Genomic DNA, 275,094 nt, shown 5'->3' with positions numbered 1-275,094 from the left:
TGTCGGTCAGGATAGGCTAGTAATGCTACGGTAACAAACATCCCCCCAACAGCGCAGTGACTTACGGCAATGAAGGTTTACTTCTGGTTCATGCAACATGCCTATCACAGGGCAGCTGAGGCTCTGGTCCATGCCACCTTGACTCCAGTGCCCCAGCTGACAGAGTAGCTTCTGTTTGGGGCGTCCTCAGTCATCATGACACAAGGAAAAGAGACAGGGTGAACTTAGAAGCAGTAACACGTAGTGGTTGCACATGTGGGCTGGACCTGGATTCAAACTCTGCCTCTGTCCTTGATTAGCTCTGGACCTTGGCTGGGTTGCATAAATCCTCCGTCTCAGTGTCCTTGTCTAAAATGGGGGAGCAATGCCTTCTTCACAGGGTGGTCATGCAAGCTAAATGAGCTCCATGACGCAGGTCACCTCCATCTGCAGTTCATTGGCTGAAGCAAGTAGCGTGGTTGCAGCTGAGTGCATACAGCAATCCAGGGAAAGTCCTGATTGGTCCTGCTTGGGTCTTGGGCCCACCCATTGGACCAATCACTATTGCTAAGATTAGGGTACATGATAAAGACATGGTTACAGGCAGTTAGGACCCAGTGTGATGTATGTGATTGGTAGGGATAGCCCAGGGCACTGTATGAGCTCAGAGGAGGGCCTCCAACCCAGCCTGGGCAATCGAGGAGGGCTTTCGGAGGAAGTGCCACCTTGGCTGTAACTTGGAAGATAAGAATCAATGGAGTAAGAGATATAAATGTAGCTGAAGAAGGCAGAGAGTGAGATAGGCTGTTCCAAGCAGAGGAAATAGAGCATACAGAAGCCTAGAGGGGAGAAGGAGATATAAGTAGTTCGTGGCTGGCTTGCAGTGTGGGATGTGGGAGTATGCTATGGACTGGATGTTTGTATCCTCCTAAAATTCATATGTTGAAGCCCTAACCCCTAATGTGACTTATTTGGAGAGAGGGCCTTTACAGAAGAACTTAAGGTCAAATGAGGTCATAAGGGTAGGGCCCTGATCCGATAGGATTGGTGTCCTTATAAGAAGAGGAAGAGACACCAGAGCTCTCTCTCCACGTGCTCGTGCACTGAGGAAAAACCATGTGCAGACATGACGAGAAAGTGGCCATCTACAAGCAAGGGAGAGAGCTCGCAGCAGAAACCAGCCACACTGGCTCCGTGATCTAGGACTTCCAGGCTCCAGAACTGTGAGAACTAAGTTTCTGCTGTTTAAGCCATTCAGTCGATGGTATTTTGTGATGGCACCCGAGCTGACTAAGACAGAGTGGCATGAAGTCAAGCAAGGCGGGCCCAGGGCTCACAGGGCTTTGAGTGCCAGGCTAGGGCCCGGACATTTTCCTGAGGATACTGAGCCAGGGGAAGGGCTTTCTGCTCTGGGGTGTAGAAAGACTTTTCTGGGGTTGTGTGGGGGACAGACTGGAGGGGAGACACTGGATGCCAGGAGGTTTGGGATGAGACTGGAGTGAGGTTCCAGGGTCAGAGGACAAGGCCTGAGCCAGGGCCTAGGTCATGGGTGTGGAGATGGCAGCAGAGCTGGGGAGCCTGGCAGCAAGAAGAGGGGTTCCCCTGGACCTGCCAGTGCCGGCCTCGTCTTTGAGCCACGAGGCTGCAAAAGCCTCCCCGGGGCTGCCTGACACACCTTCCTGGGGGTTTGTGTGAGTTAAATAAAGCTAACAATGCCCACTGCATGTTGTCAATAAGCGACAGCTGTTGTTATTTCATCTTGGCGATGATCCCTCTAGCTTTTACTCACGTGCACACATATATTTTATATCACTATAAACATGAAAGATGTTTAACTTTGCTACTTTTGTTCTTTTAATGTTCGTTTGCAAGCATTTCCCCATGTTATCGTGTGGTCGTCATAATTATTTGAGGGCTCGATAACGTTTCATGGGAGGGACGTACCACCATTTATTTAACTGATCCCCTGAGTCCGTATAATTGAAAATAACTTTTTGTTCTCCTGTTTCTGATTGGAGATGGCCCTCCTCCAATGGACATTCAGGGACCTAGGCTCCTTCCATCTTCAACATGTGACCTCCAGGGGCACAGTCTTCATCAGCATTAGCAGAAGGGAAAAGACTGTGGAACTTGACAAGTGGGAAGGTTTAATGGGCCAGGTCTGGGCATGGCATGCGGGTCATGTCTCACATTTTATTGGCCAGAACTTAGTCACATGACCACTCCAAATTGCAAGGGAATGTGGGAAATGTAGTCCAGCTATGTGCACAGGAAGTAGGAGAAAGGATTTGGAGAAAAACTATCCAATCTCTGCCACACATTATTCCAATGAGGGATTACAGGCATACCTCTGAGATATTGTGGGTTCAGTTCCAGACCACTGCATAAACTAAATATTGCAAAAAAGTGAGTCACATCAATTTTTGGGTTTCCTAGTGCACATGGGAGCTATATATACACTATACTGGCGTACTCTTAAGTGTGCAATAGCATTGTGTTTTAAAAAACAATATACATACCTTTTTTTTTTTTAAGATTTTATTTCTTTATTTATTTTCCCCCAAAGCCCCAGTAGATAGTTGTATGTCATAGCTGCACATCCTTCCACTTGCAGTATGTGGGACACGGCCTCAGCACGGCCGGAGAAGCGGTGCGTCGGTGTGTGCCCGGGATCCGAAGCCAGGCCGCCAGCAGCGGAGTGCGCGCACTTAACCCCTAAGCCATGGGGCCGGCCCTACATACCTTAATTTAAAAATACTTTACTGCTAAAAAAAAATGCTAACCATCATCTGAGCCTTCAGCGAGTCATAGTCTTTTTGCTGGTGGAGCATCTTGTAAAAAATGCAATATCTGCAAAGCACAATAAAGCAAAGCTTTACCTTTGTAATAAAGGTATTTGTAAATACCTAATTAAACGAGGTATGCCTGTACAGAGAAGAAAATCTAGGTGCAGAGAGTGGAAGAGAACTGTCCAAGATCACAGAGAGATAAAATCTACCAAGCAAATACGCACTAAAATTCAAATAACCTCTTTTTCATTAGATTCCTCATAATTCTTGTTTGAAAAGAGAAAACCTATTGGTTTTTATTGATTAACTTTGTACCCAGTAATTTTACAGAATTATCTTATTGTTTATCTTAGTGTTTCAGTTGATTCTCTGATTCCAAGATATCAATCATATCATATTCAAAGAAGGATGAAAACTCAGACTTCTCTGTTCCAATGATGTATTTTCTTTCTCTTGTCTGATTACATTGCTAGTTCTTCCAAAAGTGGTAATGGTGGACATTTGTTTCTGACTTTAATGGGGAATCTTTTGGAGTTTTACCATTAAGCCTGATTTGGAGCTTTGATTATATGTATATAATTAAAAACAAGGAGAAGCCAGTAACTCCTTAAGATTGTTGTCATTACTGTTCAATATGGGCTTGTTCTGAATTTATTAAGTTTATATAGAAATGGCTGATTACTGAATGTTCTCAAAACCCTTTTCATATCTATGGATATGATTGCATTATTTTGATACATCAATAGGCAAATTATATAATAGCCTAATACTGAACCATCCTTGCATTCCTGGACACACATCTCCCAGCTTCCACTAGGGGTCTATTTCCTCTACCACACTACCCTTTAAGAGGTGATAGGTGAAACTGAGGCAAACAGGAAGGCAGATGCCCCGGAAATTGAGTGATTAAGTGACTCAATTCATTCATCAGTTTAGATGGGGCAAACTTGTATGCGTCTTGAAGACTTGAGCTATGGTAGGAGAAATTTGCGTTAGATAGGTTAAACAGACTATGACGTCGCCTCCTATGGAAAGCAGTGAAAAGACTGGCTAAAATGGGAATATTCGCGGTGCCCGTAAAGCCAGACATTTCCCAAACACCATGTTTCCTCCAGCTGCAAAGCCGCTGTGTATTTAGAGCATTCTTTCTGCCGCCCCACAGCCTACTCCCAGACTCCATTTCCCAGCATTCCCCCGCCCAGAGGGTTCCGCCGAGAGGAGCGTGAGCCGCAATGGTTTCTGGGAAATGTAGTCCAGCTGCCAAGCCGAGTTTGAAGTACGTACCAGGACTTACAGCGCCGACACAGCTAACGCGCAGGCGCATTCCGCGGCCCGCCGGAGGGAGGGAAGGCCTGGCCGCCCTGCGCCACCCGTGGGGGCGCACAGGTGAGTCCCGACCTGGCGGACCCGGGCGGAAGCGGGTGGGTGAGCACTGGGCCAGACAGGCAGGCGGGCGCTCAGGGGGCGGGCCCAGTCCTGCCTGGGTGGGAGGGGGAAGGGCGCAGTGGGCGGTGCCTCGCCCCCGCCTGTCATTCGCGAGTCGGCCCCAGAGCCCCCCTGCCATCCTCGCGAGTCGGACGGTCTCAGCGCGCAGGAATTGGGCGCCTGCTGTTTGCCAGGAGTCCGGCCGAGCGCAGGACTGCTGCGATCTCCTAGGAGGGAAAAGAATGTACCTTTCCTCACTTCGCAGGTGAAGAAACAGACTCTCCCAGGTCACAATGCTAATAAGTGGTCGCCTGGGATCACATCCAGGGATGCCCGACCGGAAAGCCCCGATGTACTCTGCACAGTCGCGCCCTCGGTCTCTGTCCTCCGTATCCTGAGCGTCCGCTCTCCTCTCTCTGGGTCTCTCATCTCCTCTCTCTGATCTGCCTCCACCACCCCAGCCCCCGTTCTGTCTCCCTCTCTCTCTCTGGGTCTCTGCTCCCCTATCTCTGTATGTCTCTGTCCACCTCCCCGAGTCTCTGTCCCCCTTGCTGTGGGTCTCTGCGCCCCACCCCCCCGAGTCTCTGTTTTTTCTAAAAACAAGGTCATTTTCTTCCAAAACCATGGCACCATGATCACATCAGGAAATTAACATCGATACAATACTATGAGCGAATCTACAGACCTTCTTCAGATTTTGCTGATTGTCCCAATAATGTCCTTAATGGCAAAAGAAAATCCCATATCACACACTGCATTCATTGTCAGGCTCTTTAGTCTCTGTTAGCCTGGAAGAGTTCTTCAATCTTGACCTTCATGATCTTGGTGATTCTGAAGCATACAGACCGCGTACTTCTGGAATGTTCCACGGTTTGGGTTTGCTCGATGTTTCCTCATGATTAGATTCAGGTTTTTTGGCAGAAATACTTTAGGAGCAATGCTGTGCCCTTCTCAGATCAGGAGCCCATGATGTCGGTTTGGCCATCACTGGTCACGCCAACCTTGATCACTTGGCTTAAAGTGGTGTCTGCCAGGTTTCTCCCTCTTCTTTTTGGAACTAGTAAGTGACTTGTGGGGAGCTAGTTAAGACTCTGTTAGACTCTGTTCCTCATTTCCTCATCAAAATGTCACCTGCTGGCTTCAGCCTTCAGGTGCCTGTGTTCCTGTGTACCTGGGTGTAGGTGTGGCTCTTTGCCTAGAAACACATGCGGCTCTGAATCTTTTTATTTCTGGACTGTATTAGTTTCCCTTTGCTGCTGTAACAAATGACCACAAACTTGGTGGCTTCAAACAACACGGGTGTGTTCTCTTACAGTTCTGGACGTCAGGAGTCTGGAACTGGTTTCACTCGGCTGAAATCAAGGTGTCGGCAGAGCCAGGCTCGCTCCGAAGGCTTTAGGGGAGAATCTGTTTCCTTGCCTTTTCCGGCTTCTAGAGCAGCCTGCGTTCCTTAGCTGTGGCCCCTTCCTCCAGCTTCAAAGCCAGAGGCAGTGTCTTCTCTCTCTGACTCTGCTCCTCTTTTTCTGTCACACGGCCTTCCCTTCCATATCAAATATCCCTCTGCCTCCCCCTTATAAGGACGCTTATGATTGCATTTAGGGCCCACCCGGATAATCCAGGATAATCTTCCCATCTAAAGATGCTTAACTTAATCACATCACAGGGTCATCCCAGGGATATCTTTTGGGGCCATTATTCAGCCCACCGCCTGGTCTGTGTCCAGGCCTGTCCCCCCACCAGGCAGGAAGCCCCTTGAGGGTGGAGCCACATCTACTCATCTTTCTGTCCTCAGAACCCCGAATGGAGCCTGTCACTCCATGGGGCTCAGAGGTGTTTGATGAATGAATGGGGGGGACCACAGTCTGAAGACCGACTTCTCTTTGGCAGGGACTCTTAAACTTTATTTCAGCAGATGGAACCTTTCTTCAAACAACATCTTAAGCAAAAGTCCAGGATCCTTAAATAGGATTTGTAAGACAGATGGAAGGAACTCTGCTAAATGTGATCCATCTATACAATGGAATATTATTCAGCCACAAAAAGGAATGAAGCACTGATATGTGCTATAACAGGGATGAACTTTGAACATGTTACGTGAAGTGAAAGACGCCAGACACAAAAGGCCACATATTGTATAATTTATATGAATTTCATTTCTATGAAATGTCCAGAATAGGCAATCCGTTGAAACAGAAAGATTAGTGATTATCAGGGGCTGGCGTGGGGGGAGGAGGGAACAGGGAGATTTGGGGGTGACTGATTAATGGTACAGGGTTTCCTTTTAGGGTGCTGATGAAAATGTTCTGGAACTAGATAGTAGTGATGGTTGCACAATATTGTGAATGTACTAAATGCACTGAATTGTACACTTCAAAATGGCTAAAATGGTATATTTTACATTATGTGTATTTTATCACAATAAAAAAGATTATAATAAAAAATGGAGGGGTTGGCTCTGTGGCCAGACTTCTGGGTTCAAATTCCACTCTGACACTTGATATCTCTATGATCTTGAGCAAGGGCTCTGACCTCTTGTGCCTCAGTTTCCCCATCTGGGGCTGACTGTAGTTCCTTCTTGGAGGGCTGTTGTGGCAGTGCAGCGAGCTGAACCTCTTGACTGCTAGTGGTGGTTGTTACAGGATGGCGGCCTCGGGGAGCCTGCCCTGAGCCTTTGCTCCGGCTCTTAGGAGACCAGGGCCCCCGCTGTCATGAGGCGTCTTTGGGAAAGTGTCTGTCTGTCTGGGCCAGAACTGACCTCTCTCTGCTCTGGTCTCCTCCTCAGCTCTGCGGACTCAGGCCTGGTCCTTTCTCCTGGAGGTGTGTGCCAGGACCCAGCAATGGCCACCAGGACCCTGACGGCCAAGGACCAGGTGAGTCTGGGCTCCCTCCTCCCCAAGATGACTTTGTGGACCCTCCCATAGGGCCATCCCCATATCTGCCTGTGGCCTGAAGATCTTCTGCCCCTCCCGGTACTGGGAGAGAGACTGTGGTGGGAGGAGCTCTGGGGCTGGGAGGGGAGGGGAGACAAGGGGACAGGCAGGGGTGGCAGGACGCTCTGAGCTGGGACGTTATGACACAGTCTAAAAGTCAATCATCTAATGCTCAGCAGCCTTTCGGTTACGGGGTGAAGTGGGAAGTAGATGGCTTTTCTTCGCCCCTGAACCTTATCTTTGGGGTCAGGAATGGGAGTTGGGATCAGAGTTGGGGCCTGGGATAGAGTGCCACTTAGGTATAGCTCTTGCACGCAATGGCTTGATAGTTTTTAAAGAAGTGTTTCTTAGGGCTGTCCTGTACAGGTGAGTAGGTTGTGCACTGCACAAGGTTGTCTCATCTCAGTGGCATGCTTTGCACCTTATACCTCATACATTGATATATTTATTATGGCAATTTTCATACAGATGGCAGCAAACTGTCATATACTAAAATAATTGATGTATCATAACAGTTTTCCAACAGATGGCAGTAAAGAGTTGTGTGAAAGAGGGGCCTTGTTCTACTTTCTACCAAGGTGCCTGTGGGCTAGTGACTGCCCTAGACTTTTTACATTCCCGTGGGCTGGTTTGATTCAGTCTTTCCAAATCTGCCAAGTCAGAATGTTCTAGCTCATGTGGTAGGCTCTTGACCTGTGACCTCTGCCGCCCCAGAGTTCTGGAAGGACGTGCCCCTCCACTGTGTAATATTGGCGCTTGCAGGAATCAGTGACCTTCAAGGACGTGGCTGTGGACTTCACCCTGGAGGAGTGGGGCTGGCTGGGGCCTGGCCAGAGGGAGCTGTATCGGGACGTGATGCTGGAAAACTACCAGAACCTTCTCTGGCTGGGTGAGGCCCCGCCCCTGCCTTCCCAGGAGGAGGCATGATGCCCCTTCTGCCCTCATCTCCTTTGTGCCCACCCTCTGCTTGACTGTGGGCGGTCACTGGGGTCACATGGTGCCCTCTCTGCTCCTGTCACCAGTCCCTCCCGGCTAGTCTCTGTTTGTCTCTGTCTCTCCGAGGCTTCTCCTATAGTCCCAGTGTCCCCAGGCCCCGAGCCCTCTGGCTGTCCACAAAATCTTCCACCTGTGCCCCCGCCCTCTTCTCATGCTGCCTTTTCCACGTGGGGTGACCGTTCCGGAGTCCCAGGCTCCAAGTGCTCCCTGAATGTCCTCCGATCAACAGGCTCCATCTTGGAATCTTCTCCCCAAAGCGCATAAATGCTGTTCCCCAAATATGTCTCCCGAGTCCTACACTTGTCCACGCACCCGCCTCCTGCCCCCCCGGCAAGGCCCCTCACATCCGCTGCACTCACCCTGAGCTCAGCGTCTCCACACTGACTGCTCCTCCTCCTCCAACCCCCACAGTCCCCAGACCATCCTCACCCTCTCTTCCCCTCACCGACAGCCCATCAGGCCCAGCTCCGTCCTGGACTCTCTCTGCCCGTCCCCTCCTCTCCGTCCCGCAGCCCTGCCCTGCTCAGGCCTCGTCCTCTCCCCGGACCCCTCCCCAGCCTCGTCTCTGGCTGTCTGTCCTGCTCCCTCCACCTCTCCCTTCTCAATTTCTTTTCTGGCTCCCCTGTCTCTCCTTCTCCCCGTGAGCTATGGTGGGGTGAAGGCTCTATCCTCAGCCCTCCTCACGCACGCACTTTCACTGGACAAACTCATCGAAAACTCAGCTTAAACTTCTGTCAGGGTCCCCACAACTGCTCCCGGGCTCAGTGATCCGCTAGGAGGACCACAGGCCTCAGCACATCATCATGCTCACGCCCTGACTCGTCACAGCGAAAGGACGCAGAGCAGTCAGCGAAGGGATGAGGTGCATGGGGCGACGTCAGGGGGAGGCCAGCGCGTGCTTCCAGAATCCTCTCCCCTTGAAGGAGCAGCCCAGCCTAACTCCCCCCACATGGAGGTGTGACAACACGTGTGAAGTGTTGTCTACCAGGAAGCTCATGAGAGACTGAGCGCCCAGGGTTTTATTAAGGGCCGGTCACGCCAGCATCCTCTGCCTGGCACGTACCAAAATTCCAGACTCCCCGAAGGAAAGCAAGTGTTCAGCGTAAACAGTTTGGGCACGGGGAGCCCCTCTTACCGGTCATAGAATGCTGGAACCCTCCAGAAATCTGGGTCCCCAGATCTCAGCAAGGGCCGCCTTGCAAACAGGCCTTTCCAGGGAGACCACCAGCCTGCCGTGTTAACGTTTTTCTGCACAACTTGCAGGTACAGAGTGAGGTCCCCCCAGTCTGGCCCTTGAGCTCCAACTTTCTGCAGCTGGTGGCCTTCAGAACACCTCCCTGGGGAGGTCCTGGCCCCTGTACTCCCTGTCCCCACTGGGCTCACCATGTCCCCCCAGACCCACTCCTCCTCCGGGTCCCCCATCTCAGGACAGTCTCCCGCCCACCCAGGCACCAGGCCAGTCCTGGGCACTGCCTGTCCCAGCTCCTTCTTACCCTTGGTGTCCTCCTCTTTTTCCTGCCTCCCCCCGAGTCTTTGCCTGCATCTTCACGTGGCCTGTTTCCCTCCATGTGTGTCTGTGTCTCTCCTCTTCTTCTTCTTCTTTTTTTTTTTTTTTTTTGGTAAGGAAGATTGGCCCTGAGCTAACATCTGTGCCCATCTTCCTCTATTTTGTGTGTGGGACGCCACCACAGCGTGGCTTGATGAGCGGTGCATAGGTCCGTGCCTGGGGTCTGAACCCGTGAACCCCAGGCTGCCAAAGCAAAGCACGTGAACTTAAACACTACGCCACCATGTCGGCTCATTTCTCCTCTTTTTATGAGGACACCAGCCGCTGGATTTAGGTCTCTCCCTCATCCCGTGGGACCTCATCTTAACTAATTATATCTGCAAAGACCCTATTTCCAAATAAGGTCACATTCTGAGGCTCTTGTGGATGTAATTTTGGGGGAACACTGTTCAACCTACTATAGGAAGAGAGAAATTAGTCATCTCAAAGACAGCAGGCATAAAAAGTAAAAAGAAACAGATGAAATTAATTTTACTAGCATATTTTGTTTCACCCAGTCTATCTGAAATATGATGATTTGGCACATGTGGAAATCATAATCAATATACAAATTACTACAGTTAAGGAGATATTTTACATTTCTCTCCATATTATGTCTTCGAAATGTGGTGTGTATTTCACACTCAACTTGAACAGCCCAGGGGCTGGCCCCGTGGCTTAGCGGTTAAGGGCGCGCGCTCTGCTGCTGGCGGCCCGGGTTCGGATCCCGGGCGCGCACCAACACACCGCTTCTCCAGCCATGCTGAGGCCGCGTCCCACATACAGCAACTAGAAGGATGTGCAGCTATGACATACAACTATCTACTGGGGCTTTGGGGGGGGAAAAATGGGGAGGATTGGCAATAGATGTTAGCTCAGAGCCCGTCTTCCTCAGCAAAAAAGAGGCTCAGGGCTGATCTTCCTCACACACACACAAAAAAAATACTTGAACAGCCCAGAGCCGGAGCCGTAGACGGTGATGTCAGGCCTCAGGCTATCTCTGGAATGTAGTATGCACTCAATAAACAGGCCTGGCATTAACCATTAGAGCTTCCAATCATTAGGCGCCCAATGTATGCATCTCCCCTGCAGACCCGGGGCCCGGGTCCCAGCCCTGAGACCTCCCTGTGGCCATGGCACCCACAGCCCAGTCTCATGTCTTTCCCAGGGGCAGGGCTTCCTGGGTCCAAACCCGATGTGATCTCCCGTCTGGAGCGAGGGGAAGAGCCCAGGATGGAGGAGAGAGAAGCCTGGCGAGCTACCTGTCCAGGTGGGTGAGGCTGTCCAGCGGGTGCAAGCCGTCTTCCTACCTCGTCTGTCGTGATCCATGATGCTCATTCAAGAATGAGGCAGCGTCGTAAGACATGGGCCATAATCGTGAGGTTCAAATCCCAGCTGCACCACTTCCTGGCTCTGTGACCTTCGGGCAAGTCATTTAGCCCCTCTGTGCCTCAAGTTCCTCATCTGAAAAATGGTGATAATAACAGTACACTATTCCTTGGGAGGAATATATGAGTTAACACACACACAGTGTGGCACACAGTGACAGAATAGGTCAGAATAGGCTACGATGGTTATTGTTATGATTATTTATTGGGAATCACCTGTGTAAAGACCCAGAAGTGGGGCCTGGCCTGACATGTTGGGGGACAGGAAGAAGCCAGATTTTTGTCCCCACTGGCCCACGAGCTCCATCAGAGGGGGGTATGGAAGCATCTTTGTTTCCATCACTGTCTACCCTGCTGTGGGGCCAGGACTGGTCCCCTCCTTCCCCTTCACCCACCTTGGCTCATCGGTCCCCAGTCCTGCCCCTCCTGCCAAGTCCCCTCCTCTGTCCCCCACGGCGCTGGCTCAGGCCTTAGCTTCCCTCACCCCAGCCTCCTCCCTGGCCTCCCAGCCTCCGCCTTACACCCTCCGGTTCATCTCACACACAGCCCCAGAGGGGTCTTCCTACACTGAGAGCTAATCTCGTCCCTCTCCTGCTCACAGCCCTCCCATGGCTCCCCAGTGCCCCTGAGTCAAAGACCTTGTCCCTAAGCCTGGCACTCGATGCCCTGTGTGGTCCAGCCTGTGCTGTCTCTGGCCTCATCTCTCATCACCATCCACTTGTGGTTGCACCCCACGCCCTGACCTCCATGAAGCACCTGTCCCTACCTGAACTTGCATGTGTGTTCCCACCTTTGGGCCTTCACACATGCTGTTCCCTCTGCCTGGAACACCCTTCCACGCTTTGTCTGCCTGGCAAACACCTTCATGTTCCTCAAGATGAAAGTTATAGCTCACCTCCTCCAGGAGGCCCTCCCTGACTTCCAGGCTGAGTGAACTTCCCCTTCTCAGTGTTGTCACAGCTCCTTGCTTGAGCTGCCATTACTGCACTTGTTCACGTTGTGGTTAAGAGTATGGGCTCTGGAGCCAGGCTCTCTGAGTTCAAATCCCGGCTCTGCCACTGACAGGCTGTGTGACTGTAGGTAAGTGATTTAACCTCTGGGTTCCTCCGTTTCCTTATCTGCAAAGTGGGCACACTAATAGTACCCACCTCACTGAATTTTTTTGAGGACTAAATTAGTTGATAGAACAAGCTTAGAACAGTGCCTGGCACATAGTAAGCATTTAATAAATATTATGTATTGCAACAATAATAATTATTATTCTATTACTATTATTGAATTACCTGATGTATTAATAAGAACTCTTTTGTGTGTAAAAAATCAAAATAGCTTAAGCAAAGTTAGATTTTTTTTGACCCGTATAAGTGGGAAGAGTTGCGGTGCAAGACTTTAGTCATCGATGGATCTCCGGCCATAAATGGTGTTGTCGCTGGTTCTCTCTCTTCTTCCCTCCCTTCCCCGTATGTTGATTCTGTCTGTTTCTGGCTTGATTCTGTCTTCAGCCCTTTCCAAGTGGCAGTCAATATGGCTGCCCAAAGTCTCAAACTTATATTCTGCCTAGCAACACCATATGTCAGTCTCAGGGAAGACCCTGATTGGCTGTGTTGGATCTTGAACCAATTATTATGGCCTGGGGGATGGGGTTTTCTGATTGGCCAGCCTGGGTGTCGTGCCCACTCCTGGGGTGGGGGGTCGGGGAGACTATGATTAACAGCCCCACCAAGACTACACGGAAAGGGGAGAGGTGGTTCTTCAAAGGCAGCGATGCTGAGGAGATGAGGAGGATATGTCCAAAATGTCTGAGGATAAGCCTGCCCCCCCCCCACCTCTTGGAGGGCAAGGGTCAGATGTCTTGGTTGGCACATAATTATGCAATTAATGAGTGTCCCATGAACAAATCTACCAGCATCAGAAAATCAACCCCCTTCAACAAATTCCAGATGGTTTTGCTTCCAACTCCTCATCTCCTCTCTACACCCCCCTTTCTCCAAATTGCAAGATTGTGATGTTAAAGCCTCATATACATTTAATATTCATGGATATCTTTGATCAAATAAAAGTTATATGTGTTCATCATAAAAACTTTGGAAATCTAAATAAGAATAAAGCAGGAAATGAAAATCTCCCCATAATCCTGCTTATCGCTAAAAAAAAATTCACTTTTAACATTTTAATGTAGTTCCTTCAAGTATTTTCACTCCAATATCTTTACTGTATTTTTTAATTACAAAAATAAATAATAACAACATGGATGAATCTTGAAGACATTATGCTAAGTGAAATAAGCCAGACCCAAAAGGACAAATATACTATTCCACTTACATGAGGTACCCAGAGTAGGCAAATTCATTAAGACAAGTAGAATGGTGGTTGCCAGGGGCTGGGGGGAGGGGGAACGGGGACTTAATTGTTTAAAGGGGACAGGGTTTCGGTTTGGGAAGATGAAAAAGTTCTAGAGGTAGATAGTGGTAATGGTTGCACAACAATGTAATATACTTTTTGCAACTGAACAGTACACTTAAAAATGGTTTAAGTGGGGGCCAGCCCCAGTGGCCTAGAGGTTAAGTTCGGCACGTTCTGCTTCGGCAGCTCGGGGTTAGGTTCCTGGGTGGGGACCTACACCACTCGTCAGTGGCCATGCTGTGGCGGCTGCCCACATACAAAATTGAGGAAGATTGGCAACAGATGTTAGCTCAGGGTGAATCTTCCTCAGCCAAAAAAAAAAAAAAAGGTTTAGAGGGTTTTTTTATGTGTATTTTACTAAAATAAAAAAGTGAATAATAAATTTAAAACCCTCCATCCCACCACGCATACACACATGCACGTTCACACATACTTCAGTATGTAGGAAATCTCTAGAAGGATTCACAATTCGAAACAGTGTAGGAACAAGGGAAGGAGGAATATTTACTTTTCTAGTAAAAAATTACTTTTTAACATTTAAAATAAATAAAACATTTCAAATATGTAATGTAGAAAGTGAAATTCCTGTATAATCTTTTTTTTCGTTTTTGTGAGGAAGACTAGCCCTGAGCTAACATCCATTACCAATCCTCCTCTTTTTGCTGAGGAAGATTGGCCCTGGGCTAACATTCCTGCCCATCTTCCTCTACTTTATATGGGACACCGCCACAGCATGGCCTGACAAGCACTGTGTAGGTCCACACCTGGGATCCGAACCTGTGAACCCCGGGCCACTGCAGAGGAGCGCGTGAACTTAATTGCTATGCCACCAGGCCGGCCCCCTATAATCTCATTTAGTTAATGGTATTATTGAGATGTAATTCACTTACCGTACAGTTCACCATTTAAAGGGTACAATTCAGTTTTTTTTTAGTCTATTCACTGAATTGTGCTTCCATTACCACAGTCAATTTGAAAACATTCTCATTACTCCCAAAAGAAACCCTGTACCCCTTAGCCATCACTCCCTATCTTCCCATCTTCCCAACCTCAGGCAACCATAAATCTACCTTCTAGATTTGACTATGCTGGACATTTCATATAAATGGAATCATATGATATATTGTCCTTTTGTGTCTAGCTTCTTTCACTGAGCATAATGTTTTCAAGGTTCATCTATGTTGTAGCATGGATCAGTGCTTCATTCCTTTTCATGGCTGAATAATATTCCACTGTATGGATATACCACATTTTATTTATTCATTAGTTGGTGGACATTTGAGTTGCTTCCTCTTTTTGGCTATTATGAATAATACTTCTATGAACATTCAAGTCCAAGTTTTTTTTTTTTTAATTTAAAAGGAGCGTTAGTTTTTGGGTTTTTTTTTTTTTTTTTGGTGAGGAAGATCAGCCCTGTGCTAACATCTGCCAATCCTCCTCTGTTTTTTTTGCTGAGGAAGACTGGCCCTGGGCTAACATCCATGCCCGTCTTCCTCCACTTTATATGGGATGCCACCACGGCGTGGCTTGCCAAGCGGTGCGTCGGTGAGCGCTTGGGATCCGAACTGGCGAACCCCGGGCTGCCGCAGCAGAGGGCGCACACTTAACTGCTTGTGCCACCGGGCCGGACCCCCTTTGCCCATTTTTATTTGGGTTATTTGTCTTCTTATTATTGAATTGTAAGAGTTCTTTATGTATTATAGATACAAGTCCTTCGTCAGATATATAATTTATGAAAATTTTCTTGCATTCTTTTTTTGTGTGTGAGGAAGACTGGCCCTGGGCTGACATCCTTGCCCATCTTCCTCCACTTTATATGGGATGCTGCCACAGCATGGCCTGACAAGTCAAGTTTCGCTGCACACCTGGGATCTGAACCCGGGCCACCAGCAGCGGAGTGCATTCACTTAACCGCTATGCCACAGGGCCGGCCCTTTCTTGCATTCTGTGGGCTGTCTTTTCACTTTCTTGGTAGTGTCTTTGAAGCACAAAAGGTTTTAATTTTGACGATGTCCGATTTATCTATTTTTTCTTTTGTTGTTTGTGCCTCTGATGTCATATCTGAGAAAGCATTGCCTAATCCAATGGCACCAGGGTTATTTCCAGAATCCCATATAGCATTTACTTGTCATGTCTCTGGGGAGTCCTACGATCCTCCACTAGTTTGGTGATTTTTCTGGAAGGATTTACATGATTCAACAACAAGGTGTACTCAACAGCTAAGATTTGTTACAGCAAAGTATATAATACAGGAACAGCCAGAACAAATGTATACTTTGGCAAAGACTACAGAGGTCATGTGCAGGCTTCCAAGTCATCCTCTCTCTCTGGGGTCATGTGGATGTGAACTGCAGAGACACATGTGAGATGTCTTCACCCAGGGAAGCCCACTTGAGTCTTAGGGTCCAGAGTGCTTGAAAGAGGCTGGTCATGTATGCACACACCTGTTACGTGACCAGCCATGGTGAGGACTCCAAACCAGGCACCAGGTGCACGTCATGAATATTCCTATTCACAGTAACAATGCTGACAGCCTACCACATTGACCCATGTACTGATACTTGACCTGTGGTCTCGAGCATACAGAAAAACATCACTAACCAGTAACTGTGTAAACATCCCAGGAGTTTAGCGCTGAGAGCTTGGCTAAGAGTCATTGCCATAGTTACAGAGATAAACAAAAACTGAGTAAAATAGACCTTCTGTGTTAACTCTGTCCTGGCACATTCCCACCAACATCATGTGAGAATGCCTCTACCATGCTCGCTTGCCAACATTGGATATTTTTCATATTTTCCTATCTAAAAAGTGTCCAATAGGGACCATCCCCGTGGCCTAGTGGTTGAGTTCATACACTCCACTTTGGTGGCTCAGGGTTCACAGGTTTGAATCCTGGGCGCAGACCTGCGTACTTATCAAGCCATGCTGTGGCAGCATCCCACACACAAAATAGAGGAAGATGGGCACAGATGTTAGCCCAGGGCCAATCTTCCTCAGCAAAAAGAGGAGGATTGGCAACAGATGTTATCTCAGGGCCAATCTTCCTCACCAAAAAAAAAAAGTCAAATAGCATCTGAGTAATTTGATTTTTTAGACTATTATGATGTGGAGCATCTTATCACATAGTTATCAGCCACTTGCTTTTCTTCTGCAAAATGTCTACTCCTATTCTAGTTTCACTATTTTATTAGATTGTTTCTTTTTTTCTTATTAACTTGTTTTTTATTTATTTTTTTTCCCCCAAAGCCCCAGTAGATTGTTGTATGTCATAGCTGCACATCCTTCTAGTTGCTGTATATGGGATGTGGCCTCAGCATGGCCGGAGAAGCGGCGCATCGGTGCGCACCTGGGATCCGAACCCGGGCCACCAGCAGCGGAGCGCGTGCACTTAACCACTAAGCCACGGGGCCGGCCCTCTTATTGACTTGTAAAAATAGATTATATATTATGGCTAATAAACCGCTGTGCACATGAATGGTTTTGCAACTCGGTTCTCTTCATTTTTAGAGTATACGGAGGCCATCCTTTCATGTCACAACGTGAATCTATCTACCTCATGCAACATAAACTTTGAAATGTTTCTTTTTGAGTTTACAGTACCAGTTCTAAAGAATCAGCTTCCTTTGTCCTGGAACAGACGGTACTCATATTCTCCATTTCTTTCAGATTTGGAGACAAGCTCTGCAGCTACCCAGGAGACAATTCCAAAAAAGGGTATTTCTGAAGGGGCAGCTTCCCCCGTGGGAAAGATGGAGGGAATTTTAAGGGCCGTGCTTGGAGGTGCCAAATTGGGGGAATCCTGGATGTGTGGCCATCAACTGGAGGACCAGGGAAAGCAGGAGAGACATTTGAGGTGTTCGTTTGCTACTCCTAAGCGAAACACCTGTGGGGAGAGAAGACTTGGCTGTAACGAGCTTGAGAGAAGTTTCAGGCGGACCTCCACCTTCATAAGGAGGCAGAGAGTGCCCAGGGGAGAGAGGCCTCAGAAGTGGAATGGGCCACGAAAGAGCTTGAAACGCCAAAGGACCTTTGTAGAAAAGAAGCCGTTTAACTGCACAGAATGTGGGAAAGCCTTCATTTACCATTCGGACTATCTTCTCCACCAGAGAATTCACACCGGAGAGAAACCCTACAAGTGTAACGATTGCGGGAAGGCGTTCAGCAACAGCTCGTATTTCATCCAGCACCACATCATCCACACGGGAGAGAAGCCCTATGCCTGCAAGGAGTGCGGCAAGGCCTTCACTCAGAGCTCGTCGCTCACCGAGCATCAGAGGATCCACACTGGAGAGAAGCCATACAAATGCAGGGAATGTGGGAAGGCCTTCACTCAGAGCTCCTCCCTCATTAAACACCAGCGATGCCACACCGGGGAGAAACCCTATAAATGCAACCAGTGTGGGAAGTTCTACTCACAGGTGTCCCACCTCACCCGCCACCAGAAAGTCCACACGGGCGAGAAGCCCTACAGATGTGGCGAGTGTGGCAAGGCTTTCTGTCACACTTCCTCGCTGACTCAGCACCAGACAATCCACACGGGAGAGAAACCCTACAAATGTAACGAGTGTGGGAAGACCTTCAGCCACAGCTCATCCCTCACGCAGCATCAGCGAGTTCACACTGGCGAAAAACCCTACGAGTGCTCCGAGTGTGGGAAAGCCTTCAGCCACAGCTCATCCCTGACTCAGCATCAGAGAATTCATACCGGTGAGAAGCCCTATGAGTGTAATGAGTGTGGGAAGGCTTATACGCAGATTTCCCACCTCATGAGGCACCAGAGCATTCACATGGGGGAAAAGCCCTATATATGTAATGAGTGTGGAAAGGCTTTCAGTCATACATCATCATTTACTCAACACCAGACTATTCACACTGGTGAGAAGCCCTACAAATGTAACGAATGTGGGAAAACCTTCAGCCAGAACTCTTCACTTACACGCCACCAGAGGATTCACACTGGGGAGAAGCCCTATGAGTGTAAGGTTTGTGGGAAGGCCTACACCCAGATTTCCCACCTCATCCAACACCAGAGGATTCACACTGGAGAGAAACCTTACGAATGCAGTGAGTGTGGGAAAGCCTTCAGCCGGAGCACCCACCTTATCGAGCATCAGAAAATCCACACGGGTGAGAAACCTTACAAGTGTAAAGAGTGTGGGAAAACGTTCAGTCACAACTCATCCCTCACTCAACATCAGAGAATTCACACTGGCGAGAAACCCTACGCCTGTAAGGAATGCGGGAAAGCCTTCAACCAGAGCATCCACCTCATACAGCATCAGAGAATTCACACCGGAGAGAAGCCGTACAAATGTAACAACTGTGGGAAAACCTATACCCAGATTTCACACCTTATTCAACACCAGAAGGTTCACACGGGTGGCAAACGCTTTGTGTGTAAGGAGCGTGAAGAGGATTTCAACTGGAGTTCACACCTGACTGAACATGAGAGACTTCACACTGCACACAGTGCCTATGTCTGCGATGGTTTTGAGAAAGCCTTTTCTTGGAGCACACAAGCCTGAGAATGTAATAAATTGGCGGTTCTGCTGTTGGGTTCAGTTCAGCTTTCATCAGCACTAGTAAGTTCCTCCCAGAGAGGAACCCTAACCCCACATATTGAGAGAGTTGGTTTCTTTATTTCCTAGAAGAAGGATGGCACAGTTTTCCCCCAGCTGGGACAGCTTCTGATCATTTTAGGAGCTTCCCCCTAAGATCCTAACCCCTATTTCTCAACCCTACAATGTCCCCAGATAATGGTAGTTAGGGGTGGTCTAAATGAGATGCAACTTCACCTGATATCTTTAATAAGGTCTCTCTGAGCTTTTTAAATTTATTGGTCATTTGTTAAACTGGAGCCTGAAAATTCAAGAAAAGAAAAACACAGCTGGAAAGATTAACCCTTTAGAGCAAAAGTCTCGCATATATGTAGCTGAACGTAACTGCTAGATGATTTTAGTTTCCTTTAAAACTTGAAGCTACAAATTTCACTGCAAAATCTGCAGTTGGCTTAGACACTGAATATGTTTCCCATATTGACAGCAGTTTTTATGTCCTGTTGTTTCTGTCTTTTCCATTTCCAGGATTTATGCTTTACAAAGTAATTGCCCTATTAAGCATCATTTTCTGATTTTATTCATGCCCAAAGGGATGTTTTTCTTTCCTCATATTTTTTAACATAGCATTTATATTTTATTATAAAAATAATATGCATTTGTTTGTAACGGGAAAAATTTTTAAGTAAAGTAACATGTGCTTGTTGCAAAGGATAATTTGGAAAGTGTAGAGAAGTCTGAACTAAAGTACCAATTCTCTATAATCCCACAGCCCAGAGAGACCCACCAGTCAGTTTGGGGTGTATTTCTTTCTGGTTTTATTTTACTCTGTATTCCATGTCCACATTTTTAAATGTTGAAAAATTTGGATCAAAAAACAAAAGCCATATACTCATCTACAGCTTGGCCACCCTCAGAAGTCATATTGTTCCGAGTTTTTCCTATTTCCTTCCAAATATCTTTTTAAATAAACGTTATTTTTAAAATTGTAATCAGAGTGTAGAAACAACTTTGGCTGCTCTGTTTTGCCCTCATTGTACCATGAGCATTATCCTTTGTCACCCCATACACTTCATACTCATCATGATTGGGGCTATTGATCTTTCATTGCTGGGTGTAGAATAATTTACAAATCCATTCCCCCATTTAGGCTTCTACTAAGCTCCTGGTTGACACAGGTTGTTCACCACTTTTCCCAATTATGAATAATGTTATAATAAGCATTTCTATGCTTACTGTCTCTCTTCATTTGTGGGGGTTATTTCTCTAATTCTAATTCCCAGAATGGGAATAACAGAATCAAGACTCTAACCATTTCCCCGATTCCTGAAACATGTTCTCAGATTGCTTTCCAGAGGGGCTGAACCTAAGCTACCTGGTACAAGCTGGGCGTGAGGACCATCATTCCACTACATTTTTACCAGCACAGAATATCAATCGTGTAATTTTTTCCCATGTCGAACATACAGAATGGATAGTGCTTTCAGCAACTGACTGTGCCAATTTCTGTTCTAAACCCTTGGTGTGTGTGAACTCCTTATATTCTTCCAACCATCCCATGTGTTCAAGCCTGTGTTGTCCCATTTCACAGGTGAGGACACTGAGGCACGGAGAGTTGAAAGGGCCAAAGTCACAGCTATGAGGTCGTGGAGTCTGGATTCCAGCCCAAGTAGTCAGACTCAGAAGCTACACTCCAAACTTCTATGGGGATTGAACAGGTTCCACTTATAACATTTCCTTGTTAAAATAACATTTATTATCTTATTATAAAAACCAATAGGGCCGACCCAGTGGCTTAGCGGTTAAGTGCGTGCGTTCTGCTACTGGCGGCCCGGGTTTGGATCCTGGGCACGCACCGATGCACCACTTCTCTGGCCATGCTGAGGCCGCGTCCCACATACAGCAACTAGAAGGATGTGCAACTATGACATACAACTATCTACTGGGGCTTTGAGGGAAAAAAAAAAGGAGGAGGATTGGCAATAGATGTTAGCTCAGAGCCAGTCTTCCTCAGCAAAAAGAGGAGGATTAGCACGGATGTTAGCTCAGGGCTGATCTTCCTCACACACACACACACAAAAACAATACATGCTTCTTATAGAAAATTTAGACGATCCAAGAAATCCAGAAGATTTCATCCAAAGTCCAGTGCTACCCAGAGATAACTGTTAACATTTTGCTACGCTTCTGCTATTTTTAAAACTTAATATATAATATTATATATGCTTTAATAAATCTGGGGATACTGAATATACAGTTTAGCATACTTCTATGTTTGCTTAACTTTGTATCACGGGCCCCTATCATTAAATATCATGATTCACTCATATCATTATACCCATATTATTAAATACTCATGTCATTAAATAATCTTTAACAATCAGGTGTTTTGGGGCTTTGCAGAGTTTGTGTTTATTCAATTGATGTATTAGGCAGTCCCCTGTTGGACATTTTGGTTATTTCTAGTTTTTGACTTTTATAAATATCCCTTCTACTAAAGTCTTAGGCTGAGCACCTGATCCCATGTGAAATCCTGGCAGAGGTCATGGGGTCAAAGGGAGAATTTTTCAGTGATCCTATTATGCACATGGCCAGTGGCTTCCCAGAAGTTCTGTATCAGTTGGAAATCTGACTGGCAGTAGATGGGACTGCAGCTCACCAACATCATCCATGACAATTGTTACCATGTTTAACAGTCTTTGCCCAGGTATTTCTTCTAATCTTCTGCGTCTTCTTTCATGGTTGAAAACTATTTATTGATGGTGAATAATTCAGACAATATAAAAATGAAGAAAGCTATGGCTCTCTATAATCTTCTTTCCAAAGATTCTAGACTTTTTTCTGTCAATATGAACCTCCCTTTTTGTTTTTATGAATGAAACTGGTTATATAAATATAACCATAAATATATATACATAAATATATAAATATAGTATAAATATAAATATAGTATATGTAAATATAGTATACAATTTGTATGGTATAACCACACAGACACAATTTTAGAAATGACTTTTTTCACTTGGTATAACCTGGATATTTTCCCATGGCAATGCAAAATATATATGTGTCCTCATTTTTAACAGCTGCATAATAATTCAGGTAGGGTTTCTTGAATTTATTTAACTGATCTCTATGAATGGACCTGTAGGTTGTTTTCATTTTCTTTTCCATCGTTGGACATCTATTATTTGACACTTGTGCCAAATATCTCCATAAGATGAATTCCTAGAAGTAAACTCGTGGGATCATAGAATGTCCATGTTTAAAATTTTGGTAGTTATTGCTAAATAATCCTCCAGAAAAGGATGACCCAATTTACACGACTCCTGGAAGTGTATGAGTGCCTATTTCTCTGTTCCTCCACTTTCTTCACAAATATTCAGTATCAGTCTTTTTTTTAACATTTCTAATCTAATAAGTAAAAATGTCCTATTGATAGTGACATTAATGATCTTCTGTATTTGTTGATGTTCTTTGAATTGCTTATTTGTGTATTTTGCCCATTTTTCATTGGGCTGCCTCTTTGTGTTGATATATAGGAGCAAGTCTTTATATATTACCCATATTAACCCTTTGGTATAAATGTTACTAATATTTTCTCCCAGTTTGTTATTTCTCTTTCAGTTTTGTTTATGGTGTATTTTGCTATACAGAATTTTTAAATTTTTAGGTATTCAAATATGTTTGTATTTTCTTTTATAGTTCTTGGACCTACTATCATGCAAAGAAAGGGCTTCCTCACCCCCGAGATTATGAAAAAAAGTTGTCCTATATTTTATTCTAGTATTTTTGTGATTTTTTTAACAATTAAATTTTTATTCCACCTGCTTTTTTTATGGTTTATGGTATGAATTTTCAGTTTCTAGAGCCGCCTGCATTCCTTGGCTTGTGGCCCCTTCCTGCATTTTCAAAGCCAGCAGTGTAGCATCTTTCAATCCCTCATCCTAATATATTCCACCATGTATGTGCCTTTCGCAGCACATTTGGTCCACTCCCTTCTCAAAGACTCACCCACCCTTTACTAACATACTAATGTAGAATAATAAGATTTTTAGTCCAAAAGAACCCAGTTTCAAATCTTGCCTTTGCCATTATCTTGCTATCTGCTGTCCCATTTCCTTATCCTTTAAATGAGAATAAGAAGACTATATTACAAAGGATGTTTTAGGTTTCAAGTAGGACAAAACAACTCAAAATAGCTCAAACAAGAAATTTACCAGCCCCAGTAACTAAAAGTACCAAAAGCAAGGCAGTAATCCTGTTTGTCCTAGGACTTCAGGATGCCTTCAGCAACAAGTAAAAGAAAACTCCAGCTCAGATTGTCACAAACACTAGGAAGAAGAAATCTACGGGAAGGGCAAGGTCCAGCCACTATATATTAATATTTCTCTACAATTCGCTTGATATTTTTACGGTTTTTATTCCACACTTATGTTCTTAAATAAGTATATTTCCTGATCACACAGCCACCCTTCCATTCCTCTCTCAGCCCCTTGCCTGTTTACTTCATAGCACTTATCATAATTTCCTATTATATGTCTCCTATTTACTGCCTGCCCTCTGACTCCCTAAAAAGGTGCCTGTATGTCTTTCACCACTATGTCCCTGGTGTCTGGTGCACTGCCTGGAACATAGCAGGTTCTCAGAAAATAGTCACCGATTGACTGCTTTACATCAAGGCGGAAACCATTAACACCTCCTCCTGCATAGCAGGAGAATAGTGGTTTCCCCACATCCTGGTTAAGACTCTGTGTCATACAGCTTTAAATTTTGTCCAGCTAGATAAGTGAAGATGTTTTTTCCCCTCTTTTCTTCTCATCCTTGTGACCTCCTACTCATCCCTCAAAGCCTTCTTCAAACACCCCCCTCCTCTGGGAAACCTTCCTCACATCAACTCTTTCAGTCCGATCCTACCCAGTTTTCCTCCCTGCCTCCGTGCTCTAACATACGTTTTCCATTCAGTTTTATGAGCAGAGCATGCTGTTTTGTTGAGCATTCAGCGCCTCTAATGAGGGGCCCTCTCCTGGCGCCAGTGCTTAGGCAGTTGCCATGGAGACGGACTCATTGTTTCCAGAGTTGACGGTTGCCCTGGAGACGGACACTGGCGGTGGTTAGCTTTCAGAACACAGCCTGTGACTGGTCGAGAGAAAACGAACTGTGGAGCCGCTCTCTCCTTCTCCACTCCGCCCACGGAAGCCAGAAGAAGCCTCTGACATCCTGTACCCCAGGTGAAGGCCGCCCTGGACTCCAGGGTTCCTTCCGCCTTTGCCATCAGAGGACAGTCGCCCTGAGAAGCCCAAATCCTGCAGGGATCTGAGCAGTGTATTCATCAGAGAGTCTGCACAGGCACAGAGGCATGCATGGCACAGGGGCTGCGCAGGCTGAGACCCTGCCAACGTGAGGATTCCTCATGGGGAGCGAACTCCCGGTGGGAGGCCGACATGAGGTCCAAGACCCAATTGCCAGGTACTCGAGGATGTCTTAAAAAGCAAATTTGCTTGTTATTTTATTTCAAAATGAATTTATTTGGGACTAGCCAAAAGAATTGCAATTCCGGATGTGCATGCTCTGCAAACCATAGGCAAATCCAGCAAGCAAGAAGAGCTGCCTTTATAGAGAAAAAAGAGGAGTAGGGAGGGGCTGCTCTAAAGGAAAGTCCACTGGGGGAAGCAGTTCAGGGCGGCAAGGCTTCTCATTGGCTGAGCTGCTGTGTTCTTCATTGACTGAGCTGTTGCCCAGTGGGGAGAGAAATCTTCCTTCGGTGCTAAAGTAATTTTACTTTCTGTGGAAGATGCAGTCATCTCTCGCTTCCTGGTTGGTGTAATTGACAACGTGTGATAGGGCCTGAGAGCTCCCCTATAGGCCTTCCTGACTCCAGTTTAGGTAAGGTTTCTTTTATTAGTTTCTACAAGGATCTGAGTGTTAATGACACTCATCCTACCCTCCTGTCTTTGGCCAGAAGAGCGGCTTGGCTTGGGGACTTAGCCTACCTAGGGGGATAGAGAGAGCGAGAAGCTGGCCCCGGCCAATGGGGCAACAGGGGCGTGGCTGGCACGTGGCCTGAGGCCGGGCGGGGGTTGGGATTAGAGGTGGGAAGGGACAGGGGCGGGGTGAGGGGCATGGTTATGAGCAGGACTAGCCCGGGGATTGGTTGGAGTAGGTGTGGAAGGAAATATGGTTGTGCCCAGGAAAAGAGGCGGGACCTCGAGTGACATTGAGCCAATGAAGCTGGACTGGGCAGATCGCCCGGACATTTGATCTGAGAATCCTCGTACCCAGTATCCTTCTTGAGTCCAGTGGGGAAACTGAGGCTCAGAGAGGAGTAGGGATCCATCCGTCCAGGGTTGTTCACTGATCTCTTGCTTTTGGTTTAGGGACTCATTGGCTGAATTGAATGGTGTGAAAGCGGCTTGGTTTCTCAGTTTCAGTTTCTAACCTCACTTTCTAAGGCAGGTGATTGGTAAATGTTTAGTAGTAAGAAATCCATTATTATTGTTGATTTTATGAGTAACACACTTTTCAATCACCTATTAGTTGCCAGGTGCTATGTTCAGGTCGAGGTTAAGAGCTAGTGTTGCGAGTTTTATAAGTGCTAATCTTACAAAATAAATCTTTAAAATCTGTAATAATAAAATGTGTCGAGTGCTTATTATGAGCCAAGGGTAGTGCTGTAAAACAGGGGCTTACTTTTAATGCTAATAATTGCTAAAAAATTATGAATTATACTGAAACAGCCAATACTTATGCATCCTGAGTGCCAGGCACAGCTCTAAACATTTCCCATGTATTTAATCCTCACAACCTCCTAGTGGAGTCCCTACTATTGTTATCACTGTGTTGTATATGTGGAAACTGAGGGTCATAGGGGTGATGGCGCCTGCCCTGGGTCACCAGCTGGTTTGTAAAGGACAGAACAGAGTCTTCCCCTTTAGCATAGGGGTTAGGGGTCCAGGTCTGGAGACTGACTGCTCAGGTTCAAATCCTGCTTTATCACTTTCACATCAAACAACAGGGGCAAGTTTCCTGAACCTCAGTGTCCTAGGTTTCCTGATCTATAAGATGGGAATGGCACCAGTACTTGTCTCATAGTGTGGCTCTGAGGACTAATTTTATGTATGGAAAGCCTCTGGCACATAGTAAGTCCTCAATAAATGCTAGATATCATTATCGTATTATTTTTACTATTTGAATATTTTGCAGCAAGCAAATTTGATGATTAAAAGAATGGTTTTGTCTCATCTGGTATTTCTATTTCTGGGAAGTCTTCATAAATACAGAAAAATTTTATTCTAGTTTTGTTTATAAGAGAAAACTCGGGGATTATCTAATACCCTGTTAGAGGGGGATTGTTAATAAATGGTGGTACATTCCCTAGAAGAATGCTGGGCTCCCTCAAAAACTGATGACTGTTTTCGGGGCACTTGGTGGCCTAACAGCAGGGGTGGCCCTTCTTGCTGGGCCCTTATTTATCTTCTTTTTGTAATGTAGCAATCAAAAAATCAGTCTTCAGGGCCGGCCCGGTGGCACAGCAGTTAAGTGCGTGAGCTCTGCTACGGCGGCCCGGGGTTCTCAGGTTCGGATCCCAGGCGCACACCGACGCACCGCTTGTCAAGCCATGCTGTGGCAGCGTCCCGTATAAAGTGGAGGAAGATGGGCATGGATGTTAGCCCAGGGCCAGTCTTCCTCACACATAAACAAAAAAAATCAGTCTTTTAAAAGATAAACATCAATCTCAAAGTCGCTGGGGCTTTTGTTTTTTTCAATTTACAAAGCTGCTAGTAGTAGGATTCAAAGTCAGCTGCCCTAACAGAGACCTAATAGAAAAGAGAGAACTTTATTCCCCTCTCCTCTGACCTAGACATTTGTCAGAGGCCCAAGCTCTTTCTGACTTGCTGCAAAATTACAGTGTTGCCCTCCTCCACCTGGTCCTTGTCTTTATTTGGAGGACCCAGCCCACTGGCCAGAACTTAGTCACATGCCATACCCAGCTGCAAGGGAGTCTGGGAAATGTAGTCTTTCTCCTGGGTGGCCATATGCCCAGCTAAACTTGGGTTCTAACGCTATGAGAGAGAGGGATAATGGAGGTCGTGGAGCATAACCAGCTGTTTCTGCTGCAAGACCTTTGTGTTCTATGGATGAGAACATTCATAATCTGCTATGACCCCTACTTGGGTTTTCCAGTTCTCTTTGCTTGAATGTTTCATGTGTTGGTGGTGATGTAACTTCTCCCATGCTTCAGATGGGCAGGACAGAAATTCTGTCATGGTCCAGCTCTGCAGATACCTCCAGTCGCTGCTTCTTACCTTCGAGTGATGTCTCGCCTCTCTCTCTCTCATTTCTAGTTGATTGACAAAGATAACATCCACTGTGACTCTTCCTTTCTCATTGGGGCACTGCAAGTTTGGGGATCCCCAAGACCACCCCCAGATTCAGTAATTCCCTAGAAAGACTTCCAGAACTTAGCAAAGCTGTTGTACTCATAGTTACATTTATTACAGTGAAAGGATAGAGATTAAAATCAGCAATGGGAAAAGGGGCATGGGGCAGAATCCAGGGGAGACCAGGTGCGAGCTCCCAGTTGTACTCTCCCAGTGGAGTTGTGCAGACAGCGCTTCATCCTCCCAGCAATGATGTGTGACAGTAGACACAGAGTATTGCCAATCAAGGAAGCTCACCTGAGCCTCGGTATCCAGGGTTTTTAATAAAAGTTGATCATGTAGGCACAGCTAAGTGCCGCTGTGGCTGACCTTAGTCTCCAGCCCCTCCAGAGGTTGAGCAGACATCTCACGGCCCAAGCCACCAGCATAAATCACATTATTAGTGTAACTATATGGTGTGGCCCAAGGCCCTCAGATAAACAAAGACACTTGTCAGGCAGGATGTTCCAGGGGCTTCTTAGAGATCACCCCCCAGGTGCTGGGGCAAAGGGTCAAACCTTTCTTTGGGCGAGGTTAATTCTTTACTCCACTGATGCTTGAGTTCGGTCCCCTCTGTTCTTTAAAGGAGACATCAGAAAGTGAAAGAGCAAGATGTCCAAACTGAAGCACATGTCACCTCTTGGCTCTCACGCCTTATCATAACTGGTGTAGATGATCTCTCGGGCATGGACTAGCCCAAGCCTTGCAACACTGTTTTCCTGGTGAGCTCATCAGGTCTTTCTGTCCCTCGGTAACAGTTAACATTTACCAAGCAAGGAATCTTTCTGACTCAGTGTGGCATCCTTTTTCAATGGCATGATTCTCTCGGCCTTGGCACTCATTCACCTCCATAATTAAAATCCCACAGGTACAAATGAGACACCTCCCCTAGGGCGTTTGGAGGGAGCAGGGCCTTGCCAACACCTGGATTCTGGATTTCCCAGCTCCAGAACTGTGAGACGATAAATTTCTGTTGCTTGAAGCCCCCTGGTTTGTGGCGCTTTGTTATGGCAGCCCTGGGAACTTAATACCAGGCAAACCACGTTACCTCTCCCGGCACAGATGGTTCCGTCACTTGATGGAGTTGGAGTTGATGATGCAGTGGGTCTCAACAGTATCTGAAAGTTCATGATGTGTGAGGATGTCTCTAAGCTTGGTTGAAAACATGCAGGATCCTGATTGAAAAATCCAGAGCTCATTTGGACACGAATCTGAAAACTGTAACGGCTGGCCAAGCTCTGAGCAGCAAGTCCCCTAGGGGCACCTGGGGGGGGCAGTGGGGTGGCTGAATGCCAGAGCAGGTCCTCTGAGGGTTGGTGGCTGGGCTGGGGAAGGTGGAGCTTGGCGGGACCCACCAAGGCCTGACTTTGCACCCCGGTGAGAGCTCTGAGTTCCAGCCTTTTGTAAGGGGCTTTTAGCTGGGGTATCGCTTCTGACAAGTGGTCCTCACCTCTGAGCTACTGGGGAGAACTTGGCGCTGGACAGAGTTGCTGCTGCCTGGACTTTTTCCTCGTGTGAGCCTGTCCTTAGCCAGCCTCGTAGGTTTCATTTTGCCATCTTATCCTTCTTTGGTTTAGGCTTCTGTAGCTGATTACTTTCTTATATTACATTTATTCTTTTTTTTTAAACAGCTTTATTGTATATAATTCATGTACCATACAATTTACCCATTTAAAGCACACAATTCAATGTTTTTTTAGTATATTCACAAATATGTGCAACCATCACCACAGCCGATTTTAAAACATTTTTATCGCCTCCAAAGAATCCTGTATCCTTTAGCTGTCAACCCCAACCATCCACCCTGCCTTAAGCAACCGCCATTCTTCTTTTTGTCTCTATAAATTGGACTACTCTAGGTACCTCATATAAATGGAATCATACAATATTTGTCCTTTTGTGACTGATTTATTTCACCTAGTGTAATATCTTTATTGCATCCGTGTAGCAAGTGTCAGAATTTCCTTCCTTTTTAAGGCTGAATAATATTCCATTGTATGGATATACCACATTTTGTTTACATTGATGGGTATTTGGGTCATTTCCACTTTGTGGTTATTACGAATAATGCTGCTATGAACATTTGTGTACAAGTGTTTGTGTGGACACATTTTCATTTCTCGTGGGTAGACACCTAGGAGTGGAATTGCTGGGTCCTATGGTAATTCTGTGTTTAACCTGCTCAGGAATTGCCAGATTGTTTCAGTACCTCATTTCCTTTTGCATTTATTCTACTTTTAGATGAAAGTGGCAAAATGGAGGGGTGGATGGAGGGATGACTCTGAGCATGGCTGTGCTCGGAGGCTGAAATTTAGGTTCCCAACCCTTGACCCCAGGAGGAAAGGCTGATAATATTGCTGCATTGAACCACTAAGGTGAAAAATTCAGAAAACCAACACGTCAGTACAAATTTCTCCCCATCCTCCTGGCCCCAGTGACATCAGAGGTGACGCCTCTTCATGGTTTATCTGCCTGCGGTGAAAAGCATGAACTGAAATCCGTGGCTTCTGATCTCCACAGAGGTTCAGCATCACCTTGCTCACTGAGCCACCCGTGGTGGGGCTGGAAATGGCGGCACAGTGGGAAAAGTGGGATTGGGGCCTTGATCAGGGTTTGGTGTTTGTAGGTAAGTCCCTTGGCCTCTCTGAGCCTTAGATGGCTCAGCCGTCAATTTGGGCTCACAATATCTCCTTCAGATGTGAGCACAAGAAAGAAAGTGTGTGATCACTTCCTTGTGCTTTCAGAGAATGACCGTCACAACCCTCAGATGATTTTCATGTAGGCGGCTCCACCCAGCGGGGTGACTCGGGTAACCCCTCGGGTGTAGAGTGAGACCACCGATAACCATGATGCCTTCCAGCCATTGGGGTGTTCTGCTCAGTTACGAGGTCTCCTCTGTGTAGTTCTGATAATGGCACCAAAGCTTGCAAGGAATTGGTTTGAATACCTCAATGAGAATGGATTCACTAATGTTTCCCTCACTTGATTTGTTACATGCTTTTCTGACTGAGGAATGAAGTGGTGAATTAAACCAGTGTATCAGCCAGGAATACTTTGGCTGTGATGAATGGAAAAGATGCCTCCATGTGGCTTAAACAACACAGGGGAGTTATTGGCTCGGGTAACTGCAAAGTCCAGAGTTACATGTGCTCAGGTAAGGTTTGATCCAGGAGCTTAACAATGTCACCAAGGACCTAGTTTTATCCTATCTGCTCACTTCACCTCCTGAAGTGTTGATTCATCTAAAGCTGAGTCCCTGTATTAGATGCTTAGGAATGCTGTAACAAACTATCACAAACTTGGTGGCTTAAAACAACAGAAGTTTATTCTCTCACAGTTCTGGAAGCCAGAAGTCTGAAATCAAGGTGTCAGCAGGGCCGTGCTACCTCTGAAGGCTTTAGGGGGAATCCTTCCTCGCCTCTTTCAGCTTCTCGTAGCTCTTGGTGTTCTTTGACTTGTGGCTACATCACTCCGGTCTCTGCCTCCAACTTCACGTGGTCTTCTCTGTGTCTCCGTGTCTTTCTGTGTCCTCTCCTCTTCTTATAAGGACACCAGTCATTGGATTTAGGGCCCACTCTACTCCCAGCATGACCTCATCTCAATCTTTTAATTATTTCAAAATAAGGTCACATTCTGAAGTTCTGGACGGGCATGAATTTTAGGCACTGTTCAACCCACTACAATTCCTAGCATCTCTAGGAGGGCTGCCCCAGGTGTTTTTTGACCATGGCCAGCAGGGAAGAGAGAGCATCTTTGACCCAGCATCCTTAGCAGAGATCCTGAGATTCACTCTGATTGGCCCAGCTTAGGTCACATGCCCATTTCTGAACCAATCACATTGGCCAGGGAAGGGAATGCCAAGGGGCCAAACTAGGTCATATATTCTTTGCCTAGATCTGGGGTTGGAATGAAGGGGGATGCAGAACTACGTGTATCCCCAAGAGAAGTCAGGGCTGCTGGGGAGATGAAGGGTGGATCTGAGAGAGGTGAGGCCTTCACTGTAACCAGCAGTGCCAATAGCTTTTAGCTTGAACCCCAATGCACAAGATGGGATATTGATAGTATGCACAATGGGACATTGGTCATTTGGGTCATGATGGCACAATGTGGGGAACCACTTCCTTTGGGAATACTATACTTCCCAACCTCCCAGTGGGTCCTGTTGGCAGAGACCACAAGATCTCTGCCCCAGTTGCTCAAATCCCCTTCTCAGCAGATCTACCCAGCTTGGGATATTGTCAAAGGGATTCATCAAGACAGCTTCAGAAAACTCCTCCAGAAGAGGTTTACAAGCTGCTCTGTAGAGCCCCGGGGTTGGGGCAGTGGGGTGGAGGTCCCTCATCCCCCTTTGACCAGAGTGCGTCTGCTTTCATTGTTTTATACGGTGGGTTCCTAGGTACAATTTTCTTAGAACAGTATCTCTCAACATTAGGCATCCACATGCCACTTCCTTGGTTTTTGCAGAGCAGCCACCCTCTATCCTCCTAAGACGCCAACTGCCTGCACCAAGATTCTCCTATTTATTTCAATCAATGCCCTTTAAAACTTTCAGCCATGATTGTGAATGGACGACCAGTATCACTTGCCATGAATGGAAGTTTGCTGTAAGAGTAAGTGCAATGAAAACTAGAGTTTGCACACTTTCGATGGCCAGCATTGTCCACCCAAAGTGCAGGGCTCGAGTCCTGCTCTGCATGAAAGAGGAAACGGGGAGATGTAAGGTGTTAAAGCCAGTTTTTTGTTGCGGTGACCCGAAGGATCAACAAACTCAAAAAGGGAAGACTGATCTCTCGAGTGGGTAGAGCAGCCCCAGCCCCGCCCCATCGCCACTCCCTGCCAACCAGAAGTGGACACGCAGCACGAGGAAACAAAATAGAGCTTTGTTCAGCCACTGAGATTTGACGCTTAACTGTGTTGCCATGGCATCATCTACTTCACCCTGATAAAATTAATAGTCCATTGGCAGGATGCCAGGCCTTGGCTAACTCTGTTCCCCGAGACCTCATTCAATTATATAACACCGTCAATTTCTTGCTAGAATGTGCCATGCATTTTCCTTTAAATCAGCTCACTTTTTACTTAAATCAATTTACTTTTAAACAGGACTTGCTAACACTACCATGAGTGGGAAACTAGTATCTCATCAGTAAAGGAAAAAAGGAGAGAGGAAAATTAAATATCAAGAGAGCAAAATAATATTAAATAGTAGCTACAATTATTGCTTGAGCCTGAGGCTTGCTGTGTCTTTGTAATTAGAGGGGGATAAACAATATGCTTTCTCCTTGATGAATTAGGAGAGCAGTAGAATGGAAAAGTGTTGTTTGATGATGTATCTGAGGTTCCCCGGCGGCCCATGCCCCACCCAGACTTTAGGAAAACAGACTTAACTGCCCTCTTTTCTGGGACGGTTTTCACCATTACCAGCCCTCCCCCCCAGAACGTGAGCACTCGGCAGGCAAGGACTCTGCGTGCCCAACATCTGGCCAGGTGTGGGGCACCAGGCGGAGAGATGGAACCAATGCTTTTAGACTCGAAACTTTAATCAGAGAACCAGTAAGCACACACAAAGGGCGTTTCTACACTGGCCCACAGCAACACTGGTGATTAGTTACAAACATAAACTGCTCCCCCCCCGCCCCCCGATGGCTGCCAACTTTCCACAGGGCCTCTGACCTCTATTTTTTGGTGTCAAAACTCTTAACTGAACACTTGCAAGTTCCTGTTGCTACTTCACCCATGACACTCTGTACGCCCCTTTGGTATAAAACAGGCCCGTCACCCAGACATGACAGAGTTCCCAAGGCAGAGACCACGTATGTGCAGGGAGTTGAATGTTTTGGCCATCTGAAAACCAGTATGCTCTTCATTGTGGTGTGGGCCCAGGGGTCAGCCAGTTTAAGTTCCCAGTTTCAACAAAACCAACCAACAGAACTCAAGGTGCAAGGATTTATAAAGCCCAAGAGCACAGAGCACATAACTTTTTTAGCACCAAAAATATGAAAGATATTAAAAGTGAGTGTCCAGTGTCTTCAAGAGATTCTGTTTGTGCTTCAGCAAATGTATGACTGGGTCACTCAGGGGGTGGGACACAAAAGCCCAGAGCTGAGGAGGTGCCACCAAGAGGGAGCTGGTCTTGCAGTTTCATGAGGTCTCAGCTGTGGACAGACCTGGCCAAGGTGAGCGGTTGACTCGAGGGCTCCAACAGGAAGGATCGTGTCCTCACTGGGCTCTCCAACAATCCTCAGTGGCCCGATAACTTGCTGTGACGTGAGGGAATGTGGCATTTTAAGATGTCACTTGTCAGCGAACAGTGCTGCTCTGTGAAAATGGGGCCATCCATTTCCCTGATTCCAGAAGCTTCAAGGCAAGGGCAGGGCTTACCATATTGGTACTCCCTGCCCCAGAGCCTAGCAAAGTGCCTGGTGAGTGGCCAGCTTGGACAAATGGTGAATGAGCTACATTCCAGCAGTCATTTCCGTAGATCACAATTTTCACCACCAAGCACATCTTCTGTACAGACTGTGTTAACTGTATGGCAATATCCAGTGCAGCTTTCCTAACTGAATCTGTTTCCAGTATCGTGAACTCCCATGACAAATTGGGTCTCATATTGTATAACCAACAACTTTAAATGGGAGATTATGGGAAGAGGTGGCCTGTGTATGTGGGAGGGGGTTCTTCTGAAAGGTTTGGGAGATTAGAAGTGGAAAGTTCTAGCCACTTGACGTCAGTTTACATGCTCTTCTTGGCCTCTGTGGGTTAGTTAAGAAAATACTATAACAGAGCAGAGAGATGGCGAGAAGAAAAGGGCTAGACATTTTGTGTGTGTGTGTGTGTGTGTGTGTGTGTGTGTGTGTGTGTGTGTGTGAGGAAGACTGGCCTTGAGCTAACATCTGCACCCATCTTCCTCTATTTTGTATGTGGGCCACTGCCACAGCATGACTTGATGAGTGGTGTAGGTGCACACCCAGGATCTGAACCCGCGAACCCCAGGCTGCCAAAGCAGAGTGTGCAAACTTAACCACTATGCCACTGGGCCGACCCCTAGACATTTTTTTTTTTTTTAAAGCAGCAAGGTGCTGGATTTTTGGAACCAAATTAAGCCAAGGACATTTTAACTTGAAAGTTAAAGCCATGCTTAATATTAGTAAGAATATTAACTGCAGTAAATAGAGGTAGAGGGTTGCTAATTCTTCTCTTCCTTTTAATGTATTTATATCTGATGCATATTTGTAGCTCACACTTAATGAGTGCTTACTATGTGCTGGGCACTCAGTTCCAAGTGCTTTCATCTATTTATTTATCCTCACAACAGCCCTCTGAGGTAGATAACTAAGATGGTGCCCACTCTACAGATGAGGACATGGAAGCCCCAGAGGGGACCTCCCTGGGTCACTCAGGGAGCAGATGGCAGAGCTGGGATGTACCTCAGCAGACTGGCTCTAGAATCTACCCCTGAATTCCATGCTACCCAGCTTCTCAACTTTTGTGTTTTCATTGTTTTAATGAAATGCGTGTGCAAATTTCTTAATCAATCTTTATTAATAAAGACATTTATTTATTTGTGGGGAGGGAGCTTACAATGGGATGGTTTCCACTTCAGGCCGCGGATGAACACGTTCTCAGACGTCTGGGACCCTGCTGCCACCTGGCAGTATTGCTACTTGTTACTTCTGAGCGTGAACTCGCTGATGTTGGCTGAGCCCTGAGCAGCAGCGAAAGGCTTTCTGACAATGTCGACACTGATACGGTTTCTCCTGGGTGTGAATCCTCCGGTGCTGGCTGAGATGGGCGCTGAGGCCGAAGGCTTTCCCACACACATCACAGACATAAGGCTTCTCCCCGGTGTGAATCCTCTCATGCTGCATCAGATTTCCTTTCTGGGAAAAGGCTTTCCCGCATTCCGCACACACGTAGGGCTTCTCCCCAGTGTGAACTCTCTGGTGAATAGAAAGGCAGGAGCTCTGGCGGAACGTTTTTCCGCATTCCTTACACTCAAAGGATTTCTTTCTGGCGTGAGTTTTCTGATGCTGAATGAGGCAGTTACCCTGGGCAAAGACTTTGTCACACTCCTCACATTTAAAGGGTTTCTCTGCAGTGTGAATTAACTGATGTTCTGAGAGACACACACTTTGGCTGAAGATCTTTCCACATTTGTTATATCTGAAGGGGGGTTCGCCCTTGTGGGTGGACTGATGTTTGGTGAATGAGGCACCACGGATGAAGGCCTTCCCGCATTCCCTGCATTCATATGGCCTCACCCCAGAGTGGATCCTCTGGTGGCAAATGAGCTGTGTGCTTTGGCCAAAGGCTTTCCCACACTGGTTACACTCAAAGGGCTTTACCCTGCTGTGAATCCTCTCATGCTGAGTCAGGTATTTGCTGCAGCTGAAGGTTTTCTCACATTTGTCACACTTAAAGCGCTTCTTGCTGATCCCTGGGTGCTCTCTCTGTTCCGGGTTATGATTCAAGATCTTCCCGCTCTCTTCAAGTCCTTTTTCTCTGGTGTGAACGCTCTGGTGGCAAGTTAGGGTTGAGCTGCAAATGAAGCGCTCGCCACACTCCTGACACTCATAGGGGGCTTCCACAGTATGGCTTTTCTGGTGTTGAACGAGGTGTTCCTTATGGCTGAAGGTCTCCCTGCATTCGGCACAGCTGTAGGGCTTTTCTGTGGCGTGAGTGGACTGGTGTCGGAGCAAGTGGGAGGGCCGGCTGAAACTCTTGATGCATTTGTGACATTTGTGGGGCCTGTAGCCCATGTGAGTCCTCTGATGTTCACTGAGGTGAGTGCTCCGGTAGAAAGCCTTCCCACATTCACTGCATTTGTAAGGCTTCTCTCCACTGTGAACCCTCTGGTGGATCTTAAGGGTCAAGATATGGCTGAAGGGTTTCCCACACTCGTTGCACTTATAAGGCTTTTCCCCAGTGTGAACAGACCGGTGTTTGACGAGGGCCGAGCTCTGCCTGAAGGCCTTCCCGCATTCCTGACACTGAGAGGTAGTTTTTGCAGTATGAATTTTCTGATGCTGGAGGAGGTATTTGCTAAAGGTGAAGGCCGCCTTGCATTTGGCACATTCGTAGCGTTTCCGAGTGTGGGTCTTCTGATGCCGAGTAAGATGAAAGGTTTGTCTGAAACTCTTGCCACACTCGTTGCATTTGTAGGATTTACCACCTGTGTGGGTTTTCTGATGCTCAACAGGCTGTGTGCCGTGACCGGATGGACAGATGCTGTCTTGATGCTTACGTGGTTTTTCTCCAGTGTGAACTTTCTGATGCCACAGAAGGTGTGTATTCTGACTAAAAGTTTTCCCACACTTATTACACCCATAGGATTTGTAGCCTGCGTGAGTCGTCGGACGCACAGAGAGGCAAGACCTCTGGCTTAAACCTTTCTCATATCCCTGATTCACAGTAGGTTTCTCCCTGACATGAGTAATCCAGTGCTGAATTAGATCGTAACTCCAGCTGAAGCTCTTCTCACATTCACTACATTTATTTGGCTTCTCCCCTCCCTGGACAGTAGTATCCTGCTGGCTCTGGTCTGAGTAGCAGCCAAAGTCATTCCTACATTCCTGAGACTTAGCTGCTGTCACGCTCTTTTCAGGAAGATCAGGCATCATGGAATCCTTTCCTGGGAAGAGGCAGGACTCGGGACTGGGGCCTCTCCTGAGTTCGTGACTCTTGCATTCTGTGGGACTTTCCTTGTTGGTGACCATGTCAGACCTCAGAAGACTCTCTGGATCTCCTAGCAAACTGTCTAACCAGCTCTCACCTATGCAAGCTTCTCCCAAATTGGAGTTCCAGAGGCTGTCCTTGGAGAACGTCTCCATCATCTCCTGGGAGAGCCCTTCTTCCAAGAAGTCCTGATGCCGAGGAGAGTTCTTGGTCTCAGCCTTGTCTGAAAGAGAGGGACAGAGCAAATGTCTCCTGTTCCCCAGGGTGAAAGACAGGAGCTGCAGGGTGAGGACACAGACAAAAGGAAGAACAGGTGACGGGTCCTGAGCCAAGCCTGTCCATCAGGGGGACGAAGGAGAAGGGGCCAGAGTGGTGATCCAGCTGGCACCAGCATCACAGGAAGCAAAGAGCTCATTTCCAGGAGCGTTAAGAGGGGAGCTGGGCAACCGCAGTGGCTCCACAGGGAAGGGGAGCCCCTCCACGGATACGCTCCCCCCTCACCCTCATCCGCTAAGGCCTACTTCCTGGAGAAGTGCACTGTGCAAGGGGGAAAGAGATATAAATGATAACAATGCAATACAGTTGCAACCACTGGGGGATGTATTTGGTTGGTAGTAAAGGCATGGCTACACATGCTCAGAAACAGCCTACATGTCGAGGTGGCAGAAACAGAAATCTGGGGTTGCGGGAGTCTGTGCCTGGGTTAGTCACCCATGTGAAAACACTGGTGGCTGCAGAGGGCTCCTGCTTACCAGCTCACGAGAGGGGAGCCAAGGACAGAGCTGCATGCTGAGCGGGTAGGGTGGAGGCCGACTGAGCCGTGCAGCCAGCACCCCGTGTTCTCTAGTTCGCCCTTCTCCTCGTGATAATGATCGAACAATGAGAAAAGCCTCCTGTGCCCAGGGCAAGGCCCGTGCCTCTGCTTTCTCCCACTGGAGATGTCTCAACCAACTCAACCTGATCCCCCTGGAGGAACCGTGGCCTGGGAGAGGGCAGAGTGCATGCCCTGGGCAGTGATTAGGCCCAGGCTTGAGTTACTACCAGATGTGGTCACCAGCTGTGCTCCATGGACCAGGAAGGAGGGATGGGCCTGTATAAAGGGGGGTGAAACAGGTAGACCAGGGTGTCCACAGTGCTCGGGGGGCACAAGGCGGGAAGATAGAGAGACCAACATGGGGAACAGAAGGCCGCCCTTGCTGAGTCTGCAAGGACCAAGGAGAGGACAGAGGAAGGGCACCAGGATGGCCATGTGCCGAGTGCAGAGGTAACGGAAACAAGGCGGGCATGCAGAGTGAGGGGGCCGATCCCTGTCGGGATGAGGGGACAGAAGGCAGCACGCGGAAGAGTGAGGCCCAGAAGCCGGGGGTCACGATGGGTGGGCAGACACGCAGGGTCTGGGTGGAGGTTCTGAAGACGGAGGACACACAAAGAGCCACGCCCAGGACCCCACCGCCCTCCGCCAGGCACCGGTGGCCCCTCCCCGCCCACTCACCAGGGCCAGTCACTTCCAGACACCTGCTCACCGGGGCCTCCAGCTCTTCCCCACCATCCGGATGGGAGGTCGGTTTGGGTCTAGGGGGGTCTGCAGGGAGAGAGCGGCATTGTCATCAACCAGGATGCGGAGGGCCATGCAGCTGCTGAGCGGGAACCTTCCGGCTCTCCCAACTATTTGATGCTTTACCCAGCACACACTCCTGGGGGCCAGAGGCCTGCCCTGCAGGGGTCCCACTGGAAGGAAGGGGTCTTCCTTCCAGTGAAGGACAGGGACTCAGACAGTCATACGTAATCCAGGGTGATGCGAGCCGTGACAGCTGGGGCTGGGGACATAAAGAACTTGCAACAGCTCAAGGGACGAGCAGAGTTCTCCAGGTGGAGACGGATGTACTTAGCCATTCACGCTTCACTCATTCACCCGTGGACCACACATTGCCTGAGGCCCCCGCAGGCCAGGCCCTGTGATGAAGATGTTCGGGTCCCAGAGCCCAATGGGCCCTGCGCCCTGCCCTCTGCAAACTCCCCGAGGAAGAGAGCACAGAGGCCCAATCCCAGGGATATGTGCTACAGTGGAGGAAAACCCACTGCTGGCTTTGAAGATGAAGTAAGGGGCCGTGAGCCATGCCATGCAGGCGGTTCTAGAAGCCGAAGAAAGGCAAGGAAACAGATTCTCCCCTGTAGCTTCCAGAAGGAACCAACTCTGCCGACACCTGGATTTTAGCCCGGTGAGACCCATTTCAAACTTCTGACCTCCAGAAGTGTAAGAGAAGAAATGTGTGTTGTTTTAAGCCACTACATTAGTGGCATTTGTAAGATCACCCACGGGAAACTAATACACTATTCAGGTAAACACACAAACGTGTGCAGAGGAGTCAAGGAAACATATTTCCACTGTGGACTGAAGTTTAAAAATTGAAAAGACAATGAGATCAGAACTTCCCTACACCACTTCTGTAGCACACACTGAGTACAGTTTGGAGAAAATCTGTCCCACTATGGTAAAATTACATCAAATGAGAGTTTTTAGTGTGTAATCTTAGTTTTTTCATCTTTTGGAGTAAATTCTTCTTCTGTTTTTGGAAAAGAAAGAACTGAGGAACTAGAGAGGGAAATGAGTCAGTCAGGATGAGGTGACACTGGTGCAGAGCCGGGGTGACATGGCCCTGGAGCTGCACAGGACCACACTGGAGCGTCGGCCCCGACTTGCGCTTCCTGTGCAACGCCGGCGCCCACAGCTGTGAGGAGGGTTAACCCAGCAGGCCCCAGGCTGCTCTCCTTGGAAAGGCCTGCTCGAGGCTGGCCCTTGGCTGGCGTCTGTGAACCTGGATTTCGGGAGGGTTCCAGCATTCCCTAACCAATAAGAGGGCCTCCCTGTGCCCAAACTACTACGCTGAACATCTGCTTTCCTTCTGGGGAGCCTAGAATTTTGGTATGTTCCAGGCAGAGGGTGCCTATGTGACCAGTCCCCAGTAAAAATGCTGGGTGCGGAGGCTCTGATGAGCGTCCCTGGTAGACATTTCACACGAGTTGTCACACCTTGTTGCACATCCTGTGTGACTCCACGGGGAAAGGACTCCAGAGCCGGCGCTGGTCTCCCCTGGACTCACCCCACGCGCCTATCCCTTTGCTGACTGCTCTCTGTCCTTTCGCTGTGACGAATCATGGCCATGAGTATGACAATATGCTAAGTCCTGCGAGTCCTCCAGTAAATCACCGAATCTGGGGGTGGTCCCAGGGACCCCAACACGGCTGGGAAGGTGACTTCCCCCCTTTGAGCAAAACTTCCTCTTGGGGTGAGGATTGAAGGAGAGAGTTCTAAGAGCTCCCCCAGCACAGGACCTGGCTTCTGACACAGCATCTCCTGCCACACGCTCATTTATTAATGTAGGAACCGTTGATTGAGTCCCCATAGCAGCAAACACTGGGGGCACACCAGCAAACAGCACAGGCGAAGAGTCCCTGCCCTCGGAAGCTTCCATCTAGCAGAGGAAGACAGATCATGAAGTGAGCAGGTAGAAAGGGAAGGAGCGGTGGACCAGTCGAGCAGGAGAGAGGAAGAGTGCTAATGGGGTCACAGTTGAGGTCTTAAAAAGGGAAGCCCCAAGGCAAGGAAGGGACGAGAGTCTTCTAGGCAGAGGGGAGAGCAAATGTGAAGACCCCAAGTGTCAGCTCGAGGAGTCACTTTAAAATGACAAAGAGGAAAGTGCGGCTGAGGCTAGAGCGGCAGGAGGGGCCGGATCAGGGTTTCTCAAGCACGGCACTAGTGACATTTGGGGTCAGATGATCCTTGGTGGGGCGGAGGCTGCCCTTGCATTGTAGGATGTGTGCCAGCATCCCTGGGCTTACCCACTAGATGCAAGGAGCACACCCCCTGAAGTGGTGACAATCAAAAAGGTTACCAGGCATTGCCAATGTCTCCTGGGGGCAGAATGGGCCAGCTGAGCACCGCTGGGCTAGATCTTGCTGGTTCTGAGTGCTCAGGAGCTGGGAGTTCGTCCTGTGGGTGACGAGGGACCACAGGGATCACCGAGCAGGCTGGCGTGGGTACTCACTCAGCAAGAAGAGGCTCTGATAGTTGTCCAGAGCCGTGTCCCAGAACAGGTCCCCCTGGTCCAGGTCCAGCTGCTCCCAGTCCTCCAAGGTGAAGTCCATGGCCACGTCCTTGAGGGTCACAAATTCCTACAACACAACTCTACGCTCAGTGACTCTGGGGCTGGGGTCAGGGAGGGGCCCAACGGCTCACTCACCCTCCACCCTCAACGTGCCAGGCCTTCGACAAAAATCGTCTCGTGAGGGGCCAGCCTGGTGGTGTAGTGGTTAAGTTTGGTGTACTCTGCTTTGGCCACCTGGGTTCATGGGTTCGGATCCCAGGCGTGGACCTAGACCACTCATTGGCCATGCTGTGGTAGCGACCCACATACAAAACAGAGGAAGATAGGCACAGGTGTTAGCACAGGGCCACTCTTCATCAAGCAAAAAAAAAAAAAAAAAATGATTGCGTGAGAACCTTGAGACATAAGAGTGGGCATCCCTGTATTTTGTAGACAAAGACACGGAATCTTGGAGAGAGGACATGATGTCCCCTCAAGGTCACACAGGCAGGACTTAAACCCAGGTCTGCCTGATCCTAAAATCCATTTATTTTTGGCTTTTGCTTTTTTTTAGGGTTTGTTCAAGATTTTAAGTTTTTATCATGGACATTTTCAAACATACACACAAGTAGAGATGCGTGTAACAGACCACCATGTATCCATCACCCAACTTCAACCCCATTGACATTTCTCTATTTTGTTCATTACGCCTCTTTCCCCATTTTTTTTTTTTTGGCTAAAATATTTCAAAGTTAATCCCAGGCAGCATCCAATTTCCCCTGTATTCCGTATTAACAGTAATTCCTAAATATCACTTAATACCCAGACCATATTCAAAGTCTGTATTCAGATTTGACTGACATCTCAATGCTGGTTTTTTCCAATTTTTTTTATTGTGATAAAATACACACAAAATCTACCACCTTAACCATGTTCTCGTGTACAGTTCAGTGGCATTAAGTACATTCACACTGCTGTGTAATCCTCACCACCATCCATCTCCAGAATTCTCTTCATCTTCCAGACTGAAATTCTGTCCCCATTAAACACTAACGCCCCATTCCCCGTGGCCCCGGCCCCTGGCAGCCACCATTCTGCATTCTGCCTCTATGACTCTGATGACTCTAGGTTCACTGGTGTTTTTATAGTTGGCTTGTCTGAATCAGAATCCAGGGAGGCCCACACCCTGCATGGGGCTGATATGGCTCTGAAGATTTTCAATTTGATTAAAAGACAGATGTCCACACAAGGGTCTACAAGGCTCTAATGATCTGGGGCCCAGCTGCCCCTCAGAGCTCATCTCCTCCCACACTCCTGCACGTCCACTCTGCTCCAGCCACACCAGTTTCCTTGCTGGTCCCTAAGCAAGCCCACCCTGCTCCCCGCTCAGAACCCAAGATCAGCTCCCTCAGTCTTCAAGCGCCTCTTCTCCATGAGGCCTTCTCCAAGCCCTCTGTATAAAACAGCAAACCCACCCTGGCCCTCATCCCTTCCCTACTTTATTTTCTCCACAGCTCTTAATACCACCTGTGTTCTGTGGTTTACTTACGTATTTCCCTGGGGTTGAATTGTGACTCTCCAAAGAGATATGTTGAAGTCCCAACCCCAAGACCTCAGAATGTGACCTTATTTGGAAATAAGGTCTTTACAAAGGTGATCAAGTTAAAATGAGGTCATTAGAGTCACCCTAATCCAATGACTGGTGTCCTTAGAAAAAGGGGAAATTTGGACACAAAGATGAAAAAGCACGGAGGGAAGACAGCATGAAGACACAGGGTGAACGCCATGTAAAAGGAAAGGCAGAGACTGGGGTGACGCTTCTACACAACAAGGGACACCAAAGATTGCCAGCACCAACAAAAGCTGGGGGAGGGGCCTGGAATAGATTCTCCCCAACAGCCTCAGAAGGAACTGACCCTGCTGACATCTTGATTTCAGATGTCTAGGCTCCAGAATGGCAAGACAATAAACTTCTGTCATTCGAGCCCCCCCAGTTTATAGTACTTTGTTACAGCAGCTCTAATGAATAAATACACTGTCACCTCCCAATAACAAGAGAGCTTCATGAGGCCGGGACCACAGCAGTTGTTCCCTAGCGTGTAGATCCAGCACCTAGAACAAAGCCTGCACATAGTAGGAACGCACAGGTACACAGTCCTGGCAGCTGTTTTGGGCCCATGAGGAAGGAGCTCACCAAGGATAGAGCCAATATTAAGTGGGGCTGAGAGCCGGGGACAATAATCTAGGTCCTGATCACACTGGGGGACCTAGCAGATCAAGCCAGGCCTACCTCTTGCCTTTTTGGTTATGTGATCTATATAGTCTACTGACTGCTTAAACCGGTTGGAATCAAGTTGTCTGTTATTGGTAGTTGAAACTGTTGCTGTCTACACCCTGGCAAGAAGGATGAGCCAAAGAGGTTTTTTCGGCAGGAGCCAGATCAGAGGACCCCCAGGGGTTTCCTTTCCTCGACTCCTCGACTGTGCTGGGCAGGGCCCCTGGTAACAGTGGTGGAGGGGATGGGAGGACAGAAGCAGAGACTTGATCTGTGGGGCACTAGGGAGCCACAGAGAGTTTTATACAGGAGAGTGACAAGGTCAGAGCATTCATTCGTTCATTCATTCATTCAACAATCATTTCTCCTGTGTGTCAGACCCCACTGAGGATGCTGGGGGCACAGAGGTGTGTCAGACCTATCCCTGGCCTGGAGGAGCTCACGGTCTGATGGAGAGACGTCAGGGACGCTGAGAGTGAGCATGAAGAGATAGGGTTGTGAGAGAGGGGGGTATCCAGTGCTGTGTGGGCCAGGGTGGGGAGTGGGGACATGGCCTTGGGGTCAGGGAAAGCTTCCTGGAGGGGAGGACATTCAAGTTGGGTCATTAAGGATGAGCAGATATTTATTTACCAGGCAGAGGAAGGTTTCCATTCATTCATTCAACAAAGACCTGAACGCTTCCTGTGTGCCAGGTCTGTGCTGGGCCCTGGGGACTTAGAGATGAGTCCAGATCAGCTCCTGTCCCCCAGGAGCGCCTAGTCTGGTGGGGTGACTGATATGAGCAGGGACAGCCACAGCCAGGTGGATCTGTGCTACAGTGGAGGCAGGAGGGAGCACTACGGGAGACCAGAGCGGGGAAGAGCTGACTCCGCCCAGGGAGGGTGGGAGACTGAGCTGGGTCTTGAAGGCTGGGTAGGACATGACCAGCCAGAGAAGGCGGGGAGGGTATTCTGGCAGAGGGAGGAGCCTCAGCAAAGGCTGGGAGGCTGGAAAGCAAAGTGTAACATTTTACCACCAGGCCAGGAAGAAAGTACTGGTTTTGTGGGGAGACAGAGGAGAAGACGGCATGGAGAGGGGCAGGGCCCAGATCATGCAGGAATGGGCTGAGAAACCTGGATTTTATCCTGTGAGCAATAATTGTTCCTGGAAGGGCACTGAGCGGAGAGCCACAGCCTGAGAGCTTTACTTTAAGATCATTTGGGGGCCACCAGAGGACAGTGAGGCCAGAACGAAGGCCAGCTGTCCAGCCTTTGGGGATGATTGGTTAGGACGGAGGGACCCTCGACTCACCTTGGTCATAGCCAACTGGGGCCAGAGTCCTCGTTTAAGCTCCCCCTCCTTCCCCTCCACGAGGCCGGCTGGCAGGGCTGCGGGAAGGACAAAGGAGCCGGGAGAAAGTCTCCTGTCCTCCTAGGCCTGACTCCCTGGCCATCCTGGAGGAGCCCCAAGGTGTCCAGAAGTAGGAAGATGAGTCAGAACTTGCGTCTCCCTGCAGGAATCAGAATGACAACTGTATTTATCAAAACGACCCCAGCCCCACGCTTCCACCGTGCGTCAGAACCTAGAAAGCAACTTCACAACCATCCTTATCACAATCAGTATACACGTCTGGAACCTCAGTGGGACCTTCTGTCTTGCTCACCGCTGTGTCTGAGCATAGCACGGTGCCTGGTGTACAGTAGGTGCTTTTGAAATATTTGTTGACACCACACATGTGTCTCTAACTGTACCCTGGGGGGCAATACTGCTGGGATTTCTGATTGTCACCTCTAGAATCTGAGTCTGGGTGCAAAATTGTTGCTATTTCTACAACAGCAAGATTTCTCCAACTTTTCTTTTTTAACCATGACCCACAGGAACGAAGACAATATATATCACGAGTACTCATTCACATACATAACTAAACGAAAGCTTCATGAAGCAATACTGAATCTTACAAAGTAGGACGTACTGAGATGTTTTCTAGTCTAGTCTCTTTTATTTTACTTCATTAAAAAAAATTATACGAGCCAGCCTGGTGGCGTAATGGTTAAGTTCGCACGCTCTGCTTCGGCAGCCCAGGGTTTGCAGGTTCAGATGCCAGGGGTGGACCTACACACCGCTTATCAAGCCATGCTGTGGCAGCGTTCCACATAAAATAGAGGAAGATGGGCACAGATGTTAGTTCAGGGCCAATCTTCCTTAGCAAAAAGAGGAGGACTGGCAACAGATGTTAGCTCAGGGCTAATCTTCCTCACCAAAAAAAAAAAAAAAAACAAACTATAGTCACTGCCCACAGTTATTTGTAGCCACTGTGTATTTCCTAAGTAGCATGTATTTACGGAGTGCTGAAGGCACTCCACATCACAAAGCAACAATGACACAGGTCCACAATTCTTAAGCCTCTGGGGCCAGATGTGCTTTGAAATTCAGGTTTTAAAGAGGTGATCCACCATATATACAGTATATTTCATTAAAATCCCAGTGCAGTGTGAGCAGTAAGCAGATTTCATAACTGAACACTTCAATTTTTTAGAGTGAAGGGTATAAATATTCACTCTAGATAGGATAATTAAAGGTTATAAATCACAGCAGTTCTGGTCTGGTTTGGGCTTCAAATTTATGGGAAAAAAAATGTTTGGTTTTCAGAGCTTTCTAAATTTCGCAATTGCAAATAAGGGAATGTGGTGGACCTATAATAAGCACTAACATTTACTCACCTATGATTTTCCTCATCACTGAGGTTAAGCCTCGACTTGTGAGTATAATTCAGTCCACAGATGCTTTATTTGGCCCACACAGTGATGGCAGATAGAATGTTTTTTTTAAGGAAAGATTTGCCCTAACGTCTGTTGCCAATCTTCCTCTTTTTTTTTTTTCCCTCCCCAAAGCCCCAGTACTTAGTTGTATATCCTAGTTGTAAGTCCTTCTAGTTCTTCTATGTGAGCCACCACCACAGCATGGCAACTGACAGACAAGTGGTGTGGTCCCATAACCAGGAAACAAACCCAGGCTGCCGAAGGGGTGAGAGCGCCGAACTTAAAACCACTAGACCCTCAGGGCTGACTCCAGATAGAATGTTTTGAAAGGAAATTCTTTTAAGTAGTCCCAAACTTGAAAACCGGGAAATTTCACCTAAAAATTTGATTTCCAGCTTCTGAAAAATCCTAGGATTTGGCCATGCTGGCTTTATGCGTTCCTAGGAAGTAGGTTAGTTGGGGACCATTTAAAGCTAGCTACCCCCTTAGAAGGGGCACACGGTCCCTGGTGCCCCACAGCCCTCACCTGGAAGGGTTCTCCCCTTTACCCTTTCTACCTGGCCCTCACAGACATCTGAGTTTGAGACCCCTGCCTACAATTTCCAAATCACATTCTGTCCACATCAAATACACTCTCAACCCTGGGAGGGAAGAAACCAGACCCCTGATGTGAAGCTAAAGGTCACGCAGCCTTTCAAAGTGACTCGAGCCAAAAAATCACGGGGCTGAAAAACCTTGAGCCCTGGAGTCCAGGAGTCTTGCCAATCAGTGTGGGATCATGGCCAGATCATTCACCCTCTCTGCTCCTCAGTTTCCACATGTACAAAATGAGGCAAACACAAAGGATCCACACCCCCTTATCTGCAATTCTAAAAAACAGAAAGCTCTAAAAACCAGAACTTTATAAATTAGCAGCAAAACGTAACCTGAATTGCCACAGGCTACGGATAGCCTTTATTCCCTTCAGTGTAAATATTTACGCCTTTCCCAGCAGCAATATTCCATTTCGAAGAACTGCCCCAGATCCCGCTGGGGGTGTTGCCTAATTACGAAGTAGGCACCCTATTAACTTTCTCAAGTCTAAAAAACTCGGCTCTCTGAGATGATCCTGGTGCCCAGGGTACCCCGAAGACCAAGGAGCCGCGCTCATCTCTCTGCGCCACTGCGGAGGTTACGGGAGAAAAGGCGAGCACAGCCCGGCGCCTGCACAGAAAGCGCTCAAGAAACGTTACTTGGACCTCCTGAGGAACTCCCATCCATTCATCCCTCAAGATCGCGCCCGGCTCTGGCGGCGGCGACTTCGGGCAACTCACCCCCTCCTTTAGCCTCAGCTTCCTCACCCCCCCAAAATAAATTAGAATCGCTCCTCTCCGGGCTGCTGGTGACGCTGGAGACCCCTTTAGTAAGAGCCTGGCCCGTAACAGGCTCTGCACAAGGGTTCAAGACTCCGCGCAGACCCATCACCCAGGCCGACGCGCCCTTCGCCGGAGTCGCCCCATGAGGATTCCGACACCCATCAGAAGCACGGAGCCCCCAAGCCTCCAGACTCCGCGGCGACCCCAGCCCCGGCGCCTCCTCACCTCGAGACTGCCGTCCGCCAACCTAACGGACCCGATCCCCACAGGAGCCGGAGATCCAACTCCTCCCACGCGAGCGTCTTCGCAACCACTTGCGGTGACGTACGAATCTCCTCACGGCTACTCCACCCAGGATCCTCCGCGCCAGCGCCAAGACTCCGTTTCCCAGAGGGCTGTGCGGACGCCTTCGCTTATCTTCCTATCTCCACCCGCTTCTTCGTCCTTAGAGGTCCCGCTGAGCACTCTGGGAAATAGAGTAGAAGCAGAATCGAGACCAGGTGGCGTCTGGGTATTGTAATCCAGCTTTTATTCCCGTTAAAGGACAACCTAATCAGCTTTCTGCTGCCTTTTCTAGAAGACGTGGAGGCTCTTCATTTCTGAAGGAGGCAACCAGAAGGTTGCCATGGAAACACGTTGAGGAGGAAATTGGATTCCTGAGAAGACAAGTGGACGTAAGGGGCGTAGTTCAGACGGGAGAAGTGGTAAATTGAACTGACTGATTGGCGGAGAGATGCACCGTGGTTCATCCGTCCTTACGATTGGCTCCACCTTGGCACATGCGCAGTAGGACCAGGAAGCGTTCCAAAGAGATTGGGCGATGAGGAAATAATCCCTCCCTCCGGCCTCGAGTCAGAGGGCTGGCCTGCCGCGAAGGCGTCTGGGAAATGGAGTTCCCAGCTAGGCACAGCGAGGGGCCAGTGGGAAAGTTAGCAGCGCCTGCGCCGGCGCAGTCCTGCCTCAGGGCAGAGGATGCGCGCGCAGCGCCTTCCCTCCAGCGGAAGTTTCCGCGGGGCAACTGAGAAGGTGAGTGCCAGTCCCCGCGGAGGATCCCAGGGGGTGGCAGCGGAAACCTGTGTTTCCACCCCACTCACCAAGTTCAGAGGTGAGGGGAGAGCGAGATGGAGCAGGGGGAGGTCTCCTGATTCCCTACCCCCGGTTCGGCCGTGGTGCCTGTGACGTCAGCACGACCCTTTGTGGGAGGCGGAGTCCCCGGGAGCAGAGGGTGGGATGGGAGAAGCCTCTGGTCCCCAGGATAACCCGCCGGCCCTTGCGGTCCCAAGCCCCTTAGGTTTGGTGGTGGTGGTGGGCGTGGCTACGACCGAGAAGGCGGAGCCAATGGGGCGTTTGACAGACGCCCCGCCTTGGCTACGTCATCCGTGGTTCTGCGGAGGGCGGGGCCGCGGCGGGTCACGGTCACCTAGACAACTGTCCCTCCTGCGCCAAGGTGGAGTCCAGCCTTTGGCTCTTTTGCTGTGTTGTGTCTCAGGACCTTCCGGGAGGGACACGATACTTAGCACATAGCAGCTGTTCAGCAGATTTTTGTTGAATAAACAAAATAAATGGATGAATGAATGAGAAAGCCTGGCCTGAGTGTTGGAGCCTTGGGTTTAAGTCCTGGACTAGCTGTGTGACCTTGGACAGATGGCTTCAGCGCCCGAGACTCCCTTCTTCCATCCATATTTATTGAGGTTTACTATAGCACTATCTCCATCTGACCTATTACACAGTTATTTGCTCATTTGCTTACTATCTTGTCTTCCCGGGTTAGAATGGGAGCAGCCTCAGGTCAAGAGCGGTGTTGTTTCCTTTGCTGCTGGATCCCCAGTGGTTGGCACATATTAGGAGTTCAGTGAGGGCCGGCCCCGTGGCTTAGTGGTTACGTGCGAGTGCTCTGCTGCTGGCTGCCCGGGTTCGGATCCCGGTCGCGCACTGACGCACGGCTTCTCCGGCCATGCTGAGGCCACGTCCCACATACAGCAGCTAGAAGGATGTGCAACTATGACATACGACTATCTACTGGGGCTTTGGAGAAATAAATAAAATTTAAAAAAAAAAAAGTTCAGTGAATAGTTATTGAATGAATGAATGAGCTTAGCACATGCTGGCTCCGTAGCCATGCTCAATAAACATTAACCATTATCTTTCACTTGGGCACCTAAAGTGAATCTGAGTCAGCCTCTCCAACTTTTATTCACTTACAGCACACTGTTAAGATGGAGTTTGCAGCCCAGTGAATCTGAGGGCCAGCACATGACCCCATAAAGGTACCATCCCCTCGGCCACATGCCCATTAAGTCCTACTCCCCACCAGCAGCCTGCTCCCGCTCCATTCCCTCTGTGTTGCTGCTCTCAGACTTCCCTCCCAGGAGGAACATTATGGTGGGCATGGCAGGGTCACTGGGTTAGGCGCTTGCCCCATCCTGGAGGCCGTCTTTATGTAAGGGCACTTGGCACCTGGGAAATTCCACTTAAAGCAAAGCCATTTAAAACCGCCATGGCTTTTCAAACTTGTCATTTACATAAGTAACCTAGCAAAGTCTTAGTGTGTTCGTCAGACTAGGCTAGACTATTCCAGTAAAAACAACAAGCCCCGGATCTCAGTTGGTTAACATGGGCACAAGTTTCTCGCTGATGCAGAGTGTGGAACAACTCTCCAAGGCAGCCATCCTCTAGGCAATTTTGATCGTGTGGCTTCAACGTCGATACAAGGGCTTCACGTTTGTCCCGGCCTGAAGAGGGACTTGGAAGTGACTCCTCTAGCTTAACAAACATGCTCACCAGCATTTATACCTTTGAGAAGATAGAGATGGCGGTTGAAATGTGATTGCCAGGACAACAAATTGCTAAGTGATATGACCAATCAAATTACAGACTTCTTGGCACCAGTCTTTGCAGTTAGCTGTGGTACACAGCTCCTTTGTGTGACGTATGAGAAGGGCGGTTGTGTGGCACAGTGTGGTTTCTGCTCTTGCGCAGGGAAAGAGGAGCCCTTTTCTCCTCTGGCTGAAATTGCTTTCGCTAGCTGTTTAGACAGCTAGTGTTTTTCAAGGACAAGCCCTAGAATTCCCTAAGGCAGCACCAAGAGGAAACGGAAAGGCCTGAGAGGCTCAGAACTTACGATATGGGGCCGGCCCGGTGGCTTGGTGGTTAAGTGCGCGCGCTCCGCTACTGGCGGCTTGGGGTTCGGATCCCGGGCGCGCACCGATGCACCGCGTCTCCGGCCATGTTGAGGCCGCGTCCCACGTGCAGCAACTAGAGGGATGTGCATCTGTGACCTACAGCTATCTGCTGGGGCTTTGGGGAAAAAAAAAAAAAGGAGGAGGATTGGCAATAGATATTAGCTCAGAGCCAGTCTTCCTCAGCAAAAAGAGGAGGATTAGGACGGATGTTAGCTCAGGGCTGACCTCCCTCACAAAAAAAAAAAAAAAGAACTTACAATATGGAAAGAGGAAAGGGAAGAATAGAAATATGAACAAATGGAATATAGTAAGTGGGATACAGGGTGTGATATGGTAATAACAACCACTAATATAAGGGGCTTTCCGTGGGCCGGCCCTGTTCTCAGCACTTGACATAAATGTATTCATTTAGGCCTCAGCAACTGCTGTGTCAGATAGGTGCTATTGGAAGCCCTAGTTTCCTGCTGGGCAAACTGAGGCACAGCGAAGTCAAGGAACATGCCCAGCACGTAGCAGATCTGGAATTCAAATCCAGGCAGCCTGGGACCACAGCCTGTGATTTTTAAGGACTCTACTGTTTTGTAATTGCAACAGAGACCAACCTTCACAGTCAATAAAGGAAAAGAGTTGATTAGACTTAGCCAGGCACAAAAAGGCAGATGTCGCATGATCTCACTTATATGTGGAATGGAAAAAAGAAAATCAAATTCATAATAACAGAGAGTAGAAAAGTGGTTACCAGAGGTTGTGGGGGGAAGGAGGAGATATTGATCAAAGGGTGCAAACTTTCAGTTATAGGATGAATAAGTTCTGGAGACCTAATCTATAGCATGGCGACTATAGTAAATAATAATGTATCGTATACTTGAAATTTGCTAAGAGAGTAGATCTCAAGTGTTCTCATCAGAGAAATAAAAAGTAACTATGGGAGGTGATGGATATGTTAATTAGTTTGATTGTGGTAATCATTTCACAAAATATCATTTTGATGTATATATATCAAAATGTCACGTGTACACGTTAAATATATACAGTTTTTATTTGTCAAAAGTAAATAAAAGTAAAAAGGAAAGAACTTTCTCTTGCAAGGTGAACTGAAGTCATGAGCACAGGTTTATTTTGACTTCTATTTTAATATTCCAGCTTATAATTGGTACTGTACACTAAGTCTTAGAATAAGGACAAATAAAATAAGTCTGTTTTTTTTCTTTTGCTATTTAAAATATAATTGTTGGAAGTGCCTGTCGCGCTGTCATCCTTGTTGATTTTCTCTTCTTCACTTATTAACTAGTTTAATCCTGCTCTTATGGGCTGAATTGTGTTCCACAAAAATTCATATGCGGAAACCCTAACCCCGGGTACCTAAGAATGTGACTTTATTTGGAGATAGGGCCTTTAAAGAGGTAATTGAGTTAAAATGGGGTCGTTAGGGTGGACCTGCTATGGTCTCAATGTTTGTGTCCCCCCAAAATTCATATGTTGGAATGCTAATGCCCAGTGTGATGGTGTTAGGAGGTGGGACCTGTGGGAGGTGGTTAGGTCATGAATGGGGTAGAGCCCTCATGAATGGGATTAGTATTCTTATAAAAGAGACCCCAGAGAGCTCTGTAGCCCCTTCCACCACGTGAGGATACAGTGAGAAGTTGTCAGTCGGCACCCAGGAAGAGGGCCTTCAAACTCAACCATGCTGGCACCTTGATCATGGTCTTCTCAGGCTCCAGAACTGAAAGAAATAAGTTTCTGTTGTTTGTGAGCCACCCAGTCTGTGATATTTTATTATAGCAGCCGAAACAGACTAAGACAGGCCCTAATCCAATATGACTGGTGTCCTGTAAGAAGAGGTTAGAACACAGAGGGATGACCTTGTGAGGACACAGTGAGAAGGCGGCCATCTGCAAACCAAGGAGAGAGGCCTCAGAAGAGACCACACTTGCTCATCTTGGACTTCTAACCTCCAAAATTGTGAGAAAATAAATTCCTGTTGTTTAAGCCCCCAAGTCTGTCGTATTTAGTTATGGCAGCCCGAGTGAATGGATACATTTGTCGTAGGCTCTATGTGTGATTTTGGTTTTGACTTTTTAAAGTACAGTCATGTGCCACGTAACAACGTTTCGGTCAATAGCAGACTGCATATGCAACTGTGGTCTCATAAGATTAGTACCATATAGCCTAGGTGTGTAGTAGTCTATACCGTGTAGGTTTGTGTAACTGCACTCTATGGTGTTCACACGATGACGAAATCGCGTAATGACGGTTTTCTCCGAATGTATCCCCAATGGTAAGTGACACATGACTGTATTAGGAGTTATTTCAGAGATACACAAGGCTTAGAGGATAATGTAGGGAATACCCATTTTCTCACTAAATTAGGATAGAATTGGCTGTGCTGTAGTAACAAATAAACCTGGAAATCTTGCTGGCTTAATACAACATAAGTTTATTTGCCGATCATGAGATTACGATGTGGACCAGGCAGCCCTCCTTCATCCTGTAGCTCTGCCATCTGGCATATGTGGCATCCAGGGCCGTCTCTGCAAAGGAGGGTTAGACAGAGGAGGTACTCTGGCTCTTAACGGCCTCAGCCAGGAAGTGACTTCCACTCACACCCCATTGGCCAGAAATAGTCACATGACCCCAATCTAACTGCAAAGGACCCTGGGAAGTGTAGGGGAGCATGTGGATATTTGGCGAGCATTAACTGTCTCTCCCATCCCCGTCATGTGGTTCAAGAAATGAACGTCGCAAGCACAGTTGAAGACCCTCAGTGCTTCTGTAAGTGGAGCAGTTCTCCTGCGTAACTTTCCTTGACCTCAGGGAATTCTTGTATCTTTCATGAGGTCTCCAGTTTTACTGCATTTGTACCTGCCCTGGGCCATTAGGGAGAAACAGGTGGCTACAGGCTGGCCACAGTGGGTGGAACTCAATTTAGAAGTATCCACTTCCAAAGAGAGTGTGTTCCGGGTGTGATAACTTTTCTCCCTTTTGGAATCTTGTCGCCATGGGGAACTCGGATGACTACTCATCGGCAGTGAATTAAGTTTTTCTTTCAGCTTACTATTTCCTTCCCCCCACTTATGTTTTCTAGCATGATAACCTTCTGTCCAGACTGTGGTAAACGTATTGAAACAACATTCAAATTCTGCCCCTACTGTGGAAAACCTTTGTCTGCAGAGGAGCATGAAGGGTCCCAGATCTTTGTTAGACCTCTTGCATCATCCCTCCGAGGTAAGAACCAGGGCTCTGAACTTGCCCCTGGAGGAGGGGTGAGGTGCGTGCATGCGTTTCATAGTATCTGCACAGCACACTTCATATGTTTAAAGAAATAAAAGAAGAAATTGAAAAAATAATGAAGGAACAAAAGTTAGTTAGAATTCATCAGGCAGATTTGAAAAGGAACCAAGTAAAACCTCTAATGATAAAACATAGGGGCTGGTCTAGTGGCGTAGTGGTTGAGTTCATGCACTCCACTTCGGCGGCCTGGAGTTCACAGGTTTGGATCCCGGGTGTGGACCTACACACCACTTATCAAGCCATACTGTGGCAGGCATCACACATATAAAGTAGAGGAAGATGGGCACAGATGTTAGCCCAGGGCCAATCTTCCTCAGCAAAAAGAGGAGGATTGGCAACAGATTTTAGTGCAGGGTTAATTTTCCTCACCAAAAAAAAAAAAAAATAGATATATATATCATCATGGCAATCAGAAGCTCACTGGATGGTCTAAGCTGCAGGCTAGACACAGCTGAAGAGAGAATAGGGAACTGGGAGATAGATCTGAAGAAATTACCTAGAAGAGAGCACAGAGTGATAAGGTGATAGAAGATGTAAAAGAGAGGCCCAAGGAGGAAAGAATAACTAAAACGAAGGAATAGTTTGCTTAGATATTTTGGGTGATAGAAGAAGCAAGACTTGGCTGTGAGGGTCAAAGGGAAGAGAGTGGTTGAATATGACCTCAGGGTTTCTGGTTTAATGGTTCCTAGAAATGGCCTTTGTAACTCTAGTCTACATTCGGTCTTCCTTTCTCTAGGCTCAAAGAGAGAGAGGGACGCCAGTTCTGAAATCTCTCCCAAGAAAGTGAAATGGTCCAGCTCTGTCACCTCTCCACCATCATCCATCTTCTCAGATGGTGACAGTTCTGGGTCTGAAGATACCTTGAGTCCCTGCAAGAGACCCAAAGGTGAGAGTTGGGATCACTGTGGACTGACTCTAGATAAGGAAAAGGCGGGCCATCTGACCATGTTTCAGGCATCATTCCCCTGCTCAAGCATCACCTACCCCTGCCTAGACCCTCATCCCAGCATCCTCCCCACCTCCAGGCTCCCCTTCCCGTCCATCTCTACACAACCAGAGCTGATCCCACCCCTCTCTACTCCCAGCCCCTTACTGTTCCCATCACCCCACAGTCGGAGTTCTTCAGCCTGGCGTCTGAGGCTCTGTATGGTCTGGTTCCTGTTTTAGCTCCCACCACAACCTTGTGCACAGAAAACTCACTTTTTGGCAATACTTTTTAGGGTTTTCAGCTTCCGGTCTTTGCTAAGTCTGTTCCCTCTGCCCAGGACACTCTCACCTCCCTGCTTTGCCTGGCACGCTGTCAGTTTTCCAACAATCAGAGGGTCAGGTCTCTGGGAAGCCTTTCCTGGGTGCCATTGGCTACAGCAAGGCCACCTCATCTCCCTCCAGAGCCTCTCTTCGTCCTCTTTGTCTGGGTGCCCACAGTGCCAATGCTGCCATCATTTGAGCACGTGTGTCTTCCAGGTCCCGTGTCCCTTTCTGCCTCACTTGCTGGACTGAGAGTCCTTCAGGGACCAGGTAGAGTCATCTGTGTGTGCCCCGGGCCAGCCAGTGAGCATGGGAGACTTGAGGATAGTGTGCCCGTCTCCATCCCACCTGGCCCTCGGATCTGAAGTCACAGCCCTTGGTGTCTCCTCTGTCCCTTGTTATCCTCCAGGCCCCACTGCCTCTTGCCATTCTGTGCCTTAGGTGGATGGTGGGTGGGAGGAATAGAGTAGGTAATATCTTTTCCTATGTCAACCTCTCACCATGCTGCCCCATTGTCTTGCCAGTCTGGGAGACCCTCGAGGGCAGGGCTACAGTCTAACAAATTTCTAGGCCCTCTTCACTCAGCACAAGGTCAGGTCCTGTTTCAGGATGCTTTTGGTTGAATGTCTGGAATGTCTTCCCACCCCCCCGGCAAACTCCTACTCATCCAACAAGACCCAACTTAAATGTCCCCTCCTCCACGAAGCCTCCTCTGACTTCTCCAGGCACAGTCAGTCTCCTCATATCCCTCTGTACTGCCCTGTCTCAGACTCATTTCTGACTCGCTGTGTCCAGGTCAGACTCCCCACCAAATTAGGGGCTCCCGAGAGAAGAGCCCAAGTCTGACTTATGTCTGGGTCCCCAGCTTTGTCACACAAGGACCTGACCCGTGAAAGGTCCCAGGAAGCGTTTATTGAATGAACTACTGAATAAATGACCAGTATTCTGAGTGTTTTCTCAGTACCCATCCAACTTTCTCTCCCGGATGCCACTTTGTCTTTATTCTGACCATCCTCCTGCAGGGTCCTGGAGCAAACCCCCAACCCCCAAAAGCAGCCCGCAGACGGCCAGGCGAAGCCCTCAGACGCTGAAGCGGAGCCGGGTGACCATCTCGCTTGAGGCCCTGCCCACGGGGACGGTGCTGATGGACAAGAGTGGGCGGCACTGGAAGCTGAGGTCCCTCCAGACCAGGAACGACCAGGGCATTCTCTATGAAGGTACGCTCTGGCCAAGGTGGGCAGGTGCTGGGCTGGGCTGGGCCGTCTTGGAGCCAGGGCAAGGGGAGGGGAACCCCTTTCTGAGAGGGGAAATGGAAGTCATATCCCAACTGCAGACCTGCCTCTAGGCAGCTTTATTCTTAGACTAGGGACTGCAAACCTGCTCACCTACAGGGGCCGGGCAGGTAGAGTAAATGAGTGCAGGAGGCTGGGAGTGAGGCAGTTGGGAGTGGTGGGGACTGCGGCGAGTTGGAGAGCACGTGCCCTCTGTAAAGAGAGCACTCTTCTTCAGCTCCCCCTACTGTTATCATGTGGGAGTGCAGGCCCAGTGTGGCCAAATAAGGACAATGATGATTGTTCTGTGTACCCTGCAGAGACAGGATGGACACCCCCCCAAAAAAATTTGGTTTGACCTTTGAGACTGATGATGTCACACACACCAAACGATATGAAGGGTTTATGGCTTGCATAATTGAGGTCTGTGAGGAGAGCAGGTCTGAAATGCCCTGAGGGAGCAAGGAAAGGCCCCTGGCCTAGGTTTTTCTTGTGGTTAAGGGATGGGGCCGGGGTAAGGGTTCCCACACATGGGCCAGGGCTTCATGTGGTTTGAGTCTCTCACCAGCACCAAAGGAGGGAGTCCCCGGGCTTTCTTATCAGCTTGCCAGATGTGGGGCGGGATAGGGAAGAGGCAGGGCCGGGCTTACAAGCTGTCAGTAGTCAAAACATCAGAAAATGGAGTCCGACACCTTGTTACAATGAAGAAAATAATAACCGAAATGGACGTATTAGGATTAATCAACCTAACATTTATTGAGTGCTTACTCAAGGCCAGGCCCTGTTCTAAGCGCTCTATGTGATTTTGGGGGGATTTTTGCAATTTTTTAATTGCAAGTTGAGATAATTGAGATAAAATTCATATAACATCAAATTCACCATTTTAAAGTCTACAATTCAGTGGATTTTAGCATATTCACTATGATGTTATGCAACCATCACCCCTAATTCCAGAACATTTCCATCACCCCAAAAGGAAACCCTGTACCCATTAGCAGTCACTGGTGTTCCCCCTCTCCCCAGCCCCAGGCAACCGCTAATCTACTTTCTGTCTCTGTGGATTTGCCTGTTCTGGACATTTCAGGTAAATGGAGTGACACGGTATGTGGCCTCTTGTGTTTGGGCTCTTTCCCTTGGCGTGGTGTTTTCAAGGTCCATCCATGCTGTGCATGTGTCAGTATTTCATTCTGTTTCATGGCTGAATAATATTCCAGAGAGTGTATGGGTCACATTTGGTTTGTCCATTTATGAGTCGGCAGACATTGGATTGTTTCCACTTCTGGCTGTGATGCATAAGCTACTGTGAACATTTGTACAAGTTTCTACGTGACATGTTTGCTTTACACTTAATTCAGATCATTCTCACAACAGCCCTGTGACATCGGCGCTGTCATTATCCCCATTTTGTAGATGAGGAAAATGAGTCCCAGAGATGTTCACAATGCCACAGATCTGGCTCCAGAGATCTTCCAGGTTTTCAGGAAAAGCCGGAAATCTGGATTCTGATAGGAAATCTTTGATTTGGAAGTGCTGGCCGGCCAGATAGACGTGCAGGCAGTTTGGGCCTCAGGCCTCCGGTTGGCCATCTCTGCCATAGAGCCTGAGCAGCAGGGCAGGGCAGCCCGCGTTGGAGACAGACTCCACCCTGCGTCTGTCGTGGCTTGGCTGCACACACTGAGTGAGCCTCTGCCTCGATGGCCCCACTGGAAAAGTGAGAGATGGTGCCCCGCCCCGCCTGCCTTCTGGGGCTGTTGGTCCTGAATCCTGAGGGGCTGGAGGCAAAGAGCTTGGAAAACTGTAAATGGATCCTCTGAGGCAGAGGTAGGTAGTGTTAATAATGGCAGGACAGAAGGACAGGGAGGAGGAGAGGTGGAGGAGGGAGGAGAGCAGGAAGGAACACTGGGGAGCACCCACTCTGTGCCCGGCCCTCTTCCAGGCTCTCTGTGTATTAACCCACTTACTGCCCCCAGCCACGTTATGAGGGAGAACTGGGGCACAGAGAGGGCAAGCCAGTGGCCCAGTGTCACACAGCCTGGAAGTGGCAGAGCTGGGGTTTGAACCCGGCTGGTCTGGCTTCTCAACCATTACACCACAAGAGAGGGAGAGAGAATGAAAGAGAGAGGGAGGGGGAGAGGGAAGGAAGGAATCAGGATGAGAAGGAACGAGAGGAAGGGAAGGACAGAGGGAGGAGAAAGGGAGAGGCAAAAACCAACAGCAGGGAAGAGGTTGGGGAGAGAGAAGGGTGGGGAGAGACCGAGAAGGCAGGGAAGCAAGACAGACAGGGCGGGAAGCATCTGAAAGGAAGAAACCACACGGGTCCTCACACTGGGAACCCACAATGAAAGTGCAGGAAGGACATACTCTGGGCACTGTGTCTTCACCCTTTGTGTCTCGGGGGAAATAACAAACTCCTCCCAGCCCCAGCCTTCCAGAGTCATTCATTCCTCAGCAGACACCTGCCAGCTGCCGGGCCCAGGGGCTGGGTGTGGGACACAGTGGGGGAGGGGAGCTGCATCTGGATGTCCCTCAGGGCGGCGTCACCCAGGGCAAGTGGCCCTCGCCTTCTGCCAGTTTGCACAGTCATGGTGTGGTAGAATTTGTCTTGTGTTTAAAACAGTAAGAGTGAAACAGCAGCAACCAGAATTGTGACTTTTGTGACAGCGGCTGGTGCTTTAGCCCACTCTGTGCCTACCTCAAGTTCTTTCCATCTATAACTCATCTTATTCCCATAACAACCCTCCGAGTCGGCACTCTCTTTTCCTTTGGCAAATACTGAATTACAATGTCATCCTTCCTGGTCTCCCTGGAACAATCTGGGAGAAGCACACAGATCCCTGCAGCTGCTCGCTGCGGTGTGCTCGGAGAGTTGCTTGCGAGAAGCAGCTCGGGTTCAAGTCCAGGCCTGCCCTCTACATCGATGCCCTTGTGGTCTGAGGTTTGGGGCTTGTGTCCATTTCCTGTGGCCGCTGTAACAAGTTACCACAGATTTAGTGGCTTAAGACAGCACACATTTATTCTCTCACAGTTGTGAAGGCCAGAAATCCGAAATCAGTTTCACGGGGCTAGGGTGTCGGCAGGGCTGGTTCCTTCTGGAGGCTCCAGGGGAGAATCGGTTTCCCGCCTTCTCCAGCTCCTAGAGCCGCCTGCATCCCTTGGCTGGTGGCCCCTTCCTCCAGCTTCAGAGCACATCACCTCAGTCTCCGCTTCCATCGTCACATCGCCTTCTCTCCTGTAGTCAAATCGCCCTCTGCCTCTCTCTTTATGAGGACCCTTGTGATTATGCTAGGGCCCCCTGGATTATCTAGAACAATCCCCGCATCTCAGGATCCTTAATTTAATCACATCTGCAAAGCCCCCGTTGGTTCTCTCTGCCTGCAGCCCCTTAACGCGCCTGGCGTGTCTCTCCCGACGGCAGCCCTGAGCCTGTCTCTGTTCCTCGGTGTCAGCTGCTCTGGGAAAATGGCCGCCTCCCTTTTTGAGGGGCCTCCCAGGGATCCCCTAGAGCTTGTTTTATGTAGAGTAGCCCCCCCTTATCCATGGGGGATACGTTCCAAGACTCCCAGTGGGTGCCTGAAACCGCGGATAGTACCAAACCCTATATATCCTATGTTTTATTCTATACATATATACCTGTGATAAAGTTTAATTTATAAATTAGGCACAGTAAGAGATTCACAACAACTAATAATAAAATAGAACAATTATAACAATATGTTGTAACAAAAGTCACCATAGATCTTAGCAACTTCAGCATGTAATTTTTTTCTTTCCTTATTAAGTCGAGAACTTTCACCTTTTCATTTAAAGGAAGCACTTTATGGCTTCTCTTTGGCATATCTGAATTGCCAGCATCTTACACTTTGGGGCCATCAGTAAGTAAAATAAGAGCGCTTTGAACACAAGCACTGCAATACCGGACAGTCGATCTGATAACCCAGACGGCTGCTAAGTGACTAATGGGCAGGTAACGTGTACAATGTGGATCCACTAGACAAAGAGATGATTCACATCCCAGGCAGGACGGAGCGGGGCAGCGTGAGATTTCATTGTGCCACTCAGGACAGCACACAATTGAAAACTTAGGAATTGTTTGTTTCTGGAATTTTCCATTTAATATTTTCAGACTGCGGTTGGCTGCAGGTAACTGAAACCGTGGAAGGCAAAACCACAGATAAGGAGGGACCCTCTTATAAATTAGGCAGGGGTTTCTTGGCCTCACACCCTTGGCATTTGAGTGGACGATTCTTCGTTGCGGGGCCGTCCCGTGCACTGTATGGTGTTTAGCAGCATGCCTGGCTCTGCCCACTGGATGCCAGTCCCACTCCTGCCCTCCCCCATTCGTGGCAGCCAAAACCGTCTCCAGACATTGCTAGGTGCCCGCTGGGGGCAGAACCGCCCACGGTTGAGAACTGCTGAGCTGGGCCGTCCCAGACATGCCCTCTAATTGTGGGGAGACTGACAGCTGGTACCTGTCGGGGGGAATCGCTATCATTTTATAAAGTGCCTTTCAAACTGTGCCCACGACAAAAAGGTTGGGGCAGAGACAGGCATGCCACACGAAGGCATGGCAGAGGCAAAGACTCAGAGGCCAGAAATCTGAAAACCTGAGCAGGAAGCGCCAGGCTCCTGGGATTCCTGGCAGTGAGAGGGGGCATGGGGTGCCCAGGGTTCCCGGCAAGGCTTAGGGAGGTGGCAAAGCGCAGCCAGACCATGTGGGCTGGTCTCCTGCCTCTGCCGGCAGCTAGTTGTCTGACCTTGTTCGCGTGACATCATGACCTCCTGCCTCAGTTTCCCCACCTGCAAAGTGGAGATCGTAATAATACCGACCTCACAGGGCGTGGTTGGGAGAGTTAAATGAGTAGAACGATGCTCAGGAAAATAGCCAGCACTGTATATGTGTTATTCTGGTTATGATGAATCCCAGAGAGCATTCTTGTTCCGAGCTCAATGTCACCTGTCTTTTGGCACCCAGAGGCTCCCACCTGCCTGTCAGCCTCAACTTTGCATCTGGCGCATGTAGGGACTTCCATATATTGGGTTTGCATCAAGCAGGGGTCTCGCTAGGTCACAGACTCTGGAGCCCCGGGTTTACAGCCAGGCTCTGTGGGGGCCCTTGGCCAAGCCCACTGCCCTTTCTGGGCCTCTTTTGGCTCCCCTCTATAGTGGGAATTGCCCAGCTGACTCCCCGCACTATAGGCAGGAGGGCCAGCTAGAAGAGTGGAAGAGAAAAGCCCTTCACAGTCTGTGGAGCAGTGCAGCCAATCGTATTGAAATTGCCAGCTGTCCCTGCGTCTGAGTGCCAGGCACGTACGTGTCATCGTCCAGCCACGGGGGTACCTCTGTGAGACACATACTGTTGTGCCTGAGGGGTGCCACAGCTCCGGGATGCCCCTCGACGATGCCCCCAAACCCCCTCCCCATAGCTGGAAAGGACCCCCTTTCCCCTGAGATCTCTGCCGTCCCGCATTTCCCTCTCTTAGGCTGGGCCCAGGTCACCCTTGGCCTTGAGTCTGTAAGCCCTGGTTCCGGCCCCACTCCAGCTGAAGCTTCTTGAGGGCAAGGATGGCTTCTAGGGAACTTCGTCACCTCCTTGTCCCTTAGCCCAGCCTCTTAGACAGCACCAGCCTGATGATTAAGGAAGAGTGGGAAAGGAGAGACAGAAGGAGGGAGGACGCAGTGAGCCAACTGGGGTAGACAGCGATGGTGCGGTTCATGGGCTCTGGCGTGAGCTAGACCTGGGCCGAGGCGGCTCTGCGCCTTATGGGCTGTGGGCCCTCGTGCTAGTTATGGTGTTTGAAAAGCTCCGCACACTGAGGGCTCCCGGTATGCCTGGCGGGGTGCTGGGCTCTGGGACTGTGAGTGGGTTCACTGATCTGCTATGATCCCCCCTCAGCTGGCACTCTTATTATCCCTCCTAGCCCGTCTGAATCCTTGCATCCACTCTTGGGGTGGGCTTCATTACTCCTCTTTTACAGACGTGGCGATGGAGGCCCAGAGAGCTTTAGCACCTTGCACAAAGTCACACAGAAATTTGATGGAGGGGCTGGGCTTGAACCCAGGTTGGCCTGGCACGAAGCCTCCCCTGTCACTTGGCCTCCCTAAGCTTCAGATCTCTCATCTCCTTTGTCAAATGGAGCTAACACAACAACCATGGCAACAGCAGTAATAATAACATAAGGGTAGATCTGCTTCCTAGGGCCGTGGCGAGCGTTAAAGGAAACCGTGTGTGTAAAGCGCACGTTTAGCAGAGGGCCGGAATGTTGCAGGGTTTGTAATTAAGTAGCATGGGACATGCGTGCAGCGTGTTTATGAGGAAGAGCCCCAGCTGTCAGTACCCGTGGAGGAAGAGGAAGGAAGCGGTGGGGGGGGGGGCAGAGGGAGAAATAGAGCCTCGCTGCAGCCCCGTGGTAACCTCAGCTGGCCCCGTGGGGGCTCTGGAGCAGAAGTGGTCCTTCAGCATGGTTCCATGTTGGGCCATCACAGCCAGCCTTTATTTCCCTCTCCATCGGCCATTGGCTATGGGTGGTCCCTGGATGTGCAGCTGAGGGGATCCCTGAGGGGCTGAAGGCTGCCTGTGACGGCACCCCCGGGCGGGGCAGGGCGGGGCTGGGGCACCTAGTCCCTCCTCGAAGGGGATCTGCATCCACCACATGGTACTTACCCATGTTTGTAGATAAATGCATGCAGCTGGTGCCTCAGGGGTCCCCAGGACCGCCCCGAGGCTCAGTGATGGGCTAGGAGGACCCACGGGCCTCGGCATGGAGTCGTTCTCACGCCAAGATTCATCACAGTGAAAGGACACAGAGCAGTCAGCAGAGGGATAAGGTGCATAGGGTGAGTCCAGGGAGACCAGCGCACGCTTCCAGAATCCTCTCCCCGTGGAGTCACCCAGGATGCACAGCGAGGTGTGACGACACGTGTGAAATGTTGTCTACCAGGGACGCTTGTTAGAGCCTCAGGACCCAGGGTTTTATATTGGGGGCTGATCACGTGAGCATGCTCTGCTTGGCATGTACCAACGTTCTAGACTCCCCGAAGGAAAGCAGGTATTCAGCATAACAGTTTGGGCACAGGGAGCCCCTCTTATTGGTTAGAGAGTGCTGCACCCTCCCAAAATGCGGGTTCACAGATGCTAGCCAAGGGCCAGCCCTGCGAGCAGACCTTTCCAAGAAGAGCAGCCTCGGGCCTGCTGGGTTAAGAACCCTTTTTGCAGAGCTGGACGTTAACAGAGGGAGAAAGAGAAAGAGAAGAAAGAACCAGTTGGAAAATGGGAAGGAGCGGGTCTTGAAAGCCAAGAGTGCGCTGACCCCGTGGGAGCCAGGGAAGCAGAACTGCTGCTCGTTACCGGGGAGTCTGAGGACGATGACTCTCCTTCCCCGCGATGATGACCTCGCTCGTTTGTCCCTTCACAGCCGAGCCCGCCTCCACCTTCGCCTGCGAGTCCAGTCCCCAGAAACAAAGATTCTCGCTGAAACTAGTGAGTGGCCCCGGGGGACAGCGCTGAGGGGGGGGCCTGGGGCTTTGGCAGATGCTCCCTGGACCTCCAAGCCCCTCTGTGGGCGGGGGTAGGCAGGAGAGCATGGCCTTGGCCTGCAAGGAGCGGTGGGACCTGGGGTGGGGCACGTCTTCCTCTGGGCCTCAGGTTCTTTGTCATGTGGGGCCCCTCAGAAGCTGCAGGCAGGTCCACCCCGGGGCCCCGCCTCTGATCTTTTTTGTGTGTGTGTGAGGAAGATCAGCCCTGAGCTAACATCCATGCCAATCCTCCTCTTTTTGCTGAGGAAGACTGGCCCTAAGCTAGCATCCGTGCCCATCTTCCTCCACTTTATGTGGGACGCCACCACAGCATGGCCAGACAAGAGGTGCGTCAGTGCGCGCCCAGGATCTGAACCCGGGCCGCCAGCAGCGGAGCACGCACACTTAACCGCTATGCCACGGGGCCAGCCCCTCTGGTGCTTTCTAGCTATGCGATCTGGGCAAGCGCCTCTCCTCTGAGAGCTGTTTCCTCATCTGTGAGATGGAGCCAATAGTACCCACATCACGTGGCCCACTTACCCACTACCTCCAGCCTCATAGCTGGTGTTTATTAAGGGCCTACTGTATACGACTGTGCTGGCTGTTGGGGTCCAGCAGAGAACCAGTCAGATGGGAGGAGTCAGTGAAATCACACATGACCTTAGCATACAGGAAACATGTGCTCAAGGGGGCCGAAAGGAAAAAATAAACCGTGAAAGCGAGAGCAACCAGGCGGCAAGTCGCATCCTTCACAGAGGAAGTGCCTCATAACAGGGCATCGTCCTGGTCGGTAGCTTCCTCATCATCCCTGAGTGCTGGAATTACAGGTGACTTTTATGTCTTTCCTTTCATTTAGTCAGATTTTCTCAGCCCCCAGAAAAGCGGGACAGCCCGGCTGGTGCCCTCCCTCGGCCTGAGATGGAGCCAGCTTTGTGAGTCGTTCCAAGCCAGGGTTCCGGAGCCAGGCTCACCGATGAGTGACAGCGCCAGCTTGTTGAGAGCCTGGTCTATGCCCGCCCCTGGGCTAAGAGTTTCACGGGCAAGCCTGTGGGCTGGTTACTGTGTCCCCTGTTTAACAGATGAGGAAATGGGGACTCGGTCACTTGCCCAGGGGCACCCCACATGCAAGTTCCTTCGTAGAAAGAGTGACTGAATGGCACAGCTGGGATTCGAACCTAGCTCTTTTTGACCCTGTGCTCTTAAGAACCCAGCTGTGGGGGCCGGCCCAGTGGCATAGTGGTTAAGTTCACGTGCTCCACTTTGGCGGCCTGGGGTTTGCAGGTTCGGATCTCAGGCGTGCACCTACGCACCGCTCACCAAGCCATGCCATGGCAGGCGTCCCACATATAAAATAGAGGAAGATGGGCACACGTTAGCCCAGAGCCAACCTTCCTCACCAAAAAAAAAAAAAAAAAAAAAGAACCCAGCTGTACTGGATTGTGTTGTGTTTAATTAAAATATTTGGTTTGACTGCTAGAAAAAAAATGACCCGTTATTAATAATGGCTTAAGCAAAAGTACTGTTTTATTGCTCTTTCTCTTAAAAGTCTGGGGTGGTGGTCCAGGGCTGATATGATGGTTCTATAAACAAGGCGCCCACTTTCCTTCTCCCTTGTTGCTCCAACATCCTCAACCCAACTTCATATCGTGAGCTGAGATAGCTGCTCCAGCTCCTCCTGTCTCATCTACATTCCAGCCAGCTAGAACAGAAGAAGAGGAAGGGGAGAGGCTGCCCCAGCCCTTTAAGGGTATAACTTGGAAGTTGCCCATATCTCTTCTGCTTGCATCCTCATTGGCCAGAAGTTGGTCATGTGGTCATTCCTCACTGCAAGGGAGGCTGGGAAATGTAGTTTTTAGCTGAAGGGCACATGTCTAGGGAAAACTTGTGGATCCTATCATAAAAGAAAGAAAAGGAATCTGGGCAGTGGGAGATAACTTGAAGTCTCTGATATGTGTTTGCATGCAGCACCCTAGGGAATTTGGTTCTGATGTGCGGGACTTGATGGGGAACCTGGGTTGTTGCTGGCATCACTCTGGGGTAATACATGGCCAGTGATGACATGGGAACCCTTGTCTACGAGATTCCAGTGTGACAGCCTTCTCCCCTTCTTGTCCCCTACTAGGATGCCAAGGATGGGCGCTTGTTCAATGAGCAGAACTTCTTCCAGCGGGCCGCCAAGTCTTTGCAAGGTATTCCACCGGGATGTGGGTAAGGGGTACCAGCTTAGTCAAAACAACTAACTTCTCCGTGAAGGAGAGGGAAGGGTAGGGATTAAAATAAAGGCCCAGATTTGCTCCTGTCACCCCTTGGGCCTCAAGCCTCAGAGGGCAGGCCACATGGGCTGAGACCAGCTCGTACCTGCTCTTCAGAGCCGAGCATTAAATATTCAGAAATACTGTAAGCCTGTTGTCAAACATAGCCATTATAAAACATTAATTACATCAACTTACAATCAAATTAAGAACAAGGGTAATAAATACTCAAAATTCATCACTTCCAATTATTTGTCTATATTTTCTATTGTCTATACTCTTTTTTTTTTTTTTGTGAGGAAGATCAGCCCTGAGCTAACATCCATGCCAATCCTCCTCGTTTTGCTGAGGAAGACTGGCCCTGAGCTAACATCCATGCCAATCGATCTTCCTCCACTTTATATGGGACGCCGCCACAGCATGGCCTGACAAGCGGTGCGTTGGTGCGCGCCAGGGATTCGAACCCAAGCCACCAGCAGCAGAGCACAGGCACTTAACTGCTATGCCACAGGGCCGGCCCCCTATTCTCTATACTCTTGAGGTTGTTTGCATTCATTGTGTTTGTTTGGTGAAAATAACTATATACTGGCATGCTGCCGCATCTCTTCCCAACTCCACATTCCATGATCTCATATCTGTAGCTTGAAATTGGCCATGATGGGAAGTATTTACACCATGGAAATTGGCAAACACTACAAATCAGGGCTATTTTTCCCTGGACAGCCAGTTGTTAAACTTTTATCAGCACACCGCCGGATCTGTGCCACCCAGCTGAGGTTCTGGAAGATGGACAGGCATCTAGTGACACTGTGGCTGGTGTAGACATTTCCTTATCTTATTAGCTCTACATGTGAATTCAGAAGTTATTCTGCCATTCTTATCCCTTCCACTCACTGCAGATTTGTCTGTGCTTTCGCCCATGTTCACACTCCGTCACCTGCAGTCATAGATTACAGACATTCAGGGGTCGACCATGCCCACGCTGTCACCACCCACCTCACTGTCACCCACCCATGGAGATGGCCTGGGCTTGGGTGCACTCTGCTTCTGGTCTGAGAATGGGCTGTTGTCCATTGTGGGCTGGTGTTACCGCACAAAGGGTGTGATTTGCTCGCCGCGAGACAAAAGCCAATCGTCAAGAGGCAAGATGGTGGAAAAGAAAGGGCAATTTATTACAGCTTGCTAGCAAGGGGGAAGATGGCTGACTGATGTCTCAGAGAACCATCTTAAGGGGGCACAAAATCTTACAGCAGTTATATATGCCGATGGGTTATAGGGGAGGGGGTGAGGAATGTTGACCCTCGGGTGTTACAGACTGGGAGCGCCACACCAGATCTTTCAGTTTTCGCTGATGATGGCTGTCAGCATAGACTCTCTGTTCAGGGGTCATCACATTCCTAAGAAACTCAAAAGAACAAAGTCATCTTCTTATCACAGCTGAGAGGTACATGCACAAGCAGGGGTTGGAAAGTCCACAGAGCAGTTAGATCTCCTGGAGGGTGCATAGCCAGCTGGGTTAGTTAGTCAGAGGTCGTTCCAAGTTACAATGGGGTTTCTTTTCTACAATATGGCTTCCCTCACGTCAACCGTGTCTTGAGCTGGTATCACCGGAACCAGGTGGGCTCTGACCTCTCAGGCCCCTGCCTCCCACAGTGAACAAGTGGAAGAGCCTGCACTCCATCCCCCAGCTGGCCGTCCCCACCTGTGTCGGTTTTGGGGTTCACCAGGACAGGTACAGGTGAGTCACCTCACTTGCCACACACCTCGCTGGCCCTTTTCTTTCTCTCCCTGTCATGTGCCCAGGCATGGTTGGGACCCTGGAGCCACTGACCACTTAGTTGCTTCCTTCCTTTCCCCAACTTTGAGCCAGGCTGATCCCCCACCGGTCAGAACCCTTAATCTCACCTGAGACCGGGACCTCGTAGGCACCCAGCCACAGTCCATCCTTGGTGGCCTGTGTTCCGCCCCCTCCCCTGGTCATCTCTCCCACCTCCTGGGATACTCATGTCTTGCAGGTTCTTGGTGTTCCCCATCCTGGGGAGGAGCCTCCAGTCGGCCCTGGATGACAACCCCAAGCACGTGATGTCAGTGAGGTCTGTGTTCCAGATGGCCTGCCGGCTGGTATGTTCCTGGGAGTTGCTGGCTCCCGTCCAGAGGGTGGCACACTGGGTCCTAGCTTATGAGTCTGTTGTTCATTGATACATTCTGCCTGGGCCTCCCTTTGCTGGGCACTGGGGGCTACCACACGACTGACATAGAGGAACACTAGCCATTAGAACCAGAGTGACAAGCATTACCATGAGGGCTGTTCAGGAGGCCATGGGAGTTGGGGCTCCAGCCTCAGACTGAGGGGTTCACTTGGGCTTACTGGTGGAGGTTGTTTCTAAGCCAAGAGTCAGAAATAGCAAGGTGCTGGGTGGAGTGGGAGTGGGGAGAATATTCCAGGCCAAGGATACAGCTTGGGCAAAGGCTTGTATGGGAGAGAGACCATAAGGCATTTGTTCAGTCATCCACTCCTTCATCCATCGTTTCATTAAATATTTATCAGGTCCCTTCTGAGTGTCAGACACTGTCCCAGGGGCTGGGACTAGAGTGGGGAGCAGCCCAGACTTGGTTTTTATGTCAGGTGAGAGAGGGTAATGTTAAATTAAACAATTGCACAGATTTGAAAAGTGCGCTGAGTAGAAATGTCCCCCGGCTGTGATGGAGAATAAGAGGACCCAATTTAAATTGCTAGAGGGGGCTGGCCCCGTGGCTTAGTGGTTGAATGCGCACACTCCACTGCTGGCGGCCCGGGTTCGAATCCCGGGCGCTCACCGACGCACCGCTTCTCCGGCCATGCTGGGGCCGTGTCCCACATACAGCAACTGGAGGGCTGTGCAGCTATGACGTGCAGCTATCTGCTGGGGCTTTGGGGGAAAAAATAAATAAATAAAAATTATAAATTGCTAGAGGGATGAAAGTGGCAAAGGGTGACATATTAGGTGAGTGCCAAAGGTCTTTATGCTTAGGGTGTCTAAGCATAAAGCATATGTGGAGGGGAAGGGGAAGGAGATAAGGTTGGTGTGGAGAGGTGAGCGGTGACCAGATCATGCAGGGCCTTGAACACCAAGCTGAGGAGCTGGGACTCTGCCCTGAGGGCACTGGGGAGCCATGGGAGGATTGGGAGCAGGGGAGGGGCAGGGTCAGCTCTGGGTGCAGAAAGACGCTATGGACCGTATGGGGACAGACTCGGGGGTGGTGAGAGGGAGGCCAGGTGAGGTCGACGTGAGAGGGGATGAAGCAGATGAAGTCAGAGTAGGGGGTGGACTGTGGGGATGGAGAGTTTGTAGAACAAGCAGAACTTGGTGGACAGTTAAGCCTTGGGGTCACGGAGGGCTTGGGGATGTAATCAGGATGTAACTGACACCTAGGCAGTTCAGTATATGAGTCTGGAGCTCAGTGGAAAAGTAAGAGCTAGAGATAAAAATATAAATTGGTTAACTAAATTTAATTCTGCTCTCTAGGAGAAATGAGAAGAATTCTTGGATGTGCGTGGGTGTTGGGTTTCTTTTTTCTTGCAGCGGGGACAATCAGTAGCCAGCTTCTTCCCCCCGCCGAGTTTGGAATCAGCTAAGAAATAGATACAAGAGATAGTTGGAAACCAAATATTAGCTTTAATGCTGAATTTTTTAAAAGCCTAATTAGAAGACAAGCTTAGTGTGCTGTCAGGTGGGACTTCCTAATGCTTGGCTCAGAATTAGTAAGGCTTAACCCAACCCCTAGTCACAAGCAACACACTCAGCCCTAACAATGGGGGTCCCTTCACCGGGCTTTGCATCAGAGCCTCTTTGTCTTAGTCATTCTACTCATTGCGATGCTTTCTTTCTTCCCCCAGCTGGATGCCCTGGAGTTCCTCCATGAGAATGAGTACGTTCATGGAAATGTGACAGCTGAGAATATCTTCATAAATCCAGAGGACCTGAGCCAGGTAATGACCAGGTCCTCCCTACCCTGGGGGCTCTCTGAACTGAGGATCTCAACTGTGACAAAACCTCCGTTTATTTCACAATGCTTATTGCAGACAAAGAATTGCTATCCTTCATATATAAAGAGCTCCTTTGAATAAATAAGAAGAGATAAGCAACTTAGTAGCAAAATGGACAAAGGATAGGAAAAGCAGTTCATAGAAAAAGAAATCCACAGATTAGTTAAATATATGAAAAGATGCTCAACCTCCCTAATAATAATAGAAATGAAAATTAAAACATACTATTTTTCAACCTTTAGGTGGACAAAATTAAAAAGAATGATAATATCTATTGCTGATAAGGATGTAAGGAAAAGAGGAATTCTTTATATACTGTTGGAAGTGTGAATTGGGCAACCTTTTTGGAAAGTAGCTTGGATATGGCAGTCAAAATTTTAAATGCATATGTTTTTTGATCCACCAGTCCCTCTTTTAGGAATATATCCTATCCATATATTCATAGGCCTATTCAAAGATATGTACAAAATGTTCCTGACAACACTGATTGTAATAATAAAATGGGAAAACCTTAAATATATACTCCCAGTAGGGTACTAATTAAATAGGATCATAAGGTAAATTCTAATTACTGTTTCAGTTGCAAATGACAGAAACCTAATTTAACATGGCTTAAGCAAAAAACAAAAAAGTTAAGAAAGGGAGGGTGCAATTTATTGGTCCATGGAATGGAAAAATCCAGGACTTGACTGGCTTCAGGCCTGGCTGAATCTAGGAACTCAAGACCTGTCATTGGGAAGCTGGCTCTTCCAGCCCTGAGCTCTTCTTGTTTTTTTTGTTTTTTTTTTGTGAGGAAGATCAGCCCTGAGCTAACATCCGTGCTAATCCTCCTCTTTTTGCTGAGGAAGACGGGCTCTGAGCTAACATCTATTGCCAATCCTCCTCCTTTTTTCCCCCCAAAGCCCCAGTAGATAGTTGTATGTCATAGCTGCACATCCTTCTAGTTGCTGTATGTGGGACGCGGCCTCAGCATGGCCAGAGAAGCAGTGCGTCGGTGCGCACCTGGGATCCGAACCTGGGCCGTCAGTAGCAGAGCGCACACACTTAACCGCTAAGCCACGGGGCCGGCCCTCTTCTTGTTTTTACCCATTATCAGGCAGACTCTCTTCCCTCATGGTGACAAAATCACCACCAACAAATCAGGCTTAAATCCCCTCAGCTTAGCAACGCCAGTGGAAATAGATCAGGTGAGCCCCACCTCAGTCACATGAACTGAGAGCTGGAGAGGGGTGATCCCAGAGAAAAATCCTGGAACTGTATTAGTCAGAGCTCTCCAGAGAAACAGAATCAATAGAATGTGTGTGTGTGCACACACATGTGCGTGTGCCTGTGTGTGTGTGTGCGTGTGTGTGTGTGTGTGTGTGTATAAAGAGATTTATTATAAGGAATTGGTTCACACGTCATGGAGGCTGAGAGTCCCAAGATCTGCAATGACAAGCTGGAGATCCAGGAGAGCTGATAGTCTAGTTCTAGTCAGAGTCCAAAGGCCTGAAAACCAGGAGAGTCAACTGTGTAAGTTCCAGTATGAAAGCTGGCAGGCTTGAGACCCAAGAAGAGCCAGTGTTTCAGTTCAAGTCCAAAGGCAGGAAAAGACCAATGTTCTAGCTCAAGCAGTCAGGCAGGAGGCATTCCTCTCACTCAGCCTTTTTGTTCTATTCAGGTCTTCAACTGATTGGGTGAGGCCCACCCACACTAGGGAGGGCAATCTGCTTTACTTAGTCTACCAATTTAAATGTTAACTTCATCCAGAAACACCCTCACAGACACACCCAGAATAATGTTTAGCCAAATGTCTGAGCACCCTGTGGCCCACTCAGGTTGACGCATAAAATTAATCATCACACACTGACGAGAAGAAGAGGATGTAGGTCTCGCATGGACAAAACCAGCAGTTGTCCGCTAGATGCAGCCATTAAAACGCAGATGTGGCTAACTTTATGTGTCTGGCAGACACACACTTTACTTTTTGCTTTAAACTCAGTTTAGCCTCTTAGCAACCCTGCAAGGTGGGGACTGTTATTGTCTTCATTTTCAAATGGAGACATCAAAGCGTGGAGAAGTTTCATAACTTGCCCAAGGTTGTACAGTCACTATAGAGCCAAGCTGGCATCTGAACCTGGTCTGTCTGTCTCCAGAGTGAATGTCCTGAACCACTATTAAAGTGCAAAAAAGCTGGGTGAGGAGGTATAGTGTGATCCCTCTGGAAAACTAGAGCCACCTCCCCGTCCACATGTGTTTAGTGGTTATTTAAAGAAAACTAGTTGAAACAACACATAAGAAACTGTTATTATTGGTTACTTCTGGCCAGTGGGTTTAGAGGGCTGGAGAGTGATAGGGATGGTCGGTTTGGGTTCTTTGCACTTCACGCCCTTCTGTACTGTTTGGCATTTCATTGTTTCAAATTGCACCCACGATTGAAATCTCTGACCCCAGAGTCCGAGCCCCTAACCTCCAAACTGTACGGCTTCTCCCCATGTCCACACAGGTGACCCTGGCAGGCTACGGCTTCACCTTCCGCTATTCCCCAGGCGGCAAACACGTGGCCTATGTCGAAGACAGCAGGAGCCCACATGAGGGGGACCTCGAGTTCATTAGCATGGACCTGCACAAGGGATGTGGTAAGAGGCCAGAGAAGGGGTTCAGGACCATGGCGATGTGCTGTCTCCTACAAGGGCACAGACAGGAGGTGGCCAGACACAGGAGTCGTGCTAAGGGAGCCATAATGGGGATTCAGAACCATGGATAGCGTCCCAATGCCTTAGGGAGGTGGGGCAGTGGTTCAGCACCAAGGACAGGTCCAGAGGTTCAGGCTCAGGGTCTGGTGTAGACTTGGAACATGAGAGTTGTCCAGGAGTCACCCAGGAGAGGCTGTTGAGGAGGCAATTGGCTATACATGTCTGGAGCACAGAAATGAAGTCTGGACAGAGACTCAGATGTTAGCACTAGCTCAGAAGTTGTCAGCTGAAGCCCTGGGAGAGGAATGAGCTTTTCCAAGGAAAATGTGCAGAGTGAGAAGAGAGCACTTGGAGGAGAAGATTCCTTGAGGAAGTCTCAGCCCCTCTTTCCCAAATCCCTTGATTTCATGGCCATCCATGTGCCTGCTCACATCCTCCCACCAGCCTGAGCTCCCCAGGGAAGGGATGGAGCCTGTGCCTCCAGCATCAGGTGGCAGAAGATCTGGTACAGTCAACTTTCAGTGTTTGATAAATGCTTACATGAATTGTTGTCTAAATCTTGTTATTTAGGAACTGTAAGAAAAATAAAACCCCATGATCTCCTTTGCCTTCCCCTACTGAGGCTGGGTTCAATGCCCCTCCTTCTGGGCTTCGCCATGCCCTGTTGTATCTCCTCCGTAGCTCAGGTAATCCCACACGATAACCATCTCCCCACTAGACTGTCAAGGGCTGGGACCCAACCAAACTCGTCTGGGATTTAAGAATATGGGATGGGGGGCCAACCTGCTGGTGCAAGTGGTTAAGTGCGAGCGCTCCGCTGCAGCGGCCTGAGGTTCGCTGGTTCAGATCCCGGGCACGCACCAACACACTGCTTGGCAAGCCATGCTGTAGCAGCGTCCCATATAAAGTGGAGAAAGATGGGTACGGATGTTAGCCCAGGGCCAGTCTTCCTCAGCAAAAAAAGAGGAGGATTGGCAGATGTTAGCACAGGGCTGATCTCCTCCCCAAAAAAAAAAAAAGAATATGGGATGGGGCTTGGTGTACAGGGCTCTGAGGATTCATTGGATGAATTGAGTGCATGAAAGAAAGACAAGTAGATGATGGAGTGAGCTAGTGAAAGCAAGGATGAAGGAATGGCTAAGAAAGTGAGAGTAACTGAGAAACTCATGAGAGTGAGAATAGGTGAATGGAAAGTGAATGAACAAATGAGAGCCCATATGTTTGGATGGTTGAGTGTGTGAGTGCGTGGTTGAGTCAGCGAGAGAGAAAGGAAGGGAGTAGACCCATCAGTGAATGGAGAATCCAGACTGAGCCACCGCCTCTTCCCCTCCTTCCCCAGGGCCCTCCCGCCGCAGCGACCTCCAGACCCTGGGCTACTGTTTGCTGAAGTGGCTCTATGGGATCCTGCCATGGACAAACTGCCTTCCCAACACCGAGGAGATCATGAAGCTGAAACAGAAGTGAGTCTGGGGTCAGCGGAGGCCAGCACTGGCCCAGCACCCCTGCAGGCAGGGCAGAAGCTCAGAACCCAACCGGGAACGGTTCTTGGGTGTGTGCTCTACTGTCCATTCTAACAGACAAGAGCATGGGCTCTGGAGCTGTCCTGCCTGGGGTCAAACTCCAACCCCACCACTGCAGGGTATCGGGTGAGCAGCTTAACCTCTGCAAGCCTCAGTGTCCTCCATGAGATGGGGTCCTGGTAGTACCCACCTCAGGGGGCTGTGGGAGGATTCAGGGGAGTCAGGTATACAGCACTCAGCACAGAGCCTGGCCTGTAGAAAATGCTCACCATGTGCAGAACACCATGACTCATTCATTCCTTCATGGACATGCAGGCAATCTGAGCAGTCAGGCCTGGGGCCTGCCTCAGCATCTGGCAACACCGGTCACTGTTGTCCACATTTCCCCTGCCTCACCTCTGCGTGTAACACCACCAGATCCTGGTAGTTCTGGTTTAGACATTCAGCACCAAGGACAGCGGGACGGACACGGGATCTCACACACACACACACACACACACACACACACACACACACACACACACACACACACACGGCTGGAGCAAGGGGGAGTGCTGTGCACAGGGTTCAGCACCAAGGAGAGCGGAGGGCCGCCAGAGCAAAGGGAAGTACCGTGTGTGTGGTTCAGCACCAAGGACAGCAGGTGCAACCAGAGGGAAGGGAGTTGCTGGGTGTGAGGTTCAGCACCAAAGACAGAGGACAAGCTGGGTGCAGAGCGGGTTTGGTCTTCAGCACCAAGGACAGTAGACAGCTGGACACAGGGGAGCCCTGCAGGTCCAGAGGTTGGGATTCAAGATCTGGTATAGACTTGAGGGATGAGAGTTGCCCAGGAGTCATCAGGAGGGGCTGTCCAGGAGATGGTTGGCCATCCATGTCTGAAGTACAGGAATGAAGTCTAAACGGAGAAGAAGATCTCAGCGGTATCTCAGGAGTTGTCTACGGAAGCCCTGGGAGAGGATGAGATTATCCAGGGAAAGTGTGCAGAGTGGGAAGAGGGAAAACTCCAGTGAACAGCATGGAGTCCAGCGTACTTCTCAGTTCTCAGTGTGCTGTGTCACTGGTTCACGTTGAGCCTGTCTCTCATTTTATTTATTTATTTATCCCATATCTTCCTTCCCTCAACTGTGGACACCCACTCAAACATACTTAATATACGTTCTACTGATATATTTGCCTAAACGTATTTGTATCCTTAAACTCGCATGATGATGGTGGTACTGTGTGTTTGACTTGCATAAATGGTATTCTGCTCTAAATCTCATTTGTTCCAACTTTTTACACTTACCACAATGTCTTCAACTTTAACTGTATCATTACCTGTGCATCCAGTGTCCTGCTTCTGACTACTGTTTTTAGACAAGTTTGTGTATATATGTCTGTGTCGTCGAACAATATAGCATGGGTGTATTTAATTTGCATAAATGGTACTTACTCTAAATTTATTTCTGTTTCCTGCTTTCTCTCACTCAGTGCTGTATTTCTGAACTTTAGTTACATTGCTAGTTCACTACCTCTGAACGTTTCTCCTAAATTTGTTTGTTTAGATGTATCTGTGTCGTGCTGTTGTCAGTTGTGTGTTTGATGGGCATAAATGGTGCCGTGCCCCAAATCTCATCCCCCTTCAGGTTTCAGCTTAATCGTCACTCCCCAGGGAGCCCGTCCTTCACCCCCACTGCATCAGGTGTCCCACTGTACACACTCAAAGGAAGGGATTTGCCCTGTCACGCTGGCCTGCTCAGAATGACCTGATCAAGGCTAGTGTTTATCATACGCTTGTCGGCACTGGGCACTGCGCCCAGTGCTTCCCTGTGGCATCCTCAGAACAGCTCTGAGATAAGTGCTCTTATGATCTGAGGCACAGAGAGCTCAAGTAATCAGCCCAGGTCACACAGCTACTAAGTAGAGGCACTTGGACTCACACCCAGTCCATTCGACTCCAGAGAAGGCCCTTTCACCTCAAAGCTGGTGTCTCCCAAGTGTGGGAGGCTTGTTGGGTGGAGTGGTGGCGCTTGGATGCAGCCTTCCTCCACTCAACAAATACCTGTTGAGCACTGGGCTCTGTTCTAGGCCCTGGGGCTTCAGGAATAACTAAAACAAGCATCCCTGCCCTCAGGGAACTTACATCCTAATGGAGGAGACAGACAGTAAAGAAATAAAGAATGAAACACACAGCATGTCAGAGGCAGACTGGTGGGGGCGTCGGGTCAGAGCCGTGTGCATCCAACAGGGGACTGTCAGGGCATGGGTATGTGCTGCTCTTAGGTTTAATGTCGAGGGCAGGTCTCATGGCAAAGGTGACAGGTGAATCGCCTCCAGAAGGGCGGTGAGGCAAGGAGGATGTCTCATTTTGCCACTGATATGCCCCTAACGTCTTTGCAGAAGGAGGGAGAGACAGAGAGAGAGGCCCTCAACTCCCAGGCTTCTGCAGGCAACCTCTGCACTGGAAGCCAATCTCAGAACCCACCAGAACATGAGCCCATTGCCCTGTTTTCTGGGAATTTATTTTTGCACTTATTTTCTCGTTTTCCAGTAGTTTTCCATTTTGGAAATGAAGCCAGGTGGAAACAAGTCACAGAATTAGTAACAGGTAGTAGGAGCATACAGCCCAGTTGCTAAAGCGTTAAGTGTGGCTGAGGGTCTGTGAGCTGCTCCTGTACACGCTTCTGTTGTGTTAGTTAGGGGCAAGGCTGCGCTGCGCTTACAAGGAGACCCCAGACACTGGGGCTCAAATGAGGCAGATGTTTACTTCCCTCTCACTAACAGTCCCAAGGTAGGAGACCAGGGTGGTGAGCCACCTCGGCCCCCTTCAGCATGCATACGTCCTTCTGTGGGTGCAAGCTCTTTGCCACCATCTCCCATTGCTTTTGAAGGGCAGAACTAGAAATGACATGCGTCTCTTGGTCATGTGGCCACGCAAGCTTCTGTAGGGGCTAGGAAATATCTCCAGCCTTTGGCCGCTCACCCTTGGGATTCGGCCATTAAAGGGCAGAAGAGACACTGGGTGGCAGGTAGCAGACTCCTCCACGGTGCCACCTTTAGTCACATTTCTTTGAGGGCAGGGACCACATCAGCTCTCTGTCACCGCGATGTTCTCAACACAGTGCTTGGCACTTTGTGGATGCTCATGAAATAGTTGTGGAATGAATGAATGACTAAGGAACGAGTGCACAAGCCTTCATTCAGAGGCCCGGGCTTCTGTGTGGACACACAGGTCAGGCAGATGCGGCCCCAGCCTTGGGGTGTTCCCAGGCTGGGAGGAGACATGGGCAGGACGCAGGCGCTGCGTTTGAGGGTGGAGGCAGCCCCCACAGCATTGTGGGAGCAGAGAGGAGGCACATGACATGGCCTCAGGCCGATGGGAGCCTTCACCCGAAGGATGCCTGACTCGTTCTGTAGAGAGCAGAGGAGTTTCCCAGGCAGGCAAGGGTGAGGCAAGATTTCTAGGCAGACAGGATAGAACATACGTGAACTCTCCTTTCATTCATTCATTCATTCAGAACCTGTTTCCTGAGGGCATCTCTGTACCAGTCCCTGCTCTGGGACATGCTGGAGACCCAGATGTAAATCAGGGTCACCTCTTGTCATCAGTGAAACTGCCTGCTGAGCCTCCCCTGTGTTGAATCCTCTGCCTCCTACTTCCTCTAACTTCTAAGACCAGTCATATCTCCCCTTTCACATCTCTCCCACCTTCCCCTTCACGAGAAATAATTGATGAGTGTAACATGCTTTACTAAGAGGCTCTGCACTCGCCAAGCTGGTGCAGAGTAAATAAGATAGGTCCTCGTAATCATTTTAATATTGATGATCTCAGATTGAGTAACAGTTCATTCCAGAGCCCCGGATCCCAACCACGACCAGAGAAGGAAGGCCGGGAACATGACGATGCTCCCCAGGGAGATGGTGGCAGTGATGGTCCCCTCATTCTAGACCCCCCCAGCCCAGCCTCCGTCAGGTGACTTGAGGCAGTACCCAAAAGGCCCTTGAGGGGGCGGTTTTCACATGCACGTTTTCTGGAACCCTAACATCTCTAGGATATCTTACTAATGTGCATGGCCTTTCTCCATTCGTTCAGCAAATATTTATTCATTTTTTTGTACATTCTAGCTCATGACAGAATGAATGAATAAAAGAAAGAGGGGAAATAGTTCGATTCCCAAGCCTCTCTGGTGTGTAAGGCCCCCTGCTCGGCAAGCCCAGACACGAGTCGGATTTGGTCTCTGCTCTTAAGGCTGCCGGCTGGACAGGGAGGTCCCGCTAGCACCGACGGCGACAGCCTGTGGTGGCAGAATCGCTCACGCAATTTACAACGTCCTGGTGGCACAGCCCTTCGTGCTGTCCCTCACTCACTCAGTCATTCACCACATGCCTCCTGAGGCTGCTAGGGAGAGGGTCAGACCCACCCTTGCTGTCCACGTGTCTTGACAGTTGCCGTAGGGCATCCACGGACCTGTGCACAGGGTTCGCGGGCACTCAGGAGGGATCAATTTCCTCTGCCTGGAGGGGTCGGGGGAAGCTTCCAGGAGACCCTTGAGCCGTGTCCAGAAAGGGAGAGGGCGTCAAGGTGGGGAAAGGCCGTCCAGGGCAGAGGGAGCAGTACGTGCAGAGGCTGGGAGATGTGGGTGGATGCTTGACGTGGTTGGGGGACTAGAAGGAGTTTGGTGTGGCTGGAGCATGAGATGGGAGGGAGGAAGTCAGGGAGAGCAGGCCAGAGGGGCTGGGGAGACCCTGGAGGGCTGTGAGTAAGGAGGGGCAGGGGCAGGGGCAGCTCTGGGCGTAGAAAGACTCCCTGGGCCGTGTGGGGGATGCATGGGAAGCTGGGGAGGAGGCTGGGCGCCAGGGGGAGAGGATGAGGCCTGAGCTGGGCGCAGAGCCGTGGACAGAGCAGGGGTGGGGCAGCGAGAGTCGAGGAGCAGGAGAGTGGGGCTTGGGGACTTCTGGGCTGTGGAGGGGGGACAGCACCCGGTGACTGGGTAGACGGTGGGGAGCCAGCCGGTGATCCAGGCCAGAGAAGATACAGTGGGCTGGGACTCTGAGGATGGAGCAAAGGAAATGGACGAATTTCCATTTTTCCTGAGTGATCCAAGAGGGGGTGTGTGTGTGTGTGTGTGTGTAGACATGTATATATATATATACAAATATACGTTTGTGTATAGATAGGTAGATAGTCGATCCTCATCATTCACAGATTCTGTATTTGTGAATTTGCCCATTCAATAAAATGTATTTGTAATCCCAAAATCAATACACGCAGTGCTTTCAAGGTCATTCTCAGACACTCGCGGAGTGGAGAAATGATCCCAGCTGAGATCGAACAAGGCGATGCTCTGCCTTACCATTTCAGCCCTCAGGCTGTAAACCCGTGTCCTCTATGCAGCCTATGTAATGCCTTGTTTTCCACATTTTTGTGCTTTTTGTTGGTGATTTCGCTATTTAAAATGGCCCCAAGCATAGTGCTGAAGTGCTGGCTAACGTTCCTAAGTGCTGGAAGGCTGGGATGTGCCTTACAGAGAAAATAAGTGGGTTAGATGACTAACTTCGTTCAGGCACGAGTTATAGTGCTGTTGGCCGTGAGTTCGATGTGCATAAATCAACATGATAGTAAATAGGATGTCTTTAAACAAAACACACATAAAACAAGGTGATGTACTGATCAGTTGATGACAGTGTTGTGACTGGAGGCTCACAGGAACCTAAATTCTGTGTTTCCCCTAAAAGCGCGGTCCAGAACTCACTAATTCAGCATTCGAGGCGACTCTGTAGAACATAAGCACCGCGAATAACGAGAATCTCCTGTATGTCAAAAAGACATTCTGTGTTAAAAGGTTGCTCTCCCTTCTCTCAAAGACCTTTTGCATGTGTCTCTGCCCCGTCAGGTTCCTTGACCACCCGGAGGGCCTCGTGGGAGAACGCAGTCACTGGATCTGTCCCTCGGGTATGTCCTGAACGGGGGGGGGTGACAGGCAGGGGCCGGGGCGGGACCAGGTGGCTGGGTCCATCCTTCACACACCTCTCTTTACACCCCTTTGTTTTCTTTCTTGGAGTTTTCCAAATTGCATGTGGATCTGTGCCCACTGTAGGAAAACAAAAAGTCTTCCCCCAAAATTCAGAAGTGTCTCTGAATAATAACAACACACACACACATTCACCTAATGGCTTTTTTTTTCCAGCAGATCATACTATGTATATTGGTCTCCAATTTGCTTTTATTTTCGTTTAAGGAGAGTCTATCTTCGAGACTTTCTGGGATGGTACTTGTAGAACTTTGTCGGTATTTTTTTATAATTGTGGTAAAATACACATAACATCAGTATTTTAAAACTGCAGTTGTGATTCATTAGTCAGGCATGAAATCAATTTAATGGATCAAGAACAGGATTTTTAAAAATTTAAAAGAACAGACAGGGGCTGCCCCGGTGGTGCAAGCGGTTAAGTGCACGCGCTCCGCTTTGTGGCCCAGGGTTCGCCGGTTCGGATCCCGGGTGCGCACCAACGCGCCGCTTGTGAGGCCATGCTGTGGCGGAGTCCCATATCAAGTGGAGGAAGATGGGCACAGATGTTAGCCTAGGGCCAGTGTTCCTCAGCAAAAAAGAGGAGGTTTGGCAGATGTTAGCTCAGGGCTGATCTTCCTCACAAAAAAAAGATACAAATGTCATGAAAATTCTTTGGGCTGGACCGGTGGCGCAAGTGGTTAAGTGCATGCACTCCGCCGCTGAGGCGGCCCGGGGTTCGCCGGTTCGGATCCTGGGCGCGCACCGATGCACCAGTTGTCAAGCCATGCTGTGGCAGCGTCCCATATAAAGTGGAGGAAGAATGGGCACAGATGTTAGCCCAGGGCCGGTCTTCCTCAGCAAAAAGAGGAGGATTGGCAGATGTTAGCACAGGGCTGATCTTCTCGCAAATAAATAAATAAATAAATAAACAAATAAATAAATAAAATTAAAAAAAAGAACAGACAAAAAACATGAGTACCTTGCAGGAGGTAAGAAAATGCTTTATGAGACATTAGTTTTAGTGGTACATATTTATATATGTATGTGGGTAACAGGCTATAATATAAAATGTATTTCTAATTATGTCTCAGTTTTCAAATATTTGAAAAACAGTGGTCTAACTATGGGTACAACAATCCATCATATGATACATGATATAATCCATCCTATGAATATACCATAATTTATTTCACCAATTCTTCATTGATAAACATTTAGATTGTTTCCAATTTTCTGATAATATAAAACACTTTAGTCCTCCTTTTTCCTTTGAGGAAGATTGGCCCTGAGCTAATATCTGTTGCTAATCGTCCTCCTTTTTTCCTGTTTTCTCCCCAAAGCCCCAGTAGATAGTTGTATGTCATAGCTGTATATCCTTCTAGTTGCTGTATGTGGGATGCCACCTCAGCATGGCTTGATGAGCGGTGAGTAGGTCCGCGCCCAGGATCTGAACTGGCGAACCCCAGGCCGCTGAAGCAGAGCATGTCAACTTAACCGCTATGCCGCTGGGCTGGCCCCTCTGTTTTGTCTTTATTGGATTTTGGTTTAAATCCCAACATAATGTTTGCTTATAAAATAATTTAAACCAAACTGAAATGTGTGACATAAAAGTGAAATTTCCTGTTCCCTCCCTGTCCCTCCCCAATCATACTTTCAAAGTAATCTCTGTTAATATTAACAGTATGGTGAGTGTATGTACCAATTATATCTATTGCTTCATAACAAGCCACTTCAAAACTTAGTGACCTAAAACAACAGCCTTTTTATTTCCTACGATTCTTTGGAAGAGCAATACAGGCTGGTTCAGCCGGGCAGTTCTTCTGGTCTTACTGGGGGACATTCATGCTGATGCTGCCATCTGGTGGCTCAACTGGGGCGGGATAGTTGAAGTGGCTCCTGTCCTCTCCCATCTGGCAACTGGCACTGGCTTGTCACTGGAAAGTCCAGGAGGCCTCAGCTGGGATGGCTTGTCTCTGCTTGTCCGGGCTTCTCCATGTGGCACTCTTAGGACGGCTTTCCAAGGGCAAGCTGCAGAGTGTGGGCGTCCCAGAACATCACTTCTGCCACATCCAACAGGTCACAAGGCCAGCCCGCTCTCAGGTGGGGGAGTCGGCTCCAGCGCACAGTGGGAGAAGCAACAAAGTCCGTGCACACAGGGACGGGAGCAGCTGTAGTCTCTGCAACCTGCTGTCAGCGCTTCCTCTCCATACACGGCCCACACAGATAAAGAAATATATGCACACGGGGTTTTGTTTTATAAAAGCACTGTGTTTTACAAAACTATTCTTGTTTTTGTGAAAACAACAAAAATAGTCTCACCCTACATAACGTTTTGGTCAACATCTTGCTTTTTTCACTAAGTAAGGTTGGGGCTGTTCCGTGTTGTTACTCATCGATCCACCACAGCTTTTTTTAACAGCTGCACAACCTTCATGGTTTGGCTAAATCATCATTTTTAAAGCTGATCCCTATTATTGGAGATTTAGGCTGTGTTTTTTTTGGTTTGGAGTTTTTTGTTTGTTTCTGTTATCCCTTCTGTAGAACTTCTATATCGCTCTCTATGCGGGAGGCCGAAAGAGACAGAAACACAGTTTGTCTGTTCCCTCCGGCTCTGTCAGGGCTCATTTTTGAATTACCTAAAATCCGTGGGTTCAAATCACGGCTCTGCTGCTCAAGTCACTCTCCCCTCCAGCCTCGAGTTCTCGCTCTGTGATGAATGAGGTTTTCCATTAGTTTATTGCAGCTCTGTGATCGTGGAGCTGGGTGGGGGCGGGGCTGGGGCTGGTGGAGGCGGGGCTTTGGGGGATGGGGCGGGACGGCGGGGGCGGACTGGGGCGGGGGCGGGGCCGATGGGGGCGGGGCGTGGGGGCGGACTGGGGCGGGGGGCGGGGCTGGGGCCGATGGAGGCGGGGCTTTGGGGGATGGGGTGGGGTGGTAGGGGCACGGACTGGGGCGGGGGCGGGGCGGTGGGGGCGGACTGGGGCGAGGGGGGCCGGTGGGGGCGGGGCTTTGGGGGATGGGGCGGTGGGGGCACGGACTGGGGCGAGGGCGGGGCCGGTGGGGCGGGGCTTTTGGGGGATGGGGCGGGGCGGTGGGGGGCGGACTGGGGCGGGGGCGGGGCTTTGGGGGTGGGGCGGGGCGAGGGGGGCGGACTGGGGCGGGGGAGAGGCAGCTCTCCTCTGAGAGGAAGTCGCAGCCTCGGGTTCTGCCGTCAGACAGACCTGCGTGTACCAACCAGGGGACCCTCAGGGGGCAAATGTGCCTCTCTGAGCCTCAGCTTCCCCACGTGTAAAATGGGGCCGATAATAGCCCCCACCCAACGAGTCGCCCCGAGAATTCAATGCAGAACCGTTTGCACAGAGCTGGCCCAGGAGTGCTGCCTCAGTTTCCACCGCAGCCCTAATTAATCGTGGTCTTGAGCTCAGAGCCCGGCCTGTGGATAGACATTCCCCAAGGGGGGCTGTTATGACTGTTGTTATTGGTATTATAATTGGCACTTGTTAAAAGTGTGATAATGGTATTGTGCTTATTTAGGGGGGAAAAAACAAGAACAAAAAGAGCCTTTGTCTTTTAAACTACCTACGTTCCTGGGGCAGCCGCCTGTTTTTGTAAACCAGTGTTGTTTTACATTTTGAAATGGGTGGAGGAAAAAAATCGAAAGAACATGTGGGGACACAGGATACTTATCTGAAATTCAAGCTGCAGCATCCATAAATAAAGTCATCTTGGCACACAGCCATGACCACTCTCACTGTCGTCTGCGGCTGCTTTTGTGCAAGAACAGCTGGCACAGACCGCCCAGCGCGCAAAGTCAGAAATGTGTACTCTCAGGGCCAGCCCAGTGGCATAGTGGTTAAGTTCACACGCTCTGCTTCACTGGCCCAGAGTTGTCGGGTTCGGATCCTGGGCGTGGACCTACACACGGCTCATCAAGCCATGCTGTGGCGGCATCCCACATACAAAATAGAGGAAGATTGGCACAGATGTTAGCTCAGGGGCAATCTGCCTCAGCAAAAAACAAAACAGATCATTGAAACTGGGTGATGGTATGCTGGTGTTCATGATACTAGTCCACTGTTGCATATGCCTGATGTTTTCCAAAAAATGTTTCAAAAAAATCTAAGTGCCTAAGGCAGTGCCAGGCACAGAGGAAGCACTGAGGAAATAGGCGCCGTGGTTGTCCTCGGGGCACGGCCCCAGGCTCTGGGCTGGGGCCCCTCTCAGGCCTCTCCCATGTGGGGGTGTCTTGACCACAGAGACGCTGCAGGAGTACCTGAAGGTGGTGATGGCCCTCAAGTACGACGAGAAGCCGCCCTACGCCCTGCTGAGGAACAATCTCAAAGCCCTGCTGCGGGATCTGCGGGCGTCGGCCTACGACCCCCTGGACCTCCAGATGGTGCTGTAGGTGGGTTCCCGTGGGAAGAGCCCGTGAGTCTTAAACCCTCTCCCTCCCTGCCCCCAGCTGCCATTTGATGTTTACTCCAGGGGCCAACTGCCCAGTTAGACGCTGGATTTTTCCAGAAGGTTCTTGAACCTTCCAGCCCCCAGGAATCACAAGTAGCAGGAACTCAAATTGGCTTTAAGGAAAAGAAGGGTTGATTGTCTTTGTAACTAGAAAATTCCGAAGGGGAAGCTTTAGGATGACTGGATTCAGGGCCTGGAAAGCAGCGTCGAGATGTTATCTGTCTCTTTCTGTCTTTGTCCCTTTCTTCATCCCTCCATCCCTCTCTCCCTCCACCTGGAGTCTCTGCCTTCCTTTGGGTGGCTCGCCCGTCCCCCCCACAAACTCGCAGGTTCTGTGCCCTGTGCTGGACGCACCTGGCTCTGCCACTTCACAGTTTGTCTCGCGTCTCCTCCCTGTGAGCTCAGAACATCCACTGTCTTGTGGCTGCAGCGCCATATTCCGCAGTGGGGAGGAAGGATGCTCTTTGTAACCAGCGCCTGGGCATTTGGTTGATTTCCCAGGTTTTCATTTTACAAACAACATGGCCTTGAACACCTGTGTGCACGGGCTCACTCAGGTGTCTGTGGATGGAGCTCTTATTTTGAAAGAGGTCACTAGCTGCTCTCCGTGCTGTACACGTTTACACTCTCATCAGCACCGTGTGAGACTACAGGAATTTTTGGAAGGTCCAAACTAAACTAAATTCGCTTTACAGTTAATTCTGGTGAGGCCGCGTGGGTGTGCTCTGAGAAGCTTCCCCAAGGCCCCCTCTGTCCGTGGTGCTGTCATTTGTCTCGTCGTGGGGCTGGCTGGAATCGAAGCTCGGTGTTCGCTAACTCGGGTCCTCAGATAGAGGCAGTATTGCCCCCAGGAGGCATTCGTCACCATCTGCAGACATTCTTGGTTGTCACAACGGGAGAGGGTGCCACTGGCATCTAGTGGGTATAGTGGAAATTTGAAAACTGGAAACCTTGCTGTCCCTTTCAGATGATTCTAGTTTCAGCTGTGCTTCCTCTCTGGGGACCACTACTCACTGGCAGTTTTGTCCCGTGGTTGGGAACTTAATGAGGAGATGCTGCTAAGGATCCCGATGACCTTGGAGTAGCTTGAAGATCATCTCCCCTCTGCTTCTTGCCTTGGCCAGCATGGATAACCTCCCTCAGATTCTAGACCGAGCCAACCTCCATCCCACCTCAGGCCCTTTGCACTTGCCATTCTCATAGTCTGGAATGCTTTTCCTCCTCATTTTTGTGCAGCTGGCTCCTTCTCATTACTGGCTCTCAGATCCTGGGGCCTTCCCTGATCGCCTTACCTGTTTTGTGCCCAGCCCTCGTCCCCGTCTGGAGGGAAGTGGGTGTTTAATTTGTAATGTCTCCACTCCCTCTGCTCCAACTTGTAGGGCCAGCAAAGGTTTCCTGTTCCTCTTGCTCATGGTGGTATCCCCAGTCCCTAGAAAGTGCCTCTCACAGTAGGGGCTTAATACTTGCTGCTCCTTGAGTGAATAAAACACTAACAACCATTTTTATTGTCTTGTAGAACTTTCAACTCACAGTTTGAAATAGAAAAAAAAGAAGAAGAAAAAATGTGACTCAGGTCCTGCTGAAGAATCTCAGATAACCTTCTGGAAAGATCCCTTGAATGTGCACTCCTGCCTCTTCTTAAGGCGATACTACTCATTGGTCTCGATTAGCATCAGGGAACCCGGCAGTCAGGCCGCGGATAATGGGAACTTCCTCCTTTCGCCTGTCCCCTCCTTTCAGTCGTTGTCTCCTGCCAGCAGCTGGGGTTGTGGATGAAGACCCCCCCAGCTCACAGTCCCCTCAGTGGGCACCTTTCCTACCATTGGCACCACTATGCTTTGGTAATAAATTGTTTCATTGGAGCTTGGGAGTGGAGTGTCTGCAAAAGAAGTTCCTTTTGGAAAAGTGACCTCCAGTTTTCCCCCATCCATCCATCCCTTCAACCTTTCATCCAACCACCCACTCTTTCCTTCGTCTATCCAAACTTTCATGGAGATGCCCATTCATCCATTGTTCCGCTTATCCATCCATCCTTCATCCTTCCATGTACCTGTCCATCCATCCATCCACCTCCCACCCACTCTTTCATCCATTCAACCCTCCCTCCATTCACTCATCCCTCCCTCCATCCACTCATCCCTCCCTCCATTCATCCATTCAACCCTCCCTCCATTCACTCATCCTTCCCTCCATCCACTCATCCCTCCCTCCATCCACTCATCCCTCCCTCCATTCACTCATCCCTCCCTCCATTCATTCATCTTTCATCCATACGTTCGCTTACCACTCATTCTCCCATCCACTTCCCTTCTTCTCTTCCACATGTTCATCCTTCCTTTTATTCAACAAATGTCCAGCAGGCACTTCTTGAGTACATGCCACGTAACAGGCGTTGTGCTGCAGAGAGGATCCCAATGAACGAGACGCACCAAGTCCTTGAGCTCTGGAGCCTGCAGTCAAGTGGGAGGAGATGGTATTAAATGAGACTGCAGGCTGTGCTCAGCACTCTGAGGAAAAAGCGTGGCGCTCTGATGGAGAGTGAGGAACCTAGGGACAGGAAGGCACCTGTGGGGAGAGCCTGGACGCAGAAAGACCAGTGGAAGGGCTGGTGCAATGCCCCCTGCCTGGGAGCATGAGGCCTGGGCCACAGCAGTAGGACAGTGGTTGGAGGAAGGAAGGGCCTGGGGCGAGATTTCAAAGGCAGAGTGGCCAGCAGCATGTGGCGAATGATTAGCCTGGGAAGGATTAAGAGGAAGGAGGAGAGAAACACACCTCCCCGGATTGGAGCCTGAATATGTTGAATCATCCACCATACTTTGGGATGGGGAGAACCAGAGGCCGGGTGGGGGCAGAAACTGCTCTGAGATGCCCTGATTCTCAGCTGCCCAGGAGAGGCATCATTTCCTGGTTGAAAGCAGGCATGCCTAACCCTTTCCAGAAGGGGCTATGCCTTAACCAGAGAGAAAACCCATAAAGCCCTCTTTGTTCACGAGTCCGTGAAAGAATAAGGACGTCATTGGCCCTCTGGGCTCCAAATCAGGTAAGAGGACGGTCAATGTCTGCCTCTCCCGTCCTCTTGCCCCTTGGGCCCAGTCAAGCGCCCTGAAGTGCCAGCAGCTCCTCATCTCGGAGCAAGCAAAGCCAGCCGGGGCCCAGCGCTGCTCAGACCGCGGGAGAATCCCACCTCCAAGGAGAGTGAGGACAATTTCCTCCCGTGTCTCCAAACCCGCTTTGGTCTGTCTGCCTCCTGAGCCAGGTTCTTAACCGCGTGTGTTTCCGCAGCTCGTCCCCCTACCCCTGAAAGAGGAGGGTGTTGTCGTCGGCATTAGAGAGAATCACAGGGCCCAGGGGGTGGGAATGACCCGCACGCCACCACGTGGCTGACGGTGGCTGGAGCCCCCTCTGTCCCCTGCACCCGCCTCTGCCCCCAAATGAAACCCTGGCTCCAGCTTCACCAGACGTCCTTGCTGCTGGTGCTGGGTTTTTTTAAATAATTTGTACTGCGGGACAGCTCAGAGCCTTCAGTAAATGCAGGTGTGCGGTGTCTCCAAGAGGGGCCCCGGCAGGCAGCTGGGAAGGACAAATCATGTCCTTTTGCCTGTGAAATATTTTTCTTGTGGAAAAGGCTTGCATCTAAAGCTATGACAAGTAAAATCCCTTCCAGACGAGACCCCAGAAACAATAGCAAATGTTTGAGAGACTCTCTTACTGAAACAAAATTTACTGAGTACATTTTAAAGGTCGTCTTGGCTTTATTCCATGATTAATGAATCAGGCAGCATCCAATCCAATAGATAGAAAGGCGCTCCGAGGAGCTGTACATAATGCGAGACTTTTGTAGGCAGAAGGGAGCAGGAACAAGGAAGCTCTACTAGGCAAAAATCAGGTTGGTTCTTGCAAGGTCCCCTTCCTTTAGGGGTCGGCAGGGGTCTGTCAGGCAGATGACCTCACTAGTGCCGGTCAGGCGAGTCCAGGGAGAACTGAAACTGTCATTAAGTCTTGGTTTGGTGACGTGGGGCTTAGCATAAGTGACTCCATTTTTGGCCTGTTGTCTTATTTTTTGCACTGAGTTGGGAGTTAATGGGAAATATTTTGCTGCTTTTGGTGGAGATACAACAATACAAATTTTGATGGGTGTTGGTAAAAGGTGTAGACAATGTTTGTTCCAAGTCAAAGCACAGCGTGAATGTTCTATGGAAGGTGTTGGCCCCGCCCCTTGTCTACATAATGCTGCTCAACACCTTCTGATGTCTTTTCTGTTGACGTTGAAGTCATTGTCAGGAAATTGTTTTCTTAGCCTTTATACTGTTTGAATGTAGAAAATAAAGAATTTTTATGATTTACTGCTGTTCAGTATTCTTCAGTCCTCTCATTCGAAACCCCAATGGCTCTCTAACAAATGAAGTCAAGAGAACCCTCGGTTTATTTATTGGAAGCACTGAAATCATACTTCTGTGTGTGTGTGTGAGGAAGATCAGCCTTGTGCTAACATCTGCCAATCCTCCTCTTTTTTTGCTGAGGAAGACTGGCCCTGGGCTAACATCCGTGCCCATCTTCCTCCACTTTATATGGAACGCCACCACAGCACGGCTTCCCAAGCAGTGCATTGGTGCGCGCCCGGGATCCAAACTGGCGAACCCCAGGCCGCCACAGCGGAACGCGCACACTTAACTGCTTGCGCCACTGGGCCGGCCCCCTGAAATCATACTTTAATTCTGAAGAAAAGGCCCCCCAAATTAAGATAATCCATGAAGTGAAGCCTATTTTATTTCTTACTTATAATTTCCAGTATCTGTTTAGCAATAGGATTGTACAAATTGAAAGACTAGAAAAGTGTTAGGTGCTCTGTTGCTCACAAGAACTTGTTGAATGTGTTAAAGAATTGATGAAAAATTTCTCTCTTAAATATCAAGGCAATTCTTAGAAGAGATATCACTTAGGACAGGAAAAGAAATTCCAACTTGAAGTGGATAATTACTGCAGCATTTCCATGACTGTCTTCAAAAAGATTTTCTCCCTTGAAGAATTCTATTCTTTTACATCGATGTCACTAAATACTCTGCCAGCACGGAGCAAATGGAGCCATCTTGTGTAGTGTTGATGAAGGGAATAAAAAATGGCAATGCTCTTATTTTGTCGGTGCATACCATTTTGTGTGTGTGTGTGAGGAAGATCAGCCCTGAGCTAACATCCGTGCTAATCCTCCTCTTTTTGCTGAGGAAGACCGGCTCTGAGCTAACATCTATTGCCAATCCTCCTCCTTTTTTTTCCCCCAAAGCCCCAGTAGATAGTTGTATGTCATAGCTGCACATCCTTCTAGTTGCTGTATGTGGGACGCGGCCTCAGCATGGCCGGAGAAGCAGTGCATTGGTGCGCGCCCGGGATCCGAACCTGGGCTGCCAGTAGCGGAGCGTGCACTCTTAACTGCCAAGCCATGGGGCCAGCCCCTGGATACCATTTTTAAAAGTCATTGATCAAGAGATGCAACATAATCCTGAAGAATGGCAAAGCCAGTTGTGCCATGAAAGATGGAATTACTGGGTAAAGGGCCGGCTGCCCAACACACATGAAAACCTAATATTATAGCACCAGATTTTCAGAAAAGAAAAGGCTTTATTGCGAGGTCGACCAGCAAGGAGACAGGAGGCAAGACTTTCAAATCTGTCTCCCCAGTCCAAGGTGTGAGGTAAAATTTAAGGGGTTAGGAAGGGCAAGCTGGTATTTGGAAGTGCTGGCAGGGTGAATTTTGATTGGCAGGACTCCAAACGACCACTGGTAAGGTGTGGAAAGGGGCTTTAATACAGATCTTCCTGGACAACAGACCCCTCACTTCTGGAAAGAGTCCGTCTTTCAAGTTCTGGTCATGTCCCAGTCCTTTTGGTTCTGTGGGGGGAATCTGGTTCTGAGTGTTACTTCAGGTCCAAATTTTCTCTTCTGTGTGTGCTCTGGCTACAGGACCTGCAGTTTTGGCTCACTGCTCCTGAAAAACAATTTTAACATTCTGTTGTTGCTAAGATGGGGTCAGTTTAAACTGGTCCTGTGGTTACATTATGTGCTTCGTCACATCAAGTCTGAAGAACGGTCACCAGCATTGTTAACTTTATGCCAATACTTTTTCAATATATTGGCTCGTCATGCCAATGTTCAGCGTGTTTCCTCATTAATGGAAAAAATCCAATGGTCGTTCAATGAAAAAAAGAACAAAATAAGTTGCATGTTACCACTGTGAAAACTATACAACAATATAAACAGAACGCAGACTGTGACTGCATGGAATTTTATAAGCAAAATCTGCAAAAAGAAGAAACTGTCAAGGAGAACCAAAACATCAGGGACATACAATTGAAGAAAGAGGTATGTAACGTGGACAACCCATCATTTATTTCAGATAATCGGTGAGTGATTTTGTGTATGGTAAAATACACAAGTTGGGTTTCCAGGGAGCAGGCTCCGAGCGAGCCCAGCAGGCAGAGTCTCCTCGTCCCTTGGAGAGGAGGGGAAGGAGGCAGGTTGAGCAGAGGGAGAACTGAGCTGCAGTGCAGCCCGGCGACAGCCGAAGCCCAGCCTGTGGGGAGCTCTGAGCTAGAACAGCCCTGCAGAGTCGTCCCCATATGGGCCGGGATGACTGCACCCTATACCAGCCAGGCTGCCCCAGGAAGAGGCAAGGCCTCGGGCACGGTGCTCTCTGCCCACGCACCCTGTTGGAGGCTTTCTGTTGATCACTGCCTTGACGCCCCACAACCACCCTGTGAATTAGGTTCATTGTGTCCATTTTACAGAGGGGGAGACTGAGAAGCCAAGTGACTTGCTCAAACTCACGCTTGTAGTTGGTGACAGGGCGAAATCTGAGCCCAGTTCTGCCCACCAGTCACCACAGCAGTAGGACTCCCATATACTAGTTGGCAGCCCATTTGCATGGAAAACTGTACCCTCAGGAATTTCCCCTGATGTCTCCCTTCCTGGAGAGGCCCTGGATCCTCCAGCCTGAGGTCGCCAGAGCTGGGCCGTCATCTGCGGATCTTGATCTCTGAGTACTCGGTGGTGCTGGTGGCCTCCTGGTCCCGAGGCTCCCGGGGCCTCAGCTCGTGGAAACTGAGGGAGGCGTAATGGAGCTCCTGCTCCTCTCCCAAGGCGGGGGCGGCCACAGCTGGGGGCAGGTGGTCTAGGGGGCTGTCTGGCGGACATTCACGTTGGTAACCCTGAGTGGAGGGGAAAGAAGGGGCTCATATTAGGATAATGGGCACAGGAAGAGAGCAAGGAAGGTCCACAAGCAAACCTTTCGTCTGTTCATTCCACAAACATTGGCTGAGTCCCCATTCACTCATTCATTCATTCAACAAATATTTGAGAGTAATAATGCCTGGCCCTTGGTAAGCAATTGCCAGCCTCCCAGCTTCCTCACAACAATCCACTGGGGAGACACTGTTATCCCCATTTATCAGGTAGAGAAACTGAGGCTAATACAAATCACACATTTAATTGTTGGTCGGGCCAAGATTCATGCCCAAGTCTCTCTGACTCCAATGCCCCTTGCCTTATGGAACAGCTCCCCTGTGCCAGGCCCCGGATATTCAGTAGGGAACAAAGCAGACACCATCCCTGAAGTCCCGCAGCTTGCAGTGGGGGCAGCACATTAAAGCAGTAGTCAATTATATTAATATCTAATGGCAAATTGTAAGAGGATGCACAGGGATGGGGTGGGTGGTGTGAGAAGGACAGGGATTTGCTCAGATCTGAACTGCCTTCAGGGACCACTCAGCATTTCAGTTCAGACAAACACAATCACAAAATTGTGTTATGAACCCCCAAATCAAAGGGTATTGTGCAGTAAAGGGTTAACCTTGCCCAAAGAAAGCTTTGACCCTTTGCCCAAGCACGTGGGAGGGAATCTCTAACCCTTGGCATGTCCTGCCTGATAGGAGTGTCTGGGTTTACCTGGGGCCTTAGGCCACTCCAGATAGTCTGTGCTAACATTGTGATTGATGGTGGGGCCTCGAGCCACGTTGTATCAGCTTGACCCCTAGAGGGGCTGGAGACTGAGGTCAGCCACATGGGCAGTCAGCTGTGTCTACAGGACCAACTTCCAATAAAAACCCTGGACACCAAGGCTCAGGTGGGCTTCCCTGGGGGGCAATACTCTGTGTGTGTGGTCACACGTTGTTGCCGGGAGAAGTAAGCACTGTCTGCACGTCTCCACTGGGAGAGACACTGGAAGCTCGTGCCTGGTCTCTCGGGGACCCTGGCTCGTGTGCCAAGCGTAAAGGCACATCCGTTTCTGTAATAAACTGTAACTGTGAGCATAACAGTGTTTGGTGTGTTCTTTGAGTGACTTATTGAAACTGAGCGTGTCTTGGGGACCCCTGAACTGTGTAGTAGACAGTCATTATTTTGGGGAGACCTCTCTGGCATCCTGTGTTGGGGAGGAGAGATAGGAAGGAGGGGAAAAGTGGGTCGGGGGTCCAGAGAGAAATGAGGAGGTGGGAGTGTGGAGGGTCCAGTTGGAGCTGAACACAGACAGTGAGATGGACAGGCGTGGTGATCCTTGGCTCTGTGAGAGGAGATGGAGAGCAGAGGGGAGGGTGACTCCTGGGTCGCTGGACCTGGTGACTGAGTTGATGGGGACCCAAGTGCAAAAGCCTATTTATGGCATGATGATCATTTAAGTCATCAAGAGAAATGTGGCTGTGGGGAGGTGGCCAGATGGGATCCCGACGGACAGAGAGCTCATCACTCACCGAGGAGAGAGGACCCAGCATGGAGGGCTTATCCTCACCAGCTGCCACCTCAGGTGCCACCTTCCTGCAGATCTTCACTCTGGGGGGGCGGGGGAGGCCAGGACCGTTCACCAGCCGGCTGGCTCAGAGCTTGGAGTGTGACTCCTGTCCCCCTGCTTAAGAGGCTAGAAGAGCTGACCAAGGCAGGGAGCTGGGGGACATACCAAGCCTGATGACTTTGATAAAGAGAACGGGGGCCCTTCAGGGACGACTGGGATCCAGAGGTGGGAACAGACTCTGCTCTGAGTCTCTGGGCCAAGGCCCAATTCTCACAACCTCTGCACCACCCAGAATCCTCCAGCTGGGACTGTCTGGGATTCCAGGACCCCTTCCCACCCCCTGCACTCACCTTTCCTCCTGGGGCAACACTCACATGAGGAAGAGGAGACAGGTGCAGAGACTGAGCAGGCCAGCAACACCAGCTCCTGCGACAGCCCCTGTAACGAATCCTTCCCCAAGCTCAGGCTTCCCTGCAGATGAGTGGGGTTCAGGGTGACTCCGAGCCCCAGGCCCCTCCTCCCACAGAACTTGAGCTGTCACGTTCTTCAGCGCCCAACCAGCCAAAGAGCAGGACTCAGCCCCCCACCCTTTCCTCTGACACCTTCCCAACCAGTTTCGAACCCCGTTCCCTCCACGCTTCATCTTCTCTAGGATCGAGACTCCTTTCTCTGCAAGTCTCACCCCTCAGCAGACCCCTGACCTGGCAGCAGCAGGACAGTGGCGCTCTGGGCCCCGTGGACATTCGTGGCCTCGCAGCTGAGTCTGAGGCCAGAGCTGAGTCCCCCTCTGAGGCTCAGGGAGCTGTTGGCCCGGGGCCCAGTGGAGCTGGAGGTGACCGTGAAGGAGGCGTTGCTGCTGTTCCCCTCCAGCAGACCCTCCCCCAGCCACCAGCGCAGGGAGAGGGCCGGCTGGGCTCGGGATGAGCAGACACAGTGCAGACCCTCATCCTCCCAGGAGCAGGAGGGTCCCAGCAGCTGGGGGGGGGGGTCTGTGGGGAGGGAGGAGAAGGTCAGCAGTGCCTCTGCCCTCCCCAGGACCCAGGTGTCCCCTCCCTGGGTGCTTTCCCTCCTCCCACACTCACTCTGCACAGAGACATGCAGGGAGAGGCGCAGGGAGCCCCGAGGGTGCTGAGCTCGGCAGATGAATTCGCCTTCATGCCCCGACTCTACCCGGGGCAGCTCCAGGACCCCAGGCTTTGAGCCCTGGAGGGGCTCAGGGTCCGGCTCCCCTTGGCCCAGCTCAGTGTGGCCGGAGGGTTGCTGTCAGCGACACAGACCAGGCGCAGAGACTCTCCTTCCAGGACTGAAAGAAGTGAGCCATTCCCTGGGTATTTCAGTTCTGAAGACAGAGACAGAGACACAGACAGAGACAGAGACAGAGACAGAGACAGAGAGAGAGAGAGCGTGCGCTGAGCTCCGGCCTGAGGCTCTGAAGCCCTGCTCCTATTTGTCTCTCCTCTCCTTTGCTTTTAAGTTGGGAAGGGATCTCCACAAGTAGTTTTTTAAGCAGCTTTATGGAGGTATAATTCACATACCATACAACTCCATTTACATGCCATTTAAAGAGTCAGGCAACCATTGCTACGACCAATTTTAGAACATTTTCATCACGCCAAAAAGAAAAAAGATAAGCACAGTGGAAAGTGTGCTTGGAGAAATCAAAGCTTAAAGAAAGCACCCCTGCACCCCTCAGCCATCGCCCCCGGTCCTTCCATCACCCCAGCCCTGGGCAACCACTAACCTACTTTCCATCTCTACGGACTTGTCTAGTCTGGACATTGCGTATAAATAGAATCATATACGATGGGGGCTTTTGTGTCTGGCTTCTCTCACTCAGCACCGTGGTTTCCAGCTTCATCCACGTTGTAGCATCTATCAGAACTTCCTTCCTTTTCGTGGCTGAATCACATCCATTGTCTGGATGGACTGCTTTTGGTTTATCCATCCATTCGTTGACGGACGACGGATTGCCCCTTGACCTCTTTGAGGCGGTTCATCCATGTTGACATATCTCCCTCTCCTTCCTGAACTGTTCAGCATCCTTCATTCAAGAATCCCAAATTCAAGTAGCGAATCCTTCAAGGCTTTTCAGGATCTGGTCTCTACCTCGTCATCCCCTTCCGCCCAGGTGACCTAGGATAAGTAGGGAGCTCACATTTTGCATCCTAAAATTCACAAAGGAGAAAGGGTGTTCAGAACGAAGTCTCCCTCCCACGCTGACTCCCCAGGCAACAAATTCCTCTTGTCAGAGGCTACCTATATTGCCAGTTTCTTGTGTGGCCTTCCAGAGCATTCTATAATAACACTATCTAGTAGCATTGAAAATGTACAACCCTGCGACCCCACAATTTTGCTCCTGGGCATAACACTTATAGTCTCGTTGCTCAGAATGCGGACGGTGGCCCCGTAGCAGCAGCATCCTCTAGGAGCGGGTTAGAAAAGCAGAATCGCAGGCCCTCCCAGGCCTCCTGAGTCAGAATCTGTATCGTCACAAGATCCTTAAGAAATTTCTGTGCTCGATAAGGCTTAAGAAGTATTGTCCTAGAGAAATGATGTTCTGTTTGCCCCGGGAATGTTCACAGCAGCATGATCATGAAAACTAAAATCTGTCAACGACACAAGTGCTCATCCAAAGTGGATGGAAAATGAAAGTGTGGTGCCTGCACACAGTGCGGCGATCAACAGACGAGGAGACGCAGTAGTTACAGCTACGAGCAACACAGGGGAAGGTCAAGAACGCGAGATGGTACCATGTGAAATTCAAGGCAGCTGTGACCTGGGAACTCCACTCCTGGTGTACGCCCAAAAGAACTGCCTGCAGGGACTCAAACAGCACTATTCACATTAGCCACAAGGTGGAAACAGCCCAAATGTCCATCGACGGATGGAAGGAGAAACAAACGGTGGTCCATCCAGACAATGGAATATTATTCAGCCATAAAAAGGAAGGAGGTTCTGATAGATGCTACAACGTGGATAAATCTTGAAAACATGATGCTAAGTGAAAGAAGCCAGACACAAAAGACCTCATCCTTTATGATTCCATTTATATGAAATATCCAGAATAGGCAGATTCATGGAGACAGAAAGGAGATTAGTAGTTGCCTGGGGCTGGAGAGAGGGAGGAATAGGGAGTGACGGCTTAATAGGTACAGGGCTTTCTTTGGGGTGATGAAGATGTTCTGGAATTAGATAGAGGCAATGGTTGCACAACATTGTGCATGTCCCAAATGCCACTGAATTGTTCACTTTCAAATGGCTAATTTTAGGGCCGGCCCCATGACTTAGCGGTTAAGTGTGCGCAATCCACTACTGGCAGCCTGGGTTCAGATCCCGGGTGCACACCAACGCACTGCTTCTCCGGCCATGCTGAGGCCGCGTCCCACATGCAGCAACTAGAAGGATGTGCAACTATGACATACAACTGTCTACTGGGGCTTTGGGGGAAAGAAAAGAAGGAGGATTGGCAATAGATGTTAGCTCAGAGCCGGTCTTCCTCAGCAAAAAGAGGAGGATTAGCATGGATGTTAGCTCAGGGCTGATCTTCCTCACACAAAAAAATTAATTAATTAATTAATTAAATTAAAATAAATAAAATGGCTAATTTTATGAGAATTTAATTTCAACTAAAAAAAATAAATAGCCAAGAACCCATATGTTTCAGTCCTATTCACATAAAGCTTCCAAAAGCATGGTAAATTAAACATCGTGTAGAGATTCAAACATATTCAGTAAACTTAAAAAGGAGAAGGAGGGCCGGCCTGGTGGCGCAAGCGGTTAAGTGAGCACTCTCTGCTGCGGTGGCCTGGGGTTCGCAGGTTCGGATCCCAGGCGTGCCCCAACGCACTGCTTGGCAAGCCATGCTGTGGCGGCGTCCCATATAAAGTGGAGGAAGATGGGCATAGATGTTAGCCCAGGGCCAGTCTTCCTCAGTAAAAAAAGAGGAGGATTGGCAGATGTAAGCTCAGGGCTGATCTCCTCACAAAAAAAAAAAAAAAAAAAGAGAAGGAATGTGGATGTGTTAATTAACTTGACTGTGGAAATCATTTCACAGTGTATACATATGTCAAATCAAGTCATACATTTTAAATGTACACCATTTATTCGTCAATTATACCTCAATCAAAATAAAGTTAAATAAATAAAAGAAATGAGAAGATAAGATTCAGTGTAGTGGCTTTCTCCGAGGCCAGATGGAAGGGGCCAAAATTGGGACGGGGCATTTAGGGTGCTCCAAAGATGGGGTTCCTGTTCTTTTTCCTGAGCTCAGTGGTGAGTACCAAGGCGTTCATTTTATAGTGATTCCCCATAACTTGCATGTATTTGACAGGCAGTCTTTGCGTGTAATGAATAGTAGGTAAAATCCATCTGTCAGAGAGTGGGGGGCCTCCCGTCTCTGCTCTCCCTGCGTCTCACTGTGGCTCACCTGCTCCCATCCCAGCCTGGGGGAGGGGACGCCCCTCCTACTTGTGCAATTTCCTCGGAAGATGCTGATGGTCAGGTTCTGTGGAGCATCTAGGACAGAGATGTGGTGAGGGCTGGAGTCAGAACTGGCCCTTCCCCCCCACCACCTACCCACCCCCAGGAGACACAGAAATGGAAATCGAAACAGAACAAAGCCACGTCCTTCCTGCAGCCCTCCCGGACCCTGGCCTCGGGGACACCAGCGCTCGTTCCCCTCCCGGCCCTGCCCCTCGCCCCAGGGAGGCACTCACAGGAGACACTGAGTCTGAGTGTCCTCTCGGTGCTGACGCCAGCCCTGGGGAAGGTGACCTGACAGGTGAGGTTGGTGCCGTGGTCCTGCGGGCGGGGGCTGAGCGAGATCTCCGAGGAGTGACAGGCCCTCAAGTCCAGGCCCGGGGCTCCCAGGGCAGCCCCCATCCAGGAGATGATGGGGGGCATCAACTCGAAACAGGCGCCCTGCACAGAGCACGTCAGGTGGCCAGGCCAGCCGGACTCCAGGGGCTCGTTCAGTTGGATGTCGGGGGTCTGTGTCAGCGCTAGGGAGGAGAGAGGGCGAGTCTGGACCCAGATGAGACCCTGAACTAACCACACTCTACTGTCCTCCTTAAAGATGGGGGATGGAGGTCCATCCTTGCCCCGGAAGACATGCTCCACCCACCCCTGTGGTCTGTTCCTGGGGCTCATTCCATACCTCTCACGTTCACGGTGCGCAGGGCACTTTTGTAAGTGTTTCTCACATCCCCTCCTCTCTCCAGTTGAAAATAATAGTATCCACTCTCCCTGCCTTCTTGGCGTCCGCGATGCTCAGGGAGCAGTTGTTGGTCCAGGGGTCCCCGGAGAGGCGGAATGGAAATCTGGTCTTCGATTTTCCTTTCCTAGCTGGGTTGTTCGTGACCATGAGAACATCCTTCGAGGAATAACCGCTTTTCTGGAACCAGGAGCCGTAAGCAGGTGTGGGGTCATTCCAGCCGGCCCCGACACAGGAGATGGTACAGGGCACGAGGACACACAGGCTCTCCTGCACCATCACTGATTCCTGCACTTGCACCTTGTACCTGGGAGCGTCCTGCAGGGACCCTGGGGGGACACAGAGGCTCAGCTGCAGCCCCAGCCCCTGCCCAGGACCCCGGCCCTCCGCCCACTCACCTGCCCACAGCAGGGGCAGCAGCAGCGGCATCTCCAGGTCTGAGGGGCTGGGCCTGTCCTGGGACCATCTGGCTTCAGGAGCTGCCTCTCTGGCTGAAGAAAGCTCCAAGATGAAGCTCCTGAGAGGGCAGGGGGCGGTGACCGTCCACAGAAGAGGAACCTGGGGAACCACAAATGTCCCAGAAGATCCCCTCTTCCAACTTCTTCACAGATGGAAGTCACAGGGAAGAGGGAGGATGTGGGAGGCTTGCCCCAAATCAGGAAGGAGCCGCTCAGGGTCGGCCTCAAGGGAGGGGCTCTCAGGGGAAATGGGTGAGTAATGGCTTCAGGTGAGGTCATTCACTCACTCATTCATTCATTCATTCATTCGCCAGGCAAATATCTACTCCATGAGGGGGCTGGGGACAAAGAGGAGAATATGACCACCAGACTCCTGCCCTCAGGGGCCTCACCCTTGTGTGACCCCAAACCCAGCACGCCCCCAGGCTCCCTGCCTGTCTTGGGGCCGTGTCTGGAGTCCACACAGGCTCCCAGCTCCACAGGGAGAAGTGGGGCGTTTGCACAGGGCTCCCAGCTCAAAAGGGCTTCACACTTGGGGTTTGATGCTTTGAAGTTGCCATCTTGAAATCCTTAATAATTTATCCTTGAATTTGCGTTTTGTGAGTGAACTCTGTGGGATAACGGAGCACGCACTAGGGGGCTTGGGACCTTGGACCACACGCGGTCATGCCTCTGCCATCTCCCCACCTCCTCGATCTCCAGGACAGGTTCTCGGCCCCACTCCCACCCCTAAGTCCCCACCTGGGCACAGAGAGGGTCTGGGTCATGCTGAGTTGAGAGGCAGGAGCCCCGGGCACCTGTGAGGGTCTGCACTGCCGACCCTCGAGTCAAGCCTGAGGGACTGGACATTACTAGCAAATAAAAAATGCTATGAACAAAATGTGGTCCATCCATACAATGGAACATTATTCAGCCATAAAAAGGAATGAAGCACTGATAGATGCTACAATGTGGATGAGCCTCAATATCATTATGCTGTGTGAAAGGAGCCAGACACAAAAGGCCACATATGGTATGATTCCCTTTCAATGAAACATCCAGAATAGGCAAATCTATAGAGACGGAAAGTCAATTAGTGGTTGTCAGAGGCTGCAGGGAGGGGAAAATGGCGAGTGACTGCTAATAGGTATGGGGTCTCCTTTTAGGCCCACGGAAAAGTTCTAGAACTGGGTGCTGGTGATGGTCGCACAACATTGTGAATGTACTTAATGCCATTGAATTGTACGCTTCGAAATGGTTAAAATGGTGAATTTTATGTTGTGTGTATTTGCTGCAATTTTTTTAATGTTAAAAATAAAACCTTACAACAGGTCGAGAAAGAGAGTCCGTGGAAGAAAGGCAAAAGCTTTTTCCTGCTTTTTGTCAAAGAGGCCCCCATCTTCACCTTGCTCAGGGGCCTGCAAATTATTTAGCCGGCTCTGGTGAGAAGCTTCCCGTCTCAGACCCACAGGGACAGGAGGACGTGGTCAGCTCTTCCCAGGTGACATCTTTTTTAAGTAAATGGTCCCAGGTTGTCCCACGAGGACACCACACAGCATCAGCAGAGCATGTCCCCAACCCGTGGCATGTCGACCCCAGGTCATTGCATCCCCTGCCCGTCCCTCTTGCTGCCATTGCTACTATGTCATCCTCAGCCCGGCCTGGACCCCACGAACAGCAGTCTGGGAAGGGCCTCGGGGGCAGGCCCCGTGGAGGGAGGACACGGGACCTCTGTCTCTGACTCAGTCACTCTGCTTCGTCTTGGTTTGAGTCACTTTTTCAATTTCTGCAGAATTGCGAAACGGGCCCCTAAAACTTCCCTTCTTTCAAATCAAGTAGGCAATTCATTGCTTTTCCAATAGATGTCCAGAAAGAGTGGGGGGTGGGGGGTCTGCCACTGGCAGGATTCCAGAGACCCAGGACCACACGGCACTGACACACCGTGGGTGCTGAGGACCAAGGAGTCACCCAAAGTCAGGCAGTGTCCCGCAGAAGGGAGAAACCCTCTTCTTTCTCTTCTGAGGGGGACATCACTGCCCTGGGGCTCCGTGGCCTGAAAACCAGGTCCAGCTGCCTGGCTGCAGGGGGCCAGCCTTCCCCGGAGAAATAGCAGGGTGGAGAGTCTATCCCAGGCCTCACAATGAATAACACTCACATGTGTGTGTGTGAGCTTGTGTGTGCGTGTGTGTGTATGTATGTGTCAATCTGTGTGTGTGAATGTCTGTCCACTTTGTATGCATGTGTGTGCATCTTTCTGTGTATCTGCCTGTGGGTGTGCATGTTTGTGTCTCTGAGTGTGTGTTTTGTACCTGTATGTCCATAGGGGGTGAGGACACCCGTTGGTGTGTGTGTGCGCACATGTGCTAGGCATTTGAAACCAGCCTCATAGGCTAATATTAAGAGGGATCACACATATCTTGGGTACCACCTTGGGGGTTTGGGTCATTATTTCCAGAGCAACAGGAGCCATTAAAGTGCTTACAAGCAGAATTGTGCTTATAACTATGAAAATATTAAGTGGTTCCTCAGAGCCTGTCCACCTAGGAGTGGCCGCCCCCAGCCTCTGACTCGTTCTGCACAGCCTCGGAAGGGGTATCTTTGCATCTGGTCTGGGTCGCTGACAGCAACCTGCCCATCAGCCTGAGCTGGGCCTGGGAGGGCTGAATCCTGAGCCACTCACAGCTCTCGAACCCTGGCATCCTGGAGCTGCCCCAGGTGGAGTCGGGGCATGAAGGTGAACTCAGGTACGTGAGCCCGGGGCCCACAGGTGCTGAGTCAGCAGGTGACTCCGCCAGACTCCTCCCAGGGTCTTGGCCTTGCTCCCAAGAGCTGAGGACTGGGAGGGGCTCAGACCAGGTGCAGGGACAGAGCCTCTGGGCTTGCAGTGACCTTCCATTGCCCAGGGAGACAGTGAGGGTGGTGAGGGGTGGGGCTGAGAGAGCCTGTTTCCTTCTCTCTCCTCCCACAGGCAGAAGCAGAGAAAATGCCATATTCTAGGTGGAGGACGCAAGAAGACATTGTAGGTGACAGACTGACTAATGGCCCCCAAAGATGTCCACATCCTGATCCCCAGAACCTGTGAGTATGTTCCTTTGCATGGCAGAAGGGACATTGCATGTGTGACTACGTTGAGAATCTTGGGATGAAGGGATTATCTGCAGGGACCCTAAACGTAATCACAAGTTTATGAGAGAAGCAGAGGGAGATCTGACTGCAGAAGGGAAAGAAGGGTGTGTGGCAATAGAAGAGATTGTACCGATGCTGCCACGGGTCAAGGAATGCTGGCAGCCACCAGAAACTGCCAGAAGCAAAGAACAGATTCTCCCCTAGAACCTCCAGGAGGAACCAAGCCTGCCAAGACCCTGATTTTATCCCAGGAGACTCCAGAACTGTCAGAGAATAAATCTCTGTTGTTTTAAGCCACTAAGTTTAAATTTAAGGCCCGCTTCCTTGAGAGGCTCTAGTGGAGGATCCGTCTCCTTGCCTTTTCCAGCTTGTAGGCCTGCATTCCTTGCTCCATGGCCCCTTCCTCCAGCCTCACACCTGTGGTGCAGCATCTTCTCTCTCGGGCTCTGCTTTCATCTGCTTTGCCATCACATGGCCTTCTTCTCTTCTGTGTTCAAACCCCCCCTCCTTCCCTCTTATAAGAATGCTTGTGGTGGGCCGGCCCCGTGGCTCAGCGGTTAAGTGCGCGCGCTCCACTGCTGGCAGCCCGGGTTCGGATCCCAGGTGCGCACCGACGCACCGCTTCTCCGGCCATGCTGAGGCCGCATCCCACATACAGCAACTAGAAGGATGTGCAGCTATGACATACAACCATCTACTGGGGCTTTGGGGAAAAATAAATAAACAAATAAATAAAATTAAAAAAAAAAAAAGAATGCTTGTGGTTACATTTAGGGCCCACCCAGATAATCCAGGATCATCTCCCCATCTCAAGATGCTTATCTTACTCACACCTGCAAAGTCCCTTCTGACATATAAATTAACATTCACAGGTTCCAGGATTAGGACCTGGATATCCTTGGGGGCTGTTAATCAGCCTACCACAGATGGCGACACCCGTGGTGAGGGGTGGGCAGGGGTTGCCTCTTTCTGTCCACGACCCTTGAAGAGAGGGAAGGAGGTGGGGTGAGTTATCTCTTCTTCAACCATACTGCTTGGCTTCCAGGGGGCTATGAAGGAAATAGACAGGACTTCTTCCTCCAGGAGAGTAAACCTTGACAGCCGAAGAGAATGAGAAGTGATTCCACTACTGCCAATGGCCAAGCAGCTCCTTTCAGACCAACCCTTCCACAGATAACAACTAACTTTTATTAACAGCAACAATTATTTATCTCTGGACAAACTCTAAAATCGGTTACCTGCAACAGTGAGGAGCAACAAAAGGCAGGTTGCTTCTGAAGGAAATTCAACACTCGGATGAAGGGGATGAAGTTCCCCTTAGTTCCTCTTTGGTAAGGCTTTTTGTCTGATGGCAGACCTTAATTGGTACCACCAGGGGTGAATAAATCTTTGATAAAAACCTGCCAGAGGACAGAGTTTGGGGCAACCACAGTAGCTGGAAAGGGAGAGAGAAATCCTGGAAAAGGGGAAAGTCGCAGAGAGGAGTCCCAAATATTGTGTGTAAACTCTGCCCAAATCTCTGGTGACCCTTGAGCAATGCACACACGTGTCAGACCCCCAAGCATCCCAACCAAGGCTAAAGGAACTGAACAGAGATTTTGGCTGCTGCCCACCTCAGAGGAGACAGAATTTAGTGTATGAGTCCAGCCAAAGAAACTGTGCACCAAAACAAAACACCAAGACATCTCAGAGGGATAAAAAATAATCCAGAGACTCTGCAACATATAGTTCACAATATCCAGGGTACAATCCAAAACTACTATAAAGGTGAAGAAACATACTCAATATAAAAGACAATCATAGGCCAGCCCCGTGGCTTAGCGGTTAAGTGCACGCACTCCGTTGCTGGCGGCCCGGGTTCGGATCCCGGGCACGCACCAATGCACCGCTTCTCCGGCCATGCTGAGGCCGCGTCCCACATACAGCAACTAGAAGGATGTGCAACTATGACATACAACTGTCTACTGGGGCTTTGGGGGGGGAAATAAATAAAGTTAAAAAAAAATAATTATGTTAAATAAATAAATAAATAAATAAAAGACAATCATGAAGACCAACACACAAAGATAAACTAGATGTTGGACTTCGCAGATAAGTACTTTAAAGCAACCATTATAATCACGCTAGACGATATAAAGAAAAATATGCTCATAATGAATGAACAAATATGAGCTCTTAGCAGAGAAAGAGAAATTACTTTTAAAAATTAAATGGAAATTCTAAAACTAAAAAAGACCAGATAAGAAGAGGGACAATAGAGAAGAGAAGATACTTGATTGGTAAGGGAGGGAGAGCTGACGAAAGATAAAGCCGTAATTGGTAAAGAAGCAGCAGTCACTCATATTAGTCAGGAGAGAGGTATATCTGCTACCTTCTTGGTTTGCACTGTGACCTTGTTTTTTGTCTGTGCTTAGACAAATTATGATGTGGTTTTTTTGGTCTTATTTATTAAGGTCAAAGAGTGACCTTGCCTGATGTTTGTGTTCTGTGAGATTATGTCCAACAGGAGAACACCACAGCCTGGCTCTAACTGTCAGGCCATTTGTGGGATATCAAGAGGTCACTTTCTCTTTCTCAGCACATATACGTCCTTAAAAATTCTTGCAAGGTTGCTTTTTATCTGTTTAATATATGCAGAGCTGAATCTCAGAGAGGCCATGTGCCTTATTTTCATTCATTCATTCACTCAATTCAAAGATCTTTATGGTGCACCTGTTCGTTACAAGGTCCTGGCTGGATTCAGTGAGTGTAGGAATGAACAAAGAAAGATCCTGGCTTCATTAAGCTCTTATGCCACTGCCAAGAGATCATCACAGCTATTTCCTATCTTGGCATATTTCCTTTCCACCTTGGGTATGTGCATTTTCTCCTCAGTTTTGACCATGCTGGAGGTGATCGTGCTGGAGATGAGCATGCTGGAGGTGATCACGCTGGAGGCAATCATGCTGGAGGCGATCATGCTGGAGGCGATCACGCTGGAGGCAATCATGCTGGAGGTGATCACGCTGGAGGTGATCACGCTCGAGGTACTTTTAGTGCTGCCTCCACTCATATCCCTTCATTCAACTACCACTGACTGAGTGTTTACTCTGTGCCAGAGCATTCTAATCGCTAAAGATGCAGCATTGAACAAAAGACACGAAAACTCTGCTCCATGGAACTTACATTTGAGTCAGGACACAAACAACACACAAATATATGTCAGATGGTGGTAAGAGCTATTGAGGGAAATGAAAGGCACTGTGTGTGGGACTACGGAGGTGAGAGGATGGTGTGGTGGACAAACTCTAAGACGGCTCCCAGTGATCATTGCCTCCTGGTGTCCACGCCCTTGTGTAATTCCTTCCCCTTGAGTGTGGGTGGAATGAAGAAGGGATGAATGGATATCCTGGGATGGCCACATCCCTTCTTGACCACCCAAGCCCTCCTGCGGTGCTGTGCGCAGGGATCTATGTTCATGGCCAAGGCTTTTAGTCCCAGTAAACGGGATCCTCTGGTTGAGGCGGGACAAGAAATAAATGACTGGCTCAGATGGTCTGCGTCGAACAAAATCCACTCCCGGCGGGGCACGTGCGCCCCCTGGCGGTGGAGTCTTGCGAAGACAGCGCCGCCGGTGAACAGAAACGTTTGCTTTGGGCGAGGTGGGATCCACGTCTGACAGACAGTTGCTATCGGATGTGTTAATGGGCAGCTGTCTGGAAATCAGTGTATGAAGCTGGGGGCCATCCACCAGTGGCTTCCAAACTTTTCTGACTGTCATCCCCAGTAAAAAATCATTTCACATCAACATAGTTTCGTGTGGGCCAGCCCGGTGGCGCAAGCGGTTAACTGTGCACGCTCTGCTGCAGGGGCCCAGAGTTCACAGGCTCGGATCCCAGGTGCGCACCGATGCACTGCTTGTCAAGACAGACTGTGGCGGCGTCCCATATAAAGTGGAGGAAGATGGGCACCGATGTTAGCTCAGGGCCAATCTTCCTCAGCACAAAGAGGAGGATTGGTAGATGTTAGCACAGGGCTGATCTTCCTCACACACACAAAAAAAAAAAGTTTCGTGAAACACCACCCTGCACAGCATGATGTTTTTATTCTATTCTATTCCTATCTTTAAACGCTGGTCAGAATCCTTTAAATTGATTCCCTGACTCTATAACAGGTTCCCAGCTGCACCATTTTTTCCAGCTCACAGAGAGATTATGATGGAGAAAAGGTTAGTGCCCAGGCTGGACTCCCTCCAAACCCCTGATGATTTCTCTCCACGTTGTGCTGTCTCTGGAGTCCTGCGTTGCCATCTCCGACTTCCAGATAAGAAACCTGGGCTCAGAGAGGCAGAGACACGTATTCAACGTCACACAGCTCGAATGTGCAGCGCCAGCTTCTGCCTCACTTCTGGAGGAGAAAAATCACTAAATGCTCCTAATTTCACTGTGATTGACTAAAGCTTAATTTAGTCCTTTCTCTCCATTTTTGCCAATAAAATTGAGCTATACTAGTCTGCTGTTTTCTTATGCTCTATAATGTAAATTAACGACATTCCAGAGCTCAGGCTTAAATGTGCAAGTCTTCATGTGTAACAAGATGAATCTGAGATGGAGAAAAAGAGTCTGTGTCTATTCTAGATTGTTCAAATAAGCCACCCCACCTAAATCTATGGAAAGGTGACAAGTAAAACAGGAAAGTCATTTCCGAACAGCAATCGGCAAGGACTGTTCAGGCCCAAGTCCATGGGAATCCAGAACCTGCAGGGGAGTTAGCACTGAAGATGCTTCGCCCTGAGGGCCTTGGCTGCTCCAGGCAAAATTGAACTTGGACTTGGGCCTCGACACTTGTGTTTGTTCCTGCCAGGTAGCAACACCAGTCAGGGATTCTTCAAACTAATTTCAAGCTCTGAGAGTCCCTGTCCTCCCAGCTGTAAGTACCCAGGTGAACATCCACAGGAAGACTGGCTGTGGCCGTGGCTTCTCAGAGATGTATTTTTTTCCTATTCTCTTTTTAAATCTTGCTCTGCTCAGCACCAAGAGATGAAGGATAATGAAAAGACTGGGGTCACCCAAGTGGGGCATGTAAAAGACGACCCTCACCACAATAAACTGGGACCCTGTATTAGTTTCCTGTGGCTGCTGTAACAAATTACCACAAACTCAGTTGCTTAAAACAACAGGAAGTTATTCTCTCACAGTTCTAGAGGCCAGAAGTGTGAAATCAAGCTGTAGGCAGGACCTCTTTCTCCGAAGGCTCTAGAGGAGAATCCTTCCTGCCTCTTCCAGCTTCCGGAGGCTCCAGGCGCTCCTGGGCTGGCGGTTGCATCTCTCCAAGCTCTGCCTCCATCTTCACACAGCCTTCTCCTCCTTCTCGATTTGTCTCTCCTCTATCCATTATAAGGACCCTCGTCACTGGATTTAGAGTCCATATCAGCGTTTTTCCCCAAATAAAGTCACGTTCATAGGTTCCGGCATTAGGACGTGGACATATCTTTTGGTGGGCCACCTTTCAAACCGCTACACACCCCAAAGGCTAAATCATCAAGGGTGAACAAGAATTAAACCCTCTCCCCCAGTTCCTGGAACTGCAAGCGTCAAATAAAAACAAATGGGGGCGGGGGGAGTAACTAGTCAATGGGCACAGGGTTTTATTCTGGAGTCATGGAAATGTTTTGGAACTAGATAGAGGCGGTGGTTGTACAACATTGCGGATGTACTAAATGCCACTGGACTGTTCACTTTAAAATGATTAATTTTATATTATGTGAATTTCATCTCAACGGAAAAAACTTCAGATTTGGTAAGGAGAGACTTTATTCCAAAGGATCATTGCAAGGAAGAACTATTGCAGCGGGGGGAACACTATTGCAGTGGGGAGAACCATAAGATTTGCAAGCTACACAAGGGTTAGGCAAAAGTCTTTCTTTTATGAGGAGGAGCAAACAAGGCTAGAAAGAATGAGATGTGGGGACGCGGGATGAAAAGGTAGCTTGACAGGACAGCAGACGGGAGAAAGGTTTACCCTGAGGCCAGCCCGTTCAGGGGTTGTATCCAGGCTCAGGCTGAGGACGGACCAGAGTTCCCGAGTGTGGGGTGAAGAGGGAAACTTAACCTAGGTTTGGTTAAGAAGCATATTGTTAACAACGAACAGTTCAGCTAATCACTTATGCATCCCCAAACCGGGAATTTGGAGGGTTGCGCGGTCTTGTCTCAGGTAAACAAGGGGTTCATCCGTGGGTCTTATCTAAGCTCCACGGGACACAGCGCCTCTTTGCAGGAAGCCATTTCCGGAATGCAAACGTAGGCGGGATTTCATCGCTGTTGTCCAGACGCACACGACTCGGGTGAATTTCAGCATTGTCGTAAGTACAGATGCTTTACGGCTGAGTGGACAAGAAAAATCTGCTCCTGGGAAGCTGTAAGGACTGGTCAGGGTTCAGGTGGAATTTCAGCCCCAATTCACAGCACTTGGATGGCCCAAAGTCTCAGGACTTGAATTTACGTGGAGATAAATACTAACACAGCAGTGCTTGTGCTTTATTTTTTTTTGTCTCAGGACCCCTTTACACTCTTAAATATCAGAGACCCCAAAGAACTTTTGTTTGCATGGGTTATATCTATCAATATTCAGTTTTAGCAATTAAAATTGCAACACTTTTAAGTCACAAGAATACACAAACACGTATTCTGTTAGCTGTCAGAGTGATGATGTCATCACACATCACATAACCTCTGGAAAACTCCAGAGAGAGAGGGAGGGGGAGAGAGAGGGGCAAATAATATCTTAGTATTATTATGAAAATAGTTTTAACCTTGCAAATCACCTGAAAGGGTCTTGGGTTCCCTGAGGCCCACAGGCAACACTGAGAACTGCTGGTCTAGAAGCCCCTGCATTGCTGACCATTGCTGACCCTTCCAGTTTTATCTTAATGACCATACTCCCTAAAGTCCATTTTCCCCTTCTTCCTTTTCATAATAGAACCACCTAAGTTCTGGCTGAGAAAATGGCCGCCCATGTAGAGACTGCATTTTCCAGGCTCCCTTGCAGCTAGGTGTGACCATGAGCCTAAGGACTACATTTCCCAGGCTCCCTTGCAGCTAGGCGTGGCCATGTGACTAAATTCTAGCCAAAGGAAAGGCCAGAAAAGATGTCAAAAACTCCCAACTTATGTCTTTAAAAGGAGGCTGCCTGCTCTCCAGTATCTCTTTCCCCTTTGCTGCTTGCTGTAACAAAGTCATAGCGATTGTGAGTCGGCTTCAACCATCCAGAGGGTGACACCTTAGGAGAATGGTTCCCAAAGTGTGGTCCCCAGACCAGCGGCAGCAGCATCACCTGGAAATTTGTGAGAAATGCATAGTTCTCAGGCCCTATCCAAGTCCTGCTGAATCAGGAAATCTGCGGCATGGGGCCCAGCAATCTGAGTCTCAAAAAACCCTCCAGTGGATTGACACATGCTCAAGTTTGAGGACCACTGAGCCAGGAGATGCAGAGCAACAAGATAGAAGGAACCTGGGGCCTATGAATGAACTCAGGAGGCAGGGCCATGCTACTCCCTGCTCCACCTACCAGCTTGGATATTTACATGAGAAAATCAATCTTCTATCTTATTTAAGCCACCGTTATTTGGTCTTTGGCAAATGAAATCATTATCTTAATCAACAATATCTTTAGATACATCCCTTCTTTTTTGAATTAAAGATTTTAGGCATACACCTCACACCCATCAGGACAGCTTCTACAAACAAACAAAAACAATAAATAATAAGTGTTGGCAAGGATGTGGAGAAATTGGAACGCTTGTGCACTGTTGGTGGAAATGTAAAATGGTGCAGCACTGTGCAAGTTTGGCGTTTCCTCAAAAGATTGAAAAGAGAATTATCAGGGCCGGCCCCATGGCTTAGCGGTTAGGTGCGTGCGCTCCGCTGCTGGCGGCCTGGGTTCGGATCCCGGGCGCGCACCAATGCACCTCTTCTCTGGCCATGCTGAGGCCGCGTCCCACATACAGCGGCTGGAAGGATGTGCAGCTGTGACATGCAACTATCTACTGGGGCTTTGGGGGAAAGACAAATAAAATAAAATTATTTAAAAAAAAGAGAATTATCATATGATCCAGCAATTCCACTACCGGGTGAACCTTGAGGACCTAGAATAGTAACCTCATGTAAGTGGAGTTATACACTAATGTCTTCTTGTGACTGGCTTCTTTCACTTAGCATAATGTCCTCAAGGTTCACCCATGTTGTGGCATGTGTCAGAATTTCCTTCCTTTTTAAGGCTGAATCATATTCCATTGTATGTCTATACCCAGACTCCCTTGCAACTAGAATACCCATGTGACATAGCTCTAGACAACAAGATCTAAGCAGAAATCTACCCAAGTCTGCCAGGAAAATTCTGACCTCCTATTTTGAACTCAGATACAATGCCTGGAGCTATGGCCTCCATCTTGTGGCCATGAGGGAAAGGCCAAGAGAATCAGAGAGACCTTGGCAACAACAGCCCTGAGCCTCTGAACAATGCCTACAGCTCCCTCCCTCTAGATTTATGTGAAAAAAATTAACCTCTTATGCGTACACCACTGATGGTCATCTGTTGTTACCTGCAGCCAGAGGCATTTATAACTGACACACTTGGTCAAGTTACATCATCTCTGTCTCCCCAGACAGAACGTAGGTTCCACAGTGCCAGAAAACATGACTTTGTTCACCACTGTGCGCAGCCCTTCCCCTGCCAGCCAGTGCCCTGCAGAGACCACACACATGGAATGCGTGGTTGAGGTTCTTCATTCAAAATCTAAGAACAATACCTTCCTCTTGCATTAACTTAGATAATGCATGTGAAGTGCTTAAAATAGTGCTTGGCACATAGTAAGCCCTTGTGGGGGGTCAGGATTGGCCACCCCAAAGTGTGTCTCTTTGGCTTGATTATTTTCAAGAACAAAAGACTGACAGAAACTTTGACCTTCCCCCTAACTGCCTAAAAGAATTTAAGATAGAAGGCCTGTTCCAAGACAGAGCTAACATCATAAGATAACTATAGCATAATATAAACTAGGTGTGGTAGACAAGGAGGAACCTAGCAAGGGCCTTTTAATCAAAATCTTCTCCACCTCTCATTATCTCTACAAGGCATGGTCAAGATTCGTTTACCAAACATTTGCTTTTCCATCTCCACGTGAATTGCCTGCCTCCCCTTTGAAGTCCCAAAACACCACCCCCAACATCCTCCTTTGTCTTTAGCTGAAGATGGTATTTAAGGTGGTGGCTTCCACCATTTTGGCGAGTCACTCAGTCTTCCTGGGTTTCAACCATGTATACATGTTACTAAACTTTGATTTTACCCTGTTATTCTGTCTCATGTCAACTGAATTCTCAGACCAGCCAGGACCTAGAGGGCAAAAGAACAGTTCTTCCTCCCCTACACCCTCAACAAGCAGATGTAGTGAACGTCTCCACCATGGCTACCAGGCCATCTCCCCTCACTTCCTGACTTCCCCTGGGAGGCCCTCATCAGACAGCTGGCTCCTCCCACATCTCTTGTGGTAGCCCAGCCCCTTCTGTTTCGGTGTCATCCTTTTTTGGTGTGTGTGACAAGGGAGCTGGCACCTCTGCCTATCTTTTATCTCGCTGTCTATGTAAGTAATTAACCGTCTGAATCTAAAAGTGGCTACGCCACGGGGCCGGCCCCCTTAACTAGAAGTATTTTTGTTTTTTAAGATTTTATTTATTTTCCCCCCAAAGCCCCAGTAGATAGTTGTATATCATAGCTGCACATCCTTCTAGTTGCTGTATGTGGGACGCGGCCTCAGCATGGCCGGAGAAGCGGTGCGTCGGTGCGCGCCCGGGATCCAAACCCGGGCCGCCAGCAGCGGAGCACGCGCACTTAACCGCTAAGCCACGGGGCGGCCCTAGAAGTATTATCTGTTGTGTCTCCTATCATCATTATTGTCTTTGGCCTAAGATTGCCCTCTCCCCAACTTCTCCCCTCACAGACAAGACTCACAGGCCAGAGAAAATTCTTCATTTTATTTCCGCTCACAACCCCCCAAAGGATCAGTCCCCGCCCTCGCTCACCTAGAGGCAGCCCCTCTCCCAACACCTGCACAAAACACTGATTTCCTCCCAGAGCTAAAATGAACACCCGGTGCCCACTATGGCCATCCCCCGCCCTGCCCGCCTCCCCATCTGCCTGCACATCCACCTGCTCTGTGAACTTGGCTACCTTTTGGCTCCCTGCCCCAATGGAGCTCCCGAAGGTCACCTGGCTTGGCATTTTGATTACATGGGTGCCATTCTTCAAACCCTCCCTGACTTGCGTCCCCAGATGGCTCTCCTGGCCTCATTCTGCATAGCTTCCTGGCCACACGTCCCTGTTTGAGAGACCAGGTTCCCAAGCTCTGCCCTGCTCCCCGAATTCCCTGTGGGCCTCAGCCCCTCGGCTGTTACTTGAGGAGTACAGATGTTGACTAATGCCAAACATCCATGATTCTGGGGAGGGAGGAGGGGAGCAAACTCAGAAATGGATGAGCAGAGAGGAGAATAAAAGCAGAGAGAGAGGGAGAGAGAGAGAGATCTGGAATGAAGGTGGAGGCAGGGGGATGCCGAGGGACTCTCCCACCTCAGCTCCAGAAACAGAAGTGACCCAAGCTAAAGACCAGCGCCCCCTACTGCCCAAAGCCCCTGCCCGGCTAGCTGCTGCGGGTCCTCTGGCTTCGAGCCTTGTACACTTCGATGAGCAGATCCTTGACGTACTGGATCTCCCGCTCCACTGACTCCGCCCTCTCCCTCAGCTCCCGGTTCCGAGCCTCCAGCCCCTGGCACTCGCCCTCCAGGGCCTCGCCCTCTGCCCGCTTCCTCTGGCGGTACCTCAGAGCTGCCGACTTGTTCTGGTCTCTCTTCTTTTGCTTGCGGTCCCCTCGGGTGGTGGCAGGATTGGGGTAGGGGGCCGGGCGAGAGGGCTGAGGTGGAGGAGGAGGGGGCTGCTGTGGGGGAGGCAAGTGGGCCAAACCCGAGTCCCCATGCCCGGCCTCACTGCGGCAGCAGATGGCCAGCAAGTCAAGCGTATCCAGGGCAGGGGGCTGGGGGAAGTCAAAGGTGGGGAGGGGGAGGGGGAGGGAGGGCGCTGGTGCTGGTGGTGGTGGTGGGGAGGATGGCGGGAGGAGTGGGGCATCAAGGAAGAAGTCTTCCATCTGCTCCAGCTCCTTCTTGAGGAGGGAGGCCATGGCTTCCAGGTCAGGTGGGGGTGGGGAAGGTGGGGGGAGGGCACCTGGGGGCAAGGGGGGCTCCAGAGGGAGAAGGGCTGTAAAGTCAACCCGCTCAGTCATCCAGTCAGAGAAGCCGTCACCTGGAGGAGTGCAGGGGGACATAAAGGTCCTTGAGTTCCTGGTCCTCCACCCAACCGGGTGCTCACTCATGTCAGCCTCATTCATTCCATTCACTGAGTAAACCCACCAACTAGCCAATCAGTCAACCAACCAATCAATGAATCATCAAACCAGCCAACCAACCAACCAATAAACCAGTCAAACATCTAACTAACCAATTAACCGAGTCAACCAATCAACCAACCAACCAACCAACTAAATGAATCAGTCAACCAACCAATCAACCTTTTAACCAATCAATCAGTGAACCAGTCAACCACCCAATGACCCAAACAACAAAACAATTAGCCATTACTTCAACCATTCCAACATCCTCTTTACTGATTACTCTACACCTGTGGTTTGTCTGATTTACTCTCTAGTTTATTCTTAAAAGGCAAACTAGATTGCACATACACAACACACCCCGTTTCCTCTTTAACTCATTAAGTATTGAAAACCCACTATGTACCAAGCATGTCGGACACATTAATGAATAAAATAATTCCTTCCTCAGGGCCTCTGCATATGCTGTTCCCTCCTCCTGAAAAGCTATTCCCTTGGATCTTTTCATGGCTCATTCCCTCCCATGCTTTAGGCCTCAGCCAAAACGCTACCTACTTGGAGAGGGTTTCCTGGCTACACACTATAAACTAGGTCCCCGTTGTCATTTTTCAGCTAAATGACTGTTTCCCACTTATGCCACATTATCATTGAATATGTCTCGTCTGTCTCCTCACTAGAGTGTGAACTCCAGGAGGACAGTGATCGTGTCAGTCTTGTTCCCATCTGTATCCCCAGCACCTGACATGTTATAGGTGCTCAATAAATATTGATGGATTGAATGAATAAATGAATGAAGGAATTCTTCCTCCTTCCCCCTGCCCCCCATACCCCAATTCACCCCACCTCCATTCTTTGCCTGCCCTTACCTGCCAGGGGCTCTCCCCCCCCTGGAAGCCCGCCCTCCAGGGCTCCCCCAAGGACCTCATAGGGGCCCAGGGGGGCAGGGGCCAGGGGGAGTTTCCCATAGTCTACGAGCCAGCCCAGCCCGCTAGCTGGGAGCAGGGCCCTGTCCAGCTCCAGCCCCAGGGTCGCCAGGAGTGACATGGCTGCAGCACAGGCGCTGGGCGCGGATGGCAACGAAGGAGGCTGCACCGGCAGCTGACAGGGGGCTCTGGAGGTTGCTCAGCTGGGCGAAGACAGGCACCAAGGCGGAAGTGGAGGACCTACATGTGGGAGGCAAAAGCGACTGGGGTCAGAAGCCAGCCTCACCCACTACGGAAGTCACAGGGAAACCAAGCCACACCCCCACCTCCCTGGGGTCCTCCCCCCTCCCCCACTCCTGCTTCCAACTGGGCTTGGGACGAGCCTAGCTCTCAGAATTCTAAATCTGCTCTTTCTTTCCCCAAATCTCTGAGGCCCACCCACTCCCAAGGGAATTCGCTTTAGGATCGACTTACTTTTCTTTAGAATCCCCAAGCCCGGATCCTTCCAATACAGAAACCTACAGGTCTCCCCGGGGAATTTCCTTAACTCCTCCCACCCACCTCATAATATTCCCCTTCGTAAAAAAACTCAATCCCAGGGGAATTTTCTTCCAGCCGCACCACCCCCTCTAAAATATTTCCTTTAGGCCCCATCGCCTCCCTCGAGTCCATCTCAAATCAGCTCCCAGGGGAATTTCCCCCTGCCCCGCCCCTTCATCCATGTGATCCACTCAAATCCCACTCTGCCCTTTTAACTTTGCGGTGACCTCCCCCGACCCTCTAAGTCCCGCCCCTCACTGTTTATCTTAGCCCCACCCCTCCCCGATGATTCCCCCGAGGCCCCACCTCTTTCTCGGATCGAAACCCCGCCCCTCAGCAAACGGTTCGCTGAGCCCCGCCCCTCTCACAATGGGTTCCCTCAAGCCCCACTCCTCCCGATGGCTGTGATCCTAGCTCCACCCCCTTTTTAACAGGTTGCCTCTAAGTCCCGCCTTCTACCCTGTCAATCTACACCAGCCCTCGCCCCAACAGGTGCCCGATGAAAGAGAAGCTATGCAGTGCGCCTGAGCAATGTGAAGCCGGGACGCAGGTCGTGGGAGCCGGGAGGCCGGGGAGGAACAGCTCTCCTCGCCACCACCCTTCCACTCCCGGCTCTCTAACCCAGGGCCAAAGCACATGCTTCGTCCTCCTGGGGGTCACTGCGCATGTGCGGCTGCTTACTGCCCGCCCTTCGGACGCAAATACGGACTCTGGTGGGCTGCTGCGCATGAGCAACCGCGAGAGGGCGGAATCGTCCTGGGGGGTAGTGCGCAGGCGCAACCTCACGCGGGCCGTCTTTAAACTCCAACACTCGCTGGAAGAACGCACCCTCCCCCCCTCGAGCCGAGTGCGCATGCTCCGCCTCGCGTCGACGGCCCGTTTTCCCTCTTCTGCGCCTGCGCGACCGTGATTCCTCGCTCTCGTCTCGCCATCCCCCAGGTCGCGTTGTGAGGGCCGCGAGCTTCCAAAGGGCGGGAAAGGCGGTTGGAGAGGGAGGGGCGAGCGTTACTCACTCCATGGCTGCAGAAAGGAGAGGCGACGGCGGCCTCGGCTGAAGAAAGAAGGCGGGAGCGGAGAGCGCAAGCGCGGTGAGCGCGGAGATGGGCCGTGAGGCACGGAGGGGTGGCGGCTACAGAGCCATGGCCGGGGCTACGCGGGCGGAGGCGGCGTCGGGGTAGCGTGAGGAGAGATCGTGATCTGAGGACGGGGACTGAGGCGGCGCCGGGGACTGGGAACAGATATACCGGGGGCGGCGCAGCACGGCCCGCTCGGATCCCTCCGCGCCCCGCCCCCGCGCGGCCCCAACCGGGGGGCGGGCCTGGCCTCCCCTCGGGATCCCGGGATCCGGCCCTCTCTTCCTTCCGACCCCGGGATCCGGCCCTTCTGCTTCCTCTGATCCGGGGATCCAGCCCCCTCTTCCTCCCGACCCCGGGAGTTCCGGCCTTCCCTTCCCCCCGACGTGGGGGTCCAGCCCCCTCCTCCCTGCGATTCCGGGAATTCGGCCCCTCCTCTTCCCCGAGACCCGCGTCGGTTCATTTCTTGTTTCCCTGCCCCGGTTCACGAATTTCCGGCCAGCCGCATGCTCGTCTCCTTATCCCCCAACTGCCGTCCCCCAACCCTTTTTGTGGTTCGAGGCTGGCGTGAGTCATAGACCGGCCAGGGTGGCCTTGGGCATATAACTTAAGTTCTCTGGCCTCATAGATGGGGAACCGTTCGCAAAATGAGGTGGGGTTGTTTGTGCGAATGAAATAAGCGGAGAGCCGTGGGACCCAGGGCCCGGCTCCCTGCAGGCCTGTTCGGTGTGTTTTATTATTAATACGAATTCTGGGGCTCGGTCTGACGCCTTGCTCTCCTCCTGCCAAGAGCCCCAGACTCCTGACCATCCGACACCTGCTAATAGGTCATTCTTTAGCAGTGTCGCCTTTACTCCTCAGTGTCCAGCCGTCCCCACCCTCCTCCACGCCAGATGATGGGCGGTCAGCCCCCTCTCGGTGCAGGGAATTCAGGCATCGTCGCCCTCGCTGTTTTCTCCATCCCGTGCCCACCTCCCCTCAGCGCTTATCCTCAGCACTTCTTTCGAGACACTTGGTTCATTCTTCTGCCCCTGCCCCTCACCCTGACTTCCTTTCAAAGAGTCCCCCGCCTCTGCTGCGCCCCACTGGATCCGTGTTCCAGCCCTGCCAAAAATGGGGAGACCTACACTTGCATTTGCTAAAAGAGGAGAGCTTCCTCGCCATCCCCTCCCTGTGGCTGGGCCCTCCACCAGCCCAAGTGGATGCGGGTCTTTCCTCTGCTGCAGAAACCCCTCCCTTTCCCACCCTGCCTCTGTCCACATCAGGATGTGACACCTGGAGTTCAGCCTTCATCACTTTTGTGTTGGTTATGAAACTGAATCAAGATCCAGAGAAGGTGGGGGAACCCCGATCTTGAGAGTTATCTGGGAATGAACATACGCAGGCTTTTGTTGCATGCAGCAAGTCCTTCTTGGGATCTGACCACTTTCCCTTAGACACTTATTGTCCACTCTGCTGGTATTTGAGCACTGGCGCTATAGGGGCTGCGTTATACCTAGTCGGTATAGAGGAGCAGTTAAGAGCACACTCTGGAACCAGGTTATTGCGTTCCATCCCTGACTGCACCGCACTTAGTAGCTCACTGGCAATGTCCTTTATTTCCCTGTGCCTCAGTTTCCATTAATAATACCAGAATGGAGTGTGGAGTTTGGTTAATAGAAACGTACCAATGTACGTGGCCATTATTATATTGTACCTATTTCTTAGTACTGTTAACGAGGATTAAATAAGTTAACCGAGGTCAAGCGTTTAGACTAGTGCCTGGCACACAGTAGGTGCTACCTAAGGGGGTATTATTATTATTATTATTAGTGAGGTGTGTGTTTTATCTCCTTTGCTAAGCAGTAAGTTCTTTAAAAAGTCTTCCACCTTTTAAGTGAGACTTAGGGGCCGACTTTCTGCTTCTCAGTATAGATGTTGAGTAACAGCAGGTGAGAGTAGGGTAGGCTCTTGGACAGACTGCTGGCAGTGAGGAGGCCCAGTCATCACCCAGAGTCTTCTCCTTCTGGAAAGACCTAGGTTATACACGTGGACTAGGTAAAGTATTTTTCTTTAAATCAACTTTTTATTTTGGAGTAATTTTAGATTTACAGAAAAGTTGCAAAGATAGTGGAGTTGCCATATACCCCTCACGCAGTTCCCCCGTTGTTGACACCTTAGATTACTTGGTTCATTTGTCACAACTAAGGAACAAACATCATACATTTCTATTAACTAAACTCCACACTCTGTTCTGGTTTCACTAGTTGCGCCCTAATGCCCTCTTTTTATTCCGGCGTCTGTCCACGATGCCATATTACATTTAGTCATCTGTCTTCTTAGCGTTCTCTGGGCTGCGGCAGGTTCTCAGATTTCCCTTGTCTTTCATGACCTTGACGGCTTTGAAGAGTGGTGGTTGGGTATTCTGTGGAATGTCCCCCAATTTGGTTTTGTCTCATAGACTGGGGTTATGGGTTTTTGAGAGGATGGCTAGGTAGGATATTTTTTAATAACTGGAAATGAGTGTTCGGTGTATGCTGACTGAGAAGACACTAGGGCAGGGACCCTGGTCCCCTGTCCCAGTCCCTTGTGCCTTTTTCTCTCTATAGGTGTTGGATCCCACCTAGTTCAGCCCTGGTGCCAACTGCCCCACTCAAGCACTTGACTCAGTCCTGCTGAGAGGGTGCCAGTTCGCACACTTAGCTCCCTAGCTCTTCCCAGCATGTTCTAATTTATGGGCGGTAGGTCATCAGTGGCTGTCTGTGAGACCAGGTCTCAGCACCCTGAGCCCTGTCCTGTGCCCACCCCTGACCCAGACCCGCAGTCCCTCTGGGACTCGGGTGCCTCGGCCTCCTGCTTCACAAAGTCTTCCAGGGTCCAGGGGCCCCAGCCCCTTCAGCTCCTGAGCTGGAGCTAGGAGCGTGGGTGGGGCTGCTGGGGACTCTTTTTCAGTGCGTAGGAGCCCGGCTCCGGGAGTGAGGTGGCCCTTGCAGGCAGGTTGCATCACCCTGGCTCCTTACTGGGGAGGGGGAGTGGGGGGATTCTCTGGGGGGCCCCAGCACACCTGGCAATGGTTCCTGGTTAGCAGAGCACTAGAGCCCTGGATCTGGGAGAGGTCCCAGCACAGCAAGGGAGGGGCAGAGGAGGGGGAGGGAGAGCAGCCACCTGTGCAGGACCCTGGGAATCTGAGACACATGCCCAGGAGAGGCCTGAGATTATAGGCGCCAACCCACTTGTCTTGCAGGGGGCAAGACAGAGGCCTCAAGAGGTGGAAGGCATTGAGCACAATCACACTGCTAGTGAGAGCCCAGGCCTCGACTATAGAGCACAGCTTCCAAGGCCCTACAAGCCCCAGGGAGAGCCTGTCTCCTCTCAGATCGACGGGGTCCCTGACCCCTGGCCCAGGGCATAGCCTGCTGGGAGGCCACCCAGCCTAGACCTTCACCTCGGGTCTGCTGCTCACAATTGCCAAATTCTATTGATTGTGACCTCCGCTGCCCTAGAGCAGGCCCTCCTCACCTGTACTATTGCAGCAACCCCTCACTGGTTTCCCAATCAAGGTGACAGCCTGGCATGATGGAAGAGGCACCGAGTTTGCATCAGATGGACCCAGGTTCTCATCCTGAGCCCGCATCACTCAGCCCTGGCCGGGGATGCAGACAAGGTCCTTCCTGTGCCTAAGCCTCGGCTGCTTTCTGCAAAGTGGGTCAGTGCGTGGACTCTGGAGCCAGCCTGCTGAGTTCACATCCCAACTCCACCACTTCGGTGACCCCTCGGCAAGTGGCATCTTCTCTCTCAGACTCGATTTCCGCATCCATGAAATGGGGTTAAGAGGACCCACCTCAGAGGGTTGTGGTGAGGATTAAATAGGTAAATGCATGTAAACTTCCTAGAACGGGGCCTGCCCAGTTGTGAACATTAGTTCTCTCTAAGGGTTGGGTGCCGGGAGAGTCTATGAAATGATGGAGGTCAGGCCCAACGTGTACCAGGAGCTCAGGGTCTATGTGTGTTTGTTTCTCTTCCTGTTCCCATTACACTTCGTTCTGCTTTCAGACAGATGTTTGTGTAAGTGACTGTTTCCGCGAGCACTTAGACGGCAAGGTCGGGACCCTCCTCGTTCCCAGAATCATTGCCCACAGCCCCCAGTCTTTTGCTGCTGTCTCAGTAGACATCACTTCATTTGTAAGTGAGTTGCTCATGCACAGAGGCTGGGGTTCAATACTGTGGTCTCTAAAGAGGCACAGGGGCAGGTATCTGGGTCATGCAGGCCAGGGGGACAGGTTGGAGGTACACGTCCTGGCAAACAAGGGCAGGAAGGCTAAGGCCAGCTCAGCTGGGGAAAGGGCAGTGCGGGGGCTGGACATGCAGAGCACAGGTCTGCCACGTGGCCCGGTGGCTCAGAGTCCTCCAGAGGCCCCCGCCCCTCCCCTTGCTCCTGCTCTTCTCCCTTGGCAGAAGCAGCTGCAGCTCTTAGAACCTAGTCAGGCCCTACCCTGCCGCACCAGCTCGGGCATCCTCGATGCTCATCTTCTGTATTAGCTGTTGTAACAAATTGCCGCAAACTGAGTGGCTTAAAGCAACACACATTTATTCCCTTTCGTTTCTGGAGACCGGAAAGTCTAAAATGGGTCTGCAGGGCTGGTTCCTTCTGGAGGCTCTAGGGGAGAATCTATTTCCTTGCTTTTTCTGGCTTCTAGAGGCTGCCTGCATTCCTTAGCTTGTGGCCCCGTCCTCACATCACTCCAGCATCTGCTTCCATCATCACATCTCCTATTTCCTCCTTTGATCTTCTTGCCCTCTCTCTTATAAAGGCCCTTGTGATGACATTAGGGCCTTCCCAGATAATCCAGGATAATGCCTCCATCGCAAGATCCTTAATGTAATCACATCTGCAAAGTCCCTTTTGCCACGTGAGGTTGCATATTCACAGGTTCTGGGGACTGGGACATGGACATCTTTGGGGGGGCCATTATCCAGCCTACCACACCTCCCCTCTCAGAGCCTCAGTTTCCTCATCTGGGAGATAAAGACTGGGGCTAGCCCTGGGGTGCCCCCTCCCTCACGGGCCCACAGGGACTGGCTATAGGAAAAGGACAGGGCAAACTGAAGGTAATTGACAACATAATGTCCTGGATCTTGGGATGCCATCACTTCCTGCTCTGTGGCCTCATCACTAAAGTGGGGACAGTAGCAGAACCCTCCTGAGAGGGCAGTGGTGAGAACCACAGAGATATATGTGAAAAGGCCTAGAGCAGTGCCTGGCTCAGCAAGTGAGCCATCCCCGCAGGCCCTGTCTCAGAGGTGGCTCTGCAAAGCCCCCGGACCACCGGAAAGACACAAGTGCAGCTCAGGGACGGCCCATCTGCCTGGCAGCAGTGCAGCCTGGTGATGCGGAGCTTCTGATTTTACAGGAGAAGTTGGAAATCTAGATTTTTCTGCAAGATTCAGGTTTTAAAAGGTTAGCGAATAATTCAGAGAAACCCCAACAAATCACGAATGTGGATAGGCTTAGGTCAGGGCCCTCCCTGACCTTCGTGTTCAGTGATTCCACTGCAGCCCCAAATCTGTAGCCCTCTGCCCGGAGCAGAGAACAAAAGGAACCCAGTGCTCCTCATCCTAGAGTCACTGGGAATTCGGGCCACACCCCTCCCTGCTGTACTGACCAAGACTGAAGAGGAGCAGGGTCTCGCTCAGACTTAGCCTCATGCCATGTGCAGTCTGGAGGGCAGTGTTTGTGGGGAGCAGGGAAGGAAGTCTCTAGAGAATCGTCAGTGAGGGTTGGGTGCCTGCTGGAGGGGTGCTGGCGTCTTATTACCCTGTCTGTTCCTTGTCAGCTGTCCGTGCCCCCAGCCAGAGGCCACCAGCTGGGGAGGTCGCCCGCCATGGGGGCCCAAGGGGCCTCTCAGTAAGGGGGGTGGTAGCGAGGACTTGTTATAGGAGCTGGGCAGGGTCCGGTGACTTTGGGGAAGGGTCAGGGAAGCGGGGCTTTGCTCTGGGTCGGATGCTGGCAGGAAGCAGGGGCAAGTCTGTGACTGGGTGTCTTTATCTTATCCAGAGGCGGGAGGAATGAATGGAGTTGATGCGCTGGTTAAGAAGCAGCCAGCAGCTCTGAGCCGGGAGGAGGATGTTTGGTCATTTTTGTGCTTTGGACAATGTTCGTGTTTTTGTCTGTGTTGAGATGCGACTCCGGAGTGGTCTTATTTTTGTCTCAGTCCATCACGGTCCGAGTGGCCTTGCCTGATATGGGTGTCCAGTGACACTGGTATGTCTAACAGGAGAGCCCCAGGGTCTGGCTGTCAGGGCTGCTTTCCTTTCTCACAGCTCATCGTACCAAGATGAGGGAAGACAGGTGGAGAGCAATGGCAGGGCTCTGGGGCGGGGCGGGGCAGCCTCAGCGTAGCCTGTGCCCCACCATGAGGTGGGCCACGGATGCCCAGTTCCCACAGGGTCGCTTGAGCACCGAGGAAACTAGCAGCTCGGAACCCAGCGGGCAGCCAGTCGTAGTGGAAGGTGAGGGGGCAAGAGAGAAGGATTGAAGCAGAGACAGGGAGCCACAGCAGGAAAGCCTCCCAGGTCCCCCAGGTGCCCCTCCAGAGACATGTTGGGACCGCCTTACGGAGAGCATCGAGGGTCACCAGAGCCCAGTTGGTTCAAGAGCCCCTTGCCCTCTCCTCCTGCCCCTCCTGCCCGCCCCCACCCAGAGCAGGAACAGATTCCTGAAGAGAGACAGGAAAGAGCAGCTGACACCCACTCTTCACTCCAGGCCGCCAGGAGGCCAGCCTGCAGCTGAGGGGAGGCGGACAGCACCGAATTAGATTCAAGAATAAAATCTAAACTAGTCTGGAAGGTGATGGAGTTGGCCCGGGATGTCATTAGAGAATGGGAAGAGGGTAGGGGACACAGTACATGTTGGCAGGGCTGAAAAAATGTCACGTTGGAGAGGCTCATGAGGCCCCAGCTCAGCTCTGGGGCCGGACAGCCTGGGTCAGTCTTAACTACCTGTGTGACTTTGGGCAAGTTACTTGATTTTTCTCAACTTCAGTTTGCTCATCTGTGAAATGGGAACGCTGATAGTGCCCACCTCATAGGGTTGTGAGTCCGTGCAGGTAAGGACTGGGAACAGGGCATGGCACATAATAAGTGCTAGAAACGTTAGTGTAGTGACTGGTATCCAGGGACAGGTAGGGGCTCTGGTTAGTTCTGATTCTCAGAATCAAAGCCACCCTGCCCCCACCTCTGGCAGCTTTCACCTGGTCCCCAGAGAAGCCATCTCCATGGCAACCGTCTCTGCAACAACCTGGCCTGGACCCTTCCCTCCTTCCCCCACTGACATCACTGCCTCTCCCCTGGGACGCTGGTGTTGATTAGCTGGTGTTGATTACGGGAGAGAGGCTGGGGAGGGAGCTCAGGTGTGTGCGGCTCTGACACACACACACCTGCTTTGCTCTTAGAGCTTCTTGGCCGTGGTGCTTCAGCCCCTCTCCAGGCGCACACACACACACACGCATGCACACACACACGCACACACCTGCTTTGCTCTTAGAGCTTCTTGGCCGTGGTGCTTCAGCCCCTCTCCAGGCGCACACACACACACACGCATGCACACACACACGCACACACCTGCTTTGCTCTTAGAGCTTCTTGGCCGTGGTGCTTCAGCCCCTCTCCACGCGCACACACACACACATGCATGCACACACACACGCACAGCCCTACCTGCTTTGCTCTTAGAGCCCCTTGGCCGTGATACTTCATCCCCTCTCCAGGTCTTGATATCTCAGTGTTGTATCCATGCCTAGCTGCATTTCCCATGAAGCCCCCTGATGGCCTCACAGCTGACTGAGCATTTTAACTCCAGTCTCGTCCCTAGCCCATTCTCAACCAGTTTTCCTTGTCCTCAGAGGAAAGCTTGGTCCTGTCTTTAGAAACCACTCTGCCCAGGGCCGGCCCGGTGGCTTAGCGGTTAAGTGCGCGCGCTCCAATACTGGCGGCCCGGGTTCGGATCCCAGGTGCGCACCAACGCACCGCGTCTCCGGCCATGCTGAGGCCGCGTCCCACATACAGCAACTAGAAGGATGTGCAACCAAGACATACAACTATCTACTGGGGCTTCGGGGAAGGAAAAATAAAGGAGGAGGATTGGCAATAGATGTTAGCTCAGAGCCGGTCTTCCTCAGCAAAAAAAAAGAGGAGGATTAGCATGGATGTTAGCTCAGGGCTGATCTCCCTCACAAAAAAAAAAAAGAAAGAAAAAGAAACCACTCTGCCCAGCCCCTGCCCACCCTCTCAACCTTTTCTCAGTATCCCGTGCTTGGTTGGTTTGTTGAATGGCTTTATTGAGATGCTGTAATTCACACCCATTTATTAAAGTGTACAATTCTGTGGTTTTTATTAGATTCACAGAGTTGTACACTCATCACCACAATCTAATTTTAGAACATTTTCGTCACTCCAAAAAGAAGTCCCATACCCATTAGCAGTCACTCTCCATTCCCCCATCCCCCAGCCCTAGGCAACCACTAATCTGTTTTCTGTCTCTCTAGATTTGCCTGTTCCGGACATTTTGTATGAATGGAATCATGCGTTAGGTGGTCCTTTGTGTCTGGTTTTAAGGGTTTGTCCATTTTGTGGCATATGTCGACACTTCATTCCTTAGGGCTGAATACTGTTCCATTGTATGCATGTACTACATTTTATCCATTCATCAGTTGATGGACTTTTGAGTTGCTTCTACTTTTTGGCAAATATGCATGTACAACTTTTGTGTTTTTTGTTTCTTTTTTTATTTTTTTGTGAGGAAGATCAGCCCTGAGCTAACATCTATTGCCAATCCTCCTCCTTTTTTTCTCTTTTTCTCCCCAAAGCCCCAGTAGATAGTTGTATGTCGTAGTTGCACATCCTGCTAGTTGCTGTATGTGGGACGCGGCCTCAGCATAGCCGGAGAGGCAGTGCGTCGGTGTGCGCCTGGATCCGAACCCGGGCCGCCAGCAGCGGAGCACATGCTCTTAACTGCTAAGCCACAGGGCCAGCCCCCTGGATGTACAAGTTTTGTGAGGACATTTGTTTTCATTTCTTCTGAGAGATACCTAGGAGTGGAATTGCTGGATTCTAGGGTAACTCTATGTTTTAACCTTTTGAGGAACTGCCAGACTGTTTCCAAAGTGGCTGCACCATTTTACATTCCCACTAGCCATGAACGAGCGGTCCAGTTTCTCCACATCCTTGCCAACACTTGATATTGCCCATCTTTTTTATTATTGCCATCCTAGGGGGTGTGCACTGGTATCTCGTGGTTTTGATTTGCATTTCCCGGTGGCTGATGATGCTGAGCATCTTTTCATGTGATTGTCCGCCATTTGTGTATCTTCTTTGGCGTCTTGTGTTTTTTGTGCGTGTGAGGAAGATCAGCCCTGAGCTAACATCTGCCCAGTCTCCTCTTTTTCCTGAGGAAGACTGGCCCTGGGCTAACATCCGTGCCTATCTTCCTCCACTTTGTATGAGACACCGCCACAGCGTGACTCACCAAGCAGTGCATCAGTGCGCGCCCGGGATCCGAACCCACGAACCCTGGGCTGCTGCAGTGGAGCGCGCGCACTTAACTGCTGCGCCTCCGGGCCGGCCCTGGCATCTTGTGTTTTAATACAGGTTTAACATTGTTCCCCAAAGCAGCAGGCCCTTGCCTGTCAGAGCTTTTGCCTGGGATGAGGTGTTAATCTACTCTCTTCCTACGCTGAGTAACTCCTCCACATCCCTCGAAACAAGCTTCAACATCCCCTCCTCTTTTAGAAAGGTTTCCAAGACCCTCCTCTCCCACATCTCCCAGGCAGAGTTAATCACCACTTCCCCTGGGCTTCCAGTAGGTTCTAACCAAAGCTCTTTCCCAGCATCCACCTTGTCGTCCTATAATTTCTCTCTTTGTCTGTTACCCTCAGTAAACTCTGAATTATTTCAGAGCAGGACCTTGTCTTATTCTTCCTGACTTTGACGTTGATGTTGACATTAGACAAGTTACTTAACTCGAAAAGGGAGATACTAGTGGTACCCTCATGGTGGGAGGGGTGAGAACTAAACAGGTTAGTACATGAAACAGTTGTACAGCTCAGGGAGCTGACATTCGAATGGGGAGACAGATAATAAACGAGATCCATCAGTTCAATATATTATATTTCAGATGGTGCTAAGTCCTAAGGATAGCCAGGGAAGACCTCATGAGCAGGTGACATTTTAACACAGACCTGCAGGAGGTAAGGGAGTGAGCCATAGGGACATCTCAGGGGAGAGCCTTGCAGGGACAGGGAACAGCAAGTGCAAAGGCCCTGAGGCAGGAGCGCTTTAGGCACTTCTGAAGAACAAGAGGAGGCTGGTGGCACTGGAGTGGGATGATGGAGGCAAAGAGTGGTGGGACATGAGGGCGCCTTTCGGCCATTGGGAATAATGCTGCTGTCAACATTTGTGTACAAGTTTTTGTTTGAGTACCTGTTTTCAATTCTGGTGGCTTTTCCTTCATCACATTTCAACAACACTCCGGGTTTTTGAGGTTGGTGGCCGTGCCAGATTGTTTTTGTTTGCCCAGCACAAGGCCTGTACTGTCTGAAGTCTCAGTGGATGTTTGTTGACTGAATGAATGAGGTATATTTGTGAGTTACCCAACACATGGTGGCAGAGTGAGTGCTGAGTGGTTAGGTCTTTTATCATTATTCTTTAATAAATGCAGTTGGTACATCAGATTGGCAGGACTTTCCTCCTCTTAGGTGCTGCCAGGCTGCAGGGCAGTGGTCGTCTCAGGCACTGCCACTTAGAGTAAAAACAGGTGTGGCAGGTTGCAGGGCGTTTGGTAGCCCCTAGTAAAACAGAAATGCAGGAGTCCACGGCCTGCAGTTCTACTTCTAGGGATCTGCCCTGGAAAAATGTCTGCGCCTGTGCCAAGAAAGCAGGACGGAGCATGCTTGTGGCAGTATTGTTTATGGTGAGGAAAAATTGGAAGCATCCTAAATGTCCACCAGTGGAGGCATGGATCAATAAAATGTGGTGTCGTCATACCATGCACTGATTGGCAGCGGCTAGAAGGAGTGAAAAGCACGTTGGGAAAAGGACAAGTTGTAGAGTGACACATAACAGTGTGATACCCTGTGTAGCAGGGAAAACACAGGAATAATAAACACATTTCCTCTGGCTATGAGCACACACGCAAATACATAGATAAAAGATACACTTCAGCTCCTTGTTTTGTTTTGTTTGGTGAGGAAGAGTGGCCCTGAGCTGACATCTCTTGCCAGTCTCCCTCTATTTTTGTATGTGGGACGCTGCCGCAGCATGGCTCGATGAGCAGTGCAGTAGGTCCGAACCTGCAAACCCCAGGCTGCCGAAGCAGAGCACGCGAACTTAACCACTACGCCAGCGGGCCGGCCCAACACTGCAGCTCTTAACTGGGGTGCCCTCACCGGGGTGGGGACCAGGATGGAGGACAGTGATCAAGGGAATCTTAGCTTTGTGTTCAAAACTATTTTAAAGAAAGGACTGATGGATGCATTGTGGAGTTAAAATTCAAATGTTAAAAATGCAGTTAGGTAGAGAAAAAAATCAATACAAGAGAAAGAAACAAAACATTCTTGGCAAAAAGAAGGGACCAGCACCAGAGTATTCCTCAGATCTCGTCCAGTCGCATTATTTTATATTTAGAGTGGTTGTTCTAGAATCTTCCTTAATATCTCCTCTTCAGGACCTCTGCCCCTTTCTGGCTGTGTGTATCAGGTTGTTTCCTGACTTCTTTCCATGAACGTCTTCCCTGATTCGTTTTCCCCATGGGGAGAATTGCTGTTTGTCCCATCACCTGAGCTCCCTCAGCGACAGTTCGGGCCTCGGGAGCGGGAAGGAGAGTGTAATTGCCAATTAGTCGTGAAGTGACTTTTTGGGGCAGAGTGTTTCAAGAGAAGAAAGGAAGGAGAGAGATGGCTGAGAAGCTGTGAATCCAAGAAGCATTTAGGTAGCAGCTCAAGGCAACTGTGAGGAGCCAGCATGTTGGTGCCTCTGCCACGTGGCTCCCCTCTGACGGCCTCCTTCCTCTGTCCAACGAGGGCAGTGAGCCTGCTGAAAATGACTCTGAGATCCAGTGAGAAGACACAGTGCAGAACAGCGTGTCTGGCATGACCGCGTGTGCACAAAGGGCGAGAGGGCAAACTGTGCATTTGCTTAAATGCACCACAAATCTCTGGAAAGAGGCACACGAAACCTAACAGCTTGTTTCCAGGGAAGAGAGCTGCTGGCTGGGGGACGGGGGAGGATGGAGACCATGGTGTTCCCTTTTGTACCTTTTGAACATAGAGGCACGTGAACAGCTACCTATTCACAAAAATAATTTTCATTTTCATTTTTAAAAAAATACCCACTAAGGGGCTGGCCCGGTGGCATAGTGGTTAAGTTTGCATGCTCTGCTTCAGCGGCCCGGGGTTCACGGGTTCAGATCTCAGGTGTGGACCTACACCACTCATCAAGCCATGCTGTGGCAGCTTCCCACATACAAAATGGAGGAGCTAACAGATGTTAGCTCAGGGCCAATCTTCCTTACCAAAAAAAAAAACCACCAATATGTCATTGGATAGGTTGAGAAATGGAACACGTGTGACAATGCCTTCTTGGCGGTTAGTATGCAGTGACATTTAGGGATCCCTTCACATGACTCAGCCTGGAAGCATGACAGGCAGTGGAGGCTTTCCATAGCCCTTCCCCGTGGTGAGCAGGCAGACAGACATGCCCTCTATTCGTCTGTCTCTTCAGGTTGGTTACACCTGGGAGGGTGAATGGCCTCGAGTGTGCCTGTCCTCCGGGAGAAGGAGCAGGACGGAGGAAATTAGGACCAGAATCCCAGGTGGCCTAAGGAGGTGAGAGAGGGCAGTTGAAACCAGGAGGGGTCTCTATCCCACCACCCTGTTGGGGACACCTGTACTGTGGAGGAGAGATGGCCTTGACGTGGAGGTGAGCACTGAGGGTTCCATGCTGCGGATTGGCTTAGAAAGGCAGCGCCGCCCGTCTGGGGCTGTGTGGGAGGCTGCCTCTCTCTGAGGCTCAGTTTCCTGCAACTGGGGTTGGCTGTCCCCACCAGGTGGGGTGGTTGTGTAAGTGCCAGACAGGGTAGCCCAGGCCACCACCAGCTCCCACCAGGGGGCTGCAAGAGTGGTGCCCCACCCCACCCCCGGCAACCTGGGTGAGTCTTTCAAAATGTAAGTCAGATCCTGACACCTGGAACCCTCCCGTGGCTTCATACAGCCCTCTGGTCAAGCCACATTGACTGCTGCCTGCCCGGGAGCCCGCGGAGCGCGCTCCTGCCTCGGCCTTTGCACCGCTGTCCGTTCAGCCTGGAACGGTGGAGACTGCCTAGGCTAAGGTCTGGTTAGCAAGCCGCTCGTTGCTTGTCAGTTTATTCCATTCTTTTTGTGTGTGTGTGTGTGAGGAAGATTGGCCCTGAGCTAACATCTGCCAATCCTCCTATTTTTGCTGAGGAAGACTGGCTCTGGGCTAACATCCGTGCCCATCTTCCTCCACTTTATATGGGACGCTGCCACAGCATGGCCTGAACAAGCGGTGTATCGGTTCGTGCCAGGATCCGAACCGGCAAAGCCCGGGCCGCTGCATCGGAGCACGCGCACTTAACCGCTTGCGCCACCCGGCCGGTCCCCGATTCCATTCTTGAAAGGCCAACTCGGGGAGCTCATCTGTTCCCTGAGGGTGAGAGGGTTTCTCTTTGACTCAAGGAGAGAGGGAAACCAGTTCAATATTTAAGAAGCAGAGTTGGTGGCCTTGGGGTGAGCAGGCGATGACTTGTTGGTGAGACAGCCCCGGAAGGGATGGTGGGGAGCAGGGGACAGGAGAGCGGATGGGGAGTCCCTGCGCTAACGCACAGGGCAAAGGTACCAGCCTGGCGTTTGAGCCTCTACAGGCATCGGATTCCCCGGGCTGGGCTGGGCTGATGCTGGCCAATGGCAAAGGTCCCCTCGGTTTCTAATTTTCACCTTTTCCTCTCTTCCTCCCATCTCTGACCCGCTTCTCTGGTCTCTGATCCCCATGGTCGCACTTCCTCCAAGTCTTAAATAGCTAATTCTGTAGGGAACAAGGGTAGTTCCTGCAGAGACGGCTCCTGTCCTTCCTGGGCTCTGTCTGGGCTCAGCACTGTCGGCAGCGCCACCATGTGGCTGTGCGCGGAATGCCAGGAGCGTTTGCTCCAGTCCCTCGCCAGAACTTGTACTAATTAATGAGAGGTTAACGTTTCCTGGGCCCCGAGGATACACCAGGCACCGTGTGAAGCACCTGACACAGATCAGACTGTTTCGTCTTCACAGAGATCATATGATTCTTGAGCCGTCATCCCCTTTTTTCAGATCAGGAAACTGAGGCATGGGGGATGAACTTAGAATCTAAGATCTCAGGGCTAGGGGTGGAGGAGCGGTGACACAGGCCTGCTCCTCATCACTGGGCTGTGTCTTCCAGGCAACTGACTGAAAAGGACAGGCAAAGGCCCCTGTCCTCAGAGCACACACTTCCCCCCCCTTTTTTTTTTGTTTTTTTGGTGAGGAAGATCAGCCCTGAGCTAGCATCTGCCAATCCTCCTCTTTTTGCTGAGGAAGACTGGCCCTGAGCTAACATCCATGCCCATCTTCCTCCACTTTATATGGGATGCCACCACAGCATGGCTTGACAAGCAGTGCGTCGGTGTGCCCCCGAGATCTGAACCCCGGGCCACCGCAGCGGAGCACGCACACTTAACCGCTACTCCATGGGGCCGGACCCTGAGCACACACTTCTAATGACAGCTGTCGGCCTGCTGCCGGCAGCCCCCGTCCCAGCCCATCAGTGGACTAGACAGACCTGGATTCATGTGCCTGAGGCCCATCTACGAACCCTGGGAGACAGAGTCCTTCAGCTGCGCTCATTGCTGCCCCTAATGAGCAGAGTTTCTGTTATAAAGGAAGGGGGTGGGTGTAGGGGGCGGCAGCTATCTCGGCCCCAGCGGATGAGCACGTTGTGGAAGGGTCACTCAGGCTTCTGAGGGGAGAAGGTGAAGGGCAGCGGTGGGAAGGGAAGCGGCGTCCTGACTTTGTCACCAGTGGATGGACTAGCCTGGCAGTGCGCCTCTGTGACCCGGCCCCCAGCCCCACCTCCCCACAGCCTGCTGCTCCAGCCGCGACTACAGAAGCTGGCCTGTATGTATGTCACTCCCTTGGCGGCGTGTCTGCCCAGACAACCCCACTCATCCTTTAAGACTTCATTCTGACATCTCCTCCCCTGCCCCAGGTAGTAGAACTTCAGGACTTGGCTCCAGAAAGATCTGGATTCCCATCCTGGGACTAGTGTTTGCTGCTGTGTGACCTTGGAGAAGTCACGTCACCTCTCTGAGCCTGTTTGCCATCCAGAAAGGGTTCAGTGTGTTGCTCCCTAGTGGTCCTGGCCCAGTGCTGGTTACATAGGCGGTGCTCAGTGAATGGTACTTATTCTTAGTTGTTAGTCGGTCAGCCACAATTATTTACTGAGTGCCAGGCACTGCTCTCAGTGCTGGGGACACAGTGCACACAACAGAAATGCTGCCCCTGGGCCGACACCTTCAGTAGCCCTCCGTGGTGCTCCATCATAGGTGGCCTGTCATTGCTAGGTGTCACATACACCTGCGCCCCGACGAGGTCGTCCAGCAGCGACCTCTCACCTCTCACCTCTCACCATCACAGCTCACGGTTCTCCCCCACCAGCTCCCCAGTGACAGCAGCACCCCTCCCCCTGAGGCCCTGATGCACAGTGCAGACCTGCCCTGGTCCCATCGCCTCCCACTCCAGCCACTTTCCTGCTCCCAGCTCAGGGTGTGTGTCCCATCCATTCATCTAGATTTAGTTCCGTCTTGTTCTTTCTTTCTCCCCCACCCCTGTATTCGTGTCCTATTGCTGTTATAACAAGTTATCACCAACTTAGTGGCTTAAAACTACACAAATTCATCCTTTTACAGTTCTGGAGATCAAAAGTCCGGAATGGGTCCACTGGGCTGTATTCCTTCTGGAGACTCGGGAGGGGAATCCATTTTTTGCTTTTTCCAGCTTCTAGAGGCCACCTGCATTCCTTGGCTAGTGGCCCCTTCTTCTGTCTTCAAAACCAGTGGCGAAGCATCTCTCAGAAGATGGTCACGTCTCCATCTGACTCTCCTCTTCTGCCTCCCTATTCCACTTAAGGACCCTCGTGATGACATTTAGAGCCCACACAGATAATCCAGGATACTCTTCCTATCTCAAAATCCTTAATTTAATCACATCTGTAAAGTCCCTTTTGCCGTGTGAGGTCGCATATTTGCAGATTCCAGGATTAGGGCGTAGTGTGGAGGCCATTCTTCTGTCTGCCACACACAAACCCCCCATATCCTTCTTAGTCCTTCCTTGCCTGTTGATGCAAGGCTGAGGTCCCCCCATATTCATTCCCAAACACCCCTCTTCCAGATATCTAAGGAGAGGGGCTGGGATAGGGAGGGAGAGTCCCAGGGCCGGTAACAGTGACCCCTGCCCCTCACCCACACTGGCACCTGCTGTTTTCGTCCCACCTCAGGACTTGGTTCTGGCTCCTCCCTTGATCTCAAATGCTCTCCCCTCTGATAGGCCTCGGTTAATCCCTTCACCACTGCACCGGGGCCCCCAGGCCCCCTTTCCCTGCCCCACTCTTTCTCTCTTCCAGAACACTTAGCCTCTTCCAACACGCTGTAGAATTTCTTGGTGATGTTTGTTGTTTTTCTGTCTGTCTCCCTGCTGGAATGTAAGCTCCATGAGAGCAGGGCCTCCCTCTGCCTCGTTCACAGCTGCATTTCCAGGGCCCTGAACGGTGGGGCCTGTACACAGCAGGTGCCCAGAAACATTTGCTGTATGAATGAACGTTGTACTGCAAAGAATTTGTCTACTCTCTGTGACTGCCCCCAATCGGGACGGGCCTTGTTTCCTCTCTGTGCGGTCATCACTGCACACAGAGGAGGCTGAGTAAATATTAGAGTAGATACATTAGATGAAGTCAGGATTTGAAGTGGCAGAAGAGCTAAAGATAGAGAGGTAAGGTTAATGCCCCCGAGTGAGGCTGGAGGTGACAGCAGAGAGCCATGCTCCTCAAAGCCGGGCTGGGATGTGTCTGTAGGCTGGAGTCCCAGGTGGGTCTCTGTGCCACTCCCCTGCGCTGTGAAGGCAGGCGGATGTGGTTTGAAAAACAAGGGCAAGTGCAGAGCAGGCGGGGACGGGGCGGGAGGGTGGGCGGTCTGCCAGGAACTCCCTCGGGACTTCTCCTCGGATTCCGCATGGGCGAGCTGCAGATGGCGGGGCTGTGGCCGTCCAGCCCTGAGCCCCTGGCCCGAGCACACCCTTCACTTCTTCCAGGAAAGGCACCACTTCTGCCGCTTCTGTTCCACCCTGCCTCCTCTAGGTGCCGTCAGCGTCTTTTAGGAAAGCTCGACCGTTTGGTAAAAGTGGAAAGCCCTGTGTGAGAGCTCATAATAGTGCGGACGTGTTCCGCCACGTGTGTGAGCAGCTCCCAGTCCTGCTTGTCAGTGGCTTTGAACCCGGACAGACCCTGCAGAACCACCACTTCATTTCATTTTGGTACAAGCTTATATGTTTCCCAAATTGGGGTTCTCTCTTCTCTGTCCTCAGAGTGCTGGCTCAGGCCTCGGGGATCTTAGCCTGGACCGTCCTGCCGACCTTCTCCCAGCCGCCCGACCTCCAGCTTCTAGCCCTCCAGTCCATCCCCCACGCATATATCTGGCCATGTTAGTCCCCACCACCTCTTCAAGTCTCTCCGTGGCTCCCTGAAAATAAAGTCTGAGCCGTTAGCGTGTCATTTCTCTACCACCTTCTCCTGTCGCATCACATGGCACTCCACACACATTGTGGTCAGGGCTCCAAGACCACCCTGAGGTTCAGCGATTCGCTAGCAGGACTCACAGAACTCAGCAAAGCTCTTAGAGTCACGGTCACAGTGAGAGGATAGAGATTAAAATCCACAAAGGGAAAACCTGCACAGGGCAGAGTCCAGAGAGACCAGGCGAGAGCCTCAGTGTCTCTCCCAGCAGTGCTGTGTGACAGCACACGTGGAGGACTGTCCCCCAGGGAGGCTCGCCTGAGCCGTGGCATCCGGGTTTCTGTTGGGGGTGGTCATGTACCGTGGAGCGCCTGTGGGACTGCCCTCTGTACTCAGGCTTCAGCCCCTCCAGCCGTCAAGCTGATACCGCATAGCCCAAGGCCTGCCTGACATGCCTGATCAGGCAGGATCCTCCAACGGCTTGGAGGGTGTCTCGCAGGAGCCAGGCAAGGGCCAGGCCTTTCTTTGGAATGTGCATGGTTTGGACAACTCAGGCCCTTGCACGCACACACACACACTCTCCCTCCCTCCCTCCAGCCTAATGACTTAGGACCTCGGACACACCTGCTGTTGCAGCCCTCTCTGCCTTCACCCACAACCTTCCTCCCGCCCAGACGGCCCCTCCTCCCTGTCTCCTGGCTGACCCTGGCTGACTCCGCATCCTGTGGCTCAGGCATCTGCTCCCGTGACATGTGACCCAGCCCTGTCCCTGCCTAGAGCCCTGGTACTAAAGCTGACATTTGCCATGTCTCTGGCTGCCTCAAGGACGGGGGCTGTGGCTTAGGGAACCTCTCTGGGCCTCACCCTCCTCGTTTGTCTAATGGACCTGCTTTCAGGAGTAAATGAGCAATAATACATGTAAAGGGCACAGCCCAGGGCTGGACCAATATGTGTTCACCACTATTAGATCCCTGGCACCTGTGGAACTGGAAACAGATGAAGCATTTTGTGACCCATGAACCGTTAAACCAGACAAGCCCCCACAGAAGATTCTTTTTCTTTTGTTTTTTAATAGTTACAAAGAGTTTTTTATAAATATTCTCCTGGAAATATTTAACTGCAGCTTATTAATAACAAAAGCTCTCTTTTGAGAGAGAGAGCCCTCTCTTTGGGGCTGAGGTCTTGAGAACCGAGTAGGTGTAGCCGTTGGGATGCTTTTAGCCGCTGGTAACAGCAAACCCGGCCCGAGGCGGCTCCGCAGTGAGGGGTGTTCTGTCACACAGGAAGGGGTCTGGCGGATCATCTGCATGACACCGTGTGGCTGTGTGGAGGAGGAGGCCGAACAAAAAGAGGGGTCTGCCAGGAAGGCCCAGGGTGCAGTAGGGGTTGGGAAGGGGCAGCTACAGTAGGTTCCCTCTGACTCACGCTAGGAGAGGATTCCCTGAGGACACTTCGAGAAATAAAACTAGGCCTGAAGAGGGATAGGGAAGAGGAAACAGGACTCGTGGGTGCCTTCTCTGGGCCAGGCACTTGGCTGCTCAGTCATGACCTTGTTTATCCTTTACAGTGGAAGGGGATTGTCCTCCTTGTTACAGATGAGGAAACTGAGGCATGGAGAGGCTCAGGAGTAACTTGCCCAGGGACCCACAGCTAGGAAGTGGCAGAAGCAGAATTCAAACTCAGATTGTTTCCTTGTGCCTGGAGACCAAGCTCGTGCCTGAAAACAGGGAGCTGGCTTGCAGCTGAACTTGTAGAAGGGAAGAGAAGACCCTGAGGGGGTTGGATGGAAGCTGGGGTCCAGAATAGTGGCCATGCCCTAAAGCAGGGCTGCTGCCCTGTGACCAGATGGACCCATTGGGTGAAGTAGAAATAAAGGGAGTTTGCAGTCTGGAAACTGGAGTCCAGGGCCTGCCGTGGGATGAGAACTGACAGGTTGCTGCCATCTGAGCCTCTTCTGCCTTCTGGGCGCCAGGGCCGTCATCCTGACCTCCCCAGGAGGGCGGCTGTGACGTGAGCCGAGGCTCTGGCTGAGGAGAGTGTGTGGCACCGTGCTGGGCACACAGGGCCGTCAGGGCTGGGCGAGCTGCCGGGACATCACCCTGGCCTCTTCGGTGGCATCGGCCCTTCTCGTCATGCGGCCTGAGGACCCGCTGAGCAGTGGCAGCCAACCGTGAATTCATAGTAAACTTGAGTCAGCCACAACCCCGGCCCTTTTTCATGAGAACTTCACAGCTAGGTGTTCACAGCCCCGCCCGGGCTCCTGTCTCTTTTTTCCTCACCGGCTTCCAGAGGCTGTCCCCAAAGTGAAGATGTAAACAGGCCCGCGCTGGCAGCGGTGATGGTGAGCACCCTGGCCAGTGCCCTCGCTGCGTCACCTGTGCTTCAGCGCTGTCCTGACGAGGGAACCGAGCCTCAGATGGGTTTGCTGGCCCTTGTTTGATACTAGAGCGCTAGGGAGACACGGGTCACGCCTCACCTCTGTCACTTTCTCTTTCCCAACTGCATTCGCTTCCCATGGCTCCTCTCACAAATTATCATAAACTTAGTGGCTGCAAACAATGAAAATTGATTCTTACAGTTTAGGAGATCAGAAGTCCGAAATCAGTCCCACTGAGCTGAAATCAATAAAATCAAGATGTCAGCGGGGCTGGTTCCTTGTGGACTCTCCAGGGCACAACCTGTTTCCTTGCCTTTTCCAGTTTCTGGAGGCTACCAGCATTCCTTGGCTCATGGCTGCATCCTCTAGCTGCTGGTTCAGAGTGCATCCCTCCAATCTCTGCTTCCGTCGTCACGTGGTCTCCTCTCTAGTCAAATCTCCTTCTGCCTCCATTTTATAAGGACACTCCTGGTGACATTTAGGGCCCACCATTTAACCCAGGATAATCTCCCCATCTCAAAATCCTTAATTTAATCACATCTGAAAATTCTTTTGCCATATATGGTGACATACTCCCAGGTTCCAGGCATTAAGATGTGGGCATCTTTGGGGGGGCCACGTCTTTGGTGTGGCCTCCCGCACCAGCTCCACTGGAAATCATTTAGGGCTCCCACCACCAGCAAGAAAAGACTGCGCTCTTCAGACACCACTCCAGGCCCAGCACGACGGCATTTCCACATGCTGCTCTCCCACTGCCTTCAGCTCAGCCTGGGGTCCCCACCCCCCAAATCACCCTTAAGGCAAAACAAGGTCTGATTGAGAGCCCTCCCAGGGGTGGCTTGTTTAACTCAATAACTCCGTCTGTCCCACTCACGTTGTGGTTTTAAAACCTGGCTGTGTTAAGTTCACTGGTTCTCAGATTGAATTCACACCTCACAATTTGGGTCTCTTTCAAAAAACCAAGCTTATCGTTAAACGTTTCTCTGCTACACAAACAGAACAAACGTTTGGAAACTACTGCAGATTAAAAAGGAGACAGTCCCCTTGTAGTCCCACCTCCCACAGACAGCCCCTGTCCACATACTGGTGTGTTTCCCTCCAGGCCTCCTTCTTCAGAGTTCTGTTTTTCCACAGTGAGATCACACTGCTCTAGTCAATTTGCATTTTGCTTTGGTCCCTTTCTTGTCATTTCCTGCATTTCTTGTGTATTGTTAGAGGCCATATCAGTGGGCATAAGGCCTATCTTTCCTTACATCTGATACCTAATTGACCCCCTAATTGGGTGCAGGGAAGTGCCCTGTCATCCGGTGCCCATGCTGGGCAAGGGTGTTCGTGGATCGGGCCAGTGGCCTGGGGGCAGCTTCTGGCTCCACACCGTGCTAGCTGGGAGGCCCTGGGTAAATGACCAAAGCCCTCTGAGCCCCAGTTTCCTCATCTCAGACACAGGGACAGAATTCCTGCCTCGGTCAGTATTGCGAGTTAGTGTCCGTGGGCAGACTGCGTTTCTCCCACAGTCAATGCTCAGTGTATGACCGTTTACCTAAAAACGTCTCTGTCCAGCGTACCGCTGACCCTTTCCTCACCAAGGAACCTCTGACTCTCCAGCTAACAGATGGCTGTGCTCGGAGCTTTTTCAGTTAGAAATTACAGAAATCCAGTCAGCTCAAACTGAGCAGGGACATGCTGGCTCATGGAGCTTCTGAAGAAGATGGGGTTGGGGCCGTGAGCATGACTGAGTCCTTCTGGGTGTTCTCTCCCTCTCTCCGGCCGCGGCTCACTGTCTCCCGCTACAGGTGGCTGAGGAGATGGGAGGGGCTGCCCCAGGTGCACATTCTCCGTGCCCTGCACCTGCAGGTGAAGGGGGCCGCCGCCTCTCGAGTGCCTGGAGAGAAATCCCGGGGGCAGTCTCTGGTTGGCCACCTCAGGTCTCAGGGTCTCCTAGAACCAGTCACTGAGGCCAGGGCGCAGGGCGCTCTGATTGAGCACTTAGGTCTCGTGCCCACGCCTGAGTTAGAAGAAGGGGAGGGGCTGGGACGACGGGACGCTGCAAAATGCCCTCCGTCCTTCTAAGTGGGTGGGTGTGCACGGATGGGGCCTTTGGTACCCAAGGCCCTGCCGTACTGCTCAGCTTTCTGGGGCCCATCTCTGTGAGGTCCAGAAGGGCGCTCAGGGCGGCACTCGGCCGATCAGTCCACCCCCAGCCCCCCACTTACAGTCAGCAGGGAGACCTGGGCAGCAGGTACTGACAGTGTTATTCTGTGTCCTCGTCTCGCTCACCGGAAGTGCCTCAGATCTGACCTCGGGCTGAGGTCGGTGCAGGTGCCTGCTCTTCGGCCTTCTCCTGCATGGCCCTGGGGGCTCCCACTTGTGCTGTACGTCACCATGCACGTCCTAGGCACATCTAGCTCCTAGTGCCTGAATCCCCCGGGCATGGGCTTTTGCTTCCAGATCCTTCTGTCCTAGTTTAGCAGGGCCTGGTTAGGTTACACAGCAGGAAGAGGAAGGGTGGCCGCATATTACAGTTACCCAGGCCTGCCACCCTCCAAACCGTGCTCCATCATGCTACTGAGGTTGCCTTGCCAAAACTGCCATCTGATCATGTCGCTTCCTCTGCTTTACAAATCTTTCCAAGGTTGCAGACGTCAACGGATTTGCTTTGGAAGCCGGAGTAGCTGCTGCCGCCAGAGTCTGGAGCCATGAGTGGGTTTAATTTTGGAGGCACTGGGGCCTCTACAGGCGGGTTCACATTTGGCGCTGCAAAGACAGCAACAACCACACCTGCCACCGGCTTCTCTTTCTCCACGTCTGGCGGGTTTAATTTCGGGACTCCCTCCCAGCCAGCTGCGAGTACCCCTTCTACCAGCCTCTTCTCACTCACTACCCAAGCTCCGGTGACACAGACCGCAGGATTCAGTTTTGGAACCACCACCCCTGCTGTAGGAGGAACTGGATTCTCCTTAGGGATCAACACTCCGAAGCTCAACTTGAGCAGCGCAGCTGCCACCCCGGCCACGGCGCACCCCAGCGGCTTTGGGCTCAGCAGCAGCACCCTGACCAACGCCATCTCGAGTGCCGTCACCTCCAGCCAGGGCGCGGCGCCCACCGGCTTTGTGTTCAGCTCCACCACCACCTCTGCCGCTCCGTCCTCCACCCCCGGGGGCTTCTCGTTCACGAGTGGAAGCACGTCCCAGACCGGGACCTCCGGGTTTAGTCTTGGCTCCATGGGGAGTTTGGCCCATCCCACAGCACTTGCCGGGCTGCCCTTCACTCCGGCCACTCAGGCAGCCACTGGAGCGGGGACCACACAGCCAGCCGCTCCCGCACCCACCGTGACCACCACCAGTGCTGGGCCCACGCTCTTTGCCTCACTGGCAACTGCTCCAACTTCGTCCGCCACCACCGGACTCTCCCTTGGTGCCCCAGCAACCACGGCGGGAACTCCCGGGGCTGGAATGCTGGGCTTCAGCTTAAAGGCCCCTGGAGCAGCTTCTGCCACCTCCACAGCCACGGCCACCACCGCCACCACCACCACCAGCAGCTTCGCCTTGAATCTAAAACCACTGGCGCCAGCCGGGCTCCCCAGCAACACGCCAGCCGCCGTGACCGCCCCGCCTGGCCCCAGTGCCACCGCTGCGGTGTCTGCCAGTCCTGTGATGACCTACGCCCAGCTGGAGAGTCTGATCAACAAGTGGAGCCTGGAGCTGGAGGACCAGGAGCGGCACTTCCTGCAGCAAGCCACGCAGGTCAACGCCTGGGACCGCACGCTGATCGAGAACGGGGAGAAGATCACCGCCCTCCACCGCGAGGTGGAGAAGGTGAAGCTGGACCAGAAGAGGCTGGACCAGGAGCTCGACTTCATCCTGTCTCAGCAGAAGGAGCTGGAAGACCTGCTGAGCCCGCTGGAGGAGTCGGTCAAGGAGCAGAGCGGGACCGTCTACCTGCAGCACGCCGACGAGGAGCGCGAGAAAACCTACAAGCTGGCGGAGAACATCGACGCGCAGCTGAAGCGCATGGCCCAGGACCTCAAGGACATCATCGAGCACCTGAACACGTCCGGGGGCCCCGCCGACACCAGCGACCCGCTGCAGCAGATCTGCAAGATCCTCAACGCGCACATGGACTCGCTGCAGTGGATCGACCAGAACTCGGCCCTGCTGCAGAGGAAGGTGGAGGAGGTGACCCGGGTGTGCGAGGGGCGGCGCAAGGAGCAGGAGCGCAGCTTCCGGATCACCTTCGACTGAGCCGGCGGCCGTCTGCGGGCCCGGGGGTCCCAGGGTGTCCCCTGGGGGAGGTGCAGTTATTGTCTGGTTTTTGGTTGCAATTAAATACTTGTTTGTTTCTTTCGTTCAAACAATTGTGCTGTTGAGAGAACCGTTCTGTGGTTTGACTTTTTGTATTAGCAAATAGAAAGTATTCGAAGTGCTCGGGTCCAGGCAGCTGCCTAGTAGGTGTGGTTTCTATGTGTATCTTTTGTGTCTCCTGGACTCTTTTTCACCTGCTACAACCACCCACCTCATCTTTCTTGCTCCAGCCTCGTGCTGGAAAAGTGCCGATTCACCTGAGAAGGAACCATCTGTCTCCCAGCCAGGGTTAGCTAGGCACCACTCTGTCCAGCACATAGTCATAGGTGCAATGAGGAAAGACTGAGGTTAAAAGACTCTGTGTACATGTGGAAGTTAACCACCAGTACAAAGAAGTGACGTGAATAGAACAGATAGTGGGATGTAGAATTTCAAAGGAGGAAAGACAGGTCAGGTGAGGGACTTGAAGAAGCTGTTGAGAAAAGTGTCAGACTCTAGCCAGGAGGCCTTTGCTTTGCCTGGCTGACACACCTCCTTGGCCTCCGGGTCTCCTTATCTTAGGTCTCACCTCTTCCGGGAAGCTCTCTCGACTGGACGAGGTGGCCGTCCTGGGGCCCCACACTACACTGAGCTCGCGCCTTTGGTAATGCTCGCCGTGCTGTATTGTGCCAACTGTTTGCCTGTCTGCCTCACCGTTAGATTGTGAGCCCCTGTGGGTAGGGACTGTTTCTCGTTTCCTTTTGTGTCCTCAGCACAATCCTTGTCACATGTATTGTATGAATGAACAATGGAGATGAAACTCAGCATAAAACGTTAATCCACAAAATGCCTGCTGAATTGGCCACAGGTGGCAGAAGCGGCCACAGGCTTGGTTCTGAACTTGCCAATGCCAAACCACACCTAGTCAGTTACAGTGAGATCCACTGTGTCCAGGAGGCAGGAGCCAACCAGTTACATCCCAAGAGTCTTTTGTATTTGTCTCTACACTTTGCTACACTGTCTGAAATACCTATGATTGTATGTTGCTTTCCTAAATAAAATTTATTGCAGAACCAAAAACCTGCTGTTAATGTGGATAACTTTGAAGGAGAAGGTTGGGTAAAAAGAGCAGGTTCCAGAACACTATGTCAAGTGGGATGCCGTTTCTGGAACTCAGAAACGAGCAAAACTAAACACATTGTTTAGGCACGCATACATACGTGCACACACAGATTCAAGTTGTGGCTTCCTCTGGTGCTGATGGCAGAAGAGGAACGTGTGGGGGAACCTGTTGCAGGTGGTGGTCTGGGTTATATCTTAGAGTACACATAAATGTCATCTGTCACCGTCCCTAAGGCGACAGCTCAGTGGCCACAGGTGTCATCAGCGGCATTCCTCTCACTGTTACTGGGGCTAGCTGGAGGGCTCTGATTGTGCTTCCACAGTGGAAAACAGGTATAGCTGGGGTGCAGATTGGTATCGGGTGATTTCCAGATACGGGCCTGAAGTTTTGCCTTTGTCCCCAGCTCCCGGAGGCGCGAATGACACCACGCACTTTATCTTGCTTCTTCTGCAGGGTGGGGAGTCTGCCCCTTCAGCCTCCCTCCGCCTATGTCATGCTAAGCTGGGCCCCGTGTTTTGGCTCTCAGGTGCCCAAGGCTTGTTCCTGGAGATTTATGGTCCAGTTTCTCAGAGCCTTCCCACAGTCATGACCATGAGCCATTATTTCCTTGCACCAGCTTGGGCTTTGAAGGACAAATGTCCTGTCCAAACAGAACCATGGGAGAAGGAGGGCAATGAACTAGAGGAGGGAGACCCAGCAACCCCGGTTGCTTCTCTGAAAGCTTCACCCCCGATGACAGTGGCCGTTTTGTGGCAATCTGTGGACCTTCACCCATGACCCATATGTGACCCCTCCACCTGAAGAGATGGGGTGGCCTCGAGTCCCCCTAGAAAGTAGGGAGTAGTTTGTATTTCACCTACATTTATTCATTCCACATCCTTTTTCAAGGACCTGCTACATACCAGATTCTGATCTGGCACTGGAGTTATGAAAGTGCAATGTTTCTCTGCCCACAAGGAGGTCGCTGGCAGGAGCCACACAATCATGATAAGAAAAATGTCTTTTGAGCACACAGTTCTAATGTATATAATACACCAATTATTTTGCATATTGAAAATTAGTAAAGTTTAATTGCTTTCTTAAAGTTGTATTTTTCAAAATAAAAACAAATTGAAGTTCTAATATTTTTTTGCCCACACCCTAAGGGACCTTGGGCTCTCCACTTTGAAAATTACAGTCATGGGCCGCATAACAATGTTTTGATCAATGACAGGCCACGTATACGACAGTGGTCCCCAAAGATTAGCACCGTAGAGTCTAGGTGTGTAGTGGGCTATACTAATCTAGGTTTAAATACACTCTGTGATGTTCGCACAATGACAAAATCGCCCAACAACACATTTCTCAGAATACGTATCCCCATCAAGTGGCACACGACTAGAATAAATCAGGGTGATGGCCACGTGGGAGGGATGGCTGGTGCTCTGGTGCTGTGGGAGAAATGGACCAAACAGGCTTCCTGGGGAAGGCCAGGAGGGGTCCCCAGGATTGCAGCAGGATCATGGATGATGACTTCATTATAATTACAGTTTCCCTTTCCAGGAAGAAAACAGACAGATGTGCTTCCTTGCCAGTCCAGACAAATGGCCTCCGCTTAAGTTCCTCCTCATTAGCTAATATGAAGACAACAAATGTGGTGACTAGATTTGGGATCGGAGGCTTTTAAAGGTGAATGTCTCTTCACTAAGCTGTTATTGCGTTTCTTCTCCCTGTTTAGGGGTAAGAGTGGCCTTTGGATTTATAGTGATGGCTTTCTTTTAATCTCAAAGAAACCCTCAAATGACTGCCTCCCTCATAGCCCAGCCCCTTCCTCAGGATGATGCCCCCACCTCAAACACCAGCTTGGTGTCCAAAGAATCAGATGTTTGAAACATGTCCAGAGCACGAGAGCAGCCTTGATCTCCTGTGGAAGGTTGAAACAAATGAGTCCCAAGCAGTGGTGTGCTGGTGAATGTTTCCAATTTGGCTCTCCAAGGTGGGGGAAAGCCTTGATTGGCAGCATGTAGCCATGTCCGTGGTGTAAATGCTCCCACCATGGCTGATTCCAGGCCATCAATGTGAAGTCACCGAACATGAATTTGGGAAACTGACACACACTATGTAGATGTAATTAATTCACCTCAAGAGTGTATATATAATAATATATAGAGAGTATATATATAACAGTAAAGTGTAATCAAATAATTAGGAAGTGATGAGTTTTGAATATTTACTATCTTTGTTTTTAATAAAATTAATTGTAAATATAATTTTTTAATAATGTCTTACAAAGCAAAACCAGAAAAGGATCCTGGACATGAAACAGCGGGCTCTGATGAACTGGTATGGGCCAGCTTCAGCAAACCACTGCTCCCGGGTGTTCAATCAACTTTGACATTGTCTGGGTGCTTTCAAAGTCTGCGCTCAGACCCTCAGGGCAGTGGCTCTCCCTGGAACATCCCCAGAACGAAATCCCTCACTTCCAGAAGCCAGGTCTGCTTCTGGACACCAGTCAGCCCGCAACCGGGCTTCACTGTCCCTAGATGCCCCTGTGCCTGTCCCACGGCTCTGGCACACCTTGGCACTGATCACTTCAAACACTAGTGATTCTCCTAGAGGCCACACACACCTCACCTCCAGACACCATCCTGGTTCAACCCCATAACCTCCAAAGATTTCCCCGAGGCAGAAACCGCACGTGGTGTGCTGCTCTGCGAGGTTCAGGCCTAGCCTGGTACCATGGAGTCCCGTGAGATCCCCTGGTTCTTAGGACACAGACCCCAAATGCACCGAACCAAAAGTGACACCGATTGACAAAGACACTCAGTATCACGCAAATGCAACGTGGGCTCTCATTTGAATCTTGATTCAAACAAACCAGCTGTTAAAAGAAATTTTTGAGACAATCAGGGAAACGGGGACATTGACTTAATGCCATTTTTAAATGTGATAATGGTATTGTAGTTTTACTTTTTGAAAAGCAAATAAGTTCTTATCTTTTAGAGCAGAGATTGGCAAACTACGGCCGGCCCCACTTCCTGTTTTTATAAATAAAGTTTTATTGGAACACAGCCACACCCATTCATTTACATGTTGTGGCTGCTTGGAGGGCAGAGTTGAGGAGGAGATAGAGGCCTTGTGGCCCAAAAAGCCTCAATTTTTTCTTTTTTTAGTAGTAACATTGGTTTATAACATAAATTTCAGGTGTACATCATTATATTTCGACTTCTGTATAGACTGCATCGTGTTCACCACCAAAAGTCTAGTTGTCAGAAGCCTCAGATATTTACAGAAAAAGTTTGCCGACCCCTGTTTTAGAGAAACATCCTGAAGTATTTACCTACAAAATAAATAATATGTCTGGGATTTGCTTTAAAATAATCCAGTAGGGGAGGGAAAAACTTAAATGAAATAAGATGGGCTATGAGGTGTTGAATGTACTTGGGTCTGTCATCCTAGTCTCTCTGTTGTGATATATGAAATGTTCCATAATAAAAAGCTTTTGAGAAGGGAGGCCTGCCCTCCACAGCCTCCCAACCGCTCTGACCCCACCCCAGGACCCTGGCACCTCTGGTTTAACAAGGACAAAGCCACCACCGCTCACCCCGGTTCCGCACACGCCCGACGATGACTTCCGTCCCGGGCTAACCGGAAAGGCCATGGGTGCTGAGAGAGCCCCCCAGAGCCAGCCATGCAGTGAGTGCCCCCCATCGGGGCCCAGGGGTTCTGGAAACTGGGGGAGGAGGGGCAGGATGGCTCTGTGGGAAGGGGGCCCCTGTCAAGGGTCAGGCCAGAGATCGGGGGCCTCAGGTAAGTCTGTCCTCTGCTCTCTGCACTCCGCCCCCATCCAAGTCTGGACCCTGGACTTCTGGGCCCTGGGTAGGCCCTGCCCCCTCTGAGACTTGGTGAAAGTTTTAATACCAACCACTCAGGGTCTTGGGACCAACTCACAGAAGAGAATATATGTAAGGTGCTAGCCGTGTCCCTCACACATCTGCGTGACCACTGTCACTATTAGCTGCCCTGCCATGAGCCACAGAGGCCCCAGGGGCGCTGGGGCCAGGTCTCTGGCTGCTTCCAACGTGACCTAAACCCCATTAGAACCATCACTGTGGTTCTAGAAGCAAAGCAAATAGGGTAGGGTTTTCTCCCTAAAGACAATTCTTATCTGGAAGGACTGACATTGTTTTCTAGAAACTCCATCATAAAACCAGACTATCCCAAAATCAACGGAAGCAAACAGATATTTGATTTGGTGGGAAGCCCCAGGCCTTTCCCCCCATCTGCCCCCGCCCCTGATTCTCACTGCGTGTCCTCCACAAGCTTAGGAAACCTAATCCAAACCCCTCTCCCCTGACTAATTCCACCCTAATCCATACCCTAAATTTAACCCTAACACTCACCTCTCTAGTATTATCAGGAATGACTCTGGAAGGTCCAGTTATTTCTACCAAAGCAATCCCCGGATTACTCATACTCCCCTGACCCCAGAGCTTCTGCTGTGTGGCCTTCCAGCATTTCTCTTCCTGCCAGCTGTACCCAGGTCTCCATCCTGGACACCTCTGGCCGCTCTAGGGAGCTCCACGTGACGTCAGCCTAAGCCTAGCCCAGTGGTTCTCAGCCGGGGCAGTGCTGCCTCCCCTTCTCCCGGGAATGGTGGGCAACGTCTGGAGACGTTTGTGGTTGTCTCACCTTGAGGGGCAAGTGCTACCCGCATGTAGTGGGTAAAGGCCGGTGACGCTGCTCAGCAACGCACAGGACAGCCCCCCCAGATGGCCCCACATGTCAACAATGCGGAGGCCGAGAGACCCCGCCCTGGCCCCCTCCCTAGTCTACACGTCTGAGTCGGTTGCTGGTCACAAAGCCGTTCAGAACACAGGCTGCAGGATCAAACGCAGGTTCTGCCACTTCTTAGCTGGCGACTTAGCTGGGCCTCAGTTTTCTCTCCTGTAAAATGGGGACAGCGAAACCCACCTCATCAGAGTTGTTACCAGAGTAGATGAAGTAGAATGTGTGAGGCATCCAGCATGTGGTACTAAACAGTCCTCCTTGTCGCTTCATCAGTAGCAAGGAGACTGGTCAGGCCCTGCCCTGGTGGGATCCCCACTCTCTGAGGCGAGGCCGGCTCCCAACTCTGGCTAGCCTCCGAGAGCCTTGCTCATCTCCCTCCTCCTCCCCTGCTGACTCCGTGGGTCTCTTGGGGGAGGCCCGCACTGCACTTCTCTTCCTCGGAGTCCAGGAGACCAGCGTGAGAGAGACCAGGGGGTTGTCTCAGGGTCCCCCGCAGGGCCCCCCGAGCCGCTCTGGGGACCAGTAGTCCTTGCCCAGACGCAACCTGGGAGCCGCTGGGCTCTCCCGCCTCCACCCCTCTCTGCTTCCATGTTATTTCCACTTCCTTTCTCTGCTGGGTCATTGCCACGAGGCCAGAGAGCAGAGGGGTTTCTGGGCAGGGGCCAGCTGGACCCCCAGCTCTACCATCTCCCACTGTGGGCCCCGGGGCACGTGCCTCCCCTCTGCGGGCCAGGCTCCCCCTCCCTCACGAGGTGTCTGGGATTAGAGGAGCAATCACGCTCCCCGCGGCTGTGTCCCTGCAAGGTCATAATGTGGTAGCACTCTCATCTTCTGGGTCAGTGTGGGTGAGGCAGGCAGGGTCTTCGGGGCGAGGGCCTTCCTGGCTCTGAGGCCGCGGGCAAGTCCCGGGGTCCTCCCCTGGCGGCCCCCTCGCCCTCTCCGAGTCTGTTTCCTCCTCTGTGAAACGCGGCGCTGTGAGGTCCACAGAGAGCGCCAAGCTCGAGCACGGGGCCGCCTCAGAGCCGTGTCGCCAGAACAGTCCCTCTCATTGCTGTTCGTGTTGACCCGCGCCCTTTGCTCTGTCCAGCTGGCCGGGTTGGTTTCCTTCTTGCTCCCCCCCACCCCGCCCTGCCCCCTGCATCATATGTTTTCTAACTGACTTGTATGCCCCCTCCCTCAAACCACATCCCTCTTTGATTTACTGTTCGGATTTTCCCACCCTGTCGCTACAGAGGCTCTGCCGCCCCCTGGCTTTCCTCCTCACCAACCGCCCAGTGCCTTCTCACTCACCCCAAGAAAAGTCCCCGGAATTGCCTCTCCACCCCCAGCCACTTCATGGGACCCACCACACATCTCTGTGGGTGGCTAAAGCCCCGGAAGCCATGAGACCCGTGCTGCCCTGCGTGGGGGCCGCTGGGAGCCGGGTCACCTTGTCCTCACCACCGCCCACCGCTCGGGAGAAAAGCCCTGGAGATGGGGGTGGCGAAGGCCAAAGGCAGAGAGCCAGCCCCTGGGGCCGCTTCTCTGAGGGGCCCCCCAAGGCCCCAGCCTGAGCTGGGCGCCACAGTGGTTCTCAATGCAGGGGTCGGGAGGGCCGGGGTGAGCACACAGCCTGGGCCGCCCCTGTGCCAGGGTTGGGTGGCTCCCACTGAACCCCTCTCAGCACCCCTGCAGGGGCAGCAGCCGTATTTCCTAAGGAGCAGGTTCTAGCCGCAACCCAGCTGCTGTTCACAGGGCCTGACCCGGCTTTACTGCCAGGTCCTACCAACATCGTATCAGCCCTCATTTGGCAGCTACACACCGGAGCCATAGAGGGGAAGGCCCTGGCCCGAAGTCCCTGGCTGGCAGGCAGCCTGGCCCAGAGCCCACGCCCCAACCACTGTGCCGCTGCCTGCGAGTCCCACTGCTGCACCCATTTCAGGGAGGGGGAGACTGAGGCTCAGAGCGGCCACGTGGGAGGAGGGTGGAGGCAGTGAGGGCCCTTCAGGGCATGGTGACAGCTGACGCAGAGAGAGACTCAGAGGCTGGCACAGGGCACACGCAGCCCCGAGAGCACAGACCCCCTCTTCCCCTGCCCCAAGAATTAAGGAGGCAGAGAGAGCAGAGGAGGGCAGACACAGGGACTCCACGATCAGGAGCTCGGGGCAGGACAGGGGGCAGCCCCCACCCTTACCATGGTGATCTGAGCATTTATTTCTGGCCTCCCAACCGCCCCCAGAACTATCTGGGGCAACAGAAAGAAAGTAGACTGATTCGCTTCCTCCTGACCCCCCGTCCCCACTGGCCGCCCCCTTCAGCCTCAACTAGACTCCGAGCACTTGACCCTGCAGCCCAGGGAAGCAGTTTCATTTCTCCCCAGCCCGATTTCCCAAAGGGGGGGGCGGGGCTCAGCTAGTGAAAGGACAGAGAAGGGGGACCTGGCAGACGAGTGGAGGGGACAGAGGAGAGAGGCGGTGCTGCTCTCTGCAGAGAGCCAGGTAGAGAGGAAGCCGCGGAGAGACTGGACCCGCGGAAATAGAGACAGGGAGACAGGGAGATGCGGGGAGAGAGGCAGGGAAACAAGGGGAGAGGAGAGGAACAAAGCCAGACAGACAGACAGGGAGGGAGGAGGTGAGAGAAAGACGGACCAGAAGAGAAAGAGAGACGAGGAGGCAGAGAGAGAGCTGGATAAAGACCACGAGAGAGGCAGGGATGGGGAGAGGAGGGCAGGGACAGGGAGAGGAGAGCAGGGACGGGGGGAAGAGGGCAGGGACGGGGAGGGGAGGGCAGGGACGAGGAAGGGAGGACAGGGATGGGGGGCAGGGGTGGGGAGAGGAGGGCAGGGACGGGGGGAAGAAGACAAGGACGGGGAGGGGAAGAGACAGGGACGGGGAGAGGGGGCCAGGGACGGGGAGAGGAGGGCAGGGACGGGGAGAGGAGAGCAGGGACGGGGGGAAGAGGGCAGGGACGGGGAGAGGAGGGCAGGGACGGGGAGAGGAGAGCAGGGACGAGGGAAAGAGGGCAGGGACGGGGGGAAGAGGGCAGGGACGGGGAGGGGAGGGCAGGGATGGGGGGGGCTGGGACGGGGAGAAGAGAGGGCCGGGACGGGGAGAGGAGAGTAGGGATGGGGAGAGGAGGGCAGGGATGGGGGGCAGGGGTGGGGAGAGGGGACCAGGGACGGGGAGAGGAGGGTAAGGGCGGGGAGATGAGGGCAGGGCCGGGGAGAGGGGGCCAGGGACGGGGAGAGGAGGGCAGGGATGGGGGGAAGAGGGCAGGGACGGGGAGAGGAGAGGGCAGGGACGGGGAGAGGAGGGCAGGGACGGGGAGGGGAGGGCAGGGATGGGGAGAGGAGAGGGTAAGGACGGGGAGAGGAGGGCAAGGACGGGGAGAGGAGAGCAGGGATGGGGGGCAGGGATGGGGAGAAGAGGGCAGGGACGGGGAGGGGAGGGCAGGGATGGGGAGGGGAGGGCAGGGACAAGGGGAGGAGGGCAGACAGAGGAGCACAGCACAGGGCACTGCATGAACAGGAGCAGGGGACACACTCGAGAGACGGGTGGCCCTAGGGGCTGAGGTGGGAGCTGGGCAGCCTGCAGGGAGCCAGGCCAGGGTGGGCCCCAGGCCCCTCTCACAGCGGCCCTTGCTTCTCCTCCAACCCAGACACTGTCTCCCGCGGAGAGCCATGGCTCCGTTAGGTAAGTGAGCAGGGGAGCGGCCACAGGGACAGGGAGGGCAGAACCCGCTTTTGTCCCCCCACACGCCCACTGACCTGCCCACCAGCCCTGTCCCCCTCCTCCACAGCCCGGCGCCTCCTCGTCCTGGTCCCCATCCTCCTCAGCCTGGCGGCCTCCCTCAACTGGAAGACTGCCCACAGCCAGTACCCCTTCGAGAAATGCATGCAGGATCCTGACTATGAGCAGCTGCTCAAGGTGGTGACTTTGGGCCTCAATCGGACCTCGAGGCCCCAGAGGGTGATCGTGGTTGGTGCCGGCGTGGCCGGGCTGGTGGCCGCCAAGGTGCTCAGTGATGCCGGACACAAGGTGAGAAGTGCTGCTTGCAGTCTACCCTGAGTCTTTCCTGCTACAGGCTGGGAGTCCTGGGTGCAGGGACCCGGCCACATCCCTGTTGAGGGGGCAGGGTGGTGGGAGGTGGGGTGAGGGAGCTATGCTTTCCCCTGTGGTCTGGGGGGTGAGGCCTGAAACCCCCTCTAATGTGAAACCCAGAGGGAGCAGTTGTCTGCACCTCTCAGCCTTTGACTTTCCCTGCCCCCCTCTCTCTCCTCCCAGAGGGAAATCCCTCGACACCTCCTCCAAGCTCCTGGGGGGAATTTGTGTTGGTGGAGATGGAAACTCCACCCAAGGGGAAGTGCCCCCTGAGGTCTAACCACTGTCTCTCTCACTGAAATCCAAGAATGAGAACGGGCGGCATACGAGAAATCTCCCCACTCCTGAACTGGGAAGTCCCTCTGCAATCTGGCTGGCAGTCTTTCTGCTGCAGTCTGGACATTGTTCTATTGTACGCGCTGGCTATGATGTCCTGCTCTCCCACCAGCCCCCGTACCTCCCCATTAAGAAAAGGGTCCTTTCTCCAGTCTAGGTCTGTGCTACTGTGGGGATGGAAGGCAGGAGTGTGGCACAGGGTGGGTGTGCATGGGGGGTCAGTGGGAGGGGCTGAAGGGCCCTGCTCGCCACCCCCCATCCCTCAGGTCACCATCCTGGAGGCAGACAACAGGATTGGGGGCCGCATCTTCACCTACCGGGACCCGAATACGGGCTGGATTGGGGAGCTGGGAGCCATGCGCATGCCCAGCTCGCACAGGTGAGGCCTGAGCTGGCAGCCAGGAGGGCACCCGGGCCACCCCCAGCCCCACCTCTGTGCCCACACTCAGCCAGATCCCCAACTTCATCCCCCTTCGGTGCCAGCTGGAACTTCAGCTCTGACCCCAAACCTAGCCCCCTAATCAAGTCGGGTCTAGACCCAGCCTCCCACTCCGTCCTTTCCCTCATGTCAACCTCAGGATCTCCTCGCTCCAGGCCCACCACTGTACCCCTGAAAGGCTCAGGCCACAGCATCCAGCCCCTCCAGGCCTCCAGCTCTACGTCCCCTGACACTGGTCCCTTTCCCACCCCAAGTCCCCATCCCACCCAAACCCTGTCCCCATTCCCACTTCATCCCCAGTGAAAGCCAACTCCTGCTCCAAACCCCATCCTAAACCAGTCCCCCCCTCAGCCTGCCAACCTGTCCATTCCCATCCCCAGCACTGAGGACCCCAAATCTAGCCCCACTGCCCATCCCCAGCTGCCCTACCCGCCCCCTTCCCTCCTCCGAGCCCCACTGGGGAGAGGGGCCCCCTGCCCGGCCCTCACCAGCCTCCCCCGCTCCCTCAGGATCCTCCACGAGCTCTGCAAGAGCCTGGGCCTCAACCTGACCAAGTTCACGCAGTACAACGAGAACACGTGGACGGAAGTGAACAACGTGAAGCTGCGGAACTACGTGGTGGAGAAGATGCCCGAGAAGCTGGGCTACAAACTGCGCCCCAAGGAGAAGGGCCACTCGCCGGAGGAAATCTACCAGATGGCGCTCAGCAAGGTAGGCGCGCCCGCGAGGCCCGCAGCCGTCCCCCTTCCCTGCCCTCAACCGGCCAGTGCTCCTCGCCGGACGTCCCGCGCCCCCTCGTCTTCTCTGGACCACAGCCCAGCCTCCTCCCTGGTCTCTCTCCTTCCTTCTGGCCTCCCCCCTTCCTTCTGGCCTCCCCATCGCCACAAACACTTCTGGTCCCCCAGGCTCCATCAGCTTTAGGTCTCTGACCCCCTTCTCACCCATGCGCTGTCCTGGACAACCTCACCTTTCTATTGCTGTGGTTTAAACCTTTGATCTGCAGGCTGATGTCTTCCAGAAATCCATCTCCCGAGACCCAGACCTATGTCCATCTCCCCCAGCCATTTCCCAGGACACTCCAGCTCCCACTGAGCTCAGCATCTTCCCCTAAACCCACTTATACTCCCGGGTTCCCTCATCTCACAAGGGCCCTATCACCCCCCAGTCATGAGGCTGACCCCCAGGTGCCATGCTCGCTCCCTACCTCTCCCCCAGCCACATCCTCCTACCTGACTCTCTTGCACTGTTCCCACCTCTCTGTCTCCACAGCCCCGGCCCCAACTCATGCCCCGTCCTCTCCTCTGGACCCTCACCCTGCCCCTTCCCTGCTCACAGCCCCTGTGGCTCCCCAGCGCCTCAGCCTCAGGTTCAAGCCCCAAGCGTTCTGGCCTCTCCCACCCTGCTACCCTCATCTTCTCTCCTCCAAGAAAGTTTTGTTACCCCCTAAAGCCTTCATGGTGGCCCCAACCCCCACGGCTCTGTACTCCTCATATCCACTATGCTTGGTGATTTCTGCACCCACACTCACACCCATGTCCTTGCCGCCTGCCCTGCCTGGAAGGCCTTTTCCCTTTCCCACCCAGGGAACCCTGCTCATCCCTCAAGAACCAGCTCCAATGTCCCCTCCTCCAGGAAGCCTTCCCTGATGCCCTCAGGGAGGAGCTAGCCTCACTCTCCTCTGGGAGCTCCTAATTGTCCATCTCCCCTCCTGGACGAGGGTGGGTGCCGAGTCCAGGCCATTTCTGTTTCCTGGCATGGCCCCGTTCAGGGAACCTAGGGAAATGTGAGGTGAATGGTGAGTGAGTGAGTGAAGGGGCACACCTTTTGGGATTTCCTCCGCCAAAGGGAGAAGCCAAGTGGACAAAGAAGGTTCTAGGTGGGCTGGAATCAGACAGGGCAGCGAGGCTTCTGGGAGGGATGAGACTTGAACAGAGCGGCAAAGGATGGCCACTCGTGTGCCAGACCCAGAGGAGGTGGGGGAGCCACAGGGTGGTCTGGGCACTGGCCCCCGTGCTGTAGAACCCAAGCTGCTGTAAGAGATGGTGACCTGGGGCCAGGGCAAGGGCTGGAACTCTGGCTCCGTGCGCTGGGGAGCCACGGGAGGACTTTGGGCAGTCACGCCCTGTCAGGGCTGCGGGTGGCAGAAGGGACTCTGCTTCTGTCTGTGCCCACAGTGATCCAGGTGACAAATAATTACTGAGCGCCAGCAGGACACAGCACTGACTGAGACAGATGGCATCCCCGCCTGCACGGGGCTCACGGGGAAGACTTCCCAGAGCAGTGGAGGGCAAGGCTGAGGGCACAGCATGGGCAGAGGCCGGGGGCCTGAACGGGAGTGGCCACTGGCCGGCGGTGGGCAGGAGCAGGCGGAGAATGCAGGTCTGCACTCAGGTCGCGCCCTGCCAGGCCCCGTCCCCGCAGCTCAGCGCCATCTGCTTGCTCCCCCGCAGGCCCTCAAAGATGTCAAGACGCTGGGCTGCAAAAAAGCAATGAAAAAGTTTGAAAGGCACACGCTCCTGGTGAGGGGGGCCTCGGCGGCGCTGTCGGGGAAACGGGACAAGGAGGGCGCCGTGGGCCTCGGCCGGGAGTCAGAGGGAGGGACCCGGGAGCCCAGGCCTGCCACCGCTCCCTGCCCGACCCGGGGGACGCGCCCCTCCCGGGCTTCAGTTTCCCTCATGTGTCACAAGAGAGGTTCCCCGGGGAGGGGTCCCCACGCGAGTGGGGTGCAGCCTGCCCAGGCCCTGACCGGGCCGCGCCCGTCCCCCAGGAATACCTCCTCGGGGAGGGGAACCTGAGCCAGCCGGCCGCGCGGCTCCTGGGGGACGCGATGTCCAAGGACGGCTTCTTCTATCTCAGCTTCGCCGAGGCCCTGCGGGCCCACAGCTGCCTCAGCGACCGGCTGCGGTGAGGGGCGGGCCGCGGGGGGCGGGGGCGCGGCCTGCGGAGGCCAGAGCAGGGCCAGGGGGCGGGGGGACGGGCGGGAGGGCCGGCCGCAGCCGCGCGCACCCCGGGCCCTCGGGAGGAGCCGGCTAGGAGGGGTCCCCGGAGGCGGCGTGGCCCAGGGACGAGGCGGGCTCCAGGGTCACGCAATCCTCTGCTCCCCGGGCCCGGGGGACGTCAGGGAGCGGCGAGGGCGGGGCGGGTGAGTGGGCGGGGCTAGCGGGGAGCGGCAGCTGCCAATCAGGGCCAGTAGCGGGTGGGCGGGGCCTGCGGAAGGGGGCGGGACTAGAGGGAAGCGGCCAGGTGAAAACCGGGGCAGGGAGCAGGGAGTGCACGAGGCGGGTGGGGGGGCGCTGGCGAGGCGCAGGGCCCGAGAGCCCGGGTCACCTCCCGCCCCGCCCACAGGTACAGCCGCATCGTGGGCGGCTGGGACCTGCTGCCTCGCGCGCTGCTGAGCTCGCTGTCGGGGCCGGTGCTGCTGCACGCGCCGGTGGTGGCGCTGACGCAGGGGGCGCAGGACGTGCGCGTGCACATCGCGACCTCGCGCCGGGCGCGGAGCATGAAGGCCCTGGCGGCCGACCTGGTGCTGCTGACGGTGAGCGGGCCGGCGCTGCGGCGCATCAGCTTCTCGCCGCCGCTGTCTCGCAAGCGGCAGGAGGCGCTGCGCGCGCTGCACTACGTGCCGGCCACCAAGGTGTTCCTGAGCTTCCGCCGGCCCTTCTGGAACGACGAGCACATCGAGGGCGGCCACTCCAACACCGACCGCCCGTCGCGCTCGGTATTCTACCCGCCGCCGGGCGAGGGCGCGCTGCTGCTGGCCTCGTACACGTGGTCGGACGCGGCGGCGCCCTTCGCCGGCCTGAGCCTGGAGGACGCGCTGCGCCTGGCGCTCGACGACGTGGCGGCGCTGCACGGGCCGGTCGCGTACCGGCTCTGGGACGGCAGCGGCACGGTCAAGCGCTGGGCGGAGGACCCGCACAGCCAGGGCGGCTTCGTGGTGCAGCCGCCCACGCTCTGGCGAGCCGAAGAGGACGGCGAGCCGGACTACGACTGGGCGGTCCCCTACGGCCGCATCTACTTCGCCGGCGAGCACACGGCCTACCCGCACGGCTGGGTGGAGACGGCCGTCAAGTCGGCGCTGCGGGCCGCGGTGCTGATCAACAACCGGATCAACCGCGGGGGCGGGCTGGAGCACGTGGTGCCCAGCCACCGCCCGTCGAAGTGCGACTTGGAAAGGGGGGAGGCCCCCCACCATCCAGACCTACGTATTTTGAACGCACCGTACACGATCCACGAGAGGACCTAACATTAAAGTATTTTTGGAAAAAGCCGTGGTCCTGCCCCCTCTCTGGCTCGGTCGCTTCCCCCATCTGCATGGAGCAAAGCCGTCGGCCCGCGCGGTAGGAGGGGCTGCGCCCACCCTGGAACCCCAGAAGCCGTCCTGCTGCTTCCTGGCAGTGGGCTCCGTGGGGGGCAGGGAGAGGAGGAGCAGGACGCACGCTGCTTTGCACCACGGGTAAATGGTACTCACGGTGCCCAGCCGCTGTCACGACACAGATGGGGCCTGATACGAGTAATGGAAAGCCCGACCGACAGTGGGTTAAACACGAGTTTATTTTTCTCACGTAACAAGCTGGTAAGGCAAAGCCACCGGAGTGTTCGAGCAGCTCTGCGGGCCCTTCCGTCTCGGTTACGTCCGGGATGTGTCCCCGCACAGCTACTAGGTGGCGGCCACATCCCATCCTAATGCCTCCCCAAGTCCCCACCAGTCACCCCCCAAGGACCTCCTCTTACGCCTCTGGCCGGGCCAGGGTCACGTGGTCAGACTTCGGCTCTGCAGAGCGACGGTGGGATCATGAGCCACCACCCCCTCCCCATCCAGGTCCAAGCCAACGTGCCTGCCTCCTCCCCCTACACGAGGCCAACTGGACACAGGAGTGTCAGCTTAACTAGACGAGCTAATCAGGACAGTGCAGGAGGCACGGCGGGGAGCCCGCCCCTCTCCGCACGCTCCCCAACCCCCCACTCTGGAGGGCGGGATGTGGCGCCGGAGCTGCATAAAGTGCCTGTGCGGGGCGGGCCACCGCCGGCCAAGGGGGGTTAGGAGTTGGCGCCTTCCTCCTCCTCTTCCTCTGGCAGGATCTCCAGGCTGCTGTCTGGCTGCGCAGCTGTGTCCGCTGGGGGCTGCGGGGCTGGTGGGGCCCGGGTGGGCGACAGCGACAGCGGGGAGACAGGGGGCGAGGGGCTGCGGGGCTCTGCCGGCGGCGCCAGACCCAGGACCTCCTGCACGTTGTGGGGCAGCTCCTAGAAGGTTGGGGGGTGGGGAGCGAGAAATCAGAGGTTTGCTGGCTGGGGGAGGCTGTCGGGAGGGGTCGGGGACTCACCGGGCAGGCGGTCAGCTGCCGGTAGAGGGCCTCAGCCCGCGTCAGCACGTCCTCCACACTTAGCTTCATGGTCAGCTCGTTGATGTGCTGCGGGAGGGGGAGGGTCAGGCCTGCCTGTCTGCAGGCCCTCGACCACCACCGCCCAGGTGCCCACTCTGGGCCTCGCACTGGGGATACAGCAGAGGAAGACAGACCAGGCCCGCCCTCTGGGGGCTAATGGCTGAGCTGGGGGATCCAGGAGGTCATGCTGTCTCAGGCTGCTTGCCAGACGCAGGATACAATGAAGAAGGGCACAGAGCCCCCCCAGGCCCCGCCCCGCGTTAATGTACTGGGGGAGGGGCCATGTGCTCTTGTGAGGACGCCGCTGGGAGTCAGGGATAAGGATGGGGTAGGAGAAAAACAGCCCCCCGCCCCACATGGATGCTTAGCTCAGCTGTTTTGAGTACTTTCAGCAATCCCATTTTGAGTACCTACATCTACAAGGTACTGTGGCACGGCGCAGTGCCAGCCCCCAGAGTTCACACGCAGCTGATGTGACCCGTCCAGTGCAGGTCGCGATGGGCAGGGAGAGGGCGGGGACCGAGGGAGCCAGGGCCTCACCTTGAGGATCTCGTTGGAGCCGAAGCCGGAGAGCATGAGGGTGTCCCGCTCCATGTCCAGGATGGCGCAGGCCACCAGCAGGTGCAGGTTGGGGCCGGGAAGCCCTGTCCACAGCACCTAGGGGGGCCAAAGGGGGGGGGTCACGGCCCAGCTCTGCCTGAGGTCCCGCCCAGCTCCGCCCCTCCCCCCACCCCCCTCCCACTGGCAGGATGGCCGGTTAACTTCTCCTTCCTCCCCGCCCTCCCCCCAAGCTGGCTGGCCCACCTCCCACAGCCGGAGGACATCGGGGAAGGGAAATTCCCTCTTGAACCAGATGAGCAGCCACCGGAAGCAGAAGCAGAGGGAGCCGGAGTCCTGGGAGTCTGCGGGGGGCGGGGGTGGAGCTCAGCAGAGAGCAAGCTCAAAGCCAGTTCCAATCCCATTCTAATCCACAGTGAGGCTCAAGCCCGCCCGGCTGTGAGAACCTCCACCAGCCTGGGCGTGTAACTCCGGCCCCGCCTGGGGAGGCTTCAGAGGCAGACAGGGACGCTCACTCTCTGTCAATAGGAACCTTTCCCATCCTGTCTCCCAGACGAGGTGAGCTGGTCCCACGTCTTCCACGCTCACGTGGAAGGGATGCGGTGAGACCAGACCACTCAAGGGGAGAATGAAACCTAGTCAATACCCCGTGCCGGTGGAGTAAGGGAACTGGGACTTGTGTACACTGCTAGCAAAAAGGCAAGTTGGTAGAACTTTCCAGGAGGGACCGCCCGGTGGCGCAGCAGTTAAGTGCGCACTCTGCTTTGACTGCGCGGGGTTCGCAGGTTCGGATCCCGGGCGCGCACGGACGCACCACTCATCAAGCCCTGCTGTGGCGGCGTCCCATATAAAGTGGAGGAAGATGGGCACGGATGTTAGCCCAAGGCCAGTCTTCCTCAGCAAAAAAAAAAAAAAAAAAGAGGATTGGCATCGGATGTTAGCTCAAAGCTAATCTTCCTCACAAAAAAAAGAACTTTCCAGGAAAGCAGGGATCGGGACAAATATTACAAAAGCTTTATAAATATGTACTGCCCTGGTACAATTTCCCTTCTTGGAATTTAATCTAAAGAAATTATCCAGACTATATTCATCACCATGAAAAACTGCAAATAACCTAAACGTCCAGCGGGTCAGGATAAATCTGTTCTTGTACCTCTTTAACACGGACAGAACACCACGTGGTCAATAGAGGTGATGGTTTAGAAAATCTTTAATGACACAGAGAGGCTGCTAACACCCAAGGGCCCCGGATGAGGCACGTGCTTTCTATGCCTTAGCTTCCTCTTCAGTGAAGTGAGACCAGCTCTATCCCCCTCCCCCAGGGGGAGCCCCGATGTCAGTGAAGAAATGCCCGTAAATAAGTTAACTTATCATCATCTGCATGCAAAAGAATACTACCGTCAATAGCAACTTTGACTTTCTTTTCTTTATCTGAACTTCTTGCACGCTTCACACTGAACAAGTAACGAAGAAACATTTTAAAGCTGGAACACAGCCGCCCCAGCCCCAGGTGCCCAGAGAACCAGTTTCAACCCCCGGCTCAAGCTGAGCGGAGATGGGAGGCGCGGCCGGCCGCCCACTGAGACACGTACCCAGGAAGTCGCAGAGCGGCGCGTCCAGCACCCTCAGGAGCAGCAGGAGTTGTCCGAGCTGCCGCTTCATCGTCTCCTGACTCTCCTCAAAGTTCCCGTGCTGCGGGTGGCAGGGCCCGGTGAGGAGCCGCCCCCAATCCTTTGAGGGGGCGTCCCCGACCCCGGCCTTGAACCTCACCACGAGCTCCATGAAGCCACAGAAGCACCAGAAGGCATCCACCTCGTTCTGAATGACGTAGAGGATCGGGGAGAGGAGGTCACTCATGCCCTGGACGTAGCCTGGGGGGAGACGGGGTCAGGGCCTGACCCAGGCCCTCAGCGCCCCCACCCGAGGAAGGCCTGGTCCCGGCCCCTCCCCGCCTGGCACCTCACCGCACCGAGGTCAAAGTGGTACATGCAGTAGGTGAGGAGGATGTCGTTCAGCAGGCCCAGCCCGGGGTTCTCGGGGCCCTCATAGAATTTGTTGGTCCTGTCAGTGCGGCTCACGTCTCTCTCTGCAGGGACAGGTGTGAAGGTGGGGAAGCTGCAGGCGCCACCGGCACCAGCTCCCGCCCTCTCGTCGGCAAAGCCCAGGCAGGTGTGGGCTGTTCCAGAACCATCTCCAACATTCTCGCGTGAGGTGCTGTGCTTCACGCTTGCCAGCTCACCACATCCTCCCAGCAACCGACGGTCACTAAACCATCCACAGATGGGGAAACCGAGGCCCAGGGAGGAAAGATCACTTGCCAAGACCTCACAGTGAGCAGATGGCAGATCCAAACCCAAGGAGCCTGGCCCCCCTCCCCTGCTCCCCCCACCTCCCCGCTGTGGATGACCTCGCCCCGCTCCGGGGGCGGCAGGGGGCTCCCCCGGCCCACCCACCGATGAGGCTGCGGTATCCGTGCAGCAGGGAGTTCCTCCGCTCCTGCTCGGGGCTCACGGATTTCCACTGCAGCTTCATGCGGAAATACTCATCCCTGAGGGGGGCGAGAGGCCAGATGTGAGGACGCCCTGCAGCGCGGCCCCCAGACCCCACCCAGCCCGCCCCGCCTCATTCCTCAGGGCCCAGCCCCGGTCACTGCCTCGGAGGCTCCCCCCCCAACCCCGCTTCCCCTGGTCATTCTTGCCACCGCCCCACGCTTCCCCTTTCTGACATCTCTCACGACCCAGAACACCTGTGGGCTTTTGTTCCAAGTCTGTCACCCCCAGGGACAGAGAGCACAGGGGGCAGCCACCAGGACACACAGCAGGGGCACAATACACACCAGGAGTGAGGGGAGGTGGGCCCAGGGGGTGAGGAAGCCCGCTGCAAAGTGGTCACTGAAACAGCGTGGCGCCAGGATGAAAACGGCACTGGAGACGGAGACAGGCCCAGCCCATCTGCCTCCATCTCCCCTGAGCGCGGGTTGGCACCCAGCACGCGGCAGGACTGCAGGCGATGTCTGGGGAGCAAGCCGCCCGTGCAGCTGTGAGGTGCCGGGGCCGTGCTGGCCACTGGGATACACTGTGGACCAAACCCTCCACTGACTCGGGAGGCCAGAGGCCTGGCAGGGCCGGGGCCACAGCTTCTCACTCACGTTTTCTTGCGCACGTGGGCCTTGTGCTCCTCGGCGGAGCTCTCCCAGCTGAGGTACCCCAGGAGGAACTTCCAGGCCTCGCGCCGCAGGCCAGGGCTCAGACCCTGTGGGCAGAGCGGGGCGGGCAGCTCAGAGGGGCCTCCCCTGGCTGCCCGCCGGCCCTGCCCAGTCCTCCCCACCCGCCCGGCACCTCACCCCAGAGAAGATCCGGGCCTTCAGCTCGGGGACCCGCTGCAGGCGGCCCTCGGGGCCCACGTGGCGGGCCCACTCCTCCTCTGTGACCGGAGGCGCCCGCTCCACCGCCGGCCGCGGCCCCAGTTCCACCTGTGGGGCACAGGCAAGTGAGCCCCGGGGCTCGGCCGGCCTGCTGGGCTCCCGGGGGGCCACACCGCACTCCCCAGCCCCCTCCAAGTCACTCAGAGACCCTCTCAGCTCGACAGACAGTTACCGCTCAGGGCGGGAAGCATCTCCTTCCCCCAAAGTAACAGACACCAGGCGCACAGGCTATAACCACTTTTCACAGTCACTCACGCAACCTGAAGAGGGTGGTGCCAGTATTATCCCCATTTTCCGGAGGAAACTGAGGCCCAGGGAAATGCAGTCACGTGCCTGAGGTGACAGCCAGAAAATAGCGGGGTCCACCCTGATACTCACACAGGAAATGACCTCGAACCCCGGCTCGGGCTCATCATCGGGGGGCGGGGGCAGGTCGGGGGAGGCCCCCTCGGGGTGCGGCTGCAGAGCTCCCCGAAAGAAGTTGGTCACGCGGGAGAAGCTGCCAAAGGTGGTGGAGTAGGGGTCCTGGAGGAAGCGCTGGGGACAGGGCCGGCCGGTCACGGCTCTGCCCCTTCGCGCCCGGCCCACCGCGGCCCTCCCGCCCACAGCTGTTGCCAGCCCTGCCCGACTCACAGACACGACGGCCCCACTCACAGACACGACGTTGGAGCTGTCCTGGTCAAAGAGCTGGAGGTGGTGGAAGGAGCTGGACAGGGCCGAGGAGTCGTGCGGGAACACCAGGTAGAGCCGGGAGTCCTGCGGGGAGCTGGGCAGCCGGCGACGGGTGACACACGGGCAGGGCCCCGCCTGCGATCCCGCCCCCTTCCCGTCGCAGCCTCCCCACTGTCCTCGGGAGCCCCTCATCTCGGGCCTGAGACCACAGCTGGACCCCAGGGCGGGCACAGCACCCAGGGCTGGCCAACGAGGACCTCCCACCTCCCTGCCAGGGTGACGAGAGGCAGCCCTGGGATGCTGCTGGAATCTTCTATCCACCGGGCTGTGAAGCCAGGGCTGCGGGGGGGGCCCCCCCGAGAATGCTACCAACTCAGGAAAAAGTGCGATTCTTTCTAACTTTCCTTTGACTTCGCGGTTACACGCGCCAGTCGATCCCCCTCTTCTGCTTTGCAGTGAGTCTGAGTTGTGCCTGTTTCACAGCCCGGGCGCCAGGCTGCAGCTGCAGGGGGCCGGGCTGGCAGCAGGCTCACCTGGCCAACAGCAGGTAGCGGCTGAGGACGCGCAGCAGGGCGTGGGTGCCCCCGCGGTGGAAGTGCAGGGCGGGCAGGGAGCCTCCGGCCTGCGTCACCAGGACCAGGTAGGCCCAGCTGAGGCCCGGCTTGGACCGGCGGATGGACTTGAGCTCCCCCAGACTCACTGAGAAGGCCCAGGACCCCCGGGGGGAGCTGGGCTCTGCACCTGGGGGGAGGGCACAGTGTCGGGAGCAGGTGGGAGAGCCCGAGGCGGCACGGTCGTCTCCTGAGAGCCCACTGTGTGCCAGCCCCAGGCCCCTCTGTTTCCTCAGAAACACACCTGAATCAAACGGGCAGGGAGCCTGGCAGACACGTGCCTGGTCCAGAACCACCTGGCTCCCCGGGGCCCTCGGGATGAAGACCGTATTCCTCAGCCGGGCACCGCCAGCCCCTCAGGGCCATCCCCTGCCTCCTGCCCGCCTCCCCTCCAACCCTCCCTTCACTGCAGACCCCACACTCGAGCCACAACCAAAGGCTGCGGTTTCCTACACCTGCCCCGTGCCCCCAGCCTCTGGCCTGGCCTGGGCTGTTCTCTCGGCCGGGACAGAAAACTCCAGCGTCCCTCAGAGCCAGGCTCTGGCGTCACCTCTTCCCGGAGGCTTCCCCACCCCCTAAGGGGTTGGACACCTCCTCTGGTGCCCCCAGCACCCTGCATGACTCCAGAATGGCTCCAATCACCCTGACACCCTGCATCTGTTGCCCCCATGGCCTGGAAAACTCCAGAAGCAGAACTCATGTGGGGGCCCTACAGCCAATGAGGGAGCCTGGCGCTATGGGCAAGGCTGCAAACCCCGGGGACCTGGCCATGCTGGCCCTGGGCCAGGGACATCCTGCAGCCCGTCCACTTTCCGGCGACAGGAAGGCCAGTGTCAGGTGGTCATCTTGACTGTGGGCAGCAAAGCCCGTGGAGCTGTGACCACTGAGGCTAAGATGTGTTGTGTCTCCCTCCACCCGCCCCCAGGGCCACCGGCCCCACCTACCTCTTGTGGGCTCTGAGTGGCGGGGCCGTGGCCGCACGGTGCTGATGACGGCCCAGTCGGGTTCATAGCCAGGGTCAAAGGTCGGTTCCTCCTCGGAGGTGCAGGAGTCACTCCCGCTGGTGTCCTTGGGGGAAGAAAGGAAAAGAGTGAGGGCCCGTGGATTCAGAGTTTTCAGATTTGAGCAACGAGGCCACCCTGGAAGGCAGCCCCCATGAACAAAGAGGGAAACTGAGGCACAAAGGGCATAGCACTTGCTTCGGGTCACCTCGCACAGGCAAGAACTGGGACTGTGCCAGGACTCAGAGCTAAGTCTCGTGGTGGCTCTAACGAGAGCCCCCCGCAGGGGGAGCAGGTGGTTAATCAGGGGCGGGGGCTCTGCAGTCAGACTGGCTGGGGGCCCAGTGCTTAAAGGAAGCAGTCGGTAGTCACTAGGGCAGCTCGATGCAAACCACGATCAGACACCACTTCACACCCCCTGGGATGGCAGAATAAAAAAGGCAGGCACCTGCGAGGACCGGGACCTCTCACACTGCTGGAGGGAACGTAAAATAGTGCAGCCTCTGTGGAAAAGTTGGGCGTTTCCTCAGAGGGTTGTACACAAAATTACCACACGACCCAGCAGTTCCACTCCCGGGTATCTACTCAAGAAAAACGAATACAAATGTCCACACACAAATTCACACACAAATGGTCACAGCAGCGTTACTGATAATAGGCAAGAAGCAGAAACAACCCAACCGTCCACCCAACCGATGAATAAACAGCATGTGGTCTAGCCACACAATGGAGTATTATTCAGCAATGAAAAAGAATGAAGGACTGAAAGATGCTAGAACACAGGTGAACCTTGAAACCATTGTACTAAGTAAAAGAAGCCAGTCACACAGAATCACGTATTGTAGGATTCCATTTATACGAAACGTCCAGAAGAAGCAAATCTATAGAGACAGACAGTGGGTTACTGGTTGCCAGGAGCCAGAGGAGGGGTAATGGGGGGCGACTGCTACGCGTACAGCGTTTCTTTCGGGATGATGAAATGTTCTGGAATTAGATGGTGGTGATGGTTGCAAAATCCTGTGAATACTGAAAACCACTGAACTATTGAGGGAAATTTTAAATGTTACCATAAAATTGAGTTTTATGGTAAGTGAATTCCATCTCAACAACAAAAAAAGTCGCTGCCCCAGAGGTGGTTGTGAAAATCACGTAAGTGACCACCATGGGGCTGGTGGTGGCTGCTCTGACCTGAGCTCAGGGGTCTGCTGGGCAGATTCAGGGGAACCGTGCAGGGGAGGGCCGTGCTGAGGGTCAGAGTGCAGAAAAAGCCACGGGCCACGCAGGAGGACACGGAGGGGACAAAGTGTGTGAGCACTGTGGCGACTGTGAGTCCACTCCCAGGCCAGTGTGCCCTCCTGTATGGCAAAGGCTAGAAAGCTAAAAACTACATTTCCCAGGCTCCCTTGCAGCTAGAGTGCCACACACAAGACAGAATCTACCAATCAGATGCACTCAGATCTGGAAAGTGGAAATCAGATAAGGGCAACTTCCTGCCGCTCTGGCCAGGTTTGGCTGACAAGCAAGGAGACTCATCTCTCTTTCTCTCTCACACACAGAGAGGCCACTGGGTTTGTGGTGGGGCCAGCGCAGCCTTCCAGTGCCCAGTCACCAGCTTGAGGGGGCCGAGTAGCAGCTTTGATGGCAGTGTTCTTGAACTCAACAGCTCCAATGACAGTCCCCTCTCCCACCGCCCGCCTTTCCGCAGTGGTGGCAGCCCCCCTGGCAGGTCAGTCCTGCAGCGTCGGCCCTGTCCCTCCAGCCTTTGTCAGAATTCTCTGAGCCTCCGCGTCTTTGTCCTGAATCCCTTACTGCTTAAAGTAACTGCCGAGTTTGTGACTCCTGCAATGAAACCCTGCAGACTTAGAGCTATGAAGCCGGAAGGAGCCAGAGGGGGGCGTCTACCCAACAGCCATTTGTGCTGCTGCTTCCAAGCTGAGAGCCCCTACCACAGCAGAAGCAGACATCTCCTGGTATTCGCTTTCCCAGCCTTCCCTGCAGTTCTGAGCAGCCTGGGGACCCAACTCCAGCCAGTGGGGGCTGACAGGACATCTGTGGGGTGTCTGAGGAAGGGAAATTCCTGATAAAAAAGCACCCACAGGAGGGAACATCCTGTTCAGGCTAGCCTTTGGGTGCTGTCAAGGGAGAACATGGTGTTTGGAGCTGTGGCAGCCAACTAGGGCCATGAAGGGAGGGCCAAGGAGTGGCAAGAACACCTGTCCACAAGGCTGCTGAACCAACCCTGGCAAAGCTACCTCTACCCTTCGTGTTTTGTGACATGAAGAATTCAATGATTTAGCTGATGTTTACACAATTTAGTGATAGTTAATAGTGATGTTTATCAAATATTTGCAGCTTTTCTCCTCTCCAGCACACAGCAAGATCACAGCTCGGTGAACCCTACTGGGTGGTGGAGCCGTGCAACTAGTTCTGGCCAAGGAGCTGGGATGTATCTATCACTTCCAGGATGGACTCTTTAATCATTAGGGCAAGACTTCTAGAACTCTTTTCCTCTGCCACAAAGAATGTCGACTTTTAAGATGGTGGCTGCTCTAGCAACATGCTTCCTTGAGTAATCGTAATGAGCGGAGCTCTTTGGCCAACCTGCAACACACTTGTAGAGTGAGCAAAAACAGCCAAAAAGGCTGGCGCTCCAGCAGCCCTTCTGGGCCATGAGGGAGACTGGAGGATGGATGCCACATGCTGAGGAAAGCAGAGCAAAGATGGAAGGACACCGGGTTCTTGATGACATGTGAACTCGTACTTCTCACTTTTGCGCTTTTTAATAGGAGAGAAATGACCTTCTATTTGCATAGGCCGCTGTTACTCCTACTTCTATTACACACAGCAGATGTAACTCCTGACTGAGGTAGAGAGTTTCTGGGAAATCTCTTGTCTTCCTGATCAAAAGGACAGATGTGAATGGCACCCTGCTTGCCCCCTTCTTCTGCCTTAAAAGGCAGATGCAATGGCTGGAGATGAAGCAATCATTTAAAGGCTACGGGGACAAGAAAAGCAGGGTCCCAGTGACCCAGGCCCTGAGGTCACCAACCAAGGCCAGGAGTCCCATACCTCTCAGAATCTTGTGAGATAAGACAAGCAAACTTGTTTTCCTAACCTGTCATTGGTCTGGTTTTGTGATCCTTGGAGCTGAATGTATCCTGAGTGCATAGGTGCCCTTTCTGCTGAAGCCCATCTCAGTGCGTTTCTGTTATTCGAAAACAAGAGTGCCAAGGAGGATGGCAGTATTCTCCAGAAAGCCACTCAGATTGCCTGCGAAGTCGGTGAAAAATGCAGAACCCTGGTCGCTTCTTCCCCAGCTCCCTCGGGGCGGGGGTGGGGGTGGGGGGCCTCTGGAATCTCCATCTGTGCCCCCCCAGGTCATTTGAAACCCCACAGCCCCAGCTGAGGCTCCATGGTCTCTCACACCGGCCATCCTCCCCAACCTGCCGGCCTCCAATCTCCCTCCATTCGGTCCGTTGTTCCATCTCCCACGTGGCCCACCAGAGGGGGCACTCCACACCCACACCCTTCTCCTCTCATGTTTCCCAGTGCCCCCACGACAGGGTCCAAGCTTCTCAGCCCGGCAATTCAGGCCCAAACACCTTTCCAGCAAACCCCTCTACAGAGAATCCCCTTCCCCCTGTGCCCTGCGACACACTTCCTCGTGCCCCCTTCTAATCTCTAGAGTCCCAGCCCAAATGTGTGCTCCCCCGCGAAGAGGCGCGGCTCTGGAAGCAGAGTGTCTGGGTTCAAACCCAAGTTCCAACACCTCCTAGCTTTTTTGACCTCGGAAAAAGGGCTTTCTCTCGTTGTGCCACAGTTTCTCAAAAAGAGAATGGGAGTGAGGGCTTAGGCAGGGTCTGAGTTGGACTCATCCCTGGGTCCAGTTCAGGAAGCCTCAGGAGACATCTGGTAATGAGAAGGGGAGAGGAAGGCTGCTGGCAAAGGAGGTGAGCAGCCTCGGTCAGGTCCTGTTCCCTCTCCAGACCCGATGGCAGGACTGCCCCTTCAAGTTCTTATGGGCTGACGGCCTGTGGAACCTGAATCCACAGGCTGAGTTGTCTTCTTGCAACCTGGCAGGGCTCTCCCAAGAAGCAAAGGGGGCGAGGGAGCAGCTGTCCCCGTGGCCACGAATCTCATGGTGTCTGCTTGCTTTCTACGAATGGGCGTCTTCACCCCATTTCACACAGAGAAAGAAACCAACTGAGAAGCAGAAAGAACCTAGATCCCAACCAGGGTCACACGCGCCCCAATGGTAGGTCTGGGATTGTCCCCAAGTCCTTCCAATGCCTTCCGCTGCCTGGACCTAGAAAAAAGCAAGTGGAGAGGGGGGAAGGGAGAGAAGCCCACCTTCTTGGAGAAGAAGATTTGGGTGGAATCTCCAGCCTCCTCTACAGGGGCCCAGTGCAGGAGGACGTCGTTGTCCTGAGGTAAGGAGGAACGGGTTAGAGGAGCTCCGCTCCAAACTCCCCAAACCGTATTTCCAAACTCCTTCCTCCTCCTGGACTCTCAGGCTTCCGACGCCCCGCCTCTCCCTCTAGTCCCCACCCCCAGCCTTCCTGAGGTCCCATCGCCGACCCCCAGACCATACTCCTACAGAGGCCGCCTCCATCCCGCTCTGGGCGTGCCCGAGCCCTGCTCCCTCCCGGCCCACCTTCTCCACGACACGGATGACGCCGGCGATGAGCGAGTCCGGGTCCTGGTGCTTCTTGGCACTGGTGTGCAGGTACACGCCTCCCTTCTCAAACACCACCTGGGGGCGAGCGCCAGTGAGGGGCGGGGCCCAGGAGGCAGCCAATGGGAGCGGGCCGGGGGAGGAGCTATCCCCCAGGGGGCGGGGCCCAGGCGACCCCCACCGAGGGGATGGGGCTGGACGGGGTGAGGCCGACACTAGCCTGGCAGCGGGGACTAGGGGGTGAAGAGGAGGGTGGTGAGGGGAAAAGGAGCGACGGGGAGAAGTGGGCAGTGCATTCCGAAAGGGGCTGGGCCCAGGAGAGCATCTCAGCAGCCCAGAGGGCGGGGCTAAAAGATGCGGGTCTCCCTAGGGCAGTGGAGGGGAGGGTGACAGCGCGTTTATAAGGGAATGGTATGTTTGCTAAGGAGCTGTCGGGCTCCCAGAGCCCCGGCACGGCCTGAGGGAGAAGCAGACCACCGGAGGGGGGCGCTTCGCATAGACAGAAGAAAAGAATGCGTCCTCAGTGCTTACCCTGTAACCTGCTCCCTCCATAGCTGCGGCCCAGGCCCCACTGCCCCGGCGCCCTCCTTTTCCGGGTCAACGTGCGGTCACATCCGGGTAGAAGGCTCCCCTCAAGCCCGGACAGTGGTAGCGCCCATGTCTGTCCTGGAACAGGAGAGGGTGTAACCATCTTTCAGAATTGGGTGGTCGAACTTGAACCACGAGGGTTTAAGTCACGTGGCACAGACGCTCAAGGTGGAGCTGGCCCGCAAGAGTGCGCAGGCGCAGTGCTATCGCCCTCACGAAGTAAACAAGCCGAATCCAAGAGCTCCACCCCCTCGCTCAAGCTCCCTCCGAAACACCTACTCTTTCTCCATATTGTATACTGGCATCGAAGCCAAAGAGATGCCATTTTGCTCAAGGGCAGGGCTAAGGCCGGTCCGCTGCGGACATGTTAATGCGGGGCAGTCCCATCTCTCTGCGGGGCGCGACGGAGTTGGTGGGGGGGGAGTCCTGGAAAGGAGAAACGGATAAAGGAAAAGAAGGTGAGAGGAACTGTACGTCACAAGGGGTGCTGAGGGTCTCGGGTGAACGGGATGAAGCCGTCAGTATCCCCAGGAGCGAAGCGGTCCCAGATGAATTCCTGAGTCACCCTCGAGAGAAAGCGGCCTGCACCGCCATATTAAAGCTGGGCAAACCGAAGCAAGAAAGGCTGCCATTTTGGATCTCTGCTAGCCTCGGTGCTGAAGGAGGATAGGCCGGAGGGAGAGCCCATACACATTATGGGCAAATGATGCAGGCTGGCTGCCGTGTCATTAACGGGCACTGCTCTCCTCCACTTCTGTGGAAGAGGTTGCTTACGGGTGAGGGACGTAAGGTCGCTTGCTTTAGTGAACCGTGGTCCTGAGTGTGCATGTGCAGACGGCCATACTTCTTAGGGGCAAATCGAAATGGTCTAGGCTTGTTTTCGAGCAAGCCGAAGCCTTTTTTCCAACCATTTTTCTTATGGGTACCGTGCTGTCACCATTCCGCCACTGTGATTCGGTGAAGCCCCTGCGGCCGCCATCTTGGTCTCGGGCGGCCCGGATGTGGGAGGTGGAGCGTGCGGCATGGAGGAGGGCCAACCATGCGGAAGTGACGCAAGACGCCGCCATGTCTTTTGAGGGCGGCGACGGCGCCGGGCCGGCCATGCTGGCTACGGGCACGTGAGTGGAGGCGGCGTTGTGAAGCGCGGTGTGGGGAGGATTTGGCAGTCCGGAGGAGAGGGGCGCTGGGAGGGCGAGCCGCTCGTGGGAGGGGAATGGCCTGCGTAGGTCAGAGGGCAGAGGTCGCCCAGCGACCCTACGCCGAGCGCTGGACAGGGGTCGCCCGCTGGAATCGTCGTATCTGACCTGAGGCAAAGCCTAGGTGGCCTTATCCTCCAGTTTCCAGACCCACCAGGGTCCTCATCTTGGCCGTGGACCACGTCCACAGGGTCGGGGGGTTGCTCGGGGGGCTTCGGGGTGCCCCTCACCCGTTCGAGGGCGGGACTTCCGGCCCCGGTGCCCACCGGGGCGGGATTTCCTGTTTTCATCCTGGAGAAGTGGGTCTTCCCCGGACCCCCGGACGAGGTGGGGAGGTCTCTGAGCGGGGGAGAAAGACCCCAGGCAGTTACCCCGTCCCTGGCCACGGGGTGCATCCTCGAGTTCCTCCCACCCTCGAGCAGGGGGCACATCCAGTTTGACAGGTGATTGGAGAGGGGCTTCACTAGCATCCCTCACTCCTTGGGGGACTTACCCTCTTTCCTCACCTCTTCCTGGGGTCAGTTTCTTCCCTTCACCTCCTCACCGCATCCTAAGAGGCCAATCGCCTTACCTCTCCGCTCCCCTCCTGTGGAGACAGATCTCACCTCCTTTCCCTAATCTTAGATTCCTCCATTTGAGGGTGGGGGCGTCTTCCACCTCTCAGTTTCTTGGAGGATACAGGACTTCCTCCAGAAGCTGAAGGGGCGGGAAACTCCCCAGGTCTTGGCTCTCTCTGGGTGGGTAACCAACTCCACAGAGCCCCCCAGGCTTGACAGACAGGTCTGCCTGAGCCCCCTCCTCCTTTGGCCCATGCCTCGTCTTTGAGGTGGGGACCCTCTCGTTTCACTCTTCCCAGCCCTGTGGCTCCTCTAAGATCAGGACAAAGAGGCGTGTAATCCTAGCGTCTCAAGGAAGTGAGAGCCCCAGGCCTGGCACCGCTGGGCTGTGTGACCTTGGACCAGTCGTTTCCCTGCCCTGAGCCTCAGTTTCCTCCTTCATCAGGTGGGGACGACCCAAGGAGTGGCTGTGAGACCCTGAGCACCCCCGAGTGCTGTGGGGTTTGGAGTCAGGCAGATAGCAACTTCAGCCCCGCTTTTGTCACTGTGTGCCTTCCAGCCAGTGCCTTAAGCTCTCTGGGCCTCACTTTCCCCATCGGGACTAGGAGATCATAAATCTTTCCTCCTGAGATAGGCAGGATGGCATTTGGGATTCAGAACAGGCTCTGGATCCAGATCCCAGTCCCAGCTCCTGCTCTCCAGCTCCATGACCTGGTCAAGATACTGAATCTCCCTGGGCCTCAGTTTGCAACTGTCAAGTGGGCTGATAGCAGCTCCTCCCTCACAGGCTTGGTGAGAGGGTGGGATGAGGGTGTTGATGACACACTCAGGTCCCCACCTGGCTCGTGGGAAGTGCGGGATGAACTTGCTGCGGGTCCGTCAGGAACGGTGCTGGTGTGCTCTCCCTCTGTGTGGCTTCCAGCAAGGGCTTTGTGCCCCGTGAGCCTCGGGGTCACGCTCGTGAGTGACAGCTCCCACCTAAGTGGGGCAGGTAGGAGGTGAGGTGACAGGTGCTGAGTCCCTGCAGGGAGTAGGTGCTCAGCAAACACTGGCGTCTGTGATCATGAGTCACAGAGGGCCTGTGCATTGAAATCAAGCTACTACGACCCCGGGGGCTGGATCACACCATGCTTGAATCCCTCCAGTGATGGGGTGCCTACTGCCCACCCCAAGGAGGCTCCTCAGCTGCCCGGCAGCCCTGGCTCAACTACTCTGGTTTACAGGGGGAAGAAAGTGAGGCACAGAGAGGGCCAGTGAGTGGTCCAGGGTTACACAGCAGGTTTGGGACGGTCAGGGCAGTAAGCCAGCCCTCTTGCCCCTGCTCGTCTTACCTCATAAGGAGATTGTCTGCCTAGGGCAGAGCTGTCCTGGGGCCACAGATCCCTGACCTCGGCTTGCTCACAGTTTGATGGAGGAGGCAGACAAACTCAGTGACGTGAGCTGGAGTGGAGGTAGCCCAGGGCATTGTGGGTCTAGGGAAGGCATCTGGTCCGTCCTGGGTGATCAGGGAAGACGTCCAGAGGAACTGTGGGGACAGGGTCTCCTAGGAAGGACAAAAGCTTCTCGGGCCATGTTCAGGCGCAGGGAGCGGCTGACACACCATTTTCTGCTCCAGGTGCTGTCAGGCCTGCCAGGTGCTGGGCAGGGGCGGTAGCTCAGAGACAAATCGACAGGGCCGCCCTCGGGGGGCTCCCCCACTGGCTGGGGAGATGGACATGGGCCCAGACAGCACTCCCCAGAGGGATATGTGCTAGAATGGGGTCGCTCAGACATTGTGGGAGCCCCTGGGCGTGCTGACCCGATCTAGTGGTGAGGGAAAGAGTGACAGGTAAATAGAGGACAAGTGGTCTGGGTATAGGGGGACCACCTTGACCAAAGGCCTCAGAAGTCTGGAAGGCTGGGGCGGGGCCAGACCACGCGTGCTCTTTCGTGCCAGGCCGAGGGGCTGTGACCTTGTCCCGGGGATGCTGTGGAGGGGCAGGGGCAGCTCCAGGTGTAGAAGGACCCCCGAGCGACCGTGTGCAGCCGGGCTGGAGGCTGCGAGGCCAGGGGGGAGGTCAAGATGGTCCAGGGCAGCCCCGTCCAACAGAAATGCCACACGAGCCACGTGTCTAATGTCAGATTTTTTATGAGCCACATTAAAAAAGTAAAAAGAGAAGAGATGAATTCATTTCCCCATATATGTTATTCAGCCAGTATATCTCAAATGTTGTCATTTCAACACGTAATCAACATCAGGTTGCTAGTGAGATAGTCCGCATCCTCCTCTTCTGTACCAAGTCTTCAAAATCCCAGGTGGACTCACAGTCCTGTCTCCTGTCACTATAGACCCGCCACATCTCAAGTGCTCCTTCGTCACACGGGGCTGGTGGCTCACGGAGCAGAGCCAAGAGAGGAGACCAGGGCTGTGGGGATGGGCGGGGGGGGGGGGGGGGCAGCCAGGGAGGGGGCTGGAGTTGGGGACCATGTCCCGAGGTCTGGGTGGGGAGGAGTCCCCGGGGGAAGGGGAGGATGCTGAGCTCAGCTGGGACAGGGGGACGGGAGGGATGGGAGTGGCGCCCAGGGCCAGGTGGGCGTGTGGGGCTGGGTGTGGCGGCCAGGCGGCCCGGCCTCAGCCCCCCGTCCTGCTCTGCCCCCAGGGTGTGGATGGCGTCAGGGCGCCCCGAGGAGCTGTGGGAGGCCGTGGTGGGGGCTGCCGAGCGCTTCCGGGCCCGGACAGGCACGGAGCTGGTGCTGCTGACGGCCGCGCCGCCCCCGCCGCCCCGCCCGGGCCCCTGCGCCTATGCGGCCCACGGCCGCGGGGCCCTGGCCGAGGCCGCCCGCCGCTGCCTCCACGACATCGCCCTGGCCCACAGGGCCGCCACCGCCGCCCGGCCCCCCGCGCCCCCGCCAGCCCCGCAGTCGCCCGGCCCCGCGCGGAGCCCGCCCCGGCCTGCCCTGGCCAGGGAGGAGGATGAGGAGGACGAGGACGAGCCGACAGAGACCGAGACCTCTGGGGAGCGGCTGGGCGTCAGTGATAACGGAGGTGAGAGGCGCAGCGGGCAGGGCCTGGGGGACCCCACAGCTTGGCAGGTGGCGTTCTCGGCAGGTTTTCCTGGAGGGGTGGACTTGCTGGCCTCTGAGCCCTGAAGTTCTCTGGAAGCTGCAGTCTCAAAGAGCCTGGGGCCAGGCTGGCTGGGCTGACTTGCTGTGTGACATCGAGCAAGTCGCTTCCCCTCTCTGAGCCTCGGTTTCCTTACACTGTGTCCTGGGGCCAGCTCTGTGCTGGGAGGGGCTGGGCACAGGCACAAAGCCGGCTCCAGCCCTTTTCTCGAGGGACCCTCAGTCTAGCCAAGGAATTAGAGTCTGACATGAGGCGGTGCCCCATGGAAGCCGTAGGGTGGGGAGGGGGCCTCATGAGCCGGGGGCATGAGCAGAACAGGAGTCATTTCCAAATCTGGAGTGCCTAATGCCTGTGGGAACAAAGATGGGAGTTAAAGAGGAGTCAGGGATGCAAGCAACAGCTGAGGAAGCCATGGGAGGAAGCACCTGGCTGTTTCAGGGGGAATTCGGAGGTTGGATGCTTCCCAGAGACTGGACTGGAGCATTAGGGCTTTGACGAGTGAGTAGGAGTTTGCAGGGGGACTCAATAAGTAGGAATTACTTGTTATTGTTACTACAACAGCTGGTTTTTTCACTGCTGGAGAAAACCCACAGACGGTTAAGGGCACAGACTCTGGAGCCCAGTGGCCTGGGTTCAATCCCCGTGACACTACTATTAGCTGTGGGACTTCAGGCAAGGGAGTTAACCCCTGGGGCCACATTTGTCAAACAGGGATTAGAATCGCCTCTTATTTCTCTCAGCCTGTATTTTAAGTCGGTTCATCCCAGACAGATCTTACAGATTCCAGGTTAATCTAGCCAGTCGCTTTCACCTGAGGGTGTGACTGCTAGAAACTGGATTTGAGTCTGGCGATCACCAGGGGGAGGGGGTTCAAGACAGAGGGAATAATAATTCCAGAATCCCCAAGGCTCGCAAGGGCCGGGCCGGTACAGGAAGCGGGGAGGCGGTGGTGATGGCCGGGAGTCCAGGGCGCATGGAGTGGGCGGGGACCCGACTGGCAGGGCCTCTGACGCCATCCACAGGGCTCTTTGTGATGGACGAGGATGCCACGCTCCAGGACCTGCCTCCCTTCTGCGAGTCGGACCCTGAGAGCACAGACGGTGAGTGTCCCAGGGTGTCCCCACTCCCGGTGGGCTGGGACCAAGGCAGGAACAGGGGCTGAAGTCCACCCTCTCTCCCAGATGGCAGCCTGAGCGAGGAGACCCCCGCCGGCCCCCCAGCCTACTCAGTGCCCCCGGCCTCAGCCCTGCCCACACAGCAGTACGCCAAGTCCCTGCCCGTGTCCGTGCCCGTCTGGGCCTTCAAGGAGAAGAGGACGGAAGCGCGGTCATCAGACGAGGAGAATGGGCCGGTGAGGGCAAATGGGAGGAGGGGAGGGGGGTGGTGGTAAGGGCTCAGAGCCACCTCCTCCAGGAAGCCCTCGGGCATGGATGCCACGCTTCACAGGATTGGTCCTCCCCTCTGCCTCCCAAGGCAGGTTTTTTGGCCAGAGCCCTGCACTTGTAACTATTGCAGCCTCATGTGTCCCAGTGCTTTGTAGAGAAAGCCTCCTCTTGTTTCCAGAAACACCTCCATCTATAGAATCCCTGCTCCGGGCAAGGCAGAAGTATTTTGGTATCCCCCTCAGATGAGGAAGCAGGCTCAGAGGGGTCAGAGCACCTTCCATCCCCACCCTACATGTTCCTGGCCCCTCCTGGAATTTGTCCCACCCCCTTGTCCTCTGTTCCTCCCACACGATCCTACATGTGAGTTCTGGGCTGGCCTGGGTGGGTCCATCCTCGCCCATCACTGAAGCAGAGGGGAAACCAAGGCACTGAGAGGACATGTAACTTCCCCGGGACCTCGGCCTGTCAGGGGCAGAACCGGGACTGGGGCGCAGCTTCCTGTCAGAAGGGAGCTAGCCTGCGAGGGAGGAGGCCTCGGCTCCCATGGTTCCCCGTCCCTACCATGCCTGTGTCCTCATCCGCAAGCTGGGAGGCCCAGCAGCTGCTGCTATCCTTGCTTGCCTGGTGGAAACAGCTGACGGATGGACGGGGGAGGCCTCTGAGCGCTGGGCTGAGGTCCCGGCCCCGCTCAAGGTGATGAGGGCTGTACAGGAGGTGGCCCTAGGTGCTGAGACTGCAGGCCGAATGACAGCAGCCCTCCCCAGTGGAGGCCGACCCGGAGGGGGTCCTGTCTGTACAGCGCTGGCGACAGGCCAGGTCGCCTTTTTTGAGCCATCACCGTGCTGGCTGTCTCAGGCCCTGTGATCAGCCCCGTTTTTCGGAGCCCAGTCTAAAACCTAGGAAGGTGGTTGCCTGTTGACAGCTAGTTGGTGGCAGAGATCTGAGGGGAACATGAGTGAGTCCCAAACCCCAATCCTTAGACGCGAGACCCTGTGGGTGCACACAGCCTTGGTGGTCTGCAGACAAGCAGCACTTCACTGCGTGAGAAGGAACTAGAGCGGCGGGGGTCAGGCCGCGGTGCCTGCACATCGGTCCAGGCCAAGAAGGGGAGGAGAAGGGCAGGAGGGCTTCTTGGAGGGGGTGGTGTCTCAGTCGGGCAGAGGAGCCTACGTGGAGCAGGACCGGGTGAAGGGCGCTCCTGGCCGTGGGCGTCGCGGGGGCAGAAGTGCAGGGAGGGGGCCGGAGCCCGGGTCGGCCGCTGACTCCGTCCCCTGCCCGCAGCCCTCCTCGCCCGACCTGGACCGCATCGCGGCGAGCATGCGCGCGCTGGTGCTGCGGGAGGCCGAGGACACGCAGGTGTTCGGGGACCTGCCCCGGCCGCGGCTCAACACCAGCGACTTCCAGAAGCTCAAGCGGAAATACTGAGGCCCGAGAGGGAGCCGCCCGGCCCGGCGTCCGCCCCGCCCCACACTACACCCCCGCCCCGCCCCCGGCGCCCGCCAATCCGAGGCCGAGCCAGGACGGGCCTCCCACGGCCCCGGCCTGGCGCCCGCCCCCCCCCCGCCGAGGGGCGGGCCTGTCCGTTCCCGATTGGTCTGTTCGCCGCTCTCTGCCCGGCGACAGACTCTTTCTCTTAAGGGGTTGGCTCGCTCCCCAGTCGGGGCGGGGCTAGTTCTAAATCCTAAACGGGTCAACTCCGTCGTTTTCTGCCTAGCAACAAGGGCTTTGCTCGCACCTCATTGGCTCCATCCCTTGAAAGAGCACAGCCAAGCCCCAGGATTGGGTGGTGGCCCTCCATCCTGGGGAACGGGCAGCTCTTTCACTTGATTGGCTCGAGCGCAAAGGGCTTGACCAATCTCCCGAGAGTTACCGTCCGCCCCTCCTGAGTTCCATTAGCTGATTGGCTGCAGCCTCCTGAGGGCGTGGTCAAGCCCTTCTGCGCCCAGGGTTGACCTGTGGTCTTACATTTACGTTCTTGACACTACTGGGGCTAGGGTCGTTTTTGCCCAAGTCCTGACAACTTGTTCCTGAGGGGGCCACCTCAGGGATGGCCCAATCCTGTCCCCGGCTCCGACGCCCTCTCATTGGTTCCATCCCACAACAGCCTGCCAATCGAAGCCCGTCCTTGCATCCAGGACGGTACCAGCTCCCGCCTCTCTCCCCGTACCCCCACAGGTGCCTTAAAGGGCCCTCGTCCACCCAAGGTGGGGGGCAGGGGGCCTCACTCTCCGGCCCTGGTGTGGTGGAGAGAGTGGGGGGTGGGGACCGGGAGTTGGGAGGGGCGCTCTGAGATTAAAGAGTTTTCCTCTGACAAATGAGTACGAGATGTGCTGTGGGTGTTCATTCAACAAACCTTCCCTGAAGTCGAATGATCAGCATCTCATTGATTTTCAGTGCAAACCTGGGCCTCGGAATTATCGTCCCCATTTCACAGATAAGAAAACGGAGTTTCACGGGGTGGGAGGGAGAATTCCAGTCCCGTGTGACCACAGAGCCCCAATCTCCGCGGGAGGGTTAGTGTTAGAATCGGAATGGTCTAAGGAATCGGTCTCCTGAGCGCACATGATCTCCGGCTTTGCTGGGGGACGGGGAGTTTCCCGCCTTATTTATGACAGCTGGAGGTTAGAGTACGCAAGACCTGGTCGGAGGTTACGGCTGGGTCAAATAAACAGAATCTCCATCTCCCATCAGACAACCCCCGGGGGAGTGCTGACGGTAGACAGGACTTAAACAGGACCAACTACCACCTAAACGCTGTTACAGGTTATTTACGTGTATTAACTCCTTTAATCTAGTAACCCCACGAAGTGGAAACGATTAATCCCAACTTTATAGATGAGCAAACTGCAGCCTTGAGGGTGGGGAATGCTGTCGGGGGCGGGGATTTCTCCGACTGACAGTCATCGTCAAATGGGAAAGAACTTCCTCTCGCTGTAACTATCACCAGCGAAGGGAATGAAAGTAAGAGTTCAACGCGGAAAGAGGAAAATCTGTGAACAGAGGACCCACCCCGCCTAGTGGCCTGAGTCTCACACTGCAGCAAGAGAGATAAAGGTCAGAGCTGCGGAGGGACCGGAGGGGCTGTAGGTCTGGGCAGGGGCGGGGCTCCGGTCGTGGGAGGAGCCAAGGCCCCGCCCCCTTCGGGAGGACGAGTCATTTCCGTCAGCCCAGGAACTGAGCGAGCCGCCGGCGGAGCTGCGGGCGAAGCGGCTCGGGTGGACCCTCCCGGGTCGGGAGCGGAGGGTGATCCCGGGCGGCGGGCACGGGTGAGCGCGGGGCGAGGCGGGTAATTCTCGGCCTTTGCCCTGGGAAGTGGGGTCCGGGCTCCCCGAGGGCCGGAGCGGGGCGTCGTCGCCTGGGAAACGGCGCGAGCCCCAGGCCGGCGAGTGGGTGGGATTTCCGGAGGCTTCAGAGGATGAAAGGAATCCCTGTGGAGGGGGCGAGAGGAGGCGGGACTTCCTGCAGACATCTGTGGGCGACCTGCCACTCAAACCTATTTAACCTGCTTCCCCGCAGGCGGGCACCCAGGATGGCCGAGGAGGGGGCCCAGGGCCGCCTCTGGCTGGAGAGCCCCCCTGGGGGGGCGCCCCCCATCTTCCTTCCATCGGACAGGCAAACCCTGGTCCTAGGCCGGGGACCCCTGACCCAGGTTACCGACCGGAAGTGCTCCAGAAACCAAGGTGGGCGGGGGCGGGGCCTGAGCTGGAGGGGGTGTGGCCTGCTTCCGGCGCGGGAACACAGTCCATGGGAAAGATGGACAGTCGATCCCGTAAGGGACGTGCTTGGCCACCAGGCTGAACTGCGTGGTGCAGCCAGGGCTGAAGTTGGCAGGGGCCCTCTGGGGAGCACAGGCAGAGAAAGGTTGTGCCGGACCTGGAACCAGCCAGACCCCTTGGGGGGGAGGGGATGGTGCCAATCCCGCGACACTTGTCACTGGGCAGAGAAGGATGCTCACAGTGCACCGTGAAAGCTTGAATCAGGCCCCGACCCTGGTCAAGGAGAGAGCCGAGCCTATGGAGAAAAGTGCATGGTGCTCAGCAGGGAGGGGCGGTGACGGGCCAAGCCCAGGACCGGCGTCAGCCGCGCTCTTCGTTGAGAAGCCAGTTCCGTACAGAAAAACACCCACCCTGTCCCAGGCGAGGACCAGTGTCACAGGCAGTCCTTAGGCCTTTATCTGGCTACTGCATGTCCAAGAATAGACCAGTTTTAGAAATAAACGGCTCCTCCTCCCGAACGGGTGCTTAGCTCCATCCTGTGGCCTGTTGCTGGCCGTGCTCCCCAGGGATGAGGGAAGCAATAATACAAAGGATGCTAATCCTGACTCCACCCCCAACCCTCAGTGGAGCTGGTCGCAGACCCTGAGACCCGGACCGTGGCGGTGAAGCAGGTACCAGCTCCTTGGCAAGGCCTGGGGGTGGGGTCGGGGCGGAATCGCAACCCAGCAGGGAGCAGGCCCTTTGGGCGGGAAGAGGGTGTGGCCTGTTTCAGTGGGTAAACACCCACCTCCATTTAAATTGGTTAAGACTGGATGCCTGTAACCTTTCCGAACCTCTGATTGGTGATACACAGTGGGGAGGTGGGGCTTAGGGGTCTGATTGGCAGTTGGAGAAAGGCAAGTTCTTTGCTGGGATATTTGATTGGCGGAGGTTACCGGTGGGGGCGGAGCCAGTATCAGCTCCTCCCTCTTCCTCTACAGCTGGGAGTTAACCCCTCAACTGCCGGGACGCAGGTGCTGAACCCGGGGTCCAAGGGCTCTCTGGGGGTGGGGGACACGCTGTATTTGGTCAACGGCCTCCACCCGCTGACCCTGCGCTGGGAAGAGGCCCGCACAGCAGAATCCCAGCCAGACACTCCACCTGGCACACCTCCGGTGGCCCCAGACGAGGAGAAGGGAGTTGAGCAGCAGAAAAAGCGGATGCGGAAGTCATCCCCCGGCTGGGAGAGTTTCGGAAAGCTGCTAGTGTTCACGGCACCTGGCGTGAGGCCCCGGGGCAAGGTGAGGGCCACCACAGACTGGGGACTCAACCCCAGGTTTGCTATGTGCCCCTGGGCAGGTCACTCAACCTCTCTTAGCCTCCACTCACTCTTCTGAGAAGTGGTCCTGATGACATATCCAGGGGTTGTTGTAAGCACTGGGGGAATTGATGACCCGCGGTGACCACCCAGTAACCATAACAACGATCATGAACATTTTTGGCAGGAGCTGCTATGATGAGTATTTCTTAGGTCCAGAGAGACTTGAGTTCAGATGCTGTTACACCACGTTCTCTGAGACCCACTTCCCGCCAGTAAAATGACAAATCCATGAAAAGCATGTGGCACAGACCCTGCCGGGCAGTCAGCACCCAAACAAAACTCAGCTCCTGTGTTTATTTTCACGGTTATCAGCCCTCTGAGGTGGAGAAGGCCAGGGGAGAAGGGGGGATAGGATATGAGCCCCATTTTAAAGATTGGAATACTAAGAGCTTCGGAAGAGCGGGAGACGGTACAGTGAAGATTGCAGGCTCTGCACTCAGGTGTCGGGGACATATCCTTGCTGTGCCTTATCCTTACATAAGACGCACAGGCTCTCTGTGACTCAGTTTCCCCAGCTGTAAGGGGCGGGTGGTAATAGTCCCTTCCTCGCCGGGTTGCGGTGAACCAGCCTGTGAGCGAGGGCGATCAGAGGTGTGACGCTGCTGCTGTTTCTCTTGGGTGACGCCAGGTGGCCGGCTTTGATCTGGATGGGACCCTCATCACCACACGGTCTGGGAAGGTCTTTCCCACCGGCCCCAGTGACTGGAGGTGATACGAGGCAGGAGAAGGGGGTGAGTGAGGCCCCCTCCGGGCCCCAGGTCACCTCGCCGCTTCCCGCCCGCCCTAGGATCTTGTACCTGGAGATTCCGCGTAAGCTGCGGGAGCTGGACGCCGAGGGCTACAAGGTGTGCGCGTGCGCGTGCGCGGTGGCCGGCCGCGGGGCGGGCTGGGGCCCTGGTGAGGAGGGTCCCGGTGACACCTGTCTGCTCCCCAGCTGGTGATCTTCACCAACCAGATGGGCATCGGGCGCGGGAAGCTGCCGGCAGAGGAGTTCAAGACCAAGGTGGAGGCTGTGCTGGAGAAGCTGGGGGTCCCCTTTCAGGTACGGCTGCAAGGGAGGCTGAAGGGTTGTGTTGGGGACAGGGACCGTCCTCAGGACGGAGCAGGGACCCTGGTGAGTGGGGCGGGGGCCGCGGGTGGGTTACGCTGACAGGGACCCATCATGAGCGGCGGGTTCTGGGGCACTGGGGGCCCTCCTGGATCGGCGAGGGTTGGGGGAGCATCCTGGGGACCCGTGTGCCCCTGAAGGGCTCTGGGCGCCTGAGGAGGAGCCAAGGACGGTGTCCGGCCCCCGTCCACAGGTGCTGGTGGCCACGCACGCCGGCCTGTACCGGAAGCCGGTGATCGGCATGTGGGACCATCTACGGGAGCAGGTGAGCGGGGCTTCCCCACGCTCCTTTCTCTCTGCGGCGGCGCCCTGCCCGCCCTCCCCACGCCGGGGGCTGGTCCTCGGGCTCCCTCTCCCCTCCTCCCTCTGCCTCTCCCCTCCTCGCCGTCTCCGTTTTTAGCCGTTAAGTGCTAGTGTGGGTACGTGAGGCCAGTGCTCTTAAACTGAAAACCAGAGTGGTCGAGAGAGAGAAATCACTCATTGATTGACAGCCATTCGTGTGTGCGTTTGTTCTGAAGTTCGACAGCTTCTTGAGCTGAAGATATTAGTGAACGGGACAGACCCGCCGGCTCCCGGGCGCCCCCCGAGCAGGGAGGGCGCGGACTGTAACCGCAGACTGATGGGAGCAGTAGGGCAGGGGGTGAAGCAGGACGAGGCGGGTGTCGTTCCAGCTCGGGAGGGCAGGGAAGGTCTCTGCGGTGCCATCGGAGGGAAGCTCTGCAGTTGGGGCGGGCGGGAGCCATGTGGGCATCTAGGGACGAGCGTCCCATGGGAGTACCGGCAGGTGCAAAGGCCCTGAGGAAAGGGCCGAGCCGGTGTGTTAGGGACAGTGAGGGGGCCGCGTGGCTGGACCTCAGTGGGTGACAGGAGAGGGCAGACGCGAGGCCAGAGGGCGAGCAGGGGTCTGCCTGGGTGAGGCCTCGAGGGCCAGGACTTGGTGCCCTCTGGTGGCCGTGTGGGGAACAGCCGGGGACGAGGGCGGAAGCGGGAGACCAGCCAGAAGCGACTGAATAGTCGAGGCGGGAGACACTGGTGGCGAGGATCGAGGTGGTGGCGGTGAAGGGGTTGAGAAGTGGCCCCAGGGTGGGGCCGACAGAATTTGCTGATGGGTCAGGTGTGGGGCCTGAAAGGTTGGAGATGGCCTGACGCAGGGCACAGACCGCGGAACGCGTCGGCCCGTGCTCTGGGGGAGCAGATGTGGGAGCTGGTTCCTTACGCCTGTTGTGTGTCACCTGTCCCCAGGCCAACGAGGGCGTGCCCATTTCCATTGGGGACAGCGTCTTCGTGGGAGGTAAGGGCCCGGGTGCGAGGGGAGTGTGTGGATCCTCGGGGCTGATGTGGGGGCGCTGGGGCCCCTGAGGGTGCAGGTGGAGATGGGGGCGTGCCCTCCATGTGTTCCAGACGCAGCTGGACGCCCAGCCAACTGGGCCCCTGGGCGAAAGAAGAAAGACTTCTCTTGTGCCGACCGCCTGGTGAGGCCCTCTGCCCCCCCGCCCCCCGGAGCCCGGCCCCCACCCTCTCTAACCTCCGCCCTCGCCCTCAGTTTGCCCTCAACCTTGGCCTGCCCTTCGCCACGCCAGAGGAGTTCTTTCTGAAGTGGCCCGTGGCCAGCTTCGAGCTCCCTGCCTTTGACCCGGTGAGGCCTCTGGGCGGGATGGGGGGGAGTCAGGGGGACCCGGGCCACCCCAGGTCCTCACTCATCATGTCCCCCTCCCAGAGGACCATCTCCCCCTCCGGGCCGCTCTGCCTCCCTGAGTCCAGCTCCCTCTTGAGCTCCGACCCCGAGGTGGTCGTCGCCGTGGGATTTCCTGGGGGTGAGACGCCCTGACCCCTGACCTCCAGAAGCCCCAGCCTCACTCCGGGTCCCCGGGCTCCCACTGACACCGCCCCCTTCACAGCTGGGAAGTCCACCTTCCTCCAGGAGCATCTCGTGTCAGCTGGATACGTCCACGTGAACAGGGTAGGGCTGTCTGCAGCCCCAGGCTGAGGCCAGAAGCCCCCCCCCATGTCCCCAGTCCCTGTCCCCTTCCCCGCTTCCCTCCCCAGTCACTGCGGGTCTCTGGACTAAACCTGTCTCCTCCCTCCGGGTCTCTGCTCCGCCTTATCTATCCCTGTCCACCTTCTCTGGACCCCTGTCCCCTCTCTGGTTCTCCTGACCCGTCTGTCTGCTCCCCGTCCCTAGGACACTCTGGGCTCGTGGCAGCGCTGCGTGACCATGTGTGAGACAGCTCTAAAGCAAGGGAAACGCGTCGTGATCGACAACACAAACCCAGACCCCCGCGAGCCGGGCCAGGTATAGGGTCCCCTGGGTGGCCTCTGTGGGGTGGGCTCGGGCCCCTTACCAGCCGGCCCCTTCCCGGCCCCCAGGTACATCAAGTGTGCCCGGGACGCAGGCGTCCCCTGCCGCTGCTTCCTCTTCAGCGCCACCCTGGAGCAGGCACGCCACAACAACCGGGTGAGCCGCCTCCCCCCACCCCCGACCTCCCCCTGACACCCCCCTGGCCCGGCCGGCCTGACCTCCACCCGCCCCCGCAGTTCCGGGAGATGACGGGCTCCTCGCATGTCCCCGTGACCGACGTGGTCATGTACGGCTACAGGTAGGCAGGGTCACAGCGGCAGCGCCGGGGGGCACGGGCTGGGCCAGGCGGCGCCTCCCTCACCCCTCTGCCCCCAGGAAGCAGTTCGAGGCGCCGACGCTGGCCGAGGGCTTCTCGGCCATCCTGGAGATCCCGTTCCGGCTGCGTGTGGAGCCGCGGCTCGAGCGCCTGTACCGCCAGTTCTCTGAGGGCTGAGCCGCCCCCACCCCGCCCTGCGCCCCACCCTCCACCCCCCCAATAAATGCTATTTTTCTTTAACCTGGGCCAGCATTTTGCTGGGGAGAAGGGTGGTCTGCCCAGCCAAGGGCAGGCCCCAGTGAGCTGCCAGCTGGGGGGGGGGGGGCATCCCAGAAGACTGAGTGTCCTGGGCTCCTGGGGTGGGCACTGTTGGGGGCTCTGTCTCGAGCTAAGCATTCGGCCCACCTCGGGGCCAACCTCGCCCCCTGCAGAGGAGACTTGGGCTTCTCAGGGCCTGGCTGCTGGTGCTCCAGACGGAGGTTGGGGAGCCCCAGGGGCAGGGCCCCGCTGCAGAGCCGGCCACGAGCCTGCGCGACCCGACCCACGGTTCGGCGAGGCCAGGCGTGCGACCCCGAGGGCGAGCCTGAGCCCAGATCCCTTGAGAAGCGAGCAGCTCTGCCCACCAGCCTTGACCCGGGCTGTGGCCTGGACCCGCAGCTGGGAGGGCCTGCAGCTCGAGCCGACCCCAAGTCAAACACCGCCCTCATCCACATCTGCGTCCAGCTCAGCGCGGCCCCTGAACCCACGGGAGCCGGGGAGCAGCAGGGCAGGCAGCGCCGGGAAGTGGGGCCTCGGAGCACAGCCAGCCCTGGAGGCCTTGAAGATGAGGCCCCAGCCCATTGCCCGGCCCTTGGCTGGGAAGGCCCCGAGCCGGGTCACTGGCAGCTCCCTGTGCGCTGCCCCCTCCCAGCTCAGACAGCAGTCCCTAAGGCAGACCCCTGGAGTCTGTTAGAGACGCACGCCCCCAGGGCCCGCCCAGCTGGACCCGAGCTCAGGCAGGGCTGGGCCATCAGCCTGCCGGGACCGAGGGCACTCAGGGCTGAGGACCACTGTCCTGGAGGGACAGGCGTCCCCAGCCACGGCGTCAGCACAGTGAGCACGGGGACCGGGGGCTTTTAAAAGATTTTATTGGGGAAACGTACAGGGGTGGGGACCGTCCTTGGAGACATCTCAGGACTCTGTCCTCCATCTCGCTGGGCGGCTGCAGTCCCCAGGGGCCCCTGCTCAGAAGCATCTGACCTGGGGGCAGGGGGATGGCGGGAGGGGCTGGACATGGGCTCCCAGGAGCCCTTGGGCCCCCCCCCCCCCCAGACTCTGAGCCTCCAGGGCCCTGGGGACAGGGGGAAGAGCCCCCTGCCCAGCCCGGAGACCCCAGCTGCGTTGTCTCCGGGGGTGGGTGGGGCTGGGGCTGGGGTTTCCCATGAGGCCTGGGATACAGGGGCTGACGGGCCCCTCTCTCCGCTGGTCTCTCAAGGCCAGGGTCACGCTCCTTCCTCCCAAACCCCCGGCACGTCCGAGGGTCCGGCCTGCACTCAACACGGTTGCCACTCACCAGTCTCGGCAGGGGCCTCGTCTGTGACTCCTGGAGGGGCCCAGCCAGGGGTGCCACTACCCCCCCCATCTGTGGGGGAGGAAGGGGAGGAGTCAGCAGGGGAGGAGGAGCGGGGCCGGAGGGCCCCCTGCCCACCCCCCCAACCTCCCCTCCTGCCTCAGCCCTCCTCTCTCCTCCCCCTGCCTCACCCCTCGCTGCTGCTGCTCCTGCTCCAGGTTCCGCTGCAGGACCTGCTGCTGGTTGGCGATGACGCGCCGGATGCCGTTGACGAAGTTGCTCTGGTCGTGGGGGATGAGGCCGATGAAGATCTTCTTCTCGGACGAGTAGAGCAGCATGAGCACGCGCACCTCGCACAGCGCCTTGTAGGAGAAGTGCACGCAGCCGGCCTGGAGGGCAGAGTTGGCGTCACGGGCCGGCCCCGGCACAGCGCTCCTCCCACTGTGACAGGCAAACGGGGGCCCGCACCCCCCGACAGCTGGCCGCAGAGCATGCTCTGTCCCCACAGCCCGTTACTGCTCCCGTTTGGGGACGAAGGGACAGAAGCCCAGAGACAGCTGCCCAATGCCCCCAGGGGCTGTGCACAGGAGCCCAGGAGCCCGCTCCGACTCTCCAAGGAGACCGGCGCCCGCTGCCGGCAGCGCCACCCGCCGCCCGATGGGGCCTGGAACGTCCTGGAAACAGCACCTGGCCCGCAGCAGGCAGGGTCAGCCATGACCACACACAAAGGCCACACTGGGAGACACATGCGCAGGGGCCAGTCCAGCCAGGGAGCTGGGCACTAGGGCTCCCCCACCACGTGCAGCCCCCAGGCAGCCAGGGCGGGCGCTGACCGCTAACCTCCCGCCCGGCCAAGCTGCATCACCACAGCCCGGGGTGCGGCTCCGAGTCACAAGAGGGCGGTGGACTCAGTGTTCCCCGCTCCGTTCCCCGGCTACTCCCTCTCCGCAGCCCGGGCATCACCAGGCCCATGGCACAGGTGGGCAAAGCGAGGCTGAGAGCTCAAGGACCCTCAGGCGGCCGGGAGGAGGCCCTCAGGGCGCGCCCGCCTGGCCGCACCCACCTGGGCCAACAGTGGCCTGACGTGGGGCCCCGCGTGAGCCCAGGGGAGGCCCGGCCGGGGTACCCGGGCCTCTACAGGTTTCGCTGAGGGACTCCATGCTTCTCAACTTTTTTAACGCCAAAAAAATACACAAGCTGCCCCTCAGATGCACAACCACACGGCTCTGATGGCTTCAGCGCACGGAGAGACGGTGACGGGGACACAGGTTACCTGGGTCCAGCAAACACCCCAACACTGGACAGCGCTGGCCACAGCTCCACAAGCCCCGACATCCAGCCCTCCCTACCTCACAGATGGAGAAACTGAGGCCGGGACAGAGGAAAGGACTGGGCACTCGTAAGAGCTCAGGGTGGAGGCAGACAGACCTCCCTGCCGGAGCACGGCCTTCGGGAGCCATGGGCTCCCACTGGGAAACCCTGTCCCCGGGGAGGGGGCGGGGGGTGGTGTGAGGAGCTGGGAGCCCGGGGTCGGCACTGGCAACATCAGCCCTCCAGGCCCGCACCAGACGGATCAAGCCCCCGCCCGGCCCCTGCTGGCACTGCCTCTGAGCTCACTTGCCCCATCTGTAAAACGGGGTCCCCCACCCCCTTCCCAGAGCCCCAAGGGCGTCACAGCCCGGGGGGCCATCGTGTCCAGGCACAGGGCACACAGGCCACGCCGTGGGCCACCCCCGCTCTCTCCCCAACCAGCTTTGGGGAAACCGTCACTGGTTTGTCTCCTTTTGGTTTCTAAACACCTGAGTGGACCCCACTCTGTGCGTCCCAGCCGCACGTCCCCCCCGCTCTGCCCCGCCCACTCACGAAGCCGTTGTCCATGATCCGGCACAGGCTCTTGAGCGTCTCCAGGTCCTTGGTGAAGTGGAACTGCACCAGGCGGGAGTTCCGGAACAGCGGCACCAGCGTGGTCTGCGGGGAAGCCGAGGGCCGGCTTCCTGAGACGTCAGCTCGGGGCCCGCCCACAGCCTCACTGCTGCCTCCTTCCTCCCCACATGGCGGCCTAGCTCACACCCCCAGACAGGCCCTGAGACCCTCAAAGCTGGGCCTGTGGGATCCCCCGCCACTGCCCTCACCTGCCTCCACACACTGGGCAGGTGGCCTCCAGCCACAGGGCCTTTGCATGTGCTGTCCTCTACCTCGAACACCCTCTTCCTCCTCCCCCTGGCAACTCAAGGCTCTCCTTAGGGAAATGCCCTCAGCAGCCCCACGGCCCCCAGGTCTGGAACAGCTCCTGTCACGCCGACCTGGCAGGCCAAGTGCCCCCTCCCCACTCACCAGCAGTTGCTGCGGGATGAGCTGCATGTACAGCTTCCTCGGCCACTGCTCAGTCCTCCTGCGGGGCACGGGAGGACCAGGGTCAGGAGGCCAGGTCTTGCTAGACACCGCCTCTGCCCCTGCCCGACACTCACAGGATCTCCCCTTGGTTCACGTAGACGTGCGACGGCAGCCACCGCTTGGACCGACTGTTGGGATCAGGCCTTGGCTTTTGGGGAGAGGAAGAAGGGAGACAGTCAGGAGTGAGAGGCACCTGCAGTCAGCAAGGTCTCCCGGGCCACCCCAGGGCTCACCTCCTGCCACTCCATGACTCCACTCCACGCCAGGAACTTGTTGTTGACGATCTGGACTGGGCCCGCGACGCCCCCAGGTCCCACTGCCTGTGGGAAGAGATGGGGGCGGGGGCTGCTGCCCAGGGGCTCCCCAGAGGCGGCTTCTGGGAAACCTCGATGCTGTCCCAAGCCCCTCCCAACCCTTCCTCTGCTCCCTGCCCCCGCCCTGCCCAGCCCGGCCTGCCCAGGAGACCCTCGCCCCAGCCTGTCCACAGCCCCAGAGGACTCCCCAGGGCCGGCCCTGACCCTCAGGACGGGGTACAGAGCCCAGGAGCACTGCCTCTAAGAAGCGGGCAACCAGAGGATTTGTCGCACAAACTGGGACGCTTCTAGGAGAAAGGGACACTACGAATCACTAGTACAGCGTACCCCAGGACACGTGGTCGCCTCCCGGAGCCTCACACCAGCCCTCCCCTCCCCTCCCCATGACGAGCCCCCCGCCCGCCCAGCTCCCGCTCCACACCAGTGTCCCGTCCCTACTGCCGGGACCCTACCTCGGTCGGGTCCCCCCGCCCCTCACAGCCTCGCCGACAGGGCCCCTGGCGGGCCCGGGCTCCCCGCACACCTGTTTCCGGGTGGTGATGACCTGCCGGATGGCGCTGACGAAGCCGCTCTGGTCGTAGGGGATGAGGCCCATGAAGATCTTCTTCTTGGACGAGTAGAGCAGCATGAGCACGCGCACCTCGCACGGGGAGATGTGGGGGAAGAGCATGCAGCCCGCCTGTGGGGGCCGGGAGGTCAGGACCCAGGGCCCTGCCGCGCAGGCCGGACGCCCCTCCACGCCAACCCGAGACCGCCCCGGCTGGGGACGAGGTCACCGCGGGACACCACAGTCCTAAACAAGGGGCGCGCAGCCACAAAGCGTCGGTCCGAGAGCGCGTGAACGTGCGCCTCAGTGTCCCTGCGCCTGTGATCGCAGTCGCGGTGGGGGCCGGGCCTGGGGCCGCATCTCGGCTGTGAGGAGCCTGAGGGCCCCGTGTGCCGCCCGTGGAGCCCTGGCGGCCCGGGCCTGGCTGACGGAGGGGACCTGGCCTGGGGGTTAGAGCAGAACTGTGGGCCCAGACTGCCTGGGTGCAACCCGGCTCTGCTGCCTCCTAGCTGTGCGACCCAAAGCACATCCCCTCAGGCTTCTAGGCCTCAGTTTCCCCATCTGTAAAACGGCATAACAACAGCACACACACTAAGTGCCACATAAATGCTCGTTACACAAGACGCTGGTGCCTCCTCCATGGGATGTGGGAGAACGTCAGCCTGATAGACGTCCCCGTCTAGGGTGTCTGGAGAAAGGGGCTGCACTTCCGAGAACGCCTCCTGGCGCACCCTGCCCCAGCGCTGCCTGACCTCTCCCTCGCCCCGGCTCAAGCCCAAGGCCACTCACCCAGGGAACCCATCCCTGGCCTTCCCGGACCCACGAGCAGCTGACTCTCCCAGAGCTCCCAGCGGGCCCAGGAGTGTCGACCGACAGTCACAGAGGGCGTGTGTGACATCCATCTTCCTGTGGCCCGGGAGGCCCCCGGGGCTGGGCAGAGCAGGCCCTCAGCAAACGGTGCTGGATGAAGGGGTGACCGGTCGGGCAAGAAACCCCACACCAGTCACAACTCCTGGTTTGTCCAGGCCCCGGGAAAAAGCAGATCCACCTAGATGTGACAGGGTGTGGCAAACAGCGCCCCCTGGAGGCAGCAGCCCAGAGGTGGAGGTGGGGGCCTCTCCCAAAGGGGAACAGGGACTGGAGGAGACCCCAGAGCCGAGTCCTCAGGTGTCCTGGGCAGAAAGCTCACTCCCACCTGGTGCCCACCCCTCCCTATCACCTGCCCCCTTCCACAACCAGACCCCTGGGGGCAGTGGGTGGTGCTGCTGACAGCACTGCCCAGACTCCAGGGCTGCAGGGACCAGGCTGAAGCAGCGCCCCTTCCTGACTCGGGCCATCTCAGCAGCCCACTCGCCACAAACCCACTGCCCCCAGTGGCCCTCGGGAGTAAGCCCTACCGTCAGTGCCACTGGGCAGATGAGGAAACTGAGACCAGCACAGGCAAGGCCCTCCTCCCGGCCACCTCCATTCACCCGTTCCTGCCACACGTCATGTCCCAGGAGGGCCAGCCCAGGTCCCTCCATCACTCACCCCCATGGGCAGCTCTCAGGGCCTGGGGCCTCCACTCTCTGCTCTCCTGAGAACTTCTGAGATCCTAACTCACAGACCGGGACCGCGATGTCGTCAAAGAGAACAAGGCCCCCGGCCCCCCAGGAGAGACCCAGTGTCCCGGCAGAGCTCGCCCCCCCGCCCCCCACTCACGAAGCCGTTGCCCATGATGCGGCAGAGCCCCTTGAGGGAGTCGCAGTCTCTGTTGGTGAAGTGGAACTGTGCCAGCTGCGAGTTGCGGAACAGGGGGCCCAGCGTGGTCTGGGGGACAAGGGGACAGCCGGTCACTGCTGGGTGGGGGGCTCTGAGGAGCGGGCGGGGGACTGCGGGCGGCTCTCACCAGCAGCTGCTGGGGGATCAGCTGCATGATCAGCTTCTGCGGCCACTGGTCGGTCTCCCTGCGGGGAGGAGAGGTCAGGGGAGGCCCGCCGCCGCCGCCCGCCCGCCGCCCGCTGCCCGCCGGGCACTCACAGGTTCTCGCCCTGGTTCACGTAGGCCTGGCAGGGGAGCACCCGCTTCAGCTTCGCGGTGGAGTCCGAGTAGGGTCTGCGCTTCTGTGGCGGGGGCGGGAGGGGTCACCGGCCACAGCCCAGGTCCGCCCCCACCCGCAGGGGCAGACGGGACCCTCGAGACCGGCCCGCAGCCCCACAGGGACTCACGAGGGGACCTGACCCGGCTCACCTCCTGCCACTCGAGGACGCCGCTCCAGGCCAGCAGCTTGTTGCTCAGCCGGTGCCCGCCCACGGCCAGGCCCCCGAGGGTGAGCCCAGGTGAGGAGGGCCCGATGGGACCCAGGGCCCCGAAGACCCGAGCACCTTGCTGCGGCAGAGGGGGTGGGGAAACTGAGGCTGGGGGACCCACAGGGCAGGCCGTCCCCCACACACCCTAGAGGTGACATCCCAATGATCAGACCCAAATTGCCCACTCAGACCTCCGGGGGCCAGGTCCAAGCCCCCTGTCCCAAAGGTCAAGACCCCGTATGGTTGACCCCCACATCCTTTTCCTGCTGCCACCTCAGGACCCTCCTCCTTCAGAGCCTGTGGGTCACCTCAACACTGGCCCATGTAAGGTCCCTGAGAGCCACCAGCCCGCTTCCACGTCCAGCCTTTGCACTGGCTGTGCTCTCGGCCGGGAACGCAGTCCCCGTCCCCGAGGAGGTGCCACCCACTCGTCCTCCCGGCCTGATCGATTCTTGGTCCCTCTGTCAAGACCCAATTCAGAAGCCGCCTCCCTGGGGCTCCAGGCTGCGTGTGTGTGTGTGTCTGTCTGGCACACTGGTCTGCCCCATCCCGCCCATGCTCACGGCCCTTCCTGGGTTCCTCATGGCCCTCAAGAGAAAGTCCCGACTCTTCCCCTCTGGCTCCTGCCAACCCTTCCCTCCCCATGTCAGGCTGACCCCAAGGAGGCAGCGACCAGAAGCACACACAGAACCATGCGGGGATGCAGAGAAACATCCAAAAGAGAGCGTGTAGCAACACCTGGAGAGGTCTCAAACCCAACATCTTCAGAGAGTTTGCATTAACACCAAGAAAAGGTTCCAGTAACACAGCTGAGGAAATACACGTACTACTCAGAGAGCACTCTCCCAGCTGTCTTTTTTTAAACCAAAACCATCTCAAAGCAAACAAGGGAAGGCTTCAGAACAGCCTGGCAGCAGGAGACTCACGAAACCCTCACCGGTAAGCACCTCCAGACAGCAGAAAGAGATTCTAACAGTTGTCATTTTTCATTTTATTACTGACGGGCATTTCCCAAATTTCATATAAAACACACAGATGTCTTTTGTCCCAGAATAACAACAGGCAGGGCAAATTTTATTTTGTGGGGGCTTAAAAAGCAAAACAACCCAAGAAAGCATGCTCTCCATCCAGGCAGGGGATTCTGGGATTTGGGTAATCGTATGAGATCGAAAAGAAAACGAGAGAACATCTGGGTGTAAGAACGTGTTGGTGTGTGTTCACCGTTAAGAGTGTGTCTGAGATGGAAAACAGGTGCCACAGCCCTGGGTTTGTAGGTTCCACTGCTGGGACAAATAGCATCTGAAAAAATATAGTTAAAGCCCACAGCTGGAAGGGACTTTGGGATTCACACCACTGCACTTAAGAACCCAGGCAGCGTGAGCCCCGGGAACATGTGTTTACAGTCGGCTGGTCTGGGAGGACAGGCTGACCATGCAGAACTGCAAAGATGTTTTTTTATCCCGAGCATAATGACCAGGGATGCTTGCCTGAAGCCCGGGTTCCCCTGCCACAGCAGGATGCCCAGGGCAAGGCAGGAGGACCGAATGCAAGGACCAGGCTTAAGAACAACCCGAAAGGACACCACACATCTGGGCAACTGTGTGCAAGACGCGGCTGTACCGCCACGTGTGCTTCGTTGACTACTCCACAGGGAAACCTATTCGGTACTCGGAAAGAGGAGGAAAGCCTTAGGATGCACGTTTAAGGACGCAAGAAGCGCTTTTGCAGGACTAGACATGAACGCCGAAGGAAGAGGGGAAGGCAGTGGAGCAAACGGGTACGTTTAAGTTTTGGGAGACGCTCCGAGTCTGCGCATCTATGTTTAAGATCCGAAGAAACCTGTTTAAGGCTTGTGTTGAGCTGCCACAGCTCCGCGCCATGCCCAAGGTTGGAGCACTGTATTTAATGAGTGAACTTAAGCGCCAGCCTAGGGTAGAACGCACACCTGGGCAAGCATGTGCACGGCTGGGCTGTGCGCGAAACGTCGGGATGTGCGGTTTCACCCCTCCAAAGAAGTAAACCTCGTCCAGATTTTTGCAAAGTGTGTGCATGCCTAGGTCTGGGCAAGCGTGTGCAGCTCAGCAAAGCGGGATGTTTATGTTTAAGGTCTGGGCTTGCTGCAATCCGTAAGAGCATCCCACATCTGGGCGAGAGCGCAAATCCGGGACGCACACGCCGCGGGCGCCGTGCAGAACGCCCCCGGGCGCAACACCCGGGCGCGCGAGTGCCCGACGCGGGGCCCTCGGGCCGCCGCGCCCCCGCCCCCTTCCCGTTTCCAGCTCTCCTGCCCGGAGAGAAACCAACTTTCCAACTGGAAAAATCAGCGCGCACGCCGGCCGTCGCCCGCCGGCCCCCCAGCCCGCGTTTAAATCGGGCCGCGGAGTCAGCAGTAATTTGAGCCCTCCCCGCCCCCGTCCCCCACCCCCGCCGCCCCGAACGCGTAACAAAGGGGCGAGCCCGGCGCGTACCACCGGGGGCTTCCACGGGGGACGTCGGCCCCGGCGGGACCACCCTTCGGGCCACCCGGGAGACCCCGGAAGAGAGGGGTCCGTGGACAAAGACGCCAGCCCGGGGGCGGGGCCGTGGAAGGCTCTGGAAAAAGGGCGGGGGGCTCACCATGGGAGGGGCCGAGCGGGCCCGGATCCGCGGCGGCTGCGGGCCCCGGGGGCTGGCCGGCCAGGAGCGCGAGCGGGCGGCGCGCACCGTGAGGGGCCGCGGGGGTCGGCCGCGACCCCCGAGGGGGCCCCCGGCGCCGGAGCGGTGCGGGGCGCGGCGCGGACGGACCATGGCAGGCGCGGACCGAGGGGGCGGGGGGCTGCCACGGGCCGCACGGGGGGCTGCGGGCTCCGTCGACTGAGGGGCGCGCGCGCGGGGCTTCGGGGGAGACGGGCTGGGAAGTACCAAGCGCGGGGGACGCGCCGCCGGAGAGGGGTCGCCGCGGCCGAACCACTGTGGCGCGCGGGGGAGCGCGGCGCCTACCAACGGCGTCCGTGAGGGGGCGTGGCCGGGGCGTACCAAAACAAAGCCGGGGGGAGACTGAGGGAGCAGTGTCCCAGGGCGGGGTGTTCGGCCATTGCAAGATACTATAGGCCGCTCGAGCGAGAGGGGAGGGGCTGAGAGGACGTGCGAGAAACAACTTCGGGGGGGCGTGGCGGGAGAGGCCATACCAAAGGGTGGAGGGGGGTAGAGGAACGTAGAGGACGATACCAAGTTGGCCCCAGGCTGGTGGTCCGGACACCGGGACACCTTAAGTGAGTCCCGGACCCGCGGAGCCGGGAGATTACACCAAGAGACCTCAGGAAAGGGGGGAGGAAGGCATAATGGGCCTGAGGGCGAAGGAACCTACCTCGAGGTTTGGGGATACGGATCGTACCATACACAAGGGGAGGACTTAAGGTTTGAAGGCAATGACGTGGCTAGGTGGGCAGAGGACTACAACTCCCAGCGGCCCTCGCGCGGCCTAGGCGGGGCCAGTAGTCCCCGTAGACGCGCACCAGTCACAGGTGCGTGCCCATTGGTCGCTCACGCCCTACGCTCCTCCTCCGGCTTCTCGCCACCCGCCTCTCAGGGCCATTCATTGATGCACTCATTCACGCAACTCATAAATGACTGCGTATCCACTTACTAGAATTGTGTAAGATTTCTTGCTTCAATTTCCCTGTCTCTTAAATAGGATAATAGCTAACTCTAAAGTGGTTATGAGGATCAAATGAGTTAATAAAGTATTAGGACCTGTCCTTGGCACAGTAACAACTTAAATGTTAGCTTTTTCTTTTTCAAAAATGAGTAGTACCATTTTCAGTTCTGTGCTGGACAATGAGTATACTGCGATGACCAAAACAGACCAGGTCCCTCACAGAACCCAGATCCACGGGAGAAAACAAACAATCGCGTCTCTGATAAATGTTATAAATAGCGCGAATACACAGAGCGATGGGATAGGGACCTTGAGAAGTCAAGAAGTGACCTTTAAGGCAGCATGCAATTCCAGATAGGCTGGAAGAGTGTGCCAGAATGAGGGAACAGCAAGGGCACAAATCCTCAGAGTGGAAAGAAGATAAGGGAGGCGACTGTGGCTGGAGTGGAGGGAGGGTGGAGGAGAGCTGTGGAAGTGGGGAAGGGCCGGGTGCCACAGCAGGGTCCTGTAGCCCTAGGATGGAATTTGGATTTTAGTCTCATTTTGCTGGGGAACCACCACAAGGTTTTTAGCAAAGGAGTGACATCATCTCATTTACATTTTAAATCATTCACAGAACTCATAGAATCATACACACAGTATCTCTTCAAGTCTACGGAAGCAGCGGGGATCCGGTCATCTCTGATGGAGGGGAAGGGGCCACAGGAGTGGAAAGGAGACCGAGTTTACTCTTTTAGATTATTTGGAATTCTTACCACATGCGAATATTGCCGACTGAAAATTAATTTTTGAATTATTTAAATCTTTTTTTAAGGATCCCTCTGGCTGCTGTGTTGAAAATAAAATTGTAAGGGATGATTGGAAGCAGGAGGGCCAAGAGGGGACTGTGGCAGTAATCCAGGCAAGCAGCCTAGACAGAATGGATTGCAGGCAGGCGGGCCACAGCGCAGGTCGTGACTTTCACAATTTATTTTCAAGCTGGAGCCCAAAGGGCTTGTGCAGAATGAGAGAAAGAGAGGGTTGAAGGATGCCGCCAAGGTTTTTGCCTGGACAGAGGTGCCATTTAGTGAAATGGAGCTGACTATCGGAGGAGCAGGTTGCTGCGGGGGTTGCGGGGAGGCTATTTCTGTTTGTGGTGTGTTAAGTTTGAGATGCTGACTAAGCAATGTAGGATAGGGTAGCCTGGAGATACAACTTCGGGAGTCTTCAGTGTTTGAATCAATGAGACAGTGGCATCGTGGAGAGCATGTGTGTGGATCGAGACTGGGACACTCCATCCCTTTAGAGGTCGGGCCCTGAGGGGCAACTAGCAAATGAGACAGAGGAGTGGCCAGTGAAATTCGAGAAGCGTGGGCCAGGTCTATCTCTGGTCCTTGCTTGTCCCACCTACCAAGCCGCCTGCCCAAGGGCTTCCCAGGGAGCCCCAAATCTGACCTGGATTGTGGCCAAATGGAGTCAGTGCCCTCAGACCCAGACCGAAAGTTAGATATCAACAGGTATCTCCAGAGCCCCGTCAATACCCATGTCAGGACACCCCACTGCTGGCAGCAGGAAGGAGAAAGAACTAGAGGGACAGAAGCCTCCCTAATCTCCCTAAATCCTCATTTCTCACCATTTTTGTTGGTCCAAGCCATCACGATCTCTTGCCTGGATAACAGCTTCCTATCTCTTGCCACCTTGTGTCTCTTATTCCACTCATCAAAACACTCCAATGGCTTCCCAAGGCCCTTAGAATTAAATATAGACTCTTCCTCTAATGCCCTGTATGGTGGGACCCCTGCTGCTGTCTCCAGACTGATGTCATCTGCATCCTCCCTCTTCTCAACCTAGGTGATCCCTTCCCATCCTTCAGGTCCCATCAGGACACATATGTGGGTATGAATTCCCAGGATTGTATAAGCATGGAGAAATGTGTGGCAGGATACACTCCAGTGTGAGCAAAACAGAAACATGTCAGAATGTGAGATGAAAACATACACTGAAGTTCTATTAGTAATACTACAGTACAGCTCTCTGAAACCATCTTGCTTACCCAGTGTGCCAGTTTGAAAGCCACTGTCTTTAAAATCTGTAAAATCTGCTGCCCAGGCTAGCACACTATTATGACTAAGCAATTCTTTGCCCATCTGTTAGGCTACACACTTCCTGAACAGTAGCTGTTACCAAACCTGTTTATGCGAGTTGTTCTTAAGATAATAACTTAATCCTATCAAGCTAATGAAATATTAATGCAAGAGAGTTGTTTATATGCAAATCAAGTTGCCTGCACTGGAAATGAATGTGAGTTGCTGAAAAAACCACAAAATATTGCTGCCAAATTAGTTGCAAAGCAACTGCAAATGGCCAAATGGAAAAGCTCATACAAACCTAGGAAGACCCAGCCCTTAGTTTGCTTCATAAGTGTCTTTACGTTCTCAAGTCACTGTAAAACAAAATTGGAAATGATAGATGACTCGTTGTGGTTTGTGGGTGCCGTTTATACAAGAATATGATGTCCTAAGATAATTAGGAGACCAATACTTAAAGGAAAGGGCTTGGTCCTACCTAGAGAGATGAATGTCTGTTTAAATGTTCCTGGTCAAAATAAAATGTTTAATGTGTTTAGATGGTCATTAGTGCTATCTATTTCTAACTCCCCACTTGGCCAGCAATTAACGATTGCACTTCCTAACCCCATTATGGTTGAGTGGGGCCATGTGACTAATTCTGGCCAATGAGATATGGGCGAAAATGACGTATGTGAATTCAGTCTGGAGTATTCAACTACTGGTGTGAGACCAGAGCTCTTGATGCCTTTCCCACGAGGCTTGGTAATGTTCCAGATCCATCAGCATGGGCTCTGAGCTGACCTTCCATGTAGCATGAGTGAGAAAATCCACCTTGGCTATTTCAAACCACTGCCATTTGGGGGTTGTTTGTTATTGTATAACCCAGCCCATCCTGATGTAGAAATATCCTTTTCAAATAACCCCGTTTAACCGACTACTGTTTAACCACTCTGAGTTTACTAAAAGGGTAAACTGGGGGTACATATAGGTTGTGTGTGTGTGACGTAGACAACAACACGAAGACACATGGACAAATAAGCTTTCTACTACAAAATAGGAGGAAGGCAATCTCTGTCTTGAAGTTTCTTTGTTGGTTTGTTTTTTGGTTTTCCAATCACAAAAATTTTTTAAAGATTTTATTTATTTATTTTTTGCCCCCAAAGCCCCAGTAGATAGTTGTGTCATAGCTGCACATCCTTCTAGTTGCTGTATGTGGGACGTGGCCTCAGCATGGCTGGAGAAGCAGTGGGTCGGTGCACGCCTGGGACCGAACCCAGGCCGCCAGCAGCGGAGCACGCGCACTTAACCGCTAAGCCACGGGGCCGGCCCACAAAATGTTTTTTAAAAAAAGGCCTGCCTGATCCACGCTCTTCCAAGCTCTATATATTCTTCCTTAAACTTGCTCATGATTTGTAAGTATTTGTGTCTGCCACATTCGAGGGGCGCTTCGTAAGGACAAGGACCACGGCTGGCTTATCCACAGAGTACGTCCCCCCAGAACTGCCTCCACACCCCTACAGAGGCGGTGGGATGCGTTCACCAGCCCCTCTCGCCTTCCTGGCGCACCAGGACACCACCTGCCCCAGCTACCCCAGTCGTAGCTTAGGACGATTGAGTTCTCATCGGTGGGAGCGGAAGCGTGAGCGTCATGACGTCAGGAGCGTCACTTCCGGTCCCAGGCAGTAAGAGCCAGCTCCCGCGCTCCATGCTCCTGGGCTATTGCTGCTTCCCAGGGCTGGAGCCCACGGCCCCCGAAATGGAGGCGTTGGTTATGGGATGGGGGCAGCGGGAGCCCTGAGTCACTGTTGGAGGAGAGCCACCAGAGGGAACAGCCTGACCCACATCAGACTCTCATGGGTGGGGGGAGGGAGACAATCCTTTGTTAACCCCTGAGATTTAGGGATTTGTTAACATAACATAGTCTGATCTGACCACACACACACGGACAGGGCTCTTTAATCCTATTTGTCCACTCACCTCCATGTGCCCTGCAGTCTGGAGCTTCGAGGCCTTTGCCTACAGTGTCCCCTCTTACCTGTGTGCCCTTCCCTCTGGCTGTACCTCTCAAAGGATGACCCCTGATGGTGTAGCAGGTACTCTATGGAGCATGAAATTGTGAGTCTCAGTTACTCCTCACAGGGCCGGCTTCCTGGAGCCTCACCTTACAGATCTGAGACACCTAGGTCTGCACGGGGAGCCACCTGGCCACTTCCCGCCAACTCCAGGGCGGCAGGGCCCACACCCATCTTTTCAGGGCCACAGCCCCAACCCCTAGCGGGCATCCAATGCATATTTTTCAAACAAATGAACTGCAAATTTATGACCTCCAGCGTCAACTGGACCCCCGCTGCTGCTTCCTGGTATTCTCTACGGTTCCTTGATTACCTGCTCGAGACTGGTTCAGCCTTCTCCACCCTACTCAAGGTTCCCAACAATAACCTGGGAGATCCTCTGCCATACACACTAGAGGGGGTCAGACTGGTGGGTAGAGCTGGTGCCAGCCTGCATCACTTAATTTAAAAAGACGTCATTCTTGGAAAAGCAATAATAATAGTTAATATTTCTTAAACACTATGCTAAGCACCTCCCATCTGAACTCACTGAATCCTCACACACCGGGCCATGAGGTGGACAATCTCATTAGCCCATCTGCGGAGGGAGAAACCGAGGACCAGGAGGCAGGAGCCTGAGGTCACGGCCCGATGAGGGGCCATGCGGGGCCTCAAGCCCAGGTTCTTGCTTAATCTCAGCAGAAGCCCTTGGCCCCCCACTTGATGGAAAAAATGAGGGGCACTAGAAGTGAACGCCTCACCTTTCCATCCCTCCTGCCCAAGGCCCACCACGGCCATCGCCTCTGGGCTGGGACCCTCCCATCCTTGTCACTGCAGCATCTCTCACACCTGCTTCTCAGCCACCACTTTCCCTCCAGCACACACTGTTTCAAACACCTGCAGATTGTAAAAACCTGGACCTCCCCTCGTCCTCAAACCAAGGGGCCTTTCTCTGCAGCGGGATGACCATGTGCCCCCGGCCTCTCCCAGTGCAGTGTGATCCACACCGGAGAATTGGTGAGAAATGAGTTGGGACAGTTGTTAGTATGCCACATGTTTTTTGGAGGGGCAATTTGGCAGCTCTGTCGCAGTTTATTTATTTATTTATTTTTCCCCCAAAGCCCCAGTAGATAGTTGTATGTCATAGCTGCACATCCTTCTAGTTGCTGTATGTGGGACGTGGCCTCAGCATGGCCGGAGGGGCGGTGCGTCGGTGCGCGCCCGGGATCCGAACCCGGGCCGCCAGCAGTGGAGCGCACGCACTTAACCGCTAAGCCACGGGGCTGATCCTCTGTCGCAGTTTAAAATGGGCCTCCAAAAGATGAGAAGCATCTTACATGGCCAACAATAGGGGATTGATTGAGAAAATGATGGCATTCACACAAGGGAATACTATGCAGCCATGAAAAAAGAACAGAGAGCTTTTTGCCCTGGGATAAACTAGATGAAAAGAGTAACCTACATAATAAAGTAGGCTGAGTAAGTTCTAGAGATGTGCTATACAACACAGTGCCTATAGTCATCAATACTCCACTGTGCACTTAAACTTAAGAGGGTCAATCTCATGTTAAGCATTCTAACCACACAAACAAACAAAAAACCAAAGGGATACATGAAAACTCTTGGAGGTGACATGTCTCCTACCTTGAGTGTCATGATGCTTCCATGGGGGTACATACACATCCAAATGCATCAAATTGTATGAATTAAATATGTGCAGTTTTTTGTCTATCAATTATACCTCAGTAAAGCTGTTTTAAAAAAATAAAGTAGTGGCCGGCCCTGTGGCTTAGTGGTTAAGTGCGAGTGCTCCGCTACTGGCGGCCCAGGTTCGGATCCTGGACACACACCGATGCACCGCTTCTCCGGCCATGCTGAGGCCGCGTCCCACATACAGCAACTAAAGGACGTGCAACTATGACATACAACTATCTACTGGGGCTTTGGGGGGGAAAAAAAAAAAGGAGGAGGATTGGCAATAGATGTTAGCTCAGAGCCAGTCTTCCTCAGCAAAAAGAGGAGGATTAGCATGGATGTCAGCTCAGGGCTGATCTTCCTCACAAAAAAATAAATAAAATAAAATAAAGTAGGCTGCCACTGGGTAGAGGAGCCAGAAAATGAATATATTTCTGTTTGCTTCTACCTACTTGCACCTATCTCTGAAAGGACACCTAAGAAATTGGTAACTGACCTCCAGAGGGAGCTGGGAGCGACCATGCATTGGGGTAATTTTGGAACCTCTTAAAGTGTGAATCATATGAAGGTTTTCTATATGCAAAAAATCAATTTTTAAAAAGTCAAATAAATAAAAATAAAATTGGCATACTCCTCAATTTTGAAATTTTGCTGCTAGGAATGTATCCCACAGGAATGCCTCCATAAGTGAGCAAAAAATACACGTAAATATGTATATGCTCATCCTCTGCAGCATTTTTTTTTTTTCCTGAGGAAGATTAGCCCTGAGCTAACATCTGTGCCAGTCTTCCTCTGTTTTGTATGTGGGTTGCCACCAGAGCATGGCCACTGACAAGTGGTGTAGGTTCACGCCTGGGAACCAAACCGGGGCTGCCAAAGAGAAACATACCGAACTTAACCACTAGACCACAGCGTCGGCCCCTCTGCAGCATTTTTGATGCTAATGAAAACCTGCACAGCCCACAGTGTGCCCACTATATCCACACAGTGTGACAAGTGGCTTTAAAGATGGCCCCCATGATCCCCACCTCCTGGTATGACATTCTTATGTTAGTCCCTCAGCTTCAGTGTGGGCTGGGCCTAGTGACTTGTTGTAATGAACCAAATATGGCACAAGTGATGGGACATCACTTCCATGATTATAAAGTTATAAAGACTTTGGCTTCCATCTTGGGCACGCTCTCTTACTTCTAGAGAAGCCAGCCGACACCTCATGAGCTGCCCTATCAAGAGGCTGACATGGCGAGAAGCTGAGGGAGATTCCCAGCCAATGGCAAGCAAGGACCTGAGGCTCTGTGTCCAACCACCCTCGAGGAACTGAATCCCGCCACCGAGCATGTGTGTGAGCCTGGAAGTGGGCCCTCCCCCAGCTGAGCCTTCAGATGAGACCGCAGCCCCAGCCCACAGCTTGACTGCAACCTTGAGAGGCCCAGCTAAGCTGTGCCTGGATTCCCGACCCTGAACAACTGTGAGACGATCACACTTGTTCTGAGTCACAGGGTTGTTACACGTGGACAGACAGCTTACACAGACAGGATGGCTGGTGGAATTGGAATCTGTCCATTTAATGAGCTACTGAAGGCAACCATTCCAAGACAGGACACAGAGCCACACGTAACGAATGATGTGGATGGATGGCCATTATTTAAGCAAAAAAACAGGCAAGATAAAGAACTACGTATAGAGACTGACCTCACTTATGTAAAACACCCAAGAAACTATAAATGTGTCTACAACCACATGCACGTCAATCCAAATGCCAGACTGATCTCTCTCCTCTGGGGAGCGGAGTGGTTCTGCTCAGTATATGGGGCGAGAGAGGAGAGAGTGAGATGTGGGAGGGTCCTTCACTTTTTTTTTTTTTTTTGCTGAGAAAGATTCACTCTGAGCTAACATCTATAGCCAATCTTCCTCTATTTTGTACATGGCTCACCGCCACAGCATGGCTGACGAGTGTTGTAGGTCCACACCCAGGAACTGAACCCAGACCGCTCAAGTGGAGTGTGCCGAACTCAACCACTAGGATACTGGGCCAGCCCCAAGGGTCCTTCACTTTTTATTCTACACACTTCAGTGCTTTTTCATCTTTATGAAACTATAATAACATGTGTAAGTCAATACATTTTTAAGATTAATTTTTTAAATCCCCAAGATGGGGGGCCAGCCCCATGGCTTAGCAGTTAAGTGTGCGCGCTCCGCTACTGGCAGCCCGGGTTTGGATCCCAGGCGCGCACCGACGCACCGCTTCTCCGGCCATGCTGAGGCAGCGTCCCACATACAGCAACTAGAAGGATGTGCAACTATGACATACAACTGTCTACTGGGGCTTTGGGGAAAAAAAAAAAGAGGATTGGCAATAGATGTTAGCTCAGAGCCCGTCTTCCTCAGCAAAAAGAGGAGGATTGGCATGGATGTTAGCTCAGGGCTGATCTTCCTCACACACACACACACAAAAAAAAGTTCAAAAAATAAAATAAAATAAAATAAAACCCCAAGATGGTGGGAAAATATCTATTAGTGGGTTTTGTGTACCCTGAGACACACATCCCCTTTTTAGAAGGTGTCATTTTTCTTATAAGTTTTCTTTATAGAGGTAGTAGGTGGGCATTTTCTCTCATCTAAGACAGGTTTGCAACTATTAATGTGTTTTAGCATTTTTTCCTTAATTTTTTTTTCAATTTTGTTCTGCCACTTTTGCCAGATCTGCTCCTTTGGAAGAATTCTCATGAATTCCCCTGTCTTGCTTCCAGCTCTAGATGCAGGGTCCGAAAGCAAACTGGTCAAAAATGAAATGTTTCCAACCAGTCACTCACCGATTACAATCTTCAGGGACATGCTGGTGGCCTGGACGAGCTGGCGTACATTTTTAGCAGCAGTTCTGCCCACCAAGTTCTACCTTCGAAGAGTGCATTTGGGCCAGTAGTCTAGTGGTTAGCTTGTTAAGAGGACAACAGTGGCTAAGAGCAGCTCTCCTGTGTGGAAAACTGTGCCGAACTGGCCAGGTGCTCAATACCATGGGAAAGTCCTTACTTGACATATGAGGAAATTGAGGCTCCGGGAGGCACGGGGACCTGCCCAAAGCCGCAGAGCCAATCAGTGGAGGACCTGGAGTTTAAAGCCTGATGTTCTAAGATTTTCACTATTTCTTCTACACTTAAGCACCTTTTGTGTTTTTTTCAGCTGAGGAAGATTTGCCCTGAACTAACATCTGTTGCCAATCTTCCTCTATTTTGTACATGGGCCGCCGCCACAGCATGGCCACTGATAGATGAGTGGTGTAGGTCCTCGCCCAGGAACCAAACCCAGGCCGCCGAAGCGGAGTGTGCCAAACTTCACCACTAGGCTACGGGGGCAAGCCCTGAAGCAGCTTTAATAGTTCCTTGCGCTCAGAGAAAAACTTTCCAAGATTTGCTGTTGGTGTTGGCTGGTTTTAAGATGCCCACTAAGTGCTTATGCCTGCTACCTTTACTGGACCGTGAACTGCGGAGGTGAGTTCTACGTGTCTAGGTCTTTCCTCATCTCTGGGCATCCCGATCACCACGCACCTTCTTCTGCCTCCCTTTGTGAATATGCACCCATGATTAGATCAGGATAGTCCCCGCCATTCATCGAACTGGGTGTTGGGGTCGAGAGGGCCTCACTGGCCAGAGACAGCCAAACCAGTGACTGGAAACATCTCTCTTTGATCAATTTGTCCCGGACCCAAACTCGTGCTTCCCTGCTGGGCGATTTCCACCCCGGTGCAAACAGCACTGGCTGCTCTCCACTTGTCTCCTTCCCCTTTCAGCAGCTTTCGACCCAGTCGGTCACTCTCTCCTCAAAAACACTCAGCTTCCAGAACACACTTGCCTGGTCCTCCTGTCTTCTGGCTCCCTGCCCAACCCTCACACGTGGGGCTTTCTCAGGGCTGTCCTTGTCGAGTCTTCTTCTTCCAGAGGTCACAAAATGGCGGCCCAGCGGCCTCATGAGACCCACAAGCGGATTTTGTTTGGTCCTCACAGTATTTTGGGTTTTTAATTTGAATGCCATTAGGCAGGGCAAGCACTCTCCAAGTTCGCCACAGTCCCCATCATTCCCTATTGTCTTACACCCGTCCGCTTCACACATTTCCATCACCTGCCTGGTCCCTGGAGCCATCTGAGTTTTCAAAAGCCCCGGCTACACACGCTGCCTGGGAAATCTCACACACGTTCCCCTCTTCAACTACCACGTGTCTCCTACTCCTGCTTTCACTTGCACGAGAATCACCTAGGTAGCTTGCTCAAAATGCCGATTCCCAGCCTCCCTCCCTCCCCCAGATTTCATTCAACAGTTCTAGGACAGGGATCGGAAACTCAAATGCCTACAGGAGCCAGGCGGGCCACGTCCATGAGTGAACTAGCCAGGTATAAGAAAAGTCGACGGCCAGAGATATAATCAAATTGTATCTTTACTGAACTATGGTGAATGCATGGAACAGGATACAAACATGTATGAGACTGGACTTTATATTTCAAATTCAAAATTGAAAAAATACAAATTGAAAAAATAGAAATATTTCGTTATGAAAATTTTCTCTTTCATAATTCTTTTGCTCCTTTGAAGTTGGAAGGCTGACATCCTCCCTTCCGCCCCGAGCTGTCGGCGTCAGACCCTGGACGTCGTGGTGGTGTGGGCAGTTTAGAATTCAACTTGGGATCCTTAAACCGGGAGCGGTATGGAATTTGATTCACTTTGTAACGGAAAACAGCTGTTCACAGCACGGGTACTTCCAGATGTGGAGATTCGGAACAACCGCTGGAAGAGAGTTGTAGGGCTGGGATCTTCCAACAGAATCACATTTAGGAACCAGCACCCTATTGCACTGCAGTTCTGTAACTCCTCTTTGTGGTCTGCACTCACACGATCGACACTCACCAACAAAGGCGAACTGGACAGCGTTGGTTCCTTTTCACGAAGTCTGGATGCAGACAGCCTTTGGGGGCATTTGGTCTTCAACTCCACGACCCGGGTTAATACGGTCCGGGCCATCTCTTTCGTTTCGGGAAACCAATGCAGCAGAGGGAGTCAGATTATTTCTTGCCAACGGCTTCCCCATTTTTGCCAGGACCAGGCAAACACGATCATACATTCAAGTAGCTTTTTGTGAACGTCCTTGTGGAGAAATAGCGTGGTTAGAAGGGTTGTAACCTTGACCAGAACTCTCTGACCGACCTTCTCAGAGGAACCAAGATGTGGCTTTTACCTCGTTTGAAATGAACCAAATAGATTGATTTCAACAGTTCAGATTTCTTTCACACCATTGTGTGACGACCGGGTCACGGAACTTCTGTAAATTACATCAGGTCAAATTCAACATCAACTCGCCTGTGGTTCGAGTACAGTGTTGAGGACGTCCATGGTGTGTTCCATTTAATTTCTTAGCACAATTCTTGGTGGTTGATGCAATGACCAGACTTTTGCGTCCTCGCCAAATGTTGCCACCTTGGATCGAAGTGTCCTGATCAGTTTCTGTGTGACAGATCATTAGATTACCACAACCGTCTGTAGCTGTGCTTAGGAATTCCGACCAGTCTACGTGAAACTTTTCATTTCTCTTAATACACAAAAGATAAGTCGTTTCCCAGTGTTGGGCCTGCCTTGGCACCGTGTCACAGACTTCTTCGGTCACATCCAAATTCTCAACACCACAAATAAATAAAGCTAACTGGGTGGTAAAAGTTCACGAGCAGCGATAGAAAAGGCCACAATGGATTTGACTCTTTCAAGCAACTGGAATTGTGAATCTTCTGGATTTATCTTCAACTCACCGTGCGATGCGAATGCCTGTCAGACTGAAATAATCGTCTAAACAGACGTGTGTTTCTGTGGACACGTCACTCTGCTCCTTTCTAAACTCACCGTCTGTAGGATTTCATGCCCGGGTAGTTCTTTTCACGTTATCCTGGAACCGTGTGTCGCGGCCGCGCCATTTCTGTTACTTGCTTTCCAGAGAAAACCCTACTGACATTTGAGGCTCTTTTTCAGTTCGTTGAGTATCGCCTCTCGAGTCTGTTCTGTATATTGGTCGAAGCTCTTACTGTGCTTTGATTCATAATGACGTCTTAGGTTGTATTCTTTCAACACAGACACGATTTTTTTGCATATTAAACACGTTGGCATGCTCTTCACTTCCACAAAGAAATAGTCTCGTTCCCATTTTTCTCGAAACACGTGGCCCTCTCGTTCTCTCTTGCGTTTTGCCGCTTTTGATAGAGACATGGGTACAAGAAAGATTTCACTTGCCTTTGAATGCTACCACAGACAAGAACAAGCAGAGGGCAAGCCCGGTGACAAAGGCAATGACCCTCTGCCTCACGGTGGGGGAGCCAAGAGGGAGTGGTGGGGACTGTGGCGAACCAGAGAGCACACGCCCCATGGAAAGGGGCAGCTCCAGCCCGTTGTGGCTAGGCAGAAGGGTGGGCCCAGGGGTGCCAGATCTTCTGACTTGTGAAGAGAAGCCAAGACTGCAGATTTTGTGTGTGTGTGTGTGTGTGTGTGTGTATTATCCTGGTTTTTACAACTGACTCATTAGAAAAAATGCCACGTATGCTAACACAGGGAAGGCCAAACAAAACTCATCTTTAGAGTGGCCCAAGGGCCACCAGATTGCAACCTCTCTCCTAGGACAGGGCCCAGGAATCTAATGCTAACCAGCGTCCCGAGCAATGTAGATGCTGGTGGTCCAGGCGTGGACCACGCTCTGAGCAACACAGGTCTAAAGTCTGACAACAGACAACTAACTCTGCCTCCAGGCCAGACCACCCCTGCGCACAGACCCATGTCTATCTCCAGCTGCCCCCTGGACGTCTCTCTGAGGACGTCCTTCATGTCTTTTGCCTCACCACCTCCCAATCTTGGATTTTCATCTCAGGGACAGCCCCACTGTCTACCCTGTCCAAAGCCCAGGAAGGTCGGTCTCTGACGGGGACCCAGGGCCTGCCCTCTCTCCACGAGATCACGTCCTCTCCTTTGGCTTCAGCCACCAAGCATACGCTGTCCCCTAAGATACGTCTTGAGCTCCCAAAACGGCATCTGTCACGTGGACATCCCTTTTATCATTAACACTCACTACTGGTTCCTTATCCCAGTTCCCTACCTCAAAAAGGCCCCCACCATTGACCAGCACCCAGGCCAGGTCCTGGGGACAGACCTCAGCCCCACCCCTACACCCCTAATTCCTTCATGTGGCACGCCAGTCCCCAGCCTCACCCTTCCTGCCCCCCAACTCTGCCCCAACCCCTCCTCTGGCCTCTCCTCTCCCCAGGACCATCGCCCAGCCTCCTCCCTGCCTTCCTGGCCTGCTGTCTCGCTCCACTGCACACCATAGCCCAGAGGGGTCTTTCTGACACCCGGCCGACCAAGGCCTGCCCCCTGCTCACCGCCTCCGGGCTCTTGTGTGTCCCCAGGACAAACCTCGAGCTCCTCAATTTGGAACCTGAGCCCCCTCCCGACCTGGCGCTTGCCCACTTCTCTAGCCCCTCCCTCCCTCACACTCCAGAAGCACCAATGGATTTGCTCCTCTGAACACCCCAAGCTTTCTCCTGCTTTTGAGCATTCGTTTCTGCTGTCTCCACAACCTAGACTGCCATTCGCCTCCTTCCTTCCCAGCCTCACCGACTCCTGCTCCTCCTCCAAGGCTCTGCTGAGCCCGGCTGGTACAGAGGCCTCTTCCAGGCCCGTTTGGTACCATCTCTACCTCCAGGAGAGCACGTGGTCCCGTGAGCTCTGCCTGCCTGCCTGCCTCCGTGTCTCCCCCCGAGCCAGGCTGCACCAGACTGCCTGACTCACCACCAAGGTCCCGGCGTCACCAGCCCGGGGCCTCAGGGACGGCTGCTGAAGCGAGAACAAGGAGAGACATCTCCCCGCCTTGGCCTCCTCCTGCCCAGTCCTGGGGGACGTCAGTCACGGGAGCCGGGGCATGTGTTAAAAGGAACTTTATTGGGGGTCGGGGGTTCAGATGAGGTCCATGAGGATGTCGTCCTCCATGACGCTGGGCTGCAGGCCCGGCTGGGGGACCGGGCCCCGGGGACCCCCGCTCAGCAGCATCTGACCTGGGGGGCAGTGGGGAAGGGACTGCATCTCCCAGTAGTGCCTGGGGCCCTGGAGGGCCCTGGGCCTTCTTCCTCCCTCCTCCTCTGGGAGCCCGAGGCTCTGAGTTGTCTAGGAAGCCATGGGGGAGACCCATCAAAGGCGCCTTCTGACGCCATCTGATGACAAATATGCTGTTTCCCATGAGCCTTTGTGAGCCCATCCCCCAAAACACCTCTCTGGCTCTAAGATTATGTTTCCCAGAAACCCCAAGACGATGCAAGAGGGGAACCATGGGGAGAGCTCTCACCCCCTAGGTCCTTGGTCCCCTGGGCCGTACGTGCCCAGGAGCCCTCAGAGCCCCCCAAGAGCCATGAGGGAACCTGATATTCTTGAATTCCAAAACTTCACTCCCAGGAGCCCTTGGTCTTGGGGCTCCAGCCCAGGGGCTGCTGGGACACTCAGTATAGACCCCCGGCCTCCCCCGGGCCCCCTTACCTGGCAGTGGGGCCCGTGGGGGAAGCTGTGCAGGCCAGGACTGGGCGGGCGGTGGGTGCAGGAGTGGGGGCCCCAGCTGGGGCTGCCCCAGGCCCTGGTGCGGTGGGGGCAGCAGTGCAGGGGCCCCTGGTGGTTGGAGGTGGTGGAGGGAGGCCTGGGGTGGGGGCACCCCGGTTTGGGGCTGCGGGAACAAAGAAAGCCGCTCAGAGGCCCTGGTAGAGCGCCCCCACCCCACCGTACAGGCTCTGGCGCAAAAGCTGCTCGGACAACGTCTCATCCAGTGGCTTGGGGGGGGTCTTTCTTCAAAGGAATCTTAGCAGAAGCCCACGCAAACCTCACAGAGAGGAGCCAGTGGGCCTGGAGCCCTTGGAGGGGCTCTATTCACACCCTCTCGTCAAGCCAACCTCCCTCCTCCGAGACAAACGGAATAGGACTGTCAAGGCGAGGGACCCATGCTCCCATCCCCACCCCGCCACGTCTCACCGGTGGTGGGTTGAGGAGGAGGCTCCGCAGTTGGGGGTTGGCCCCAGGGTTCTGGGGCCGAAGGATGGGTCCAGGAGGGGGCGGGCCAGGGGCCGCTCCAGGAGGGCCTTGGGGGGCACCTGGCGGGGCCTGGGCAGCACCTTGGGGCTGGGGCTGCCCGGTGGCCGCAGAGGCCCCCACGGTGCCCTGAGGCTGGGGCTGTGGTGGGCGGAGCTGGAGCTGGTGGGAAGAGACAGGGGTGAGGGACAGAGCCCCCAGACCCCTCGGCCTCTGCGGTCAGGTTAGAACGATGGTGTCCTCTGGGGCCTCCCCACCCCGGCCCTGAGCCCGCTGGCCCTGAACTCACCAGATTCTGCGAGGGCCTCGCCTGGTCCTCCAGAATGGGGCCCAGGCTGGGGGGTGCCTGCTGGGCCCCCATCTGTGTGGGAAGCAAGGGAGCAGGTCAGTGACTGGGGGGTCCCCATGTCGAGGAGGATCTGAGCCCTGAAGGGGAACCTGTAAGGAGCTGGAAACATTGCCTTTGGGGGGTGGAGGGTCTGGGAAGTAAACTTTACATTCCCAGGTCCCCAAGAAGAACCGTGTCTCAGCGATTTGACAAGGACACTGAAAAGGGAGAGAAAGGTTGCAAGGAAATATGGGGATGGGACTGAACTCAGGTGGCCGTGACTTGGGACAGGAGTAAGCACCTGGCACTGGAGCCCATGAGGGCGCCTGGGGGATTGTGCCATGAGCTCTGGGGCCCAGGTGGGCAGAGGGAGTGCCGCGGGTGGGGGGGGCTGCGTCACTCACCCCACGCTGCTGCTCCAGCTTCTGCTGCTGGACTTGCTTGTGGGTGGTGATGACCTGCCGGATGCCGCTGACGAAGCCGCTCTGGTCGTAGGGGATGAGGCCCATGAAGATCTTCTTCTTGGACGAGTAGAGGAGCATGAGCACGCGCACCTCGCAGGGGGCCGTGTGAGGGAAGTGCACGCAGCCCGCCTGGCGGGGAGGGAATAAGAACCACTCATATCCTGGAGGAGGCATCCCACCCCTCCTGGTTCCAGAAGGTTCTAGAAGCCCTGAAAGCAAGGGGTGGCAAGGTTTCTGCTGTAAAACATCAAGGAGACTAGAGGTTTGCTTGAGGCTGCTCCAGAGACAGAAACTGAGGGGCCCAGAGGAGAGCTGGGTGTTCAAAGGACAGGGTGAGGCCGGGATCCCAGCTCTCCAACCTTGAGCCACCACCCCCACTTCGTGGGGCTGCACTCCTCAAACGGTCTCTGGGAGGGTTCACGGCTGAGGGGCATCCCTCCAGAGCTGGCACCCGAAGCGCCTATCAATGGCGGTGACGGATACCATGACTGACCCAGGGGATCCAAGAGACCCTGAGGGGGTGGCCACACCCCTCTCAGCTTCAGCTATCTGCCAGTGTAAACGGCAGGTAATAGCGCTCACACTGCAAAGTTGCTGGGACTATGGGATGCGCTGACCCCCATCAGGCCCCTGCCCACACAGAAGTTTCCAAGAAGCGTTAGCAAACATGAAGTGAGGCCATAATACATGGGGCGTTCAGAACAGGGGCTCTTGAGGGAGCAGGGGACCTCAGCCAAGTGAGATGACTTCTCTGAGCCTTGGTGTCTCTTCTGAGGCAGACCCTGCTGGTTGTCTCCCCAATATCCTTCTCCCCTGGGTAGAGAACCCCATTCTGTTTGGGGAAGCAACGTGTCCAGGCCCCAGTGCACTCGTGGGCGCCGTTCCCATGGCTTCCCAGGCAACTAGAGGTGGCCCAGTGGCCCAGGAGATGAAGGAAAAGCCTGCCTGGGGCTGTGGGAAAGTGTCTGCTTTCCTGAAGGGAAATACACGGCTGATGCCACACCTCCCCGCTGCCTTCCTGACCAAGTCATGCAAGACTCCGGGAGCTTCGAGAGCTGTCTTGTGACCATGAGAGAGAAGCTAAGAAAACCACAGATCCTGGCCCTGTCACAGGGCTACAGAACTAACTCCAATCGCCGCCCACCTCTGGATGTCCTGTTATGTGTCAAAAATAAATGCCCGCTCATATGATGCTCGCTTTTGGGGCATCCTTCTCAGAACCCAGCCACCATGAAATCAGGAAGCCCAAGCCACGTGGGGAGGCCACACGTAGGCGCTCTGCTGGCCAGGCTTCACTGAGCCTCCAGCTGGCAGCCAGCACCACATGAGGGCCATCCTGAATCTGCAGCCCAGTCCAGCTTTCAGAGGACCAGTCTCAGCCACCATCTGATGGCAACCCCAAAAGAGATCTGTTCCCGTTCAGAGAGACCCTCCCTCACTGTTAGGAGTTCAGTTGTGTCCTCCAAAAAGACACGTTGAAGTGCCAACTCCCGGCACCTGTGAACGTGACCTCATTTGGAAATGGGGACTCGGCAGATGTAACAAGTTAAAATGAGGTCATTAGAGCAGGCCCTCATCCAAATGACTGGTGTCCCTGTAAGAAGACAGAGACACACACGGGGGGAAAATGCCACATGAAGACACGAGACACAGAGGGAGGATGGCCACGTGAAGGAGGAGGCAGAGATTGGAGGGTTTTTTTGTTTCTTGCTGAGGAACATTTGCCCTGAGCTAATATCTGTGCCAATCTTCCTCTACTTTGTACGTGGGACGCCGCCACAGCACGACTGATGAGTGATGTAGGTCCGTGCCCGGGATCCGACCCTGCGAACCCACACCGCTAAAGGAGAACATGCCACACTCAACCACTAGGCCACAGGGCCGGCCCCCAGAGATTGGAGTTTCGCTGCCTGAAGCCAACAATGCTTAGGGCTACCAGCCGCAAGAAGCGATGAAGGGTCTTCCCCTAGAGCCTTCAGAGAGGGCAGGCAACGCCGACACCCTGATTTTGGACTGTCAGTTTCCAGAACTGTGAAAGAATAAATTTGTTGTTCTCAGCCCCAGGACACTAATACACCCAGTAAACCCGTGGGAGCCAACAGCTTCCTCCTAATTGCTCCTGTCACACCCTGTCACGTTTGTAACACATTTTTAGCTCACAAAGCCCACCCAACCACCACAAACGGCTCCCTCCGGCCCAGGAGGATGGAGGTGTCAGCGCCCCAGGGTCCCGCCCAGCCCAGGACTCACGAAGCCATTGCCCATGATGCGATAGAGGCCTTTGAGGGACTCCAGGTCCTTGTTGGTGAAATGGAACTGGACCATCCTTGAGTTCCGGAACAAAGGGCCCAGGGTGGTCTGGGGAGACAGAGAGGCCGGCCAGCATGTTGAGTAGGGAAGTGAGGAGGGAAGGGTGGGGGCAGGAGGGGGCAGGGAAGGGATGAGAGAAGAGAGAACAGGCAAGGCAACTGGCAGGAGTTGGTGGTCCTCCAGCCTGCCACTCACCAGCAGCTGCTGGGGGATGAGCTGCATGATCAGCTTCTGCGGCCACTGCTCTGTCTTCCTGGGGGCAATGCCGAGAGAGGTGTCAGGAGGATGCACGCCCCAGCCCGCCCTGCCCCCCGACAGTCACCTACAGGTTCTCGCCGTGATTCACGTAGACCTGGCAGGGCAGGGACCGCGTCAGCTTGGTGTTGGCGTCCACAGAGGCGGGTTTGGGCTTCTGAGGGGGAATGAAGGGTGTGTCACAGTGAGATGGGCCTGAGCCTCAGGCCCCTCCTGCCCCACCGCGGGAGCCCCAAAGCTCAGGATCGCATTTAGTTTAAGTCCCACGAGCCCTGGGCTCCTCCTCCAGACTATCAATCCTGCAATCTTCTAGCCTTCAAATTCCACAAACGTTGGGGCTCCTCCTCTTGCCCCCAAATCCCACACCCCTTTGTCCCCTTGATGCCACAATCCCTTGGGCCCATTTTGCCGGGAATCCAAGGCTTCTCTCGGTTTTTCACCTGCAACACAGTTCTTACTACCTCCCCAGTCCTGAACTACAAATCCCATGCTTCCTTGGGACTATCCTCAGGACCACGAGTCCCATGAGCCCGTGGGGGCGCTGGCCTAGCCTTGCGCCCCGCCAGGCCTGGCCCTATGAGATCCATGTGCCCAATGGCTCCTCAAGTCTCCTCACCTCCTGCCACTCGAGGACCCCGCTCCAGGCCAGGAGTTTGTTGGAGACTGACTGCTGCGCCCCGAGGGCTGGGGTGCCAAGCTGCGCCGGGGAAGGGCCGCTCACCCCACCTGGGGCCACTGTGCCCGCCTGCCAGAGGGGAAGAAGCAGGGCAATGGGGTGGGGTCAGACCATCTCCTGGAAGGGGCTGTCCCGAGAGGGACAGACTAGCAAGAAGAATGGGATGAAGGTCCCTTCCTCTGCACCCCCACCCCCAGAACGCCACTCAGCCGTTCCTGGGACCACAAACACTCTGACCCTGTAGGATTTGAGGACCCTCCAGCCCCACGATGGCCTAGACTCCCAGGATCCCTCAGGCTCGTCGGAACAGTCTTCACCCCCCCAAACCCACAAGCCCCATGATTCCATCCCCAGACCCACTACTCTGTAGCACAAGCCCCATGAGCCCCTGAGGGCTCAGAACCACAAGCACCCACGTGCCCCTGGACCCCTCAGGAAGGCAAGCTGCTCGTCCTCTGCACTGCGTCAGCCCCGGGCAGCCTGGATGAGGGAGCGGGCCAGCAGGGAGAAAGGCGTGCAGACGCCTACCATGGACGGTGCCCCGGGCTGCGCAGGGGGGGCCAGGCCCGGGCCAGGGGCCACCGCGGAGACCAGGCTGGGCTGAGAAGCAGGGGGCGGCTTGGGGGCGCCAGGGGGCCCTGGGGGCAGTGGGGGTGCTGGGGGCTGGCTGAAGGGCGGACCCACTCCTGGAGTGGCTTGCTGGAGAGGGTTGATGGGCGAGACTGTGGGAAAGACAAAAGGAAAAGGTGGGGAACAGGCGTGTGGATAGAGGCCCGGCCGGCCCCTGCCCCCCCGCATCCTTGCCCCAGGACTCACAGCGCGGGCCCAGCCCGGCCTTCTGGTTCTTGGCAGCCTCCACTGCATTCTGAGCGGCCACCTGAGCTGCGCTCAGGTTCCCAGGGACCTGGGGATAGAGGGGAGGGACTGGTGAGGACCATACCCCCCAGCACTGGTGTCCCACAGGGCCACACCGCCCATGCCTCCACAAGGCACAGCCACCCCAGCTCCCATCAAGGAAGCTCTTGACTCCCATCACCCCACAGAGACGGGATTCCCCGGCCCCAAGATTCCCACCACCCCGCAGTGTCCCAAAGGAGACTCCCATCACCCCACAAGCCCCGACTTCCAACTAGGCCTCTCCCAAGGGACGAGGGTTCCCACAAGGCCCCAGGAGCATGTCCTCTTCCCGGTGCCATCCATACCTGATACTGCTGGGGGACAGGGGGCAGAGGCTGCTGTGGGGCTGCTGACAGTGTGGTGCCTGAGGACGCAGCTGGAGGCAGGGGCACGGGCTGCTTTGGCTGGAGGGAGCCTGGGGCCGAGCCACCCCCAACTGAGAGCCGAGGATGGACGGCCGAGCCCCGTGAGAAGGGGTTTGATGGGGAGAGGGGGGAAGAGAAGTCAAGTCAGAGGCAGCCAGGAGGACGCCTCCTGTCGCCCCACCAGCACCGGGTCTCACCCGGCAGCACGAGCCCCCGCACGAGCACCATGTGCCGCGGGTCCTGGCTCACGTCCGTCGGCGGCTGCAGAGGCTCCAGCATGGCCGGGGGAGCCGCCTTTTCGAACAAGAGCCGCAGGGCAGGCAGCTTCCGGGGAGACACGATGGAGAAGTGGATCCCTTGCTGCAGGAGAGGGGACGGGCAGTCAGGACGAGATTGCAGGGGCTGGACCCCAGACTACCATACCTGCTGGGTGGCTGGACGGCCCAGGCCCTAAAACCTAATTCCCATCAGGCTGTGGGACAGGGAACCACAGACCTGTATCAAAGCCCCAGGGGATTCTGGGTTATAGCTCTTCTAACAGGAGTAAGCAGAGCTGGCCAAGGAGCTGGTGCCTATTCTGTGACCCAGGGATCCAGTCCCAGGCCTCCTCCCTCAGACCCAGGAGTCCTCACCTCCCCAATCTTCTGCACAAGACTCTCCGTCGTGTACCCAGAGTACGTGGTGCTCTCGACTGCAGGCAGCAGGTACGGCGGCGAGTTACAGATAAGGAGGCAGACGCGGTGTGTCTGGCCACTGCCAGGGACAAGGAAAGACGTGGAGCAGGCAGCACTGGGGCCCCTGAGAAGGGACCGAGACCCAGCACCAGCAGAGGTACAAGGACTCGGCCCCAGAGCAAGTCAGGAGGAACGCTCCCATTTCACAGCTGAGAACACTGAGGCTCCGAGAGGTTCCCGACTCGCTCTAAGTCACCCAGCAGGCAGGGGAGGCAGGAGGCAGACCCAGGGCTGGCTCCCCTTCCCCATGAGGACACTGAGATCGGCACTGGCCAGGGGACACCTCCTGCCCCCGGCCCCGAGTGCTCGGCACATACAGCCCACCCGACTCCCCAGTGTGAGCGGGGGTGGAGGCCCACAGCAGGCAGGTAGACAGACGGACAGGAGCCCCACATGTGAGTGCCGGGCGCACTCACATCTGCTCACGCATCTTCTTGAAGTCATCGAAGAGCTGCAGGGCCGTGCTGAGGCCTTCCGCGATGAGGCTGCAGCTCTCGCCGCCCCCGCCCATGAACCTGCAGGGGGCCAGGCGGTTAGCCCCTGGGGGCCCCTGCGGTGCCAGCCCCCAGGACACACTTGAAGAGCCTGTACCTGTGCCGTCCCTCCCCACACTGGACTTGCACCTTGGGACAACGGGGACACTGTTGAGTTCCCTGCTCTACTCCCAGCACCGGCACAGCGCCAGGCCCAGAGAACGAGACAGGGGACATTCATCTCCTGAGGGAGTCCCTCTGGCACGAGGCCCCGTCAGAGGATGGACAGAGAGAGGGCCCAGGACCCCACGCCGGGATCCCGTGCTGGGTCCAAATCTCTATGCACTCCCCCTCTCTGGGCCTTCTGCTCCATCTTTTAAGCCAGCCCTGGCCTCACCCCACCTTCCCAGCCCGGTACGGAGGCCTCTCCTGTCCTCCCGCAAGTCAGAGGTTGAACTGTGCCCCTTCAAAAAGATATGCTGAAGTTCTAACCCCCAGAACTTCAGCACGCGGCCTTGTTCGGAAACAGGGTCTTACAAAGGTAACCAGGCTATGATGAGGTCATGGGGGGGCGGGGGGTCTAATCCACTATGACCAGTGTCCTTATAAAAAGGGAGAATTGGGACACAGAGACAGACACACTCAGAGGACGACGAGGTGACGAGACACAGTGAGAAGGCCAGGTGGAGATCGAGGTGACAGTGCCACAAGCAAGGCATGTCAGGGGCGACCAGAAGCTGGAAGAGGCGGGGACAGTCCTCCCCTACGGGTTCCAGAGGGAGCACGGCCCTGCCCACGCCTTGATCTCCGACTCCTGGATCCAGAACTGTGAGACCCTAAGTTTCTCTTGTCCTGAACCACCTAGTTTCCAGTACTTTGTTACGGCAGCCCCAGAAAACTAACGCACACACCGACTCGGTCTCTCCTCTGCCTGATCTACCGATGGGTCCCCAGTGTCATCCCCTGTGGCTTGGGGAGGCCTCTGCTAGACTGCAGTTGCTGCCTCGTCAGGTCACGTGGTCGTCAAGCCGACCCTTTGCCCCAGGAGACTTTGCGCAGACCAGCCCTGCCACGCTGAACTGTGGCCCCTGTGTCCGAGTCTGCACCCATGTCCCCTCGCCAGGCAGGGTCGGGGTCTGAGTCCTCTCTTGCCCCCAGCCTCGCCCCCACAGTCTGGCACGAGGGAGGCCTTGGGGAACGTGTGTTAAATAAACAAATGACTACAAGTCCATCAAGGCCAGAATAAAGACAACTCCACACCCCGGGATCTGCCCACCTTCCCGCTTCATCCCTCTCTGGGTGTAAGTCTTCTGGAATGTCTCGCGTGTTCCTGCTCTCCATGATCTGCTACACGTCCAGGCCTCTCTGCCTGTGCCACCGCCCCACGACCACACACGCCCTTCTTCTGGCCCAGGGGGAAACCCTGCCTGGCTATCCTGACATCCAGCCCAGTGTCATCCTCCTCCGGGAAGCCTTCCCCACCTGCTCCTGATTAGAGACCCCATCCTCGACCACATCCTGTCACCCTGACACTGTGACTGTCAAGCTTCCCTCCACAGCTCACCTTCCCCCCGGGGCTGGTGCAGCCCTCAGTGAGGGAGACCAAGTGGTCTGAGCTATCTCTAGGACGTGCCCAAGGACACACGGGGCCTCGGGCAATGCCTGCTGAATAAGTGAGCTACCAGCAGCCTGGCTGAGAGCCCTGAAGCTTGACCCCTCCACTCCCTCCCCAAGCTCTTCCTGGTTGCAGGCTTCCGCCCCTCTGCGCTCGCTGACTCCCTCCCTTTCCCCTCTCCGGGCACTCAGCCCACACCACTGCCCCTTACCACCGCCCACTCCCCAGCCCGCCTCTCCCTCACCATCAAGACTCTATTTTGCACAGGAATTTTAATGCCACAGAGTTGGGGCAGACCCTGATGAATGAACCAACCCTGGATCCTCCCTCCTGCCAGCTTCCTGTTCTAGAAGAAATCAATCCACTATCTTCATGGCAGGGGCTCGGGAACAGGGCTGAGGGGTGGAGAGAGAGATAGGGAGCAACTGCTTCACGTGTATGGGGTCTCTTTTTAGGGTGATGGAAATGTTCTGGAACTAGACAGAAATGACAGCTGCACAACACCATGAATGTACTAAATGCCACTGAACTGTTCACCTTAAAATGATTACTTTTGTTAGGTGAATTTCACCTCAATTTTTAAAAAGTAATTTATGAGGGAAAATGATCGACTGACCACTTTGAGATCCTAAAACTTGCTTTTTTCTCCTTGAACGTTGAGCGCAAGCCGTCTGTTATGAGCTCAGAGACACATAACAAATATTTCATCCAAGAAATGAGAAAAACTTGAAAATGGGGAGCAGAAACAAAATAGGGCCAGCTGCAAAATACGTTGTGAATATCATAAAGCTTATGATAACCCTTAATTCCAAATAAACCCCTGGCTGTTGTAAATACACAGTAAAATACAAATGAAATGGAAGGGCCCTGGGGGAGCCGGGTGGCCTCTGACTCTTACTGCATCCTTGGCCTGTCATCCTCCCACTTGTCTGGCCCAGTGTCTCAGGCTTGAGTCTTCACCACCCACTTTCCAAGCTACGTGCTCCCTGGAGGCCCCGGGAGGTACTGGTCAAGCAGCAGCCAGCCTTGCCGGGGCTCTGGGCGCCAGCTCCCGGCCCAGCCCGCCACCCTCCACCAGCACCAGCTCCAACACGGCCAAGGCCCTGCCTGTCCGCCCCCGGCTCCTCAGCGCCTCAGCGCTTTGCTCGAGTACTTGCTGAATGAATGAATGAATGAATGAATGAACGAACGAACGAGTGGACTGTCACATGTGGCAGGGGAGACACTCCGGGCTATTTTCCTTCTACCTCTACTCGTCCTGATTCTGGGTCACTAGCTGCAGGAGAGGGAGAAAAAACCGCCTCTCTTGTAAGAAAAGAAATGTAACCTCAGAAATGACTCTTCCCAAAGCGAGGATGTTTCGAAACCACACCGCGCGCTTTGTTCCTTAAGTTAGGACGCGCCGGGAGAAGGTAAGATTTCTCCAAGGGTGAACAAAACTTGCTGACTTAGTTTGTCATCTGTTACAGGCCCGCCCAGAATGTCACAGAAACTGAACTGAGATGGTCACAGGGACTTGAGAAAACAATGACTGTGAACATTAAATAACGGCTTAAACTGTTTTGTCAGCCAATGGGGAGAACGCTGAAGTGAGCACACAGCTGACAAAGCTTTTTCATCTGGTTAAAGGTACAATGTATTCTAGGTTGACTGAACGGAAGGGGTGGAAATGTGATGAAAGTATTCAGAAGCATTTCCCTCTTATCTTCCTAGTGCCCTTGAAAGTTTTAAGTAAGGGGGTTTGCCTGCTTCCTGACACTCAATCACCCACCAGAAGGTCTGGTTTCTTGGTGATTATCCTCCCCACAGCTTTTACTTCTTCGTTTACTCAGCCAAGGTCTCCTGAGGCCCCTTGGGTGCCAGGCTCCAGCTGGAAGCAAATGGCAGGAGAAATACGCAGAGTCCCAGACATTCACAGTCCAGAGGTGTGGGGCTGGGACAGGCGAACACCTGGGAGCGATGCGGGCAGAGAAGGGAGCAACTGGCTGCTTGCCAGAATCAGGGAAGGGACATTTAAGTTGGGCCTTGAAGCTTATATAGGAGTTTACCAGGGAGAATCAGGCTACGAAGTGCATTCTCAGCATTCATTCATTTACTCACTCGTTCGACAAAGTTTTCCTTAGGTTTCCTTGGTGCCAGGCCCTGTGCTGCGTGCTAGGGATTTGAGGGATATCAAACTTGGACTCGGGCCTCAAGGAGGCCCCATTTAACATTACTTAAGTCTTATCACCATCTACGCCAGCGGTTCTCAACTGGGGTGGATTTTGAACCCCCCCACCCGGGACATTTCACAATGTCTAGAGACGTTTTTGTTTGTCACACCTTGGGAGGGAAGTGGCCACTGGCAGCTGGTGGGTAGAGAACAGGGCTGCTGCTGAACATCCTACAATGTACAGGACAGTCCCCACAACAACTATTGTTATTTGCCCCAAGGTGTCAACAGTGCTGAGGCTGAGAAACCCTGCCCCATCCTGACTACTAATTCTAATGACCACGAGGGGACACAGCAAACACTTAGGTAGCACCTAATACCCGCCAGGCACCGTTTTAAACAGTCAGCAACTCATTTAATTCCCAAAGTACCCCTTTGAAGTCATGGCAGCCAGGCCCCCACTGACACCGGCCCCCTGGTACTCACACCCACTCAAACACTGAACAGGACCGACTTGTGTACTAAACAGAATGTGGCAGAAGCGATGGTGTGTGACTTCCAAGATTGGATCATAACAAGCCTTGCGGCTTCCACTGTGCTTTCTGTGGGATTGCTCCGTCTGAGGAAAGCCAGCTGCCATGTTGGGAGGACACTCAAGCAGCCCCACCGGGAGGCCTTGTGGCTAACAGCCAGCAAGGAATTGAGGCCCCCAGCCAACAGCCATAGGGTGAGCCACCTTGGAAACAGGTCCTCCAGTCCGTTCAAATCTTTGAGTGACTGCGGCCTCAGCTCATTGTGACTGGAACCACAGGAGAATCTGAGCCAAAACCTCCCAGCTAAGCCGCTCCTGAATTCCTTACTTACAGAAACTGCAAGCGGTAATAAATGTTTGCTGTTTTGAGCCAGTAAGTTTTGGGGTAACCTGTTAGGCAACAGTGTCTGAGTCATACATAAATAACTAACACAAGTACTATTAACACCCCCCTTTAGAGATAAATTATATTAGGCAGAGGGGGCAGGGACTCCTGGGTCTGGGAGTTCTGTCCTGGTACAGCTGTGGTTTGGCCCCAGGCTGTCCACACCTGCAAGAGCCTGCAGTGTGAACTATCAAAACTGGATCCAAAGCACAGAGGGATCTATGTCGGCCTAGCCCCTCCCCCTGCCTTCAGGCTTCAACGTGCCCATGAGAAACAGGAGAACTGGAGTAGAGATGAGAAACAGCCAACAGAAAGGCGAGAATCACACATGGAGTAGGAGGCAGGTGCCCAGGCCCAAGAGGCCTCCTTGACCAGCAAGTTTTTTCTACTTTCGAATCTGATGGCAAAATCGCTGAGCGCACACAACCCACAACGGAAGTGACTTATGGACAAAAACACCACCCCTCTCGGTCCTTTCGGCCACCCCATATGAGGCAATGGTTCCTGCAGCGCCAACCCAAGCCGCCACCCGTTCACGGCCCCTCAAGGGTCCCCCAAGCCGCCCCAAGCACGGGGAAAAACTCACTTAATGCCATCGAGCCAGGTGACGAACTCATAGGCGCTGCTGGTGGGAGCGTGACACTGTACGTAGGACTCGGGAGCGCAGTCCACCGTGTTGAACACCACCAGGCTGTACTGGGTCCCCCCATACTGGGAGGAAAGGACAGAGAACTTTGCATCTGGATCCCAGCTCCCTCAGAGAAGGAGTCCGGGCCCCCGGCGTCCATCCCCCCGCCCCCTCCTCCCCCGGCCCCGGGAGTCCATCCCCCGGCCCCTCCTCCCCCGGACCCGGGAGTCCGGGCCCCCGGCCCCTCCTCCCCCGGACCCGGGAGTCCGGGCCCCCGGCCCCTCCTCCCCCGGACCCGGCAGTCCACCCCCCGGCCCCCTCCTCCCCCGGACCCGGCAGTCCACCCCCCGGCCCCCTCCTCCCCCGGACCCGGCAGTCCACCCCCCGGCCCCCTCCTCCCCCGGACCCGGGAGTCCACCCCCCGGCCCCCTCCTCCCCCGGACCCGGCAGTCCACCCCCCGGCCCCCTCCTCCCCCGGACCCGGCAGTCCACCCCCCGCCCCCTCCTCCCCCGGACCCGGGAGTCCGGGCCCCCGGCCCCCTCCTCCCCCGGACCCGGGAGTCCACCCCCCGGCCCCTCCTCCCCCGGACCCGGGAGTCCACCCCCCGGCCCCTCCTCCCCCGGACCCGGGAGTCCACCCCCCGCCCCCTCCTCCCCCGGACGCGGGAGTCCACCCCCCGGCCCCCTCCTCCCCCGGACCCGGGAGTCCACCCCCCGGCCCCCTCCTCCCCCGGCCCCGGGAGTCCACCCCCCGGCCCCTCCTCCCCCGGCCCCGGGAGTCCACCCCCCGCCCCCTCCTCCCCCGGCCCCGGGAGTCCACCCCCCGGCCCCTCCTCCCCCGGACCCGGGAGTCCACCCCCCGCCCCCTCCTCCCCCGGACGCGGGAGTCCACCCCCCGGCCCCCTCCTCCCCCGGACCCGGGAGTCCACCCCCCGGCCCCTCCTCCCCCGGACCCGGGAGTCCGGGCCCCCGGCCCCCTCCTCCCTCGGACCCGGGAGTCCACCCCCCGGCCCCCTCCTCCCCCGGACCCGGGAGTCCACCCCCCGGCCCCTCCTCCCCCGGACCCGGGAGTCCACCCCCCGGCCCCTCCTCGACCTCGGACCCGGGAGTCCCAGGACTCACGTCTCCCCCGAAGTCCGTCTCGGCAGGTGGACCACCATTAAAATATCTGTGGGGTCGAAAGTGAAAGGTCGGGGTCAGGCCCGGGGCTGTGGAAACTGCAGTGGGAGGGCGGGGTTGGAGTCGCGGAAACGGTACTCACTCGATGGCCGGGAGCAGGTAGTGCTTGCGGAGCCCCTCGAAGTACGGCCCCAGGTTGGCCGTACCCTCGATCACAAACACCACGTCGGCCACTAGGCCCCCGGCGCGGGCCGGGCCCTCCGAGCCGGGGACCATTCCCCCGCGCCGCCGCCGCCACCGCCGCCACAGTCACCGCGACAGGGGCAGAAGTGCGCCTGCGCTGCGCGCGCGCCCGCGCCTGGCGGCTTCGCGCCGCCGCGGACGCGCCCGTCGCCATGTTTGTGCGGGGCACCCAGGGCGGGCGGGTCTAGCTCCATCCTCGCACGCACCACGTGGAAGACTCAGAAAGGCCATAGCAAGCCCTTTTGGGGGCCTGATGCGGAAGACTGAATTATTGGCACGACTGTCCAGAGCGAAATATACCGACAGAGGCGCAGCCAGCCGCCATCTTTGAGCGGGGCGCCTGTCCCGACTCTGGAGTCTCTGAGAGGATCAGGGGAGCTGGTTGCTGTGCAACGCGTACGCTGCCCCTGTTTTCTAACAGAGAGATTAGGTTTCCGCTTAAGTTCTTTGTGGAGCTGGAGGGTATGGGGGAGGGTCCTGTGAAGGGTCCAATCATATCGTCCGAAACCGGGTTTCTAGGCAACGCTTTAAGGTTGCCCTCAACTCCGAAGGGAGTGAAGTTGTTTTTCTCCCGAAAAGAAGCCGAAATCCAACCCAAGCAGTCGTTGCTAGGCAACACCAGATAGTTGTTTTCTGGGAGAGGGGCCAGAAACCGGCCTAGAATATAAATACATACCAGGTGGATTAAAAATGTGAGTACAACAAATGAAACCGTAAAAATATCCGAAGGAATGAAGAAACACAGTGTATAATCCTGAAGACTGGAAAAAGGGTTTATCGTTACAGCAAAGCCAGAAAACAAGAGATTGATCAGTTTGTCCGCAAAAGACTGGATAAACCAAGTTGAAAAAAAAGACGATAAACTGGGAAAGTCATGGTAACATATGTGTTGACAGAAATGTACTACACAAATCCAACTTACTGATCAATGAAAACTTAAGAAAATAGAAATACTTTGTTTTTTTAATGAGAAAGAATCTAAGCAGGGTTTTCCCACGCACATACAAAATAAAAATGGCAAATACCTGAAAAATGCTCATCTTCACCAATTAACAAGTGCTAACAGAAAGTCCAATGATATTTTATTTTTGTCATGTTAATTAACATTGGGAAGAATAATGTCCACGAGGGTGGAAGGGTTTGAGGAAAAGGAGCAGACTCAGAGTAGTCTAGTAGGGGCGGAAATCAGGACGCTTGCCCTAATGCATTTTGGCAATATATTTCAAGGTAAAAGGGTGCATTCTCTTTGCACAGAGCAGTATTATCATATTGTCACATTTACCTTGTTCATCCCTTTTTTCTTTTATTTTCTTTGCCGAAGACTTTTAAAGCAAATCCCCAACATCACATCATTTTTCCTCTACAGGCTTAACAGGCATCTCTAAAAGGTATGGCCCTTTTCTTACATAACCACTGTGCCATTATCACCCCTAACAAAATTATTTCTTAGTATCATCGAACACTAAATCCATAATCAAATTTCCCCAATTCTCTCAAAATGTCTTTTTACAATTGCTTCATTTGCATCAAGATCCAAACAAAGACCAAACACTTATTTAGACATGATCTCTCTTAAATTTCTTGAATCTAAAGCAGCTCCCTTCTTTTCTATGGCACTGTAGTGAAATTTTTAATAAAATTATAAGGAAGATAAAAGTAAATTGGAGATAGAAAAAATGATCAACGGGTAAGAAGATTAAAATGGTACCTAAAATTAAGATCTGCCCTATTAACTACAAGGAAACTTTTCTTTAGATAAGCTGAATGTATGATTGGTTGTATTAACTGTTTTTTAAACCATTTCCATTACTGTATTACAAAGGGTACAATAAACAGTTAGATATTTTAGCCTGGACTTCAGCTTCTGGCATTATGATGGATTAGGTGTTATAACACTGTTTTTGTGACATTAGTGGTTGCATAAGAGGTAGGAACAGTTTTCAAGACTCCCCCTCCCCCAAAAAAAGACAGAGAACCAGAAATTAACAAAAAAGAGGGGGTTGGAGTAGAGCTGAGTGCAGGGGAAGGGGCTGCATTGGCATTACCAAGAGCCTGAAGGCAGGTGTGAATTGGAAAACTGAGTCTGGTTCTCCAGCTAAGCAAAGACCTTCTGGGGCAACAGAATTGGTTCCAGGTTTAAACACTCATGGCAACCTGCAGAATTAGAAGTAAATCCTCCACAAAGGACTCAGGTCAATGTCAAGTAATGAGTTCACAGTCAAAGACCACCAGCACAGAGGCTAGGACTATGAGTCAACAGAAACAATAGTTAACAGATGTAGACCCCCACCCCCAGGTCTCCATAATGTGCAAAATGGTGGGAGAAATAAAGGAAATTATCTAAGTTATCTTGTGTTGTGTAACAAATTACCCAAAACTTAGTGGCTTAAAGCAACAACATTCTTTCACAGTTTCTGTAGATGAGGAATCCAGGCAAGACTTAGCTGGCTCCTATGCTGCAGAGTCTCTCACAGGCTGTAATCAGTGTGAGCTAGGGCTGTAATCCTCTCAAGGCACAACTAGAGAAGGATCTGCTTCCAGGCTCACTCTCATAATTGTTAGCAGGATTCAGTTCTTCACAGGCTGTTGGCCAGAGGTTGCCCTCAGTTCCATGACCTCTCCTTTGGGGAGGTCACAACGTGGCATTGGTTGCAGCAGAGCAAGCAAGAGAGAGAATACAAGGAAGATGGAAGTCACAGTCTCTGTAACCTAATCTCAGAAGGGACATCACATCGCTTTTGCTAAATTCCGTTGTTAAAGGCAAGTCACAGGTCCCATGCACACACAAGAGGAAAGGTAGTGAATACTAGGAGGTGGAGATCATTGGGAGCCATTTTAGAAGCAGCCTATCACAGACACAATCACAAAGAACAGCCAGCATCAAAAAAATATGGAGGGGGCCAGCCTGGTGGCATAGTGGTTACGTTCTCACACTCTGCTTCAGTGGCCCGGAGTTCATGGGTTCGGAATACCCAAAGGAAAAAAGAGAATGGAGGAGAGGCAATATTTTAAGAGCTTACATAGCTTATGGCTGTATATTTTCTGAAATTGATTAAAAAATATTAATCCTTGGATCCTGGAAGCACAAAGTATAAAATCATGATAAAAAAGAATTACTGGGGCTGGGCGGGTGGCGTAGTGGTTAAGTTTACACGCTTCACTTTGGCAGCTCAGGGTTCGCAGGTTCAGATCTTGGGTGCAGACCTATGCACTACTTATCAAGCCATGCTGTGGCAGGCAGCCCACATACAAAACAGAGGGAGATGGGCAGGGATGTTAGCCCAGGGCCAATCTTCCTCAGCAAAAAGAGGAGGATTGGCAAGGGATGTTAGCTCAGGGCTAATCTTCCTCACCGAAAAAAAAAGAATTGCTCACCTTGACTCATCGTAGTGAAAGAGAAGACTAAAAAGTACCCAGAGGGAAAGAACAGACCTCCACAAAGAAATTTTATGTAGAATGACAGCCAACTTCTTAACAGCAAAAACAGAAACTAGAAGATGGTGGAATATGTTAAGAGTTTTGAGAAAAATTAACTATCACATCAGAATCGTACGATAATGAAGGTGGGGGAAAGACATTCCAGGTACTAAAAACAGAATTAACTCCAGCAAACTCTCTAAAAGACAGAGAGGGCCGGCCCCGTGGCGTAGTGGTTAAGTGCGTGCGCTCTGCTGCTGGCGGCCTGAATTCTGATCCTGGGCGCCTCAGCGAGGCACCACTTGTCAGGCCATGCTGTGGCAGCGTCCCATATAAAGGGGAGGAAGATGGGCACAGATGTTAGCCCAGGGCCAGTCTTCCTCAGCAAAAAGAGGAAGGATTGGCATGGATGTTAGCTCAGGGCTGGTCTTCCTCACACACACAAAAGACAGAGATATTGTCAGTATAATAAGAAATATATATTTGGTCTTTGTTAGGTTTCCTGGCACAGAGCTCCTAAAACCTTTGTAAATTTCTGAGTGAGACGGGTGGTAGGAGCATCTTTTGTTATAATATTTGGTCTTAGTCTCTGGTTGGTTCCCGACACAAGAGCTTCTAAGACCTTTGGAATCTTTGGAGAGAAAAGAGTGTCTTTTGGTATGCTGGTGAAATGACTCATGGCTGGGGGACCCTAGATGGCTTTGGGGTGGGGTTGGTCACCAGAAGGATCAAGGCAGGATTAGAGGGTTAGAACTTTCAGCCCCATCCCTGACCTCTGGGGAGGAGAGAGGAGCTGGAGATTGAGTTAATCACCACTGGCCAATGATTTAATCAATCATGCGTACCTAATGAAATCTGCACAAAAACCCCTAAAAGATAAGGTACTTGGCTACCCGGGCCCCAGTAGGGGTGCAGGGCTACCCCAGGGCCCCCTAGTCCTCGAGGACTGGCAGGAGACTGACGCGAGCCTGGACAGCCTGGGAGACAGAGCCCGGCGGGCCGAGGAGCCAGTCACCAGCACGTTGTGGATTCTGAAGAAGCTGCAAAGGCAACTGGCAGCGGTGGCTGTGGGTACCAAGCAAGAGGCCCGGGGTGCAACTGGCATGATGGCGCCCCCAGGACCCCTTGCGCCTCCTGGGTACCCAGGCAAGCAGGGAGCCCATGGGCACTCTGGCCCTTGGGGCGTTCCTGGCATCGTGGGAGCTGTGGGTCAGACTGGCAACACAGAGCCCAAGGGAAAATGTGGAGAGAAGGGTGACCAGGGATCCCAGGACTTCCTGGCTGGCGTGGCCAGGAAATCAATGGCAAGGATGGAGATCAAGCGTCCCGGCGCCCCTGGAGAGGCAGGCCTGCCAGGCCCCGTGGGGCTGCCCGGCTTCTGTGAGCCTGCTGCCTGCCTTGGAGCCTCAGCCTAGACCTCTGCACGCCTCACGGAGCCTGGGTCCACCAAGGGGCCATGAGCATAAGGCCAGGACCAAGCCTGGTAGGCATCCTGGGGGGAAAGGACTAGGTCCCCTCTGGCTGGACGTGCACCCCATCCCTCAGCCCAGGAAACCAGCTTTCCCAGGACCTTCTGCCTGGGACCCAGGAGTCCTGAGGAAAAGGAGATTCTAAAATATGGGGGAAAGGAAGGGAGGGCATCTGAGTGAAAAGATGAGGCTAACAGACAGAGCAAGTATCGCTGGAGAATTCAAGTTCCAAAAAGGATGGGGTGGCTTTCCCTCCTGGAGCACCACTCGGGTGTTACCAAACAAACGTCTCCTTAACCCACACCACCCTCCACTGGCGTTCTTGCGCGTGAGGCAGGTGGACTGAGGTCTCTGCTGGTTCCCGATCCCATTTTCATCCCCTGGACTTGCTGGGTGACTGCTGATGGGTGACCACCCTGAGGTGGCTATCTTTAAGCCAGCCCGCTGCCTCCTCCCTGCCTCCCCCCCATCTGAGTATTTAAACACCCATCTCCCTTCTCTTTCTGGCGTTGCCATCTTCCACCACCCCACCAGATCCACCCAGGCCTTTCTGTAAATAGAAGCCCCCAACTTGGGCATAAACCACGAAAAAAAAAAAAGACAAGGCTTTGGAGGGCCTCTGGGTTGGTGAATGCATCCAGATGCTGGGAGGGCAGCGATCCCAAACTCCATGGGGACAGACGCTCCTGCACTGAGGACCCTTCCGGACCTTGTCCTAGGTACCTCTTCATCTGCCTGTCCTACTTTTTTTTTTTTTTTTTTTTGGTGAGGAAGATCAGCCTTGAGCTAACATCTGTCGCCAATCTTCCTCTTTTTGCTGAGGAAGATTGACCCTGGGCTAACATCTGTGCCCATCTTCCTGCACTTTATATGTGGGATGCCACCACAGCATGGCTTGATAAATGGTGCATAGGTCCGCTCCCAGGGTCTGAACCTGCAAACCCCGGGCTGCTGAAGCAAAGTGCACGAACTTAACCAGCCTGGCCACTGGCTGTCCATTTTAATCCTTTATAATAAACCAGTAATAGTAAGGAAAGTGTTTCCCTGGGTTCTGTGAGCCATTATAGCAAATTATCGAACCTGAGGAGGGGGACATGGGAACCCCTAATTTGTAGCCAACTCAGACAGAAGTGTGGGTAACCTGGGGACCCACTACTTGTGATTGGTATCTGAAGTGGGGACAGTCTTGTGGGACTGAGCCCTTAACCTACGGGTCCTGCGCTAACTTCAGGTGGTTAGTGTCAGAATTGGATTGACTTGTAAGACACCCAGTTGATGTCCACAGAGAATTGGAGAATTGCTTGGTGTGGAAAACCCACACATTTGGTGTCAGAAGTGTTGTAAGTAAGGAAACAGTTTTCCAGCAGGGTGTACTTCAGGAAGCAGGAAAACTAAAAATTATGCTGGAAGGATGGTCTGAGATGCAAGAAGGAAGAGGGAGGGCAAAATGAATCATAACACATGTAATTACAAATAAATATTGCCTGCATAAAATAAGAACAATATTCAATGAGGACATACAGAAAAGTCAAAACTAAAATGCTGTCAACACTAGTTGGTTAGGCTGGAGGGAATTTACAGAGTTAAGCTGTTATGTGCTTTTTGTATTATTTCAGAGAGGGTCTAAGATCTTGTTTACCTTTTTGCTAAATTAAATGTGTTTTGTCAAATTTCAAGAATAACCAATAAAATCAAAGAGAATTAGAGTGTCTAAATTTGAAACCAGAACAGAGAGAAAAAAAAAGGATTGAGGAAACAAAAAATAATCAATCCAAAAAGGATAAGAAAGGGAGAAAAATATTAAAAAGGCAACAAGAAATATAAAAGATGGTAGAAATAAATCCAAATATATCAATAGCTATGATAAAAATAAATGGACTAAAAAAGAAATTCATGGAACTACAGGGAGAAATTGATATTTTACTTCTTTTGTTATTTTAGGCATTGGTTTATTCCTCCAGAAGTTTGATGGAATTTAATGGGCAGGGTGAACTACTTAACTTTCTTATCAGCTTTAGAAATCAAATCAGGAATGCAGGCAAAACATGTTTTAAAAGAAACAGATGTTTTTTAAGATTACTATACATTTTGTAAATATGTTTGGATGAATAAAGGCAACTATTCAAAGAGAAAAGATCTAGCTGATTAAATTCATAACTCAATGAAGATTTCCTTTATCACTTACACAGAGGAAAGAACTTAATGTATGTCGATATGGGATTGGATAAATTGATTTTGTTACATCCATAATATAGATTATAAAAAAGACATTTAAAAGAGACAAAGTAGGGCCGGCCCCGTGGCTTAGCGGTTAAGTGCGCGCGCTCCGCTGGTGGCGGCCTGGGGTTCAGATCCCGGGCTGCACCGATGCACCGCTTCTCCGGCCATGCTGAGGCCCCGTCCAACATACAGCAACTAGAAGGATATGCAACTATGACATACAACTATCTACCGGGGCTTTGGGGGAAAAAAAGAAAGGAGGAGGATTGGCAATAGATGTTAGCTCAGGGCCGGTCTCCCTCAGCAAAAAGAGAAGGATTAGCATGGATGTTAGCTCAGGGCTGATCTTCCTCACAAAAAAAAAAAAAAAAGACGAAGTATATGCATACGCTTTGATAAGAAAAGGAAAGTTTGAAAACAATATTAACATAGTGATCCTATTTGTGAAAAGGTGTGAATGTTCTGTGTTATACTGTCAACTTTTTATTTTAGGACTATTTTCATATTCTGCATGATATACTATCGTGTATAAATTCATTACAAAAATAATATTCTTGTTTTGATTCTGGAAAATAAAGAATTTCATCATTCTTTTTCTAATAAAAACAACCATCTCATTTGGTGGTTGCTAGGCAACGCTCGCCGGACCAAACCATCGTTGAAGGTGAGGGGAGAGATGGTGTTTGTTTTGATTTCGCTCTAAGGGTGCTCGGCCATCTTTGAGTGGGGCACAGCTGTTTACATTCTTAGACTGGAAATTAGACTGAATGGTGGTTGCTAGGCAACGCCTGGGCACTGTCGCCATCTTTGAGTGGGGCATAGTGTTTACCAGGATAAAAGGGAAAGCTAGAGCGAAGTGGTTGGTAGGCAACACCTTGGCACCGTCGCCATCTTTGAGTGGGGCACAGCTGTTTATTAATTTAGAATGTGAAACATCCCGGTGGTTGCTAGGCAACGCCTTGGCGCAGTCACTACCTTCAAGCTGGGCTCTTCATTCTCATTAAATAAATGGAATCAAACCACTCCAGGGAAAGACTACGAAGCTTTGCAAGAACAATTAACCTCCATCTTTGTTAGGGGTGTTGTGACTTCCGGCTGGGGCGGAAGAGAGCCTGACGGGGTTTGGGGCGGTGCTGGATGGAGGGTGGGTTTGAGTTGGATGAAGAAGGCGGGAATCTAGTTCTCTTCCAATCAGCTCCCCATCTCGCCCTCTGGCCTTTTCGACGGCAGCCCGATTTAGAGTGACTACGGGCACGCTCCCAGGCGGCCACTGACCGTCCCCACGAGGGGACTAGGGAGAGTTCCAAATGGGGGAGGAGGGGACAGAGGGCACCGTACATCTGCTATGCCTCGCGGCCTCCAGCGGGGTCCCCTTGTTCTGCAGAAGCAGCCGCGGCGGCGCCCCCGCCCGCCAGCAGGTGGGGCCCTGGACGCCTGGATCTCTGGAACAGAAAGGGGCTAGGCGCTTGGACCGGGGTCTTCAAGGGACTACGGGCTGGGGAAGTATGAGAGTTGAGTTTCGAGGGCCGAGGATGCAATGGACCAATAATCCTTGTTCCGCGAAGAGGAGGGGCCAAGGGATCTAGAAAGAGGAGGGGCCCAGGGGCCTGGACACTTGAGGAGGAGGAGGGGATTGGGGGCTTTTGTCTAATGTCGCCAACCTTTCCCCAGCTCCCGTTCTCTGTCATCGGCTCCCTCAATGGAGTCCACATGTTTGGGCAGAATCTCGAGGTGCAGCTGAGCTCTGCAAGGACCGAGGACACGACCGTGGTGTGGAAAAGCTTCCATGACAGGTCTCCAAGCCGTAGCTTGGGGCAGGGATAGCCCTTGTTGAAGACGACCCGAGGCCTTCCAGCTCTCCAAGGCCAGCTGTTTACTTGGCTGTGCGATCTCTGACAAGCCGGTTACCCTCTCTGATCCCCAGGGTTTCTCTGTATGAGAAGCAGGTTGTGCTGGGGGAGGATGTAGCTGGCACCCATAATCAAGGGCAAACTCTACTATCCTCATCGCCTGTTTCCCTGGGCTGGACTCATTCCTCCTTCTCACCTTCCTTTCCCACAGCATCACCCTCATTGTTCTGTCATCTGAGGAGGGCACCTCGGAGCTGAGGCTGGAGAGACTACTCCAGATGGTGTTTGGGGCCGTGGTGAGACTTCCCAGCCCTCTTTCCCAAACCCAGGAATCTGAGCTCTGAGCATCCTTCTCCCTCAGACCCAGAAGCCAGGCCCCCAACACCCTCCTCCTCCAAAACCCAGGAATCCTGGCCCTCAGACCCTCGTCTCTCACACTCAAGAATCCAGACTCCCAGCCTCCTCCCTTAGTCTGAGTCCCAGCCCCTCATCTCTTAGAACCAGTTGTCCAGGGCCCCTAACTCTCTCATATGGTTCTTCTAGGTTCTTCTTGTGGGACTTGAAGAACTGACCAATATCCGAAACGTAGAGAGACTGAAGAAGGAGTTGAGGGTGAGGCTGCAGGACATGAGGATGGGAAGTTAGGATACCTGGTCTCTTTTATTTGAGAACTACATTTCCCAGCAGCCACTGGGGCAGCCAGACCCCGTGGGTTCTTGGGGCAGCTTGGTTGTCTGACCCTGGAGCGAGGCCCAGCAGAGGCAGTTTTCTGAAGGGCAGGCAGCAGATCTGGGGTCCACCTGGGTCCTAGGCTCCCCCCTTCTCCTTCTGCTAGGCCAGTTACCACCTCATCGACAGCTTCCTGGGGGACTCAGAGCTCATCGGGGACCTGACCCAGTGTGTGGACTGCGTGGTTCCTCCAGAGGGGTCTCTCCTGCAGGTATTGGGGATGCCTTGGAAACTTTTAAACCTGTCCCCACAGCCCTGGCTCAGTCCTCATCCTCCTACCCCTGGACCATTACCTCAACCTCTTCCCATCCTCTTGGCTTCCAGTCCGACCCCCATTTGGCCCCAGAAAGATCTTTCTACAATGCAAGATGACCCTGCCCCTCGCCTGGTCACAGCCCTCCCATGGCTTCCATCGCCCCCTGGACAAGGTCCCAGCCCCTCAGCCTGGTGTTTGAGGACCTGTGGAATCTGACGCCTGCCTGCTCACCCTAACCTCTGCTAACTCCACAATCCACCTCCCCACCCACCCCCACTGCCTCATGGGTCCCAGAAATCTCTAGAACTTCCCAGCTTCGCAGCCTTGGCACATACTGTTCCTTTTGCCTGATGCATCTCTGTCTACCCTTCCTTAAATACTGCTCTTTTTGTTTCACCTGGCATGGCCGCCTCCTAGCTGTGTGACGCTAGGCAGGTGACTTGACCTCTCTGAGCTTTAGTAGGTCGTTGATTGCACCTACGTGTCACACAGTAGGCCTCAATAAACCGTAGCTGCTGCTGGTATAATTATGAGCTTCAGTAGCACGTGTCAGGCTAGGTGGCAGACTCCTTATCTAATTTCCCAGTGTGACTTGGCGATTGTACCTGCACGTGAAGGTGAGGGAACTCAGGCCCAGGGAGGGTGAGATGCAAGAGCATGGCCACTAGGCAGTGAATTGTATGCCGGTGTCTTCCCACTCCTCGCCCAGCTGCGGAGTCATTGCCGCCACTGCGGACATTTCCTGACCCTCAGTCCGCCTGCCTCCCTTACCAGGAAGCCCTCTCTGGGTTCGCCGAGGCCACGGGCACGGCCTTCGTCAGCTTGGTCGTGTCGGGCCGAGTGGTGGCAGCAACGGAGAGCTGGTGGCGGCTGGGGACGCCGGAGGCCGTGCTGCTGCCCTGGCTGGTGGGCTCCCTGCCGCCGCAGACCGCTCGCGACTACCCCGTGTACCTGCCGCACGGGAGTCCCACGGTGAGTGGGCGGGGCCGGCAGCGGAAGGTGAGGCCTGGGGCCAGCGTGCAAGAAGGGGTGGGACCTGGAGGAGGGGCTTGCGACAGGGCGGGGCGGCGCTCCGGCCAGCCCACCCTGCGCCCCGCTTCAGGTCCCGCACCGGCTTCTGACCCTGACGCTGCTGCCAGGCTTGGAGCTGTGTCTGCTCTGCGGGCCGCGCCCTCCCCTCAGCCAGCTGGATCCACAGGTGAATCCGGGCCGTGTCCCACTTCTCCCCGGTTACACCCTCTACCCGCGCGCCCGGCCCTTCTCTCACCACCCTGCCCTCCGAGGGCTCTCTACCCGGGACCCGCCTTTGGTCAGCCCCGCCCCTCCTCCCTGGCCACGCCTCCTCCCCATGGTACCTCCCTGACCTCGCCCGCCGGCCCCGCCTCTCGCGCGACCACGCCCCCTGCAGCTTCTGGAGCGCTGGTGGCTGCCGCTGCTGGACCCGCTGCGGGCCTGCCTGCCGCTGGGACCCCGAGCGCTGCCCGCTGGCTTCCCCCTGCACACGGACATCCTCGGGTAGGGCTCAGATGGGGCAGTGGGTTGGGGGTCCCCATTCCCTCTTCCCTTGCCATGACACCCGCTTTCCCACAGGCTGCTGCTTCTCCACCTGGAACTGAAACGTTGCCTCTTCACCGTGGAGCCCTCGGGGGATAAAGGTGACTGAGGCGGCGGCGGCGCCGGGAGGCGCGTGGGCCTGGGAGGGGCTCTCTGTCACCCTGTCTCTCTTCCCCCTCTCCAGCGCCTTCCGCTGAGCAGCGCCGGCGCCTCCTCCGCTCCTTCTACACCCTGGTCACTGCCACGCACTTCCCACCAGGTCAGCGGTGGGCAATGTCCCATTGCACAGGCTGGGCCACTGAGTCCTAGGCCACATAAGGTGGGAGGAATGGTTGGGGCTGGGGAAACTGGTAGAACCCCGCATGCACTGGGCATGGCTCTCCTTGAGGACCCAGCACCGACACTGAAGGAAGGGAGGGGCAGGGAGGTCCCAGCCTGGAGGTTCCAGAACCTTCTGGGTAACCCTAACAGTTAACAGGAGACCTCAGCTATTGCCAAGTGCTTTTATATGTGATGACTCACTTCATCCTCATAGGGAGGGTTATCTTCTGTTGTGTCATCGTTCCCATATTACAGAGGAGGAAACTGAGGCTCAGCTAAGAAGCTCAGAGCCACGGTTCAAACACGGGCAGCCTGGCTCCCACATCCCCACACTCTGCTCTACTGCTCAAAGTACAGGCTTTGCCCATAGTCTTTGGGGGTGGGGGAGTTCCACAGAGCGGAAGTTAGGAGGGAAAAGTTGTTGTAGGACCTGTGAGGCCCAGAGAGACAGAGGAACGAACCTAGGGGGGACGCTACAACCCCAGCGAAGACCCTGAGGAATGTAGCAAAATGGTAAAGAGCTCCGCCTTGGAGGGGCAGGCGACTGTCCTTCCTAGCTGTGCGACTCCACCTCCCCCGCCTGCTTCCCCCATGTAAGTGGCAGGGTCTTCGGGAGGGTTCCAGGAGCTCAGGCGTGGAGCCCAGTGCCTGGCACCTGGGAAGCATCACCTGCGTGTTTACAGTCTGTATTGCTAATCAGATTGCCCGGGGCTGCACACAGTATCCCCAGGAAAGCAGGGTACCGAGGCCGGGTGGGAAGATGGGGAGAGTCTGTGGCCTTCTTCAGGTCACTGACAGCCAGCTGGAGTGGGGAGGCCTCGCCTGTCAGGAGTCAGAATCTTAAGCCCAGGATGGGGTGTGGCTTCCACAGGTTGGCATCCCAGTTATCTAGGCCCCACTGGTCACCTCAGCCCTTCCTGTCCGTCCTCCAGAGCCGGGGCAGCCGGAGGAGACGGCGGAGGACGCAGCCCATGGGGCCCACGTGCCGAGGGCCTGCTACCTGGTGTCGGGGCCCGAGGAGCCAGGCACAGGATGGCGGCTGGTGGCCCTGCAGTTGGGGCCCCGGCGGCTGCTGCTGCTGCTGTCTGCTCAGAGTCCCACCCATGGGCTGCGGGGCCTGGCCACCCGCACCCTGCATGCCCTCACCCCGCTCCTCTGACTACTGGGTGTGAGCCATCGACATGGACACCGAGCTATTAGCGTCTCTCTGTTTACTCGCTCACAATAATACACAGCCCCTGGACGGGGGAGGGGCGGAGGGGCTACGACAGGGTGGGTGGGAGGGGAGGAGGCGCCCGCTTCCCCGGCCCCTCTCCCCTCTGTGCTTGGGGGGGAAAGGGAGGGAGGGGGCTCCCCCTTACCCCCCAGAATGTAAACAGCAGCAGATGAACAAAAATAAAAATACAAAAGGCCGGAGGAAGGTCCTAGGCATCCCCCCACCCTGGGGTCTTCCCTGTCACCAGTGGAGGTCCCCTCGCTGCCCCAACCACCAAAGCTGCCTCAGTCCTAGGGGCTGCCCAGCGCCGGCCACATCCCCCGGGGCAGAATCCAGGGCTCAGAACTGTTGGGCCAGCAGTTCGCACAGGTGACGGGAGACGGGCTCCTTGCTGGTGCGCAGGGTCAGGCGGTACATCTGCGGGGGACATAAGGGGGGAACTCAGGGAGGAGGCAGAGGAGATGAAGAGCTCAGAGGGAGATAAGAGATGAGACAAAAAAGGATACAGGGATCAGAAAGGTGATAGAAGTGACAACAGACAGTAATAAAAGCACAGAGACAGGAGTTAAAGGATGAAAGAGAGACCGAAGGTGGAAAGGATACGGAGAGCGGAACATCAGGGAAGGAAGGGGAGAGGGAGACCAGAGGATGGAGAGACGGGGACACAGAGCAGAGGGACGTGATTAAAAGAACAGAGGGAGGCAGGAGGGACAGGCGCAGAGAATGCGCACAAGGCAGGGGGTGACGCCTCAGTCTCAGGAGGGCCTCCCAGACTCCACTCACCTGAGCCTGGGCGTTGGGCTCCAGCCGGAGCAGACAGCCCACCTGCAGGGCTTTAGTCTGGATGATTCCAGCCCCGACGAAGTTCTCAGGGTTGGGGTCCACGTTGTCCAGGAGAGCAGAGCCAAACCCCAGGAGCTGGGGAGGAAGGAGTAGCCGTCGGAGGGTGCCAGATCGCTGTCAGCTTCCAGGCAGTGGCCAACCCAGTTCCCCAGAACCCTTGGGAGTGGGAATTGGCCTCTCTTTACAGACGGGAGAGGTTAAGCGGCCGCGGCTCCCCACATCCCAGTTAGGGACAGGCAGAGCTGGGATGTTAGCTCCGGGTCGCCTCCCCGGTCCGCCTCCCCGGTCTCGCGCGTCTCTCACCTTGGCCTTAGTAACTTCTGCGTCCATGGGGTGGTTGGCTTTGAAGATTTTCTGCGCCTCCTGTTGGGGGCTGGGGGCGGGGAAAGGGTCGAGTCAGGGACCTGGAAGCCCCACCCCCCACGTGAGGCCGCGGCCCCGCCCCCCGCGGCTCACAGGCTCAGCTGCTTCCAGCGCTGGAAGAAGTCCTGGGCCGCCATCTCCGTGGGCTGGAAGAACTTGTTGACGGTCACGGGCAGCTTCAGGGTGAGGGACTGGGGGGCGCCCCCGTACCTGCGGGGGAAGGGGGAGGCTCCGTCAGGCGCCCGGAGGCCCCGCCCCCCGGAGGCCCCCGCCCCCCCCCAGGCCCCGCCGACTCACCGGAAGCGCACGGACAGGAGCGGGGGCGTCAGGAAGTCCCGCAGACACTCGATGTTGAGCACCTGCTGCACCTGCGCCCCGCCGTCCACCTGCGCGGCCACGCGCTTGGTCTGCACGGCCAGCTGTGCCCGCGCGGGGTCAAGGAAGCCAGAAACAGGAGGCGGCCCCGGGGCGATCTTATGGCCATGAACCCGATGGTTCCGAACTTTCCCGACCACCCGGGGCTGCAGGCCTCCCAGCCCTCCGAGGAGCCGGCCCTGCCATCCCGGTCTCACTCTACAGGCCCCGCTCCGAAGTCCTTCCTATGCGATACCCCTCAGCCAACCCAGAGGCGCCGCGTCTGGCCTTCCCCTCGGCGCAGCAACCTCCACGACGGCACATGTCACACGTCACACCGTCCTGACGCAGGGGCCCCTCCGTGCTCCGAAGGCTGCCTTGGGTCTGAATCCCAGCTCTTAGCACCTCACTGACTGTGGGCAAGTTACTTAACCTTTCTCAGCCTCATCTGCAGAATGGACATGGTGTCAACATTCAATGACATGATGCACTACAATTACCTGTCAGCGTGTTCAGCACATGGTGAGTGCCCCAAAATGGTGGCAGTCAGTACTGTCATCATCTACCTTCATGTCAACCACCCACTGGCAAGGACGGGGTCTTATGCATCTGCCCCCTGCCCCTGCCCCTGTCCCGTGCCCAGCACAGAGTGAGCCTCTGGGAAGCCTCTGGAAGTGCTGATGATGAATGAAGTGAACAACTGAAAACGTCCTCCAAGTTTTGGGATCTAACCCCTGTAATGTCACGGTGTGACAATGGAGGCCCAGAGACGGGGCCGAGGGGACTAACACTGCTCAAGCACTTCCTTTAGGCCAGCCACCCTTCCAGGGTTTTCCAATCGTGCTGATTTTCAAAACAACCCTATGAGAAGGAAGAGGAGGGTCTGCACTTCAGAGAGGCGAGGGAGGCTCAGAGAGGCAAAGTGACCGGCTCAGCAGAAGGCCCTGGTCAGCATCAGGACCCCCAGGCCTGGCTCTCATGTGCAGGAGGCGCTGGAATCATGGGTGTGGGGCCCGACGGAGGACGGGCTCAGGACACAGAAGGGGCCTGACAGGGACAGACTGAGGCCTGGGGCAGATGGGGTTCCAGAAATAAAGCCTTCTGTGCACCTATTGTATCTCTTCAGTGTGATCTCCTGTCCTGGGGCAAAGGGGCCCACCCCCCTTACAGATGACACGAAATCTCAGAGAAGTAACCACGTGCTCAGACTCTCAAGTAAGAGGGCCGAACAGGGGTCTGGACCTGGGTCCAGGGGGGTAGGCCAGGCCGAGAGGATATGAGTCTGGAGGTCTCCGGGGTGGACGACGGTGGGCAAGAAGTTCTGGAACTGTATGGAGGTCTTGTTGCCATAGAAGAGATACATGCGGCCTGCGGTGGGTGGGGGGAGGCAGGGCTCCAGCCAGGTTCCTTCCACTCCCTCCCCAGCCGCCACCCAAGCCAAGGTCTCCCCGAAGCATCCCCACAGCCCATGGGAACGCACCCAGGTTCTGCCGGAACTCCGACTTGACTCCGATCTGCAGCAGCTGGTTCTCGAACAGGACCCCGTTGTTCTTGCACACGAACCTGGGTGGGCGGTGGGGGGCTCAGGATGACAGGGGGCCTGTCTGGGCCCTGCTTTGTGCTCCCCACCTGTCCCCACTCCCCTCCCTGGTCTCCCCCAGGACTCACTTATTCAGGAGTTCGTCAGCTTCTGGGATGGGCGGGCTGATGTCCTCAGGACCTGGGCTGCAGGCGGGAAAGGAGTGAGATGGGAGGGGGCTTCGGGGGCTAGAGGTAAAGGCCCAGAGCTAATGGGTGGGAAATAGCAAGGCTTGAAAGGACAGAACCCCAGAATCCACATACCCAGATTCCCCAAAGAACCTCAGAGAACCCCAGAATCAGACCGGCAGTTGCCTCTAATGGGAATAGGCCCTCAATGTGCCGTCACCCCCTGCCCCTCCATCCAAGGACCCTGACTTTCACTCCCGTCCAAGTCCTTGCCTCTGCGGCTCATCAGGACCCTCCCTGGGGACACTAGAGTCTGCCCCCCAACCCCCTGAGGCACCCCTTACTCAGCAGCTGGCGCTGGGTCAGCCAGCAAAGCCATGGGGCTCTCAGGGGCAGGCGGCTCCAGCTCGCTGGGCCATCCAATCCCAGAGCAGACAAGAGAAGACAGGCGTGGCAGGCAGCCAATCCCAAGAGGCAGCAAGAGGGCGGGAGAGAGAGAGAGGGAGGAGGGATGGAGAAAAGGAAGAGCAGGCTGAGACACAGTGACAGACAGAACAACAAAGGGGGCCCAGAGTGGCCCGAGGGAGGGAGAAGGCGAGGGAGGCGGCAGCCAGGACGGACAGAGGCACAGGGCCAGGGAGGAGCGAGCTGGGAGGGGCAGACAGAGAAGGGGTGGCCAGGGCCCACCGCAGTTGGTACCTGAGGAAGGCCTCCTCGGCGGTGGGCCCCAGGCTGGGCTGGGCGGCCGGGCCGTCGGAGAAGACGTCCACCAGGAGGTTGCCTGCACCCGAGGGGGCCTGGGGGGCCGCTGGCGGGGGGGCTGCCCGCAGCCCCAGGAGGTCGGCGGAGGGTGAGGGTGTCGACTGCAGGAGGGCAGGTAAAGGTGAGAGGTGACCCCTAGAGGGCCCGGCCCCGGGAACCCAGCCCCATCGGACTCACCACGGTGCTGGGGGTGGGCTCTACACCCCCATTGATGTCGTTGCTGCTGGGGTCCCTCCGGCCGTCGTCCAGGGCGCTGCCGGCCCCCGGCCCCTTCTTGCGTTTCAGCTTGGCCAGGATGGACGACTCGCGCTCGGGGAAGGGCGGCATCTCCTCCAGCACCGTGGCCTGCGGGGTCGGGGGCGGCAGGGGGTCAGGGACAGGTGTCGTCTCCGGAGAGCAGGGCTGGGGGCGGGCGCGTGGGGACCGGGGCTCTGACCAGGACGTCCGTGCTGGCCACGGAGCTGAGCGTGAGGTACTCGACGGCGCGCTGCTGCAGCTCCACGTCGGCGTTGCGCAGCTGGGAGCCGGCCCGCAGCACGCCCTGGATGGTGGCCTTGGTCTCGGGGAAGAGGTTGATGAACTTGATGTAGGTGGACAGCAGCAGGGCCCGCGTGGCCACGCTGCACAGGTGGAACTTGGAGTGCAACAGTGAGAACTGCACCGGGGGGCTGTGGGGCGCGGGCGTCAGCGGGCGCCGGCTCCACCGGCCCTCTCCCCGCAACCCCAGGAGCTCCCGCCTCCCGGAGGGGCCCTGCCCGGGCCCCGGGGCCTGCTCCAGGGGGCCGCTGTTCCCCAAGGCCTGGGGCAGCGGCCGTCACAACGCTCTGTCCCAGAGGTTCCTAAGAGTTGGGGTCTCGCTCAACCCCCGGTGCGGTTGGTGCGAGGGGCCGAGTGGATTCCTAGGAGCCCCATCACCACCGGCCTGGAGACTCCTGGGTTCCCCAGCCCCAACCCTTCAGACGTGCACGTGTTCACCCTCTCACCTGGAGCGGGGGTCCCCAGCAATCAGGTTCCCAAACTCCCCAAGGATATAGCCGCCGACCTTCACCATGTTCTCATGACAGGCGGGGGCCTGGAGCGCCTGCAGGCAGGACAGGACCAGCGAGGACAACAGTGAGCAGCGCCGCCCTGGCTCAGGGGCGCTCAGGGGAGCCAGGTGCCGTGCTAAGCCCTTGACTCGTGTTAACTTGTGGAACCTTCACGACTCTATGACATGGGGGGGTTATAGATGGGAAACTGAGACACAGAGTGGTTAAGGGACTGGCCCATGCCCACACTGGTAGTAAAATGGGGAGGCACTGGGCCCCCTTTTCTGGGGCAGAGGGAGTGGGAACTTGCTGAGATGTGGGATCAGCAACTCCACACTGGGCGCCCCAGCCCCGCTCTGAGGAGGAAACAGGACGGTGGCCGAGCTGGCTGGCCCCAGCTGTCCTTGTTCTGCCTCGATGCCCATCATGGCGATGAGGTGGGGGTGCTGACCTCAAAGACGGTCTTGGCGGCATAGCCCTGGACGTCATCGCGGTTGGTGACGATCTGCAGCACACGGTACCACACCTCCTCGCTCACGTAGTCACCCGCAATGCGGATGAGGTTGAGGATGGTGTCCACGTACCAGCTGTAGTCCACGGCGTACTTCTCGGCCAGGATGGCCACCTTCAGGACCTGCCGGCCAGGGAGGGAGGGTCTGTGTGTGTGCGTGTGTGTGCCCACGGGGAGTCAGGGGGTGGACCCACCCGGATCTGGGCTCACCACTGTCCCCATCTGGAGACCTAGGAGTCCAGGCCCCCAGCCCCTCCTCTCCCGGACCCAGGGGCCAGGCCCCCAGCCCCTCCTCTCCCGGACCCAGGGGCCAGGCCCCCGGTCCCCTCCTCTCTCGGACCCAGGAGTCCAGGCCCCCAGCCCCTCCTCCTCCCTCAGACCCAGGGTCCAGACCCCCAGCCCCTCCTCCCTCAGACCCAGGAGTCCAGGCCCCCAGCCCCTCCTCTCCCAGACTCGGGGGTCCAGGCCCCCATACCCTCCTCCCTCAGACCCAGGGTCCAGGCCCCCAGCCCCTCCTCTCCCGGACCCAGGGGCCAGGCCCCCGGTCCCCTCCTCTCTCGGACCCAGGAGTCCGGGCCCCCAGCCCCTCCTCCTCCCTCAGACCCAGGGTCCAGGCCCCCAGCCCCTCCTCCCTCAGACCCAGGAGTCCAGGCCCCCAGCCCCTCCTCTCCCAGACCCGGGGGGTCCAGGCCCCCATACACTCCTCCCTCAGACCCAGGGTCCAGGCCCCCAGCCCCTCCTCCCTCAGACCCAGGAGTCCAGGCCCCCATACCCTCCTCTCTCAGATCCAGGGTCCAGGCCCCCAGCCCCTCCTCTCTCAGATCAACGGTCCAGGCCCCCAGCCCCTCCTCCCCCAGACCCAGGAGTCCGGGCCCCCAGCCCCTCGCAGGACTCACGATCTCTTCTCGGATGGCGTAGTCAGCTGTCTCCAGGTACCGCAGCATCTCCGACACGATCTGCTTGGCATTGCTCCGGTCGCACATGGCGTAGAGGAGGTCGGCCGCACGCTGCCGCACACTGACATCCCGCTCCGTCTGAGGGAGGAGAGCAGGTGGGGTGTGTTCTACGCTCTGTTCTGGCATAGGGCTGGCCACTCAAGCGCCTCTCTGAGGGGACGGAGGAGACAGGCCGGGTCGGTGTGGAGAGGGCACACCTTGAGGGCATTGATGACGGTGTCGATGTGGGTCTTCACGGCCTCGTGGGAGAACTCGGAGCTGGCCAGCGTGCACATGCTCTCCAGCGCCAGGTAGCGCAGGTTGGTCTCCCGGTGCTGTAGGAACTGGCCCAGCTGGTTACACGCCCGCACCAGGAGGTTGGGCTCACTGCCGACGAGAAAAACAGAGACGGGGACGTGAGGAGGCGGAGGATGAGGGCCGCGCTGATCCATCTCACAGCCCCTTGGGACCCAGGTCCTAACCCCGGCCCTCCATCTCAGCCATGACCACTCCTGATGACCAGGACGTCTAGGCTCTAGAAACCCAATAAAGACCCAGGAATTCTGCCTCCTAGAAGGGCCCAGGAACAACCTGGCAGGGTAACACTTCACACCTTCATCGTCCTCCTATCTAGAAGTCAAGATTCCCAGACCCACTCCCCTCAGACCCAGGAGTCCGGGCCCCCAGCCCCCTTCCCCAGCCCTGGTGGGTACCTATCATAGTGGATGATGAGGCTGATGGTCTCGAAGAGGATGGCGTTCTTGGCATTGGAATGCTGGACCTTCTTGGACTTGGGGGGCTCCTGGGCCTTGTTGAGCACGGTCTCCAGACACTCCACCAGCCGCCCCTTCACAGCCGCATCCTCTGGGGAAATGGAGGGTGTGCCCCAGGCTGAGCCTGCCAGGGGCAGTGGCCACGCCACGCGTCCCAGCTTCCATGGGAAGGGCATGGCCCTGCAGCTGTGGGCCGAGGTCTCTGCTCCCTCAAGCCCTCTCTGGGTCCCCAGGTGACCAGGGGAGGTGGGAGAGGGCTCACAGAGGACACCTCTCCAGACCTGGGTTCTCGTCCTGCTCTGCTCTGATCCTTCTGGTCAAGAAGCTCCCCCCGTGAGCCTCAGTTTCCCCTTCTGCAGCATTGATGCTCTTTAGGTTTCTCACAGAGCAAAGAAAGCTCCAGGAACCTTCCCCAGAGACAACCCCAAACCCAGGCCTTCCCAAGGAGTGGTCTGAGTGCTGACCACCCCCTGGCCAGAATGCTTTGCCATCAGTCACCAATTAGCAAAAGACCCCTGTGTGCACACGTGGGCCAGGCCCCATGCCTGGGGGTTGGGAATTCAACAGTCACAAAGCTGGGCCACCACGAGACAGACAGACGCCAACTAGAAGCTCACACAAACCCGGTAACTGCCATTCCCTTGAACGTGGGGCAACGCCAAGTGCACAGAACAGCCATCGAACGTTCTAGCAAAAACTGCTGCATCCAGATCAGGCAATTCACGGGACAGAGGACCAAGCTAAAGGCCACAGGCAGCAATCAGCCAAACCCAGAAGGTGGACACCCTGCACCGCAAGACTCTCCTGGTTTCTTCCAAAACAGGTAGTGGGGGCAGGGGGACTACTCCAGACTAAGAAAGAAAACGACAGGGGCCAGCCCCGTGGTCTAAGTGGTTAAGTTCGCCGCGCTCTGCTTCGGCAGCCCGGGTTCGGTTCCCGGGCACAGACCTACACCACTTGTCGGCAGCCATGCTGTGGCAGCGACCCACATACAAAATAGAGGAGGACTGGCACAGATGTGAGCTCAGGGAGAATCTTCCTCAGCAAAAAAAAGTAAATAAATAAAAAGAAAAAGAAAGATGAAAAAAAAAGATAAATTAATTAAATCAAATTTAATTTGTGGTCCTAGATTGTACTGTATTTTTTTTTTCAGCCATAAAAATAATGCTGTAGACAACTAGGGCAGTTTGGTGCCTGGATAACCAATGACACGGTGGGGTTATTCTGAATCTTCTACGTGTGATGAAGGCACTGTGGTTTTGTACAGGATCCTTGGTCTCAGGAGACCTCTGTGGAAGTATTTCAGGGGGGAGAGGTTATGTTATGATAGCAAACGAGAATGCAGATACAGCAAAGTGTTAACAAGCCCGGCTAAGTCCAAGGAGAGAGCGTCTGGGTGTTCATTACACTGGTCTCACATGTTATTTTTATTTTTATTTTTTTTAAATTCTCCCCCGCCCCACGCCCCAGTAGATAGTTGTATGTCATAGCTGCACATCCTTCTAGTTGCTGCATGTGGGACGCGGCCTCAGCGTGGCCAGAGAAGCAGTGCCTCGGTGCGCGCCCAGGATCCGAACCCGGGCCACCAGCAGCAGAGCGCGTGCGCTTAACCGCTAAGCCATGGGGCCGGCCCACGCAAGTTATTTTTATGTCTGAAATTTTTCATAATAAAACACTGGGGTGAAAGGGGGTAATTCTTCCAGATGAAAAGAGACTTATTAGAAATAATAATTCTATCCGATACTTGTATCTTGATTGGATCCTAGTTTGAACCGACTGTGAGAGACATTTTGGGGAAAATTAGAAAAATCTGCAGTGGGTATTAGAGAATCGTTAATTTTAAGTGTGACCGCAGAATTGCTGCTGTGAATGAAAATCCGCATAGTTTTTAGAAATGTGTAACAATGTATTTAAAGGTAAAACATTATGATATCTGTAATTGACTTTGAAATACTTCAGAAAAAAATAACAAAATAAGAGCATGGACACAAAGGTGTGACAGGTCCTCTCTACTTGTCTGTATGTTGGAAAGCTTTTCATAATACGGTGTAAAAAAAATTACTTGGAAATAAATCAGAGCTAGCCTCTCCAGCCCTGCTCCATGTGCTCGGGGCCAGGCCGCCATTCCTACAAGGCAGGAGGTCAGAGTAGGTGAGATGCCCGCCTGGGGCACACCCCAAAATTATGGAGTGGGGCTTCTGAGACGGAAGTGTCTCCAGAATGAGACAGAGGCCCAGAGAGGGCGAGAGGTTTCCCCAGGGCCACACGATGAAATTCATCCCTGACTTTCATAGGTTGGGAAGGGCCTTTGGTGTCGCCTACATCATACACTCAGTTACAGCGTGTGCACACGCACACACATAGATACACAGGCTCGCACACAGCTGGCTGTGAAGATTCGGGGCCACACATCAGCCCCTGAGCCACAGCAGGGGCTCAGCCCTGGCTGAATTGAAGGGAATTGGTTCATCAAACATCTGTGTGCTGAGCTTCTCAGCACAGGCTCCCTCAGAACTGCTCTGCGAGGTCAGACAGCCAAGGGGACGGAGCTCAGAGGGAGCCCCGGCCCACGTGGTGAAGGCGGTTTAGGGCAGATTCTGCAGTCGGGCGCTGCCTCATCTCCAAGCCTCAGTTTCCTCGCCTGCATGTTGCAGGGACGGCTCTCCGTCGCCAGCTCTTTTGGGAGGGCACAGCCACCCCCGGGCAGTACCTGGCTCACTGTGGGCGTTTCATCGACGCCAGGGGTCGTGCCCAAGAGCAAGGAGGACGTGAAAACCCCTCATAGAGCTACGCTAAGTCAAACGCGGGGCCTGCGGTTGCCCCTGACCTGCTAAGTGACCCTGGGCCAGGAGCCCCCTCCAGGCCTCGGTTTCCTCATCTGCAAGACAGGCGTGATAACAGCCCCTGTGTGACTGGGCTCGAGCACACAGGCAGCTTCGCAGGGGCCCTGGCCCACAGCAGGGGCTCGACAGACACCAGCGGTTTGTCCATTCTTTGTGCTAACGGGGGGCCCCACTCTATGCTGCTCCCCGCCTCACACAACATACTTATCCTGGAGCCTTCCCGGGCGGGCTCTGGGCTCAGGGCTGCCCCCAGAGCAGACCCCCTTCCTCAGAGAAATCCCGACCCAGACCCCCAGCCCTGGGCCCGCCTGCCCCCCACCCGTCGGAGGCCCCAGCTCCCAGCACGGCAGGCTGGGCGGTACCTGGCGGGGGATAGCACTGGAGCAGCCGCAGGAGCTTCACCGAGAGCCAGGGCGCGGGCACGAAGTAGTACGTGTAGTCCTGGAGGTCGGTGGAGGCCGAGGAGACGATCTGGGGTGGGAGGCGCGGGTGAGGCACGGGCAGGGGCGGGGCACACGCTGCCTCCCCAGGGGGTGCGGAACCTGGGGTTCAGGGCGGGAGGGAGGGAGACTCGGGCACACAGCCTCGAGTCACCCGGTGGACTGGGGCCCAAGCGGGGCTGGGTGTCTCTGCCGGTCCTATTCCCTTCTGAGAGTTCCTGACTCCCACTCTGAGCCTCACCCTTTTCTGGGTCCCTGGGCCCAATACAAAGTCAGATGCCACAAAGGCCTGGGGAATGGGTGAGGAATTAGTGAAGGGCCTGTGACTTTTTTCCCTCATGGTAAACTCCTATTCAACCTTGAAAACCCCTTCTCCAGGAAGCATTCCCACCATGCTCTGTGCTACCTCCACGACAGTATGTGCCCTGCCCCCACTGTCACTATCTGTCTCCCCCACCAGCCTGGCACATGGGAGTATTTGGATGTGTGGTGAAGGGATGAAAAACTGATTGACTGAATGAGCTGTGGTGTTGTTCTCTCTGCTCAGGAATCCAGGTCTCTTCTTACCTGCCCAGGAAACGTTTGTGTCTACTCCAAGACTCCACTCAGGGATCACCTCCCCCAGGAAGCCTTCCCAGATTTCCAGGCTGGGTTAAGGGCCTCCTCTGGGGGCCTACCATGCCCTGTGCTAGCTCCACAACAGTACAACCCACCCTGTTTGTGATTATCTGTGACTGAGTCTGCCTGCCCTGCCACATGCCCCTCCCTCCAACAAGACAGAGGGCTTCTTAAGGGCCTGGGTGCACCGGGCCTACTCTAACACTTTATGCAGACTGAGTCACAGCAGAGCTATGCTATGAGGTCTTCACTGGTATCATCCCCATTCAACAGATGGGGCAAATGAGGCCCAGAGAGGTGAAGCCACTTGCCCAGGGCCACACAGCCAGAAGTGGCTGAGCTGGGATGAACCCAGCTCAGAGCCTGAGTTCAGAACCACCGGGCAGGGCTGCCTCTCAGGGAGAGCGGGGGAGCCCAGAGAGGTGCCCCAGGGCACAGGGAGGCTAGGGCCACCGCCTGCAGCCAGCGCCGAGACCACACCCACCCGGCTCAGGCGAGACACGGCCAGGGAGATGCACGTCTTGAAGTCGTCTGGGTTTTTCTTGCAGAGACAGGTGATGAGGCTGACAGCTGCTGTGACCACGCCCTGCAGGGCAGACACGGGGCAGGTCAGGGCCCGGGGATGGCAACGGGGACGGAGTCTGGGCTGCGGATCCGAGAGCAGACTCGGGCGCACACAGGGTGGGGCTGTGGCAGGGGTGCGTGTGGGTGTGCACAGGGACCACAGGGGGTGTTTTGGGGATCAGGGACCATGGCTGGCACTGACTGGGGTGCCTGCAGTGCCCTGGACCCTTCTGTGCAGAGATTTCCAGTCTCTTCCTATTAAATTACTCAGATTTCCGGGGGGGGAGCACAGGGTGGGCGTGTTGGGGGTGGGGACAGAGGTCGAGTTTCTGGCTGGGCAGGCGATGGGCACTGGGGGAACCTCTGGGTGTCAGGGACAGAGGTGGGGGTTTGTGGGCACCTGGGTGGGTAGTGGGTACTGGGGACACTCGAGGAGGTCTCTAGGTGCCCGGGTGAAGGCAGGGGCGGAGGGGGGGGCTCCGGGCATCCAGGTAGGGTTGGGGCAAAAGTGGGACTCCCTGGACAGCCAGGTGGGCATCAAGCGGGGGGATGCCTCTGGGCACCGGCGCGGGGCCTCACCATGTGCTGGTCGTTGAGCAGGTGCACCACGCGGGCCGTCCACTCACCCATGGGCACCAGGTCAGGCGAGGCCTTGTAGAGCCGCAGCAGGCACAGGGCCGCGCTCTGCTTCACGCTGTCCATGCTGTCCCTGTGGGGCGGGGGTGGGGGGTCAGTGCGACCCCAGCCCCGCACACCTCCCCTCCTCTCTCACTCCTCCCAGGAAGGGTGGCCAGTGAGAGGCAGAGAGAGCCAGGCAGACCCAGGATCCGATTTGGGGTGCTGCCCTCGTCCCCCGCCAGGCCTCAGTTTCTTCATCTGCAAAATGGGCTGCATCTCAGTAACCTCGTGGGGTCACTGGCAGAGCAAAGCAAGGTGTCCAGCCTGGCTCCGCACCTTCATTCATTTACCGAGCATTGATTGAGCGCCCACTGGGCCCCAGGCACTGCTGAAGGCGCTGTGCATGGAGTGGCGGACAGATTGGTTCAAACATCTGTCCCCACAGAGCCTACGTTCCAGCCAGGCAGTCAGGGTCCGAGCTCACACACCGGATACTGTCAGAGTCAGTGCACAAACAAGGGCAGGAAGGAGCACCGAGGGCCGGGGACGCTATTTCGGAGGGAGGCCTCTCTGGTAAGATGCCAGGGGAACGGAAATCTGAGTAACTTAATAGGAAGAGACTGGAAATCTCTGCACGGAAGGTCCCGGGCAGAGGGAACGGCCTGTGCGGAGGCCCCGAGGCAGGTGTGGGCCTGGGTGTGGGAGGAGCAGAGCGGAGGCCCATATCGGGGGAGAAGGCTGGAGAGGGAACGGAGAGGGACAAAGGGCCACACTGCAGGGCCTCTGCTTTTATCTAGCGGGAGACGGAGTTGCTACGGGTGACAAGCGGGGCAGCAATGATCCTCAAGCAACAGCAGTAAAGCTACCCCCCAGGCCCTCTGATGTGCCCGGCACTGTCACAGGCACTCTGTGTGGACTAACTCATTATTTCATCCTCCCAACAAACCAAGAAAATAGGTACTGCTATCCTGACTTATGTTTTTAAAGGGTCCCTCTGTGGCCGTGTGGAGAAGAGACTGGGTGGGTGGGGGTGTCGAGGGCAGATGCAGGGAGGCCAGAGAGGAGGTGACAGCAACAGTCCAGGCAGGAGACCACGGTGCCTCAGACTGGGCCGCTGGCCGTGGGTGAGAAGTGGTTCCATTCCGGAGACATCTTTTAGGTCAAAGCAACAAGACCTGCTATGAGCTGGAGGAAGGGTGGGGAGGGAAGAGGGGACAAAGTAAGCCTCGAGGTTCTAACCTGAGGGACCTGGTGAGTGGTGACACCATTTGCTGCGTGGGGGCCTGGGGCAAGAAGAGGGGGCGCTGAGTGGGAACCCAAGTCCGATACTGGACACAGATGGAGTTGACAGGCTCATGAGATACCCAGGGAAGAGGGTGAGCGGGGCCCTGCAGAGGCAGGGCCGGATTCAGAGTGGTCAGGGCTGGAGCCCGAGGCTGTGTGGCCTCCGGCAAGTCCCTTTCCCTCTCTGAGCCTCCACAGTGTCATCCGTAAAATGGGGACCCCGTTCCCCTCTTCAGAGGACAGGAAGTCTGTGGTAAGCTGAATAAAGGCCCCCCCCAAAGATGTCCACATCCTAATGCCCAGAACCTGTGAATACGTTCCCTTATGTTCAAAAGGGACTTTGCAGATGGGATTAAATAAGGATCATGAGACGATGCTGGATTATCCAGGTAGGACCAATGAATCACAAGAGTCCTTAGAAGAGGGAAGGAGGAGGATCAGAGTCAGAGAGAGATTGTAAAGACGGATGCAGAGATCAGAGAGGAGAGAAGATGCTACGCGGCCGGCTTTGAAGCTGGAGGAAGGGGCCACGAGCCAAGGAATGCAGGCAGCTCTAGAAGCTGGAAAAGGCCAGGAAACAGATTCTCCCCTGGAGCCTCCAGAAGGAACCAGCCCTGCTGACACCTTGATCATAGCCCAGTGAGGCTGATCTTGGACTTCTGACCTCCAGAGCTGTAAGAGAATCTGTGTGTGTTTTAAGCTGCTAAATTGGTGGTCACTGGTTAGAGCAGCCACAGGAGATGATACAAGCACTTGTTAACACAGCACCCGGCAGCCAGCGGGGGCCCAGCTCAGGGGGCTGACTCCGTTCCCCGATCAGTGCCCAGTTCCCAGCATAACAAAGAGCATGGAGCGTGATGGTGTCCCAGAAATGCTCCCCGGGCTCTGGGGTCAGACATGCCTGCTTCAAGTCCTGACCTGTGGGTGCAGTTTTAGGGTAAGTCACCGACCCTCTCTGATGAGCAGTTTCCTCTTCAGGAAACGAGCACCCTCATAGGATGCGGGGGATGAAGAAATGAAACTGTCTATCAGAAGCTGGCTCGACCTCAAGCCCAGAGCAGGTGCTGGGAGCCGCTGTCATGACCACCCAGGCTGTAGGCTCGAGGTGAAGGTTTCCCAGAAAGGACCCAACAGAAGCCTGAGCAAAGGGCACAGGGGGACCTCCCGGGAGGGGTGACCTGCACGAGTCAAAGGCCAGGGGAAAGATGTTTCACTGGATGTGCAGGAGAAACTCGAATTACAGCGACAGAGCGGCTGTATCTTCCGTGAGCCAGGCAGGTACACGCGTGTCAGCCAGGCCAGGGGGCCTGGAGCCCCCGTGTGGACACGGGGACAGGCCCTCGGAAGAGGAGCTGGGCCACCTCTGCTCAGGGAGCCGCCGTCAGTGATGCAAGACCAGCAGCTCCGCTCCTGGAGGCCCACCCTGGGGAAAGGCGCACACACGTGTTCACGGTGACGGTCGTGTTCACGGTGACGGTCGGCACAAGGACGTTCCCTCCCTGACTGTCATCAAATTAAAACTGGAAACAGCAGGAGGCCCGCCCACAGCGGTGCTCGATTAATGGTGGTCTTTTCACCATCGTCCTCACAGCTCACGAGCCCTCCCGCCAGGCCACGCTCTGTTTTCGAGCTTCCACATATTAAGTGGTTTAATCCTCACCACAGCCCTCTAGGGAGGTGGATTCTATTCTCGTCTCCGGTTACAGGTATGGAAACAGCCACTCAAATTCCAAATGAAGGTACAAGAGCTATTTATCAACGTGGTTAAGTTAAATGGAGACCGAGATCCCGTGTAGGGAAAGTTTAAAGCTACATCATATAGTGGTGTGTGCCCAGGCACACGAGGACGGAATGCACATGGGAATAATAACCACCGAACGCAGGGCACGGGGGAGGAGGGGAGGATGGAGAGATGACATGAGGGACCGGAGGGGAACTCACCTGTAACTGTTTTCTTTTCTTTTTTATTTATTTATTTATTTTTTTGTGAGGAAGATCAGCCCTGAGCTAACATCCATGCTAATCCTCCTCTTTTTGCTGAGCAAGACTGGCTCTGAGCTAACATCCATTGCCAATCCTCCTCCTTTTTTTTTTTCCCCACAGCCCCAGTAGATGGTTGTATGTCATAGTTGCACATCCTTCCAGCCGCTGCATGTGGGACGCGGCCTCAGCATGGCCGGAGAAGCAGTGCATTGGTCCGCGCCTGGGATCGGAACCCGGGCCCCCAGTGGCGGAGCGCGCACACTTAACCGCTAAGCCACAGGGCCGGCCCTGCTTTCTTTTTTAAAAAAGGCGTGATACCTTATGACCCAGCAATTCCGTGCCCAGGCATCTACCCAGGAGAACTGAAAGTTCACAGAAATGTATTTGCACATTGTTCATAACAGTCAAAAGGTGGAACCCTTTTAATGAATGAATAAATAAAATGTGGCCCATCCATACAATGGGATATTATTATTGGGCCATAGAAAGGAACGAAGCGCTGATGCATGCTACGACGTGGATGAGCCTCAAAAACATCATGCCAAGTGAAAAAAAGCCAGGCACAAAAGGCCACATATTGCGTCATTCCATTTATCTGAAATGTCCAGAATAGCAAATCCATAGAGACAGGAAGCAGATTAGTGGTTGCCGGGGGCCGGGGGAAGAGGGAATGGGGAGTGACTGCTACTGGGTATGGGGCTTCTTTTTGGGGTGATGGAAATGTTCTGGAATTAGATAGTGGTAGTGGTTGCACAACAATGTGAATATACTAAAGACTACTGAACAATACATTTTAAAATTGTTAAAACGGTGAACTCTGTTATGTGAATTTTATCTCAATTAAAAAAAAAATCTCGGGGCCGGCCCCGTGGCTTAGTGGTTAAGTGCGCGCACTCCGCTGCTGGCGGCCCGGGTTCAGATCCCGGGCGCACACCGATGCACTGCTTGGCCAGCCATGCTGAGGCGGCGTCCCATATAAACTGGAGGAAGATGGGCATGGATGTTAGCCCAGGGCCAGTCTTCCTCAGCAAAAAGAGGAGGATGGGCAGATGTTAGCTCAGAGCCGGTCTTCCTTACAAAAAAAATAAAAAAATAAAAAGTTCCGGGCCAGCCCTGTGTGCACGCGCTCCGCTACTGCCGGCCCGGGTTCGGATCCTGGGTGCACACCGACGCACAGCTTCTCCGGGGCCGTGTCCCACATATAGCAACTAGAAGGATGTGCAACTATGACATACAGCTATCTACTGGGGCTTTCGGGGGGGGGAAGAGGAGGAGGACTGGCAATAGATGTTAGCTCAGAGCCGGTCTTCCTCAGCAAAAAGAGGAGGATTAGCATGAATGTTAGCTCAGGGCTGATCTTCCTCACAAAAAAAAAAGGTTCCTCCATGCCCCAGTCAAGGCCAAGTTTCCAGTGTCAAGAGCCTGCCCTGGGCCGGCCCCGTGGCTCAGCGGTTAAATGCGCGCACTCCGCTGCTGGCGGCCCGGGTTCGGATCCCGGGCGCGCACCGATGCACCGCTTCTCCAGCCATGCTGAGGCCACATCCCACATACAGCAACTAGAAGGATGTGCAGCTATGACATACAACCATCTACTGGGGCTTTGGGGGCGGGGGGGAAGGAAAATATTCTGGATGGATCAGGTTAAATTAAAACATTAAAGTTAGTTTCACCTGTTTTCACTCTGTCTAATACATTGACTAGAAAAGTCAAAGTATGTATGTAGCCTGTGTTATATTTTTAGCACACAGTGAAGATCTCACTCAGCCCTCTGTCTCTGGCCCTGACTCCCCACTGTCCAAACACCTACCGACGTCCCTACTTAGATGTCTAATGGGCATCTCAAATCAACATGGCCAAACCCAGCTCTGGATCCTCCCCTCCTTACCTGATTTGCCCCTAGTCTTCATCATTCACCCACCTGTTCAACTTCCCTCCACTCTCTCTCTTTCACACCACGTGTAATCTGTCCTGTCAGCTTGGCTCCCAAAACATACCCCTCTCTTGGCTACCTTCATCACGACAATCCAGGTCCCAGCCACCGTCACCTCTGACCTGGATGGCAACGGATGTCTCAATGGTCTCCCAGCTGCCAGCCTTGCCGCCAAGGGTCTATATTTCCGCCTGTGATTTCTTGGGCTACTTGAATCTGAGGATCAGTCTTTATCATTGGTTCTGGAATAGTCTCAGCCGTCATCTGTTCAAATAGCGCCTCTGTCACATTCTCTCCTTTCTCTCTTTCTAGCGCTCTAAATAGCGTTATGTTAGACTTTCTCTGCCATGACTCAACCTCTCTTTCTAAATTTTCCCTCTTTCTTTCTCTGGGCTGCATTCTGATTAATTTCCTCCGTTCTCCTGTCTGTTGACTAATTTGTCAACAAATTAGTTGGGCTGGGTCTACTTTGGCTGGGTCTACTCTGCTGCTAAACCAGACCACTTAATTTTTTTAAAATTTCAGTGATATTTTCCATTTCTTTTTCAAATCAGCTTGCGCTTTGCCCCGACGTTTAAGTCATTCTCGTATTTCTTGGCACATACTAAACATACTGAGTTTACATTCTGTTTGAGAATTCCAATTCAACTGTTATTTGCAGCTTTCTTTCTGCTGGTTCTCTTTCACAGTGTCTTACGTCTCGTGTTTAGTGATTTCTGACTGTGAGCTGCTCACGTAACTCAGAGCTTCATCTGTGGAAATCTTTGAGGCCTGTGGAGAAGGTGGGTTTCTCCAGAAAAGGTTTGTTTGCTTCTTCTGTCAGGCACTGGGCTACTACCACTTTGCATCACTTTAAACTAAAGCTTGGCTTAAGGATTTGATGACCTGGGTAGGCGAAAACCTGGCTGAAAAGCAGTGTGTGGGCTGCTCTGGGCCAAGGTTCGAAACAGGTCATTTTGCTTACAGTCCCCAAGGGGGTTTATTTCTAGGTCACCCACACTTTGAAGTGTGGCCTCTGGAACCTCTCCTTCAACAAGTTTTGTCTTGTGTTCCCAGAGGCTGTGGGGCCCCAAAACCAATACCTGGGTTCAACCAGTTCAGCAAACGCCCTCGAAGCAAAATTTGGCTTCGGCACTCTGCTCATCTTCCCGGGTGCCAGGCTTCTCTGAGCTGTGGCCTGTGTTCCTTATTTTCTTACTCGCTCACGAATACACTGAAGAATATTTCCTTCTCTCTTTTATCAAGCATTGATAGTTGGGTTTCAGTGAGAGCATCAGTCAGGAATCTAGTCCACATGTTGCCAGAAACACAAGTCCTACCTTCTCCCACACTAGGCCGAGCGATCTTTTAAAAATACAAAGCCGATCGTGTCATCCACCTGCTTAAAACACACCAATTGCTTCCCATTTCAATTAGAATAAAATCCAAACTCCTCTTACTCTCTCTCTCTTGTTCACTGCACTCAAGCCATAGACACTCTCTTGGTTCCATGAATGTAGAAAGCTCATGCCTACCCCAGGGCCTTTGCATTTGCTGCTGCTTTTGCTTGGGACCCTCTTTCTCCAACTTTTCTGAATGACTACCTTCTCATCATTCCAGTCTAAGAGTAGCTGTCATCTCCTTGCAGAGGTCCTCCCTGACGAGTCTAAGCAGCCTCCCCCATCACCCCCACTGCCCCCGACTACTCTGTTTTCTTTAGAGCATCTGTCACGGTCTGAACTCATCTCACTTCTTTGTGTATGTATGTGCTGTTCAGGTCCCCCCAGATGTAAGCTCCCCGAGAGTGGGCACAACAGTCCTGCTGCTCACTCCTGCACGCCCCCATGCCCACAACATTGCCCAGCACAACGGGCACTCAAGAAGTATTTGCTGAATGACTTCCTGCCTCAGGACGATCACACTGACCCCACCACCCTTCGTGCCTTTCCCCTTTCCACAGGCAACGACGACTCCTCACCCAGGTCTCAGCCTGGTGCCACTTCCTCTGGGAAGCCCTCCCTGATGCTCCAGGCTGAGTCAGGCACCTCGACTAAATGCCTCTATGGGTTCCTGTGCCCCTTAGCACGGTTCTGGGAGGAATTATACATTTCATCCTGCAATTATTCAGTCAACGTTTATCTCCCACTCTGGACCGTGAAGGCTGGGAGGACGACGACCGTGTCCATTTCTGGTCATGGCTATATTGCCAGCAATCAGCATGACACCTGGCCCATAGCAGATGCTCAACAGATGTTTGTTGAGTGAATGAATGGAGACATGCAGAAGTTCTGGAGGGCTGTCACCAACATGAGTTAAGGTCGTCACCTCTTCTATACTAGATGTTGAAGGGCAGTTAATCAGACAGACAACCCACTGGCTTTGTTGGGAGGCGGCCTCCCACTGTTGAGTCGGCACGGTGAGATGAGAAGAGACAACCAGGGTCTGCCCCCAGAACCACTGGGGTCCAAGCCCAGTGTTATCCCACATCCTGGCTGGGAGACCTTGCACAGGTGATACCACCTCTCTGACCCTCCAACTCGGCCGGGCCTTGTGTCCCCTGTCCCCCCCGCCCGGGTCTCCAGTGCCTCACCCGGCCACCAGGATGCGAGGGATGTCTGCAGCGAAGGCCTCGCCCATCTCGCGGCTGCCCACGTTGGCGATGCAGTGCAGGGCCAGGCACATGAAGGTGGGGTTGCGGCTGGCCAGGTCGTTCTTGATGGCGTTGTTGATGAGCCGGATCAGCTCGGAGTTCGAGTTCACCAGCACCGAGATGAACAGGTAACCCTGGGTGGAAGGGACGGGGCGCTGGAAGCCTTGTGGCTAACTGGCCCTAGGCCCCAACCCTCACACCCTGCAGTCTGCACTTTCAGCCCCTCCTCCCTCAGACCCGGGAGTCCAGCCCCGGCCCCTCCTCCCTCAGACCCGGGAGTCCAGCCCCGGCCCCTCCTCCCCAGACTCACTATCTGTTTCTCCGTGTACTTGTTGGAGCTCAGCAGGTTCACGGCCTCCATGTGCCCAAAGTCAATGTCGTGGCCAAGCAGGAAGATGAAGAGCAGTTTACACACGTATTTCTTCTTACTGTAGCCATCCAAGGCTTTGTCCCCTGGGGCCAGAGGAAGGAGGAAAGGGGAGGCAGAATGAGGATCACACCTAGAAGCTTCAGGAATCCTGGCCCCCAGCCCCTCCTCCCTCAGACCCAGGGGTCCAGACTCCAGCTCCTCCTCCCCCAGACTCGGGAGTCTGGGTCCCCTGCCCCTCCTCCCTCAGACCCGGGAGTCTGGGTCCCCTGCCTACCTTTGAACTTGGAGCGGATGTTGGCCAGTTCCTTGTTGATTCTCTTAATCTCCGCCTCCTTGCTCTTACCTGGGGAGGAGAAGGCAGGGCGGGTGGTGAGGGTCCTGGAGAGTTGAGCCACCTGCCCTCCCTTTCCTTGGCATGGGCCCCCCCATCCGGAAGGGCACACCCTCTCCACCCTGGGGCTGAGACCTCCCGGGCCCTGGGGCTGAGACCTCCCGGGCCCCCCTCTAGCTGGGAGCTTCAGGGAGGTGAGAACCCCAGCTCATTGGTCTCCACAGCCCAGAGGAGAAGCCCGGCACACACTGTGGGGCAAACCCTGACTTCCTCCCTCCTCCTCCCGCTCTGCCCCCTAAACTGTCCTTTCCCTGGGAGCTCCCGTCCCTACCCACAGCTCTGGTTACCCCGCACCAGCCCCCAGCACTGGCCTGGCAAGAAACATGTGATGAATGAGTGAATGGATGAATGGATGGATGGATGAATGAATGGATGGATAAACGGATGAAGAGCTCAGCTGCCTCCCAGCTGTCCCCCAGGACCCTCACCCCTACCACATCCCCACTGAGCTGAGCGTCTCCTGAGTCCTGCTCCTCCCCCAGGTTCCCAATCCCACAAAGGTCCCACTATCCACCCAGTCACCAGGCCAGACTCCTGGGTGCTGAGATCCCCCCTTCAACCTGTTGGTCCTCTCCATCCCCATGGCCCTGGCCTCATCTTCTCCCGCCTGGCCCCTGGACCCACTTCCTCCCCTCCTGGCCGCCAACCTCTCCCCGCCCTGTGTGTCTGTGACATCCTCCACTTCTGACAGGATCCACTTAGGGGACGACTCTCAAGTGCCTTCCCCGACCCCACCGGCTGGTCCCGTCTTCCCCTCGGCTCCCTGATGCCCAGGCACCCCCATGGAAGCACGATCCGACTGCAAGGTGCCCGGCTCTTGGCCGCCCTCACTGCCTGCTGTGGCGCTCCTCACGGCCCCCACTTCCACGCCGGCCAGCCTTCACCATCTCGCGCCTGACAGGCTCCACCGTTCACTCAGCTCCTCCATACAGAAGCCCGGGCGTCCTCACCCTCTCGCTCATGCCACCGCCACGTCCTCGTGGCTCGCCTTCAGAACCTGTCCCCGGACATCTCCACCGTGACCCCCTCCTCCAGACCCGTCCTCACTCGCCAGATCACTGCCACCCCCTGAGGGGACTCCCCCCAGCTGCAAAGCCCTCTGGCCATGCCCCAGCCACCCTGCAAATGTCACCCCTCAGCACCTTGCTGAGTGTCCCAGCCAACTGGCCTCGGCCCGTTCCAGGGACACTCCACACGCCCTCCTACCTCAAGGGCCTGTGTGCGTGCTCGCCCTCTGCCTGGGCCCATCTCTCCGTTATCCTTCTGTCATTTGGATCTTGGCTCTTGTCACCTCCTCCAAGAACATTTCCTGACCAGTTCTTTCCTTTTTTTTTTTTTTTTGAGGAAGATTGGCCCTGAGCTAACATCTGTTGCCAATCTTCCTCTTTTTCTTTTTTCTCCCCAAAGCCCCAGGACATAGTTGTGTATCATAGTTGTAGAGTTGTAGCTCTTCTATGTGGGACACCGCCTCAGCATGGCCTGATGAGCGGTGAGTAGGCCCACGCCCAGGATCCGAACCAGCGAACCCCGGGCTGCCGAAGCAGAATGCGTGAACTTAACCGCTGAGCCACCGGGCCGGCCCCCTGACCAGTTCTTTAAAGTCAGTGCCTCATTCTTCTGTTGCCATCATTAAAAATAAAACAGTCCGCACTAGCACATTTCACACCACGTAACTATTTTGTTTATCTTTCTTATCTAACCTCAGCTCCCACTCCAGACTATGAGCATTAAGAGGGGGCTTCTAGAACAGTGCCCGGCATACAGAAGGTGCTTAATAAATGTCTGGTCATCTGAAGGGTGGCGACCTGCTCTAGCCACGGCTGTGTCATCCGCATCCCTTGGCACGTGGCCAGGCACCTGAGAGCATCAAGTGTGTGCAGAATGTATGAATGAATGAATGAATGAACAAGCGAGGGTGTGTGCTCTCCATCTCCTCGGAAATCCTGCCTCACTTCCTACTCCCAAATTCCTTCTCTAGAAGGCTCCCACAAACCTCACTTCAGCAATCACCGCCTCCAGGAAGCCCTCTAATGGGCACTTCCTCATCAGTGCCAAGCAGACACTACAGCTGCACCGTCCAGGAGGGCAGCCATCAGCCAAGTGGCTCTCGAGCACCTGAAACGTGGCCGTTCCGCACAGAGATGGGCTTTAAGTGGCAAAGACACACTGGATTTAGAAGCCTCAGTGTAGCAAAAAAGAAGAATGTAAAATATCTCATTAAAACTTTTAAAAGATTGATAATGTGTTGAAATGATAATATTTTGTGTGTATTACCTTGCATAAATATATGATTAAAATTAATTTTGCCCATTCCTACTTTTTAAAAAAGTGTGCCCATTGGAGAAGTTAAAACTGCACGTGTGGGGGCTGGCGCAGTGGTAGTGGTTAGGTGCGCGCGCTCCACTTCTATGGCCCGCGGTTCATGGGTTCGGATCCCGGGCGCGCACCGAGGCACCACTTGTTGAGCCATGCTGTGGGGGCGTCCCATATAAAATAGAGGAGGATGGGCACGGATGTTAGCCCAGGGCTGGTCTTCCTCAGCAAAAAGAGGAGGATTGGCAACAGATGTTAGCTCAGGTCTGGTCTTCCTCACAAAGAAAAAAACGACAAAAAAACCCCGCACGTGTGGCTTACACTGCGTGTCTACTGGACGGCACTGTCCTAGGGCCTCCTCTGGGCTCCCACGCTGCTGGGTCACCTCCGTCAGAGCACTGTTGTGGGTGTCTAGGTCTGCCTCTGTCCCCCAGACAACAGGAGCCCCTTGAGGGCAGGGCCAGCGCCTGCCACTTTCCTGGGTAGCAACTTCCCGTTCCAAGGCTCACTGGGTGCCTGAGCACAGTAGAGGCATGAAGACATGAATAAGGGCCTTAAAAGTGCGAGTGGGGCCGGCCTGGTGGCCTAGTGGTTAAGTTCGGCGTGCTCTGCTTTGGCGGCCAGGGTTTGCGGGTTCATATCCCGGGCGCAGACCTACACCACTCGTCAGCCATGCTGTGGTGGTGTCCCACATACAAAAAACAGAGGAAGACTGGCACAGATGTTAGCTCAGGGCAAATCTTCCTCAAGCAAAAAAAAAAAGAGGAAGATTGGCAACAGCTGTTAGCTCAGGGTGAATCTTCCTCAGCCAAAAAAAAAAAACCAGACCCACTCCCTGTCCTTAGCAAGGGGGTAGAGGGCCTGGGGACAAGGGTGGGAGGTCTCTGGAACCCGGGAGATGAAGAGCCAGTACTTTAGTGATAAGTTTGCAGTGGCCTGTGTGGCTCCACAGGCCATCTGAGCCTTCATTTATTAATTACACGTTTCCTGGGGCCCTGGCCTGGCAGGGGGCCCCATCCCCACACCTGAGCGAGATGTGCGGGGATGGAGGTTGCCCGGGCACCACCTGGGGCCTAGGTGGTGGCTGCCAGGAGGAGGGGACATTTGAGGAGAGCAGTGAAAGACGAGGAGGGTTCAGGAGCAGTTCACCAGCAAGGGCAGCCAGAACTGAGCCATGCTGCTAGGGAGCGCCCGCCTGAGGGCAGCCCGAGGGGTCAGGACAGGGCGACCCTCTGGGGGCAGCGACCAGCGAGGGCGCACGGCGGCCCCTCGGAACCAGTGCGCACGCTCTGTTCTATTCCTTGCCTGGGATAGCCACACAATTGCTCCAATCACTTGCCTTAAAACTATTCCATAGGGACCAGAAAAAACCCAACAGCTTTTCTAAACGGACTGTACATACACAGTAGCTGCCTAAACTTTATGACAGACAGACGGATGTCTGAATGGCAATTAAATTTCCAAGGCTGGAGCCCTCTACGGTCTTTGTTTAAATCTCTATTAAAAGCTTTGAGAAGCAGGCCAAGCTAACCTGTGGTGTTGGATGATGGAGCAGTGGTTAGCCTTGGGGGGCTGGGAGGGCGCACAAGGGGGGCACCGGGGAGCCAGGGATGTTGTTTCTGCATCTGGGGGCCGGGTATGCAGCTGAGTTCAGTCGTGGATAATTCACCAAGCTGGACACATATGATCTGTCAGCTTTTTTATAGGTATAGCTATCTCCATTTATATATATATAAATTAATATATTTGTACATAAATATATATTAATATGTTTTTATAGTGAAGTATATCAATTACATAGAAGACGGTATCAAACAGATATGGACAATTTAAAGAACATTTAGGGGCCAGCCACGCGGCATAGTGGTTAAGTTCGTGCGCTCTGCTTCGGCGGCCTAGGGTTCACGGGTTTGGATCCTGGGCGTGGACCTACACACCAGTCGTCAAGCCATGCTGTGGCGGTGTCCCACATACAAAATAGAGGAAGATGGGCACAGATGTTAGCTCAGCAACAATCTTCCTCAAGCAAAAAAAGGAGGATTGGCAACAGATGTTAGCTCAGGGACAATCTTCCTCACCAAAAAAAAAAGAAAGAAAGAAAGAAAGAAAAAGAATATATGTATGTGTGTATATATATTTCTAACAGTCTTTATATTGTCCCCTTCTATTTGATATTGTCTTCTGCATAATCTATATACTTTGCTATAAAAAAAGAATTCACAGAGAGAACAAAGCATCAGGTGTTCAAAGGAGAAGGGGCTGCGGCCCTGGAGGGAGGGCACCCCGGCAGAGTACACGCCCTCTGCAAAGACTGAGAGGCAAGTCACAGCCCGGGCACCCAGAGACAGCGCATGGGTGCTGCTGAGGGTAACGCAGGGGAGAAAGAGGCTGAAAGAGCTGTGACAGAACTGGGCTACTGCAAGGAATGACTTTCCAGCACTCAGGGCCAGCCAGCGACAGGGGGATGAGCTCAACATCACAGGAGGCATGCAAGCTTGTCAGGGCATTTTAAAGGGATTCCCTTATCCTCAAACAGTCCCTGGGCAAGAGAATGAGTCACACGTGCCCTGCCCTTGGGGCACTCGTGGATGGGAGGGGACGCTGACAGGAACAAGGGTGAGAATTTTGACAGAGGCAAACACAATGGGGGCTGGGAGGCTGGAATCAGATCCGGGGAGGAAGGCTTCCTGGTCCACAGCTTCTGGGACTTGAGGATCAAAAGATGAGGCTGAAAAGGACCAAGTAGAAATACAGGGAAGCGTGCTCTGGGCTGCACCAGCACGTGCAAAGGCCTGGAGGCCAGCACAGCAGGCGGGGCCAGACCGCGCAGGCTCTCCTGTGCTTTCCGAGGGGGCTGGGGAGCCTGGGAGGGCGCGGGCCCCTCTTCTGCCTGTAGCTGCTGCTGTGAGGGGCGGCCACCCCCCCTGCTATAGGCTGGAGCAGGGAACTGCTGACTGCGCCGAGCAGCTGCCCTACCTTGGGGCTTCTGGTCAGGGCAGATAAAACCTTCCCTAAGCATTTAGGCCTCGGCATTGGGGTGGGTCTGTCACTGCCACCAAAGGCATCCTAACCAACCCCGACTCTACACGGGCATTGTCACGGGGAACTCACTGTAACCCGGGTACCTCACTGCGAGACCCTTCCTAGCCGTCCAGACAACCGCTGTTTACAACACAGGGATGTGCTAGGATGTGCCTCCCACACAAGTCCTAACAGCCCTGAGTCCTTAAAGAAGGTTCTGGAAGAGGATCCTTGTTGACTCTGGACCGCTATAAAGTCCAAAGCATGTTGGCTCTGAGCTGTCCAGTACAGGAGTCACCAGCCACTTGAAATATGGCTGGTGCTACTGAGGGACTGAATTCCTCATTTTATTTCATTTGAATAAATTTAAAATTAAAAACCGATCCTCAGGGGCCGGCCCCATGGCATAGCGGTTAAGTGTGCACACTCCGCTCCTGGTGGCCCAGGTTCGGATCCTGGGCACGAACCAACGCACCGCTTATCAGGCCATGCTGTGGCGGCGTCCCACATAAAGTGGAGGAAGATGGGCACGGATGTTAGCTCATGAGCCAGTCTTCCTCAGCAAAAAAGAAAAAAAAAGAGGAGGATTGGCATGGATGTTAGCTCAGGGCTGATCTTCCTCACCAAAAAAAAAAAAAAAAAAAAACCGATCCTCAATTTGGTTACTGGAAAAGTACGCTTGGCACAACTTGGGTACTTTGTGAATCTACTTTTCAACCATAAGTTTTCGGAACTCTTAATACAGGGCAAGTATTTCCGATGAAAAGGCAGCCTCTGAATTGAGAAAGAAACGTAAAGTGTCTCGTTAATCGTTTTTAAAATATTGATTACACATTCAAATAACATTTGGGACATACTGGGGTAAATAAAATAAAATATATGAAAATGAATTGCTTTATTCTTAATGTGGCTGCTGGAAAACTTAAACTTCTATATTGGCTCGCGTTACAGTGCTCAGTTACAGGGGGCTGTTATCAAGTAGTCACCATCCCCGAGAGAGAAAACATTCTCCTTGAACCAAGCTGCACCCTGTCACTCCCCTGCAAAGACCCTCCCGGAGCTGCCGCCTAACACATTAAAGGTACATGTGCGGATCTGTAAACCCTCCGCCTCTGGTTTGGGGTGCCAGCTTGCCAAGGGCAGGGATGTGTGGCTGCTTCATCCCCAGTGGCACCTCCAGGTCCAGTGCAGTCCTGCACTGGGCGGGTGCTGAATGTGACTGTGGACCGAGGGCAATAGAGGAGTCGCAGGTAGAAGGGGGTGGGGCTGGGGCTCAGGCCTGGATCTGTCTGTGGCCAGCGTCTGGCTGCCGCTCACAACCTAAAGGCGGTTCCTTAAAAGTGCAGGCCCTGGGGTGGCGGGTCCCCAAGGGCACACTCATATTGGAGAACCACCCGCGTGGGACTCATTCTTTCCGCTCTCAGCACCAAGGTCAGAGGGATCCGCTGAAAACCTGAGTCAAATCCTGTCCCTTCTCTGTTCCAAACCCCTCCATGGCTCCCATCTGGCTCAGAGTAGAAGCAAAGTCCTCACTGTGGCCCTCCAGACCCTGCACAATCCACTAGTTCCCTCTCTGACCACAACTCCCACCCTCTCCGCTGCACCAGAGGCCCACCTCCTCCTGCTCCTCCACCTCCTCGAATTCCTCCTATACTTTAAGCACAGTCCTACCTCAGGGTCTTTGCACAGGCTGTTCCCGTTGCCAAGAATGTTCTCCTACAGATTTATGCAGGCCTAACCAAATTCGATTCTTTGCTCCAAGGCCATCTTTTCAGCGAGAGACTCTCTGACCAGCCTATATGAGAGCACCGTCCCCAACCCTGTCCCAGACCCCTGCCCTGCTTTATTTCCTCCCAACACCCATTGCCACCTCTCTGAACACCCGAATACTATATATTTATTGGTGCATTGGCCCGTCTCCCCCTAAAAATGTGAGCACCGCAGGCAGGGGACTTTTGTTTACTGCTGCAGCCCCATCACCTAGAACGGTGTCTGGCACTTAATCGGTGATCAGTCAAGATTGGTTCATTCACTCATTCATTCATTTGGCAGACATCTGAGGACTCCCATGGCCAGGTCCTGCATTGGTGAGAACTGGGGACCCAGGGAAGGATGAGACCGTGCCTGCGCTCCAGGGCCGGGGCAGATGTCACAAACGGAATGAGTCATGATTGGAGCGGGATGTGCCCTAATGGAAGGGCAGGGCACTGTGGCAGCTCAGCAACCCCTTCGCTTCACTCACTTGCAGACTCGCCTCAGGCCTGGGGGGAGCTGGGGCCAGAGCCGAGGCAGCCCCAGCCCCTGCCCTAGGCAGCTCCCAGGCAGATAAGTGACAGGACAGGACAGGACCACGCCCTCAGGCTGGGCTCTGCCTCCACCCCCTTATCTGCAGAATTTGCCCTTCCTTGCCCTCCTTCTCAGAGCCTGCCTTTCACCTCCTTCTAGACCCTTCCCCCTGAACTCCACTACACCCTTCGGATCCTCCAGCAGGATGGCTCCACACTCCTCCCCTCCTCCCCCTGCTCATCTCTGATGAGCCTCCACCACATCCCTCATCCATTTTTTTCCCTCCAACTCCTGCCTGAAACTGTCTCCATTGCTCTCAGGACCAACACCAACCCGGCCTCTGCCCACCCCCCAGCATCAGATCCCATCCCTCTCTGCATCAGCCACAGAGGCCTTACCTCCGAGTCTCAACTGGGCCTCAGGACCTTTGCATTTGCTGTCGCTCTGCCTTCCCAGCTCTTCTCCACCTCCCTTGGCCTGGCTAAGTCCTCCCCATTGTCTGAGCACCACAACCAGACAGAGCCCCCATTCTCTCAAGACTGCAGCCCCCTCCCTCACTGGACTTAGAACACCTACAATTTTTTTCCACTTCCAAAAACAATTGAGATACGATTCACATACCATAAAGTCCACCATTTTAAAGTACGCAACTCAGTGGTGTTTAAATATATCCACGACGTTGCGCAACCATCACCACTAATTGCAGAACATTTTCATCACCCCAAAAAGAAACTCTGCACTCAATAGCAGTCACTCGGCATTCCTCCACCCCCTAGCCCTAGGCAACCACTAATCTACTTTCTGTCTCTACAGATATGCCTCTTCTGGACATTTCATATGAATGGAATCCTACAATACGTGGCCTTTCGTGTCTGGCTTCTTTCACTCAGAATGATGTTTTCAAGTCTCGTCCATGTTATAGCATCTATCAGTGCTTCATTCTTTTTAACGGCTGAATAGTATTCCACTGTGTGGGTGTCCACATTTGTTTATCCATGCATTCGCTGATGGACCTCTGGCTTGTCTGCGCCCACTTTTTGGCTATCGTGAATAACGCTGCTCTGAACATCTGTATTCAAGTGTTTATGAGAAGAACAGTTGCAATTTTAACGCTGTACCTGTCTCCCTCATGGGGCTGGGAGCTTCACGGGGGCACAGACAAGTCTGTCCTATTAATCGCTGTGTCCCCAGAACCCACGATAAGGCTTGAAACATACCAGCCACTCAACATACACTTGATGAGAAAAGGATGGACAAGAGACATCCCAATACTCTAGCCTCAAATCATTTGGCTAGATGACCTCCACTGTCCCCACGTCGGGGTCTCCACTCTGTCCTCTGGCTTCCCTCTGTGTTCTCTTTCCTCCTCCACCCCCATCATCTGATCCCTTTGCAAATCCTTCAAAATTGATCCCAAACCCCACCACGGCTCACCACTCCCTTCTCACTCCAGTCAGGCCAACACCATCTCTCACCTGGACGCCTGCAGTGGCTCCCTGATGGCTTCCCCGCTTCCGCTCCTACCTCATGCATCTGTTCTCTTCACAGCAGCCAGAGGAATTATTTTAAAACATCAATCAGCTCATGTCCCTCCTGTGCTCAAAAGCTTCCGGCCGATCTGGTTTCACTCAGAGAAAGGCCAAAATGCTCCCTGTGGCCCACAAAGCTCTGTCCCCTCCCTGCCCTCATCGCCTACCCTCTCTCCCTTGACTCCAGCCACACGGCCCCCTTGCTCTTATGTGAACACCCAGCGTGCTGCGACCTCAGGACCTTTGAACGCACTGTTCCCCTGCCTGGATCCCTCTTTCCCCCCAAATCTGCAGGGCTCGCCCCCTCACTTCACTCAAAAGTCTCTACTCAAGTGTCACCTCCCTGGCGAGGCCTTCACTGACCACTCTCTCAATCCTGGTCCCTCTCCTCTGCTTTCCTTCCTTATTTTTCTTCACAGCACCAGCCACTGTCTGACATTGTACCAGTTATTACCTACACTGTGTCATTGATTGCCTCTGGTCTTCTGTATTTTCTAGCTCCCTGATGGCATGGGTGCTCCCAAGGGCAGAGATTCTCGTCCACTGTTGGAGCCCCAGTCCCTGGAATAGTGTCTGGCACACATGGTGATCACAAAGTTCTTGTTGAATGAATGAGTGAATGAACCTTCAGAGACCAGATGGTGTTATGAATGGAGTCTGCAGACCAGGAAACTGAGCCTCAGAGAGGTTAAGTGACGTGCCAAGGGTCACATCCCTGGTAGATATCAGAGGCAATACACACGTGCTCCTAACAGCTGGCCCCCTACCGAGTCCACAGCCCCTCGGAGTTCCAACTCTTTTCATAACAATCATAACATCTCTCCTCCCCTACACCCAACAGTTTCCACCTCTCCTGTTCCTGGAGCATCTACTACATGCTAGATCCTTCTATACCTACTAAATCCTAAAATAATCATTGAGCACCTAACAGAAGCCGCTCCTCGGAGCCAGCTGAATAACAAGAACCATAGCCAAGATCATCTAGTGCCTGGAACGTGCGAAAGGCCTTGGTCACACACATTATCACAACAACCTCATCAGGAAGGTGTGATCAGCGGTCCCTCCTGACAGAGGAGGAAACCGAGAGGTGAAGGCCCTCATTCAAGGTCACGCGGCTAGGCAGTGACAGCGCTCCAACTCAAACCCAGGTCTGAGTGACCCCAAAGCCAGTGCGGATACGGCCTCTGAAGCTCTTGGCAGCTTCAAACACCAACACCCGCTCCCAGGAGTTGGGAGCTGACTTGGCGCCAGGCCTCCCATCATCACGATGATCCTTCCTGCTGGTGATCACTGTCCCCACACTCATGTGGCCAGATGGCAGAGGGCTCCAGATTCAGCATTGTCCTGCTCCCCGACCCCTGACCTTTCTCTGGGACCAGGCTTCCCCCACCCCCCAGCTTTCCAGATCCCTTCCCCACAAATTCCTAAGGCCCCCTTGGCCCCTTCTTTGAGCTCTGGGCTCTCCCCCTTCTGGCACACCCCTCAAGCCCCCACTTTATAATGTCCCCACCTTTCCAGGCCCCCAGCTGTCTCACGTTCTCCCAAGACTCTCCATCTGCAGCGCCTCGCTCTGTGCTCCCTGAGACCCTCTCTTCCCCTCAGTAAGCTCGCTAGCCCCCTCTCCACTGCCCTCCATGTCTCCTAAGCAATCGTCCATCCTGGAGCCCCTCTACTCCTCGCCACGGTCCCCCACCTTCCCATCTCTCCTCCCCAAGGCCCTGGGACTTTCTATCACTCCCAGGCCCTCTCTATGCACTAGCCAGTGACCTATCTAGCCCCTTCCCCTCTATGACAGCCCCTCACCCAGGCCCTCAAGCCCGGCCCCATTAGTCCTCCGGGTCCCTTGTGGCCTCCTCCCACTCTATCGCTCCACAGGGTACCCCGCACCCAGGATCTCCTGCGCTTTCTATCTGTATCAGGGATTCCTCGAACCCCATCGCTCAGACGACCCCCCAGCCTTTCTATCATTCCCAGGGGGACACCTCTACGCCCCCATCCCCGGGACCTTAGTAGCCTCCTCTCCTTTAAGACCCTCCCGGACGCCTCCAGCCACTCCGTGTCGTCACCCCCAGAGGCACTCTGTGACACCCCAAGCCCTTTCAGTTCCCCACCCGAAAGTTGCCCCGGGGGCCTCTCTATCCGCTCCCTCTATGATCGCAATGGCCTTCTACCCCCCGGGCCCTTCTGTACCCCCGGAACCCCTCAATTGCGCGCGCCCCCCCTCCAGCGTCCCCCGGCCGCGCTCTCACAGTTCCGGATGTCGGAGATGAAGACCGCGAGCCCCCGCATCCCATCGCCCTTGGACACGGCCGGCATGATGGCGGTGGTGTCGGCTCCAGGCCTGGCCGGGCAGGGCACAGCGCAGCGGGGGCTGGCAGGCGGGGACCGGGAGGAAAGGACCCCAGGCAGCGCCGAGGAGCCGAGCCGGCCGCGGGGGGAGGGCTGGCTGGCGGGCGGGCGGGCTGGCAGGCCGCAGCTCCGCCCCCGGCCCCTCCCCTCCCCTCCGCGGTCCTGAGCTCTCAGCGCCTACTGGCTCGGAATACTGCCGCTTATCCCCGCTCCCTCTCTCATTGGCCGCTGGACAAAGGCACGCCGCTACGATTGGCCCAGCGCCCCGCTATTTCCGTTCGGGCGGGGGGAGGGGGCGTTGCCGGAGAGACAGGCGGAGTTCGGTTACGTACTGTGGGACCGCCCCCTCGGCGCGGCCGGGTCCGATACTGATTGGATCCGACCTCTCTACTAGAAGGGAGGGATTGACGTGAAGGAAGGCGAGGGAGCGGGCTCGAGGAGGCGGGACTTGCGTTGATTGGGGCCAGTGGGCGTGTAGATCGCCCCCGTAGGCGTCGCGGATTCGCCAGGCCTGTCCTACTCCCGCCCTCGATTGGGCGGTTTTGGGGGCGGGAGGAGGGCGATGATCGGTAGAGAAGGAAAGAGAAGGGAGGTTGTCACTCAGCTGGGCTGGGATAGGTGGAGCGACGCCTGCAATTCCCTGCTGCAGAGAAGGGGTTGGGAGGGGCCAGAGAGCATGAAGCGTTTACTGCGCCAGCGTCCCTCTGTTCCTCTTTCTCCCTCCTCTCCTCCACCCCGACTCCTTAAATCTTCTTCCAAGAAGACTTCCTTTTCCCCTACCCCTCCCTTGCTTAGCAGCCAAGATGTCAAGACCTAACTTGTCAGGAGACCAAGAATCCGAGAGTGGAGGAAAGAGTAATTCAAGTCTAGTCCCATTAAGCAGAGGATAAAACTGAGGTCGAGAGAGGCCGAGTGACTTGCCCAAGGTCACAGAGCTCGGAAGTGGCAGAGCCGCAATTTAAACTATACTTCGGCTTTTAACCACTCGTCAATATACAATGCCTTTTTTTTTTTTTTTGCAACCATATCGCCATTATACAGATATTAAATCAAAATTGCGAGTCCCTCCTCCAGCAGACTTGGAGATCCTCCTGAGCAAGAATGGGACCCGGGGAAGAATGCTAGTTAAAAGGAAGGAATAGGTGAATCCGTTTTGTTTGGCCCAACAACCACCCCTTGGCGCCCCAAAGACCCCATGTGCAAAGCTGACTGGCTTTTGGGAAAGCAAAGCCTCCGGAAAACAATGCCCGGGGGTATTGAGAAATTTGGGGCAAAGGGAACTGGAAGAGTCCATTTCTGTCACCCCCGGGAACTAAACCCCACCCACCCTTTTCTAATCTCAGAAGCCTATTATTTTTGGAATGAGCCTTGGGGGAGTGTCCTGGATCCTGGCAACGTCCACTCTGAATCGTAGGGGGATGGGGATGAGGGCGAGAAGAGCCCACCTTCCAGGTTCAATGGATCTGTCCATTTGCTTTTCCAGGAATGGGGCTTGGGAAAGTCCATTCTGGATTCCGGGAGGACAGACATCGCTCAGCTGTTTTAGTGACCAGGAGAGTCCATTCCTAATATGGGTTTGGGGGGGGGTGCTGTCTGCCACTGAAAAACATAGAACGGCCCCATTAAAAACAACCACAAGAAAAATTATTAGGACCGGGAGTTAGAAAAAGTGGTTTTTATGGAAGAGACAGTAAGCTTTCCAAGGACTGGAGGAGTCCATTCAGGACATAAGAAGCACTTTCTCCCTGAGGATAACGCCGTTAAAATATATATATGAGTAGTGGGGTGCGGACTAACACCCAGAGTCCCAAGAACAGGCAAAGTCTGTCTCAAGGGAAGGGGGAAAGCCACCCTCTTCCCCGCCTCAACTCTCCACCTCTCTCCCACCCACCACCTTCAACCCTTCGCCCAGAGCCCACCTGGGGCCAGATGGAGTTAGCTCTGCGTTTTTGTTGTGGGGATAAGGACGTCCTGGTTCTAAATCCTGTCATGGGCGGGTGAGGGGACTCAGTCCTCTCCCAACTCCGTCTAGAGCCCATGAATTAGCCGAAGCTTAATTTTCAAGCTTGGGCCTAAAGCAAAGGCATTCAGGGGTCTAATGAGTCAAGGAAGGCCGACTTCACCTTCTGGAAAACCCTGCGACTGCGATCCTGCGTGGGAGTGGATGCGGCGCCCCCCCCCCCCCCCCCCCCGCAGGAGCTTGCTGGCTGGCTCCTGTTGAATTAGAGCAGTGCCTACCAATAGAAATACAGTGGGAGCCACATTTATAATTTTCCATTTACTCCAGCTACGTTAAAAGAAAAAGTACAAAGAAAAAGTGAAATTAATTTTAGTAATATATTTTATCTAACCCAATAACCCCAAATATTATCATTTCAACATATTTGACATTCTTATTTTCCTAAGTCTTTGAAATTGGTGTTTTATACCTATGGCACATCTCAGTTGAGACTTGCCACATTGCAAGCACTCAGTAGCCACAGGCCATTGATAGTAGCTGTGATATTGGACGGCAGAGAGTTACAGGACTGGATTTGAGCAAGAACATTCTGGGACGCAGGGGCTGACCTACTGCTAAGTTTTAAGACCAGGCCATGAACAAGTCCATGTTTGGGGGTCAAAATGAAGTTTGGGCAAGTCTTTTTTGGTTTTAAGGTGGAGCATTAAGGGTCCGGCTCGGCTCGGCCCGGCCCGGTGGCTTAGCGGTTAAGTGCGCGCGCTCTGCTGCCAGTGGCCTGGGTTCGGATCCCGGGCGCGCACTGATGCACCGCTTCTCCGGCCGTGCTGAGGCCGCGTCCCACATACAGCAACTAGAAGGATGTGCAGCTATGACAGACAACTATCTACTGGGACTTTGGGGGAAAAAATAAATAAATAAAATCTTTAAAAAAAAAAAAAAGGGTCCGGCTCTTTGGCCTAGTGGTTAAGTTGGGTGTGTTCCGCCTTGGCAGCCTGGCTTTGGTTCCCGGGTGCAGACCTACATCACTCGTCGGTGGCTATGTTGTGGCAGCGACCCACATACAAAATAGAGGAAGATTGGCATAGATGTTAGCTCAGGGTGAATCTTCCTCTAGCAAAAAAAAAAAAAAAAAGGAGCATTAAGAAGGAGCCCCAGAACAACTGAACAACAAAAAAACAAAGAACCCGATCAAAAAAATGGGCAGAGGGGGCTGGCCCGGTGGTGCAAGCGGTTAAGCGGGCGCACTCCACTGTGGCGGCCCAGGGTTCGCCAGTGCGGATCACGGGTGCGACCCGATGCACCACTTGGCAAGCCATGCTGTGGCGGCATCCCATATAAAGTAGAGGAAGATGGGCATGGATGTTAGCCCAGGGCCAGTCTTCCTCAGCAAAAAAGAGGAGGATTGGCATCAGATGTTAGCTCAGGGCTGGTCTTCCTCAAAAAAAAAAAAAATGGGCAGAGGAAATGAACAGACACTTCTCCAAAGAAGATATACAGATGGCCAGTAGGCACGTGAAAAGATGTTCAACATCACTAATCATCAGGGAAATGCAAATCCAAACCACACTAAGAAATCATCTTACACCTGTTAGAATGGCTATAATCACCAAGACAAAAAACAACAAACGCTGGAGAGGCTGTGGAGAAACGGGAATCCTAGTTCATTGCTGGTGGAAATGCAAACTGGCACAGCCTCTATGGAAAACAGTGTGGAGATTTCACAAAAAATTAAAAATAGAAATACCTTATGACCCAGCCAGCCTGCTACTGGGTGTCTACCCAATGAATCTGAAATCAACAACCCAAAGAGGCTTATGCACCCCTATGTTCATCGCAGCATTCTTCACCATAGCCAAGACATTGAAGCAACCCAAGTGTCCCTCGACTGATGACTGGATGAAGAAGATGTGGTATATATACACAAAGGAATACTACTCAGCCATAAAAAAAGACAAAATTGTCCCATTCACAACAACATGGATGGACCTTAAGGGTATGATGTTAAGCGAAATAAGCCAGAAAGAGAAAGACAGACACCACATGAGTTCACTTATAAGTGGAAGATAAACCAACACACAGACAGAGAGAACTGTTTGGTGGTTACCAGGGGCAAGGGGGGTGGGGGGCGGGCACAAGGCGTGAAGGGATGCATTTATATGGTGACTGACAAACAATAATGTACAACAAAAATTTCACAATAAAGAAAAAAAATTTCGATGTCTCTGTTAGCTAATTACTGAAAAATTTGGCTAATAGGATTTGAGGAAAAAATAGCTATATTATATATTTTTAAAAATTTTAGCAATCATCTTACCCTCCAATAAAAACACTCCATCTTCTGTGAAAAAAACAAAAAAACGAGAGAACCCCAGAAGCCCCTTGAGGAGCTCATGGGTTGAACCACCAATAACTTCTAAGACTTTGACCTGAGCAAATCATTTCTTGATTTTTCTCCAGAAGAACTGGACTCATCCCCAGTCTTCCCATTTTGGCAAATGGGCCCTCCATCAATCACCCAGGCACTCTTGCCAGACTCTTCCCTGTCCCTTACCCCAAACCAAGGCCAGAACACATCCGGAAGCAGCCCCCTCCCTCCATCACCACTGCGTCGCCCATGCAGGCCACCATCACCATCGTGTCTCGCCTGGAACCTCACAGCGACACCCCTTGCCCCTTTCCCTGCTTCCCTCCCAGCCCCCCACAGTCCACTCTCCACACGCACTCAGGTGTTTTGCACCATCAGCCAGCCGTGTCCTCCCCCAGCTTAAATGCTCCAGCCACATGGCCCTCCTCTTGGCCATTCAGATCCTCCAGACTCATTCCTGCCTCCTCCCTGCCCCAGCTTTCCCCATGGCTGGTTCCCCCTCATCCTTCAGGTCTCAGTGTAACGTCCACCTTTGGAGAGAACTTCTGGATTTAGGGATTTAATGTAACCCCTCCCTCTCATACTCAAACACGTTATGGTACTTTTATTAATATTACTATTATTTTGTGTGTGTGTGAGGAAGATCAGCCCTGAGCTAACATCCATGCTAATCCTCCTCTTTTTGCTGAGGAAAACCGGCTCTGAGCTAACATCTATTGCCAATGCTCCTCCTTTTTGTTTTTTCCCCCAAAGCCCCAGCAGATAGTTGCATGTCATAGCTGCACATCCTTCTAGTTGCTGTATATGGGACGCGGCCTCAGCATGGCCGGAGAAGCGGTGCGTGGGTGCTCGCCCGGGATCCGAACCCAGGCCGCCAGTAGCGGAGCGCGAGCACTTAACCGCTAAGCCATGGGGCTGGCCGCGTTATGGTACTTTTAAAAATGTGTTATAGAGATTTTCAAATATTCCCCAAGGCAGAAGGGTATAATGCACCCCCGTAGATCCAGCTCCAAGTTTCAACATAGGTCCTTTACTGTTTCACTTGTAACCTCCTCCATCTCACTCCCCTACCCCCACTGGATTATTTTAAAGCAAGCACCTCTCATCATAACATTTCATCCCCATCACCCAGTTTCTTCCCCAACATTTTACTATGCAAATTTCTAAATATTCAGACAGTCACAACAACAGTCCAGTGAACACCCATATACCCCATCACCTCAATGCTCCCATTAACATTTCACTCCACTTGCTTTATCCAATATTTGTCTCCCTGGCTTTCCCTGCCTCCATCCATTAATCTGTCTTGTGTTTTTGATGCATGCAAAGTAAGTTGCAGACAGCATTATTCACAATAGCGGAGATATGGAAAGAACCTAAATGCCCATCAACAGATGAATGGATGAAAAAGATGTGGTACATATATACAACAGAATATTATTCAGCCAGGAGAAAGGAGGCTATCCTGCCATTTGCAGCATGGATGGAGCCTGAGCACGTTACGTTAAGTGAGAGAAGTCAGACAGAAGAAGACAAGTACCGTATGATCTCACTTATACCTGGAATCTAATTAAAAACAGGGAGTTTTTAAGATGGTGGTTATGTTACTGAACACAAACACAGGTGTGTTTACCGGCCACACAGGAGGGCCTAACTGGAACACCAGGCTTGTGGCGAGGGAAGAGGTTTATTATCAAAAGGCAGCCAGACGAGGAGATGGGAGTTAGAATTCAGATCCACCTCCTCCAAGGGAAAAAGGTAGGGGTTTTTATCTGGAGTTTTAGGTAGGGCAGGGCAAGCATGTGGCTGTGCTGGTTAGCGCCTTCCCACCAGCCTGCCTTTGGCCTTGAAGACTGAATTTCTTTTCCCTTGACTGTCTGGACCTTTCTGGTTAGTTTTTATCTTCAGCCTGTAGTGGCCTTGTGAGACTGAAACTTGATGCCTGGACCTTGATTTCCTGGGAAAGACAGCTCATTCACATACTAAGGAGGGACAGAAAGGTCTGGTTAGTTTTAAACAACAGTTGATTATGCTGAATATGCACAGCTGCAGTTAGCAAAGCTTATCTCAAAACTTTTTTTTCTTTTCTTTTAGCCCAGGGAAGATTTTTTTAACTCCTTTGTTCTCTGTTTCAGTTACCAACGGATGAGGGATGGGGTGATAAGACTGATGTTGCTTAAGGGTACAAACTTATAACAGGTGATAAATAAACCATAGAGATGTAATGCACAGTGTAATGAATATAGACAACAATATTGTACTATAATTATGTAATGTGATAAATATTGCTACAATGGCAATCATATTACAATATATAAATGTATCATAGTAACACATTGTACACCTTAAATTTACAGAGTGTTATATGTCAAATTTACTCAATTAAAAAAAAAAAAACAGGGGCCTGCCCGGTGGTATAGTGGTTAAGTTTGCATGCTCTGCTTCAGCAGCCCAGGGTTCACGGGTTTGGATCCTGGGCGTGGACCTACACACTGCTCATCAAGCCATGCTGTGGCAACATCCCATGTACAAAATAGAGGAAGACTGGCACAGAAGTTAGCTCAGGGACAACCTTCCTCATCAAATAAATAAATAAATAAATAAATAAATAAAATAAAATAAACAAAGTTGTAGATATCAGTACCCTTCATCTGTGTTGTGGGTTGAATTGTGTCCCTCCAAAGATCTTCAAGGGGGCCAGCCCCGTGGTGTAGTGGTTAAGTTCAGCTTGCTCTGCTTTGGCCACCCGGGTTCGTGGTTTCTGATCCTGGGCGTGGACCTACACCACTCGTCAGCCATGCTGTGGCAGTGACTCACATACAAAGTGGAGGAAGATTGGCACAGATGTTAGTTCAGGGCTAATCTTCCTCAGCAAAAAAAAAAAAAG

At 53.8% G+C, this 275,094-nt stretch overlaps 14 protein-coding genes across 28 annotated transcripts; 7 read left to right on the top strand and 7 right to left on the bottom strand.

The window, feature by feature from the left end:
- Positions 1 to 4,108: 4,108 nt before the first annotated feature.
- LOC131397187 (zinc finger protein 260-like) lies at positions 4,109 to 19,978 on the top strand. Its single transcript, XM_058529924.1, has 5 exons — positions 4,109 to 4,154; positions 6,976 to 7,063; positions 7,886 to 8,012; positions 10,834 to 10,935; positions 17,123 to 19,978. The coding sequence occupies exons 2-5, from the start codon at positions 7,031 to 7,033 to the stop codon at positions 18,979 to 18,981; spliced, it is 2,121 nt and encodes a 706-aa protein (XP_058385907.1). The 5' UTR covers positions 4,109 to 4,154; positions 6,976 to 7,030; the 3' UTR covers positions 18,982 to 19,978.
- Positions 19,979 to 34,964: 14,986 nt separating this feature from the next.
- On the bottom strand, positions 34,965 to 47,954 carry ZNF473 (zinc finger protein 473). Its single transcript, XM_058529923.1, has 5 exons — positions 47,785 to 47,954; positions 44,757 to 44,955; positions 41,153 to 41,279; positions 38,599 to 38,688; positions 34,965 to 37,329 (listed from the first exon to the last, which is right to left on the bottom strand). Exons 2-5 carry the CDS (start codon positions 44,763 to 44,765, stop codon positions 35,099 to 35,101), a joined length of 2,457 nt encoding a protein of 818 aa, XP_058385906.1. The 5' UTR covers positions 44,766 to 44,955; positions 47,785 to 47,954; the 3' UTR covers positions 34,965 to 35,098.
- Positions 47,955 to 48,524: 570 nt separating this feature from the next.
- Positions 48,525 to 86,853, top strand: VRK3 (VRK serine/threonine kinase 3). 6 transcript variants are annotated; one of them, XM_058529925.1, is made up of 15 exons: positions 48,525 to 48,585; positions 49,764 to 49,826; positions 53,827 to 53,966; positions 54,769 to 54,918; positions 56,303 to 56,497; positions 63,964 to 64,028; positions 66,186 to 66,252; positions 67,969 to 68,053; positions 68,331 to 68,436; positions 70,193 to 70,285; positions 72,828 to 72,960; positions 74,357 to 74,477; positions 80,411 to 80,469; positions 84,784 to 84,932; positions 86,508 to 86,853. In XM_058529925.1, the coding sequence occupies exons 3-14, from the start codon at positions 53,828 to 53,830 to the stop codon at positions 84,930 to 84,932; spliced, it is 1,362 nt and encodes a 453-aa protein (XP_058385908.1). In that variant the 5' UTR covers positions 48,525 to 48,585; positions 49,764 to 49,826; position 53,827; the 3' UTR covers positions 86,508 to 86,853. The 6 variants fall into 6 exon arrangements, with proteins under 6 accessions (XP_058385908.1, XP_058385914.1, XP_058385909.1 ...); XM_058529931.1 differs by having other exon boundaries at positions 84,784 to 84,955; XM_058529927.1 differs by having other exon boundaries at positions 48,576 to 48,664.
- A 4,744-nt stretch (positions 86,854 to 91,597) lies between these two features.
- LOC131397644 (sialic acid-binding Ig-like lectin 5) lies at positions 91,598 to 102,933 on the bottom strand. The gene is given in 11 exon segments (XM_058530731.1): positions 91,598 to 92,190; positions 93,727 to 93,805; positions 94,139 to 94,235; positions 94,466 to 94,978; positions 94,981 to 95,103; positions 98,232 to 98,279; positions 98,480 to 98,764; positions 98,920 to 99,007; positions 99,010 to 99,305; positions 99,375 to 99,534; positions 102,898 to 102,933. Coding segments are annotated over 11 exon segments (1,917 nt in total). The 3' UTR covers positions 91,598 to 91,998.
- Positions 102,934 to 110,480: 7,547 nt separating this feature from the next.
- ATF5 (activating transcription factor 5) lies at positions 110,481 to 116,651 on the bottom strand. The gene is made up of 3 exons (XM_058529919.1): positions 116,423 to 116,651; positions 114,813 to 115,109; positions 110,481 to 113,861 (listed from the first exon to the last, which is right to left on the bottom strand). Exons 2-3 carry the CDS (start codon positions 114,988 to 114,990, stop codon positions 113,206 to 113,208), a joined length of 834 nt encoding a protein of 277 aa, XP_058385902.1. The 5' UTR covers positions 114,991 to 115,109; positions 116,423 to 116,651; the 3' UTR covers positions 110,481 to 113,205.
- On the top strand, positions 116,273 to 142,000 carry NUP62 (nucleoporin 62). 2 transcript variants are annotated; one of them, XM_058529918.1, is made up of 3 exons: positions 116,273 to 116,497; positions 129,236 to 129,339; positions 139,273 to 142,000. In XM_058529918.1, the coding sequence occupies exon 3, from the start codon at positions 139,337 to 139,339 to the stop codon at positions 140,879 to 140,881; it is 1,545 nt and encodes a 514-aa protein (XP_058385901.1). In that variant the 5' UTR covers positions 116,273 to 116,497; positions 129,236 to 129,339; positions 139,273 to 139,336; the 3' UTR covers positions 140,882 to 142,000. The 2 variants fall into 2 exon arrangements, with proteins under 2 accessions (XP_058385901.1, XP_058385900.1); XM_058529917.1 differs by lacking the exon at positions 129,236 to 129,339 and having other exon boundaries at positions 116,274 to 116,497.
- A 1,308-nt stretch (positions 142,001 to 143,308) lies between these two features.
- Positions 143,309 to 156,213, top strand: IL4I1 (interleukin 4 induced 1). Its single transcript, XM_058529916.1, has 9 exons — positions 143,309 to 143,711; positions 145,580 to 145,718; positions 150,450 to 150,484; positions 150,591 to 150,829; positions 151,495 to 151,607; positions 152,177 to 152,378; positions 154,118 to 154,186; positions 154,435 to 154,571; positions 155,013 to 156,213. The coding sequence occupies exons 2-9, from the start codon at positions 145,714 to 145,716 to the stop codon at positions 155,911 to 155,913; spliced, it is 1,701 nt and encodes a 566-aa protein (XP_058385899.1). The 5' UTR covers positions 143,309 to 143,711; positions 145,580 to 145,713; the 3' UTR covers positions 155,914 to 156,213.
- TBC1D17 (TBC1 domain family member 17) lies at positions 156,203 to 168,748 on the bottom strand. 2 transcript variants are annotated; one of them, XM_058529911.1, is made up of 17 exons: positions 168,524 to 168,746; positions 167,972 to 168,070; positions 167,668 to 167,742; positions 163,261 to 163,384; positions 162,239 to 162,446; positions 161,688 to 161,799; positions 161,412 to 161,570; positions 160,953 to 161,081; positions 160,758 to 160,861; positions 160,063 to 160,157; positions 159,579 to 159,695; positions 159,380 to 159,480; positions 159,202 to 159,301; positions 157,856 to 157,953; positions 157,592 to 157,708; positions 156,992 to 157,078; positions 156,625 to 156,911 (listed from the first exon to the last, which is right to left on the bottom strand). In XM_058529911.1, the coding sequence occupies exons 1-17, from the start codon at positions 168,542 to 168,544 to the stop codon at positions 156,708 to 156,710; spliced, it is 1,950 nt and encodes a 649-aa protein (XP_058385894.1). In that variant the 5' UTR covers positions 168,545 to 168,746; the 3' UTR covers positions 156,625 to 156,707. The 2 variants fall into 2 exon arrangements, with proteins under 2 accessions (XP_058385893.1, XP_058385894.1); XM_058529910.1 differs by having other exon boundaries at positions 156,203 to 157,078; positions 168,524 to 168,748.
- A 265-nt stretch (positions 168,749 to 169,013) lies between these two features.
- AKT1S1 (AKT1 substrate 1) lies at positions 169,014 to 177,077 on the top strand. 4 transcript variants are annotated; one of them, XM_058529915.1, is made up of 5 exons: positions 169,014 to 169,038; positions 172,973 to 173,358; positions 174,459 to 174,536; positions 174,618 to 174,787; positions 176,103 to 177,077. In XM_058529915.1, the coding sequence occupies exons 2-5, from the start codon at positions 172,980 to 172,982 to the stop codon at positions 176,244 to 176,246; spliced, it is 771 nt and encodes a 256-aa protein (XP_058385898.1). In that variant the 5' UTR covers positions 169,014 to 169,038; positions 172,973 to 172,979; the 3' UTR covers positions 176,247 to 177,077. The 4 variants fall into 4 exon arrangements, with proteins under 4 accessions (XP_058385898.1, XP_058385895.1, XP_058385897.1 ...); XM_058529912.1 differs by lacking the exon at positions 169,014 to 169,038 and adding an exon at positions 169,062 to 169,698; XM_058529914.1 differs by lacking the exon at positions 169,014 to 169,038 and adding an exon at positions 169,714 to 170,219.
- An 896-nt stretch (positions 177,078 to 177,973) lies between these two features.
- Positions 177,974 to 183,858, top strand: PNKP (polynucleotide kinase 3'-phosphatase). Its single transcript, XM_058529909.1, is given in 18 exon segments — positions 177,974 to 178,087; positions 178,338 to 178,501; positions 179,162 to 179,208; positions 179,518 to 179,817; positions 180,526 to 180,605; positions 180,685 to 180,742; positions 180,832 to 180,939; positions 181,199 to 181,270; positions 182,248 to 182,296; positions 182,407 to 182,477; positions 182,549 to 182,641; positions 182,723 to 182,819; positions 182,904 to 182,965; positions 183,188 to 183,280; positions 183,282 to 183,298; positions 183,373 to 183,460; positions 183,541 to 183,602; positions 183,680 to 183,858. Coding segments are annotated over 17 exon segments (1,566 nt in total). The 5' UTR covers positions 177,974 to 178,087; positions 178,338 to 178,350; the 3' UTR covers positions 183,798 to 183,858.
- A 452-nt stretch (positions 183,859 to 184,310) lies between these two features.
- PTOV1 (PTOV1 extended AT-hook containing adaptor protein) lies at positions 184,311 to 193,575 on the bottom strand. The gene is made up of 14 exons (XM_058530730.1): positions 193,329 to 193,575; positions 190,654 to 190,791; positions 190,444 to 190,526; positions 190,313 to 190,370; positions 190,126 to 190,233; positions 188,401 to 188,556; positions 187,797 to 187,883; positions 187,638 to 187,711; positions 187,504 to 187,561; positions 187,033 to 187,137; positions 185,349 to 185,558; positions 185,123 to 185,241; positions 184,763 to 184,859; positions 184,311 to 184,565 (listed from the first exon to the last, which is right to left on the bottom strand). The coding sequence occupies exons 1-14, from the start codon at positions 193,497 to 193,499 to the stop codon at positions 184,311 to 184,313; spliced, it is 1,719 nt and encodes a 572-aa protein (XP_058386713.1). The 5' UTR covers positions 193,500 to 193,575.
- A 10,979-nt stretch (positions 193,576 to 204,554) lies between these two features.
- Positions 204,555 to 222,476, bottom strand: MED25 (mediator complex subunit 25). 3 transcript variants are annotated; one of them, XM_058529906.1, is made up of 18 exons: positions 222,306 to 222,476; positions 222,167 to 222,212; positions 221,003 to 221,127; positions 215,676 to 215,774; positions 215,158 to 215,278; positions 214,723 to 214,885; positions 214,466 to 214,596; positions 214,080 to 214,167; positions 213,792 to 213,985; positions 213,204 to 213,332; positions 212,659 to 212,744; positions 212,528 to 212,585; positions 212,273 to 212,380; positions 209,963 to 210,151; positions 209,520 to 209,591; positions 209,174 to 209,392; positions 208,691 to 208,871; positions 204,555 to 206,367 (listed from the first exon to the last, which is right to left on the bottom strand). In XM_058529906.1, the coding sequence occupies exons 1-18, from the start codon at positions 222,437 to 222,439 to the stop codon at positions 206,123 to 206,125; spliced, it is 2,388 nt and encodes a 795-aa protein (XP_058385889.1). In that variant the 5' UTR covers positions 222,440 to 222,476; the 3' UTR covers positions 204,555 to 206,122. The 3 variants fall into 3 exon arrangements, with proteins under 3 accessions (XP_058385889.1, XP_058385891.1, XP_058385890.1); XM_058529907.1 differs by lacking the exon at positions 204,555 to 206,367 and adding an exon at positions 208,083 to 208,215 and having other exon boundaries at positions 222,306 to 222,475; XM_058529908.1 differs by lacking the exon at positions 209,174 to 209,392 and having other exon boundaries at positions 222,306 to 222,475.
- Positions 222,477 to 230,665: 8,189 nt separating this feature from the next.
- On the top strand, positions 230,666 to 235,381 carry FUZ (fuzzy planar cell polarity protein). Of its 3 annotated transcripts, none has more exons than XM_058529902.1 (11): positions 230,666 to 230,930; positions 231,184 to 231,305; positions 231,574 to 231,658; positions 231,906 to 231,974; positions 232,198 to 232,302; positions 233,122 to 233,319; positions 233,450 to 233,545; positions 233,756 to 233,862; positions 233,938 to 234,002; positions 234,086 to 234,160; positions 235,155 to 235,381. In XM_058529902.1, exons 1-11 carry the CDS (start codon positions 230,820 to 230,822, stop codon positions 235,379 to 235,381), a joined length of 1,260 nt encoding a protein of 419 aa, XP_058385885.1. In that variant the 5' UTR covers positions 230,666 to 230,819. The 3 variants fall into 3 exon arrangements, with proteins under 3 accessions (XP_058385885.1, XP_058385886.1, XP_058385887.1); XM_058529904.1 differs by having other exon boundaries at positions 230,684 to 230,753; XM_058529903.1 differs by lacking the exon at positions 234,086 to 234,160.
- A 35-nt stretch (positions 235,382 to 235,416) lies between these two features.
- Positions 235,417 to 267,963, bottom strand: AP2A1 (adaptor related protein complex 2 subunit alpha 1). Its single transcript, XM_058529901.1, has 23 exons — positions 267,783 to 267,963; positions 256,268 to 256,336; positions 255,934 to 256,076; positions 255,564 to 255,757; positions 247,759 to 247,888; positions 247,100 to 247,201; positions 245,920 to 246,028; positions 242,655 to 242,805; positions 242,160 to 242,328; positions 241,903 to 242,040; positions 240,947 to 241,129; positions 240,451 to 240,548; positions 239,904 to 240,135; positions 239,645 to 239,812; positions 239,405 to 239,568; positions 238,667 to 238,723; positions 238,479 to 238,561; positions 238,278 to 238,366; positions 236,942 to 237,066; positions 236,738 to 236,854; positions 236,585 to 236,654; positions 236,222 to 236,356; positions 235,417 to 235,855 (listed from the first exon to the last, which is right to left on the bottom strand). The coding sequence occupies exons 1-23, from the start codon at positions 267,847 to 267,849 to the stop codon at positions 235,778 to 235,780; spliced, it is 2,871 nt and encodes a 956-aa protein (XP_058385884.1). The 5' UTR covers positions 267,850 to 267,963; the 3' UTR covers positions 235,417 to 235,777.
- Between the last annotated feature and the right edge of the window lie 7,131 nt (positions 267,964 to 275,094).

This window comes from Diceros bicornis, chromosome 34, assembly GCF_020826845.1.
Source record: "Diceros bicornis minor isolate mBicDic1 chromosome 34, mDicBic1.mat.cur, whole genome shotgun sequence".
NCBI lineage: Eukaryota > Metazoa > Chordata > Mammalia > Perissodactyla > Rhinocerotidae > Diceros > Diceros bicornis.
Note: the sequence above shows the minus strand (reverse complement) of the source record. Positions and strands in the feature narration are given on the sequence as shown.

Bases quoted from the DNA above. Each gene is read 5' to 3' on its own strand.
- LOC131397187 (XM_058529924.1), top strand. From the start codon at position 7,031: ATGGCCACCAGGACCCTGACGGCCAAGGACCAG. The intron at 7,064-7,885 runs GTGAGTCTGGGC...TGGCGCTTGCAG, and splicing joins CCCTGACGGCCAAGGACCAG to GAATCAGTGACCTTCAAGGA. The intron at 8,013-10,833 runs GTGAGGCCCCGC...TGTCTTTCCCAG, and splicing joins CCAGAACCTTCTCTGGCTGG to GGGCAGGGCTTCCTGGGTCC.
- ZNF473 (XM_058529923.1), bottom strand. The intron at 38,689-41,152 runs GTGAGTACCCAC...CTCTCCCTGCAG, and splicing joins TCAGAGCCTCTTCTTGCTGA to ACCCCCCTAGACCCAAACCG. The intron at 37,330-38,598 runs GTGAGTGGGCGG...CCTCTCTTTCAG, and splicing joins TCTGGAAGTGACTGGCCCTG to ACAAGGCTGAGACCAAGAAC.
- VRK3 (XM_058529925.1), top strand. From the start codon at position 53,828: ATGATAACCTTCTGTCCAGACTGTGGTAAACGTATTGAAACAACATTC. The intron at 66,253-67,968 runs GTATTCCACCGG...TGCCTCCCACAG, and splicing joins GGCCGCCAAGTCTTTGCAAG to TGAACAAGTGGAAGAGCCTG. The intron at 70,286-72,827 runs GTAATGACCAGG...ATGTCCACACAG, and splicing joins ATCCAGAGGACCTGAGCCAG to GTGACCCTGGCAGGCTACGG.
- ATF5 (XM_058529919.1), bottom strand. From the start codon at position 114,990: ATGTCACTCCTGGCGACCCTGGGGCTGGAGCTGGACAGGGCCCTGCTC. The intron at 113,862-114,812 runs GTAAGGGCAGGC...GCACTCCTCCAG, and splicing joins GGGGGGAGAGCCCCTGGCAG to GTGACGGCTTCTCTGACTGG.
- NUP62 (XM_058529918.1), top strand. From the start codon at position 139,337: ATGAGTGGGTTTAATTTTGGAGGCACTGGGGCCTCTACAGGCGGGTTC.
- IL4I1 (XM_058529916.1), top strand. The intron at 150,830-151,494 runs GTGAGAAGTGCT...CCCATCCCTCAG, and splicing joins TCAGTGATGCCGGACACAAG to GTCACCATCCTGGAGGCAGA. The intron at 152,379-154,117 runs GTAGGCGCGCCC...GCTCCCCCGCAG, and splicing joins ACCAGATGGCGCTCAGCAAG to GCCCTCAAAGATGTCAAGAC.
- TBC1D17 (XM_058529910.1), bottom strand. From the start codon at position 168,544: ATGGAGGGAGCAGGTTACAGG. The intron at 168,071-168,523 runs GTAAGCACTGAG...GCTCGCCCCCAG, and splicing joins TGGAGGGAGCAGGTTACAGG to GTGGTGTTTGAGAAGGGAGG. The intron at 157,079-157,591 runs GTGAGGCCCTGG...CCCCTCCCGCAG, and splicing joins GCTCCAACGAGATCCTCAAG to CACATCAACGAGCTGACCAT.
- AKT1S1 (XM_058529912.1), top strand. From the start codon at position 169,499: ATGGGTACCGTGCTGTCACCATTCCGCCACTGTGATTCGGTGAAGCCC. The intron at 169,699-172,972 runs GTGAGTGGAGGC...CTCTGCCCCCAG, and splicing joins GCCATGCTGGCTACGGGCAC to GGTGTGGATGGCGTCAGGGC. The intron at 174,537-174,617 runs GTGAGTGTCCCA...CCTCTCTCCCAG, and splicing joins GGACCCTGAGAGCACAGACG to ATGGCAGCCTGAGCGAGGAG.
- PTOV1 (XM_058530730.1), bottom strand. From the start codon at position 193,499: ATGGTCCGTCCGCGCCGCGCCCCGCACCGCTCCGGCGCCGGGGGCCCC. The intron at 188,557-190,125 runs GTGAGTGGGGGG...CGGCCCCCACAG, and splicing joins GCATCATGGGCAACGGCTTC to GCGGGCTGCATGCTCTTCCC. The intron at 187,562-187,637 runs GTGAGTGTCGGG...CGTGCCCCGCAG, and splicing joins GTGAACCAAGGGGAGATCCT to GAGGACTGAGCAGTGGCCGA.
- MED25 (XM_058529906.1), bottom strand. From the start codon at position 222,439: ATGGTCCCCGGCTCGGAGGGCCCGGCCCGCGCCGGGGGCCTAGTGGCC. The intron at 212,586-212,658 runs GTAGGTGACTGT...CATTGCCCCCAG, and splicing joins GTGAATCACGGCGAGAACCT to GAAGACAGAGCAGTGGCCGC. The intron at 212,381-212,527 runs GTGAGTGGCAGG...CTGTCTCCCCAG, and splicing joins TCATCCCCCAGCAGCTGCTG to ACCACCCTGGGCCCTTTGTT.
- FUZ (XM_058529902.1), top strand. From the start codon at position 230,820: ATGGGGGAGGAGGGGACAGAGGGCACCGTACATCTGCTATGCCTCGCG. The intron at 231,306-231,573 runs GTCTCCAAGCCG...CCTTTCCCACAG, and splicing joins TGGAAAAGCTTCCATGACAG to CATCACCCTCATTGTTCTGT. The intron at 231,975-232,197 runs GTGAGGCTGCAG...TCCTTCTGCTAG, and splicing joins GACTGAAGAAGGAGTTGAGG to GCCAGTTACCACCTCATCGA.
- AP2A1 (XM_058529901.1), bottom strand. From the start codon at position 267,849: ATGCCGGCCGTGTCCAAGGGCGATGGGATGCGGGGGCTCGCGGTCTTC. The intron at 246,029-247,099 runs GTGGGTGTGGTC...CTCCCACCCCAG, and splicing joins CCGTGTCTCGCCTGAGCCGG to ATCGTCTCCTCGGCCTCCAC. The intron at 240,136-240,450 runs GTGAGAGGGTGA...CGCGCCCCACAG, and splicing joins GCTGGGGACCCCCGCTCCAG to CCCCCCGGTGCAGTTCTCAC.